General features: G+C 43.3%; 3 protein-coding genes across 5 annotated transcripts; all 3 read left to right on the top strand.

Moving 5' to 3' along the window:
* Positions 1-14,257: 14,257 nt before the first annotated feature.
* LOC104338506 (vascular endothelial growth factor receptor kdr-like) lies at positions 14,258-156,479 on the top strand. 3 transcript variants are annotated; one of them, XM_075435195.1, is made up of 30 exons: positions 14,258-15,093; positions 52,153-52,249; positions 56,227-56,438; positions 69,740-69,867; positions 75,538-75,697; positions 77,148-77,284; positions 78,782-78,941; positions 79,537-79,654; positions 81,455-81,630; positions 93,818-93,968; positions 96,852-96,957; positions 106,048-106,156; positions 113,201-113,494; positions 115,628-115,774; positions 117,410-117,535; positions 117,647-117,753; positions 118,985-119,120; positions 120,447-120,551; positions 122,960-123,073; positions 126,464-126,552; positions 127,793-127,958; positions 128,500-128,597; positions 129,555-129,677; positions 129,786-129,897; positions 135,268-135,367; positions 135,946-136,051; positions 137,785-137,909; positions 138,170-138,248; positions 141,481-141,575; positions 150,888-156,479. In XM_075435195.1, the coding sequence occupies exons 1-30, from the start codon at positions 15,030-15,032 to the stop codon at positions 151,096-151,098; spliced, it is 3,951 nt and encodes a 1,316-aa protein (XP_075291310.1). In that variant the 5' UTR covers positions 14,258-15,029; the 3' UTR covers positions 151,099-156,479. The 3 variants fall into 3 exon arrangements, with proteins under 3 accessions (XP_075291310.1, XP_075291311.1, XP_075291309.1); XM_075435196.1 differs by having other exon boundaries at positions 122,957-123,073; positions 127,799-127,958; XM_075435194.1 differs by having other exon boundaries at positions 122,957-123,073.
* A 56,003-nt stretch (positions 156,480-212,482) lies between these two features.
* LOC104338518 (homeobox protein CDX-1) lies at positions 212,483-227,033 on the top strand. Its single transcript, XM_009944567.2, has 3 exons — positions 212,483-212,915; positions 222,870-223,015; positions 226,779-227,033. The coding sequence occupies exons 1-3, from the start codon at positions 212,483-212,485 to the stop codon at positions 227,031-227,033; spliced, it is 834 nt and encodes a 277-aa protein (XP_009942869.2).
* Positions 227,034-236,255: 9,222 nt separating this feature from the next.
* Positions 236,256-244,753, top strand: LOC104338507 (homeobox protein CDX-4). Its single transcript, XM_009944556.2, has 3 exons — positions 236,256-236,688; positions 241,770-241,915; positions 244,547-244,753. Exons 1-3 carry the CDS (start codon positions 236,256-236,258, stop codon positions 244,751-244,753), a joined length of 786 nt encoding a protein of 261 aa, XP_009942858.1.
* The last annotated feature ends 8,217 nt before the right edge of the window (positions 244,754-252,970 follow it).

The following is a 252,970-nucleotide window of genomic DNA, read 5'->3' as shown; positions in this document are numbered from 1 at the left end:
CCAAAGTATTGCTACAATATACCGACACAGGCAGAACACTGGGTTTGATATTGATCTCAGCCACTACAGAAATTCCTTTGTTTCTGTATCGCAACAAGAACAGTTGTGTATGTCATTTGAAGAGTATCTATTTTATTTATTTCCCATCTCTTCATCCCCATTCTCCATTTTTATAGATCTATTGGCATAGAAGTTGGATGCTTCAGCAAATGAGGTTAACCTCTGACCATACATTACTGCTCCCTCAGGAGGAAGTGGTAATAAAAAAGGAAACTGCCACAACTACAGCAGAGGACAGCAAAGGCAGGCGGACCAAGGGTTGTACAAATTACAAAACCACCAGCCCCTGAAACCCGTACCAGGACCAGCCATGCAAATGATAAAGTGGGACATAAACACACACAAAGCTGGACTCAGCTTGGCCAGAACAATCATTCGAATGCCAAAAAAAATAAGCAGCTTTCCCATTTTCCCTGGAGTTTCCCATGTAATGGCTCTCAGGGCCTCTGTCACAGCAGAGACCACGTGGCAATAGACCACAGGCAGCCAGAAAGAGAAATGATCTAATAAACTGTAGCATTGCTTTTAACTACCACATCATACAAGAAGAGAGAGAGAGATAGCCCTTGGTAACAGTGGTCTGCCCGCGATAAATCAGCGAATGTACAGTCGAGGGCACTATCAGATGTCCATCATGATTTCCACATCAAGATTGTGGGCTCATCCCAGTCTGTGGCTGGGATTTACCCGTGTGAATTTATATGCTCATGTTCAGACTTTTTAAAAGAATGAGAAAGATGAACATCTTTATGATTAACTCCTCTCTAAGGCACCTCAGGTTGAGCTTCTGAGCTCGGAGGGACCCTAAAATCACTGCCACCTGGGAGAAAGTTGCACAGGTCAGGTGTAAGAGGGAAAGGGAAGAGAGAGTGAAGTTCTGCAGGGCTGTGGCTAGGGGATATGGTGGTTCTGAATGAGGGGTTCATGGTCATCATTTGTGGGTGTCATGCACGGGTGGCTTCTTAAGGCATTCTGGTGAGAACCCACCACAAAGAGTGATCATGGGTGAAAATAAAACCTGAACTAAGCACAGAAATAAACAGGCTCAGACAAGGAGATGTTTCTGCATGCACCTCGCAGACAGGCTATAGAAAACCTTGCTATGGACATTAAAAGCATACATGCCCTTAAGAGAGTGGCTAAGGTCATAGCAGCCAAAGACACCAGGAGCTATTAAGCAAACAGGCACCACCTCTCAGTCAGCACATGCCTGGACAGTTGCAAGCTGGGAGACTAATCCTGGAAAAGATTATTTCCTCGCTGCCTTCTTAAATACCTCCAATTTGAGCCACTGTCAGACAGGATGATGGAGTAGAGAATCTTTGATACAATGGACTATCATGGTTTGGCTTCAACTGGCAACAAAGAACCACACAGCTGCTCTCTCACTCCCCCCCCGCCCAGTGGGATGGGGAGGAGAATCAGCAGGAAAAAGGCAAAATTTGTGGTCTGGGATGAGAACAGTTTCACAGAATGGCAAAGGGAGAAGACAACAATCAGTAATACTGACAAAAAGAACATTCAAGATACAGTGTTCTCACCACCCAATGCTCAGCTGGTTCCCGAGTAGCAAATCCCCCTCCTGCAGTCAGCTCCCCACCTAAATACTGAGCCTGGCATCACATGGTACAGAACAGCCCATCTGATTGGCTGTTTGGGTCAGCCCAGCCAGCTGCTGGTGAACATTCACTCTGTCCCAGCTGAAACCAGAACACATACTATGGATGGTCCTATGTTCTTCAATGGTTTTGTGCTGAATGGAGCACACTACAGGCAGCTGCTTCTCCCTCCCCTGCTCCTTTGTGCTGCTCCCAGCTGAGTCTCGTTTCTTACCAGCACCCTTCGATATGCACTGCCTCTCTGCGAGCGTCTGCCGGCAAGCGTCCTGCAGGTCTTACACCTGCCTCTCTTCCCCCTCCTGTGCAAAAGCAGCAGGAATGTTGGAGGCCAAAGAGAAGCTTTGCTGCCTTTCGGCTCAGAGCACACAGTCCTCACAGCCAGGGCAGCAGCCCCATGCTACGGGGTGCGGGCCGGCTGCTGGGGGAGCGCGGGGAGCTGGCTGCTCCCCTGCTGTTGGCTCTCCTCCTGATTTCCAGCTGGTAAATTGCATTAAAATAAGCTAGGACTGTAACTGAATAACATGACTTTTCAGTGTAAGCAGCTACCATAGCTGCCAGAGGGATGTGGCCTGTGGAAAGGAGAAAGCCAAGATGCTCACCCAGGGGAAGGGAAGTCTTCAGCGGACACTCACTCTTACAAGGAGATCCATACTTTCTCTCCTTTTCTAGACCATTTTCCCTATCTTGCTGTTTGTTTGGAGGTGGTGGAGGAGTGACATCAACATTGCTATGAGACCGAAGCAGTAAATAATTCTGCATCACCATAACATTGCAAACCATTGCAAAATCTGTATTGCTGTCCAGGCCAAGACTTGTAATAAGCTACTGCCAAACAGGATGGCAAAAAGCGAGTATTAGCAGCTGACCCTGGAACATTTTCCTCGGCATTCATGGGCACTGCTTTCTTGACTCAAGGAAGCGGACAAAGAACAGTCAAATCACACAGAACAGAGTTAATATCAGAGCTGCAAGAATGTCATGACATTACTTGTCAAAGGGACATCTAAACTGCAGCTCGGGTTTCCAGGGCTCGGAGGAGGGATTTGAAGGATGCTATTATTCAGCCAGCAAGCTGTAGCATTATTTTGATGTTCATGGGACTGAAACGAAAAGTCTTCTAGAAGAATGCTATATGCTTTAACAGAGGCTAATAACCAGTCCACAATTCGCGACCATACTCCAACGATCTCTGGCAGACAACTCATTTGTTACTCAATTATACGGCACAGAAAGACAGACGGTGTACGGCAGCATAGATCTACTGATTTTGCCAATATACACTAACAGAAGATGCAGCTTATATATTTTTAAACAATTTCTGTAAATGGTGTTAGGTTTCTAGAGAACCTTGGTGGTTTCATGTGTATTAAATTTTAATACCGTGCATAAAATTGGCAGAAAGTACCTTCTGAAACGCCCTTAGTTACATCCCTGTACCAGTTTCCATCTGCCAGATTCTGCTGCCTTTATGCATTCTGAATAGTCCCTTATGCCTGAAATAGTCCCACTGAAAGTGATGGGTTTTCTGAGACCACTGCCGTGTACCTCTAACAGAGTCACAAAAAGCCGCTGAAACAGGGTATTAGAGCCAATGCAGCAGGGGAATAGAAAGATGTGCTGAATTCCACCCCTGCAGGAAAACCTCCAGTACAATTACATGTCTCCTTGGAAAGGAGACACATTGCAATCTTCAAATCCTGCGCCTTGCCTCTTTCCACACAAACTATCATCACTGCTTCATCAAGGGAAGCGGGAGTGATATTCTAACCAAAACAAGTTCACCCCAGGACAAACCTGTTACTCCGTGGAGCAGGCTGTTGCAGTGCTTGTCAAACACAGAACAGCGCAATGGCTTTAGCTTGCTTCTGATGAAGCCAAGGAGCGCAGAGCAATAGTGCGGAGACACTTAGTGTTTGGGACAGCACAGCAGCCAGGCATGGACACGTGGCAGAACTGTCCAAATGAGCAAGGAGGGTGAAAGTCCAGCACTACTGGTAACACCATGAGAAAGTCTGATGCTAGGAGAGGCTGTGAAGACAGGTCAGGGCCATGCTGAGGCAGGAGAGCAGCAGAGGAGCTGGTGGAGTTGGGGGGTGCACAGGCTGGTGCCAAAGGGGAGCAGCAGGGTCGGTGCGAGAGGCCAGCGTGACTCAAAAAGGCTGGGAGGACATGAAGGGCTTCATCATGCAAAAGCAGGTCACAGAATCCCAGAAGGTTAGGGGTTGAAGGGACCTCTGTGGGTCACCCAGTCCAACCCCCTGCCCAAGCAGGGTCACCCAGAGCAGGCTGCACAGCACCGCGTCCAGGCAGGTCTGGAATATCTCCAGAGAAGGAGACTCCACAACCTCCCTGGGCAGCCTGGGCCAGGGCTCTGTCACCCTCAGAGGGAAGAAGTTCTTCCTCATGTTCAGACGGAACTTCCTCTGCTTCAGTTTGTGCCCATTGCCCCTTGTCCTGTTGCTGGGCACCACTGAAAAGAGTCTGGCCCCACCCTCTTGACACCCACCCTTCAGATATTTGTAGGAATTTATAAGGTCCCCTCTCAGCCTTCTCTTCTTCAGGCTAAACAAGCCCAGCTCCCTCAGCCTTTCCTCATAGGAGAGATGCTCCAGTCCCTTCATCATCCTCGTAGCCCTCCGCTGGACTCTCTCCAGTAGCTCCTCATCTTTCTTGATGAGGAAGACAAAATGGTATGGCTGAATCAGATGCAGGAGAGCTGATAGGAATATCTGAAAACATGTCATGAGGCCACGGGGAGCTGCAGGAGAAACGACAGTTAGAAAGTCCTTCTGCCTTTGGCCAATGTGAAAGCAACAGCCAAATCTGTCTAACGAGCCTCTGCTGTCGGTGGTGGTGTTCTTGCCTGTTGGTTCCAGCAAGCAGCATTCCACAGGTGGAAATAGTAAGCTTGGTTATGAATCCTGAGGGACAGACTGAAAGGACAACTGCTTTCCTTGGGATAATGCTGGGCAGGGAGAGGCAGCTCTTGGCCTTGCAACACCCCCAGGAGCCCATTGGTGCTGGCAGGATACCCCAGTGGCTCATTGCCCAAGGCTGCCTCTTCCTTCAAAAGAAGCTGCGAGTCTAATCCTTCTGCAGGCTAAAGATGTCACCAGTAAAATCCCCGTGTCACCTGCACGGTGTCAGTTTGTGGACTGCGAGTAAGTCAGTGAAGTTTGCTCCTTTAAAATTCATTTATGATCCCGCAGGAACGTTACACAAATGCACAACGGCATGGAGTAAGGGTGACACACTGTGTGGACAGAGAGAAGTGCAATTCCTTTCCTCCTTCCCAACTTTTTTCGAGGGATTTGGACCGTTTTTTTGAAACCCAAGTCTGGGCCGAGGCAAACCCAAAGCAGGCCCAGTGGTGCTCTCGTTGGCCCCTTCCTGTGGAATGGCCGGATCCTCCCCGGTGAGCTCCTCCGAGCAGCATCGCTGCCACTGCAGAAGCACAACCTCCCCTCACGCCAAGCACTCCCATCTTGGGTTAAGCCAGTCGCAAGGGCCAATAAATCTGAGGGTGTCCCTGGACTCTGGAGAAGAACAGAAAGTTTTCTGTGACCTACTAACTGATGCTGCAAACCTATGAGTAACAAGAGACGCGGAGCTTCAGAGCAAACGTGCAGTTAGCTGCAATCTCTCCAGCAGTCAGCGTGGACTCCGCGCTGTGTGGAGAAATGGAGCAAGTCTGGCTCAAGGAGCTTAGCGCTAAAAGAGAAGAGATAAAGCAGCAGTTGCATGTTTTGGTTGCGTTTTTAAAACAGACTGTGAGTTTAACCCTTACCTGGAGAAAGTACTACCTTACACATGTCTAAAAAGGTTGCTGTGATTAGAGATCTCCATCCTAATTGCCAAAAACACCAGCCAAGAGACTAAGACAAATACTTGTCCAAAGAAATGACAAGAGAAGCAGAGATGAGAAATGCACAAGCCAGTCTTCAGAGCCCACCTCGCTGATTTTTAAATCCTTGGTTTTCCTATTGAAAGCCCTTGCTGCTCCCACCTGTGTCATTTAGTGTACGAAAACCCTGAGGTATTTTTCATTCTTATGCCCAGAAGACAAAGAACCTCTGTACAAAAGAGCCTTGTGGCATTGCTAGGGCTATTAAGGCTTTTGAAAAATAAATGCTTTGTTCTTTAAGTGTTAGTAAACAGGCTGTGAGACGGCAGGTGCCTGGCCTCCAGAAAATACAAAGTCGGTTTTTTTAAAAAAAGGAGGAGCAGCATTTTTTTTTCACTTGTGAGCTTCACCCATTACTGAAAGTTATGGGCAGAAACCAGCAGAGCTCACCTGCTGTGGGACACGGGCTTTACTGTACTGCAGCTTCAGTTCAGCTTGCCAGGAGAGGTCAGACTCATCCCCATGCCACGGTACCAGGGGAGGCTGTAGTGACATCCTTCTCCCATTTCACCCCAAAGCACATTCTCACCTTGCTAGTAAATCTAGAGTACCGCCAGGCTGAGACTCCTGCTCAGGATAACTGTGGTACTCCACAGCTGGTGTTACTGCAGAGTCTGGAATACAGCTTTTACGAGACCCCTGTGTCTTTGGGAGACAAACTCAAGCCAGCTTTACAGATGAGGAGCAGAAGGACAGGGAGATCAAGTGACTCTTGTAGGAACATACAGGTGGGCTTTGGTGGAGGAGCAGTTTGAAGCCTGCTATCGAACCGGAGGCTAATGCCCTGACAACTCCATCATTCCTCCCATCGAACGTCTGACACCCCACTGAGTTGAAGCGACCGCTAATGGAGAAACTTGGAGAAGGAAGAGCACCAAACAGGGACAACACCTCCAACTGCATTTACAGGCAGAACAGCAGAACACTGAGAATGGCAAGGTCTCGCCAGCTTTTTTTTTACAGGAAACAGCGTACACTTTATCTCTGAAACTCCTGGCACGGACTGCGCTGAAGCAAGGGCCTGAGCAGGGCTCCCCGGCCGGAGGGTGACTCCCAGGAGACAAAGGAGAGCCTGTTGTCTCCAGCTCCACGCAGCCGCTCCGACGTGCTGGTCCTGAGCACTATCCCTGGCCTCGCGCTGACTCACTGGGTGACCTTGCTGAGAAAGGCGCTTACATCCACGTCTCCCTGCCTGTGAAAGCCATCGTGGTCTCCTAAGATTCGATTCTATTCAAAGCATAGACGATGAACAAATAGGAAATCTCTCTTCTGCTTTCCTTCAATACCACCCCTGGGGTGAGCAGGAGCTGGACAGATAGATGAAACTGTCCTGCTATCCTCCTATAAGCTCTCCATGCAGCTCCTGCTTAATTTTGCAATTAACTGTGCCAATCAGCCTTGGTTTTGCTGTGCCCCAGGGCTGCACCGGGTCCTTCTACCGTAAGGACACACCGCAGCCTTGAGGCAGGTGCTTATTTTCTTGAAGCGCTTTGTGTTTGTATCCACGGCTATTCACAGTTTCCCTCTGTCCTCTGCAGAGCGACACCTCATCCTTTCCGGGCAGCAGTGGCTGACCCTGGCGGGAGGACATCGGAGCTGCCAGCATGCTGGCTGGTGGAAGGCAGGAGTTCTGCTAGGGAGCCGGGACAGGCTTGGGGTTCCTGCTTTGAGCTTCCAGCCTGACGGCTGCTGCTGCTGCTGACCTACGCAAGGACAACGCGCGAAGCTGAAGTTTTTTAATCGGTGTGGGACATCACCACCTTTTGAAAAAACTTGCATCGTAAACAGATTCCCTTTGGCATTTTACTAATACCACTCTGTTCTGTTCAAGGTGAAAGGACTTCTAGAGTCTAGTTTGTTCACTGCTAGTTATGATTCTTCATCTAGGTTCAGAGCCAAAACTCATTAGAGGCAGCGCAAATCTTCCCATTCACTGCTATTCACTTCTACTGGCTTTAGCTCAAGCTTTTATTCAGCCCCTCTTGGCCTGGACAATGAAGATCAGTGATGGCAATTTCACTATCAGAGTCTTTGTGCCACCACGTCTCGTTCCTAAACCCTTCAGCACAATGTCCATTTGTCTTTAGCAACTGCTTCCTTTCAGATTTCAAAAATAAAGAAGTCCATGGAAGAAACATTTCTTTTGGCTCTGCATTGGCTGAAAGCTCATTTGCAGACATTATAATTTTGGTAGACAGTGTCTCTTTGATTCTCTCCATCATCTCAGCACACCAGCCTGCTATTTTTGCCTCACGGGCTTGGCTGCACTAAGCCATGTAGCTCTCTCTGGTTTACTTTGGAGCTAGTGTAACCAGCGATAATCTCAGTGCTCGTCCTACAGAGACAAGAAGCATTGACTTGTGAAATCTAACAGAAAGATGGCAGCTCCATGAAAGGAGTGCTGAGCATATTCTTTTAGCGATATGTAACAGGAAGAAAAAATACCGTCCTGATTAATGACGCTCACATCACTGCAAGATTATCACACGCTCTCCGGCTGACAGCCGGGTTGTGCAGCTTTGCTGGATGGCTTCCCGGCGAGTGGGACATCTGGGGCTGTCCTAGCCTCTCCCCACTGGCCTTCCAGGGCAGTGCTGAAGGGAACACCTTACATTGCTCCAGATGCTGCTCTCTGGTTCCGGCAGTCACTAAGAGGTAGCAAACGGGGTGAGAAAATGGGCCGGTGCAGGCTGATCCAAAACTCCCACCACAGTCTGCACTAGGCAACAGGAGCAGAAGGCTGGAGTGGGGCGTAGCTCTTCTAACGCAGCTTTTACAGATCTTTGGACTAAGCACTGGTACACGTTAAGACCTAAGTGGTAAACTGGGGCAGAGTGCCCCTCTGGTGCCAAGTCAAACAGCTCATGGGACAGGATTCCAGCCTTGTGCTATCTGTTGGACTAACCCTAACGCTTTCACGATCAACGTGGCTAGTGTCTTGATTCATGCGAGTGCTCTGGAATCGCTAGCGTTTTTCTGTCTGGCCACTGCCAGGGCCTCTCTGTGCTTTTTCTTCCTCTAAGGTTTCTCTCTCTCCACTCTAGTTATTTGAATCAAACAGATTTTACTGGTGATCGTGCTTTGGAGATGTGAGCAGAAACCTTCAGCGTCTGCAGAGCACCATGGACGTGAACCATGTTTCTCTTTCTCAGTCTTAGTGGTAAGAAAATCCTGCTTAATCCCCAAAGAGAGAGAAAGAGTAAGAGGGAATTAGAATCCAGAGAAAAATAAATAAAGCGAGCATTCTTGGTTGCTCACTCTGAGACCTACAGGTGGATGAAGCCCATTTTTCTCACACTTTGAAGTTCACATTCTGGCGAAGGAAAACCTTTCGCATGAAATCTGGCCTCTGACTGAGGAAGGTCACTGCAGGGAGAAGATCTGGATGAAGGTACCTCAAAGGGATGGAATATTTTTCTTACCTCAAATGCTGTGTATGGATGAAACCTGGCTCACGAATTTCTTCCTCATTAGGTGGATATCTTTGTCTTTCTGTCACAGATTCCAGCAGAACAAAACAGCGATCAAACCCCATGCCTGTCTCCTCTTGTTGATGGCTATTTATTTTCCTTAACGTTTCTCTTGGTTCGTACTCTTGGCTCAGAAGTCTGTCTGCTGCTCCAAACCAGTCAATTCTTCCTCAGAGCCGTACGGGCCCAAGGCCTAGATTATATTTATAAGCTGTAAGGATCTCCCCAGGCAGCCTCAGTTATAAAGGATTCGAGTCAAATAGCTACAAGGAGATGCTCAAAAACAACCTCAGAGAGGAAACACAAAGAGATGGAACATCACACGTTTCCCCCACGTTAAGGTTTAAAAAAACCGGCTACGGTTCAAAGCGCCGTATAATGGGAGGCAAGTAATCTTTACCCTTTAATCTCCCATGTTTCCAGCAAAAGGATGAAACATTCTGCTTCCCTCTGGTGTCTGAACATGTGTTTAAGAAGTTTTTCAGGCAGGTCCCCATGTTTTTACACCAGTTCAAGGGCAAGAAAGCTCGTGTGAGGGTGGAGCAGCAGGGCGGGCTGGGATGGGGGCTCGGATGGCAGCGGATGCAAGCAGTGCCAAGCCTCAACCGGACAGCGAGGGAATGCCAGGCAGGGATGGATGAAAGATCACACCAGAGGAAAACTCCTCATTCTTGACAGTTTTTAAACCAAAATAAAATTACTTGCAGTATATTATTTACTGACACTTTTGCCTTGTTGTTGCTGTTAAAAGTGACTGACAGGCCTCTTCCAGCTTTGCTTTGTGGCTTCGTGATTCATTAAACCCTTCTTTGGCTTGTTTTCCCTTCTTCTATGAAGAAGAAAGTTGCACAGAGACTCTGCTAATGACTGTGTGTCCTGTCCTACCCTCTGCAGCTGCCATCCCACAGAGGAGCAGCAAGTCGTCAGAGACGTGCCCATGGCTCTGCTGGCCCCACATCTCGTGCTGGTAGGCTTCCAATCGCCCGTGTACTACCGTGTATTTGAACAAAGCTACGCAGGAAATGTTTTTCCCAGCTAGAGAAACATTTTGTTCCCATTCTGTGTTTGAGCCAAATGGGGTTTTCTTGAGGCCTTTTTTCAAAACAAAGGAATAAGTAAGCAAACATGTCTGCAAGCAGCTGAATGGAACAGCCAAAGGGCAGCCAATGGACTTGCTGAACAGAGGACTCCTGCAAGACGTGAAAGTACAGTTTTCTGACCTAATCCAGGCTAGCGTCTTGAAACCAGACCTTGCACATGCAGATCACCAAGCTGCAGGCGATGCTGGGATGGTGCTTTCATTCCCTAGAAACTGCATCCCTTGCAGAAGTTATTCCAAACAGAGACTCACCACAGAAGTTTTCTGTTTTGATAACACGCCATTTTCCAGTGAAAAATGTTATCATCAAAAAATTCCCCACCCTGTTTGCTCACAGACTGCCAATGTTAACTTGTCTTTCAATCCCCAAGGGATTAGAGGATGTGTGTGCATGAAAGACAGCCTGGCCAGCTCATGGAGAAAGCACCGCCAGCGATAAGCTTGCAGTTCTCCTCAGGAGCAAGGCAGCTACTGTTGGCAAAGCTGCTGTGTGAGGGGATGAGGAGGGACTGGGGATGGACTACCTACCCTAGGAAGTGATGGCTTTAGTCCTGTTTACTGGCTTAGGGGCCCATATGTAGCCAGCACCTTGCCTGTCTTGGAGGTCAGCATATGCCTCCAAGGCACCCCACACATCAAATAAAAAATAGCTGAATTCATGGGACATGCACTGGTTTACTCCAGAACAACGCAGTAAGCTGCAAGGCACATTCGCAATGTCCTGCCTGTTTCTACCACCTCTTCTGGGGGCTTGAATTTACAGGACGTGGAAAGCTGTCCATCCAAAAAGCGCTCTAGGACCTCTCAGGAAAATGATGAAGAACTTCACACAGCACACTGCAATGGAAATCTATGGGCCCGTCAACTCAGTGTCCTTAAAGGTAGTCACCACCCTTCTCCTCTCCTACCAAAGCTCACCAACACAGAAAAATGTCTTTCAACCCATTGTCATGTTCTGCTTGCTTCTCTTTCTGCAGGGAAAGCTCAGGTCTGGAAGCCCACGCCAGCACTCGCTGGCATCACTGCAGTCACTAAGCAGGGCAGCCTAGATAACGAGCCCAGAGGAGACCCCTAACATTCGCACGGCTGCGTTTAGCTTAGATAAGTTTTACCTTTGGCTAAGGCTCAACGCAGCACGCAGTGAAGGACGCAGTTCCAGGCCCTGCTCTGATGAGCAGCCATGCCCCCTCCTGCGCTTCCTAGATACGTGGGTACTTATGATGAGCACTGACAGAGGAGCGAGACAAAGCGAAGGAGTTCCCAGCTTTGGTATCATCCCCTGCCAAGCTGACAAAAGGGCATAATTCACGTAATCCTCTGCATCAGGGCAATGCCATAAAGGATGGAAGACACTCCAAGGGACAGCCAGGCAGGTTGCGTGGTCAGTCTCTGCTTAGTGCAGGTCTCAGACCACACCGCCTTGGTCCTGCCAAACCCCGCTGCCTGGTTCCAGCCCTGCACCAGGCTGTAGCCCTGATATTCTGGCCAAATTCTTACAGGTTATTGCTTTCCATCCCAGTCGTCTAGTATTTCCACCAGACACAGCAACCTTCACTTCCTTGCTATTATTACTATATTTAGTTGTGGTCATACTGCTACAATGGCCAGGTGCCTCTGCAAAGCTAAAAGCATTTCATTAGGAAGTGGAATGACCTTTTGTAGCCCTACTTCCATTCCCACGAGTATTGTGAGGCCAAGATGTTTGTGAACATCACCAAAGAGCCTGGAGTTCCTCAGATGGAATAACTGTCATGGCAAAATGAGTTGCATTTCTATGAAGAGGTTCTAGTCCAGTTAGCAATCGCTCTTCCGATCTGCACGAACAGAACATGCTGTTGTGTAAGGGACGTCTGCTACGCCTTGGAACAGCTCTAACAGGTTGCCACAGGCATGTGAAGATGCTCAGGAATAAAGTGTGCTGTTCTTACAACCATATTTTTGATTTTGCATATTTGGAGGGAGAAAATAAAGAATTAAAAATAGTTCCCAGGACCACTTGGCCAGGGTCTCACACCGAATTCCTGGTGAAACTACACACTAAAGGCATTTAATCTCAATTAAAATATCAATTAAGTTTATCAACAGAGATTATCTGGGGCATTACACACATACAACACGATTTGCTAGCAGCTGGTCAGTGACCTCCAATGAATTATTAAACACCTCCCTGTAAATCAAAAATAAACGACAGTTCTATAATTAAGCTAGAATTTTCATTCTTCATTTAAGCTTCCTGTAAGATTGATCTTCACTATTAACCATAACGCTTTAGAAGTCCATGACTGCAACACAGATCTGGGGGAAGTTGTATGTTCTAAAAATTAATTTTAGGCATACAAAATGCATTTGTCATCTTATGACTGATCTGGGCATTCGTATGAAAATTAGCATGAACTGGTGACGTCAGGCGATGTTGAGAAAAGCGTTCCTGATTAACACTGTGCGTGAGAAATGAAGCTTCTTGTTCACAGAGCTGGAAATGTCTGAGGCTAGTCTGTGTTCAACTTATTGTTTGAATTTGGGACATTTCTACACCGGGTATCAATTCCGACCTTCTGAAGTGCAGGATGACATATGGGTTTGTAACTCGCAGGACGTACCTATGTCTCGCTCTGCTCTAGTGCCTGTTAACGTAGCATACCTACTCCTTACGCGCGTTAAGCATTTACAAGTGTACTAGAGAGGCACGAAAAACTTCCTCACACCCCGACCACAGTTCAGTTTCACTGCAGCCCTTGATGTGCATACAGTATAAGCTCTAATGCACCTGCTATCTTTCTCTTCTTCTTCTGAAGAGGAACTGAGCAAGAGTAACAACAAAATGCAAACAAACAGCGTCATTCAGCCATGGGGCTGACAGTGCTTTCCTGTAAGGCTGTAAAAGGTCATTTAACCCCAGCGTCTCATTTGTGGCGTTACTGGGAACAGCAGTCTGGGTGGGCAGCCAGACAGCTTCCACCACCCTCTCATTATCAGTGTAATGTCGTGGTTTGTGTACGTTAAAAGCCATATAACTGGTATGGGCATTGCAACGGCACAGAATAGCTCCGGCCCCATCACCTGAATGCTGGCTGCCTTTCCAGCAGTGTCCCTTACACGCATTGGGACATCTCCCAGGACGCCTGGCACTGACCGAGCACAGTTTCTGACCCTTGCACTGGCCCAGGAGGTACCTGTGGCTGAAGGAGCAGCCCTAAACCAGGAGCACACTGTGCTCTCCCGGGACGGCAGAGGGGAAAGGAGAAGCATCTCCGTGTCCCCTGCCGAAACCACGCTGTCCCCCACCATTGCAGGAGAGCTCGCCCCTGCTGAAATCCTGCCTGGAGTGGCAAGAGCAAAGGCACGCGGACAGGCTGGAAGCCTCGACGCGTGGGTGGATCTGTCTACACCCAAGTGCCTGGAGATAATGCTCAGGTGACACAGAAGCAGCTGCTATGAGAAACCCACGAGAGATCAGGGAGGCAGCTGTGCCATATAAATAATAACACCATTAGGGTTGCTCAAAATACCCTATTCAAACAAGAAACTTTCCCCGTGCCCCAAGAGCAAGGGATGCAGAGCAGTAGCTGCCGCAAGAAGGGAGGCAGCAGGGCAGGGAGGACGGAGGTGGCATTCCAGCCGGACACACTGAGCAGCACAGCGAGCCCCAAACTGCTAAATAACCAGGGGGAAGGGGGCAAAGAAAGCGCTCCTGCAAGAGCTGTCTTCTCGGTGGTGTCCCCCCATGCTCCCCGAGCCCTGGAGCCCGGAGAGCCCCAGAGCCGGGAGGGGATGCTGGCACCCCGGCCACCCTTCTGCCTTTGGGGGAAGCGGGGCAGGACCGGGGGACGATGTTGCCACCTGATGTTCACGCAGCTCCGGCTTTGCAGGGACAAGCGATGCTGGGAGGCGGCGGGGGACAACTCGGCTTGTTTCTTTGCCCCATCTCAGGCAGCAGCAGCAGCAACAGGAAATCCAGGAGCTCTGCGAAATGACAGGGAGGGAGAGAGAGAGAGTGAAGTCCCCTTGCCTCGGCTGGTGACGTCTCTCCTTCCTCCTTTTTTTTTTTTTTTTCCTGTCCCTATAAAGAATCTCGGGCTCGCATCAAACTTCCCAGCGAAAGCAAACCAAACCCAGAAGGGTGGGGGAAAAGGGAAAGAGAAACACCTAAGGCTGGCTCGGGCCATGCCCAAGCCCCGCTGCGTGCCGGCTGCCTGCCCCGGGCGCTGCGGGGTACCCCCCGGCAGTTAGCCAGCCTGGGGGGACCTGCAAACACCCTCTCGTCCCGGCTCGCAAAACTCACCGAAGCCGAGAGATTTCTTCTTCCTCCCGATCTCTGCAGCACCTGCACCTCCCTGGGTAAATACTTCTAAGAGGAGGCTTTTCGGTTCAGCCACTCATCCCAAACTCCCGGCGAAGGACTGTGCGGAGCAGCGACGCGCTGACTGGAGGAAACTTTTCGCCAAACTTTTCTGGTGCTTTGCTCTGCTTTTTAACCCCTTGAGTTACTTTGCACTACCCAGGCACCGCTCTCAGGCAGAGTAACGCTCTCCCCCCCAGGCACCCCGTGAATTAGAAAAGCAGGGGGGAAACGAGGAATAAATTTATTGTTAAAAGAAGGGGGGGAGGGGTGTGAAGCCTAAAAACTTGCCCCTCGAGAAGAAAGGAAGGAAAACAAAATCTGCAGCCCAAGGATGAAGCAGTGAATGGAAAGAACAATTTAACTGGAATCAACAAGTGGGAACTTCTGCACGCCTCGTTCTTCCCCTCCCTTCCCGCTCCAGCCCGCAGGCTTTCCGAAACTTGTCGCTGGAAAAGAAAACGTCGTCCCCCGTTTGCGGACCTCTCCTCCTCCTCCTCCCAAGAGGATATAACGGTCACCCTCACCGGCACCGGCGATGGTCCCCAGGCCGAGCACCGTCCTGGCCGTCTACGCCCTTCAGGGGCTGCTCCTGATGCACGGTAAGACCCGTTTCACACGTGGGATTCTCCAGGGGTGTTGGGTGCAATGGTGTTAAGCCGGGAGTACTGCGGGGATGCTCGGGCCGGCGAGGGGGGCACGGAGCCCCCGCGACTCTCTGTGCCCCCCTCACCAGCCCGAGCATCCCCACGGGGTGCAAACCCACTTCGGCCCTGAGTGCTCGGTGGGCAGGTGCTGCTTTTCTGGCTCTGAACCCACCAAAGGTGTGGGCAACTCAAGTTTTACGCCTCAAAAGGGGTCAGGGTTTCATTAAAAGAGAGTTGGAAATAAAGGAAGCCGTATCTACAGAAGGGAAATAAAAAAAAAAAAATCTCCTTGAAGTGTGTTGCACTTAAAGGGCATTAGTTTGTTGTTTTTTTTTTTTCCCTTGAGGTTTTGGCACTCGGTTAAAAATAGCAACTTGCGGGCCCTCGCGTCTTTGCGCCTCTCTCTCCCCGACGTGGGAGCGTTTCAACTCGCATCTGATCACTCGAAGCAGACCTGAGGCAGAGAAGGATGCAAACGCGGGGCGCGCGGGCTACCTTGCTTTCTTCGGGAGGGATCAGCGCTCGTGGCAGAGCCGTGCGGGCGCAGGCATCGCAGCCTAAGGCCCACCTTCTCTTTGATATTTCCATTCTTATTCCCACGGCGTTTCTCCACTGCCTTCCCCCTCTCAGCTCCGATGCGAGGTTAGGTTCCCTGTTCTCCGGCACTCATTTTGCCCTGCTGCAAACGCACTCTCCCCCCTGGAGTCCCTCCCAGTTCTCGTCGATATCAGAGAAGCCAAGAGCCAGGTTAATGAGATTTAGAAGAGCTTTTCCATCTGCCGTATGACTTTTCATTATCTCATTAAGCATAAGGATTTTGCTTGATTACCACGCTATTCATTCATGACACTGCAAATTGTGCAAGGGAGACGGTCTGTTATTCTCTGGGGAATTCCTTCTGACAGTAATGACGATTCTTTTTCGGATAGCGAATGTATTTCACAGCACAAGACTGTTGCTTCTTTAGCATATTATAATCTTTTTGTGGTTTAGTATCAAGAGGATAGCTTCTGGAAACACTGAGAAGCATCCCTGTCCTTGATTTTCTCGGATTTATTCAGGGATTTAATGTATTCCTTCTGCAGGGAGGAACTGATTGGCAAGCACTAGCCCCAGTAAATCTCACATATCCCCTACGCTACCTTCCCCACGGTTGCCTGCAGAATAAATAGCTCAGCCTGAGATTGTGCTCCGAAGGGCTTGCCCAGCTTTTCCTGACAAAACTGAAGCAGCAAACCTTAGAGGTAAAAAGCAGCCCCTCCTCCACAGAAACCCGAGCGACCCGCGGGAGCAGAGCCCGACTTCACCCCAGCAAAGGCATCCCGCAGCGCGCCGGACACCGGTACCCACACCTTGAGTCGCGCCTGGCGCGGCGTGGGAAGCTGGCCCAGCCCTCAGAGAACTCCCGTAATGGGGTCTGTCTGGCCAACACGCGCGCGAGCAGTCAGCTGCACGCTACGCTCGTTTTAACCTCTGAATAGGCTGGAGAAGTTACCCCTAGAAGGCGTATTACCAGAAATCCAGTGTGATTTTCACAAAAGCATAAACCACCACAGGCTTGCATGGATCAGAGAGAGATAAGAACTGTTTGGCAGAGGGAGGAAGGGTGTCTTACCATGAGCGTTCCTGAGGCTCCAGGATGAAGTGGAGCACAGTGCAACTGTAACTGAGGAGGCGGGTGAACAGCCTGGCTAGAGATGCTACCCACATTTCAGGGCTGACTTGGGTCCTTACATACCAGGTTTCTTTCCTAGTAACTTTGGAATTTGGTCCTGGGGTGGATTCTTAGGATTCTGGGGTGCATCAAGAGGAGTGTGGGCAGCACGCCGGGGGAGGTTCTCCTTCCCCTCTACTCTGCCCTAGTGAGGCCCCATCTGGAGTACTCTGTCCAGTTCTGGGCTCCCCAGTTCAAGAAAGAGGAGGAGCTGCTGGAGAGAGTCCAGCGGAGGGCTACAAGGATGATGAGGGGACTGGAGCATCTCTCCTCCAAGGAGAGGCTGAGGGAGCTGGGCTTGATCAGCCTGGAGAAGAGAAGGCTGAGAGGGGACCTAATATATGCTTACAAATATCTGCAGGGTGGGTGCCAGGAGGATGGGGCCAAACTCTTTTCAGTGGTGCCCAGCGACAGGACAAGGGGCAACGGGCACAAACTGAAGCAGAGGAAGTTCCAGCTGAACATGAGGAAGAACTTCTTCCCTCTGAGGGTGACGGAGCCCTGGCCCAGGCTGCCCAGGGAGGTTGTGGAGTCTCCTTCTCTGGAGATATTCAAGACCCACCTGGACAAGGTCCTGTGCAGCCTGCTGTGGGTGACCCTCCTTGGGCAGGGAGTTGGACTAGATGACCCACAGAGGTCCCTGCCAACCCCGACCATTCTGTGATTCTGTGATTCTGTCCAGATTCATTTGCCCGTCAGTTCCAGGCACAGAGAAGGCAATGCCCACATCTTGTGGCAAAGAGAGGAAGGCAGGCACATCGCTAACTGTCCCTGTAGGCAAAGGCTGATGATGGATTTGGAAGCAGCATTATGGATGTCAGACCTTTGTCCATCACAAGGAAAAGATAATATGTTAGCACAGTCTCTGCGTACCCTAATTAGGCTGGAAGCCAAACTGAAACAGGGCCAGGAAGTCAGAGGACTCTGGATAGCACTGATGTTACTGAGGTATTAACTTCTCAGCCACCTTTCCCTCAAATTTCACCTTCAGCAATGAATTCAGTGAAACCAGATATAAGGAAGAATTTTTTTACAGTGAGGGTGGTGAGGCACTGGCCCAGGTTGCCCAGAGAGGTGGTCGATGCCCCATCCCTGGAAACATTCAAGGCCAGGCTGGACGGGGCTCTGAGCAACCTGATCGAGTTGAAGATGTCCCTGCTCACTGCAGGGGGGTTGGACTAGATGACCTTTAAAGGTCCCCTCCAATCCAAAGCATTCTATGATTCTACGAAACTTTGCTTGACCTCCCAAGGCACAAGGGGCGCAGATCTACTCTGTGGGCTGTAGGTTAAACCTTCCCTGGGATCCTTGTGGCCAAAATTCGGCAGAGCTGTGCTGAAGAGGCTGACTGATTCAAATCCACGCCATGCCATCTGCAATGCAGATAGAAGATTTACAACTGTGAAGGACATTTGGTACCTGGTGTGCTGGGTGAGGGCCGTGCAGCTGCCCAGCCAAGGGTACCCCCCCGGTCGGGACCTGCCAGGCACCCCTGTGAAAGGAAGCTCGCTCAGCTCCGCCAAGATCACCCCGATCAAAGGGTGGTCTCCTTTGGAGAACTCCTAACTTAGCTGGCGCTTTCAGTCCTTGTGGGTGTTCAGCAGGGGGAAGAGACCGTGCAAACATCGTCCCAAGAGTTTCCTGCCTTACTATAAAACACAGCTTCAAAATATTGCGTGTGTCTCTAAATTTCCTAAGACAGTTCTAAAGATATCATTAGATTTCCACTTTCTTTTTGCTTATTACACAGCTTATGTCCAGCTCCCCAGAGTACTAGTTAGGGTCTTTCTGCTCAAAACTTCTGAGGTAGCAGTTACTGTGCAGATGCCAATAGCTGGCACATGTTGTTGGCATGGAGTGGGTTGGTTATAAACCAGCCCTTTAAGAAAACAATCTGCAAAGAATTTTTGACACTAGCCACACCTTGTATCTTGCATGAAAAATCTAGTGTTTTTTACACCCTGACATTATTGTCAAAAAGCTTTTAATACATGAGCAATCCAAATAACTTCTCAGGTATTGGAATAAACTCAGTAATTTCAGTGATTTAATACTGGAAAACTAATAAGATTCAAGACTAAAAATTAGGTCCTGCCCGATCCCCTTGAAATATAACCAACTTTGAAATTTAAATTTTTTTTGTTTCATTTTGCAACCACTTCTACAAATAGAATATCCTAGGACGGGCAATCCAGCTTGCCAACATATACATTTCAAATACGCCACGGATCAGTAGCTAAGTCAAAAGCTTCAGGAGCTCAGGCTCCTCCTGGTTTGCCGACTGGGATGCTCACTGGTGCAAAGTCAGAGGCATTAAGGGTACGCTTGCGCCTTTCTCCGCAGCAGTCAGTGCTGGGACGTTGAGGGCTGGATAGCTGACAATCTGGGCTGCGGAGTGGTTCTAGTAAACCAAAACTGTGTCTCATAATTGGTGTTATTCCTAAACATTCGCTTTACTGTGGGAAAATGTTATAAAAAGCAGGGAAGACTTTTTTTAAGATTGTGATATATGAGCCGCCTGCCTGAAGCTGCCACTTTCAAAACCAACTGGAAATCTCTTTATACTAATTCATCTATTTAAGGCAAGGAAAAAAATGCAAAGTATTTCTGAATGCTCCCTGAACTTCTAAAAAACAGCATCGTGCCCAAAAGAATACTGAGAATATGAACCAGATTGTTTGTTGAAGGTTTCTGTTATAAGAAATTACATCTGCAGTACTGTGTCCAGTTCTGGGCTCCCCAGTTCAAGAAAGAGGAGGAGCTGCTGGAGAGAGCCCAGCGCAGGGCTACGAGGATGGTGAGGGGACTGGAGCATCTCTCCTATGAGGAGAGGCTGAGGGAGCTGAGCTTGTTCAGCCTGGAGAAGAGAAGGCTGAGAGGGGACCTAATATATACTTACAAATACCTGAAGGGCGGGTGTCAGGAGGATGGAGCCAGACTCTTTCCAGTGGTGCCCAGTGACAGGACAAGGGGCAACGGGCACAAACTGAAGCAGAGGAAGTTCCAGCTGAACATGAGGAAGAACTTCTTCCCTCTGAGGGTGACGGAGCCCTGGCCCAGGCTGCCCAGGGAGGCTGTGGAGTCTCCTTCTCTGGAGATATTCCAGACCTGCCTGGACGCGGTGCTGTGCAGCCTGCTCTGGGTGACCCTGCTTCGGCAGGGGGGTTGGACTAGAGGACCCACAGAGGTCCCTGCCAACCCCTAACCTTCTGTGATTCTGTGAATATTTTCTTTAAAAACTGTAAGAAATGTTTATCTGCACACATTTCCCCATTGGTCTGCTAATATGTATCAATCTAGATCAGAGCAACGAGGTACATTTGAGTTATCTCTGTCCTTTCCTACCTTCTCTGAGTTCTTCATTTTATGATGAAGTATTTGCACAAAGCAATAGCGCAGTCTGCTTCATTTTGAAGTAATATATCACAATGAGCTGAAGAGATAATATTTATGTTGCTGGTAGGTTTATGGACAAAGGCAAAAGGTTTCCAACCACGAGACGTGATTTCTCAGGTAGAGTCAGTGATAGGTGAGCTGTGCTTTTCATAAGTTTTCTTCCAAATCACCAGCACAGTTTGGAGGAGCGTGAAAATCTGCCCTATGCCATCTACATCCAGAGACGAAACACAGCTCTTGCTTCCAAAGACGTTTGCAAAGTGTATGCAGCAAGGGTCGCTTGATCATCGGCAAAGGACAGGGTGAGCAGAAAAGCTGCTTTCAGTTTACATTGCAAAGCAGTTTGGGGGGCAGCGCCAGCAACCTGCATTTTTTAAAACTACAGAGGAAATTTCCAGGAGGCAGCGTCTGACTTTGACAGCAAGGGTGAGGAGGACGCTGAAGCTTAGCCCTTCCGAACTTCACACGCGTGGTTTGGTATCTCCTCTGATCAGCCTTGTTCCACCTTCCCATTCTTCTCTAAACCAGCCTGATGTTACTGGAATGTGAATTACAAGTGGAAATAATTAAAAGATGTTTGGAATGTCTAAACAACAGCTAGGAACAAAATAGATCTGTCCCTAGTGTTTTCCCTCAGAAAGCAGCTCAGCTGGCTGACAGGACGTGAAGGCTTCTGAGTGCCGATCAAGACATTGCTGTTCCTCCAGCCCTCACCTTCGGGCAGAGCATCCAACTGTAAAAACTGGCTACCTAAATGAGCTGGCATCAAATGTGTGTGACACAGAACTGATGTCCTCACCAAGTTAGGCACTTCTTTAATTTTTCTTTTTAAGGCCACAGCGAAAATAGTAGCAGCTGCCAAAATCAACCAGCCAAGGTTATTATCTGGGAATGGCATTTAATATAAGTGCATGCTTGAAGCTGGCCCCAGGGAACAGAACTTCAGCAGCAGGGAGCTTGCAACCATCAGAAGCAAGGCAAGATCGGAACACATCATGTGAAGCAAGGATTTCTGTATGAGAGGTGTGACCTTAGAGACTTGTCCATGAGCCACTTGCTCAGGAGGGGAAGGAGGATGGTTCAGGGAGGGCAGGGAGTCTGATCTCACCAGGCTGAGATGAGCAGAACTGATGGCAGCCCGTTTTGTGCCAATTCCTCACTGCCCGAGTGCTGAACACACTTGCGTGGGGAACCCCAGCTCACCTGAAACCAGGTATTAACAGCAATCTGAACCAGGCAAATCTTGTGACTACTTTTGGAGCTCTGAGCAACCTGGTCTGGTGGAAGATGTCCCTGCTTGTGGCAGGGGGGTTGGAACCTGATGATCTTTAAGGTCCCTTCCAACCCAAACCATTCTATGATTCTATGATTCTATGATTCTATGATTCCTGCGTTCGCCAATAACTAGAATACGAAAGAGGAAAGAATCTCTTGGATCCCCACCTCACAGAGCTGAACCTGGTGTGATGGCCCTTTTCCTCACTGTGGCTGAGGCAGGGTTCGCGGCGCACGCAGCCATCGCTGGCGTTACGCTGTATACACCCGAGTCACTGCCTCAGCTCGGTGCTTTCAAAGGCTTTGGTAACGTAAGCAGTGAATTCTCATGCTAAGGGCAGCTGAGCTACTGCCCTGTGCAAATGTTGTTCACTTTTGTGTTGAGCTGTGAGCAACAGCGTGGTACAGCTGTGCGCTCTGAGGGATGGCCAGGACGTCTGCGGACTGCTTTTCAGGCAGTCCAATGCCCTGATCCCCAAGTCCTTGGATTAGTCAGTCTTTACAGCACATACTTTTTGTCCTTGCTACATCCTATATCCCTCTCCGGCTCTCCCCCCCCTTTCCTGGATGTCTCCTAAACTCCCCTCAGGGCTCAGGATTCCTTGAATTTTTACATTAGAAAAAGCCAAGAGGAATTTCTCAGCCTTTCCATAACAGCAGTCTGCAGTGTCTTTCTTCCCTGCACCAAAATGAATTTTTGCCTTGAAAATTGTGCACAGATTTTGGCAAGCCAGAGTGGGATTGCCTGCGACCTGCAGCTGAATCTCTCGCTCTATGCAAGCAGACGCACCAAGCCTTCCTGCTGCAGTGGATTTTACAAGGAGAGATTTTTGCAAGCCTTCCCCTCAATACCTGGAAAGGCAGAAGGAGTCAGGGCTAGTGCGTGGCGTGCGTGTAACCAGTGTTCAGGGCTTTTGTTGGCGCTCTAAGCAGTAAAGCTTTTAGCACTGAGGAGTCCTTGATGTTACTGAGCAAGAAGGAAAGAACCTCGTCTAACCCTCTGAACGATGCACGGCTGAACAAGCCAGTTTTCCTGTGTGCCCTGCAGGGAATGGCAAAAGCATATGGTTCCCCCAGACTTCAAAATTCAGCCAAAAATTAAACTCAGGCCCAGAATGTAAAGGAAATATAGGGACCAGCCTTCTATTTTCAGATCACTTGCCTTTGTCTTCTGCATTTCCACATAGGTTTCCTTAGATCTTCCTGTGTTTCTCTGAACTGTGGGAACATGATTGCCAAGGAAGTAGAGAGGGGAGATTTCAGCCCTGCTGGGATTGTTCTTGATTTGAGGGTCAAGGAAGCTTGACCTAGTCATTACCTGTTCCATTTTTTACAAAATCTCCATGAATTTAAAACACCTCAGCCAACATGTTTGCTTCCTTCGAGCCCGCAGCGCAGAAGTTGCACACCTTGAATTCTTCCTCACAGACGCACTCAGGTCAGTTTGCAGGAAAAGCACCAAGCGCCATGGGGCTACTTTGCCTGTTCCTCTATAGCTGTGAGTAGAATGGGACTGCTCATAGGGATACTCTGCACAAATACAGAGAGCAGCCATTCTGCAAGGCATTCATGCTGTTTGCTATTAACTCCTATCTCATTAACTGAAATCAGAGCTGAATACAATAGTTTAGGAGTTAAAGCAATTTCCTCCCTGCCCCTCGCAGCCCGCAGCGGGCGACGTGGGCGTGGGGCCTCCCAGAATCCCAGTGCTCATACTTGAGTCCCTCACAGCCACCGAGCAGGGCTCGCTTTGGCCCTTTGTAGCCATAGGGATCATCCCTGAAAGCTGACACTGAGCCTGGACCTCCCCAGCTTCCGGGCTGGGCTGCGCAGGGGTCGGTGGGTCAGACCTTTAACGTGCAGATGCCTACAATGGTGTGTCCTCCAGGAGTTAGAAAACATGTTTTTTCCCTCTGCTTCTCCACTTGTACATCCAGCCGCCTGCAGCCGCCTCCCCGCAGGGCCGTGACACGTGCCCGCGCTGCAGCGCTTGGAAACCCTTCTTGCGGGCAATCCCGGTTACAATACGCCTCCGCGCAGGAAAAGGCTGTTGGAAGAGATTGCCCAGAACCCTCAGCAGGAAGACGCACGCAACCGGGTTTGAAAGGAGGGAAGGAAAGCACTGTGCATTATCGGTTGCAAACCTCAAGGTCTCTGTCTTTCCTCGTAGAAAAATAAACCCCACAGGTGCCGTGCTGTCCAGCACCAGGTCACTAGGTACATCCCCCACCTCCACCTAGGGAAGGGTACCCGCTCCATTCGCCGCCGTTTCACTGATGAATTTATACTATCATTGATAATTTGCAAAGATAAGGGGAGGACTTCATGAGCATCCGCTACTTAAAAGCACAGGTATTACTTTGCTGCTTAACCCATGAGGAATATCAGAAGAAGTAACAATGCAGCGCCCAGGTGCGGGGAGAAATGCCTTTCCCAGATCTCCCTCTGGATGTACAGGAGGCAAGGAAGTCGCAGCAGCTCTTGCTGCATGACACAGCAGGACGGAGCTAAACAGCAAATTTGGCTAGTTAAAAGGGTTTTGTACTGTTACAATTAAAGGATGATCAAGTGAATCTAAACAATGATGTCACCCTGGGAAGCTTTTAAACACAATTTGAGCTATTCCATGGTGTGAAGCAGAGAGAATCGGCTAACCTTTTGGCCTCGCACATCTTTTTCTCTACAAATGGCTGATGCCTGGCTTATTTTCATTTCATGTTCACGCACTTGGGACCAGCTTTCCCTTCAGTTACACCGGTTTAAAGCTGTAGCTTGGCTGAACACAATAGCCTGTCTTTGAATTTTCCTTTGTGTGGCTGAGAACACTTATTTTATTATGGTCATTTATTCATTTTGTGGTACGATCTGAGTGAGAAGAGAACTGATTGAAAGCTGCTCTCTCACTGCAAGCTTTATAAAAGTAGAGATTTTACTGATCTGGCTGGAAAATCTTGATTTGGTTTGGAAGTGCGAATTCACCGCGAGAAAGCTAAGTGACCCACTTGCTTTCCTGCGAGGAAGGACAGCCCGTGTGCGGCCCCTGCGCCGCGGCTTCAGCACCATCTCGTCGTGTGAGGCAGCCCAACAAGCCCCGCTGCTGCTCCTGAACCAGCGCACGCTCTCACTGCGCATTTATTTTGGCTTTAAGGATCCCATTCTGCTAAGCCTCCTGGAGGCTCTCATGCTTAAAACAACTTTCCTTCAGTCTTGGCAATTCTTCTATTGAGTAAGGATGGAGCAACAGCGCAGGCAAGAGAACAGGGTTTGGCCCAGTAGGAATTGCCAGGAAGAGTAATTAATCCCCAGAACCCTACATCAGCATGCACCCGGCGGAGCATGCAGCGGGGAGGGATTCCCTGGGGCAGAGCCTCCTCCAGCTGAGATCTCCAGGCAGTTGGCCCATCTCACTTTGAAAGAGCCATGGGTTTCTCACAGCTCATCATCCCACTCAGTGATGACTTTTCCAAATATAATGATACCGTGGGTCTCTGGGAAAGTAGGCCCAGTAGTTACCATGAAGTCGCTAATGATCCCGTTAACAGTTTTATTACTTAATCCGCTGCTACAGCAGGTTCTGACTTTGTCCACAAAGGAGATAAACCAAGCCTTCAGTGTGATGTGTTATAGGTTTGGGATTACTCCGGGGTTTCTATTCTCACATTTGGACTGTTTTCTCATGGCTTTCTCGCCAAGTCAGATAAACATGGGTAGCTCCATTGTCTGGGTCAGTTTGGGCAATATCACCCCGCTCCAATGAAAGAGAAGTGCAGGTCAAAACAACAGACCCAGCACAGCACAGCTCCTGGGATGAAGGAACTGTCTGGGCAAGGTGAGTTCAGGCAGACAGCAGGCTGCTGAGCAGGGTACGTCGAAGGTTCCCCCCATCTGGCTCCAGACAGCATCACACACTGCAATCCCCATCGGGAAATTCTGTCCTCACATTTGATGGATGGATGTATACGAGGCTGATTTCTTCTTCTCAGTATTATGGAGACATGGGATTACTCTGATCCACAGGCTTTTCAGACAGAAAGACCAGTGGAGGTGGTTGTTCATATGCTATGGCTTATATCAGAAGAGCATTGTTAGACTAGAAAGAGAAGCTAGAAAGACCCTTAAAAGAAATTTGGGGGTTCACAATATATCAATTGGACTGTCATCTTTATATCAGGGATAAAAATACTTGGCATAAATTAGCCACGTACTTTGCCTTTTTTATTGCTATCTACTCTGCATTTGAAATGTAATGTTCAAACCTACATGGTGAAATGCCATTGTTCATTTAATTTAATAAATGACAAAGTAGCATGCAATCTTCTGATTACTAAAGTTGATCTCTATTGAATTTTGTGCATAACTATGGTTGCTATATTGTTATTAAAAATAAATTACTAACCTTCTTTTCCTGATGTAATATCCAGCATGTCGGAGCTGGTATACAGTGTCACCTAGGGCAGGCATCCACCAACAGGCACTACGACATCCCGCAGGTCCACAAGCGCAGAGTAATGCTCCCAAGAGAAAGGCTCTTCTTTTCCCATCCCACGAATATGTGCACAGTTTAACACTCTTCCTGACAGTATCTTCAGCTTTCTGGTGAGTTTCTGGCAGAAGGGCAAAAGAAGAGGAAAGGAGACAGTTTTGTCTGGGTATAAATCTCAGTTTTCACTCGCCCAACCTGTCCCGCACTTTTGAGGAAATGGGGGCAGCAAAGCTGAAAATTTTGTGCTCAAAGTGGGATTAGGGGAAAAGCTAAAAGTGAGCTAGTTTTGATTTCCATGGAGTAGAGTTTGCATAGCTGCTGTTCAAGGCCATTTGCTCTTCCACTGTGCAGTATCACAGTGTCACTGTACTTCAAAACATGAATGTAGACTTGTAAATATTACATGGATTTGTGGTCTGGCACTGAGCAATGCAACTTTGACGTTCTGCCTTTCTGTCTACCTATGCCTGGGACATCCCTCAGCCTGACGACTGGACCTAAAACTTTTAGCCTTGACATCTTCCTGATTTAACTGAAATTTCTATATAAACAACTCATTTTCAAGATAGTTTACATTAAAAAGATAAAGCTGTCTTTCAGAAACACGCAGCTATTGCTTGGGAAAACAGGAATAATCGTTGTAAGATAAATGCCTGGGTAGAATCCGTTTGGCCAGAATTATGAGACGCAAAGCTGACAGCGTGAACCTCTTACCAGCATAAATCAGATCCATCTGTAAACACCACTCGCTGGGCCAGGGTCTGCAAGCGCCCTGGGCAGCTCGCATGGCCTGTGCAGTACTGCAGAACGTCCTTCAGGGGCTGGTTTGCTACATTAAAAAGGCCACTGAAGAGTTTCTCCTTGCGCAGAGCAGAGGGATGCGCGCTCCAAGAGCAACGGTGCTGTCACCAACCCTGCTCCTCAGGTGGCTGCTTCTTCTTGCCTGGGTCACACTCAGTGTGACCACACTTTGTAACTGGTAAGGTGGAAACCGCCTTCTCACTGAACTAGTCCTTTTCCCCAACAAAAGGCCCAGTGCAACCTTTAATCCAGAGTCCAGTGCTTGACAGTCTGTATGAGGGAAATCCTGAAGGCTTTGCTCTGTGACTCTGCGACTGCTGTTACAGGTTCAGGACACTTCTGATATAGCGGTTAAACCCTTTCTAGGCATTTCTTTTGCATCCTTGGAGCAGCAATGACAGTTAATATCGACACCATTAAAGCCATCACCATTATGGTTCAGGATAAACACTTCGCCTTGACGAATCAGGTAGCGAATGCTTCGCAGAGCCGTTGTTTTGGGCTGCTGATTCTTTAATTCCCAGACTGACCAATATATCTGATCTTTGTCTGGTGTCACCACATGCAGGCTCCTTAAACTTAGAGCCAGGCTAACCAGACTTAGAATGAGACAGTCAAAGGGGTTAAAGAGCGTCGTTAGGAGAGCCCGGAACAGCCTAATTCCTTTAGTCATCTTTCATGTTTGAAAATCTTTCTGCTTATCTCACTTCTGGTCTTGCCATCTACAAGGGCTACAAGGATGGTGAGGGGACTGGAACATCTCTCCTACGAGGAGAGGCTGAGGGAGCTGGGCTTGTTCAGCCTGGAGAAGAGAAGGCTGAGAGGGGACCTAATATATGCTCACAAATATCTGAAGGGTGGGTGTCAGGAGGATGGGGCCAAGCTCTTTTCAGTGGTGCCCAGCGACAGGACAAGGGGCAACGGGCACAAACTGAAGCAGAGGAAGTTCCAGCTGAACATGAGGAAGAATTTCTTCACTCTGAGAGTGACGGAGCCCTGGCCCAGGCTGCCCAGGGAGGCTGTGGAGTCTCCTTCTCTGGAGATATTCAAGACCTGCCTGGACAAGGTCCTCTACAGCCTACTGTAGGTGACTCTGCTTCAGCAGGAGGGTTGGACTAGATGACTCACAGAGGTCCCTTTCAACCCCTACCATTCTGTGATTCTGTGATCTGCTGGTAGTGAAAGCAAAGTAGTGACACTGGGGCATGGCGGGGCGTAACGGAGGGCATCTCCCACGCTGACCTTCTCGCGGTGCATACGATAAAGGACTGGAGGGGAGTTCTCCGTATACGCAGGGCAAAGGTCTCTCTCTTGCGCTCTTTCTTCTACTGGTCGAGGCGATGTCCTTCAGTGTGCATTGTGCCGCCAGCCTTTGAACGGCTGCCTCTTTGTTTTGATTCTATATTGTTCTAAGTTAAATAGTAGGAAAAGAGAAATCTCTGCCACCATAACATTCTCTTATAGGTCTATTCATTATAGATCCCGAGAGGAAACTGAGAGCTCCCCCGGACAATGGCCTGATATACAAACGAGCATACATTAACTTTCTGCGGTTCTATAGTGCATTTTGGCAGCATTTCCTTTACATTCTTAGGAACATGAATTCAGGCATAATTTGGTTTGATGTCTTCCTCTGCCTTGAACTGCTGCCTCGTTAGACATATGGCACGTCAAGCCACCTCTCTGCGGCAGAGGCACAAGGGGCAGCGCTTCAGGCAGCCGTGGTGGTGCGTCCCGGGACGCTTTGGAGTGAGTGGGAGAGCCAGGAGCAGAGGAGCCCAGGCCAGGTCTGCGGGGTTCCGGCTCAACTAGGGGATGGATGCGGTGGCTGCTGGCCAGATGCCACGCTCCAAACCAGCAGGGCTGCCCGGTGGGCTGGACACAAGCCATGATGTTTCAGTAACTCAGCTTCGGTCCCCTCTCCTTTGACAAACACGTTAGGGGAGCCCACGTTGCGTACACCTGCAAAGGCTTTGGCAGCACTAACTCCAGAACTGGGGCTGCAGCAGGGTATGATTCAGGGATACCCAGAACCTATGGATGGGAAACGGCTGATGCAATTACAGCCGTGTTCGCTGCACTAATTAGTGTGGACGCTTGGCTCAGGACCGCAGCTCAGTCACTGCAGGAACTGCACTCCTCAGTCTGTGGGTACCCGCTCAGCCCTCCAGCGCTTTGGGCCCTCTGGCACTGCATTCCTCTCTGCAGCACAGGGACGCTCTGTGCCTTCACTCCTCTTCTGTAAACCTGGGAGATCAGCACTTCCCTTCCTCCCTGGAGGCATGGGGCTATCAATGTTTTGAAGAGGAAAAGCAGCGCAGGAACTACAGCAGATATACCTCATCTTTCACTTCCATCACCAGAGAAAAAGCCATTTTGAAGCTACAAAGATATTGAACATTTCAGGTTGTAAGGATTAGGACTGGGATGCCATGACAGGCTTGGCCTGAACTGCCAGAAACGAATCTCTCTCCTGCCCTCCAGACAGACTCCTGCAGAACTCGGGTTTGGCTGTTGCTCTTTTGCACCGACATGCCACGCTCTCGCTTACTTTGCATGGGAACAGAGCCAAGGACATGAAGAGGATTACAGACTAGATCAGTCGTTGTTACCCTGCCCAGCGTAAACAGCTTTGCTCAGGCTGGAGAACGTGACACCTGCTTCTGCAACGCCGCCGGTCCCAGCCAAAAGGTGTGTCTGACGCACCGCTCCCTGCTGATGCGGCTTGCGGAGCCTGCCCACGCGGCCTGGGTACCACCGGGTGCGAGGCAGTGGGGCACCGGGCTTCCTAGGCTACACTTTGTCTCGAATTTCTTTTAACGCGGTACCTCGCTCGGCCTCTTGCCCCACAGATAGGCAGTAGGTTGCTGGTTTTCTCCGAGGAATAATCACCGAATCACAGAATCACAGAATGACAGCATGGTCAGGGTTGAAAGGGACCTCTGTGGGTCACCCAGTCCAACCCCCTGCCCAAGCAGGGTCACCTACAGCAGGCTGTAGAGGACCTTGTCCAGGCGGGTCTTGAATATCTCCAGGGAAGGAGACTCCACAACCTCCCTGGGCAGCCTGGGCCAGGGCTCCGTCACCCTCAGAGGGAAGAAGTTCTTCCTCATGTTCAGCTGGAGCTTCCTCTGCTTCAGTTTGTGCACTTTGCCCCTTGTCCTGTCACTGGGCACCACCGAAAAGAGCTTGGCCCCATCCTCCTGACACCCACCCTTCAGGTATTTGTAAGTATATATTAGGTCCCCTCTCAGCCTCCTCTTCTTCAGGCTGAACAAGCCCAGCTAATGCAGTGTCTGTACGCACACGCACACACGCAAATGGATGCCGTGTCGCTCTGATCGCAACTCTATTCCAAAAAAGCTTCTTGGTTTTCATTCCAACTGTATCTTCTGGCACAAGGGATATTTGCAAAGCTAATTTTCAGCTCCCGTCTAATGGATTCCCCTGCTGAGTGTCTGTTACAGTTAAAGGATTCCAGATTGAGAGTTTGTTCTCATCTCCCCTGTGCACATCTGTGTTGGAGGTACTTCTTGGAGAGCCGGTTAATGAGCCTGGAGCGCGACTGAGTGTTTGCGCTGTCGTTCAGGAGGAGTCTCCCCTCCTCCTTGGAGGAAGGTAGCCCTCACACCCTCGTAGCCCATTTGTTTACTTACTGCTTTCACCCCCGCAGAAATAAGGTGATTAGAAGTATCAGACCGCGCAAGGGAATATCGGATTTATCAAAGTCGAGAAGCAAAAGAAGAAAACCCCCTCGCTAGGAGCTTGTTCCGGACCTTGCACACTTTTGGGGAAGAGGAAAGAGCTGCAGCTGAGGAGCAGGCAGCAAGGGTTCAAAATACACCGCCGCACTCTGATTCCTCCTTGCCCCGTGCGCTCGCCCCACCGGCCACCCTCAGCCGAGGGCACTGCCGTCCACACCAGATGCTCACTAGTGCCAGCTCCTGCCAGCTCCCGCAGAAACCCAAGAGAGCTTCTCCTGGCTCATCCCGCAGCTCAGCGCAGAACTTGGAGCCGATTTACTTGAGCTCTAATTCCTGCCGTGCTGCAGGCTTCCTGTGTGACCTGAAGTAAGATACTTATCTTATCTGTCTTCAGTCTCCAGCAGTATATAACAGCAATTACTCAGCAACCTCACAAACACGTTGCAAGGTTAAATCCCTTTGTAAGCCATCTCGCAAAATGCAGGCTGTTCTGATTGTTCTTATTATCGTTGCCATTTTGGCACTGTCCTTCCTCAGCCATGGATGTTTTGCTTTGACATCTGCACCTACCCGAACCTACAGCCAAGGTTTAAATACCAGTTTCCACAGAAGATTTTTGCATTTTTGGGCACGTTATATCGCATCTTCACCCCCAAAGGCCCTTAGAGGGTGGGCAAGGCCATGCAGAAAACAAAGTTGACTGAGACGCACACATCCAAACAAGACAACCCATTTCATGCATCTTCTCTTCTCGTACCTGGATACCAAACCTCTAACGCTTAATTTAATATTTGTTAAGATTTTATCTTGAGACGGGGTGGGAAGCAGGACAAAAAGAGACACTGTGCCTTTTTGGAAAGCATTTTGTTTTCCCCAAGCACCTGACCAGGCAGATCTTTAATTATTTACTTGAAGTACACATTTCTATCTCCAGTGGGTACAAAGACAGCTCTGCTGGGGCAGCTTGGTAGGACAGAAGCCAACAGGACAAAAGGAGCCCAGGTGGGGTCAGTGTTGGACCTGGGCACTGCATAGGGTTAGGATTAGGGTCAGGGCTGGGGTTAGGATTAGGATTAGGACTAGCATTAGAGGAGAGAAGCTCACAGCCTGAGTGTGAGTGGGAATTGCGAAGAGGCTGCCAGGGGAAGAAGGGGGCTGCATGTTTCTGGGAACGAAGTGAGCAGAAGGCAGCAGAGACAGAAGCCTCTAGCGCAGAAAGATTCCCCAGGAACCCAAATGCCTCCCTGAAGCTCTGTGTGGTGGTTTCTGGAGCATGAGGGAGGTATCAAGGAGTGCTGGCCAGGCCTAGCTGCATGAATGACTGGCACAGACACGTCTCAGTGCTGAAAGACCAGGGACTGGATGGGTTTATGGGTGATGGCTGCCATGAATTCCTCACTTACCCTGGAACAACCCAGCTCCTTCCAGCTCCTGCAGAAACCAAAGAGAGCCTTTCCCTGGATGATCCTGATTTGGATATACGTGACCAATAATCTGGCTCTTTTCATGTGTAGTTAAGACATCTAAAAAAGATCAAATTGTTGAAGAGTTAGAAAGTTGATCTTTACATCCAGGCTAAGCTAGAATTACAATTGCTTAATCTCTTACTGAGCAGTTTCTCTCACTTAAAAGGGAACAGCATAAAGGAGTTTTTAGTGGAGTATGCTATCCTGGCATTTTAATCAAGATGCAAACATATAAGTAAAACAAAATACCTGGGCATTATCAGTTTTCATAGCTATTATTCTACTTGTCAGCTGGGGCAATCCATTTGCTGTATGAACTGCAGTGCTAAGGGTACGGTATCTTTGTGCTCAAGAGCAACATATTCCCAAGCATGTTGTCTTTGGCATGGCCAATATTTTATCTGCCAGAGCCAACATTAATGAAAAATTCCTGAAAAAATCCACATTTCAACACAGCAACACTCTGATGGGAATAACAATGTCTTCTGACCTTGTTCAAATGCAGATATCAGGCAGGACACAAAATAGGGAGGTATTCCTGAACCCCTCTACCCAGGACTTCGGGTACTTTGTGCTAGGTTGTGGTGCTTGCCTGCCTTTATAGGTGATACCAACACTGTCAGGCCGTGTACTCCCCGTAGTACCCGCATCCAAAATCAGCATTTCTCGGAACAGAAGTGCATGCAGTCAGAAACACTGGGTTGGTGAAACTAAGAGCTGCCTTCTAGTTTCATTGCACAGCAGTCTCATCTCTTCGAAACAGTCAGAGCAATGCGGCAACTTTGTAATGAGAACACATCTGCACAGGTTTCCCCTTCTGGGACAATGCTGGTGAAGTCCTAAGTCTTTCTGACATGGGGGGTAGGAATATTTGTGATCCATTACAGTCAACATTAGTCTAGATAATATATGTAATATATGGGTCATCTCCTCGTTGCATTGGACAGTCTGGTCAAGCAAATAAACCCGTGAAACAAAAGCCCAGTCATGAGTAAGGTGGCCTTAAATCACCGTCCCTGACTGCAAAGTGACAGCATAGCGAAAGGGAAGGGACTAGTTTACTTTGATTTGCATGCATTGAATTCACACAGCTAGTCATTTCCCTTAGGAGCTCAGAGCATCACGTACTTTTGTTGTAAGCAGGACAGTACTAGAGGTTAACTGGCATATGGGCTGTGCCACAAGGAAATCGCTGACTTGAACAAGAAAAGAGCCACCCCGAATTTTTGCTTCAGTCCCTTCATTTGAGTCTTGCACAGCCAGACCATCCCTCCTGCTCTGAAAAGGCTCCTTGTCAAGGCAGTCCCTACGGTGTGGGCAGGACAGGCAAGCCAGAGCTGTGGGAACTGTGGAAGATCCCAACACAGGAAAGAGAGGCCACTCTCAGGAGACCTTAGAAAAAAGCTCCGAGAGGCATGTGGGATTTATTCCTGCAGTGTAGGTTGCTCAGTAAGCGGAGAAATAAGTGAGCTTGTCAACAAGCAAGGAAAAACCCACGCACACAGCCTCTCCACACACTGTCCTGCAACCCAAAGCTTTGTGTATGTGCACACTTTGTGGACCACAACACAGAGGGCAAAGGAAAATCAAGCCTTACGACTAACGGGCATCCAAAGTCAGCTTATTACACGCACCTCCACACCTGACAAAAGGCAGGGCAAGCAGTGTCATTTCTTCCCCACTCTGCTGTCAGTCAGTGATAGCGTCTGCTATCAGCAACTGTCTGTCATGCCCTGGAGACAGGAGAAAGCCTGACAGAACACAGATAAGAGCAGGTGCTAATTTGATGCTGTGGTCCAGCACATAGACACGACGCTGTGTAAATACTCCGGTTTCAGCCCCTGCAAGGCCCTCTCTTGCCAAATTCTCCCCTCCTTTGGAGACTTGTTAAACAGCAGTTGCTCAGTCAGCAGTGAGAGCACACTGCATTCCTCCTGCGCGGACAAGATCTGCGATGTGCTCAGGCTCTGAGCTGCTACCTTTATTTCCGTTTAAAAGGGGACACAAAGGGAAGGACAGGTTCTTGCCAATCACAGACTTGCCTAAATATTTATCTCTGCTAAAAACAGTTTAGTTTCTGGATTTAGCCCAGGGTTGATTCTGATGAGAGACATCAAACACAATGCGCATGAATCAGGGACAGCACATCTGGCATTGCCGTGTGTGCTGTAGGAATATAAATAAAAGAGCCAGTAAACTCCAGCCGGTGAGTTGTTTGTGCTGCAACAAGGCTGTCAGCTTTCTAATATCACCACCCAGTGAGGAGAGGGTGCCATGAATCACCTGGGGCTGCTCTGTGGTCCCCCGTCAGCATGTGTCTTTCAATGAGAGGACTCAAAAGCGAAGGATCATAAACACTTTTTTGAAAATGGTTTGCAAGCGTGCTGAAAAGAGTGGCGGGCCAAGCCAGCAGGGCTGCCAATATTTAGAACATTTCTCTGACACGACGATATTTTATTTTTGGAAGTATCTGATACAAATGTTCTTTTCTTGGAAAGATTCCTTCTCCTGCCTGCCTCCCCCGCCTCCCTCGGACTGCGGGTGCCAATATTTCTGTTGCAACTTCCTTGCTCCTAGCCGTTTCCTACCATAGATTTCCCTCCCCTCTCTCCCGGAGCTGACGGTCCAGGTTGCACCCTGCATTTTTCTGCTGGTCTGGAAGGAGGCAAACGTCAGCGCCTGATTCAGCTGCCCCACGCGGAGCCACCTGGGGCTGCTCGCGACGTCGGCGGGTAAGCCTGTAGGCTTCCAGCTCATGCCATGGACAGGTACAAGCGTCGCAGGGATGCCTGGTACCTGCCAGCCCTGGGAGGATGTCTCGCATAGAGACATGAGCCCCTGGTCATCATCTTTATGGCATGAGCAGAACACGTTACAGTGCTGCAAGGCCTGGCGGGCGCAGGGGATGGCCAGAGCTCTGGACTCACGGGCACGTAACTACCTGCTGCACCTCGCTCCTTCCCTTCCTCTCCTCCAAAGGGAGCATCACCCTCAGAACTGATAGTGTCCATTAGTGCCTTTTACTCCATCACTCTGCAAACTGGTAGGAGAAGCATGACCTTTGGGGAAAATTTGGCACCGAAACATCATTTTGATCACTTTAAACAAAATCCTCATTCAGAGCAGTCACGGAGAGGGACTAATCACATTACTTCCCTGATTAGCTCAGGACACCAACTTCAGGTGCTGTGAAAACAGTGGAGGTCAAATTTACTATGGAGGGCAAAGACCAGTGATTCATTTTTCCTTATTCTTTATAGTCACTCCTCACCTTGAAGAACAAAAGGCCCTGAAGTCAGAGAACGTTTGTTCTTGAGTCTTGCCAAAGCCTTTTTATTTTTTTTTAATAAGCCATCATTAAAATCTGGGCCCACTGCCTTGACAAAAGAAAAGAATATGTTTGTGTATACTCAAGAGACGGGAAAGAGACTGTGCACCAGGGCTAGTCACAGATAAAGGAATTCCGGACATTATTCCTTGTGCTCCCAGGGGTTGTGACATGGGATTTCCTTTCAAAGTGGTAAATAGCCCTACAGTTGTTGTACGACAGGGTGGGGTGGTCACTGCGTTCTTTAAAATGGGGAGAGATGAAAGCACATTATGAGAAGAAAGACCGGCTGGATAGACGTGCACAATGAACCCCTGTGAACAGGGGCGAGGGGGGCAAGTTCACCTCCACCCAGAGCACCAGCTCCAAGCTTTGCCCTCACAAGCTTCCCATGGTTGAGAGGTGCTACCAGCTGATCTCTGCTTTGGGAAGAACAGCTCACGTCACAGTGAAAGAGATTTAACTCTTAGGGGGGATCCAAATTCTCGGGGCTTGTTGGCACCTTCTGTGTTTCACCTAGGTCTGCAGGAGACAGATGGAACTTGTGGCCAAACAGGTTTATCTGGGGGCGACTCCTGATGCTGCCTGCCTCCTCTCAAAGCCAGGCAGCCTCTCACTGCGCACTGTGGGACACGGAGTGCCCATCCCCACCTGGTTCGGGAACCGGGACGGTGCCGAGGATGGGACACCATAGCTGTGAGCTCCAGGAGGAGCCTCACCATGTTTCGGAACAAGAATTGGACAGTCAAGGTCTTTTGTAACTGAAAGCACCTCTCTCTCTTTTGCTGAATCCTGCACAGGATTGGGGTGAGCAGTCTTTTCTTTTAAGAAAAGAGAAGAGCCAAAGCTGCAGATTTTATCCTGTTTGCATTCTACATAGAAAAACATTCAGCTTTGTACTTGGATTTATTTTTCCGTTGGACTTTACGTTAAGGACTCACCAAAGTGCGCTGACTTTGCAGTGTCGGGGGAACTCGGAAGGGGGGAGGAATGTGAATCGCTTGACAAGGGAGAAAAAGAGCACCAACCTGATTTTCTGTTTGGATCTGAATACAAAACAATTTCCTTTCCTCCCTCTTCCTGCGGCTGTCCAGGAGGGTCAGCAAAGACTGCAGATCCCAAACCTCACCGTTAAAGCAGGGCTTAATGAAACACGGAAAGAAGATTTGGTTGTTACTATTCTCCAAATCCTCAGGATTCAGGTCTTCAATAATAAATGTTCATTTAAGGAACCATCAGTGGAACAGATAAATTAGCATATTGCAGAGGTTTGCAAATGGAAGGTTCCTACATGAGCCTTCTTACTGCTTTCTATTTTATTGCTAGGTATCTGAATTACAGCTCTATAATCCTCCTACTGTGTAATAACGCACCTGCAGATTTATCTTCCCTTTAAACTACAGTGAGATCTCATGTCAGCATGACAAAATTATCTGACACGATGAAATTGTAAAATTCAGCTTGTAAACTTCATGCAAAGAGGGAATGTCTAAGAGGTTGAACAGCTGCTGCCAGTGCAAGAGTCAGTTTGGATCTGCTGCAAAGGATCTCGTTCCACTGGCGAAGAAGACGCCCAGGGAAGGCGAGAGAGATTGAAGCCATAGCTGCATTCAGGCCCTGCTGCAACTCGTTGGCTTAAGAGCTTGTGTCAAGAGGGTCTAAGTCCATACAGGACACGTGGAAGATTCTAACCAAGTTCAGAACTGGAGATTTCAAAGGAAAAACGAAAAATTTTCCTTCTTTCTCTTTGACCCCTTCCTAACATCCCACATTTCTCTGAAAACCGGTGAAAAGAGAAAGTTCCCTTGTTCATTGCGGCAATAAAATAGAACGTCTTCTAAGGTAGCTATATGGCTGGCCTGAGGAACAACAAAGACAGGTAAATGAATCATACAGAGAGAATTACTCATACCTACACATTTTCAAGCACTAAACAGGTCACGCTTAGCATTGCTAACTCGCGAGCACGCCAGGCTGTACAGTCCACCTTGCTGCTCGGGGGTATCTGAGGAGGTCAGGAGTAAATCAGTGCACAGCAGCAAAACTGACCTGAACCAGGCCCAGGGATCGCACTCCAACGTCAGCGCTTCTCCCGTGGGGGTATGGGGCTGTACGGCACTCGCACGACAGCAGAGTACCACTGTACTCGCATGAATTGGATCACGTTTTCTGAGCCCATCACAGACTACTGAATCACGCTTTTTTGATATCCTGGTACAATCACATTAAATCCCTTAAGATGAACTATATTTTCATGTCCAAAAGCCAAACAAAGAAAAATAAACAGTGAGAACCCTTTTAGAGGATTTTTAAGAAGCTAAACAGATCTAATACTCGGTTTAGGGACTTGTAATTTTAAAATAGCTCAAATAAATTCAGAATACCAAAACTGATCGGCTGTCCTTCTTCCCAGTGGCGGTGTGAGCACGAGAGTTTCTGTCTCCTCACAGTGGCAACTGCCCCGTAATTACAGTGCCATTGCCCAGTGTCACGATCTCTTTATCTTGGACTGCAAGGTGGAGTCAGCCCGGGCTCAGAGGACGATTCCCACTCGACAGATGTTCATATCAACACAACAGCTCTTGTGAACAAGGTTTTCAGGATTGGTGCTTGACACACGGCTCTTTTTACTCGCAAACAATATTTTTTTTCCTCTCAAATCTGCTTACATCATGTGACCTTGCACTAAAGCCCAAATGAAATGCCTCACAATCTTCCTAAATACTATCTTTATTCTTATGGCTCCTGTGTGAACCACTGCTATGCAGTTAATGCTCTGCAGTTGCTTCTACCCTAAGACCGTTTAGCCAAGGGTTTACGATTTGGCATCTGAGGTCTCAGCCTGAAAATTCATCTCTGTTTTTGTACTCTCCCCAAGACTGTTTTAAATTGATATAAACATTTCAATAGCTTAAGAGTGCAACAAAATGGTCAGCCTCCCTTTCCAGCTGGAAAACAAGCGTGTTTCTTTGAGTCAGTATTGCATGTCGTTGGCTAGACTAGTGGCTGGTCTCATCTTGGCTTGGTCAGGCAGATCCAGGCATCTGCCTAACCTTATGGCACATCCAGAAAAGAAAAAACCAAAACACCTCTACTTGACTGCGTAATACTTGCTTTTTCAGTGTATCTGTTCCTCTGTAGTGGGCATTGCTTACCCCTCTCCCCCGGTACACATCACACACAGATACCACCATATGCAGCAAGAGACGCTAGGAACCTGCTGATTTTCTTCAGCCTGTGGAGAAATCCCTCAGTAACAGAGTCTACATCTGCCAGACCAAAACTCATATGCCGTACTAAAAATATTACTGACTAATTGAGACAAGAGGGAACGGACCTCTGAAAGAAGCAAGTGAGGACCCCTGCAAAAGCTTGCTCTACCGTTATAAGCTGTTTGCTTATTCTGCGGTGTCTCAGCTCTGAATTTCATTATTGGGATTAGTTCTCTGAAATCTTAGTGCAGCAAATCAAGGCTGTATGTGTGGATTCAGTACGGGAAGGAACCTTATTAATTGCTTGCGAGCATTTGCATTATTCTTTCATCTGCCACCTTGGTACTTTTCTCCTCCTGAATCCAAATAGTGACATTTTTCTATCTTGGTGACATACAGTTTTCACTTTGCTTTCATTCAGTGCTCACTTCGCTTTCATGATTCTCTTTTCTCTTAGTCATTACCATATAGGTCTGTATTTCTTACTAGGGCTTCTGATACTCTGCAAGAGGTAGCCAGGAGAGAGCTCCCAAAACAGCAGCTGCTTCCCTCATTTAATTACTTTTAGAGTCACATTTGTTGATTCTGTTAACTGTCCAGCACAACAACTCATTTTATTGCTCAAAGGGCAACTGCACATTTTGTCTGTCTATAGAAACTGCAATAAACTCTTGGGCTGAAATGGTGAGATTTTTAGGAAAAGAAAACTGTGGTGTGCTTGTTTCTGCTCTGTTTGAAATTGATAGTAAAAATAGAATCAGTTAGGGGTTTTATAACAAAACAGCTTTTCATTAGAAAATTACACTGCGGCAAAATTCTGTGTAGAAAGTGGCTGGGTTAAATGCAGTTTTCCAGGAAAGGTTCGCCAGCCAGGATGGCGTTTCTGGTCAGAACCCAACGGTGCCATGACCTTGTCATTGAGATACATGCGTAGGATGCTGGAGACACCACGTTCCTCGGTGGAATCGAGCCTCTGAATCTGTGTCTCCCGCTACCGGGGGCTGCCCTAAATATCTGGCTATTTTTAGACGAGTCTTCTTCTGTTGCTGCTTTCCATAATAAGAAAAACCTTTGAAGGATTTGTGTTTTATCCCTATGCACAACAGGAATTAAAATAAATAAATAGGTCTTAAATATTTAGACATGAAGAGAGAAGAATTTCCTGCCCAGCTTTTGCTGAGCGGCGTAGGTGGCTTTAATGCAAACCAGGGCTGCTCCTGGGTACCTGGCAACCTCTTCTTTTCTTGGAAGTGACTGCAGTAAAACACCTTTAAAAGCAGGATCCCACAAAGCAAATCTGCTGTTTCCAAGGTCACCGTGCAATCATCTCCCCCATGCCACAGTTTTTTCACCTGACAGAGCAGGGAAGGAATTGCTCTAGCTGAGGAGCTGAAGCAGCATGGAGTATATCGCCAGCACCAGGGCAGCAAGATGGAGGAGTCTTCTCAGTGTCTGACCCCCCGCAAAGTCCCTCAGATAAACCCAAAATTCAGGATCCGGTGCTAAAGAAGCCGGCCTGGCTCTGGGCGTCACGCCTGGGGCATCGCCCACCTGCCAGCCCTCCCCTGGGCTTATGGGAGGCTGCGCTCGGACACCAGCGCCGGCTTTTCCTCCCGATCTTCGCAGGGTGAGCTGGCGAGCCTGGAGACCTGTGGGGGATCAGAGCAGGGACTTTTGTCAACAGGCAGCCATGCTATGTAGACTTGATAAATATGCGCAGTGCTAATTCGAAGCAGACTCCTGCTTTGCCACAGGCAGAATTCCTCCGAACCCTGCCATCAAAAACATTATGTCACAGCTGCGGAGAAGCCCAGCAAACAGGGGAGAAGTTGGGGTCACGTCAGGGTAACAATGCGGTGGAGGCTGTAGGGAAGTGATTGAAGCCCTGTTCCACGGCCTGATGGAGTTTGTCATTAAGAAGGATTTCACAAATGATTTGCAGCCAATTGCCTGGGTCCGATTGGTACTTTCCAGCTTAATGCAAACCAGCAAGGAAACCAGCTTCCAGACCTAGTTAGGCCAAACTGCCCAGGGAGGTTGCAGGCAAGAGATACCATAACATTGCCTGGGGCTGCGGAAACGTAACTGAAACTGAGATTGGTTTTTAAGGAGATCATTAGGTTCTCTCTCCCCATCTCGAGCAAACAGCTTTTATCTTGTCTCCCAAAATAGTAACCTCCCATCCTTCAAAACAAACCAATAAAAAGGAAAACCTCTTGAGACAGGCACACACACAAAGCCGACAGAAACGGAACACAGAGCTGATCGAAAACAGATTTCAGCATCAAGTCCAAAGTTGGTCTCAGCCCATTTCTTCTTAGTGGGTAAACTAAACACACTGAAAAAAACAAAGTAATTACCCACCAAGCAGATTTTACTGACGCTAAGCATTTACATGTTTCTGATAGATATGATCCCTGCCATTTGATCAAATCCATCTCTGTTTAGTGTGGCGCACAATTGAGTTGATCTCGAGAGGCTCTGGCTTTTTGCTTCTGGATTTCTACCTCAAGGAAAACTGATAAAACAATGCTAACTGGGATGGGCTTTTGTTCTGCTTCACTCTGACCATCCACCTTCCCTGCTCTGATTTCAACTCCATCCCTCTTGTGGCCTTCCCTCGGCCTGCTCCTTCTGCAGGTCAGTGATTCATCACACAGGAGGACACGGATGTTCTTCCCAAGGAAGTGTTTCCATGCAAGCTGGTATTTTTTCCTAGAAAAGAGGGCTGGGTGATGGGGAGGAGAAATTCACAACTATGCAAAAGGCCTGAGAACACGAATTGCCCAGTTTCCACCAGGGTTTGTGTCATGTTGCCTACACAACCCACCGGCACCCCAAGGAGCCGGGCTGACTGCCGGATTCACGCTGGCAAGGCTCCAGGATGGAAACACTGGGGCACGTGGCCTGAGAACAGAGGCAGTCTCTCTGAGCAGCCAGTCCACAAGCGTTTGGCCGTTGGTGGCCAGTCATCTTGCTTGATGGCAATACTAGGATTGAGCTGTGGAGCATGGTCAGAGGTTGTTTTGCATGCCACTCTCCTGTCATTCAGTAGAACCTCATCCAAATTCCTCTGTCAGCTCTTGCCTTTCTTAGAAAACAGCCATAGTCCTCTTTTGAGGTCTGGTTTATGGACACTTAGGAATCCAAAGCTGAGAATGCCCACTCTGCCTTTGAATCTCAGCAGTGCTGAGGTAGCATCAAAGAAGTTTGTAAATGAAAGAGACCTGTACCCCAGGTCAGGCCCTGGTAAGCCGTCTCAGCAGAACAGCATGGCCCTAACACTGCTGAAATGTGGCAGCTGAAGCTCTTAGAGATTACTTCATGTAGGTCACCAGCAAACGTTTTCTGAAGGACATCTCCTAGTGCTTTATCTCGTCTAATTTTAAATATTCCTAAAGAAAAGGCTGGCATCATTACTTCCTTTGGGAGATGAATTATAGAGGCTGATATAACTCAACCTTTGGAAGATTTTATTTTCTCTCCCTAGGCTCTTACCAGTTGCAACAGAAAAAAGCAGATAAATAGCTGCCCTTGGTATTGAATCTCTCGTGATTCCAACCTCTCCTGTTAAGCACTGCACTTTACAAACATTTTATTACTGTAGCATCTAAAGGCCCCATTACAGTGTGCTGTGCAAGAAAGGAGTATCAAATCTATCAAAAGGGCTCTTGGTTTCAAATACCCAGACTAGCAGCAAAAGGGATGTGGGTTTAAACCATACTGACATTTTGCTTCAGCTATGGAAAACTGGCAGAACACTCATATGATGCTGAGGCAAAGTTGTCTATATAAGCATCCTCGACACTTGAGATGCCAGAGTCAAGTGACAGAACTGAGATTTAATTGCATGTATTCAGTATCTTAGCTGTTCCCTTCCTTAGATTTGGGCTACTGATCCTTGACTGAACATCAAAGAACACAGAGAAAATGATACTCTAAAATAATGACCTGCAACATGCAAGTAAACTCATGCTTACTTAAAAACAAACACCTCTGTGGCACTGAAATATTTTTGCCTTCAGTGGGGTTGAGCCACCAGCTTAGATTCAAGGATGAGTTTCCTTATTCTTTGGCTTGTGAGCTGCTTAGCAGGTTTCTTTACTGAACTCTGTATGCGTTGAAGGCCCACGCTAGTGTGTTGGGGATTGTGTCCGCCTCATCCAGACAGTTGTCGCCAAACCAAAACAAATGAAGGGCTGTGTTAGTCTCCCTCTTAATCCTCATCCGGCTCTACCGACTCCAGTCACTGCAAACAAATCATTTCCGTGTACAAAGGCTTCCGGAAGGAAAGACAGGACCCAGAGTGGATCCACATGGCATATCCTGATAATTCCCATCAGTTGGGCTTAAACCATCTTTTTTCAGATCTTACAAAGGTCATTCTGTACTGTACAGTGCTTAAGGATATGGTCCAGTTAGCTTGGGGATGGTTTCCCAACAGCCTCCTGCGCAACTGGCTAATGAAACAAGAAAGACTTGGGAGTCACCGGTTCAGTCTGCGGGTGGTAGAGAAGGGACACGAGTGAGCATCCTCCTCGCACTCGGTGCATACGGGCGGAGGCGGAAAGCTGGCAGAGACCACACAATGCTTTCAAAGAAACACACTTTTTGCTAAATCAGGGTTGCAGGGATTTCGTAACTTCTCTCCCTTCTTCTCTGGTCATTTTAATGTCTCTCTAGGCTAGCCATCTTACACTTCTCCAAAGTCTTTTACTTAGGATGAATTATCTTTATATTTATATAATGACCACACTTTATTGTCAAAGGAGTAAGCTGACATACAGTACATTAATTGACTCAATAGTTTGAAATACTATGTCTCTTGTTAATATTACCTTATCTTACTTGCAAAATTTCTCTGTTAATGTGTGTTCTGGGTAAGAACTTACATAGCCAGGCTAGGCAAATTTCGAAGTTATCATCCCTCAACAGCAATGTATGTATACATATATATGGCAAGTGGGAGTGCATTTTGGGTTAATACTGGCCAGTGCTTTAATTTCTGTGGTAAGGCCAAGTGAAATTTAATTTACCAGCCTCTTTAACTTGAGGAATTTTCATTTTCATCTCTTTGCTTTTAATTTATTTGAGTGTTATTTTCCAAGCTCCCGTGGTACTAAAGCTCTCCTTCAGAAACAAGTCTGATGGCTCTAAATTATTATTGAAAGCTGTTTCAGGATTTCACTTTCAAGACGATGGGGACTAGATCGGATCTATGGCTCTAGCAGTACGCTCCCAGTGCCTGTACAGCCAGATACCAGAACAGATTTTCAACATGTGTGAAATCAGCATTATTTTACTGAATTCTGGCAGAAATTTAATTTCACCACTGATGGTTTCTCCCAACAGCAACTTTAATGGACACCTAAGGGAAATCCCTCCGTAATATTTTGTGTTGCCAGCTTAAAGTCTGACCTATACTGGCAGTTTGGGATGAAATTTAAGCTGATGCACGTATGGGTTATTGCATTGCCTCCTAAACACTGAACTAAAGGCAGCTTCTTGCCTACAGAAAAATAATCCCCAGTGTTTTCTCCCGGTCTCCTGCCTCGTGGACAGACCGACCTGCATGCAGCTTCAATATTGCCTTGGCGCACCATGTTTCCTCTAGAGAAAGTGCTGCTATAGTATAGGAATCACTATATATATTTCCAGTCTGCCAAGAAGTGTGTAATAATGTTGTGATTAACAAGTAAAAAAAAATAATTACCATATCATATCCACACAGAAAAGAAAATTATCTGGGGTTTTTTTTTAATCTGATGGCTATTGTCACTGCAACAGAAAAAGATGAGAAAGGTACAAAACTGTACAGAAGAGAAGACCTAGTTTTCTACTACTGCCCTAACTTAAAAAAAAGTCCGTTCTCTCTAACAAAATATCCAGGCTGAGAGCTTTACTCATACCCTGATTATAGGCAGCCCCTTCATTCCAGGTTAAAAGTCCAGCATCAATGTTAAAACTGGGTAGGAACAAGAGAGAAATCCCTGCTTGCATCAACAGCAATTTACTACTTGTTTTTTCATGAGAGGTCCTGGCTTGTATCAAGGTAGATTTCAATAGTGACTGATTCTTTCTGCGCACACGAGCAGGTTGGGGAATAGTTCTTGGAAGAGAGTCAGCACAACAACTGCTTTCATTATTTGCAGCTGTACAAAACAAATAAGTTTGAAAGAAATACAGAGAGGTGCCAGGTTCAATCCCACTGATGTGTGAGTGAACACAGTGTTTAGTGCTGCGCTGTGACACACATGGAGTCTGTGAATTACTGCTGTTGACTTTTCAGCCTCACATGTCACCTTTGATAAATGAGCTAATCCGCTGATAGCTACTCAAAATAATAAAGTAATTTACTTAAAAGAGTTTTAAAACATTCCTCCCTTAGCATCCTAAACTTTCTAAGTGAGTACTCACCACATAAAAATTACCCTGCATAGAGCAATTCTGATTAGATTAAAGGGAACCAAACGTAGGGTTTTGGCAAGCTGGAATCATAACTTGATCCACGGTTTGCAGTTTGTAGCTGTGAGGAACTGTTGGACTGACACACAATAAAAATATCCACCTATCTATCCACCAATCCACAAATACGCTCCCAGGAGTTCACCTGTGGTGACAGTTCTGAGTCGACACAGGAACACAGGGAAGCCTGGAAAGGATCCAGCGGAGGCAGATCTAGATGGCCTTCTACCTTCCCATTTTCCTACCCAGTGCTCTGGAGAAAGGAGAGAAATGGTGGCTAGATTCACCTCCAGATAAATGCTATATTGTATCTGAAGGCTGAGCAGCAGTAAGTCCTCAGTTCTTGAGCCTTCTGGGAGGACGTGAAGGGCAGGCAGGACACCAGCTGTGGTGGACCGCAGTGAGAGTGGAGGGTGAACCCTGGGGCCAAAGCCACCAGCAGAGAGGTACGTCAGGCTCTCCATGGTGGTTCGTCCTACAGCCCAACATGTGCCCTTGTTCCTCCTCTCACTCACAGCCTTCTGTGAAGAATGTGCCCTCTCCTCAGGATGGCCAAGTCAAGGAAGAATGAAAGCTATGTCTGGAGCGCCTATGAAGTAATCCTGTCTGGGAATCAGTGGAAACACTTGCATCTGCAACCCTCCAGCTTTTCTCAGGAGACCACGTTGGGGGAGAGGCAAAGACGGTTTCATACCTCACATTTTTTGATTCTTTTTTCCCCTAAAGTCTTCAGCACATAGTGTGGTCTCTTGTTTTGTGTGTCTCATTCCCACTGGGTCTGCATATTTGCTAATCATGGAGATGTGCCAGGTCTTCTCTTTCCCAGAGGAATTGCCATAATTTGGATCAAGAAATAACAACATTCCCAGCCTTTTTTCCATTGACATGAGATTACTGCATTTCCTAAGCACTTTAATCTGTGCTTGAGTGCATGGCAGATGATTGCAGATGTTGCCACCTCCTTTCCCAGATTTCATGTTTATTTTATGGCTGTAGATCTAAGTTCTCAACTTGTCATCCAGTTACAAAGAAAGGACATGTCCCTCGCTACATAACTCAACATAAGCACAGGGTGGTGATATCTCTGTCATTCTTTAGGACTCTACACTCTACAGTGTCAGAGGGAAAACAATGGTTCTGATTAATGAGCTGCTGCCACCAAAAACCAAACAATTGTGACCCAGAGTTGCTTTCTGTGACCTCTTGCCATAAATCTGCAACTGATACAGCGACCCGTATCATGGACAGCCAAGAAAGCACATGGCATCGTAAGTTCAGGGAGTTGCCTTTGAGCAGGTGTACTCGAACTCCAAAGGTTACGTTTTGATTGCAGAAAAACAGAGAAAAGTCCCAGTTAATTGACACAGGGGTTTTTAAGTGTCAGCACACAAAGCAGTAAGGTGGCCTTGCTGAAGAGTTTCTGCTGATTACAGGAGGAAACCAGAGTGACCCTGTGCCACTTTGTCAGGAAATGCTGCTGCCTCTGCGGGTGAGGAGCAGCCTTGTAGGAACAAATCCCGAGAGCAGGGCCAATGTCTTATCTTATCTTTAAACACTTGCTCTACTTAGCAGTTGTTTTTACTGTGCTGTTGTTGACATCTCCTCCATTTGAGACTAATGATTTAATTTTTTGTTGTGGTCATTAGGAACATTCACACCCAAACTGCTGTCTCTGGCTGAGCTACACAAAGCTTCTATTTGTGGCAGGCAGAGAAGAAGAATGGGGTACGCTACTCGCCTTTCTCATGAGTCAGCTGAACAAGTACTAGTTCCTCTGGCCTGGAAAACCAAGGAAAACATGAAGCCTGTTGCTTTGCCAGCCCATACTCTTGGGTTAACACTTGCATTTGAATATCCTGAAAGAATCTTAGCCATCTGTCGTAATGAGTCTGTGACTGCTGGCTGAATTTGGGATGAACTTATTCAGGTTCTGTAGGGATGGAAGCTCTGGCTCTGGCCTACAGGTTGCTAGTTCCGTGCCCACACACAGCATTTGTGTTGCAGGACCACTCTGGCAGATTCCTGGTCATTTCTAGGTAGAAGACAACAGGAAGATCTTATTGTAACCATTCCTCTTAAACAAACAAAGAAAACAGAAAATCTTTAAAAGCTGCGGAACCGTTTTGTTTAAAAATAATTCTGCTTGAATAGCAGCAGTGTAGGCAAGGGAGACAATTTTGGCAATAGACAGTGATGGGTATTCAAGGGACCCTGGGGCTCTTTGCTTTTCTCGCCTAGATGGTGTGTTGGGCTTGCAAGAGCCAGCGGAGAGGAGCACGCTCCTGGGTGCTTTAGCACTCTGGAAGGGGTTTCCAGATGAACCCTGTGCATGCTGTTTGTACAGCCCCCATTGATTCCAGAGCGTTTTCAGAGCACAGAGTATGCTCCCGATCCAGGCTCTGACTCAGAAATGCTTCAAGGTAAGCACGGCTTACAGAAGTATCCCCAGTCTATTGCCAGCAATGAACGAAACAGTTTTTAAATGTCGTGTGTATGCCTCTCCCCTTCCCCTATTAGGATCAGCTCTAAAACTCTGACTTCCAGTCCTTTCTAATGGGACCTGATGCGTCCTGGGGCCCAGATCTCTGCACAAGAGCGACTTCACACACATGAACAGGCCCTGGAGCTCAATCATGAGCAAAAAGCTATTTGTGTGCCCAAGTCCTTGCAGAACCCGGGCCTTAGTCTAACGTGCTTCATTTAGCTGTCAACACAGTAGTCTCTGGTTTGCCTAGCAATTATTTCTTTGTCATCTGATGCAGAGGTTAGGTGCTCTTTGATACTGTTCTTTCAGCTTTCCCCTCCTCTGTGTGCTGCAGTGCCCAGAAGGGATATGTGGATCTCTTAATCAGGTATCATATTGACGTTAGCTGTCACCGTGTAGAATACTCTGATACCTTCAATCTCACAAGCAGTAGTGAGTGCTCTTTTGGGGATAGCTACTGGGTAGTTACAGTGCCTAAAGGATGCTTAAAGGAAGGATGTTACAATAAGAAATAGAGATTAAAAATAGTTTTTATCCATGCTCACTGTTGGTCCTAGCACGAACAATCAGGCATTCGCTTAGCGTGGGAGGGATCTCCCTCAGCCAAGTGATATAGAGTTAGAAATCATCTGACAGAGAGGTGAGGGAGGTCACACATTACCCTCTGCCTGGGGATTCTCCCATGTTTAATGTTGGCTGTGCTGCAAAATCAGATTAACCCAGGAAAAACAGTTTTCAATATACTTCTCTTCCATGGATAATGTATCAGTCAACCTTTTACATTTCACTCCCAAGGATTTGTGTGGTTGTGCTGTGTTTGGGGTTTTCACCATCAAGAGCAGAATGTTGAAGTCTAAACTGAAGCTAAGAATAGACTCTCAGAATTAGAAATGGTGCGGTGAGGCTCTGGACGGAAGGTCTGTCCTGACTCGGGGCTCTTTCTAGGGGCTATCTTTAGCCAGGTGATGCTACACTCTTGAGTCTTGCTGTAGTCAACTTACGTTGGCAACAGGGAACTGAGGGTGGGAACCTAACATCAGATGTGACGCCTCACTTCCCAGGAGGAGCCTGTCTTTCTCCCTTGGTTTACGGAGGGGATGTTGTGCTAAGACCTATCTGTAGCTCTGCAGGAGGCAATGGGCTCTCTGCTAATCCTGGAGTATTGTCACTCTAGCACCTTATTCCATGCCAGAGGATCTAAGGAAGGATGTGCACCAGGTTCCTCACCCCAACCAGGCAGCAGTGTTAGCTTCCCAAAGAAAACGGCAGGGACAGGTACCGATGCTGTTTGCTGGGCCTTTAGACATCGCTCTGCAGAACAGAGCCTGCCAAGCTGTTTGCTCCTCTGCAGAGCTTTGCTATGGTAATGACATGGTTGGCGTGAGTACTTGTTTTTAATTTTATGACCCTTGTAGCTCTAGAGCAGGACCAAAATTATTTAGCAGAGAAAAGGATAATGTTATTTTAGGCCTGGACATTGTAATTTGAGCTGTGCAATCAGAGCACATTAGCTTCAGCAGGAACTTGGGCCAGCAGTGTGGGTCTCTCACCCCACCCTGGGCAGGTTGTAGGTGCTGGTTTTACAGCGTACCACAGAGCACTACCTCAGACAGTTGTTCTTCAAGTCTGAGAGTTTTTATATGAAATGCTGAGTAGCTGTGAAAAACATTTTTTGAGAAGTGCTAGACATGTATTCATTAAAGCCATAAAACTGAAATGAAATACATGAAAATCGTGAAGATTCACGCAGCACACTAAGAAGAAGGACAAGCTACGAACGAAGCTACCTGGCATATTTCAACAACGCTTTTCTATGGGATGCCAACACTGCATCTTCGCCCTTCTCAGAACTAGATCGCACCTGCCTGTGTTTCACAGCTCCTGCAATCAAAAGCTTACCAGCAAGAGACCTGCACAAAATGTCCCAGGAGACTTGGTGTTTGTACAAGCTAAACAGCATCTACCTGTAACCCAGGCTGCACTGGCACCATTGACCAGGACAACCCCAGGGCTGTCCACAGCTCTGCCTCCAGAAAATGAAGTCTAGCTCTAAAGGGACCACGGGAGGTGGCATCACCCACCTGCGAGGCATCATCCTGCCAGTTCTGGCATTTCGGTGTCCTGAGGCAGCACAGCCTAGCCTTTTCTCCCACTACTCCCTCCGTTTTGCCCTCAAACTTTTTTTTTTTCCAGTCCACCCGGCTTTGGCTCTGGTGTGCCAGAAAGGGCACGCGCTGTGTTTATATAAACCCTCTGTCACCTGGCAGCAGCGCTCGAATGTGTGTGCGGCAGAGGAATTTCTCCTTCTGTCCTCCATGGGGTAGAAAAGCACTGAAATGACTCTTTGCTTGTTCTTTTCTTCAGCTCCTGAAGCCAAAACAAACTTTGGGAAAAAAGTAGCTCAGAAGTATAAACAGAATAATTGAAAAATACTTTTCTTCCTTTTAGCAAAAACAGTCTCAAATATTATAAAAGCCCAAGGACTGCACTGCTCTCTGGTCACAACAGCAGCTCAGGTCTAACGCCGGCAGCCTGGCACTGCACTCCAGACCCCGCCGAGAGTGTCACACTTGCTCATGAGAGGTAAAATTCAGGCCTGTTCAAAAGCCAGCTCGGGACATCAGCTAAGCCCCCCTAAGCCTTAAGAACAACTGAAGGCACAAGAGGAAAGAACTAAAGGATTATTTCAAACCCCAGGATTTTCTAAGTCGCAGCAGCACCTGGCTGAAGTCACAGCATAAACAGCCCAGAGCAGATCACGGTAGGAGCTGTGTCCCAGGACCCAAACAACCCTCAGCTAGCAAATTAAATGACACTTGACAAACATTTTCAAAGCTGTTGGCCATTTTTTGGATTGTTTTCACAAAGCTCAGCACACGGTCATAAGAAACTGCAATACCTCAGTGCCATGAAGCAGCACATGCTCAGTGGGAATCGGTTGATGCTAGGAACCGGGGGGGACTCGCAGTCGAGTGCAAGGGCGTTCTTGTCTCCTCCCGCAGAGTTTGGGGCTTTTCCTGTTGATTCTTTGCTAAGTGTCATGCTGCGCCCTGCACGTGTCCTCCTGAATGCGTTTTGGGAAAACGGTACTCCTAAAAGAAACAGGGGAACTGCAGGGCTGGAACCCACTGGCTGCTCTGCTCCCACAGCATGGCATGCAATGGCAGTTTATAGGTAGGGCCGTGCTAAATCTTGTCACACAGATGCACCGGAGGGAATTCGTGTTGGCCAGACTCCAGCTTCTTCTTCTGCAAAGGACTCTGGAGACAGAGCTACAGTGTCACCAGCTCTGCAAAACTGGGGTGGGGGGAGGCCGATATCTCTGATGCTGAAGCAACAGCCAAGATGGGTTTATAAAGTCTCAGCTGGGCAGGATCCCCTTTGGGAAGGATTCTCTGGTGCCGTGAGATTAGCTGGTCTCCGCTCAGTTACTGATGGGAATTTGAACGGCTCATGGAAGAGGCCAGAGTCTCCAAAGTGGGAGTGATTCACTCTCCACAGAGAATACACCAGGCTAAGAGCGTTTTACTCCAATCCAGCAAAAAAGAGATGAGAGTTGGGAGGTGGGAGGCAAGAAAATCACTGTTTCATCCAGATGGAAAGTTAAACCCTAATGTTTCTCTTTTTGTGAGATATGTTATCTTCACTATTCTGCTGAGAATAATGCCTCTGTTGTAAGCCCAGCTAAAGACTTCTGGCTTATCAAGTTCAAGGCAAAGGAGAAGATATAGGTTTGAAGAGCAGGAGGGGAAAGAAAACATACAGCTTTAATGTCAGAGCTTTGGAAATTGAGATACTTATCTGAGTCTGTTTTCTCCTTTCCTTGATTATGTTACTTTGAATTTGGACAAGCAAACCAGCCTGGCCAATCTCATTTCTGTTTCTTCTCAGTTTCACTTTCTGAAAATTATATTGTCATAGATGTACACTCAGATACGCGTCTCTCTGGGGACAGTTTCACATTCAGAAGACTGAGCCAGGAGATGATGATGAGAGAGACCTTTATCACTACTGTCATCAAAGACCATTGTCATCAGAGACCTGACAGACCTTGTCACACTAGCACTGATGATGGCGTCCCAGCCATCACTCCAGCTTCGCCTTGCAGCATTACGCCAGTACACAGCCATGATGCCCACAAAGCAAGGAACTCACTATTTAGTTCAGACACCGCGTTTGTGAACTTGGAAAACAGCAGGCTTTTGATTTGCTTTTAATATAGCAGATGCTTCACAGTTGTGAATCAGAGTCGCTCCCCAGAATTATTGTTTTCTCTTCCCCCATTGATTAAAATGTAATGTATGAGCTCACACATATTTCCCAAAGACCTGACTACTTCCATTTTTATATGTGTGTAAAATCCTTTTGAAATGAATCTGCTCTCCTAAATCTGCAATAATTCAGTAATAAAGCTAGCTCTAAATAAAAGGAGAGAAAGCCTATTAGCAGAAATGCAGGTGCTCAATGTTAGAAAATGAATAAAGGGAACTAAAAACAAACCAAAGGGATTTCATGGCTGAATCCACGCTCAACTGAATTGCATCAGCATAAATGCGAGCACTGTGTGGGCCCCCAAATTAGGAACTGTTTACAAAACAAAAAGCTTGCCTCGACTGCATTGTGCCTGTTCTGACCATACTGAATAGCCTGTCTAATGATGATTTCTTCTTCTTTATTTGGGTCAGGTCTTGCTGAGGAAGAATTTTTTGAGAAACCAACGCTCAGCATTGCAAAAGACCACATTGTCATCTTACCAGGAGACACCCTAAAAATCAAATGCAGGTAAGGATTGCTCCAGCGATGCTGGGTTTCCTTCGTTGTATTGATTACTTTGGCACAGTACAGCCGCGGGGTAGGGCAGAGCAAAGACTGCTGCGCAGCCAGCTGGGAACCCGTGCTGTTTCTCCTCACGTGCATTTCTGCGTGAAGGAGAGTTTGATGGGCTGTAATAGAGCAGGGAGGAAAGTCTCAGGTCAGCATTCAGCTTGGCCAGATTCTTTATCCCGTAAAGGGGCCCAAGCAAAATCCTGAGTCAGCACATGGGAAAGCTTACGGGAGGGGGATGTAGCACGCTTCAGGACAAGGCTGGAAAATCCTCATCTGAAAATAGGTTCAGATTCAGCTTCTCAGCAGCTAAAATCACTCCTTCACTCCCTGTCCAGAAGTAAATGACAAACAAGACCACCAGGGCATGTCATTAGCTCTTTATATATAAATATGAGCTTAAACTTCCTAACCTCAGATCCCATCTAGCCTATAAGACGACAGTTAAATAAACAGCAGTTAGTATGTGTACATTCAAAGACCTGACCTGTTTAAACATATCATATTCTTTAAATCAAAGATAAGCAGGACTCGTAAAAAACCAGACTGCTGATATTGTAAATTATGGCAGCTTTTCAGTTCTTGGCACAACGTGTAAAAACAAGCCATGCGAGAAACAAGCACAATTTTGGTACTGACGTGTGTTTAGAGGGAGATGATCCTCTGGAAACGGGGGCTATCGGGTTTGGTCACAGCTGACTGGCACACAACTATAGCTAGCACAAAGAGTCAGAGCACTTTCTGTTGTGTCAAACACATGTTGGCTTGCTCGGTCACATGAAAGTCCTCAGACTGAGACGTACGTAGGTGTCGTTTGTTCTGAGTGGGATTTCTACGTCAAGCTACTGTGAGAGGTTATTTTTTAATTTCTTCTGAGACCGTTGTAGGAGAGAAGGCTTTAGGTAATACAGACTATCACAGTTTCTCTCTCTCTCTTGCACATACACATTATTTTTACACCTTCTTGCAAAGTCCGCTTGGCTGTAGCCACTACGTGGATGGTTCCTTATCACAGAAGTTACTGGAAACAGTAAGAAAAAGTAGTGGAAAGGTGAATCTAAGCTGCAGTTTATGCTGACACATATGTCCCTTCTGATTTTTGCCCTAGTCTATTTAATTCATTGTTACAGTGAAAGATAAATTGACTCACACTGTGTAAATTTGTGATGTGCTCTGGAGTGTAAGGCAGTTTTTTTCCAAATACCTCCAGCTAGCCCTGTGGCTTATGAGGTCAAACCAACCTCACAGCGGTATTTTTAGCTTGGCAAGCAGCAAGCACGATGGCAATAAAGTTTAAAAAGCCCTTTAAAATCTAGATGCAGTACTTCATAAAACGCGTTACGCGGACATGAGTTCGGTGTAGTGCTCCAGGCCAATTAAATCAATACTTTTCAGCAGTTCTCCATCCACTGCCTTTTTAATCTGTAGGAACATCTTATTTTTCTCATATCGCCAGATGAATAAATAGACGAAGAAATTATTAGCACTTCAGTCCCAAATTGCTTTATGGATACAAAGCAATAAATCCACACGACAGGTCAGAGAAACAGAAAAGCGTGCTAGCATGCTGCCGTGCCAGCACGGGAACAGAGGCCCGGAGCAGTTCAGTTCCTTGACTCAGGTCCCACAAGAGCTGGGAATAGAAGCTAGAAGTGTGATTTCAGCACTTCGAGTGCAAGATGCCCTGTATCAGGTCCTCTGTGGGGGTCTGTCATCCTGCCTCCTCTGACACACCAGCATCTGCACAGTCACGGATTAAAGGGAGCTCTGAAGTCCTTCACACTTCCAGTGGGCATTAGGGCTGTGTGGAGCACAGCACGAGACAGCAGACCGAGCAGGTGGCCGCTGAAGACTGCGGTAACTCTGTGTGAACATCCCTTCTCCCTTAAACTCCATTAATTTGAGATTCTGGGCCAGGATTTCCTGATTTTTGACAGCTTGGCCAAAGCTACTGCTGCGACTCCCCTCTGCCAGATGTGCAAAAACCCCAAAGCAATAGCCAAAATCTTCATCTTCCACAAGGATAAAATATGCAGGAGGAAAAAGTGGGCACTTGTAAGGAAGCACACCTGTGTGAAATCCCTGGCCTGCTCTGCAGAGCCACTGTTGCAGATTTCCAGCCCTGACGGACACCAGACTGGGTGATGGTAGAGGGGCAGGGTCATGATGACATGCTGGGAGTTGAGTGTCTGCACGTGAAGCGGCATTGTTCCATATTCTGGGCCAGGAGTCTTATTTCTTGATAGAGGTGGTCATTACATAATTAATGACGTTAGTAAGGTAGGGAAAGAGCACTGGGTAGGGACCTCTGTGTCAGAAAATAATTCAGCGCTCTGAAGGACAGGAAGCTGGTATGACGGATGAGGTGGGGTTGTCCAAGTCAACACTGCATCCAAAAACGAGGGCGAGGCTGTTCACCAGAGAGGATATTCCACCTCTCCCAGCGCTCTCGTTCAGCTACGTGCTGGGAATAACCTCAAGAGCTCAGCCCCAGGTCTGCATCATCTTCAGGAAGGCGACAAAAGGACGGGCAGAAGCGAGGGCCAAGAGGATGTTTGCTTAAGTGTCACTGAATTTGTTGGCAAACGCGTTCCCTTATTGCCCCTATTGCACCACTACAAAGCCACTAGCACAGCAAGAGTAGTTACAGTTGTTAGCTAACTGGAAACTTCACACAGCTTGCTTGTTAGATACGTTTGGTATCAGCACCTCTACACTGAGTCGATGTGTCTAGACCGGATTTCTCCCTGGTGACACTCAGTTAGGGAAATCCAGAGGTTCCTACTCCCTTCTCAGCTCAGCAAATGCCAGCAGGTCAATGGCAATCCACTGAGTGAGAAGGGGTGAGTCAACCACCTGTGCTTTTGAAGAGTGGCTTCTCCCTGCAAACACAGACAGACAGAACTACGTCCCTCTAATACTAACTTCTTCTCTAGAAAAATCCACAGATGATTACCCCCATAGCCCACCAGTTTCCACACTGACCACCAAAAACCAGTCTGCTACAAGACCATAATCTTCATCTCATAAGCATGTACAGCACGTAACCGCGCGTCACCAGAGCCCTCAAAGCACAGCCCAAGCAGAAGAGAGCTCCGAGAGCTCCTACTGCCGTGGTGTGGCCTGATGTTTCCAGCACAGCAGGACTAGCGCAACCGGTGCCTGTCACCAAGCTAACTTAGGTCAGCTGAAAGCTTGCTTTGAGTCCTGCAACAGGTTATAAAAAGGCCTTGCTTTTTCGTCAGTTAACTATGTAGAATTGCATTTGACATTAGCTATGATCATAGATATGACAACGGACGGGTCAGGTGGGTGAAATGGTGCATCATCTGCCCTGCTCGCTCAATGTTCCGAGTGCCGTGACAAAATGAATTGAAAAAAAAATGTGTCTTGAGCAGATATTCTAAGATTTGTAATCTGATTAGTTCCAGACCCTTCACAAAAATCAAGATTGAGTCACTGCTGACTTAGCAATAAAGGTGATGCAATGTTACATAAACATTCTTCTCTCTCCATGCAGCACTAGTATAAGAAAATGTAAGTTAATTTAGCTGTTGAAATACGCAAAGCTTGGAAGAAACTATAATTTTATCTGGTGCTTTCTAATGTTTGAAGTGGCTAAACTATAGTGTTATAAAAACCAACTCATGTTCAGGCAGTCTGTTATAACAAAAATTAAACTTTCCTCCAGGAGCTAGCTCGCTACAGTTCCCACAGGCTACTTCAGGATTCTCCTCCACTCTGGGGAAGAATGTGGGGCAATCCACCTGAATTCCTTATGGGTGGAAATGCAAGCACCCAGCAACCTTTATTATTCATTTCCAAATGAGAAGAGTAGGAACACTGGGAACATCAATCACAGTTGGCCAGAAGGAAGGCCAAATTCTGTCTGAAGTCATGACTCTATCTTTAATTTTGGTGTGTTGTGTTGACAGGGGCGCACCCTCTGTAAGCTGGCTTTTGAGGGGAGACCAGAAGGAAGACCCCCGGGTGCACATAAGTAATTGTCGCAACAACACAAGGCAAAGCTGCAGCATGCTTGTCATCAGGAAAGTCACAGCTAATGACACCGGTTACTTCACCTGCATTCACGATGACTCCCCATCCAATGAAGAGCTACAGGCCAAGATTTACGTGTTTGTTAAAGGTAAGAATTTCACTTTATTTTGTTGTTAGGGCTGTTTGGTAATATAAGTTGTATCCAGCTGTGGGACCTGTGCAAGGCAGAACGAGCAGCCCAATTCAGATGCTTTCACAAATCCCACCTCCCCACGGGCCCAGTGCTGGAGCAAGCACCATCTTTGACATTTGGTAGAGGCTAGATACATCTGGATTTTCACGCTAGCTGAACTCATAGGGACACAGATGTGAGAACCAGAAATTACCTATCTTGTTCAGTTCCAGGACTTGAAAACTAGATCGTCCCAACTAGTTTTGCGTTCCAAATAACTGATACACTGATTTCCTTAAACCTTTTTCCCTTTCCTTTTCCTTTTATGACTAAATTCTTTCATCCTAAAGGGTCTTTCGATCACAGGGCTTTTCCTAAGATTCATCCTGAATACCCAAGTCCTCTCTCTTTCCCTTGCTCCCCAGGCATGAAACCCCCCAACAACATTCTTTGTAATTCCTCTCTCTCCTACGCATTTGTGTACTGCTTTGTCCTTCACATCTGTGAGACATACTTAACAAAGCTGGATGACTGCATTACACATATTTTATTGTAAAAAACAGCCTATTGCTCATTTTTGTTCTCTTTGAGCTGCCTCTCCCCCATGCGTCAGAATCACTGAATTCAGATCCAATAATAAAAGGAAGCAGAAACTTCAGAGCAGCATGGTCCTCTGTGATTAAGCAAATATAACACACTGAACAACCATTTCAACAATACAAATTTTTGTTAGAAGAATGTTGCCCCAAAAACGCCAATATTTTTTACAAATCTACTTGACAAATGTATTACTAAACCACTGAATCATGTTGGTTATTCCAAGCTGAGATTGTGAGCAGGCAGATAAAGGAGCTGACTTTGTGTCCTGAATAGGGGATGACATGAGCTCCACTGGTGCTGAACAGGCTTACTCTTCAGTTCCCCACAAATACTCATGACAATGAATTAACTTCATTTTTCTATAAATGCTAGAATTTGATTCTTCGAATCGTCTTACTAAAACAAATGCTAGAGACGCAATGAGCTTGTCTGACACTATTAGAATAGTTCAGCAAACCGATATTTAGAAGACACACATGTGTTTGCTGGGCAGCTCTGCTAGTCTCCTGGCATCGCTAACGATGGTGAAGACATCACGAGGCGTGGTGTCCATCCCAAGGGTAGTGTGATACACCCGCATAGCTAAATTCAACTGCTGCACTGCTATGTGAACACACCTGTTTGATTCATGTGGATGACATTTTCCTGTCTCTTTATGTCCGTTGAAAATAGTCCCTTTCTGCCCTTATCCTGCTTTCCCAGCCAGTCTTCCTCTTATCGGAAAGCAGCTTTTTGGTGTTACTTGTTAGTTCCTGCAGTCAATTTTTTCTCCCTTTCTATTTCCTTTTTCTGATTTTTTCTTGTTACTCTAAGCCCTGGTCGCTTTATCCACCCTAGTTCTTGTGCTGAGCTGTTTCCTTTTCTCATTACACACTGCTCAGATGCCCCACATCTAATATTGTTAACCCGGCCCAATGCCCACGCTTCAGGAAACAGCGCATTGAAAACTCCGTTCTCTGTCCTGATTCAGTGCCCTGGCTGGCTACCCAGGCCCTCATTACTCTATGGCGGGAGCACGTGCAGGAAATGTGATGGATCTTTTGGGACTGCCTGAGCATTTTCCTTAAGAAAATATCTCAAGTTATGAAATGCTTGCCGGCGATGCACTTGGAACAGTGCTAATCTAAAAAAAATCGCAGGATGTCCACTTGCTTCCCTGAGACTGCTGTGCCAAGGTTCCCCTGAAAAACAGCACTCGATGGCTGTTTTCTCTAAATCAAGTCTTCAAGATTGTCCTCGCTCAGATGCAACTTCATCATGTCATATGCCTTCCCTGCTCTAAAAGCTCACAGAAGTGCTTTAAAAGTTATTGAAGGATAAGTGGGTAGAAAATGAACCACGTGCTCCATGGGTGCAGTAGTGAGAACGGCAAGTCAGCGGGGATCCCTCCGGTCTGTGCCCTCGCGAGCCAGCCGCTCACCACGGCCGTTCAGGCTGTAAGCTGGGATCTGGCCTGTCGGCCTGAGGAAGCTGCTTGGCCCCGCTGAAATGAAGCTCTTGATACCTCAGCATGGGTGCTGTCCTCAGGGCATGCTCTTCCTCCCATTGTATATTTGCTGAAAGCCAGCAGGCTGCTTTAGGGACAAGAAAGCTGTTCTTTAGTGAGGGCTCTATGAATTGCAGAGTTAAGCAAGGCATTCAGAACATATCTATGGTTTTCTTCAATATTTGAACATGCCCTTTTAAGGAAATCGGTCCAGCTGTGTCTGGATATCACTGGGAAACCCATCAGTTGCCTCCGAGTGAAGAAACTCACAGTTCTCTGCGAGTGCCAGACAAGGGCAAGGCCCAAAAGACATCTCTCTGGACGTTCTGTGGAGAGAGCAAGCACTCAGAAGGGTGTTTATGAGATGGAGCCAGGTGGAGTGAGAAAATGTGGAGCCAGACTCTGAAGGCTGGAGATTCCTCTGAGGTTACAAGCCATTATTGCCAAAAAAGGAAGGGGAATGGTATTTTTTTCCCTTCATTCCTGGCCTGGTGCTTGACACCGAAATGAGAATATGATTGTATCGGAAGCCCTGCTTATTGGCTATTATTTCCTGTGCTAGCTTCTGTTTTTACAGCCTCCCTCGTGGAGTTCCTAAGCTCTGTCAGAATCTGGCATTCAGCAGCTCTCCCCCCCGGTGCAATTGAGCCCTGACCCCTGCACATCAGCCAGATCATAAGGGACCCGAAAGCAGCAGGGTCAACCGCCATCCCTCAGCTGTGCACTGACGGTCTGGAGGGAGGGAGAACTCAGGATCTTGATCCTGAATTATTGTTCCCGAGGCCTTTTCTGCTTCCCGCTGCAGCTGCAAGTCCCAAGGATCATAATTAAAAAGCAAGACAACCCCCTTCTCCTGTCTCCCATCTCCGTGTTGAAAATACAAGGTACCTTAGGGCTGGAACAGAAATAGCCGGGCGTTTTTTAACCGCGTTGTTTAACTTCACTGCAACTCTGAGGGATAACCTCCGCAGCGAAACGCAGCGTCTGGTTGAACGCGGTGCTGCAGTGCTGAGCGGGAAGAGCAGCCAAGAAACTCTCTCGTGGCTGCTGTCAGAGATCGGGGTGGACAGGGGAAGCCCACCCTCAGCCCACAGAATGTGCTGTCTCTGCTGAGCCAGCTCTGGAGTGGTAGCAATCAGGACAAGTCTTCGCTGCAAGCTAGCTGCCCACGTAGGAGCCCACGTCAGAAAGTCTCCTGGGGACGGCATTTCCACCACAAGTGCTGCCAAAGCCAGCTAGCCAATGTCATTTGCTTCTCTCTACCTCCTGCAATTATCCTTCCCAACCAAATGGCTGCTTCCCTGGGAGGAACACACGCCTTCATTTCAGCCTTCGAGATCCCTGTGCCAAAGGAAAGGGCAGGCTGTCTATTTTGTGTTAAAATACAGACAGCCCTCTCTACAATGTTTCCTAGGGCACATATAAAATCTAACATGGCTTAAAGAAGAAGGAAAAAAAGACAAATCAAGCAAAGATTTGCTCCACTTTCCCAAAGGGCTATCCCAGGCCCCAGACTAGGCAGAAGTCAGGACTTGCAACTCTCAGCTATTTGAAATTGTGTTACTGTCAGCAAAGCAACTGTCTCAAAGCAAGGCAGTCCTCAGGGCGTCAGCTGGAAGTGCTCTCTGTACCAGCTGAAACGCTGCCTCAGCTTTCGCCGTGATTTCCCCTCGCAGCCCTTAGCTCTGAGCAGCAATAAGCGATTTGCTACACCTTTTTGTACCGCTCAGTCAATGCATTGGTAGGAAGGAGCGCGAGCTCAATTCTGTTTTGCTTCCCTCCCTCAGCAACTTGTCCGAATTTATTACTATGGTAACTGGAACTGATCACATCTTGCCAAATAGTGCCTAGAAAAGTTTATCCAAGTTTCCAAGCTGTGCTTTGATTCCTGTCCACACACACCAGTAGTACGGCTTTGCTCAAACTGTAGGGCTGAAGGAGGCAATCTCCTCATCGCCGACATGGGGCGAGCAGGCCAGCAACACACATCCTCTACTATTTTTTATGCAAAGCAGGGATATGATTCTGTTTCTTGAAATAATTATGGCCATTATAGGGCTGGTTGTCAAATAACTACTTCACAAACACGAGTCCCACCTCCTCTGACCAAGACACTGTAGTTGGCACGGAGTGACGCGTGTTAGCCCAGCACATCAGCGTTGGCTGCCGCACAAGGGTCCGAGTACACTGGGGTAGAATCACCAATTCCTGCTTGCGCCTAGCGTGGTTCACTCTTTGAACACACAGATTGATGGACATTTTAACAGTGTCTTCTCACCCAGAGCAGTTCAGCTGCTGGTGTTTCACCATCTCAGTGTTACCATGAGTTAGGAACAAGGCAGGCTTGAGGGAGTAATTTGTTTCCATACATTTGGTATTCAGCACTGATGTTCGCAGGAACACAGTGGAACAAGAAGATACCCCTGCAGAGAATTTGAGTTCTGGCTGCTGCTAAAGTTCATACGGACACCGTGAAGCACCAGCACTGCAGGCTTGAGCCATAGTACAGTCCTGCCAGCAGTCCAGAGCACCAGAACTGGAAATCATATTTGAACATAGACTTTTATATGGGAGCACAAACCTTGCTAAGGCGATTCTGAAGGAAAAAAGGTGATGCATCCAAGCAGCTTGTCCTGTCAGAGCACGCATCTTACCGCTTGTCAGCTGCAGCAGCAAGGCATCCCCAAGGAAAGGTATGAGCTCTCCCTTGCTGTTGCAAAGCATGAGGAGGAGAGGTGGTACAAGTGCTGCAAGAGTGTCACATCAACCACGGTCTCTTCTTTATCAAACGGTACAGCCCAGAGATGTGAAGCCCCATCTTCTTCATCCCTTCCCCACCAAGAGAAATCTAAAGAGCATGGAAGTGCATGAAAGCACCCTTCACATGAGATCATATTTTGGTTGTGATGTTCCTTGAAGCTGATTTCTGCCTCCTTAATTCTCCTGACAGTTCACAGAGATAATCCACATGTGAGAAGCAGAAATGCAGGGCCACGGTGACGGCCCTGACTTGGGCTTTGGCTTGCTTTCCAGAAGATATTGCCAGTGAGAACAGAGTGGAGCTGAATTTCTTCTTTCTTTCATGCTGGAGACACCGAGACAGCTACGCTTGCTGTCAGGCACTCAGCAAGCTGCGATAGGCAAACGCTGTCCTGTCTGCTCAGTGTGGAGTCCAGCAGATAAGCTGGCTGTCTCGCACGGACCGGTGGAAGGGTTTGGCACCACCTCCCAGTTAACAGCATTTAGGGCCATATGACATAGGAATACAGGCTATGTCACCGCACACGACTCCCTCTGTTGTTCCTCAGGTTCTAAGGGCTGGATCCAAGGGAAAAGTAAGATGCTTCCAATTCTGAACCAAGACATTCAGTATCTTGAAATCATATCCTAAAGGGTCACTTTTAAGCAGAGGAGCCTTGTAAGAGATGATGTTGAGTGAGCAGCATAAGTTCCTGGTACTAAGTCAGTGACAGCACTTGACATCCCAGCAGGAAGAGGTAACGATCCCCTCCTGCTCATTGATAAAGAATTTCTAGCTGAAAGCCTGACAGCCAAAATCACACACACATTTCCCTCACTTCTTCCTAACCCGTTTCTTATCCGCTCAGTACTGGCTGATAGCTGAGCCTCACCCAAGGCGAGCAGCGGGCAGCAGCTAGCATAGGAGACCTGTTCTTAATGACGGGACTTCAGGTAAAGCTGGTGAATGTTTTCTACAGAGTCGATGCCTGCCTAAAATCTAGTGTTGTGGGGAGTCAGAATTTATGAATTCTTCTAATGCTTGAAACATAATTCCAACCAAAGTATGGAGACCTGTTTCTTTAAAAAAAGAATATTTCCATGTTGGCTTTTATTTGTTTGGCTGTGAGAAGCACTTTTCTTCCACGATTTTTGAAGTAACACTTTTTAAAGTATTATTTTTCTCTACAAATATTGCTGTGTTTCTAACAGTAATCTCCAGCAGGAGAATGTTTTTCATTTGACCAAAACAGAATGCTTCATGTTGACTCAGATTGGCTTCTGGGGCTTTTGCAGTCACTTTTGTTTTGCCTAAAGAGAAAATATTCTGCTTTCTGTTTAATCTAAACATTCCACCATCAACTCTTTTCCTTGGCCTGCCAAACTGAAAAGTCCTTTATTTTCAAAGATTCAGTTTCAAAACAAGTGAGTTACTCCTGTACCTAGCAGAAGCTTTGATGGGTTCCCAGGGGGAATACAGCAGACCGGGCATCTTCCTCATAAAGCTTTCCAAAATACACTGACCAAAGTGTCACTTAACTGCTAATGATTCTATTAACATAAATAACAGCTTATAAACCTCCTCTCAGTGTTTTTGACCTTGATGAAGACAAACTTCATGGGGACTATGTCAAAACATGAATTTAAAGAACTTGTGAAATTCTGCCCAGGCTTCCCAGCCAAGGTGTCACTGGGTGAAGAAAATAAATAGTGAGGGTGAGAGAATTATCTTTAGCAGGAACAAAGTGAGAAGCAAAATGAGAATGTTCAGGAATTTCACAGACATGAACAGCCGTGGATGACTGTCCTCAAAGGCCATTTAGCGCTTATCATCTCTGTGGGCTGATGGATAGCATCTGAAGGGAGAGGTGGTGTTATCTCCACAGCTTTAGAGATGATATAAATGTCATGAGACAAATTGCTGTCACGGTGTATGAAACACCAGCAGAAATGAAAAGCACCCAAAATCCTGTACAAAATCCTGTCTGTGTGTCTCACGAGGATGTTTTGAACACGCAGGCAGGTGATACAATGCTGAAGAGGAAAGAGCTGTAGGAGACAGCCTGAGTCTACAACATGCTGAGTTTCTGGGGCACAATGCCGAGGGCTTTTAAGTCCCTCAGCTTCATCAGCTGGCAGGACGGGGCCAGGAGCCCTCTGGAGAGTGGGATTCAAATGGCGAGGGAGAATGACATAATTATGGACCTCCACCAGTTCCTGGCAGAGAGTCACCTACATTACAGATAACACTAAGCAAAAGAATAGATGTCACGGCGAGGTGCAGAAATCCCATCTCTGTGTTCACGTGCGGTCACTGTGGAGGCTTGAGAAGGGAACTGCATGTTCCCCAGGCAATTGCTCTTACGCCGCTGGGTTAAAAGGGACCCTCCCTGAGCTCATCTCCAGCAGCAATTAATCTCCCCCTAGACAGAACGAGAATTTAAACATGAAGGGCTTCACCACTTGACGGTAAACAATGTTCTTGCAGGCACTTGACCTTCAAGCTGCTTTTGTGTGCGATGCGCTTGATTCTTCTACCCAGCTCTGTCCCTGTGGCTGGACAGCAGGCCCCCTTCCCCGCAGCCATCCCGCTGCCTCCGCTTCCTTCGCTTTGCTGTTTGTGTTCCCTCTTGAGCCGGGCTGGGTAAACAGTAACGCCCTGGCCTGGCTGCAGTTTCCTGCAAACTTCCACTGACCTGGAGAGCTAGACAGCCAGTCTGAGACCAAAGGGAAGCGGCCTTTCCCTCGCCTTGGAGCCGGGGCTGCAGCTCATTAAGTCCCTAACGTGCTACAGCTCTTGTCTTTCTTCACATAGAATGAGCTTTGCAGCCCATGGTAAATTCTCCTTTTTAATTCTCCTGTGGGAATGGATAGGTGTTTATTGATGGGTAAGATTCACAGGGCATGTTACCTTCCCAGCTCAGGAGGAACAGATGTGCCAAGCTACAGGGCAATGCCCTATTTCCATAAAGTGTTTCTTTGCTGAGGATTTTTTCGCTGGGAGTTCAGTGCTGGTAATTGCAGAGAGGACGACACCTGCATTTCCCATGCCGCAGCTCTCCAGATTGCAATGGTTGAGTGCCATTGATTTACACCATCTGGAATCGGAGATCTTCCTTAACGCTAAGGTTATCATTTTTAAAGAAAAGTGACCCTGTCTCTTTTGTTTCACGAAATCTGTCTCTCAGAGACTTTTTTACAAGGAGTTAACTGATTGCTGATTAACTGAAGGTGGTGAACAGCTTTGTAAAGCTGGCAGTGACACTCGCCATGTTCCAGCAGATCATTTTTCCATGCCACAGTCAGTCTGAACTACTTAGGAGTTTCAGGAAGGAATCAGTTTTTCGCCTCCGCAAACCATAACAAAGGTATCAGCTGGCAGTTGATTAGTTCCCTATTCAGTATTTATTCTTTGTCATTTTGTTAAGATCCGAAGCCGAGCCACTTTATATTTGCTTATCTGCTAAGAGAACAGTCCAGCTGCCGGAAAAGTGCTCTTGCTCGCAGCAATTGGGGTCGGCTTGCTCCCGCTTACGTGGTTTCTTAGAGCAGCGGGAGTGAAGCTGAACTGCCGGCCGCACCAAGGTTTGCTCTGTTGCTCTGTGTGCTGGTACTCTTTAGTGCTTAATGATACTATTTTTTCTTTTGCACGGAGTTTCACAGTTAGAGAGGAAAAAAAGCCTCCCTGGCCGCACTGGGTTATTTAGCGAGTGCTTGACCTGCACCTCCAACTGCCTTTTCCTTTCGTTCCAGGGTCACTTCCCACTGATGGCCAAAGTGTAGCCCTAAACTCACCTGTAAGCTCAGATGTTGAAACTGTAGTAGTTTAGCCCTGGTAGTAGCTGCCATGTTAGCATCTTCACTTTGGGAGCTGCGCTACTAACTCACACGGGTATCCCGCCCTGTGCAAGAGCTCCAATATTGCAGGCTGAAATGGGGAGGAAAGGAGGCTGTTGGTAGACAGAGAAATCGCTTTAGGCTAAGGCTATAAACTGGATAAAGCGCTGAGATAACACAAATTACGGCCATCTGCTTACTGCACAGGGCTCTAGGAAACCTCACTTACTGTAGGAGAGAGACCCTTACAACAGAAAAACTTTTTTCTCTTTTTTTCCAAACAGAGTGAGAATAAAGCCCATGAGACCTGCCATCTCCCAGGCGTTAACAATCAGTCGCCGTCCAAGCCATCCTCTCCTGTCCCAACCCAATCCAGAAACTGCCTTTTGCTGTTGTTAATTGCACGGTGACTTTAAAACACTCTCTAGATGTCAAATACTACTGGTAGAAGGGTAGATTTATGTATTTTGGCTTCCAGTTCAGATTGTAGCTTATGATCTGGGTTAGTGTAATTCTAGCTACTGGCTAGACATATGGCAATTCAGGTGCAGGCTGCTATTGAAAATCAATTAGGAATGAGACACCGCTTCTGTTCTATATACTGTAAATTCATGCTTCCCATTTAGGTGTTCTTCAGTAGTGTAGAACCCCCATGATGAGTATCTGTCCTATCTGCAACTGAAAAAAGTGGATTATTTTTTTTCTGAAAATTTGGGAGAGTCAGTCTTGGAGGTAGGGAGAGATGATGGAGGACAGTAGGATTAAATAACTATTTTTTCTCCCTGAACAGGAAATATTTTTGAGAAATTTTATTCTGTTTGACTAATATTTCAATCATTGCATAATTCAGTATTTTCTGACATTTTAGGATTATTTAACTTTTGCTTAACTGCCTCCTTTTGATTTATGTCACTTTTTAAACAAACAGTGCTATTCTGAAATTCCCTCTAAAAATACCAGCACAAATATTTTTAAATACAGCATTCCCATCTTTTCAGTCAAAGAAAGCAATTAGTCAAAATTCAATCCAGATTTGTGAATAGTTTGGTATCAAGAAGCTCCTTTTTTCACAGCAAGTTTCCTCTTGGAAAATATATATTCTCGTCCTGTCCCCTGTCAGGTGGCACATTAGTTGTTCTCTCTTTTTCCCCAGAGGACTAGAAATAGATATGAATACACTTCGCTTGGCACTTCTTTGCACTCCCTGTGTTTGTTGCAAATATGCAAGAATCTACTTTTTTCTATAACAAATAACCCAAGGATCTTCTTTTAATAATCCAGGGTCGTCTTTTAAGTAGAAAGGCCTTTCACCATTTGCACAAGCTTTAAAATTGGCTATAAAAATATCATCACATTTGATACCTCCAGTGATGGTTTAGCTGGAGAGCCAGACTGCAGAGGTATTAAGCGGCACTAACGCTCAGGGACAAACACTAAACACATTTGATGTGACTCAACAGAAGAATTTAGCAGACCTGTTTGCGAAAGTGCATAAGACAATGGATTGAGTATGAATATTTCCCATTAGTTTCAGAGATTGGAATAAGCTACAAAGTTGTGGTCTGGAGATCAGGTTTCTCAGCTCTAGGCTTGATTAGTATCAGCGCCTGCCTAACCAGAAAGTTCCGATGTGTATCTGAAACTTCCTAAAGGTGGGGAGATTACAGGTCTAATTTTTAAATTCTAATTAATCTCACTCACATAATGTTTCTTGCAATGCCCTTACTCCAAAGTACATGCTTTTTCATAGACCAATCCAGTCAGAATAAATCAATGGTGTGGAATCAAAGCTGACAGGAAAAGACATTACTAGAAATGATAGACATCATCCACATTTCTGGTCTGTATCTTCTCTTTTAGTGCCTTGTGTTCAGTGCTACCGATCAGCTCCTTGTCACAGCTCCCCACATTAATCACACATCTCTTCTACTTGCACAACGACCCAAGCACCTTTTGTAAAACATCATCATAGCACACGTGACCTTTCTGACACACACGAGGAGCTCCAGCCGACATTTGCTCTCATCGTGATGAAGCACGCGGTATATTTTGTCCACTAAGAATCTTATTTCCAGTTCTCAGAGCTCAAATTAAGCTGTCAAAAATACAAAAGGCAACAGTCCCACTCTCCTGTCTCAGTCCCTGCCTTTCACCCTTCACGTTTTTGTGAGTGAAACCGGTTTGGGTTGTGGAGTGAAGGAACTTCAGCTCTGCACCAAGCTCAGTCTTTGAAGACTAATTCCAAGTGACAGCACTTACATATTTCCATGACATTCCTTAAGCAAAGACTGTTGTCGTTAGCCAGGAAATGAACACTGATACCCCCAAATGAATGACCTGTTCCCAGATGAGTTACCAGTCGTGGAGAAATAAAGGACAAAGCGAATGAGATAAACCAACTCTATTTTCCTTGGTCAGTGGAAAAGCAAAGCCAAATCCATGTTCAAACTGTTCTGCAGGTCACCAGTAAGCACAGGTACATCACTTAGATGTAGAACACTTGTTAGCCAGAAAAGCGCAACATAAAGAAGCACTTCACCTACTGTTTAATCACAGATCCTCCAGCATGGAATACACAGCTCCCTGCTAGGGTCCAAAGGGCGGACATTTGTTTTAAACTGAAAAATGGATCCCCACTGATTAGAAGCACAAGACTGTTTGTCAGGGATGGAGTACTGGGAAAGGAGAAATTCTGGAGGGTTTCACAATTTTAGACTCTTCGTTGAGAGTAGCCAAAATGGCCAACACCTAAAAGGGATACTTGGAATTTTTAAAACTCCATGTTAGGATTTTTTCCCTCACTACCTAAAAAGGTCAGAGAAATATTTTGCCATCTTTTCATGGAGATTTTAGAACATTCTCCATTTTGCCAACAGAGGAAGAAGGGGGAGCAGCCTGATACAGTAATGCAAGGATTAATGGATGAATAGATAGCATTACTCCAACACGCCTCAACTGGGGCTTTCTTCAACACAGACCAGCTGCCACAACACCTTTAGATGTAAAATGAGAGCATGCACTTAGGTGAGAGGATCAGGGCCAGCTGGCCTGACACAATGGTGCTAAACCAAGACGATCACACCATCATCGTGATTTGGTAGTGCATGGACTTTTTCATGTGTTCGCACAGAGACGTGCCCTTCTGGGCAATTTCTGGATGAACAGTGGGGCTAGATCCACCAAGATATAAGTAATTGATTTTTTTTTCTCTATAAAAAATCCCTTAATACGACATCAGGAATGAGAGAGGAAACATGACACGATGACACAAGGGTAGTTCAGGAAGTACATTAATGACCTCCATCAAGAAGGACACTTTTCCTCATTACACAACATCGGAGAACCGGTCGCCTACACGATAGGTGTTTCCCTTTTGCAAAGCCCTAAAGTGTTCAGCCGTTGCTGCAGGCCTCCTGCCAAACCAGAGCGATGGATGTGTAAGCCCCGGCCGACTTCATTCATTACCAATTTAGCCCATCTGGGAGTAGTTAAACATCCTTTTGAAAACTGATTTTAATTTCCTCATAGCACATCCTTTTTAAAGTACTGTCAGAATACTTTAGAGCACATTTTTGCAAGCTAGATTGTTTGCAAATCTTTCATGTCAGCTATTTCCCATGCTTTAGGTGAAGCCATTTCCAAAATACAATCAAGTGTGTGGAGGCAGGTCCCAAGCCAGGGATAAGCAGGTTGAGGTTATTGTACAGGGTGCACGTCCTTTCCTGTCAACAGCAGAATCCAAACCAAATGTGTGTTGTGAGGTTGGTATTGCATTAAATGAATGGTATTTGAAATTTTATACCATAAGAATACAAAGTCAAAGAATGCTTTTTAGAAAATCTCGAAGGTTTTAGGATTTCACAAACATTATTTTAATTCTCTGATGACCATCACTGTATTCATACAATGAAAAATCAGTGGATGAGACTCAGAAGCTTTATCAACTTCAGCTACCTCAGATTTTTATTTATTTCTATTGTATATGTATATCCAGTCATTTATTGTGGCAGATCTGTAGAAAATCCCGCAGTTCCCCAGGAGTGTGACCAAGTTACTTCACTGTTGGGTTAAAGAGATTATTCTTGCCCAGCTTTGAACATCATGGGTCTACATTCGCTTTTTGCACGCCTTCTGCAGTATTCTAGAGAGTCTCATTTACAGAAATGAGCTTTTTTCTTTCAGTAGATTTACCTTAACTGCTGTAAACCTATTGTAACACTTCACTGCTGTGGAATTCAGGAGTGCTGCGGTATAATATCACCTATGAAAGAAATTCAGAGCACTGGGGAAAGAACTAACTCCAGTGCCATGAAGACCTGTGGAGCTGATTTATTAACTTCCTTTTTACAGATAGAGAACGGCTAAAAAAATGATTTTTTACAAGATTACACTGCAAAGTGGTAAAACAGGGTTAGAAATGGGGTATTCCGATTCTTGGTCTTTGGCTGTAATCCCTAGCTGACACTGGCACTTGCAAACAAGCAAGATGTGACTGGAGGTCGTCACCCGCTGCAGTGAGCCTTCTACGGGCAGTTGGCCGCTCAGATCACAGCTCCAGTCTGGTCATCCATCAGTGAAGGCGCAGTTTTGCAAATCAGTGTTCTTTTCCCCGCAGACTACAGAAATCCATTCGTGGAGATCCACCCGGAACATCCCGAAATAATCTACATTTTAGACGCTAAGAAAACGGTTGTTGTCCCTTGCCGAGTTACCTCGCCAGATATCAAACCTAAGCTTACCCAGGTAAGTGACAGTTTCAGAGAAACTCAATCAATTCAGAGGTCTGGGCTGCCAACACAATGGGTAGAAATACAGAATAAAAAGTATGAAGCTAGGTAAGTTTCAGGAAAAAAAATACTAAAGACACTGAAAACCCAGAAGCACACTCCTGCTCTTGCAGTGTATTACCACTGAACTGTGTACAAGGGTGTTTTAGGGATTAGGCTGAGTTTATCACATATTTTTCTCATCTTGTGGCTTGATGTTCCTCCATAAATTGGTAACGACAGATGGCAAGGCACTATTTTTCTTCAAAATTCTTTGTATAACACCTGGCTGTTAGCTATCCTCATGAAAGCTTATCTCTTTTACACCTTAAACCTCCTTAGAACAGTTGCCCTTTTTTGCTTGATTTCATAAATTTAAACCAGGTTTCAGCCTTGAGAATAAATGGCTACAGCATCCATCCCTTCGGCAGCAGTTACTTCTGAATGTCAAGGTTACAGAATGGTCTGTGGAGGCTGAGGCCATTTCGTGTAATAAAAATGGAAATTTGAGGTCTGGGGCTTCCTCAATCACAGAATCACAGAATCACAGAATCACAGAAATTCACAGAATAGTAGGGGTTGGAAGGGACCTCTGTGGGTCATCTAGTCCAACCCCCCTGCCGAAGCAGGGTCACCTACAGCAGGCCGCACAGGACCCCATCCAGGCGGGTCTTGAATATCTCCAGAGAAGGAGACTCCACAACCTCCCTGGGCAGCCTGTTCCAGTGCTCCGTCACCCTCAGAGGGAAGAAGTTCCTCCTCATGTTCAGACGGAACTTCCTGTGCTTCAGTTTGTGCCCATTGCCCCTTGTCCTGTCACTGGGCACCACTGAAAAGAGCTTGTCCCCATCCTCCTGACACCCACCCTTCAGATATTTGTAGGCATTTATAAGGTCCCCTCGCAGCCTTCTCTTCTTCAGGCTGAACAAGCCCAGTTCCCTCAACCTCTCCTCGTAGGGGAGATGCTCCAGTCCCCTCACCATCCTCGTAGCCCTCCGCTGGACTCTCTCCAGTAGCTCTTCATCTTTCTTGAACTGGGGAGCCCAGAACTGGACACAGTACTCCAGATGAGGCCTCACCAGGGCAGTGTAGAGGGGAAGGAGAACCTCCCTCCTCCTGCTAGCCACACTCTTCTTGATGCACCCCAGGATCCCATTGGCTTTCTTGGCAGCCAGGGCACACTGCTGGCTCATGGTTAACCTGTCGTCCACCAGGACACCCAGGTCCCTCTCCGCAGAGCTGCTCTCCAGCAGGTCCACCCCAAGCCTGTACTGGTGCATGAGGTTGTTCCTCCCCAGGTGCAGGACCCTGCACTTGCCCTTGTTGAACCTCATCAGGTTCCTCTCTGCCCAGCTTTCCAGCCTATCCAGGTCACGCTGAATGGCAGCACAGCCTTCTGGTGTATCTACCACACCTCCCAGTTTGGTGTCGTCAGCAAACTTGCTGAGGGTACATTCTAACTCTTCATCCAGGTCGTTGATGAAGAAGTTAAACAAGACTGGGCCCAGTACTGACCCCTGGGGGACACCACTTGTCACCAGCCTCCAACTAGACTCAGCGCCGCTGATGACAACCCTCTGAGTTCTGCCACTCAGCCAGTTCTCTATCCACTTCACCGACCACTCATCCAGCCCACACTTCCTCAGCTTCCCTAGGAGGATACCATGGGAGACTGTGTCGAAAGCCTTGCTGAAGTCAAGGTAGACAACATCCACGGCTCTCCCTTCGTCTACCGAGCCAGTCATGTCATCGTAGAAAGCTATCAGATTGGTCAGGCATGATTTCCCTTTGGTGAATCCATGCTGACTACTCCTGATAACCTTCTTTTCTTCCACTTGCTTCATGATGGCCTCCAGGATAAGCTGCTCCATCACCTTTCCCGGGATGGAGGTGAGGCTGACCGGCCTGTAGTTCCCTGGGTCCTCCTTCTTGCCCTTTTTGAAGATTGGAGTGACATTGGCCTTTCTCCAGTCCTCGGGCACCTCTCCTGTCCTCCAGGACCTCTCAAAGATGATGGAGAGTGGCTCAGCAATGACATCCGCCAGCTCCCTCAGCACTCAGCTCCCTCAGCACTCGTGGGTGCATTCCATTGGGGCCCATGGATTTGTGGACATCCAGATTGCTTAAGCGATCCCTCACACAGTCCTCCTCAACCAAGGGAAAGTCGTCCTCTTTGTAGGCTGCTTCTTTTACCTCCGGGGCTTGGGATTCCTGAGGGCCAGTCTTAGCACTGAAGACTGAAGCAAAGAAGGAGGTCTCGTCACTCATTTAAATGAGGTCAATGGAGGTCTCGTCACTCATTTAAAGGGCTTTTGAATTGCTCTGTAGAGAAGCTTATCACGGAGTGAGGAACAGAACATAGGTCTCCCGGCCCCAGCGCTGCCTTTTCCCTAATAGGTTATGTGCCTTTCTGTTCCCCTGCTAGGCTGACTGCTTGAGCTCATCATCTGCCTTCGCCCCGTTGCCACAGCCTGTTCTGAAGGGGCCGTGAGAGACGAGGTGGTTCTGCTCAATACGGTGTGATGGGCTGGTGTTGTGCTGGTAGAGGGGTGGGAGGACCTCTGCTCCTCTTAGCTGTTAGATGTCTGCGTTGTTAGAGGTCTCCTTCTCCTGGGAAACAGCACATGAAATCACGGAGGCCCGAGGCAGTGCTCAGGCTCCTCTGAGACCCATGGCAATTTTCCAGCAGACATGCAGAGAGACAGCGCTGGCCTTATTGCTTTAACAGATCTCTATTTTTAAGTTTTGCCAGTAGGGATTAAAAGGGGGGGACTAAGGCTCCTCTCCAGTTATAGCTTATCACTTCAGCCTGGATAAGTGTTATCGCCTTCTCCTCCTTGGCTATAAAAATGAAACATCCCCATCTTATTTCAGCCTATTTCAGCCAAATTCATTGCTGGAGTACTGCTGCTGAGTTCGGCACAGTCACACGAGCCCAAATGTGGCCTTGGAACCTTGACCAAGCAGAGCTCCACATTTATTCCCTTATTTCTAGGCAGCCTTGCTCTCCCTGCTTGCCGGCTAAATCTCCCCTGGTAATTTCTTCAAACACGAAGTCCTTTACCTTGCTGCAAGCTCCTGCTGGAATGAAATCTCCACTGAAATCTCCCTTTTGAATTGCAAAGAAAATTGGCCCCCAAAAGGATTTTTCCCCTCCGGGGGAGAGGAGCCAGACTGCGGGGCAGGGACGCAGCCGCCGATGCCGCTCCCCAGAGGAACCCTGCGAGCTGGGAGCTGCTGGAAGGGATGCGCCTCAGGAGCCGCAGCCCCGGGCTCCGTCAACGGAAAGTCACCGCTGGCTTTGCCCTTTCTGGGAATTTCCTAGCGCCGCGTGGAGCCAAGGTGGCGGCTTCCCGTGCGGAGAGGAAGCGGGGCGGGAGAGGGGTGGAGGTGAGAAGGGGGGAGGAGAGGTGAATAAGGCTATCAGACAAATTTAGAACATCCTCTTCTTCCAAATTTAATCTCCAATAGACAACAAACTTCAAAGGGAGGAAAGCCACTGTGATTTCCTTCAAGCAGCATTGACGCTTTTTGTTTGATTGTTTAAATATATTTTTTTGAATATTTTATGAAGACGTTTGCTATGTCTGTCGTGTCGAAAAGGGCCTCCTGAGTAGGGTTATTTTTTCTCTCTCCTGCCCCTAGCCATCAGGGAGCAGAGCTGCTAAACCATGAAGTTCAGCTTTATCACATTTTATTATTCTTGCAGAAAATTTACTTTTTTCCACCGTAAATTAAGTTCCTTATGTTACCATTATACTTTAAAATCACTGCACTCTCCGGCCTTTAAATATGTATGGAGAAAGGCACCTCTTGCTAATACCAAACAGACCCCAGCTAACTCTACATATCATCTTTGTTATTAATAAACCCATGCTAAGACACACAGTTCAGACTTTTGATTTTGCTTAACATGACTGTAATTCTGGGCAAAAAAAAAGCATTTTCAGTCTTGTCAGATCTGCGTAGTCGCTGACCTGGTTCAGTGTGCATTTGCCACTTACAGCTTTGACCCTCAGGGGTGTTAAAGCATGATTAAGCCTCAGGTCTCAGATCTCGTTCTGTAATTTTCCTGGATTTTCCTAACGGTTCAGAGCAGAGATGCCACAGCTTGATTACTTCACAAGTATTCACATGAAATCCATGTTGCCTGCTACTGGCAGCAGAGAACTTCTGTTCCAAAAGACAGCCACTGCCTCGCCGCGCCTGCTTCCCCGCAGCACCACCACCAGTCCCTGCCCCACCGCCCCAGTCCCTTTCTCTTTGCTCTGGGCTGAATATGTAATAACAAGCGAGCTAAAACAATGCCAGGCTGATCAATTGGGTATTCAGACGAGAGGTACGCGCATCAGCTCGCAAAGCCTGGAGCTGAAATTTCTTCGGAACAGGAGTATTATTTCAATTGAATCCTATTTACACTGCACTGCCATACAAGGCTACTGTTTGTTTGGAGACAGAAAAATAAATTGCATGCTGCATAACAACAAGAATAAGAGCAAAACTATCACACCATTGGGGAAATTCTCACTTACAGTCCCTAGTGCAGCTCTTCCCTTGGTTAGCTCCAGAAGCTAAACCAAGGTAGCTCTCCAAAGAAGAACATTAACTTGCTGGTATATGATAAGCAGGAGGGAGAAGCACCATTTTCTCTATTTTCATTTCTACATTATAATCCAGGATTTTCAAAATGATTGGAAAGTAAATTGCATTTGCTCTAGCAAATAGATGATTTCCCTGTGTGTTAATAATAATAGTAAGCTAATTATTCCCACCAACAAAAGCTAACCTGCTTGACACTGGTGCTGCCCAAGGGTATACAGAGGGTTCATGCTGATTCAATGAATTTTTGCTCTAGCTTATTTTCCACGTTTACCTTCCATATCCTCACTTCTTCCTCGTAAGCAGAACTTCTAGATACTGTTTTCCAAGAAGCTCAGCACAAGTGTTTATGAATTTAGGAAAAAATATGTCTATGTTACTAGGTCCCCTTATTTCTGCCATCCTATGATTTACCATCTTAAGTCACCCACGCTGCTTCAGTGCCGAGTGGCAATCAACAGGCTGCTTCGAAAGTGCCTCATCCCCTCCTGCGACACACAGCGAGTCTGGTGACCAGCCACAGACCACAGCTTACAGATGACTGCCATCAGCTGCCTTAGTGAAACAAATAATTCTGATTTTTGGGGGTCTAACATCACACATATTTTTAAAGTACTGTGAGATCCCAGGAAAACGTGTGGTAGCTACATGTAGCATTAGAGGAGGCAAATGTTGTTCTTAAACACTTCCAAAAAGATTACCCTACAAAACTGGTGCAAGATAGGCATAATTATTTCCAGTAAAGAGATGAGGGGAATAGGACCTACAATGGGTAGCATGGTATCTTGCCTCAGATCTGAAACGACTGGGGCTACTGAATGGAAAGTCCCAGTTATGACGTCCAAGTTTTGGATTTCAAAGACAGTCACACCTCAGGGAGGGCTTTTCTATTTGTACATGTTGATGTTGCTTAAGATATGTGTGGAATGAGACCACCAATCACTCTGAAAAGCCAAATATCTGCCCTGCCTGTAAAGCAGAGCAGCCTTGGCTGGTTGCCGCTGAGCGGAATGTCTCACAAGCCTTCTGTCTCTCTGTCCTCTTTCAGTATCCTCACTCCGTAGAGATGAACTTCAAGAGGATGGTGTGGGACCCAAGAAGGGGGTTTATCATCCCCTCTCATTCTTTCATTTACTCTGGAGTACTCGCATGCACTGCAAACGTCAACGGAAGCGTGTTCACCTCCTACTACCTAGCACAGAGGCTGGGTGAGTGACTACCGTGCGCCAAGGAATGACCACAATGTTTCTATTTCACCGCTGAGCCCCCGGGGTATTATTTCTTGGTTAGCCTCAATTACATGTGATATCTCTAACTGGTATGTATCTGTAGCAAGTCCAAGCTGAAATGCTAAAAGCAAACTCATTCTTCCCCTTTTTTTCCTATTCAGTAGAACTCAGACTGAACCCACTCCTGGTTTTGAAAAATGACCAAGTGCTGAGGTGGTACAAAACGGGAGTATTTTCTTCAAACCCCACCAAGGCTTTGTTTGCTTGCATTGAGCTGTATTTACATGAAAACAACTGCTGGTTTGGGAGAAACCAAACAGTGGCTTTCTTACTGCATCTGGTCGTTAAACACACAAGATCATGGTATAAAAATCTCATTAAACTGCTGATTAAAATATTTGCTTTTTTATATGCTTTCTCTTGGTGATTTCCTGTACCCTCCCCCTTGTACTTACAGCTGAGCTTCAGCTCAGAATTAAAATCTAAATTTCAAGCAACTAAACATTAAATTTTTGAGTGCTAGGGATTTACATGAAGCCAATTAGAATTTATTTTGCCTTTGTTTTCAATTTTTTTTGTTCTCTCCTCATATATTATATTTTTGACAGAGGAGAGTTTATGGTGATTTCATTCCCACTAGATCATGGCATCCTTCTATACCATTAGCACTCAGCTTCAAACAACAGGCTGCTAAATTTCTATGACAGCCAAGTAAGTGTTCTGTAAATCTCTCTCCCTCTCTTTTTCTTCATGGTTGGGGTAATTATTTTTTACTAGAATCATGAATGCAAAGCTAAAAACCCATTAGGTCATCCCTCTGTAGCCCGAAAAGACACGGGCAACACCTTGCTCTGTAGTGCGTTACTGCACAGGGGTCAGACGTGTGTTTGGTGGGGGGCACCACAGAGATGACGCAGGTGTATATCGGAGCCGATCTATTTAGGGCATCAATAAGTAGAGAAGGCCAAGATTTGGGGATCCCATTCAGAAAGGAATGGTAGCTAGTCATCAGAGGGCAGGAGAAACATGGCTCATGTTTTACAGAAATTACTCCTCTCTCAGATCTGCAGATGCTGAGGACCTCAAAAGGATGAGTGGCTTTTGAAAGTTTGTTCTGAGAATGGCTGTGGAGCCGATGAGTGAGGGTTGGAGCCAAACCCAGCAAATGCCAGAAAGTAATTCAGAAATTACTGTGCCCACATGCTCAGTTAGTTTGATCAGCTGACGTTCAGGCATTTATACAACTGACCTAATGTTCCCATTGTGGGGGCATTTCCAACACTTTCCGTAGAAATGACGGAAGAAGGTGAGGTGTTTTGGAAACTGAAAGAAGCGGATGTCGGAGAGGCGATCAGAGCGCGGATTCCATCTGAAATGTGATTAATGCAGGGAGTGCTGCATGGTTATACCTCCGCTTTTTTCATTTCAGAGGGCAGAGCGCAGAACTTGTCTCTGAAAGCAACTCCCAAAAAACTGCTGGTTGGAGAAACTCTCTATTTGGAATGCAGAGCAGAAACCTTCATCAACGGGCGCATTGAGCTCATATGGACATGTCCTAACGGGAGAGTGAGTTCATGAGAATTCTATATTCTGCTTTCACGTAGTCTCCCCCTACTCAAAAGAAAGATCTGTTCACAGAGCTGAGTAAACCCTATCTTCTACTTATCCTGACATATAGCCATCCATTTGCAAGCCTACAATTGATTGTATTTTTATTTGGGGTGAATCTTGAACTTCTCTGACCATCTTGAAGCTGCATGTTAAACTGCAAATCTCAGGTGAAACATACACTTGCAAGAAAAGCCAAGGCTGCACGTTCCTTGTCGGGAAGAATAGCTATCTCATTTCTTCTGCCTGTTTGCTGATCCCGGCTCACAGTGGCAAAGTCTCAAAGGCAGCCATGAAGGCTGCAAGTTGTCAATCTGCTCGTTCAACTCAGCACTTACTAAGTAGGAAAAAGTGAAGCAAAATCCAATTTTATCTGCTGAAATCTCCACCAAAGAATGAAATTTAAATTCTGAGTGTAAGTTCTTGAGCTTTCTGCAGAATGCAATACAAAAATGCCAGATTTGAAGTAGAAACATGTAAGAGACTGAGCACTCGCTTTGATGTACTAAAACATTTCAGTTTTCCTAAGGAAAAACAGAGGGAAAAAGGGGTATTTTCCAGATCAGTTCCTTTATCTGAGATACTACTCATGGTTCTATTTGATGCTCAGAATTAAAATGATTGCATTTTTTTCTTTTTAGTTCAGCACAATATACATCTCAAAGAAGCATCTAAGCCTCTTGGAAAAGTGCAAAATGTGATTCCTAAAATGTGATTATGTTTGACTTCTTTTGTTTACTTAAAGAGTGGATGTTTGATTTTGTTTGACGAAGAAACTACAGAAAACACAACATAGAATTTATAGAAGTGCAAGCAATATGGTGTTACTGAATTCTGTTTCTTGAAGTCCATATGATAGAAGAGAGTTGTTGTTCTACGAACTCTCCTTAGATTTCTAACATTATAAATGCAAAATTTCTCAGCCAAACGTCTGGGATCAAAAATCCTATCAGAAGCAATAATGCTTTCCACAATTCTACAGGAATTTGCATTGGCACTTGACTGTCATAAAATATTATATTTCTATCATAATATATTTCTTTTAGAAAGCAGCTTTTAAGACAGAAAAATACTGACTGTGGCCAAAAAACCCCAAAACAAAACCCAAAAACCCAAAGCACAACTCTGACCCTGCAGATGGCAACGGCACTGTGAGCTGAGATCCCTGGGTCTGGTCCTGGAAGAGCGCTGGTCTGTGATGCATCCCCCCCCGTATTTACCTGCCTGCCCAGAGCTCAGCAGAGGAGTTCCACTCTGCTTCTCTCTCATTAGACTTGATAATGAAACCTCACACAAGAGCTCTTCCTGCTGATTTGTCTTTTATTTATTTCAGTGGTGGGGAGATATGATAATATTGAGATGAATCACTGCTTTGCTTTACTGGCAGACTTTGAAAGGATTAACAAAATAATCCAGTTTCTGCTGCTTTTTGACCCCCTTTTTTCTGCCTTGCAGCACCCTTATCCTAGAAGGACAATGGACCAGAGTGGCGTTGTGTATAAAGTTGGCAGCAGCCTGACAATTGAAAATGTCACCATGCAAGACGGAGGCCTGTACGTATGCAAAACATTCAACGTGACGAGGCTGGAGGCCAACGTCACCATCACAGTGTATGGTAAGTTCTGCAGCTAAACCAGAACACCCAAGAGCCAAGGTTGTCAAGCTCAAAGGATAATGCCACATTATTAAATCTGTTGATATACAAATGGCATTAGGAAGAATGCCAACTAGTTAAAACAACCTTTAATCATCTATAATCTCTAATCAATCTATGAGAGAGTCAGCACCCAGCACTATGTTTTCAAAGCAACTTTAGAGGGCTCAAGATTGAGACACGTCTGAGGATCTGGATTAACTGTTCTGAAAAAGCTGTCCCCACCTGTGGTTGCTGATGCCCTGGAAAATCTGGCCTGCTGGCAGGCACATGGACAAGAGCTACCTCAAGCTTTTTTACACGCTGCTCCAGGGGCCATGCAGATGCCTATTGTCTGCTTTAAACATAAAGTCCTTCACTTGCAGATAGACCTTCCTGGCTGTGGCTGAGCTTTGCAGGGGAACTGCAGTAACAGCTCACCATTCTGTTTGGTTGTCTGCAGCTTCTGCAGATCTGCATTGCGAAAAATCTAGGGTAGACGTGACATAACTCGAAGATGCGAGCACCATGCTGGGGCAGATCTGCCATTACTTGTCCTGTTCATTTCTCTTTCCAGACAAACCTTTCATTACCGTTTCGCATAAGAAAGGGCCTTACTACGAGATTACATCAGGACACAAGTCACTGAAACTAGCTGCAAAGGTGGACGCCTTTCCTCGCCCAAGTGTCACCTGGTGAGTACCACCATCTTGAGCAAAATCAGGAAGGCGCGACCTTCTTTTGGGCTCCTGTTTCCACTGTTCTTTACCACAGAGATAAAAGGTGAGAGCTGGGACTGCTCATAGCTATGGTCTCGCAGTTCAGCTAAGGAGATGGGACTCCTTTCCATGCTGACATATGCTCTGTGAAGCTGAGCAAGCCATACCTCTTCCCCATGCTATTTTTGTCTCCTTGTCATGCAGAAAAGGCCCCTACAGGAAAAATGGGCCTTTCATTTATCCTGGACACAGAACTGTTGGGAAGACTCAAGCAGACAGCAATTGGGGAAGGGCTGCCAGCCTACCACCATTAGTGGTGGTCAGTCTGCAAGGAGGCAGCGCGTAACAGAAAGCTGCAGGACACATTCTCAACATGAGAAATTGTTTCTCTTCATAACTTTTAAATAATTTTCTCCAAACCCATACTGCCAGCAACATCAGATCCTTGCAGACAATGCAGTGAATCCTCCCGAGCAAGCTAAGGGCTCCACCAGGACTGTAATGGATCAGCTTAACAGGAGGGGCAACATTTCTCTCTTCGCCCTTTCATCCCTTCTCCTCTCTCTTGCTGCTTTCTCTATGCTTCATTCTACCGGGGGTCTTTAACAACCCCATCCAACTCCTTACACATCTTTAGCTGTATGAAACCCCGTAGGACAGCTGGCATGGCTTAGCCTATCCTCGGGTGAGCTGGCACCTGCACAGAGCACTTCTCCTTGGCCGGCTGAGTGCCACACCGGGGGCCCTGGCACTCAGCAAAAGGTACTGGGCAGGGGTGGGTTTGCTGCAGGTTTTTTTAGCAGTGAAACAACATGAAGTTCTCTAATATTCAGTCAGATCAGTGAAATCAGTGCCACCAGGAGATATTTTGAATTGTTGCTGTTATTTAGGAGCTGGAAATGTTTTTGTGAGTTGAAGGGGGGGCTGTCCCCCTTTCCTCTGCCAAGGCTTTGTTCTCGGGGCTCAGCGTGGAGCTGCTGCAGCGGCCTGGGACCACCGGAGCTGCCTTCCCTGCTCCAGCTGTTGATGTTGGAGGTCTCTCCGTACAGTTGTTTAAACGACTGTAAAGGAGGTTTCCAGCATCCTCAGGTCGTAGGACACATGCCCCAGCTTCTCCTTCCACCAAGCCTAAAGCTCTGTGTGTGGCTAAGTCTGGCCTGTTTCATATTCATAACCCAAATCTGCATAGCAGAGTAGCAGTGAAGAGGAGTCTGCTCATGCAGACTCTGCTATCCTACTCTTAGCTAGAGAAGATTCAAGATTGTGGGTTCCTCACTGACCCTCCTATTGCCTGGAAATTCTCCAGGTCACAGACTTCAGCTTTTTCAGAAACAGTAAAGGGTCGTCTATACATATGGAAAGACGTTTCTGCTTCATTACTATCTTGCTTTAAAAATGATGACATAACTTTTGGCTAACCCATGATTTCCTGCACTTGATATTGCACATCCAGCACAATTTGGGGGCATCTGGATGTACATTTCTGATCACAATTGAGCATGCAAGAAGCACTGTTCCTTCAGATCCATTAAAATACCTTTTTGCTGTTGGTTGGATGAAACCACCCCATAGCACTGCAGGTGCCAGTTAGTTTTAGCGTGAAAGGACTAGAAAAGCAATAGAAGTCCAATTCAAGCAGTGATTATAGCTCTGTGTTTCCCTTGCTGTTTCCAAAGGATGACTCTTTACCCACCCTCATTTGCGTAGCAGTTCAGTTTCCTGAGTGCTAACGTGCATGCATGCACATGATGAGCCTTGATGGGACTTTCCAAACAGGTACAAAGATGGCAAACTGATCAAGGATAACCACACTTGCTATGAGCCAGATCCAATGAAGTACAGACTGGGCATAAGAGATGTGAGACCGAAGCACGCTGGAAACTACACCATCGTCTTGAGCAATGCAAAATATGGCCTGTATAAGAACCTCACCATGCAGCTGGTAGTGACAGGTAAGGACTTGATGTTTATAGTGACTTCAGCTGGATTCTTTCTCATTTTTTGTGTGATCCTACTTTACCAGCCAGCAGGAATGAGTGACATTTCCCCATGTTTAGCTGATACAGCACTGTGCATAGATTAGCACCTTACTCAGGAACCACTGAAGATCCATCTCATTTCACCACAAGTTAAATCGAAGCAACAAAATGGAGAGCTAGTATGAGGAGTTAGTGTGAAACTAGGTCCCCTAAAGTCACTTTCCACTGAGATACTGCAACTCAGACATAGCCTGCAGCACCTTGGTGTCGGGCCAGCGTCTCCGCAGAGGGAAGCAGAAATGGCTTGAAGGTGAACAAACTTAACGGGACTTAAATTTTAACAGGAGTTTGGGATAATACCTAGTAGTCAGGTCTTAAGCTAAGGGCACAGTTTTCCAAGAGAAGTGGTGGAAGATTTATCCCTTGAGATTAAAAACTAGCTTGGGCAAAGCACTGGAGAACATATGCTGGGACAGGAAAAGTCCCAATAGGGCTGATGGAAGGAACTAGATAAGCTACCGTGTCTTTCATGTCTCTCCATCATCCTGCTACTGAAATACTTTCTAAGTCTGTATTTTATGTTTTGTCATTTATCTGCTGGCAGCACGTGAGAGACAGGTTCATTTTGACGGGGATCTGGAAAAAACTAAAGCAAACTGTGGTGCGCACTGAAGCAGGTTCACTTGACATTGAGGAAAAATAGATATTGGAATCACATTTATTTCTCTCCCTTGCTGGGATAATGGAAGACAGAGCCACATTGTCTCTTTGCACGTCCACTGCCTCTATTAATCCACTGAATTTGGCAACAGAGATTGAATCATGAGGCCAAGCAGGAGTTCAGCAAAAGTTAGCTCTGCTCCCCTTTGTATTTCCCGAGGTTCGCTCAGGCAGTGAGATAAAGTTATTGAGATAGGTTTGCTTTCTTTTCTGTGGTGAATTCTTTTTTCCTTATCCTCTTACACCTAAAAATATTCTCAGTTGTCCTGTTATATATACTTATGTACTGTTGCACTATGTAACTTCCATCAAGAGGAGTGTGGTCAGCAGGTCGAGGGAGGTTCTCCTTCCCCTCTACTCTGCCCTAGTGAGGCCTCATCTGGAGTACTCTGTCCAGTTCTGGGCTCCCTAATTCAAGAAAGATGAAGAGCTACTGGAGAGAGTCAACTGGAGGGCTACAAGGATGGTGAGGGGACTGGAGCATCTCTTCTACGAGGAGAGGCTGAGGGAGCTGGGCTTGTTCAGCTTGAAGAAGAGAAGGCTGAGAGGGGACCTTAGAAATGCTTGTAAATATCTGAAGGGTGGGTGTCAAGAGGATGGGGCCAAGCTCTTTTCAGTGGTGTCCAGCGACAGGACAAGGGGCAATGGGCACAAACTGAAGCACAGGAAGTTCCAGCTGAACATGAGGAAGAATTTCTTCCCTCTGAGGCTGACGGAGCCCTGGCCCAGGCTGCCCAGGGAGGCTGTGGAGTCTCCTTCTCTGGAGATATTCCAGACCCGCCTGGACAAGGTCCTCTGCAGCCTGCTCTGGGTGACCCTGCTTGGGCAGGAGGGTTGGACTGGGTGACCCACAGAGGTCCCTTCCAACCCCTACCATTCTGTGATTCTGTGATTCCAGCATTTGTGTTTTTCTTATTTCACCTTTCAATGCCTAACAAATGGAGAACTTGTCACTTAGGCACATTTGGCTTACTAAAAATGCTAGATAAGATACGGTAGCGTAAACCACCTTAAACATTACATAAACTAACGTGTGATTTAGGAGTGGAGTGAGCCAAGAACATGCCTATGGCCAGGTACAGCAGCTCAGCTGCTGAGCAGGAACGTGTTAAGCTGCAGTAACTTGTTCACTGGAGGTTGTTTATCCACACAAAGGTTCTGCCCTCTTGTTAAGAGAACGGAAACATTCAGAGGAAGAGAAAATTAAGAATGATAATAAACTATCTTGTCAAGGTAAATACTGGTGTTTGCATGCAAAAGAGAATGTTTACTTGAAGAGCAGCCATTCCCCAAATAGGCATCTAAAAAACAAACAGACCTTGTTTGTATGGCAAGATGCTATTTCAGGACGAAACCATCCCATGCTCTTAGCGACAGCACGAGCCTTTCATCTTTAGTGTACGTACAAGCACGTGGTGCTCTGTCTCTCACACACACTGCATGCCTAGCATGGTGCTCTTTGCTGGCCCTTCTGAGAGATCAGCCCAACAAAGGCTTCCATCAGGAGCAGTTATTTCATTGCAAAAACACCATTTCTCCAGAGTCTGCCAAGTCCAGCAGCGGCAGGAGTGTTACCGACTGGAGAAGGTGCTGCGTGGAGAAGCACAGGAAAAATGAGCAGCAAGTGTTTCTTTTCTGGTAAAAGAGGGGCATCCCAGAAATGAGAGCAAGCAAAGGAAAATATCTGCTGAAGAGTGCCATTGTTTTTAAGCTAAAGGCTGCAAACAAGGAGGGTATCTGCCTTGATTGTAGACAGGACTGACAGAAAACACCTACGAACTCTCTCTTGCCTTTGCCAGGCTCTTCTCCACAGCACTAACCTGACATGCTGTGCGCGAAGCCCTCAGCCCAAGCAGGGGGTCATTCTGCCCAGGCGCATGTGGGTAGAGACCAAAAAAGGCAAATTTTGCTGTTGAATCTTATCCACCAGCATTTTTCTTGTGTTTTCAGTTAAAGGGACTGCTTCTTTTTTCAGATCTGGGCATCATTTGCTTTATTTTCAAAAAAAAATTTTGAAGCTTCAAACGGAATGCAGATTTTGATTTTTCCCTGAACTCCTCAACAAATAACCTGACACTTTATCTCGAGTCTTCATGACTGATATCCTGGTACTGCACCTGAACAGATCAAATTGCTTGGAGTTTCAGCAGACACTGAAGACATGCAGAAGGAGACCAACACACTTGCCAGGCGTTTTATGCAGGCATTACCTTGCCTGCCACTGAAACACAACCACCTCTGAGCTGGGAGGGGTGACGGCTGGCTCTGCTTAGAACCATGGGCACTCTGCGATTGCTGAAGGTGGAATTTGGACACAGGGATTAGCAGAATTGATGGGAAAATCTTGGGCTTGCAAGTGAGCACAGCACTAGGAGCATCAGTTTTGCATCACGTCTAAAAGGTGGAGCCTGCAGCAGTTTAGCACCCGATAGACCTCATGCTGAGTACACAGCCATGCACCAGCTCCCTGTTACTGAGGAGGAACATTTCTCTTTGAGTAACAGCACCGGTCCCCAAAAGGGGAGCCAGTCATTTAAATTTCAGAGCTGCATCTGCACAAGTGAGGGAGTTCTGATCTATACTATTAAAGAGAAAATGGAAAATTATTTAAATAGAACAGAAGATAAATGTCATTTGAATATGTTTTCATTTGCTGCAAGGGGGCACTGCATTGAAGAAACTGTAAGTAAGCATACAGCCCCCTCTCCTGTGAGCCTCTTCAAAACAAAACATCATTAATGTTCCTGAGCACCCCGGGCAGCATGACTGGCAGTCAGCCTGCGGTGACAAACCCATCCCTGTGAATTTGTACTAGGGGTAGAGGAATTCTAAAGTTAATAGCGTTGTGAATTGTTGTTCACAAAGAAAGCATAAATAACAGCGGGATCCATTCATCAAAATGCACTATATTAAATTTTGCAGTGTATTTTGTTCAATAATAATGGCAGCAGAAGAGAACCCTTTAAGCAGGACGAGAACAAGATAAGAAGTCATCTGCATGAGCCCTGCAGGACAGGAGCTATCTCCTGACCTGCTCGAAGAACAGCACTGCTGCGGGCTTTCCTTGGCGTCACCTCCCGTGTACTGAATTGGCAGCAATCACAGGAGCTCTGACACAAAGGGTACACTGTATGTGCAAGGTATTTCACTCCGTGGGAATAAGTAAAATATTAGCAGTTATTTCCCCCCAAAGTTTGATATGGCCATAAAAGTGCTGAGTATCTGCAGAGAGCAGAGGTACCCATCGTCTCAGCTCTGCAGAGGCAAGATGGAGCAAAACAGGCAAATAACTCCCAGAGTGGCAGGGTGGGAACCGAAGGCATTGCCAGCCCTAGGCCAGGACCTGCTTTACAACGTGCAGGAAGGAGCATGCTGCCTGGCCCGGAGGAGAATCACGCTGCTATTCAAAAAATGTCTCTTTAAGAAGTGGCTTAGCTGTGCCTCTGGTCACCCGTGCTCCCAGTGCAGCTGGAACTTCATCTTGCAGGAGCACATATCTCCCTTGTGGAGTCACCTTGGCTTATTGTAGGACTCCAGTCCCCAGGAGGTAGCTGACTGCATTTTCAAAACACTCCTTTCTTACATATTTACACATCAAACACCGTCCAAGAAGCGGCGGGTTGCTGTGTTTTTGTTTTGTTTGATTAAATTCTTATTGAGAAAAGCTTCAAGAAAATAATGTCCTGAAGAATTTGGAGGGGAGGGAGCACGAAGAAGGAACAATCCTAGCAAACACCTGGTGGCTGCACATCTGAGCCAGCCAAGAAGGAGAAGCGTAGGAGAAAAGAGTTATTCCAGGCTGGAGTACAAAGCTGTTTCAGAACAACACATAAACAAAAAACCTCCAATCTATTTATGGGCAAGGAGGCTGCATTTCATTCTCACCCTTGCACAAGTCATCTGCATGTTTCAGGGTTCTTGCTGAGCCCTTTATGGAGCAGTCAGCATGCTCTGACCACCACGTTGTGAGTGAAGATTGTATTGAAGCATAAGTTAATTCAAAAAATGGGATGAGTAACCTCCTTCACCACTTTGCCTTTCTTCTTTCTCCCAAAGTTTCTCTCCTGTGCTCCCTCCAGGTTCTTCCAGCAAATATTGCTTTGGGTTCCAGCTGCTCTAGTCAATTGAAATTACATTCCCTCGTAGAGTCCTTGATCCCCCAAGCTCTTGTGTTGTATCTATAAGAAACGCAGGACTAAGCACTAGAAATAGCCTCTACCATAAGCAGTAGTAATTCACAGGCTCCTTAGGAATTCCCTCTCTCCTGGGCAAGGACTGGAATAAAAGGGGTGCATGAAGACTTCGTGCGTGCATTGCCATGTGCTCCTTGTTATGTCAGCAAGGTGACCGACCATACCTCGATTTGTTGCTAGGGAGAATTAGCTCCAGAGCACTTAACGATGCATATGTTGCCCTACTCTGTAGTCAGGCCAGCTCTTCATATTTGGTTTCAAATCAAAGGCAAAGGGAGTTCTGTGCCTGACCTACTTTGGCTTGCAAGGGATGAGTTGACATCAAAGGAGTCCCCTGTGATCTTCATAAAAGTTAATAAATACATGGTGATCCATGTGAACAATATGCCATCACCTCAACCAGACCCAGAAACAGTCTGAAGAGGGAAATGAGCCCTTGGGATGAGGTTAATACATTTGGGCTATGCCAGCTCAGAGAAAAAGAGCTCTTGGAGTGATGGATCTCAGTTAAAGCCAGTTGAAGACAGAGGGGAGGCTCCCGTAGTCTTTTGTGCATGCAAGGGCCCCTGAAATCTCTAACTTGGACACTATTACACCGTGAGAAACACGAATTTCTTTGGATTATTAGTGCAATCCAACTGATGTTTGGGTTAAAGGACTGAACGAGATACAAGAAGCAGGGCTACATATAATGATCTACCTTCACCTTGCCTGCATGCTTCGGTATCCTGCCAGGACTGGCTTTCCTTTGCATATCCTACCCATCTCCTGCGCAGGTCCTTGCAGGCTGACCCATTCAGGAGAAGTCAAAATAGAAAAACTAATTTTCCACCTCCTGGGCCAGCCGAGCAAACTAGAAACCCCAAAATAAAACACAACCTGTCTCCATCCAACCGCTGTTCCAGTGTGTTCCTCCCCAAGCCCATTGCTTTGCTTTTCTCCTGGGTACTGGCAGCAACGGCTGCGGCCAGGGCTTTGGGTGGGGAGGACACTCCGCTGAGAAGAGCAAGGGCAAGGGGATACAGTGCTCCAGCCTGTCCTCCGAGTCTCATTTATCAGATACAGGCAGGAGAGAAACAACCAACTTTTTCAGGAAGATATATGCAAGAAAAGAAAAAATGTGTCAGCACAAACAGACTGCAGTGGGCCTTTCTGGCACACTAATTATTAGCAAATAATTATTAGCACTGCCATCACGCAAACCCCACAACTTGCAGCTCCACAGTCCGGCCTCCACTCAGCCTCTGGGCGCTCCCAGGAGAGTCCCTAATGAAAAAGTCAGATGAGCTATTTTCATTTCATTGGAAGTAGCCAAAGCAATTTTAAGAAGAGGAAGGTGGGGGCCTGCTGGAGTTTGCCAGAAAGATCCGAAGCATTCAACGCACGTCTTTGCAGCAGCAATCTCCCTCTGACAGCCCTTAAAAACCAGAGTGGTGGGGGGAAGTCAGAAAGTGGCAGCGTGTGGTTTCCACGCTGTCTCTCAGCCAAGCCTGCAGGTAGATTAACTGCTTTTTTTCTCTTTTGAAAAGCAGGCAAAGGGGACAGAGACAAAAATGCTAGAAAACTGCCTGCTCTGCTAAAAATTAAGCAGTTCTTCATTACTCATTTGCTTTTGCACTCTGCTAGGCCACAAAAAATGAGATGGGGAGAGACAGTCAAGAGAAAACCCCTTTCTTTGCCCCAAACTTGGCTGCATTGGGGTTGAATGACCAATCTGGGAAAGGTGGTACAGGACTGGAAAAGACAGCTTTCTGCCTACAAGATGAAGATAGATACATCCAAAAGTGGCAGCACAAGGTCGGAAAAAACCAAAGCCAAGCTGTGCTACCGTTTCAACAACAAAATTCCCTGTAGGGTAGGTCAAGTGCCCTGTGATTTTTGTTAATATCTGTTCGTACAGTATCCAGCTGCGTGGTTTCTCTTCCATTTGCTTCCACCCTGCTGGCATTCCCAGCCCGTAACAGCAGGTCACAATGGAGCAGCAGGGTGTGTGTGCTAGAGATTAGGCAGGCGACCGATAATCAGGGACCCAAACTCTATTCCTGGCCGTGGTACTGACTCCTGGAGAGGTTTTGGCCACTCATTTCATCCTGGCATCTGCTTCCTCAGAGGTGCCGTGGGGACAATGCTGCGCACCCACTTCACAGCAGCCTTGCATGTAGTGCTGAGCAGAATAAAATGAAAAAGCAAACAGAACGAAACAAAGAAAACTACCCCGACAAAATCAGCTGGGGTCAAACACAATGTTCTGTTCAGCCTGAAACAAAAGTTTTGTTTTCAGTTCATTTAACTCTTCTTTTTTTAATTTCCTTTCAATAAAAAAGAAAGGAAAAAACCAAACCACAGAGATCACTTGTAAGCTAAACACAGACAAACTGTTTTTACTTTGGGGGAAATTTCATCCTCTTTTTCCCATACTGTTTGACAAGCCCAAACTTGTGTCAATGAGTTTCCTATCTACTATACAGAATATTCACCTAGCTCAACTTGCAGAACTTCTATTTCCGTTAAGTACCATGCAAACATCAGCTGAAAGATTCTGAAGTGCAAATCATTTTTGCTTTTGGGAAACAGGAAGGATAAATAGAAAACAAGTTGCCTCTCTGTCAATAGTTTTAATGAAGCCCCATGTCCAGCAAAGTACATAAAGTTGAGACTAAAAGCTTCACTGGACCACTCTATGTAATTTTAACGATGTGATTAATGTGAAAAGATTTTCTGAAACCCAGTTTAAATGGTAGTGGGGAAGGTACGTAAACCCAGGTTTAGGCAGGGGTCACTGAAAGTAAAGCAAAGTTTCTCTAAAAAAGGCAGGGAAACTTGCTATGTGCTGTCCTCTATATTTGGATGCTCCTTTGGGTGACCAGTGTACAACCCCTAGTAACATCCGCAAGGAATTTCGAGGTAGCAGAGTCTCTTGCAAAAGGGGTAATGCCAGAGGGTTAATGTCCTAATCCTTGTGCATATTATTTGCTCCTAATGCCACTAACTAAAGATACTACTAGAAAGTAAGGTGAGATTTACATAATGCTGATCAATTTGAAATTTACAGTAAGCAGAACGGCTTTCTGATTGCATTTCACAGTGCAGCAGCAGCAAAGTCTTTAGTTATTCAGGTCAGCTCTCACACCAGCAATTGCACCTCTGCAGAGCGAGCTGGGCATACAGTCACACTTTAAGCCAGAGAGGACGAAAACCCACTAATTTCGATACATTTAAAGCCATCTGAACATTGCGTGTTCCAAATGCAGCCAGAGACCAGAAAGCTTTTAAGGTTTCTTTGGCTTATGCTTGAGAAAACTCGGCCTGGGGAGGGCAATGGCCAAGGGATGGGAGCCGGAGGCTGAAAGTGCGCAGGCAGATCGTGAGGGGGGGAAGCAAGCAGTGGGATAGTGAAGGATACCTCAGGTCAGGAATTCAGGGTATTTAAAGGTCTCCTCTCGCAGTCCAGCACCACTGTAGCAGGCAGGACCGCTGGTGGGGGGCAAGGCTGTGTGAGAAGGTGTTCAGGGAGCCCAGGGCTAGGCTAGCAGAGGGTGCTGAAGTCAGGCTCTTGGCACAGCTGCAGAGCTTCAAGGAGAAAGGAGAACTCCGCGCTGCGCTTGCTGGAGGAGGCAAGGTGCGCGGCAGGGTCTGTGCAGGGGCAGCTGCCTTAGCTTTTGTACTGCCATTAGTCCAGCGCCTGCTAAGGCTCTCCATTCCCAACAGCTTTTTTTTTTTTTTGGCGTGCTTAAAAAACAGCAATACACATACAAATGTATGTGCATTTATGAAATTCACACCTTAGATGCATAATTTAAGGTGCAACCAGAAAAGTACTTGGGTTTTGGCGGTACTTACAGATGGATTCATACCCCAAACCTCACCCCACACCTAAACATGAGCGAAGTTTGCCCAGGGAGGCTGTGGAGTCTCCTTCTCTGGAGATATTCCAGACCCGCCTGGACGTGGTCCTGTGCAGCCTGCTGTGGGTGACCCTGCTTGGGCAGGGGGTTGGGCTGGGTGACCCACAGAGGTCCCTTCCAACCCCGACCAGTCTGGGATTCTGTGAAGATAAACAGGAGTTTGTGCACAATCCACCACGCTGCTTCCTAAGCAAACGTGAAAGAGAAAGCAAAGCCCTGTTTGGAGGAGGATGAGAGTTATCTGAGAATTACACTACTAGGTGTACCTTAGGTAATCCCTGGCTTTAGGCTAAAAACTCCTCATCGCGCTAACATGGAGACCCTTGTCACAGGTGAGACTGCCACAGACGCCAGCCCACCGAGCCAGCTATCTAGTTACAGCCCGAGCAGATCTGGCAGGCCAGTACCCACCACAGCAACCAGTGAACTGGTTGCCGTCACTGACAGAGGCAGCTTCCGTAAACAGGACTTGGCCCAGCAGTGAGCAAAGTGAGTGGAAAAGCTTCAGTTGCCTTTGGTGGTCACAGTAAGAGGTGAAATGGCCACAACAGCGTGCAGAGGTTTGGAAAGTTCTCAGCCCAAGGAACGTCCCCCATATGAATACCCCACATTCCCCACCGCAAACGCGCAACGCGCTGAGGCCAGCGCCAGCCCCTGCCGAGCACAAAGCAGGCACGTTCGAAATGGCGGAAGGGCCTCGTCCCCGCTGCCGTAGCGCCGCAGTAAGAGTCACCTGCAGCATGACACCTACACCCACTACAACCTTTGCAGGGAAAAAGAGAGAGACACATCTGAAAATTGCCTCAATTTCTGAGCGTCGTGCCCGTAATTAGCTACGACCCCACACTAACCGTGTTATAAGGCACTGTGAAAGGAATGATGGGGAGGCATTTTCAGCCAGCCCCTCAAGTTTTAAGAAAATAATTACTTAAGCCTCATAAATAATAATTATTTCAATTGATGAATCATTTTGACTCATTTTAGGTTTCAAGTAATATTTAATAGTGCCATGCAGTAAAGTAATTGTGGAATTAAGAATTCATTCGTCACTCATGTATGTTCTTATTTGAATTAGATCGTTAAAATTATTATTTCTTTTTCAGAATGATAATCTAAATGACAGTTGATGTGTTCATCATTTCACCAAGAGCATAGAAAAATCTTCTAATATTAAAAGATGGTAATCAAACCTTGTGCCCCCTACTCTTTCACACACACAAAACCGCACAAACATACTGTCTCCCTCCCCAAGCGTGTAAAGCTGTGTTCTTACAGCCCAGAAAACACAACACTGGGGTGACCTTTCACACAACACTTGAGTAACCTTCTACACTGAACTTAAGAGTCTCTTTCTCCAACCGAAAATCACACTTTTGAGGTCAGTCCAGACATGCCGAATGCAGGGTTTGAGACTGAAAAGAAAAATGTCTGAGATAATAAAAAATGTGCTTCTCTCTCCAGGGAGTTTTACAAAATTATTTTTATGATCAGAAATCATTTACTGATGGGAAATGACATACTAGTTACAAGGAAATTCAACATTAGCCCCAATAATTTGTCCTGTGACTTGCTCACAAATCTCAAAGCGCTTGATCAGCGATACGTTGGATAACGCAGGGCGATGTGGAGCAGGGAACCCTGTGTCCATGTTACAGGTGAGGATCTGAGTCTGAGAGACCCTGACCACGGTCCGAAGTACTCTCCCGTCTGCTCCTTTCTACATCTTCTCCTTCACAATCCCTGTCCCCGTCTGGAGGGACGGAGGAGTGACAAGTGAAGCCTGACAGAACTTCATCTGCAGGCAGACAGAGAAACAAGACTCAACCAAAGGGGATCAAAAAACCAAAAGGGAACGCAAGAGCAAAACCAAACAAGGCCTGTCATTCGGGTTTTTCAAGTTAAATGCTAATCGGAACCTAATGGAGGTTCTTTAAAGCAGCTAATGTTTTACTATAGCATGGGAGTTAGGATGTGGCTGAACCAACTACAGTCAATACTCCTTTCATGTGGTGGAGAAGGAAATGCGGATGTATTTTCAGGTAATGATGAGGTCACAAGATCTTTCAGAGTCTGACCTGGCAGCCATGAGAAATGGAAAGCGAGGATCCCACCGAGACACGGGATCAGCCTGGTCAATCCTCTCGTAAGAGTAGAGGGCTGGAAGGGAAAAAAAGCTATTAAATAAAAGAGGGAAAGGTCTCAAGATTGATGAGGTGGGCAGTAGCTCATATTTACATATCTGGGGCCTCCTTGACAGCAGAAAAAATACGTTAACCCAAAAACCAGAAATCTAATCTACATTCACTTCCCAACTTGTCAAAAGCCCTCAGTGTAAAGCAGCCGCACTTGGCTACACAGAGGTGTTCCACAGAGGGACCCCAACCAATAAATCTGTTTGATTTCCTGTTATGAGAAGCAGACAAAGAGATATGGCTAGGGATGGGCAGAGCTGTCTGCACAAGGGAAGAGCCTGTGCTTTCACCCCAAACTTAAACCCACCCTCGCCGAGGTTAGCAAAAGTTCAGTTCACTTTGGGGATTTTTTAGCATTATTTCTCATTTTCGCATGATCCCGTGGGAGCTGGAAGTAGATGGGACAAAGCATTCCTTTCCTGCTGGCAACAAGCAGCCCCGAAAGTGTCACACAAATGTTTGTTCTTGAGAGATTTCCAGTCCAAGGGTGTGATCTTGCAACCCCTCCAGATGTGAATAATGCAGTGACATTTTTAATGGTTCTGCTGGTGGTGAGGATTTCTTGGCGTTACTCTACAAGTGTTTTCTCCCCACCGCTTCTTCCCTGCTTTCTTCGCCCCTCCATCCAGTGCACATCACACATCAACAGAAAAGGAAAGCAAAGTTTTCAGATCAAAAAGACTTTTTTTCCCCAAACCCTGGGGAGAACCTGCACAATGGTAACAATATTGCAGCGCAGCAGCCGTTTGATAAGGTTCCTCTCAGGAGGTGACATCAGAAGTCAAATGCTATTTTGCCAACGGTACGTAGACTAACAGCCCGGCCCTGCAGTCCCCAACCAACCGACGTTTCATGGCATAAATTTTCCAGCAGTACAGCAGGTCCACCACGACATTTGAAAGCAGTTAAGATGAATGTGGTAGCATTTCAATGTATTCTCTGAGCCACTACAACAACACCCATGTTTCTGCGAGTGTATGCTTTCAGTACTGCTGGTAATTTCCCTACAGCTTCAGCAGCCTCACTAAATCATCTCTCGGTGATGACAGCAAAAGGCTTCAAAACCTTTGATGGAAACAGGACCATGACCATGGATGTAAATTTGCTCATTTCCATTTATTTTGTTGTTGTTTGTTTTTTTTTTCTTTAGAGAGACCCAAAATCTATGAAAAGGAAACTGATTTCGATAACATTGAGCGGGTGGAATTAAGAAGCAAACACAAAATCCAGTGCACCATAAGCGGGAATCCTGACCCGAAGATTGAGTGGAAGTGGCAGCCCTGCAGCCTCACAGACACGCTGTAAGTGGACACTCCTATGGATGAACGCGTTGCAAAATAGTTTGCTAGTTTCAAGTCAGTTTTTCTTTCCAGTACTTCTTATTTATCTTAGTTGAAAACCACAAGCAGTGATTCCCCACCTAAAAATCTCAAGGGTTATGAACACAGGAGACATCTAGTTGTGTATGATCCTTTTGGAGTTACAAACACCTTCTATTTTATCAGCATTATGTCAAATAAGTTTAAAGTGACTCAAGATCAGGCTCGAATTTTCTTTAACTTGACCAGCAATGCCCCTCTGACTTACCAAGATCTTTTCTTACACCTCTTAGATGCAGCCTGTGTGGTTGGCAAAGGAAAAACAGCTAGGTGCTGTCTGTGTAGAGGTAACATGCTTTTTCTCCCTCTAAGAGCTATTGTCAGACAAACCTGCGGAAAGCTTGACTTCGTTGAGTTGCCATATGGAATTTATGCCACTTCCTAAGGGCTGTCTTCACTAGCGCACACTGATCATGACCTCTTGTGGCAGCATCTGCATTGCAGAAGCTGGAAGAGGTAGCCAAGCCTTCACGCCTTACCGAGGGCCCTTCTTTGCTAAAGTCTGGAGGCAGTCTGAGGTGTGAAGACACAGAAGCAAGTCACTGGGTCAAAACTGTCAGAGGCGAATGAGGCAAGTTAAAACACAATGTGCCTTTCAAGATCCACCTTATATGAGTAGACATTTTCTTTGCTCCTGCTGTTATATGAGCAAAGTGATCTATAGAGAGAGGTCTTGGATGAGGTCTGAATGCTTCCCCTCGTAGCCCCAGGGGACGTACAGGAGCCATGTATAACAATTCTGACCGCACTTCAATCCTTCCCTGCAATGAGAGGGCTCAAGTCGGGTTTTCCATCCATAAAAAATGAAGGCAGGTCTAGGAAGCAAGAGAGAAAAGTGCTGGGTTGTTCCTTATTTTCTCACCATTTCAATGCTTTTCCAAATGCTGTGAATGGCAAGCCGTGAGACAGGGAAAAATCACAGAGAAGCTCCTTTCCCAGGTTATCTGCTGCAGCAGCTGCAGTGATGTTGGGTGATCCAGTCTCGGGTTGGGTCTAAAAAGTGCCCTTGTGTCCCTCCACAAGGGAAGCAGCCCACTACCTCATTTAGGTAGTCACCCTGCTCCTGCAGGAATAAAATGGTAGAGATTTGTAGGCTTAGGTAGGGCTGTTGGCATTGCAGGTCAGCAGAAGGCACACAAGCTGCTGCTTCATTCAACAAGAGCAGAATGGAAGCACCGTAAGAAAGCAGGTTATGCGTTCTGTAGGAAAGCCACAGAGACGACGTGAAATCTTTTCCAGACCTTTCTGCCTCGGAAGAGGGAATGGGTAACGAATGCCGAATTAAGCCAGATTCGAACCAGTGACCTGGTGGCAAAAGACCTCATATAACCCTTGTTCCAGCTCTCTGACTCTCTGATCTTATCAATTTAAATACAATTGCAGAGTGGCGTCTACCTCTCCTGGCCTCCGGGGCAGCCTTATCTTTCTCCAGCAGAAGCTGTAGGAGGATTCCTGTGGGAAATGACACAGACTCCGTTTCCTTCTGTTGTCTCACTTCCTCTCTCTCTCTCTGTCTCTCCCCCCTCCTCACCAGTGCACTCTGAATCCCCAAACACTATCGTTGTTCCTTATAGCTGTGATGTGATTTGCTTCCTTTGGGTTTTTTCCCTTCATCCTCAAGACAGAATCATGCCTTGCAGGAAGTCACTCAAGACATCTAATTAGGCTCTTTTGAGAGCTGTAAGCCCTCCCTTGACCCAGGGTGTTACCCACATGTCTTGTGCGGATTTAGCAAAGGCATATTCATTTCACCTCCTACAATCGAATCTGCTGCAGTGGGCTCAGAGGCCGCTGGGACCGGCCATGGGACATGCGGTGCCTCTGCTGAGAGAAGGCAACAAGGACACCTCCCTGTCCTGCATTGTGCTGACTTGTGCGAGGTGCGATTGCGGCTGGTTGTGGCACTGAACTGACTTCACTAACCTGCCATCACGAAGTCACAGTTTGTAACACGCAGCCGTGCTGGACTGGAGCTCAGCTGGCAACTTTAAAATGAAAGGCTTCCTTTGAGTTGCAGCACCCTCAGCCAGGATGCCTGGAGCTCCAGCCTTGCTGCAGCCCTTGCGCTCCTAAGCATAAGGCCTGTGTCTCTGCCCATTTATTCCACGTCGTGTAGTCAAAGAAGTCAGAAAAGCCTTTTGCCTTGGATGATGCAGAAACACCTTTCTGCATGACGTGCTACACTACTCTTTGCCCATAATTCAAAACTGAAGATTGAGAACTGAGACAGGGCTATCATCTGGGGAATATGCAATATTAAGGGAGCCTTCTGCTATTGTTATCCCAGTATTTATCCGTTCTGCCCCCTCAGCCTGCACCTCACCTTGGAAAGCTGAGCAGATAGACAGAGACACTCAGCAACGTTCACCTCCCCACAGTTTTGAATCACTGGCATTCTGAATTTTGAAATGCACTGCAAGCGCTAGAAGAGCACTTAAAAAGCCACAGCTGCATTGAGTTGGGAGTATAACTCATATCAGCCAGATCAAACTCACATGACTTAATTTGTTGTCCAGCAGTTTCTATTTCCAATTTTCAGAAAGTCTGGGGTGTTTCCTTGCTGGTCAGGTACTGACCTTTGTCTACCTCTGTCAATGTTCTTCATAAATAATTTTGAAATGTTGCGATGAAGGAACACAGTAGTTTCCTGAAGAGGTAACAGTCTCCAGCAGCAATAGCTTTCAGGAGGTTTTGAGACCAAAGACTATTCTCCAAGAATGACATTCTTTCTCTTTCACAATGCCTCGCTGAGTTATCTGCAGTGAGTCGGGTTCTTGAACACCACCTTTGCTTTTCTGCCTCCAGATGCAATCCCGATGGGCAAAAAATTGCGGTTCAGGAGAACATGTTCATAGGCAACAAGATCAGAAGCATTGAAAACATCACCATGAAGCATGGGGATAAAAGAAAGGTATGTGTCTGATGAAAATCTGAGCAATGATGTCATGGAATAGCAGTGGGCTTTATGGAGGGGATGCTGTGCTCGCACAGAGATCTCTCCCTGCAGTTCCCAAGCTGCTGCGGGTTGTTTGCATGCTTTAAATTCCACAGCCCTGGGATCATTTTCAGATCTCTGCTGTTTATAAATGCTGGGATTCTGGCAATGATGTCACATACCCTGTTTAAAACTCTCCAAAGGCTTTTAGGTCAAAAACCTCTCTGTCTCCCTCAGTCTTGAGAAAGTGTAAGGCTGGTTCAGTGCAAGAGGGGTCCTGTGAAGCATACACAACCGATAAGGACTCAGTTCATTAAAATGCTTAGCACTTAGAGAGCACTTTGTACTGCCCAACCTTGCCTACTCTCCCAGTAGCAGGAGTTCCACAGCTGTGTCATTTAAGAGGCCTGTGGTGGCCAGAGATGGCTGGCCTGATTTTCAGAGCATGTAAGTGCCTGCCTGTTTCAGCTGGAGTTGTCAACGTTTCTTTACTCATTTGGGTTGCCAACCATGTTACCAAGCCAATTGAGGTGGGAAGACCTTCTTCCTTCTACACTTCCCTGTTGGCTTTCCCTTCCAGTCAGTACTGGGAGCACACCTCCTGCATGAACCGCAAAGAGCCCAGCCACCAATTATCTGTTAAATGCCTCCTGGTACCTGTGGTGACACCGAGTGATATTGTTTACACCCATCCATGCTAATCCTTGAGAAATTGCTGCAGCCATTCTGCTGTAGGTTCACAGACTTCTGGCTATGCTTGCAGAAAATGCTGTGGTCTGGCTCAGACAGTTGTTTTACCCCTGCTGGACTCAGAGAGGTTTGTGGCTTTAGGGGTGGTTTTGCAGCTACAGGTTTCAAGGTGGATGGTCCAGAAGGTTTAGTCCCTAATCCTTCCAGGTGCTGAATGCTGCAGTTTGTATCCTGGTACACCTGTAAGCATATGATAATTCTTGGGCTACTCCCATGCTTAAAGTTAAGCACAAAGCTAAAGTGGTCTTCTGGATTGGGTCCAGACTAAATCAGCATCTGGCAGGATCAGTGCGTTAGCCATCTGCTCTTTCTCATGGAGACCTTCCAGCTCTAAACTTAATCTAAAGCAGAGCTCTGAAAACATGGAGGTTGGGCTGGAAAGGCGAAAATCAGTGTTCGCATTTCATTCCCGAGTGTTCCCCTTGCTGGAAGGTATTTATAAACTGGATTTATTTAGATGGCATAGTGCCCCTTAAGCTCTGTTTTTATAATTTATGCTCTAAGGATTTTAGATCTTAGGTAAAAACAACTACCTACAAAGTGCTAATTACTTGTACAAAATGGAGGTCTGTGACATGTACCTGCAAAGTTTCTTCCTTTTCTAAGACTTTCTGGTTGCTGCATGGACTGACAAGTTTTGCAGCTCTCATGGCTACTGTTTCTCTCCACATATACAGTCTATCTAAATACATCATCTGGTGTCCAAGAGCTTGGTTTATGTCTGATGATCAGTCTTAAAGTTATGTTAGTCCTCACATAAAAATGAATGGTTTCATAGTTGCTATGACTCAAAAAATATGTTGGTTGCTGAATTGTCCCACATGCTGGGATAGAGACACCTCAACAGCACAAAATGAGAAATATTTTTCTTTGTTTTATGCATACGTACACCACTCCCATTCCTTCTTTTACTAACATTGCTGAGGCAAACATGCAACTGGGTGAAATTTTAGTCTGTAGTGGACTGAAGATGGGATTTGGCTGCAGTCTCTGCAGGAGGTGTTTCAGGAGTGCCACAGAGCTGCTGGAGCCAGCGGGGTACTCCAAACACATCCTCAGTCTACGCTGGTGCGTGATTAGGGACTTCCTAGCTTTCCCCTATCACCTAATTTCCCTGGAAAGAAAAGGTGCAGCAATCTGCAGATGCAGCAATCAGAGGAAAAATAGTGCTCCACTCCCACACACCACAGCACCTACCCCCAGGTCCGTCCTGACATCATCACGGGCCTGAGCTTCCTGCCTGTAAAACACGGTGGACACTACAGTGCTAGGAGAAAGGAGGCACAACTGTTTAGTGGAAATGAGGACCATGAGGGCAACCCTGTACAAGGACCCCACGCAGTCCTCAGAAGGACTCCTCTCGTTCCCTAAGAGCTTTGCTGCTGCTCACACCTGGACTACCACAGACAGCCCCAAGGCTGCTCCCCGCTCTGCCCCGCACAGCCACCTCTGTTCTTTCCGTAGACTCCCAGCATCCTGAACTGTTCAAAAGGTCAGCCTACAACCCTTTAACTTCACTTTTACATATCTCACTATTAAAGTTTCATAAAAATACTTCTTTACAAGTTACATAATTTTACCATTTATAGTATATCCATTATTTTCATCTTCTGCTGAGCCATTGGTTGAAAACACACCCTGAGGTGTTTCCTAATAATTTTTATGTCCTGATTAAGACTTCTTCAAATTAATAAAACTAGATTCTATGAATCTCAGGTTTCAGCACTTTGTCTCCCTGCTTACATTAGCAGACAATTCCTCTCCCTCCCCCTTTCCGAAGTCCAAGGTTATCTGTGTTAAGCAGAGTCTTTAGATAATAGAATATAATTCATAAAAAGACACTGATGAAAACTCATAGCCTTCAGATTTTTCCTTGTGTTTTATCAGTCATGGTTCCCACCAGAAATGGAATAGACGGGAAACAGCCCAATCCATTCCCACCGTGCCCTGGCAAGTAATTCATCTGCACTGACTAGTCAGACGAAATAATAAAGATGTAGGAGTCTGACAGAGCGTGGCTTTTATGGACTCTGTTATGAAGCTGGGATTAGCTGAGGTTGGTTGTCCTTCCTGTGTGATTCCAGCCTGTCCAATGATTGCTGGAGTCTCAGAGCAGGAGGTGGAATTTACCCAGTCTCCAAGATTTCCCCACATCCCTAGAGTTCACCCTCGAAGAGCTGTACCAATACATGCTGGTTCAGCAACATATGAAAAAACATGATAACTTTTTAGAGCTGCTAAGAATATGGGAAGAAACCCCTAGAAATTACCAGACCGAGAAGCCTGCTCAAAAGCTAGCTTGCAGGGCAGCAAGCAGGGATTTTTCCAGCAGACCACTGATGCTTTATGTGACCTTTGATCACACCAAGATCTTTAGACATCTGTTTGACAAAAGTGGCATGTAAAAATTGAGATCATCTTCATCATAATGATTATTCCATTAATATTCCACAGATACAGAAGTGAATTTCACCCCCTCCTATCTTCTAGAGGCTGAGTCTCACTCCTAAAGAAAAGCATGTGGTTGTCATTAAAGTTATGATGTACTTCACTGAAATTTTGGTCAAATAGTGGTTGAGGGAATTGCATCATGCTAGTTTAATTTTCCCAGTGGCTTTGAGTCAATATTGAACTTTTCACTTGGTATTTAAACTACTGTGTAGCTACTTCTGAAGACTGCTTATGAACACCAGGTGAAAAGCCCATGATTGCATGAATTGCCTGAATTTCCTCTTCAAGTTGCAAGTAGCTAGGCTGCGATTTTATTTCCGTTGGTAAACTGAACGTATGGGTCTGAGCTTGGGTGAACAAGACTTGGCAGAGAAGAACAGCAAGATCCATACATAACACAGTCCTCACTGGGGGTTTCTTTTCATCTCTTTTCTCCCTTTCCTGTATACATGAGAGAGTGGCCTAGCCACGTGGATGTTTCTGCTGTGAAACTCCTACATCTCTTTTGCTGGTGAAATTCATAACCACTCAAGAAAACTGACCCAAAAATGCAAGGTTTAAACCTCCTGAAGGAACAAAAAGACTACCTTAGAGTATTGGGATTCATCTGGTTAGAAGAATGTGAGCAACTCAGTAGGGCTGTTTAAATCTGTCACCGTGTGTGGGTGCCCGTTTCATTGAGCTCCCACAAGCCTCGTCACTTTAGTCTCTGGCCGGGGAAGGTGAACAGTCATGCGGCTGGGTTTTTGAACACAGCATCCACCCTCTGGGAGGCTACCCCAGGTGTTTTGGGCACTGCCCAAGCACAGGGGCACATGGACTACTACACTGTCCTTAGCAGGTCTTCTTGAGAGAGCCTGGCTAGCAGCAGGGACATAAGAAATGGCCCTCTGTCTTCCCTGCCCTCTTAAATTCATTAGCTGCAGTCACTGGGTGAGAGGAAGAAGCATGGCGGTGGTCATTGCTCATGATGAGCCAGCATCCACCCACCCGCCCTAGGGCCGGAGCGTGATCAGTCTGTCCGTACTAGAAATGTATACCAGTTGCTCCAGAGGCACCTCAAACCTCCAGTTCTCCCCAGTTTCCTGCCCTGTTCAGCACGTTTCCTGATCACACGGTACTACCATCAGCTCTGCCATGCTCTGGGAGGAAGACGACGATTCTTCTCATTTCACAAGGAGAGAAACGCCCACTGCCAGAGATAAGAGAAAACCCTAGAAGTTCTCAGTCAAGTCACAGACTTCTCTCATCACTTGTCCTCAGTCCATCCTTTAGCATGTTTTGAATGAATGAACCAAGATCTTGGATCAGAATTGTCAGGCTATAAAAATAAGTGTTATTCTGTGCCATTCAAGTAGATGGATTGGGAGCTAGCTGAATATTTTCTTTGTGGGGCCTCTGGTGAAGTTCCTATAATTTCATCTGCCTCTAGCCACCTCCACCCCAGCTCTGCCAGAGTTAGACAGCTGAGAAATTTTCCACCCACTTTTTCTACTCCTCATCCTCGCCCACATATAGCTAACGAAGTGAAAGAGAGAAGAATCATTTAAGTTAAGTTGTTGGAGGGAGGGATTAGACAAAGGAAAGAGAAAGCAAGGAATAACAAGATACATTAATTCATTCTGGCTGCAGCTTAAAAAAAGGTCTTGCTGCTCTGTCCTTACTACAAGATGTCTTAAAACACTCATGGTATATGGCTGTGGAATGTTATTTGGCTGCTTCTAAAATAGCTTGGTTTTATCAGTTCGGGAACATTACAGTGCAAGACATATAGACTTTATTGAACTATCCCACTATGAGTTTTCCCAGCAGCAATCTCTATTTACTTGTCATAGCTGTTCTTCAGAGATCAGTAATTTTATTTCTTTTCTTACTTAGTTTATTCTTTTATAGTAATTATTTATTAGCTAATAATCCCTTCTTTGGGCTCGCAGTATTGGGTGGCCTTTAGGTTAAGTAATAGGAAATGGAGCCCTTTACTTCCAAATTCAACACAGGCAATCAAAACTGGTCCGAAGGATGGCTGCAATGCAGCGAACTCCCAGGATCTCAGTCCACCTCCCACCAAGAAGATGTCCAGACATTCCATGCCAACACTTTGTTATTGATTCCCATTGGTTCCAGCGCAGCCTGCACAGAAGCTAAGGACTGAACGGCCACATGGTTTGTGCTGCCACTTATGGCTGGAGTACACTGGCAAGGGTTAACGTGTCATTTAGTCTGAACTGCTCTTGACTAGGACTTTGAGTGGAAGGTAAACTAAAAACTAAAACTTCCAGGCTGTAAATAGTTGGTAGTAATTTCACTGAGGAGATACAATGTTTGAAGGCAATTGCAGATTGCACATCAGCCTCATTATTCAGGCTTAGCAGAAAGGGCTGTGCTCTGTCTGGGAGCAGAGTTTTCTGAGTAGAAGGCATGAGAAACACCTTTGATGTGAGCCCTGCTCTGAGGAAGGTCAGACAGGAGACCACCAGCGGTCCCACGAAGCTAAGGTCTTTCTGTGATTTCATGAGTCTAGATGTGGCAAATGCCAACATGTCTCAAACTTTTCTATTCTGGCTCTGATTCCAGGAATGGAAAATGCTTTGCCAGGTGCATGGACTAAGCACACAAGGTAGATTATCCCCTCGGAATTTTTTCCACTCTCTGCTAAAGGTCCCCAGATGCTGGGACTGTGCCGCTCCACTGAGAGCGAAGTCTGCTATCAGTTTTCACTGTTAATAATGGGAAAAGATTCCTATGTTTGGTGCTCGAGTTCAAACTACTTTCTCATTCAACTTCTTTTTGCAGACTTTCCATGAAATGGTGGCATTGAAAGTACAGGGATGGCATTTAGAAGAACAAAATCCTTATCCCTACCTGCCACTATGAACAAGTACTGACAAATTTCAAATTTTCTAATTTTCAGGTCTGTTCAACTTGGGTTGCCTGCAGTAACAGGTGGTGAACAACTGCCAAAACATCAGCATAGTGAATACTATGGGGGTTTAACATTTGGGTTAATAGGGGCTACTTTTCAACGGGGTCTCCTCGACTGATTTCAATGGGATATCCTTTATCTACAGATACTTCAAAAAGCAGATACCACTGCTGGCTTCCTAAACGTTTCTTTCAGGTTCCTTTTGGTAAAAGACAAAACTATGTGGTCTTATAGTGGGAAAGAGGATTTGGATGCCCTTTGGCATAACATGCCTGTGTTCCAAAGCATCACACTGTTGAGGACTGAATCGGGATTAGGTTAGTTTGGCAACCAAGAACTTTATTTAAGATGCTGAAAGATAATTGGACTCCCAAGCTCAGGGATTTACCCAGGAGCACGCAGCTAGAGTGAAAAGCTGATGCATAATTATTTCAAGGGATTCAACTTATTACTAGAAAATCACTCAGAATCCTTCATTTCTGTCTCTAAAATCACATCTATTTCTCTGCTGGATGCTGCTGGTTTGAAAGTCACATTTTGGAGGACTCTGGGAGGTGCTAGTTCGAAGACAAGGCAGTAAAGTGCATTATCTCTTGTGCTCAGGCATGTAGCAAAGTGGTATGCAAGTGCATAACAGTGATTTCGAGCACACAGACAAGAAAATTGCTTTCTCTCTTTTCCTCAGTAAATTTTTCCCAAGAATTCGTCCCCAGATTGTTTCCCACCAACATTTTAACATCTTTTTCACCTTCACATGTAGACGCAATTGAGATTAGGCAGGGTGAGGTCTCAGTATAGCTGTTTGCTTTTTATCCTGCAACCATGTCAGACTTTTCTTGAGTCAGGCAGTTCCAGACGTCAGCGTCTGTGAGTGTTCATGAGCATGTGTGTGCGTTTACCTCCGGGCCACCAAATGCAGCTTGAGGCGTTGCAGCACTTTTTAGAGGAGTCACAGTGTCACCCCTAACACTCTGGACGTGTTCCAAAATGGATAATCACATTCCCCTTTACGATTTTAACTGTCTCTACCGTATCATCCTTGCCTTCCCATCTAGAGCTGTCACTTAGCAAGACTAATAGCTGCTAAACAGCTGTCCAAATTTATCCTCTTCTGTCCTCAGCATGTACATTTGTATTGGCTTTTTCTATTCCCAGATAGAAAATTCTAAGATTCAGTAATCGTAAGAAGAAAGATCTTGGTCCTGATTCAGCAGTAATTCAAAAATTCTACTGTTTCAAGTCAAGGGTAGTGCTCTGAACATGTGTTTGTTAACGACCTGTGGCATTAGGCCCACTGCTGCAGGAACAGAAAAAGGAGGAGGAGCAGACTGCTTCTCTGGGTGATTTTATATCCAAGTTAGAGCTGTTTTCACACCATAAATAAATCAGAACTGCACAGCTCTTTCTTTGGTGGACACCAGAGGGAGCTGGGTTTACTGGTCTCCTGTTTTCACCCCCAAATTTGGTTTGTCTGGTTAATTTCTGTGTTTGGTGCCCATAAAAAGTGGATACTTTTTCACTTACCCATTATTCTGCTGAAAATGTTCCCCATTAGAATGTAAAACGCGCATGGGATCAAAACCTTTGAAACTCATTTCCCTACAGGATTTAAAGTGCCAAAGCTCAGAAAAACTTAAGTAACTCTCTGAAAACACATCCCACACCGCTATAGACACATTCATGGCGCAGCTTTATGAGGAGTAAAGGAATGTCTCGTGTGAGTTTAGTTTAGGATATTAAAAAGAAAGTCCAGAGATGCTTTTGTGCACTTCAAAGTGCTCTCTGGAGATAAGGACAAAGGGCCAGGGGGTGTTACAAGTTTTGATTCTCAAAATCCTTAGAGGGGACAGCAAAGAAAGTGATATTTGTTCCAAATGTGAGGGCTCAGAGTTCCTCAGGTGAATGGCTGCAGGGGAAGCAAAGTAATCTCGCAAGAACATCTCTGTCTTGGTGGGTTAGACCCTGCTTTCTTGCTAGCAGCCCAAAGGAAGTACTAGAACTAATTCAAGCCATGACCTGTGGATAGTCCTGCATGAGCTTGGGATGCTGCATCATGACAGGGACAGGGGAGTGCCGTATGGCTGGCTCTTTATTAAGAAGGCCCTATACAGAAGCAGGGCCTTGGGATGTTTAAGGAACACACGTTCTTAAGGATGTGTCTGAGTTCAGCCCCATCAATACCAGAACTGCTTCCTTTTCCTGTGTGGTGAAGCTTGGGACAAGTGTTCCTTCCTTCTCCTTCACAATCCTCCCTTTCTTTCTGCTTTTGCCAAGTGTCTTAGCACAGGCAGCTTCTCCAGAGCTTCCTCACGGACTGCACAAGCTGGGGTATGACTCTCAGGAAGGGTTATGGAATCAAGGGGCTTCCAAGCACAAGTTATAAGAGTGAGCTGAGGCCCAAAGGGGCTGCATCTCTCCCTCCCCTCTCTGGGGTTACAGCAAAGCAGAGCAAAGCAAAATCATGCAATATTCTTTATACCACATACATATGAACGACCTGCTTCCCACACAAATGGGGGTGTCCTGTTACCCATGGAAACCACAACTGAAAAGCAGAAAAGAAAATAGATGGATGTGAGGCTTCACTTGCAGTGTCTTCGATGAATCATCCAGGTCCTTCGCTTTATCTTTGTGCTGATGGTGTCACACAAAGGCCTTGGCAGGGTGTCAATGGGGAAGCCTGTTTTCCACGGGGGAGACAGGAAGAAAAGAAGGGGAAGATGTAGAAATAAGGAGGGAAGAGAATCAACCGGACTGAAGTGATGTTAGATGAGAGACCAAAAACCTGACAGAAGCATTTGTCTGTCTGTGAGCTTCGCTCATTACTAGAAACTCCTTTGTTAACTGTTTTTCTACCATAAAACATATCCACTACTCTGAAGCCTCTCTGCTAAGCCTACGCTACACTGAAAGCCTCTACTTTTTCTCTCTTTGCTTGGCAGATTGTGAGCATGCTAACTATGGAGAACAGCAGTGCATCAGGAATCTATTACTGTGTGGCTTCAAACAAGATCGGCGAAGAAGAGAGGAGCATTGAGTTCTACGTCTCAGGTAAACGACACAAGAAACACTACACAAACATTAGATGCTGACGGTCTGACTTAAAAGTTTCATATGGCTGGCGAGTGCTTGTTAAAAATTCTGGGAATCCCTGCGTGTTGTGTTTTCAGAGCGCTCAAGATCGCACCGTGCCAGGCTCCTCACCACATGCAAGGCTGGGTGCTGCATCAGTGCCCAGCTGAGTTTGCCGTGCCCAGCTGAGTTTGCCATGCCCAGCGTCAGACCTGATGCCCCTTTTGCCCTTTTGAAGCTGCAGGTGCAGGCCCTGAGCCTAGCTGCCTGTGTCTTAAGGCAACACTCATGACATTTGAGCGCTGTCCTCATGAAATCTCTAGCAAAAGCTAAGTCCTCTGCAGCCTGCCGAAGGCCTGAAGCCTCTCCCTGACTCAGGAGAATGGCTGGTCTCCAATTCAGTCAGCAGACAGAGCAAAGGTGAGCAAAGCCAATACTCACACCTAACCCAGGGCTGGTATCACCGGGCGTTGCTGTGACATTGGATCCCTGCCTGAGCAATTAGCCTTTCCAGTGCCCTTTAAGGAGGGAGGAGGTGGACATGCTATTTCTCCAAAGAACACAAATCCAAACAAATATCTGCTTAACCTTTCAACACAGAAATTCTTTAGTAGTGAGATCAAGACCTACATAATGCTTTTAGGAGAGATGGGAGCTTATAAAAAGAGAAGAGTCCAGGGACAGCCTTCTTCAAGCACTTAACGAGAACAAACTGAATCACGTCTCTGCTCACTTTCTGGATGAGTGGGTGTTGGCTGGTAGAATTTGCATCAGAATAACAATTTTTAGAACAAAGAGTGCAGAAGTGTCCTGGAAGGTAAATGTCTGATTCTCACTACTTGGTTTCTGCTCTGTGAAGCAGGGTCTGAGGGCGAAGCGCTCGTAGCAGCGCTCTGCACTCCTCTGCCTCTCTTGCGTCCTGTGTTGTTTGACTCCATTGCTCAAAAGTAATTCGGCACATTTCATACGGGGCTAACCAAAAAAGGGATCACTAAACATTTTTACCATTCTTATTGCATAAAAGTGCTGATATAAAAAATGTCATCCAATGATAATGAAGCCGGTGCCATATGGGGGAAAGATTTCACCTCCATTTATGGCTTCTTTGTACTACCCCAGTGCCTTATGGAGACAAAAGAGGGTTTAAGCCACCAAGAGATATTTCCCAAAGCCCTAACTCTTATTTATTTGGGAAAAAGCCCTCCAAGATGCAATTTTGGGAGATACAGCTCAGACATAAGAGGTCCTCAAGATGTCCAAGGCAGGCTGAAGACGAGCTATTAATTTTACATTTCACCACTTCCAACTGTTGAGTCTTCACGTGGGTTTGTTTCTGCTCTGAATTCTGCCAGCTATTACGTTTGGATGGGTAACTCAAAGCCGTATGTTCCCAAGCTATTCCCAGGACTTTGTGATACTTGGTGACTAAGACCAATGCTGCAGCAACTAAATAAACAACTAGCATAAGGTCAGATTCCAAGGGTTTGATTAATCCATGCACCTTTCACAACTATGTTATGTAGCTTCCCCCCCAGGGAGCTAATATTTCAGATATTTTATTTTAACATCCATCTAGAAATGTTTTGAGACACAAAATGTTTTAATCATGCAATTTTAGTTATGAAGGAAATGAATCACCGGACAAAATTACTGACAGCGGTTATGGTGGAAATGTTTCCACCAAAACAGACGAGGAGGTGAAGAGGGGCTGGCAAGACAGATATATTCTCGCCTGTGGAGAAAAGACTGTGCATCTGTGCCATTCTGGGGAAGAGGCAGATGCTGAACGAGCATGACTGACTTAGAAAAGTGCTGTGTTTAAAAATAGTGGTGTTTATGGATTAGAAAGAAAAGAAATCTTTCTAAATGTGGCCACCCTGATCCTAAAGTAGGTCATATTGCCGTGGTAAAATAGCAGCAGAGTGACCTGCTGCTGGCTTTCTTTAGGTGACGGTCCTCTGCTGAGTAAGGCACGTTACTCCAACAAGCGACCAGGCTGCTGTAAGAGCTGCTGCTGAAGGTCTGCCCCACAGATGAAAAAAAGGCACTGTCTTCTATGGAGTGCACTTGGAGGAGGCTAAGTGGCTGCCAGTTACTCTCACCAGGAGCTGCCTCTAGTCTCCGTGTTGGAGGGACATTCAAGGACAGTTTGTGAGGTACCGAACAGGGGAAGTCCAAAAGCGTCAGGCTCTAAGCAGGCCACTTTACAATTGCTAGGCTGATTAATTTTACGCAGAGTGAACCTAAAAGCTGAGATAAAGGCTGAGTTAGAGTCAGAGAGCACACACGCAATACGTGGGCCTTTAGGACAACATCTAGCAAATGTTCGTAGCACTTCACAGTGCTCCGTTCTCTGCAAACCAGCTGCTAGTTGTGGGACTCCACAATTAATTCAGCAGTCTGTTGAATTTAAAGACCTGATCGCCTGTTATCTCCTACTGCCAAACAAGCTGGTGGATCCTGAGCTGCTTTCAAATGTTTTGGGGAATTGAGGTTTTCTCCCTGCTAAGAGATCTGAAGATGCTGCGGAGGAAACCTGTTCCGCTAGGTCAGGGTTGGAATGTTTTGTCGGGGCATGGCAGAGTGTCACGGGCAAACTTCACCAGGTGTTGTCCAGGCTGCACCTGCTTTCTGGGGACGTGCCTGACTTCAGTCTGGTGTTTCCATCACCACCACATTCGTTTCAGAAAAATGTATTTATCCCAATGGAATATTGTCAACAACCATTTTGTTCTTCCACTGCAGAGCCCCCACAGAAACTCCCACGGACACTAGAAATAGCACTGGTATCTATTTTTAAATCGTTTCTTTGCCAGCAGAATTAATTTCAGTGATAGGTCAATGGGGTTTGGAGCTCACGCTGAAACCAAACCATATAAGGGGTCCAATGAGATGAGAAATCTTCTCATTCACTGACAGCCCTGAAGCCTCTCTGAGCTCTTTCTGCAGATGTCCTGCCTGTCAGGGAGTCACTGAAGTTCTCCTGGAGCTGTTCATGGCAGCAGAAACTCCTACTGCAGTGCAGTAGCTGTGTTCTCCATCGTGCCCTGGCCTAACTCTTATTCCACTATTTTTGTTTTGTGTAAATCCTTTTTACAGTTTCTTGCTGAAACAAAATCTGTCTCCTGCCTTTCTTGCCTACCGCAGTTTTGACACCAGTGTTCCCATTTAAGTCAGATGACTATTTTGTCACGGACAGAGGCAATGTGGGTGAGCCATCAGGTGCTCAGAACCGCCTCGTGTCACTGCCCACCACCAGTTAGGCACCAAAGGACACTCGAGGCAGACTGCGACCTTCCTCGTGCAGTGCAAAGCTGACCTGATGTCTCCCGGAGCTATTCTCTGCCGTGAACAAGTATTATTTGCCTTCTAATCTCTGGTCTGCAGCTTGGAAAGGGCAACTACATATTACTGTAGGTGCACAGTAAATCAAATTCTAGCCTTTGTATCATTGTACTACATGCAACAAAATGGGATCCCACCCATATGAAACCTCTGAATGTTCTTGGAATATAAATGAATTACAGTAAGAATAACAAATAATAACAAAAGCCCTTTTTCAAGGGCTTATCTGCTTGCAAAAACAGCTCAGAAAAATGGAGTTAAAGATTTCTACCAAAAAGAAAATATTATATTTCAAACGTGAGATAAAAATCTGCTATCAGATACTAGAACAATGTATGAATTGGGCCGTTCTACAACTGCTTGCCACTCTCAATTTGCTTATTCCTGACATGTTTACAGGATTTATGAAAAGATCTGTGCTGTTTCAGATGGTCGGGCTCACCCTTTCTTTTGCTCACTCTCCCTACGTGCATACGCCTGATGGCAACCCCCCACCCTGACAGGCACAGGGATGGAATTTGGGAAAGAGCAGAAGTTTTGAATTACACAGATTATTGTGCAAAGCACAGGAAATTAAAACCAATTAATTCCTTGTAAATACAAATGGAGACAGACTTTCTTTTGATTTATGCTGACTTTTTACCTTCCCCCAATGGCTCATTTCCCTATTTTGCCATGGAATCCTGCACAGTCGAGAGTGAAATTCGCAGCTACTACGCTGTAATATAATACAAAAGACAAATGTTTGGTGACTGCTGATAAAAGAGAAAAGGCCCCATGGTGCATTCTTTTAGCCAACTTATTAGGAGTCTTATAAAACACTGTATCTGTTCAGAGAGAGGAAGTTAATGACTGCTCAGGTTCAAGATCGTGTAAGCAAAGTAGTCTAAGAGATGAACTGACTTATAATATGCTCTCAAAGCTGCAGTTACTCCCCAGATAATCCAGGTAGGAGGAGAAAAGAGAGAGGAGCGCAAGAGAGACTTTTCTTTTCCTCTCTTTTTCCTTCCACTGTAGTGAAAATCAATGAATATTCTATTGGAGCTGAAAGAGCTTCTTGAAAGGCTAACAAGATGGAAGAGAATAGCACAGGTTCCAGCTAAAAATATTCAAAATGCTAAATAAAAAATGTCAGTAGAAGAAATGATAAGAAAAACAAGCCAGCCCTCTGCTCCCAGAATGTTAAGTTGGTAGCACAAACCCTGCATTGGTGAAGTCCAGTAGCCCAGCAGCCAGCTGAAGCTACTGAGCATCCTTCATAAACTTGGGCCTAGAAATCAACACATCAAATTCACTGGGAATTTGCACCGAAATGTCAGAGATCTCTGGGCGCTCCAGCCCGTGTTCTCACTGCCATACACACGCCAGTCCCTTGTTCCAGGGGATGCAGTGCTTCCCTGGGGTGAGTCTCCCACAGCCATTCAAGGAAACTCAGCCTGGGAAACAAACGGGGCTGCAAGTGGTAAGCAGAAATTCTTCAGAAAAGGCTTCCTGACAGGCAGAAGCAAGGGCAGACGGGGCTGCCAGCCTAACCGCTGATGGCTGAGTTCAGCTTGCCCTGCAGATTTGCAGGGGTTCGCTGTGTTTTACCCTGGGTAATGTGACCAAACTCCCACCTCGTCACTTGACATGGAATCCCTTCGGACTTTCACTGAGACCCAGCACTTCGGATCACAGGATAATTCAGGGTGGAGGGGATCTCAGGAGGTCTCCCAGACCATTGAGCTTACTCAGAAGTTACTTAGAACTGAGTCTAACCAAAGATCCATCTACCTTAGTACTGTAACTCTTGCCAGAGCAAATAGCAAATGCTTAGAAGAGAAACGAAGGAAAAGGCCAGTCAAGGGGGCGCTTTTTCCCTATTTTGGTTTGACAGATTCAGGGGAGATGCCGAGATGTTGCTCGTGCCACATCTCAGTGTTTTCACTGGACCTCAGTTCTTCCCATTTAGAGAAATTCTGCTGGCCTCAGACTTTCCCCCCTTTTTGATAAGCATCATCTTGACATGCTGGAACCACAGGACATCAGATGTGAAGAATGGATGTATTACACGAGTCAGTTTGAGCATACGGCAAGCACTAAGCAAGAAAGAGAGCAACCGAGCCTAACAAAACACAGCATAAAGTAAACTGAAATTTCATGAAAAGGAAAGAAAAGAAAAGTAACAATTTCCACAGCTGTGGCCTGAGGGGTCTCTTCTCTTTTCAGATCTTTTGTAAAACATTTCTGGTGCCAGTCTTTAAAAACCATGAAGCAAAGCTTATTGGTTCTATTCCAGATGACTTGTGAAGAAGAGAGACTTTTAATCATATCTGAAGGCTCCTTCAGGGCTCCGGATTTTATACAATATATGGTTTATTATAAGGCAGATTGGTTATTTCAACAACCTCGCTATTTATGCTTAACTGTAGCTTCGGCAGAACTTTTTGCCAGAGTCTGCAGTGTGAGCCCCTGGCCAAATTCCAGCTCCCATGTGGAAGTTGTCAGATTGCAAGGGCAATGCGTACTTGCTGCCCTTTAGCTTCTGTCCTTCTCCAAGCACCATCCATTTCATCCTAGCTTGAGAAAACATCTTACCAACAGCTTGGCACTGAAGCAATAATCTACCAGATTTATCGCAAACAGTGTTCATGTTCAGAAGGCAACCCAGAGCAAGGCCTCCCAAAGTGTCCCATCCTTGTACTACACCTCGTAAAATTTATAAGGGATTCCTCATAACTCCCCGCTGCTTGAAAATCCTGACCAAACAGATGTAAAAATAATTCCAAGTCACTGTTGTTATCAATGCACTTTCATTCAAGTCTGATGGGTGGGTAGGCCACAGAAACTAACAGAATTCAAAGGGAAAAGAATATCTTTCAGAGACAATTTAATCGTAGGTCTCTGGCGGCTAATGCAGTAACAGGAATGTGTCTGTGGGCCAGACCCGGGCATTCTACTCAGAAACATTTTTTCTTGTCTTCAGATGGACTCAGTTTGCCACTTCAGCAAAACTGATTTTTCTTCTGGCTGAAAAATTACTAAAAATATAGCAAGAAACAGCTTACTTTTTTGTGGATAGGTTGGACTCATGCCTCAAAGTATTCCTCTGCTAAACATAAAGGCCTGAAGGACTCGTACATCATTAGCCCAGTTAACCCATCCAGTGATCAAGTAAATATCCACCAAGGCACACGTGATGAAAACAAATATTGGCATAGTTGGAGTAAGAGAGAAATGGGAAGATTGTTCAGTGGTGAAGAGAGAGAGTGCTACTTCTGAGAAATGGGAATAGGTTTCTTTATTCTTATGCAATTACACTTTCAAGCACTGATTGCAGGTAGAAAGAGAAGAGCTCACAAACACATTTGTCTACCTGGATAGACAATCTCTCTTGATTAAACTCTCTTAGTCCATTAACTACTTCTATTTATAAACTTTCAGTTCATTCCTTGAGAATGTAATGATGAGAATACTGAGAGCTGGACTACCACAGGTCAGCCTCGGGACATGGGAGGTCCGTTCGTGTACCTAATTCACAAGCACCACTGCCAGTTTGCACACGCAAATGTGGGTCTCATTAAAATTGGCTCATTTCCTTACGGCTGGCCTTTGAAATTTGACCGCCAAGTGCAACCAGGCAGCCAAAGATCTTCTCAGTTGTGATTTAATTGTAAACATGTTTTCTCTTCCTTCTAGATGTGCCATTTGGGCTGCAAACAGAGCCACAAGTGACAACCATTGTGGGGAATGACGTCCGGCTGACCTGCCGGGCTTCCAGGTACATCTACAGCCACCTGGCCTGGTATTACCCCTCCTCAGAGGTGGCTCTCAGCGACTCTGTGATCAAGAAAACGGACAATTATTCCATTTCTTTGATACTGGTCATTACTAATGTCACGAAGGAGCAGAGTGGCCTCTACAAGTGCAGAGCCCAGAATCAGCACAACAGCACCGACACGCTAGAGCAGCACACTCAGCTCCTCGTCAGAGGTAGGTGCTGCCCATGGAATATGGCACTGGGGCGTGCTGTCGTTCTGCTGCCGGAGCAGAAACGCTGCGCATCTGCTGCTCCCTTTGAAGCCTTTCAAAGCAGAAGGTGCCCAACATTTCTCAGGGACTGTCCTAATACAGACTTTGTGCTCTGGTTTCTGGGTTTTTTCGCATTACTGTATATGGATTGACACCTAGCCATACATATTACTCATCCAGCCACTGCTGGTTTTGTATAAAATATTTGCCTTTACACGTAAAGGTGATTTCAGATGCATTTTGTATTCCTAACTCCATGCTGGGTGCAGACATAGTGTTGACTGAGGAGAAAAGGCATCACCCACCATGTTACTAACAGCACAACTCTATCATTTGGGTCTGTCACCCCAGATCCATATGACTTTGGCAGAATACTCAACACACTTAGAGCTGCCAGGTTGATATAGATACCTAAATAGATCTGGATCCAGCAGACGTAATCACAAACGTCACTGGTCAAGTGTATAGTCAAGTGACATGTCCCATTTATTCTGGGTAAGTGGGATGCACTTTGTTGTAATAATAGTATTTTCTTACTTATAGCCAACCCCCCAACTCTTTTATTTTCTTAAAAATAGTAACACTACAGATCCTGAAGCCTGGTTTCTTTGGCTACGTGAATATAAAGGGCAGGACACTTCTTCTGGTCAAAACTCACTGAAAATTAGTGAAGTGTCTTCTGCTTCGTAGTGAAGAAAGTGAGTGATCAGGCCCAGGCCTTCTCAGCAGAAAAAAGTGCTGCTGGAACGGGTGAATTTATTGGCTATACTCCAATAGAAAAACCCAAAGCACAGAAATGCAGTAGAATTGAAACAAATAGTAGCAAGACAGGGTGTAGAAGACAGAGTCCTTCAGAAGCCGAATTAGACAGTGATTTTCAAATTGGCTTCTCCACTTACACTAATGGCTAATGAGCCACCGAAGGCACAGCTATGCTGCCATAGGCACTTGTCACTTAGGTGAAAACCAGGCCATGCAGTGCTGGCTTCAGCCGTGCTGAAGCAAAGCAGCACATCTCCCATGCAGCCTCCCACTCCGTGCAGTCCCTTCCCCCTCCGTGCAGGCACACACATGAGGAGGAGATGCTCACCCACGCCACAGCTGTGGCTAGCAGGGCTCCCATACCTGAGTGGGAGGTGATTTATTTTAAGAAGTGGCAGAGGCACCTGCCTCTTCCTGCAGTGCGGAGGAAGGGAAAGAATCTCCCCCTGGTATTAACAAGTGCTAGCGGTCTGGCTTGTCCCCACAGCCGGAGCCACGTGTCAGCATCATCTGACTCGGAGGCACTGGGCTTTCTCTGCACTCTCCATTCAGGCAATTCACTTTTCTCTCCCTGGCAGATATTTTTATTCGTTTAGTCAAATTTCCACCTACACAGACACCTACACGTGATGGCTATGGGAAAAACACAGCCAAACTGGGAATATATCCATGGGAGAACTGGAAGCTTAATCACATTCTTCTGAGAATTACTGGGGTCTGTTATTTGTCTGGCACATGTCTGAGAGACAAGTATTCCAGAGAATACGTGTGGAAATGCCCCTGCAAACCAGCCCTCCTTCCCCTGTACAAACAAGGCCTTTTAAATGTACTAACACCCACCAGCTACCGTCCTTATTGCAGGTTTTATGTATTTTTTATGCTGTGCTTGTGATTTTATTCATTGCTTTCCTGGTCCTGTCATAAATGAACATAAAGTAGAGGTTAACAGCTTTGTAGTAAGTAGATAACTGCACTCATGATAGAGAAGATGAAATCCTTAGAACTGTTTCCTCTTTGCCTCCTCCTTTCTTTTTTGGTATTCACTCTGCATTTGCTCTACCCACTCACTGTCCCCTATTTTCTTCAGGGGATGAGAAACTCAAGGAGGTTCTAGCTGAAGCTGAATCTAAGCTTGGTCAGTCTGAAAATAAGCCAAATGAGCTTATCCACGCCTCCCATAATTTGGGGGATTTTTGCTGCCACTCATCACCCACATCTTTGCCACTTCCAGCCCAGAGAGGCCATCCAGGTGGCCAAAGGAGAGAAGATGGCAGAGCTGCGCGAGGTGCCTCCTGACATCTCACTGTGTTCTGTTTTCCTTCGTGACTGTAGCAAAGGCAGCGCCGTACGTGATACAAAACCTCACGGATCTGGAGGTTAACATCAGCGGCAAGATCATTCTGGAGTGCAAAGTCAGTGGAACTCCTGAACCTCAGATTACGTGGAGGAAGAACGGCTACCCCATTTCAGCAGCATCAGGTGGGTGTCCTTGCTTCCCAAGCGCGCTGCGATATTGGACGTTAACACAGGATAATGGACTTGCAGGTCTGCCACAAACATAGGAGCTACAACTCCACGGCTACTGCAAGCATGGCTGAATCACGATGGTATACGCAACCAAATACATCAGACCACTGCAGTAGTCTCCAACTCGGACTTTGAGGTCAAAGCTGCCAACCCATTACAACCCAATGCCTGCTTCTGCAGCTCGCCTTCCGCATGTGGCAGTGCTCGTGTCTGCAGTCAGCCAGACAGTCCGCATACATTAGCATAGCATTAGTAAATGAACAAGTACAGCGTGCTGCTGTTCAGTCTGCTTATGCGAGACAAGTATTTGCATACAAAACTGAGACAGAGTGTACCTGCTTGTCAGGTGGGTCTGAAAACACAAGCCTGAACCATCAGCTATCCTTGGGGCCTGATCAGAATATATTGCAGCAAATTGTGGGCAGTCACCTAACAGACAGGTCCAGGGCATGCCACGGCACATTACACATCCTTTCTTTGTCTCCCACAACACAGTATCGAGAACATGCTCTCAGCGCAGTGCTACCACGGGCAGGGAGCATGGGCTCCCCTACCTGAGCCTGGAATGCCTTCTCAGCTCTCTGTCCTGAGATCGCTTATAAATCATGGAGAATCCCATGTCCGTAGCGGGTCCTGTGACTTTAATTCTACATCTTGGACTAGGTAGGAAATCTAGGATCATCCATAATTCAGATCAGACTGTTCCGAGAGAAACTCTTTATAGCTACTGAAATTTTATAAATAATTCTAGAGGGACGAGCATGTAACTCATCCAACCAATGGAAACATAAATAAAATATTTGGAAAAAACACCCCAGGGTAAATATTTCAGCATGGTGCATGGCAAGTTACGTGCAGTACTCTTGTTAACAGCAACAGGATTCACAGGCAGCACACCCAGAAACTCAAATTGTCCTTCCTTTTTGGATTCAAAGACCTGTTTCCCTATTTCTGCCCCAAACATATCCTTGGTGAAACAGATGAGCTCTCAGTTTTGTGCCACAATTCAGGAAAAATTAAAGGTGGAAAATGAATCTGGAAAATTAATTGCAGAAAAGCCTCACATATCTAGGTCATATCTAGGCAACCTTCCTCTTCCTACTCCACCTCTAGCCCCCAGCTGCCTGTGAATCCAGGATTGCTCCACGCAGTGATTTTTCCAGGGATTTCCAAGTTCCACATTAGAACTCCCCTCACTTCCCACAGCCTCCAAGACTTCTGCTTTCTCCAATAATTTCATCTAGTTTCCTTTTTTCCCAGTGTATCTTATCGCTATCAGAAAACCTATCTTCTCATCACTTCACTAACTTCCATAGAAGTTTTTTCGAGCTCTGTCTGCTCATAAAAAATTAACAGCCGTATTTGCTGTTGGTTAAATGATCCCCAAGCAATTTACACAGGTATTGAACAGAAAAAAATGTCAGGGAAATTGCCAGACCGCAATGAGGAGCACACTATTAAAATGCCTCCTAACAGCACGTAGCAGGCCTGCATGGCTGGGAGCTGACTTTCAGTTCTCAGTCTCCTAAAGGCATGTGTAGGCAGGTAGATTATTGTGATAATATTAACCAAAATTCCTTCCAACAGGAATTTCCATGGAAAATAATACCCTGGTCATCGAGCGAGTGAAAAAGGATGATGAAGGGCTCTATGAATGCAAGGCGTCCAACGACATGGGCCAGGACAGCACGTCAGCCTTCATTAAAATACAGGGTGAGTTCCAAGCTGAGGTGAAACGCATACACGGTGTCGGACTGAGGAGAACTGTTGTTCAGTCATGGACTTCCGCTACATTTAAAATTTGGTTGTACATTTAACCTCCAGGTTCTGAGGAGAAATCCAACATTGAAGTTATCATTTTGGTCTGCACCGGTCTAGCCGCTACCCTCTTCTGGCTTCTTCTGACTCTATTCATTCGGAAACTGAGAAAAGTAAGAGAGCTTCCATATTGCACAAAGGGTCTGGGATTGGGCCCAGTTTATGCATAGCATCAGAGTTTTTGGGCCAAAAGTTTGGTAGAAAAACTGCAAAATGTTCCTATAAAATTTCAGTCCAAGATTTCTGCTGATAGTCTTTTACCTTCTCAAGAGATCACTTGTACTCGTGAGATTTCTACCCACTTCCACAGTACCATAAAATCAGGCTTCTGCCTCTTTAGGAGTCAAAGCGGCTTGGCAAGATTAGGAAACCCCAAAAAATCCTAAATCCCCTAAAATGAGGGCTTGATTTCACCACTTGTCTGATAAGATTCCTCTGAAACATAAGTATTAAAGGGGGCCCTGTTTTGAGAAAGATCCTGGGATGGTTCTCTAGAAATGAGCTCAAACCACACAATCTATTTTGTCTCCAAGTCTTGCTATTCTTGCATCTCTCTTTTTTGACTCAAAAAAGTAAAGTTTCAATAACGTTCGAAGGAATTTAGGTCTGGTTTTCCTGAAACAAACAGTAACAGAAAGGCAAGCACAGCGCTCTGCTCTGAAGCTCACCAAACTACACTTCCAGTGCTGATCCCTAATACTTGAGTAAAATTTCCTCTCCTATTGCAAATACAGAGGTTAATGTTTTCCTCCTTGAGCTCACTTTAACAAAGTTGTGGATAACAGTGAATTTCCTATTACGTTTCACACCCATGCAAGTCTGCCCACAGGACCCACCAAATCACAGCTTCCCACTAAGCAGCATCAGAAGTAGCAGCTTTCACCAGCTTTCAATTTCAAATTGTACTAAGCAATAGCCACGAAGTGGAAAACTTTGGAGAACCGAGCCTGCAAAACAAAACACTATGAAAATGCCAAAAAGCTCTGTAGTGCACCAGGAAGCACAAGTCGTGGCGTTCCCATAGAAAAGCACTCATCTCCTTTCACAGATACAGGTAGAAGACAGTGATCGATTTTGCGTCCTCAGAGTATTTACCAGCATTAATCAATGCCTCTTCCCAGCACCCCTGAGTGGCAGGCATACATAAACATTTAATTCCCAGATATCAAAAAAAAGAGAGGCAGGAAGCTGAAGTGATGCATTCATGGTTCGGAATAAACGTCAGAGCGAAGCCTGGAATTCAGGGAACTCCCCAGCCAGCACTCAGTCTTGCAGACGACAGTTCTCTCCCATTAGACTTGCAAGGTAAATACTGTGAATAATTTCTCCACACCCTGTTTTTAGCCTGATGCCACAGACATTAAAACAGGATACCTGTCGATTATAATGGATCCAGAGGAAATGCCTCTTGACGAGCAGTGCGACCGTCTCCCCTACGACAGCAGTAAATGGGAGTTCCCAAGAGACAGACTGCGGCTGGGTGAGTGGTTTGGGTGTTATTACCGTACAGAATGATGATTTCTAACGCTCCTCAGTTTCACTGGATCAGTTGTATAACCCCAGAAGCAGCCTATCATTTAGTGCCAGTGTACTACCTGCCATCCTCAGGGAGAACTGGCAGCAAGTCGCAGAATTCAGGATCATCCTTAATGGGAGGTGAAACAAGAGATTTGGTAAGAAAAGCAAAGATGATGTCTCTCAAAATAGGTACCACCTCTTCTTCTTTCTTGGAGAAGTGAAGCCAAACTCTTGACAGGGAAGAAAGGTACCTCCAGGTACTGTCCCTGCCAAAAGTATGCTTCCACATCCATAGAGGAAAAGGGAAAGAGAAGTCAGTCTGAAAGGTGACAGTCTTTCAGTGAATTTTCTTTTTAAGAAATCTATGAATTTATCAAATAATCAATTCCTTATCGACCACCTGAACTTAGCTTTGAGTTGTAAAGAGCTATCATGACAAAATGAACCAAATTTCATTCAACAGCTCAGCTCACTGGAGGATAGAGCACGAAGATGTAAAAAGCAGGTTGTGTTTGTATAGAGAAACAGTAACATCTGTGTGCAATGATGAGCACAGGGAATATATCTGTATTTGTGTGTGCTCTTGGTGCTTCAGCTGGAAAACATGGGAGAAGGAGGAAGACAGACAAAAATAACAAAAAACGAGGTGATGGTGGGATAGAAGGTCAAACTAGCAGAACCAAAAAGCCAGAGCATGATGTCCAGTGTACTCTGCTGCATGGTGGGTCAGAGCCCTCAGAGCACACTAGGTAATACAGGCATTAAAATGCAAATGAAAGGGAAAATAAAGATTATCATCTTAAATTCCAGTTATTATACCTCTTATGTCAAATAAAAGTCAATAACTGAAGGATTAAAGGGTTCTGACTGCCTGAGTGCCTTAGCTGCCTATCTCCATGACTGTGATTCATGAGAGATCAGGCTTCTACAATTCTGTGTGGAACCCAAACTCCGACCTTCCTGGGCTTCAGGACAACTATACCTAATGTTTTTACCCTTAAGCCATATATATATATTCAGCCTTGCCTTCAGCTGAATGCAGATTTATTTATTCTACTCTGTTCTATCACATACTGTATTGCATTAAAGTCATATGGATATAAATCATACCGTTCATATCCATATACTGCAAATATGTGATACAGGCTTCTATTGACTATCGGTCTACGTTGTGCCTGGGCACTGGAGTCTTGTATTTCTTGCATAGCTGAGAATGCATGTTTCCCTCTTATCTGGTGCAGACTGTCATAAGTCACCTTTGGCTCACTCTTGACTCTTGCTTCTCTAGGTAAAACACTGGGTCATGGTGCTTTTGGGAAGGTGGTGGAGGCGTCTGCTTTTGGCATTGATAAATCTTCAACCTGCAAAACAGTTGCCGTAAAAATGCTTAAAGGTACATATCCCTCTGAGATTCTCACAAGACTGCTCAGGGAACCTGTGGGCAATGAGGTTTCCAGTTCTCAGCTCCAAATCAGTCCCAAGTTCATTGTGTTCCGAAGGGAGTGGGTTTGTCATATGGGAGCAATTAGTCATTATACAGTGAATGTTAATGTGTAGGAAATGACAAGTGGGCTCCATGCCGTGCTGCTGATTAAGTCTTGTATTCCTAGAGGAGGAAAACAGCAGCTTCCAGGTCTGGGGGGTTAGGAGGGAAACAGATTACAGAATGTAATTACATGAGATAGTCTGAAATTGGATCTTAGCCTTCGATCACAGCCCTTCCAGATGTAGAACAGTTCAAGGGGTAGAAAAAAAAAGCAACGCCAAGGGAGTGAATTAGAGACAACTTGCTTGCAATTACTGAAATTAAGGAAAGCTTATACCGTTCAGTGGTGGGGAAGGGGGGAACTTGGACACAATTCTTTCATGTTCTATTTTACATACAAAGCCTCTGCAGACAGCTTATGAATAAATGCATCAGCCAGTACATTGACTACTTGGGTTAGAGGTTTTTAACTGCTCACTTAGGATCTTTTCAAAGATACAATCCATGCTCACTGGATGGCTTTGCATAGCCCACATTGCTCTGCATTGCTGCTGCATGACAGTATTAACCCCCGCAATGCCACCATTCAGGAACTTCTATCACAGTATTGGGCTTCTGTTGCTAGCTGCCTCTCCTGACGCTCTGCTACTCCCCATCTCTCTGAGACTGCAAAAACATCCGTTTATCACCTGTCTGGACCTTCTCCCAATCTGGTCTCCCTTCTCTGCATTAGTCAGTAGATCTTCAGATCATCTTCTCTCCTGCTGTTGTTTCTTCTGTTCCATGCCCATCTCCAGATCCCTGAAATATCCTAGAAACCCCTGATCCAGGCACACTCCGTTCTCCATCCAAAACTTACTACCCTGGATAGCTCCAGGTTTTCATTCACCTCCACACTGTGCTTCCCAACTGATCCTCATGTCAACTCTACCCTGCCTGCACATATTCAGCAAACTGTTTGACAGTTCCACCATCATTTTACCCTCTCCTCCAGCAGTGGAGGCAGCAGCCTCCTGCTCTAACCCGTCCCTCCCCAGCTAACGCGCCCATAATTCATCACTTTCCTGAATAAAGCAGATTCTCTAGTGTGAATCAATACATTCATAAGGGAAAAAAAAAAGCCTCTGGAGATGTCTGCATTACTGTAATTCCAGCACTGTCATTTCCATGAAGTAGGCTGGTATCAGTTCTGGGTTGAAGGCTAAAATTTACTGTGCAAGATTATCTGAAACACTTCTGAGGCTGTTCTGTTTAGATTTTGCCAGGCATGTGTTCCAGCTCATGCCAGGGTAAATCAGGAGTAATGCCACCCATGTACACACCCACCTACAAACACTGTTGACCGAAGAAACCTTGAGCTCGGAACAGCTCCTTCTTTCTGGCACAGTTTGGTGAAGGATTTGTTTATGGAGCATTCTACAAGCAGATAAAGAGGCGACATCTGTCACACCACATGATCTGCTGTGTAACTGTTTCTTCATATTTAAATCTTACATGACACAACGGCAAAATCAGAGGAAACAGGACACAGCCCTTTTTGTTAAAATACATCACGAGAGTTTTGGAAAGAAGGCAGAGGAAACAAGCTAGCATCTGAACCATGTTCTGGTCTGAGAGTGCCTTTCTTAGCTTTGGCAACAAAAGAGAATGGCAGTACAGTGCAGCTTGCTAGCCAGTGCTTCATCAAGTGTCAAGTTCATGGTTCACACCAAACATGACTCCCTCTGCTTTGCTGGAAAAGGTATTTCTTGGGTCAATGAGATCTCACAGTGCTGAGATTTAGTAACGCTGTACAACCCAGCAACATTTTGGGACCCAGCTTACATACGTGTTGGATTCCTCCACCACCTGCAGTGGAGACTTACTCAGTACTGTGGAAAAACATGTTCTGATGTACTGTAAAGAAGTACTACGAAACTGCACATCACCGTTGTAGATGGAGGAGCATGTTCTTCCGTGTGCTATTGTTGCTTGGAGTGGTTGTTTGTTCCTTTGCTAAGCTTGGGAAATTCGGTCCTTGCAAAGGCTCTCTGATATCTGATTTGGGGGCGAGAGTTCTCCTACAGGAAAGTAACCCTCCATAAGCTGTGCTAGAGAAAGGAAGAGTCACCCAAAAGATAAAGTGTTATTCCACTTCATAAAGGTCAACAGACAATGAAACGGATGAATTATTATCTGTTAAAGAGTCTGAAAAGCAAAGATACTAAAAGTAACCTGGGTGGTTTTTGTTTCCAAGTATAAACAGGATCTTGCTGTGTCCTGTTAAAAATATCCTGTTGTATAAAGATGATTTTTTTCCTGTTTATCTTAAGCAGAATGTGCAACTACTAACGAATGCAAGGCTTTAATGTCTGAACTGAAGATCCTCATCCATATAGGACATCATCTGAATGTAGTCAACCTGCTGGGAGCCTGCACCAAAGCTGGAGGTGAGAAGTCCTCAGTAAATAAGGAGCAAAGAAGGAACACTTTTCAGATACAACGGTGTTTGGATGTATCTGTGGTGGAGTCCAAGTCTCATGCACATGAAGTTAATGCAAGCACACGCATTTCCTCCTCACAGGAGAGCTTCTGCTACGGCAGAATATGGCCACATCTCATCAATGGTTTCTGAACGTCTTCTCCCAGCCAGTGGTGTCACTTCTCTGTTTTCTTTTTCTCTGTCCTTTGGAAGCTTGTTCACAAAAGGGGTTGTGGACTGAAGGGAGGCAGGATCCTTAATTGCAGTTAGGTGCCCAATTCCTCCACATGGGCACTACTGATCATTTCACAGATTCTTCTCCCTCTTATCAGGAGGATGCACCAGGCTGAGCACTGAGCTACTTGAGGCCTCCTCCTTTCCCAAGCACTTCACTCTTGCTGGGCAAAAGCAGGCGTTTTTTGAGCAGCATACAGGAAGCCCGAGGCAGTCCAAAGCTGAATGGAGCAACCGCATGGACTTCCAAGGGGCTGAGCTGACACAACTGGCTGTACATCATACAAAGAATCTCTTGCAAAGTGCAGACTTAAACAAAGGACTCTGTGACCTTTGTCACTAAAACATCCCTTCCCATACTGCCACACAAAGCATCCTCATCTGTTACTACACTGTGCTTTAACTTCAGCGTAACAACGCTCAGAAATGCCTCTTTGCTGCCTACAATGAACCTTCAAAACAATCCCCAAAGCATAGATTTAGGAGAGCTGAGGAGAAAGCAATCAGAGTAAAATAACTGAAGGGGAAAGAGCGAGAGAGATGGTGCACTCATCTGTTGTCATCTGAGACTCCAAAGCTATCATTTTCCCAAAGAACATGTAATTGTCCAGTCGTGGGGGAGAGATGCAAACTTTAGTGAGGTAGATTTGGTAGGACACCAGGCAAGAAATCTTCCGTCCAGCAAGCTACTCCCCGTTCCTCAAGGAGCGGTCAGCAACCAGCAGCACAGCTACTGCTGTAACCTGGGAGCCACGATGGGGGAGCTCGCAGGAACTGTTGCAGCACTGCAGACCCCAGAAACTTGTATGGGAGAACAGCCAGCTTTAGCCGGAGGGTTTTAAGATTCAGGTGCACAAGCAAGTAGCCTTCGCTTGGGACAGTGAGTGGAGGGGAAGTAATGTTATGATGCTGGTGACTCTCCTGTGCTGTGAAGTCAACGAGGTGGCTTACTACAAACAGGTGCCTAAACCATGGCAGCTTTACTAAGAGGTCAATAGCTTTTAACCAAAGCACTAATTCACCCACAGAATTCTAGCTGCATAGTAAAACACAGCTCAGTAACTGATCAAATACTGTGACCGCCCAACCTCTGAGGAACTTCTCCTGGGAGTCCCTCAGTTTCCCATTCTCCAGCCTGCTCCATCCCTAGTGCCCTCCGGGGTGAAGAGGTAAACCTCACTCTTCCCTACTCACTGCCCAGGAAAACCGCTGCCGGCTCTGGGAAGCAGTGGACGGAGCAGAGCGGTGCAGCACGGCCTTGCAGGGCACGGAGGAGCCTCTAGGCAAGCGCTGATTTGTTTACCTTTGAGCAATGCAACTTCAGACCAGAGAAATATAGCCTTGAGCTCTGAAGACAGACACTGGGATAAGAGTTACTATTAAAATGACACTGCAGAATGCAGTGCTTTCTCTTTGCTTGCTAGGTTTTCTGTAACCACATTACAGTATTCCTGATGAAGACTGATACTGAGTATGCACGTATATTATTTTAACAATATAACAAGTAACAAATTCTAACACCTTGGCTGAGTGTCTGACGTTAAGCAGTTAGAACTATTGCATAGTATATGCTTTACAATGAGGAAATCAAACACCGAGAGGCCACGTCTAGGAAGTATTTCAAAAACATGAATAAATCACTAACCGGCGCTGTGAAGCTGTACTGGAATCTGCATTTCCTCAGGGCATCCACGAGGGATATTCGAGTTTAGGTTCTTCTGAACAACGTCCCCCAGAGATCTCATGTGCACTGCCAGATCCCAGCACCGCTGCCTTTAAGCCCAAGGCAGCAGTGTTGTGTGGTGAGCAGCAGAACCACTCTCAGCTCTGACTTTGGGCCAGCTGTGGTTTTGCAGTCACTAATGCAGTGTACTCAGGTGTTGAGCATGCTACAGCTGTAGTCAACAGGAGCTGGAAGCCCTGAACAGCCCGAAGGTGTGTATTCCATCTAGCAGTGCTACAGGACTCGTACAGATAAAGAGCCTGGCAGAAATACGCAATGTTATTATCGGCAAGCTATTGGTTATCATGGCTAGAATTCACCATCTCCCTCTCAATGTGAGGATTGCTTCCAAACGGTACCCATCACCCAGTCTCAGACAGGATGCAGCAACCAGGATCTCTGAGGTTCGCTCTTCCCTCCTCGTCCTCTCCACTTTCCCTTACAGCCCTGCTCTCAGCCTTTTCCGTCAATATTGCACACGGCAGACTGGGTGCAGGGAGCGGACGGCAGCACAAGTCTGCCCGCGCGTCGCCAATGTAGCCAGGTAGAAGCGCTGCTCAGAGCTGCCTCCTTCCCGAATGGCCAAGGGCAGCTCTCCGCACTTTTGCTTTTTGCTACCAACCTTCTAGACAAGAAAAGGGTTCTGGACATGAAAGTCTGGTTGCTTAGGATTGATAATCATACAAGTTTCTATGCATTCTACTCCCACGATTTCACCTTATCTTACATTTGATGATTACAAAGAGCAGTTAAAGGTAGAGAATGTAGCCCTTCCCTCTTCTAATAGCTCACACTGCAACATAAAAGCATTTTCGAGCAGATCTTAAAAATATGCATAATTGTATAAAAGCAGCAATTGCACTGAACTCTACAGTAGTCTGCACAGAAGTAAGAAAGGAAGAAACTGATAGGACTTTCCAGGCTTTCAAAAACTTCAGACTAAATATTTTTGCAACTTTTGCTTTAGATCTGTCTATGATCCTGCATACTTTTATTGCCTCTAGTGGCATCATCTCCACCCAGACCAAACACTTGTGAAGGCAGCAGAGAAAAATGAAGACTGCTCCATGCTATGGATCTATGGATCTATGCATAGAGTAAAACAACTTTAATAGCATATGCGATTGTATATTCTTATTTATCATTCTGAATTTTCTTTGGTTTAAAAGGTATAAATACTGTTATGTTATGTGACTATCTAATGGGAAAAACTAAGCATCAGTACTGTATTCCATTCTCTCCATAGCCACTACTGACACTTCTGGAGTGTCACTTCTCTGTTTCCCATTTTCCTCATCTGTTTAATAGGAATGACTGTGTTTACCTATTTCGAAGAGGATGTGCAAGGATAAGTTAGTATTAAGTGCTTCAAAACTCATTTGACTTTCACTGTCTTTTTAGGTCCTTTAATGGTCATAGTAGAATATTGCAAATACGGAAATCTGTCCAACTATCTAAGAGGAAAACGAGGAGATTTCATCGCATACAAGGTAAAAAAAAATGACAGGCTTCTCACAGTCACAAGGAACAGAATTAGCAACCACTGACCACAAGTTGGATTTTTTTTTCTGCATTAGCACTGAGGCAGTTTGGTGTTTATACAGGCACTTTATTCTCTCATCACATTTCAATTTGTATGAGCAAGAAAAGGAAACTTTTTTTCCTGTAGGATCTCACTCCCATCCTCTTCTTTTCTAGCACCTACAAAAGAATTAGCTGTAAATACCCAAGAGGGAATTACTCGTGAGATACTACCCAGCACAAGGGGGGCAACAAAGTAGTAGTGAAAAACTGGTATTAACTGAAGCAGAAGGTGAACCCTCCCAAAATACAAGTTCAGTTTGGGGACTTTTGCTTCTAGGCCCACTCCCCCATCTACCCTTCCATCACCTGCTCATTGCCATCTTCTGTGTTGTCCCTTCCCCTGCACCAGCCTAGGAGTTGGTGCTGTATGCAGTGAACTGGCTCACAAACGTGGTCTGCATTCAAACTAACCAAACGGATTGGTTTCCAAATGGTTGTCTGCATCCACACAAACGTTTGTGCTAGCACAAATTGGGCTAGGATATAGGCAAAGACATGGGAGGCCAGAAATCAGCGATGGGGGAAGGATGGGACTGCCTCCTCGCTGTGAAAATACAGCATCGAAAGGGCTCTCTGATCGAAGCCCTGCCAGAAACTGGAGCCTCCCCAAGAGTATTTTCCTGGATGAGTCTATTATTATTATTATTATACCTATTGTGTACAGGCATGAAAGGACATAAGGTACGTTGAGTAAGAGAAGATTTTCCTGGTACAGTCACTCAAAATTTCTTTTCTCACCATTGTTTTCATGAACTGCAGGGACTGGTTATGCCTCACTCCTCAGGAGAGGGTGACGCATTTCAGTGCACATCATGCACATACCTCGAACTGTGATTTTTAGCCTGGTTTCCTAAGAAGGCAAGAGGTACAGAATTACAATATCTCTCTGCTCATCTATCAGTCTCAGCCGGCCAGCTTCCAGCTACCTTTCATGGTGGAATATTGCTGTCAGTAAAATGGGAGGTTCTGTATTAATAAAAAGGAAAGCAGGCTTCATTAGTTCTGCTATTCAGGGAACAGCATGTTCAAACATCTTTTGCGCTCATCTCCAGAGGACACTGTCTCCATGTGCCATTCTTTTACATATTTTGAATGCCCAGGCATTGCATCATCCAAAGCTAAAAATCAGTTTTCTACCCATTCGAGTCCCAGGAAAACTCTGACCAAGCAGAGAAAAGTCTGGATGAGTCCAACAGTGATTTGACCGAACTGATCAAGAGGCGCCTGGAGAGTGTAGCCAGCACAGGAAGCTCTGCCAGCTCAGGATTTATTGAAGATAAGAGCTACAGCGATTCAGAAGATGATGAAGAAGGTAAAAGAAACCTACCTAATCCCAGATCTTTTACTGGAAAGATTTCTGCTACTTGGCTAGTGCCACACTCTTTACAAACCCTTACACAGCTTGACTTGTTCCCAAAATCACAAATTCTTTCTCTTGCCTGTGCCTCACTCCAGCTTTCTCACAAAAAGAGATTTGCAATAATGTATTCATATAAAAGCTGCCCCTGTTGTGTAAGAGGAGCAACAGCAATATTTTATCAGAAGATTTGTGGGGCCAGTCTGTCCCCAGTCTCGATACTCGCTCACTGTAAAAAGTTTCCCTCACTTTTATCCCCAAGTGTTGTTTTCCCCATAGCTAAATGACATGATTAATGTTGGATGGAACTTTTTCAATCATCTGATCTTCTGCCTTTAGGTCAGTGCTTCCTAAACCAGAGTTGTAATCCCAGTAGAGAACTCACATAACAATACTCAGATGCAGGGCTGGGGTCATCAGCATGCAAGTGGCACCAGTGCCAAAACAGTTCGGAGGTGTTGCTCTAGTGTTTTGCTGTGTCTGTGATCTCTCCTAGATGCTGAGGATCTCTACAAGCGGCCCCTGACTTTGGAGGACCTGATTTGCTATAGCTTCCAAGTGGCAAAAGGCATGGAGTTTCTCGCCTCCCGAAAAGTGAGCTCATTAAAATGTCAGGGCTGACCTTCTTTCACAGAATCATGAGTATCTGATATGAAGAAATGCAAATATACTTTTGAGCCTGAGTAATCTGCTTCTTGCTCTTACACTAAAGTGTTGGAGATCACATTAGCTCTGGCGGTTAAGCAATAAGTAGCACTAAAGGAGTTGTGCAGGAATATCCATCATGTCCTTGGCTACAGGGACTGGTATCTGTAACAGGAGAGTTTAGATAGAAGGAGTGAATACAGATTGTAAGACAATTTGCGGAACTGTCTCATAAATAAACGCAGAAAAGGCTTCTCATAGCAAAAGATCCTTCTAGTATGGTCAACAAAAGTACTACTGAAAAGCGAAGAGGGAGTATACAGCTATTTAGCTTGTCAGTAATGTTGGACACTATCAGCAAAGTCAGTGCCTCTTTTTGATAAAAAAGTGTATGTTTGTAGCCTGTGGAGCACCTGTTTTTGAAGTAAATTGACTGTAACGAGCATGCCAAAGTATGCAGAGAACCAAGAGCTTGCACTCACCACACAGCACCCTCGGAAACCATGAGCACAGTAGCTGCCTGCGCGCGGTTACCCCAGTCTCACACAAACTCACGGGCCTGCATTTGCAAATGGAGCTGCAGCAGCTTTCTGCCCTCTCCCAAATTTTCCACGGAACAATTAACTGGAAAATGGCACTCCCTTCGTCTCACCATAACTGTGAAAGTTGTTTCACACGGAAAAATCAGAAAACTAACTGTAATGCTTGTCTTGTTCCTTATTTTCTCTTTTGCACATGACAGTATATTTGCAGCAAATGCCCTCACGCGTTTCCCCTCCCCAGCCTGCTCACAACAAAAGTCCATTTATCTTTCCATTTCCAAAGAAGCTCTGATGCTTTCAGCTGTAGCAGCGGCTCCTTGTCCAGGCAGATGCTCTGATCCTGCTTGTCCTCATTCCTTCACAGTGCATTCATCGGGATTTGGCAGCAAGGAACATCCTTCTTTCGGAGAACAACGTGGTTAAGATCTGTGACTTTGGACTAGCCAGGGATATTTATAAAGACCCCGACTATGTACGGAAAGGAGATGTAAGTGGAAGGAACTTGAAATGCTAATCTCAAGTTTTTATTCCCCTAGGACTCGGGCAGGTTAGTAACAACAGTTCTGGCAACTCGTTGTGTTTTTTGCATTCCTAGGCAAGGCTTCCGCTCAAATGGATGGCTCCAGAAGCTATTTTCGATAAAATCTACACAACACAGAGCGACGTATGGTCTTTTGGAGTGCTGCTATGGGAAATATTTTCTCTAGGTAAGAACGGTTTAACACTTTATTTTCCCCCTAATTTATGGTTCTATCGCTATGAAAGCTTTATGATAACGTGGTGCCATGTTTCTATTTCACTTAATACAACTGAACAGTGCAGATCAGGTGTAAAATACAGTCACCGGACTGAAGTCCATGAGAACTACACCTGGCAAAGTACGTGAAAACAGTGAATATTGGGGAGAGGGTACGGGAACAAAAATCCAAAACAAAATCCAAACCCCCGGACCTAACATTTGTGATAGCTGAAACCAACAGAGCACAGAGACAAAGCAAGCCTCTGCTGCTCGGGAGTGAAATATTTCTTTGAGAGCAATGAAGAGGTTTCCCTCTCAAGCCACATTTTCCCCTCAGCAGTCTGCTTCAGGAAGCCACACAGCTCACAGGTTGCATAGGATTAGACTGCTGTTGACACGGTGCTCTGACATTGCTAGTGGCAGCCCATGGACCACAAGGGAGTTTGCCCACATGACATTTTATCCCAGCTTGATTATCTTCCCCACAAAAAATCAAAGTAAGGTTTTCTAAGTAAGAAAAACGTATTGGCAGCAGCTGCCAGCAGGTTGATACGAGAACCAGTGCTGGACTCTGCGTAAGTCATTTTGGCAGCGAACAGCTACAATGCATACTCTTCTGGCCGTATCATTTGCAAGCCACAACATTTTTGAAAGAATAGTAATGGTGTTCTTTGTGTGCTATAGATTTCATCCCACGGTGCTGGTAAAAATCTCAGCCTCTCCGAGATCTGGTTACTGTCCAGTAGATAAAGCCCTGAAATTTCAACAAGCAGTCTTACAGACAGTTGGACTTTGCTGCTCTCAATTTCTGCTTGCAGAGTGGCAAGTTTTGTTTTCCTGAGGGAATTTAGGAATGTCAGGTCTGGCTTTTTAATCAGCATTTGCAGACAAAGGAAAACAAGAGGCATTGTCAACTTCAGCTGCTGAATTTTAAAGCAAACTCTGTAATCTCCTACGATCTTTGGTTCACAGATCAGTTGAAACTAATGATCAGGCTCAAGATGCCAAGTCCAGATCTGGGTGCAAAGTCTGGAGCTGTTTCTATCCTAATCTTTATTTAGGGCTGGCTGCAAAGATCACAACCTCCTTTCAGTCCAAGTCTTTGATTTAGACTTTTCTCCAGTTTGTATCAGCATACAAAACAGAAAGTTCACACTCAAATAGTTAAAACAAGTGGCAGCTGCCACTTTCTCCAGAGTTCAGTCCTATTTATTTAGAGTTTTGTTACTTTGGTGGAACACTCCCACGGCTCTGTAACAGCATCACCTGCTGCATGCGTTTTGAAACACCACAGAAAGACGAAGCTCCAGAAGCACCGGCAACGCCCCAGTTCTAATAGATTATTCAAGCAGATGCATTAGCATGCAGAGACACGCTCAGCAGGGACAGTCTCTCCACTGGGCATCTCCAAGGAACCAAATGACCTGAATACTGAGGAATGGCAAGGACCACTGCAGAAGGCAAACTGTTTATACCATTCCCAAAGGTCCTGATAGAGTTTAACAGATATGAACTTTGGGCCAGCTGGCCTTTAATACTGAAGACTAACAAAAATTAACATATAGTCGCTGAAATTCATATCTATTTTTAACTATTTTTAAAAATAATTTATCTTGTTTCTTTTAATTTTAGATAGCCTTTTTAATTTTAGATAGCCTCTTTTCGTAATGAAGGTGCTTACTTGGAACAATAGACTGTCCTCTTCTGAATTCAGAGGAATCTACTAAATTACTCCAGGGGCTGCCATCCGTAGTGCAGCCTCTGCCCTCACTATGACGTAGATCAGAAACTACTTTCTTCAATCCATGGCACGGATTCAAAAGCAGTCGTTTTCTCTAAGAGGGTTTTTCACACAGATCATCCAGGCATGACTGTGGTTTGGCACTCCTCACATCTGCAGCTCACACGATAAATATTTAATTAAGGATTTGTGTCACTGATTGAACTCTCTTATGTAAAAGTTCTACAGATCATTGAGAGCCAGGGGATGGAAGTTATTTGTCATTGCTACAGGGTATGTTTCGGCTCCCATTTACAACTGCTGCTTTTTACTGGGTCCCACAGACTTAGCACCCTCTAAAAACAGAACAGATCCTGACGAGCAAAATGCACAGTTTGGTTTGGGCATGGGCCCTTTCAGGGTCAGAAGCTGAATGAAGCCCGAGGAGGCTTTTCCTCCAGAAAGGCTGGCAGACTGGATCCCTTTTGGTGATACAGAGAAATCGGGACTTGAGAAACTGTTAATTTTCATTTGGGGCTGAGTTTGCATTACTGAAATGGGGTCAGCACACCTCACGTCAGGTAACGCCAGCAATGTTTAATACATCTCGAAATCACTTACATGGCACACTACAGAATGTCGGTGTCTCCTGGAATTTAAACGTGCACTGTTCAAGAAGCAATCAAAGGTAATTATGTAAACAAGAAGTGCCTGGTAGTATAACATCAGCATCTTATTATCTTACTAAAATAAAACCACGATCAAAAGACTGCTATCTTATGCAATGCATGCCACATCTTTGAGCATTTTAGAAGAGATTTCCCCTAAGGAAAACATCATGGGTAGACCCTACACCATATGTTTCAGCCTACATTTCTCCCAAGCTGTCTCAGCATTCCAAATCCAAGTTATTATGTTTATCACACAGTCCAGACGAGGTACAATGGTGCGGTGGAATGGAAGTGGAAAAGGGAGAGTTCCTTGCTTTTGAGATCTGAGCTGCCTCCAGCAGTAGGAGGCCAGCACCATTCAAAATATAAACTACCAAAGGATCTTGAAATCAAAAATTATTCTTCTTTGCCTTCCCTGTACTTGCTCTCAGCAACATATTGCAGTTGATATGATCAATGATGTAATCAAAGAAAGATAACTCAGCTTGTGACACCAAGTGGAACTCTCCATCCCTTCTCACACAGTCCCCTCAAGGTCTCAGCCTCAATCAATGTCTTTGCAAGACTAATTCTTATCAATAACCTCCGCTGTGCTCCTGAGCCAGACCCAGCCAGTGATACTCACCAAACTGAGGGGTTTCTTTTGCACCTCAGAATGGTCACTGTAACAAACACAGCCGTTCATCAATGGCATGACTCCATTCAGCTCCTCCTAATGGAAATCAGTTGGCCACGATGGCACAACAATCGCATAATGCAGTCGGAAACGAATGAGAAGGCCACACAGCCCATCTCGTCTCTAATGAGGGGTGTTGTTTCCAGTGTTGCACCAGCACATTGACAATCTAGGGCTAATTAGATCAAGTGAGGCTTATGCTCCCTTCACTTGAGAGGCTCTGCCACTGTTAAATAGATACAGAATCGACTGGGCAAGTCACAGCTGTATTCGTGAAGCCTCAGTACCTTGTAAAGGTTTGTAAGGATAAATCTGTACAGATGAAAAGACAAGCTAGTGAGAGTTCAGGAGATGTACTATCCATTGGTTTATTCAGAGAGATCTTGTGAGTTGATAGAAGCCTGTTTTGAGATCTTTGGCTCATGGGTGATGCCATGGGAGCTGAACATTTAATTACCACGTTATTTTGATCATAATGACAGGCCAAAGACAAAACTAGAAAGGAAAATCACAATATAATGCAGAAACGATGCTATTGACAATTTCAATCTACATAACTCCAGGAAACACTCATAATGCTGTGATCTGACACTTGCACAGCAAGGGAATTCAGATGTGCTGTGGCGAAGTGCCCCTGAGCTTTGAATGTCGTCGGAGCCTGTTTGCTGCGTTGAGATGCCCTCTTAGGAAGCTGCCAGGATCTTTGCTCCCCAGTGCACAGTTTTGCAGATTGAGCAGTCAGATTGACAGAGTAGAATAATTCTGGGAACAGCCACATATTGGCACCATCTTCACTGCTTTTATTCAAAAGATTTCTGCTGTGCTTGTTGCGGCCCCAAATGCACAGCACGTGATGGCATTTCCAAATGGGGAAAAAAAAATGTGCAGGAAACAGGCAGGAATGTTATAGACAGTAAATCAGATAGAAATTCCTTGAGGGCTGGATACAGATTCCATTCTATGCCCTATGTTAAGACTTGATTAAATTTTCTTCCAAATTCACCATCCAGCCTCTAGGATGACAAAATGTGAGACGAGGGCTGCACTGCATGTGAAGCCTTTGCTAAGAAGGAAGGGAGTAAAGCTTACGGCTCTTTTAGGTCTATCTACAACGGGTTCAGTAACCTCTCAGACTTCAGTGTGGACACCTCTTGAATTTCACCTACGAGGCCTGGATTACTCGGATGCCAGAACACTTTCTCAAATCGTGTATTTTTTTCCCTTATTTCTGGTGGATCACAAAGTGCAGATACATATTTGTTTCTCTTATTTATGGTGCATCATGAAGTGCAGATGTCATACCACAAAGATCACAGCCTCTGAAAAGCCCCCACTTGCTCATTAGTTGAAGAGCGCATTCAATGCATACATACATTTATACTAGTCATTCCTCTGAAAATAATCATTTACACAGGAAATTAAGTCTCACTCTGTCATTTTGATGACTGCTAGGCCAACTTCTGTGCAAGTTCATATAACACCATTGACTCCTTACAGCAGTCTACCTCTCAAAAGCAATTACAGTTGCCATGAACTGTCCTCCCAGGTTTCACGCTAACAATTGAGTGGCCCTGAAAATCAGCAGCATCGAATGCACACTCAGAAAAGAAAACAAGGCTCAAAATTTGGAAGGTCATTTTCCAAGGAAATTTTACCTGTAGGACTGCATAATATGTCTAAACACTAAACTGGCAAACCAGGAGGGGCAGACTACAATTCCACACCTGAGATTGAACTGCAAGGTTCTCACAGCCTTCTGCAGGATCCAGATGCCTTACTCTGCACTTACTCACAGAGGCCAGTGAGGCCAGAGATTCTAAGGCAATGAATGATGAGCAGGACTGATTTACTTCACGTGTATTCACTTAGTGCAGGGTACTAGCAGACTAACAGTTTAGAAAACAGTATGTAACCAACTGAATGAGCTGAAACTTTTCTACCACCAACCAAGAGGTCATTTAAAGTCTCAAACAGATAAAATTTATTTCTTTTCTGCCATTTTACCTTGGAGTGGTCCTGGCTACATCATGAATGCAGAGGAGACAGCATGATTGAAATCTCTAAAGAGACAGAGTGAGTCTGTAATAAGTTTCCAAACAAAACATGTAGGTAATAAGTGATTGCAACCCCTTCTTTGCTCTAGCTTCTTTTACTGTCAGACTCCAGGTAATCTCCAATGCTCAGCAGATATCACTGATACGTGTTTAATTCACTGGACTGGGAAATAGGGACTGTGCCATTTTCAAACCTCCTCCTTATTTCTTCCATCAGGTGCCTCACCATACCCTGGAGTGCAGATAGATGAGGACTTCTGCCGACGGCTCAGAGAAGGAACCCGAATGAGATCTCCAGAATACTCTACTCCAGAAGTGTAAGAGCTCCTGGTTTTGTACTCAGAGCTAATACATGTCCTTTAAGTATTACAAAAGAGATTGTATTTAAGTCTGCAGGGGGAAGGAGACCTTCTCAGATGATAGCTATGGAGTTTGTTTTCAGTAAACGTTATAGTTGTGCATATCTTGGGTGTCCTGATACCACAGATGAATGCTAAAGACAGATCAAGTCAGCTTGACCTTGTCCAACAACAAGATGAACAGATCCCCCCATGTTAGGGGTAGCTCGTGAATCTCACTTCAGGAGACTGTGTGTCTGCCTTGATTTCCAGCTCTGTAACAGAAACTAGGCATCCATAACTGTGAGTTGTTTCAGCAACATCAGTAGGGGCCAGCAGTCAAATTTTAAGTTAGGTGAAAATGCTCAGCTGAGGCAAGGGTATAGAAGGAAGAAGCATCCCCTATGGAAACTAGAATAGAATTTCAGCCCTTGGAGATCTGAACCTGTCCAAAACTACCCAAACAATGACCAGAACAAGCAGCAGCAGCAGAAAGAAACAGTTTGGAAGCAAAGCTCCCATCCTTTTCCTTTCTTAATACCTGTGTTTTTCTCTAGCTACCAGACAATGCTGGATTGTTGGCATGGAGTACCCACAGAGAGACCTACGTTCACTGAGCTTGTGGAGCGCTTAGGAGATCTTCTTCAAGCCAATGTACAGCAGGTACAGCAACACAAACTTCTCTTCCACAAATGAGTACGTATGGATGTACATGTATGTGGACATGTGCATGCAAGTGCACAGGTAGACTATGCTGAGCAGTAATATTAGATTTGACTTCATAACAGAGGTCACAAGGAAAACAGCTGCTGGGATGAGTAAAGAAAATGTTAACTATTCAAAGGGGATTACATTTCAAAACTAGATGTTTATCCATCCATAATAAGCAGAAACTTACATTAATTAAAAAAAGGCTCAGTTACCCCTTAGAGGAACAATAGCGCTTTATCTCACAATTTTAATTAGATTCCAACATAGTAAACTGCCAGTAGTTGGTCTGAACTTTTTCTCTCATTTTCTGAGCTTACGTTCATCAGTGCTCTTAGGAGCTTTAAAATGATGCAGTTAAAAGCTCAGAAAGTCAATTACACAATTATTAATTTCATAATAGTGACATCAATTGTTTTCTTCTTCAGTAAAAACAACCAGACCAGTTATGTAACTGTCAATTTACTTTCAGAAGAAATCAAACATTCTCCTCCAGCTCCTTCCTGCTTGTAAACAAATTTAGTGAAGCTAAGTTGAAGAGGGCCCAGTTTGCAATATGAAGAGCTTGTGAGTTTTATCTCATAACCAAAGTAGATTAAGGAGACATAAAAATCACGATAAGGGAATAGGGCACTTAAATGCTTCTCAAAATTAAAAAAAAAGTCAAGCAAAGGGAAATTTGGACAAACAGTTTCAGGATTTAAAGGAAAAGTAATTTCTGAAGATTACTGCAGAGGTGTCATGACAATGCAGAGCTTATTAAGATGTGTAGTGAATTCTATTAAACTCGCAGCATCAATTTCTTGTAAGGAAAGAAATAAAATCCTTTAAGGCTACCATTTTAAGGACTGGCTCTCGCTAGGCTGCAACTCCGTCAGTTGAACATAAGCAAAAAGTCCATACATAGGCAATATTCTTTTACCAATTCCAAAATCTGTTAAAGTCATATTGGCCATAGGCGGTCTGTGACTTCATGCCACTCCCTCCCTTTTCCTAAATGCGTGGCTTAAACTCGAATTTAGGTGTCCCTGAGACTGGTCCCTTGGAATTCCCGGAGAGGCCAACGCAATGACAATATGGAGGACTGCTTTCCTGAAGTGCGAATCAGTGAAATTCTGTTCCCCTTCACTGAGACAGCACAGCCACACATCTGCAATGTAGTAACGATCACAAAGAAATTGCTGCAAACTCATCAAAGGTGCTGCTGAGACAGTCAGCAAAGCCAGCGACTTTTAAACTGGATGCACACACACTGACACCCTCAATACAACTGTCGCGCTTGCTGTGCCATATGTGAGGGGTATTTAGAAGCCTTGTAACTGCTATAAAGACCAGTGAAGCAGTAGCTCAGGCTGAGTTGCCTGGAAGAGAAAACACACTACCTGCAGATGAGTACTGGAACGTTAGAGACCATTTTCAGCCATGCTACATCATAGGTTTCCCAAAGTGAACCATTTTCCTCATCCAAAGCCTCCTACACAGTAAATGTTGGATAAAGCTATACATTCTAACTCCCATATGTTGTGAAGAACATCACAGTCACCTTGAAGAAACATCATTAAGTTAAAATAAAATCTAGTCCTTTCTCAGCATAAAGCTGTCTTGAATACAATAACCTTTTACATCCGAGATGCAGTACAAAACAAACTTTACCAGCTTTGTGTTCTTTTATGTTACTAATTATACAGGATGGTAAAGACTATATTCCACTGAACATCACCTTGTGTCCTGATGGGGAATCTAACTCCAAAACTTGCCCTGTGGAAGAAAACTTGAACAACTGTGTTAATCACTGGAGTGCAGTGGAAACTGGGTAAGAAAAATATATACAGGGGGCGGGAGGGAAAGAAGGATTTGCTATAGCTGGGCACTGTTTGGTGTCCTCTCTCAGCATGGCTGTTTTAAAGGAGTTGGACAGACAAATGTGTCAGGGTGTTGTTTATTAGTTACAAGAGATGAAAAAAGAAAACTGGTCCAGGAAACTGAGCTGTGTCGGAGATGTTAATTGAGCTACCAACTGGTGCAGCATCTGCTTGGGTTTTTATGCTGACCCCTCAACTTCCTTACTTTCAGTAACAACAGCAAGAAGCGACCACTGAGTGTGAAGACATTTGATGAGGTGCCAGTGGAAAAGCAGAAAGTGATGCATGAGGTAAGCGAGGTGACTGCATCCTTCTCTACCGGGTTCACAGATCACTCGTCACCAGCACCAGAAACAGTTATTAGAGATTTTGAAATCTATTTGGTAAGGAAAAGCTTTAAATCAAGCAGAAGATTTGGCCCTAACATCTCACACATAGGTCTGTGTGACAGCAAAGAGGAACCTGCATTTAGCTTCACAAATAATTTAAAGAGAAGCTCATGCATGATTATCCTGGCTTTAATCAGGCTAAGGGGCTTTATATTACATATTTCAATATGGTTTTTCCACCCTAAGAAAATGGCAGCTCACTGAGATGAAGCCTTCTGAAGGAAATGAACACATTCTGGCTGGCTGAGACAGCCAATAACTTGGTGGTGGTAAGGGTGTTCAGTTCTGGATAGACAAGACCAACGCTCAAGTTCCTGCTCTATTTGATTCACACACAGAGTTTTAACCCTGGATTTTCCTCACCCTAAGTGAACATATTTATTGCTAGTTTAATGGCACTGCAGGGCAGGAGAGTGTTCACAGTGTTCATTTTCACTCCACTAGAAAACAAAAGGTTTTTTTCTTACAGAATGATGGTTCTGCTTGTCGGCTTCCTCTGAAATTACAGGTTCAAAGGGTGGAGGGGTTTTTTTTCTCTTTTTTTTCCTTATTTAAGCAAACACAAAACACCAACTCATGAATTTCCTCTATGGTTCAGGTAGTCACTGGCTGCAGTGCCACATGCATTCCATCCACTCCACTTGCCGCAACGGCAGGTTCTGTGCCACTAAGGAGGGATCTTTGCAACGCGTGCATGTCTGAAGCAGATCTAAGTTCCAGGAGGAAGCAGGAAGCCTTCAGGAAACCTTCTAACCAAGGAACAGGGCAAGCATCAGATGGCTAGGAGCAGCAAAGGAAAAGAAAGATGTGTACAGTTTTATAGAAACAGGCCAGCCTGTCTGCTCTGCTAGTCAGGGAACTGTCCCCCGTGCTCTTGGACAGCCAGCCACTCCTCAGACTTCTCTTGCCACTCCCTTCTCTTGGGAGGGATCAAGTCTCTAGCTACAACTCGTCCTGGACATCCTTCATGTCCTTGACAAATATAGCGTATTTCTCAAGTGCTCTCTTCTTAGCACGAACTGATGCCCATTATTCCCTAGTATTTTGCCAGATGCGGTTTCTGTGCCTTTATCAGTCCATCTTAGGGATTAGCCAGCTTAGAATTTTCTCTGGCTCCTGCATCTCTCCTCTTGCAGGATAAAAATCTGTCCCTCTGAATCACACAAAGACATTCACAGATAGATCCAGTATCAGTAAGAGATTACTGCTGCCAGCATGAGCATTACTTTCCTAATGCTTCCTGTTCATGGCATTTTAAAGTAAGTCCTTACATGAAGGGGAACAATTTCAAAAAATAGGTAATAATATATTAACATATCAGAAATAAATGTGATATTTCAACTAGGATCTTTTAAAGCAAAATTATGGTGTGATCTACGTTTGGACAAAGTAAGTGCACTGGGGTTACTAAAATGATCTTAAATATCAAGACATTAATACTGATTAGGTCGTTATTTCAAACAGTTGCCCGAGAACTCTCAAAGTGCTGTACCACACCTTCCTGCAATTGTGCTACTTATCTGTAGTCTCTGTTGGTACTCTTTCAACACTCCTTCTGTAAGCAAAATGCAAAGCAGCACTCAGATAAATTGTTTCTAGACCACATATTTTAAGAGGAAATAGTCAAGATAAAAACCAGAGAGAAAAGCTGGGTTCTACTGAGGTTTTGACAGGCCTAATTGATTTAGGATTTTACTTCATACTTTGAAAACCAGTTTCTAGGCTGATCTTATTAACAACTGATATGTTATGAAAGCATTTATAAAGAGGCTTTTGCTGTTTATTTGTTGTTTGCTGGGATTATTTTTTCTCTTTCAATCAGTTTGACTACCTAGAGTTTCACGTCCCATGTTGAAGTCTTTTGCTTTCTCGGTTTTGACAGACAGACATGCAACTTTCCAGCATCACAAAATGTTTCAAATGCCAAGGAACACGCCCACCCCCGAACATTTAATGGCTTTTAAATTACTTAAAACAAGGACGGTGCATGTCCGTGGACTTGTGTAGCACTTAGCTCAAAAACAGCTTGATCTTCCTTGCAACGTTGAGACTCAACTTTAAGTGTAGCAGAATCACAACCTCAACACTAAAACTAATCAAGACAGTTTTGTTGGACAGCTCATAAAAAAATCCATAACCAAGTACAATGAGCCTTAAAGGTTATGTATCTTTGCAAAGCACTTGGATTTGCCAAAATTGTATTGAACTTCCACTTCTTAAAATGTCAATGTTTCTAATAGTGTATTTCTAGCAGCTATTTAGGGTACTTTTTCTCTGAGGAGCCTAACAAATATATTGGATATATTCTTTATGAATTTCTCTCTATTCATATCTCAGCTATCCTGCCTAGATGGTATCCATATGTCATGCTTAGTATCAATTTCAAGTTTGAAAATATCAAATTATTTCTCGATATGTTCATTTTAAGGGTGCTCTTTCAAAATACAGCTCAAAAAGTTTATCATCACAAAAACAAGGCAAATGTTCTCAGGCTAAATAGCAGCATTACCAGGAACAGTTGGACACAAACTGATAATACAGGCCCTAATAAGAGAATATTCTGAAGAATGGACTTAATGTCATACACCAGCTGGACATATCGATGTGTTAAGCACTTTACTACATAGCACACAATTGAGCATTTTGATGCAAACATTTGCCCTCCAGGTTGTTGATTGGAGTCTTGCGATTACATAGAATAGCTGGTAGCTCCCACATTACTCCCAGGACACAAGTATCCATATCTAACACTACAATACAACATCTACAGAGGGCCACCTCATTGGCACTCTCTCCCTGCTAACTGCATAGACGGGCATCCCCAAACTCTGCAGGCACAGTGACGGGGAAGCTGCATTCTCCCACCCTTGCTTTGTCTGCTCTGTGGCTGGAGACAGTTTTATAAGGTGAAATTCTACCAACTTGCCTAAAAGCAATATCATCACAAAATAAGATAACTGGAATTTGGTATTCTAAGTAGCTCCTTGGCTTTCCTTCTCTACTGACTTTAACAGTGGGTTAGTCTGACTCTGCTCCACACTCGCCCCATGGAAGCTATCTCTGATTTAAAAGTGCTCCATGCTGTCACGATCATTTGACACTCTGCTGATGTTCTCTTCCTTCTGCTACTCAGGAGTCAGACAGTGGGATGGTGTTGACTTCAGACGAGATAAAAAGCCTGAAGAGGCTGGAAATCCGTTCTTGGCCTTATGGGATCATGGCTCTAGCGTGAGTACTTTTTGGTATTTCATTTTAAGACAGGGTTCCATTCAGAAAAATGCTTCCGAAATTTGCAATTTTGTTTCTGATTCCAAAAGGAAAACCGTTAGACTGTCTAAACAAGCTAGAAGGAGAAGCAACTCTGGATTTCAGTCCTATAACTGAAAGACCACGGTTACTGTATTTTAAGATCAAGAAAGTTCTAATGGAAACTTTGCTTCCAGAAAGAAGTTGAACATAACAGAATTGAAAGTCTCTGAAAGGAACGTTGTACTGTTGCATTTAAGTTACAGGAAGGTTAATTAACATGAAAAGTGTTGCTTCACGTGATAAAAATGAAAAGTCTTCTCATCAGCTTTGAGCACATGATGTCTCATCAATCAATTTAACTCTGCTTGCAAAATGCCAAGTTGCCTTGTGATTCTGAATCACATTCAGAACACCAAGAGAGTGCTCTCTAGAGAAGCTGGTGTCTCCTGTTCGTGATCTGGTCTCCTGGGGCAGAATACTCTGTACGTGGCAAATGATAGAAGCAAAAGAACTGCGAATACACATATCTACTTTAGCTGTTTCTTGATTGCCTCTCCAGTGTTCTCCTTTACTGATGGAACAAAGTTTGAAGAACTTGACTTATTAATCCAGAAAATAATATTCATGATTCCAGCAGTGTCTAACAAAGCTACGTTTAACTTTAGAAATACAGAAGGACTGGCACATTTGCAATTGATGGGACGTGAGAAAAGTTAAGGCAGCATGTATAGTAAAGAACATATAAGTATAGTATCAAGTATATTCTGTAAGTACTGCAAAGCAAGCACATTTACCAGAACCAGGATTTCTACATTTGCTTTGTCATAGCTATGAAGACAGTCCCACAGAGAAATCCCTCAATCCTACCACCTGCACGATCCTATGAATTATATTTTTCATATTTGGCTTACAAATAGAGGCTGTGCCAGTGTTTGCTATACGTTTATCCATTCATAGTACAGTCAACCACAGAAGAATAAAAGCAGATATTTAGCTTTTAGCTAACAGCTCACAGTTCTTTATATTTCTGTAACAATGGGCACAGGCAGAGAGTTGACCTAGTAGTGAAATAGGTCTTCTCCACCTTCCTAGAAAAGTACAATAAAACAATAGTAACTCATTTTACTGACTCAAATGTCAACTTGTAGAATTTCAAAGCATAGGTACCCAAAATATTAAAAAAGAAACAATTCTGTAGCAAGGAATTCCATATCTATTCAGTTAATTAAGATAACCGGACTTTTATTGAAGTGCCTAGAGTTTTCTCTGAAATCTATTGATGAGATTTCTATTGGTTTCCTCTGTATTAAACTCCATGATCTTTCCCACCAGAGCAACTGCTTGTTCTACATCAAGTCACCATTTTTCTACATCAAAGAGAAAAGACAGAGGAGAAAAACCTAGTGCAATTTCTGCAAAGTATGGGAGAGTTCACATGCGAGTCTGAATCTGACAGTATTTCAGAGGGGCGAACTCCCTCACCCACAGAGAAAAGCAAGGCAGAAGGAGCTTGCCTTGTCTTTTCAGGCCTTAAAACCATAAATTCCCAAATGTTTGAAGGCAGGAGAGAAGGAGAAAGAGGAAAACAGAAAAGGTTACATAAGGAAGGCTGGAGAGCCTTGCAGCACTACAGGGAGCATTCAAATGCTACAGATTCTGCTGGATAGGAGTGTGACTTCAGGAATAGCGTTATTCAGCAGTGTTTCCCCTGTAGCACTGTCCCAGTGCTGTACCTGGTGGGCGATTAGCAGAGATCTAGATATGGTTCCATGTTATTACCCTATGCACATGCTGAGGGGATTTCTGCGCAGCACAGTGCATTGCTATGGAGACGAAATGGCACCAGCTCTAAAAAAAGGAGCTCAAATGTCAGGAACTGCATTATTATGATGCTTTACCTGGGTTGATTTACCTCTCTTTTCTGCACGATGTCACGTTGACACAAATCCAACGCATACACAAACACACACAGCCTCCCTGATAGGATTTATCCTTCTAAAGGTTTCTGTCAATCACCTCTGACTGCCATTTCCCCTACTGCATTTCCCCCGTTTGGATAAATAGTTGGCAGAGGAAGGTTCTCTCTCTCCCCTTCCAGGCTTTCTGCTGAAAATCAGAACAATCAATGTCCAGCCAGATGTGGAAACACAGAAATTCCGTAACAGCCTGTTCTTCCGAGATTTCCAGGAAAATCTTCTGAACTGCTATCAGGCCCACTGGCAGTGAACATAAAGTAACACGGCTCTGCTGAGTTCAGCGAATCTCTGCCTGACCCACATCATCTGGGGCTCTCCCCATTTACAGTCAGCACTGCCACAGGGATTCCATGCATCATGAGATACCTGATACCTTCTGTGCCAGCCAGACCGTGACAGACCATCTTAACAGAGGGCTGCTATAAAAGAAAGCTCTGCAGCAAGCTGTGTTTGTTGTCTCCTTATTCCCAGGACCCCAGTACCATTGAATGGACAGAGGTGTCTTTTTTTTTCTTGGCCACATCCTTCATGGAGTGTTTTAGGTCCAGCCGAGAAAGCCATTTTGTCAGCTGCTTTTTTTTTTTTTTTTTTAAATCTTGCAGACCATCATTGGCACAAATAATATTTTTATGTAGTCACAGAGCATCCTGACGCCCTCTCATTTGAGGACATGACACCCCTTGGTGCTCCTGCACTAACAACTTGAAAAACAAGCCTCAAAAGCATATAGAATAGTCTAGGAGAGGTCAGAAGAAAGTGCTGATTTAATAGGGGAGATAAAGTCACCCTTGTTAATTGTGTATCTCTCTCTACCAAAAACATTTACCCTGGATCCTTTTCAAACAGCCTTCCCTTTCTAAAACAAAACTGTTCAAAGGCTTAGCATGTTTTCTAGACCAGGGTGGCTGCATTTATTATTTTTGCCCAAATCTTGCTGTTTATTTATCTTGCATTTGTTTCTCTGTCGAGTTTAAAATTTGGCAACACTACACACCACGGAGTGTCAGTGTCAAGTTTATTGGAGATTAATCCGACACCCTGGGCCTGGGACCACTGTTAGACTGGACTAAGCATTTCTGAGCTCTAAGCATTTTATACTGGCAAAGTATAAAGCCACAGCAGTAGCTGTAGTGAGAGACAGAAAGATTGACCGGGATAACGACACTGGAGTTCACACTCAAGGAAGAGCATGCCACAGAGGGAATTTAACGATGGGATGACTCTAGTGCCAGGTTTCATCTCATAATATTAACAGGCTACTGCCAAGCACTGCTTTAGCATTCTCCCAGAGTCTCTGTAATCAAATTATTGTTTAAAATTGTAATAAGTTTGATATCTGCTCAGTTGTCCTCCCTCCATCCCTTTCCCTTCTCCCCCCTCCAACCCAATTGTCCTCAGTTGCTCTCAAATTATTTATCTGGTTCTGGCCAAGTCCCATGACACCAGCTGACTGAGGCTCAGCTGATACGCTCTGGGCTCTGGAGGCTGTGTCCAGATCACATCACCGAGGGCTCTGCCTTTGCCAAAGCCAAAGCAGGCCTAAGGCAAGTCAATCGTATTGAAACAAACTGATTTTGCTCAGGAGCATCAGGCATTCACGTCCGAATGAAAGGTGCTCACCAAAAATGCAACGCAGCTGATTGGGCCAGAATCCTTTTGCACCATCTCGGAAAAGTGAGGCACAGAAACATGTTAGCTCCATAGCAGAACTTAGTTTCAGAAGATTTTTCTTCTGTGATGAGCACGCTGAGACAGCATACGTACTTACTGTTGTGTCATGCTTGTGCTATAACCTGACCTAAGCTCTCCAAAACGTAAGAAAGTAACTTTGAATGAGTAGCTACTCGGGGTTTATGTAAGCCACTTTTTTCTAGGATTATACTACATGCTTATAGTGGCAAGGACTAAAAGGAGAATTGTGAAAGGCTGTGGTCCCCAGCTTGGTTTTGACTTCAATGCTTCCATCTCACTGCATTTTGACTGCTGGAACTAGTGTCAGGGACAGCTGACCAGCTTTGCCACGCATGCAAGGGAACGCATACTTCTTGAGTGGGTGGCTTTGGCCTGTTAAAATTTTATGCTGGCTGTACTTTGTAGTTCAAAGTGTTTCAAAACAATGAATTCTTGATCCCTACCCCTTGAGCTCTCCGTGCCAGCGGACTACTGATGCACTGATACTGCCAGAGGGGAACCCAGCATTAAATTCTTACTGCACAGCACCCAGTCTAAAATGTATTAAAGCTAACTACCAAAAGAAAAAATAACCATTTTATTTCTTTCATTGCAGAAAAATTTTAAAAAATTAATCACTCTTACTTTGTGCCTCACTAAACACCTATGAAAGCTGTCACAAAGCCCTGAAGGTCCTACATGTTGTTATGAGATGTGGTTATAGACAAACTCTCTACTTGGCAACGCTCAGCCCAATTTCTCCTCCTTCCCTACGCACAGCTTCTGAACAAGGCCAGGACTTCTACATCGACACAACAGTCTATTCGTTTTTCCTACTGAGGGCAAGATACCTGGGCGTCTTATTGCAAAGCAATCAGAGCTGCTCCACAGCACTCGGAATAAGTGGTACTGTAGCCCCTTACCAGATAGGATGCTTTTCTTACAGTCATCTCTCTCTCTCTCCATGTTCCTCTTCAAGCCATTGACCCCGAGATTTAGGCTAATAGAAACTGGCTCCCTCTCACATAAAATAAACAGCTCCAGTAATGATTTCCCAGCTCTCTGATGATTTCAGTATTTTTCTACCTCTAACCAAAATCTCTGGTTCATACGGTTGGATGAAAAAGTCTCATTAGGTCGTTAAGGCCTTCTAGCTATTACAGGATTCCTCTGTGGTATCTTCTAAACAACTTTGACACATCTCCAGAAAACTTAGAAAAGACTATGAAAGATTACTCAATATTCAGGCTAACTTTTCCTTCATCTAGTTTAATTCCTAGACTTTTCAGCTTCATCTGTACCAAGAAATCTGACATAACACGATAAAAATGGGAACTGTTAACAGCTCGCACTACCCACAGTGGCACAATAAAATGCCCTTCTCCAAGCCAGCATCCAGGTCACCAGACCTGCTACCTACACCGTGGCCCCACACAGACACACTACCTGTGCGTGCAACAGCACAGAGCCCACACTCTGGGATGATCGGGCTGCTTGATACAGTCCTGTTTGCAGACCTGGCTGGCTTTCAGGTATCAACCCACACCAGTGGGTTCCTCCACCTCATTTGGTTTTACATCTAACAGACTCGACACTGGCACCAGGCTCAGGGACACTACAGAAACGCAGCCTGTGGTGTAGCAGGGTTTGCCGGTAATTATGAATGTCACTCTTCGTTGATTTGCTGCGACTGATTTGCATTCTTCTAATCTTCCAGTATTGGTTCCTCCAATGCTTTCACCACTTTCGTACTTCCCCCCATAAACCTCCCTAGCTTCCAGGTATCTTTCTGAAAGAGAGGAGTCCAGTGCTGTGCTTTGTCCAGTTCTAGTCACAGCACTGCCTACGAAACAAGGCTGAAGCCAGCTCACCGCATTCTGCGCAGCACGTTTCCCCAACCAGCACTCCAGAGAAATGTGCACATTATAAGAGGGTCCTTCAGGTTACAAAATCTGTCTGAGGTCAGGAAATGGCAGTGTTCAGGTTCTCACCTTACCCTGCCCCACATGGTACACGTTCTTGCAAGGACAAACGAGGTTTTCGGTCGGTCATTATGTAAAATCTTGGGTCAGTGAGCAAATGTGTTTCAGCTGAATGCCATGGTATTCACGCGCCTAATCTTCAGTATTGTGCCGTGGTGAGAATACGAACAGTCAAGCAGGACTGGGCTGAGACATTCGCAGTTATGAGCAGATTTATCAGAACTGAACATCTCTTTCATCGCCTCCTGCAGCTGCAGCACTCAGAAGTCAGGCAGAGGTAAAATCAGGAAGGAAAGACCTTTTGGGGCAGTGTAATGCCAACCTGGGAGAAGCACTGAACCAAGCAATGGCTAGCTTTTAATGAAATTATTTAATTACATAACCATTATTAACTTCTATAGCTGCATAATTGTGTGATTAATCAAATCTAATGCCTTCAGTCAGAAAATGTTTATCGGTGGGGCTCAGGGAGAATTTTTCTATCTCATATAGGGTAGCTCAATTAGCTCAGAGCACAAAGGGGGTTTGGCTTTCCTCTGAAGCATCAAGTACTGACCACTGCCGGAGGCAAGACTGAGGTCTGATTCAGCGTGGCAGTTTCTATGTAGCAAATGAGATTTCAAGGACAGGCAGAAAAGGGATGCTGCAGTCTCGTTTTCCAATATGCAGTCCAAGCATATGTACATTTCTCTGTTGCTGAGCATGAGCAGAGTGGACGGAAGTGTCAGTACCAGAGAGTACTAATGGGAAAAATACAAAGACCCTTGGATGGCTTTAATTTAGGAAACGAATTTAGATGCAACGAATAGTTTTGAAAGTTAATTGCATTTTGCTCTGCCATAAGATAGCTAATGAAAAAACTTGCTTCTGACCTAACTCATCAGCTTTCTGTCTTCGGAGCAAATATTACATGTCAGCTTTTAAGAGTCCTTCTTCAAACACCAGCCTGATTTCAGCGATAGGCAGAGTTATTCCCAGATACCCAGTCTCCTGACCTACAGGGGCAGAAACCTAACAAGAACACTTGCTGGGAGTCTACATGGGTCTGAAAATTTCCCATTGTGTGGCCAACCTAAACCCTAATAACCTTTCTTTTTCTCCAGCACTCTGAGATACGCAGGCTGGGGGTCAAGTTAAGCAGATACTTTCAAGCTTCTCTCTGTCTCCACTGACAACTTCAATACCTGGCAAATTAGAAGCCAGAGCATCCATGGAATTGTCTGACATGAGTCAACAGAACTGAGCAACAAAAAGAAAAATACACATATAAACAGTGAAGCAAAGTTGTGGTTCCACTGCTCAGCCAGGGGAGAATTTATCTACAGCGAGAGTGCGTGTGTATAGAAAGGGACAGCTGCCAACTGCATAGTATACAGAAGAAGTTTCCACTCGCATTTTTCTCTGGACAAAGAGGAAAACCTTAGATTGTGAAAGCGGAGCACACTACAGTTTTGTTGAAGTTCTCAGGGTTACTATTTATTTAAGAATTTCTGCTTTGCCACTCAACATGTTTGGTTTCAATGCCTTGTGCAGGTCTAAAAGCACAGTAACATTAGCTTTAATCTATAATCTCTGCCTCTGCATTTTAGAAGTCGCAGAACCCGAGTTTATTCTAGACGTACAAGACATGGTGGGCTGGCTCTTACAACTCAGGGGTCGCAGGTTCACTTCCTAGAGACAAAGCTGAAGAGGCAAACATGCCGTGGAAAGCCACCACAGCACACTAAACCCAGGCCAAGTACAAAGCAGCCAATCTCCCACTGCAGCTGATCAGAGTTGCGGCTGTTTGTTATGTCTGAATTTTGGCTGAACATCTCAGCTCCTGGCTTCGAATGACTGGCTTCATGGGCTATGATACACAGAGTATCACCGACACCACATGCTCCCCCAAGAAGAGAACTACAGGGATAGACAATTTACAGATGGACACCACAGGCTGTTCAACATGGTTGCGCACAGATCATAAGCCAGAGTTCTACTCTGGCCAAGGCACTGCACACTCATGACCTTTCCAGAATGAGAATAAAATTGAAGTGAAGGTATTGACACTAGTTCTGTCAGCCAGACTGAGAATATCTGCAGCTTGTGGGAAAACTGAAGCTTTTGACAGGTTGCAGATTCAGAGGCAAGATAACACAACTTCTAAAGTCCGAGTAGCATAATCTTGTAGGACATATTTACCCTTTCATAGTTGAAGGGAGCTGGGCCTACTGTATGCTACAATTCTGTCATGCCAAGCATCAGCCTGCTCCTATGCCTGCAGCAGATCTCTCTGCTGCACCATCACAAAAACATGACAGCGCACACAGTTGGTGTCTCGGATCTACTACTTTTACTATTCGTGATTTTTGCTCCCCTTCCTCCAATTACAGTATCTGTCTCTCAGCTCCTGGAACTGGCTTTGCTTTCTGTCTAAAGCACCACACTCTGAATCCACAATCAACTGTTGGGGGTGTAAGCACTGCAGCTATACAGATAATATAAGTGTAATGAATTATACGATTATTCAATGAAGTGTTGATTACTTGGATTTGGTTTAGGGTCATTAGAATGTAGCTTTATGCTCCTTTAAACACAGATGAAATACACACACAAAGTCCTTGAGCACTGCCTGATTTTAAGTTGTCCCAGGCGCATTCACAAACCATTCTGAACCGAGACGAGCAATGCCATAATCAGTCTGTGAGTGAGGCTTATCCCAAAGAGATGCACATTCAAGGGTCCCTAAGCTAAACAGAGAAGTTCAAAAGCCATTCTCACACTGGGATGCTTTTGAGAACCAACCCTCAATTATCCAGACCTCTTCCAATGAATTCCTCAGATGGAAGAACCCAGGCTTAACAAAACATTATTTTTAAAGGCAGCCTACGACAGAAAGTACCTTTTGTTTGTTTCCTCCACACCACTTGCTCTTCCTGAAGGTCACCTTGCAGTACAAATCCTCTCCAGGGTTCTCCTACTTTTAACATTGAGGTTGCTCCATGTGATGCAAGTTGATTCTCTCCCACCACCTTCATCACCTATAATAAGAGAAGACAGCAGAAAATGAAAGCTGGCTCTCTTTAATAGCATCAGTTACAGGCCAGCAGTTGTAACGTTGAAAAGCGCTGTCCTTCACTAGCGTACGGCTCAGTAATTTTAAAGGGCTAGAAAATATAAGAGAGATTCTGCCCTACACTGCAAGAGTGTGTTCAACGCACATTCTTGCTTTCAGTATCATTTTAAATTGGAGTCTATCATAGATTATTCATTATTTCATCCTTTATTATACTCAAAGAAAAGTCATAGCCTTCAGTTCTGCTTTCAGAAAAGTCAAATTTTTACTGACCTGTGTCAGAACAATGAGAGAAAATATTATTGTATGTACAGGACAGGTGCATTTATAACTAAGATATATATAGTGCACTGAAATGCAGTAAGCTAAGAAGACAGGGCTACAGGACTCCTGGATTTAGTCCTAAATCTACTTTTAAAGCCCCAATTTATTTGAAATATCTAATTCAGTTTCCTTATCCAATCTGTAAAATGTCACTGTCTTACTGCAAAGGTAAATTGAAATGCTTTATATATTTTTTTCTGTTAAATAATTTTCACCATTAATTACACAGAGACAAAACCTTATGCAGACAGGGTCAATATATTATCCCATTTGTTCTCAACAGGCGGAGAGCTGTTAGCAAGAGCAAAGAATCCATATTATCCGATCACGAGCGTGAGGCTGTCAAATACCAGCCAGCAGTACAGGTAGAAGAGGACACCATGGACTTCACACTGGAAGATTCCATTCTCCTGCCTATGGATCCAAACCTGGAATGCCACAGCCCACCTCCGGATTACAACTCCGTCGTTCACTACTCGGCCCCGCCAGTGTAATCAGCCCAACCCAGCGCAGGGCATCTTGCCCCTCTCAGCCATGCTAGATTCTCACATGCCTCCCCACCTGGATAAAGAGGCTAGGTGAAAAGGGAAGGGAAAAAATCTGACAGGACAGGGGTTCATATGTTTCTTCTGGCACATCTCTGATGTGAAGAGAAACATATTAAGAGCATCTCCTTTGCTATCTTTAAAGGCCTATTGCAACGTATGCAGTAAATTAAAATTCTGTCTATCGGATTCCTAAATAGGAGCTGTAACCCAGAGCTGCTTCCTCCCCTAGCTGGGACTGTTCAGTGGCATTTGCAGATTTACAAGTTCCTTCATTCACATTTTATTGCATAAGAGTCACCAAGAGTCATGTCAAGCTAGCTGTGAAAACAAGATTCATTCTGCTGGTCCTGCAGACATCCTGCAGGGATTGGTTAGCACGATGCTGTACGGAATCAGTCGAACACAGCCATGCACACTAATGTTTTGCTTTTGGAGAAAATCCAAAACTGAAACATCATTCTGAACTTGGTATCTCACCTTCCATAAATATTTCTGAAATATTTTGAAATCCAAAATATTTTGGTTACAATTAGTGATTTAATAATTTCTACTGCCTGTAGCATACACTCCTAAAAATGACATGGCTCAGAGAAAGCAGATCGTACTCATGTACCAAGAGGCAGGCGGGTCTTTTGGGCCATGAGGGAACACAACGGGGTTAAATCTGTTTCCTTGTGTTTTCTCCTTGTTCAAACAGCAATTTATTTAGCATACATGCAATAGGGAGCCTTGATGCAGATGCATCTGTAATGATTGCAAGGCAAAAATCACTGCCTTAAATAAGCACCCTCTTAAGCTCATATAGTCAGAATTCCCCAGCGCACACGCACGTGTTCGTGTGGCTGTGCTTACAATACTCTTAACAACATGAGAGTTACTGATAAACGCACACACACCCTTGAGGCCAGCAGGGTAGCAGCATTTTTATGTTTCCTTTCTGCACACAGGCTATTTACTAAAAAGAAAAAAAAAGCGCCTTTCCTTTGGCTTCTGTAGCAGATGCCCAACGGTTTGATCCTGGGACTACTAGCCTGTGCTAAACTGTAAGCACGTGACGCATATTTGTCTCTGATTGTTTTGCCAAGGTAAATATTGGTATGGTATGCATTGCCCTCTGCATCTAAACCCTTCACGGGTTCATGGCACTTCAAAGCTTTTTTTGCAGCCTAACCCTAAACAGATCACAAACCCTCACGTTTGAGCAGTTCAAAGCGCGTTGCCCCCTGCCCAGAAGCTGTGTGTGGCAGGGACTGTTGGTCTGCAAGTATGTATGCCCAGGTCCCATGCACACCCCATGTATCTGTACAACAACTTCAGAAACAAGCAAATAATCCTTGTCATTTAATGTGCTATGTTACAATCAGAGTTGATTTTAGAAATCTAGGAAGGGATAAAGTATCTAGGTTGCAAGGAGAAAAAGCAAGGCTGAGAAAGATGTTCATTGACAGCCAAGGCTTTAACCTCCCGAGTTATAAACCCAGATCTACAAATGACTCTGCGCAGTTACTTCCAAGGTCCACACAACCCTTTCCTTTTCTTCTTAAACTTGACACTGATTTGACTTCTTCAGAGAAAAAGAATTTTTCTTCATGACTACAAACTAAAGAAAGAAAATTCAACACTTGCAAAGCAATTCTATTACCTTGCTAAAGACCCTGGCAGCAGTGCAGAAAACGTTTCTGGATGATCGGTTACAGTTGGTTGCATTGAAGTAAAGACAAACAAGCCTCAGGTATTATCAAAGGGGGAAACAAATCTCCAAACCCCATACCCCGTTAACTGTGAATGCTACAGCATCTGAAGGCTGGGCTCTCGGGAACTGCACTTCTCGCTCTCCTTGACTTCAGCATCGATGCGTTAAGGAAATCGCCTGCAGTGACTGGCGAGCCCCTTACTCATAGCGGACCTGCTAGATAGCTGGGGGCTGTAGTTGCTTTATGGTCATTTTTGCACTTCTTTGTATTTTAGTACATATGTATTAAGTAGAGCTGGTCATAGAACAGAAGAAACTACTGGGAAAGAATTCATCTGATGAGCCCTAGAAAGCTCACTGGATCAGTTTTTCATCAAACAGTAAATTCACTATAGCTCTGATCAAATAATCAGTCACTCCTTTTGGAAATAACTTATTCACCTGGCAAAAAAGAAAAAAAAGCGCAGACAGTTTGTTTGGCTCTACTGTTAACAGCATCAGTGTGAGATGGTTTGTTGTCGTGCCTTGTTCTGTAGGGTAAGAAAATGACAACGTTTAAAAAACTTGGCTTAGAAACTTTTAAATCAGTACCTGTAGCGAAAACACCCTGCAAGTATGCTCTCTGTTTTGAAAAGGAATGGGAAACACTGCTGTGTGAACTGTCTGCTTCTGAAGAGAGCCGAGTACATCACCTTTCCACTTTCTCAAGGACAAAGGGTAGAGGTTTCTCCGAGACCAGAGCAACACGAAGCACGTTTCCCGAGCGGGACCAAGCGGGCACTGTAACGGAGCGCTGGTGGCCAGGTCCCTTTTCTGGCTCTCAGTAGCACACGTCAGCCTTTCTGCATCACGTGAGATGATGTGGAAACAGCACAGGCTCAAGTCATCACGACAGTTTAAAACACTGGTTTCAGTCCCCTGAAAACTGACCTGGGGACTCCTCTGCAGTGGCAAAATCAACAGCCACCTCGGGCAGTACAGACAGCCATTTCTTCAGAAAGCACAGATACCCCCGACCCCGCGACAGCGGCCTTCACGCGCTCTGGAAATGGCAAGGGACTGAAGTTTGGGCAGCTGTGTTTCCAATGTTTATTTTGAGCAGAAGATTTTTTTCCTCCTTATAGTATGTGTAACAAGCAAAAGTGTTTCCTGAAAAGTATTATTGAACATATGTCTTCTATTTTATTTACTAATATTTTGTTTGTCCTTTTCTCTCCTCCCTTAATTTAATTATTGTTCTTTTCTTACAATGATGTATATAGTTTACCCAGTAGAAACAAATATAGCGATTCATTTAGATGGTAAAATTTGTAACATTTTAGTCAAAACAGAAAGAGATATCCAGACATAACAGAGTTAAGTATTGTTACTAAACATTTCACTAATGCTTGCAGGCCAGGCTCTGGTTTACAGTACCCTGCTAGTGCCACTTCATAGCAGTTCTCTTGGCTGCAAGTATCTCTGGCTCTCACTTCTCCACATTATTTAGTTTCAGTTGGGAAACAGGGATCTGGAGGAATCTGGCTGGCTTAGCTCATTCCTGGAAGTGTCACCATGCAGCTCATGGTGAAGGCGAGGAGTTTCCACTGCCTCCGTTTTAACTGAAGGCTACCAAGTCTATTGGCTAGAGGATCAGAAGGGGTCAAATTGTACAAATGATGTGATGTTTATTATTTTTTCAGACTTCTCAGGGATTCTTACTCAACTCCTATCAGCCAGCTGCTTTATCTAACCTGACTGAGCTCAACAGTATCTGGTATTAACACCTACTTTTGTTTTCTTTAATGGTGCTTATTCCTACTGCTTTTGTCCTCTTGTAACCCCAGAGAATCAGAGCTCACCACAGAAATGTGTTGTCTTCTCTCCAACAACCACCTGCCACACAGGTGTCCAAGGATAAGTGCCTTCACCTGCATGTTATTGTTCGGGCAGGGTTTTAACAGTCTGGTTTCCTATCTCCTCTTTTCTCTACTTTTCATCTGTTTCTTGATATTTGCTCTTCACAGTCCCTCTGGATTGCTTTTCTCTGTCTTTTGAATAAGGTCAGGCATAGGACTCCTTTCAGTCCACTATGCTCTGTGCTTGCAGAGGCTGAACTAGATAATCTAAAGCAGGCTTTTTTCACATCATTTTTTTCTAATATAGGCAAGGAAAACTAGTTTATATTAGTTTGTCTGGAAGCCTCTCTGTATCCTTCACTGAATGAGAGAAGCTTTTAAATCTATTGATTTTTCAATACTGATATCTGGAGCAAAACAAAGGTTGGTGACTACCCATGTGAATCTCATCCTTCTTCTAGTCCTTTCTCAAACAATGAGGTTTCTCTTAGCTTCTTCCAAGTCATCCTCACAAGAAGGGGGTCCTAACCAGGATGCTGGGCCCACACCATCTACTCGGGATGTCAAGCAAAGTCAGATAAAAACCTAAAGTCTAAGTAATAGTCTCAAACAAAACCACTGAAATTTGAACCCACTGCTGAAGATTTAGGGCTGCCTGCAGGCATGAACTGCCCTGCTTAAGACATCCCACTAATACAAAAACTACTCCTCAGTTAGCCTGCTTGGCAAATAACCTAGAGCACCCAGGCACTTCTCTCGTTGTATTTACGCTCTTGTACACTGTAGGAATGCTAGTCGGCACATAAGGGTGTAGCTGGCCAGTCAACAGTTCATGACTTCTTTTCTCTATGACCCTTCACCCTGAGCGTTGGCACTGCCTTGTCATGTCTTGTCTTTCTCTAGAGACTTGAGGTGGCCCTATTCCAGCTGTAAAGGTGTGGTCTCGGGTCAATGGTCTCTGGCTCCCATCAGCACCAACTGGACAACACCAGGAAATGTTTGCAGGGAAACATCACTAGCAAATAGCTACGTAACAAGATGAAGCATTATTGGGTTTTCCTGAACACAGGACTTAGCCAGGATCAGTATGACACTCAGACATCAGCCTATAATGTTTTTTCTTATCATGAAGTGAATGGAAAATAGAGACAGTAGCAATAACTCTCTTGTCCCTCCCTGCAAATAGTAACGGCCAAACACTGGGATCCATCTTCCTGGTTTTATACTATGTCACAAAAACAAAAAGAATTTTGCCACAGTAATAACACCAGCACCATCTTATGCAAGTAAAATTCAGGGAGGACTTCTGGATTTGACCCTGTCAAGAGCCAGTCACTGCCTAGGTGACTATGTAAGTGTCCAGCCCAAGCACTGGCTTGTTGGTTTGACATGTGTTGTTTTCATACTGTGTTAACACAGAAAACTTGCTGGACTGGGTCATTGGGGACCCCAAGCAAATATGATGCTGTAAGGGCCATGGTTACAGGCAGACTAGTGCAGTGTCCCATCCTCCTGCCTGATAATCCTGTGCCACAAGAGCCAGCACACCCTTCTCAATTCATTTTCTCCTTAGCCCTTGAGTTGTCAAAGCAGCTAACGAAAACTGGGGAAACCCAGTAACTAGGGACTTAAAGAAAATAAACTAAGTGCCATGTAATACTCAAAACTCTAAGGAATGTTTGTCTGCCCTGTTCCTGTCTGAAGGATGTATGCACTGAAAACCATGCTTTCTTATGTAGTCAAAAATTGTACTGTATCTATTAACCAAAAAAATAAAAAGATTCTATATTTATACAGCCCAGGGCTGCTTTGTGTCATCTCTTGGCCTGAAAAGTGTTGTCCTTGAAGCAGATTATAAATAAATAATGTAATAGTTTTGAGAGGTTTTTTACAAGGCGTAGAGCTCATATTAATTTCTGCAGGGGGTTCAAAACTTAGGACATAAGCCTGCCACACTGCCATTGCTCAGAGGTATCTAACCACTGCATTTGCTTAAAAGATTCACAGATCTCAGGGAATGTTGGCCCAATTTGCTGGAGAAACGCACGAATCTGTGTTTCATGGACTGTTCTTGGTGGCAGCTAGAGACTGCCGTATCGTTAACTTTAAAATAAATAAATGGGACTGAGACAGAAGACAGAATCAGAATTCTGCATTCTGAATAAGACCCATGTTCACCAAAGCATATACGTACATAAGTCTGTGAAGATAATTTGCAGAACACAGTAGCAAAATTCCTGAAATCGTGTTTCATTTAGCCCACCATAATACTCTAAAAAACATACGATTAAATAAATATTTCCCAGTACACAGCCACGATGACGTTATTGAAATCTCACTTGAATAAACTCTGCACTGCTGAAATACAGAATATTTCATTCTCTTATTTTGTAGTTAAGGTCTAAAATTCAGCAGGCTGAGGAAAAAAATCTCCCAACAGTAGTCAAGTGCAGCAGGCATGCCATTTTTCTTACCAGCTAGCTAATCTTTCTCAAATACTATTTCCCATTCCTCTTTCCATTTCGGTGGCACAGCAGGTAACTACTGGCAGAAAAAATATGAGATCTTTGCAGATTCTTGCAGACTGACAAATACTAGTTTCTACTTATGCCTTAAAATAAATACTGTTATTAGGAAAAAACAAAGTGTGTTAGAGGTTCAGAGCCATTCTTCCATTAGCACAGTCTTAAAAGTTGTTGGTCTGTGTATTTTGCTAGTCACAATAGAAACTATGAAGCTCTCGAGTCACTTCAAACATTTTAGCTGCTCTTCACTCCCTGTTCCACACAGTCCTAGAAATAAATGACTAAATTATACATGTCATTTGAAATGCAGCAGTCTCCTTTCATCCACATAATGAGCAAGAACATTCTTCTCTGTAAACTATAAAGTGATTCCATTACTTATATAACGCATGAGTCATTGCATGCTAGGCAATAGAGAGTCTCCTTTCTGGGGAAACTAATGTATTAAATGGTGGAAGGAAAATATACAACATTAACTCTGATTTGCTTTTAGCACAAAATGTGAATTATTAATCACATACAGCTTGAGCTATACTTGTGGAAGGTACCGTTATGGCATGCCTTGGCAAAAAATTTTGGGGAAAAAAGTACAACAACAGGAATCAAGAAATAGAAGCTTTTCTCTTAAGGCTTGGCCAGGGTATAAAATGTCTCTGTTCCTTACTTTTGGTATACATGACGTGAAAGATTTTGGGTTTTACAGCAGCAGCATCTAGAGATGCAAGACCAGAAAACATCAAAGTACTGAAACTTAGTAGTTTGAGGTGATAAAAAACCAAGAAGAAAACAGGGACTAGCAAGAGAAAGATATACAGATTTTGTGGTGCTCACATAAGAAAGCTGAGAATAGAATCCAGCTGATTTCTAGTCGTCTCCTTTTTCTTTCCTCCCATAATGAAGCTTAACTTATGAGGGTTTGTAAAGTGCAAAGCCTCTGCAAGAGTGGCAAATACTGTTATTTTTATATGCTTTGTATACAGCGAGTCCCATAAGCAGTAGATAATAATTTTGGCTCAAAACCTACGAAGTAGCCCTGGACTTCCCCAAGATCTCAGTACCCATTTTATCACTGCTGTCGCCTGGCTGCTGCGGCCCACTGAGTACCCCCGACTGACTGCGCAGTAATGAACTTGCTCTGCACAGAAAGAAGATTAAGCCCTACAAGGGCCATAAATGTAACCATTATTTTGAACAGTACTGAATTCAGTTATGATGAATCACAACTGTTATTACAGCCTGATGAGTTAATATTCATTGAAACTTAGAGAGGAGAAACTTTCTGTACAAACTACTTCCTTCTACAGGGACTTTGGAAACAGAAAGCAGGAAATCATTCTGGCGCTTCACTTCATCTTTCCTCATCTGCACAGATGCACAAAGCGAGACCTCTCTGTTCCTTTCCTCACAGCAGAGTCAGTGAATACTTACTCCGTATTTACAAAACTACAAAGGCAGAGTAACACGGCTTCTAAATATTCCTATTCCATATTTCTCTAAGTGGCCTTTAAGACAGGGCTGTTGCTCCCAGGAAGCAATAGGACTGAAGGGTATTTTGAAATATAAGCTGTCATAACAGCAAATGCCAAACGTCGAGGTCATGAAATTAGTGAGGAGAGCCTCTCATATTCTTCCTATGCATTTGTCACCGATGATACTTAGTCTGAATGCATGACCTACACGGAATCCGCTGGGTCTGAATCGAGCCTGTTCTTCACTAAGAAGAATTAATACCCAGTAAAGAAGAAATATTTCCTCTGTGGTTTAAGCTGTGCACCTTCTAGGTCCAGAGATTTTTCTTCAGAGTGTGGGTTGACCGCAGAAGAGACAAAGAGGTGGAGTTAGTCTGCCAGCCCTTCACTGGCCGCTGAGCGTACACAAGCAGCTTTAGTTCAAATGAGAACTTACAACATGCTGTGAAAAATAAGTAATGCATGTAACCCAATGCAGGGAAACACAACTGTTTGTCTTCCTTTAATGGCAAGTGATTAAAGTGCAATTCCACCTGTCCTAGAAAGGGTAGGAATATATGTCTACTGCTCTTGTCTAAATCCATGGTAATGATACTAAAGGATTACATCTATCACTTGCATACTTTCTAGGGCAAACTGTAGCTATACAAGTGGTTTACTCCATTCAGTGATTTCACTCAGAGTAGTATCTGACCCATCCAAATGAAGTTAAAAAAAACCCGAACTATTTCAAATATTAAGAGTGACATTAAGAACATTTTGAAATTCAACAAGGATAAAACCTGCACTTGGGAAGGATGAAACCCTTGAAGTACCACATGCTGGGGACTGACTGGCTGGGGACCAGCTCTGCTGGAAGGGCCCTGTGGGTCTTGGTAGGCATAAGCTGAATGAACCAGCCGTGTGCCATGGCAGCAAGGAACACCAGCAGCATCCTGGCCTGCATTAATGTGAGCACGGCCAGGGGAAGCGATTACCCCTCTCTAGCACTCATTTGACTACATCTAGAACACTGCATCCCCCACCAGCACCAGCAGGATCCTGATAACCAGACTGAGTTCAGCAGAGGGCCACCAAGATGGTCAGGACTCAGAGCACTTGCTCTGTGAGTAGAGGCTATAGGAGCTGGGTTGTCCAACCTGGAGAAAGGACAGCTTCAGGGGGACCCAACAGCAGCCCCCACATACCTGCAATGAGGCTGTCAAGAAGGAGGAGCCAAACTCTTCACAGTGGTGCATGGCAGGAAGAAGAGACAACTGGAAACAAGAGATGCAGATGTGGACATACAGAGGAAGCTTTTTCTCCACAACAACAGTCAAGAAGTGGAACAGGTTGCCCAAACAGGACCAGACCCTGCTCTGTGCAGGAAGGTTGACTACAGACCTCCTGAGGTCCTTTTCCATCTGAATTATCCTACGATCAATTCTGACTCATTGTTTCATTCTCATACAGCCTCCCTGCATGCAAGTTATATTTGTCTATGCACTCAAATCACCCACATGAAACCTCCACGCCACACAGGTCTAGCCTTTCAAAATATCAGTGATTAGTTAGCGGTGAGGTTAGCGATTTACCCTGAGCCTCAGCAGAGCTCCAGGAGGCATATGTAAAGTGGCTAATAGTTAATGACTTTTTTGTCTGCATCAAAACAAAAGATGTGGGAACACTGGTCTGACACACAGAAGTAATATAAATGGCATTCTTCTTGTGTACAATTACGCATAAGTTGGCTACTCTAAGAATATTTACAGGCAATTTTATCTCATGGCTTCATATATACGCTTCTGCCTTTTATTTTTTCTTAATGCTACTCCACTTGTCACATATACACAAATAGTACTCAGTGTTCTCTCATACTGTAATTTATCCATCCATCACACCTAAATAGTGATACTAGTCATTAGCTAATCATGTCCACTACATTAATTGTGAACTGTCCCTTTCCCTGAACTTCTTTCAGGGTCGCGTTCTTACCATAATCCTCTGGAAGGGCAAGTCTCCAAAATCAAATCAAATTTCTAAAATCATTGTAGAAAGTTTTTCAAAACCTAAGACAACAGTCTTCTCCTTTGCAAATGAAATGGGAATTTTATTTCCTCCAGGTCATGTGAGGCAAAGAGGACCACGCATCTGTCAGTAGCACGCTGTTACTTGACTGAGTCAGATATGATAAGAGTCTCTCTCCTTTTTCCACAAATGTTTATTTTCACAGTTGTTACTGTGAAAACCTTGTGATTTATAGTTTTTCTCTTTTGTCTTCCTTTCTTCCACTGTAACTTTGCTGAAGAAAAATTAAAATCTGACAGCAGGTAACATCAAAGAGACCAAGAGACCAACAGCATAATGAAGTCCTTGTTTTCCCACTGAACTAAAAAAAAATTAGCCCTGCAACTCCCATACGTAGGCCTGTGCCTGCTGCCCTTCCAGGCTGCTGTGGATGAGCAATATTAGCATGACATTTAAAGCCAGGACTACACACTCGGTGATCCTCAGGGCCAACAGAATATACCTGGGCATCTTTGGACACTCCGCTTGGAGTAGCTGTTGTTTATTTTTAAGCTGGACCATTGTCACAGTGAATCCCTCAAAAACCCAAAGGTTAATTTGCTTTTCATAACTATGCATTAAAGAAAAAAAAAACACAAGAACTTTATTCTTTCCTGGGAGAGTTTTGACCTTTTATTCATGTATATTTTTCAAATCCTGTCTTCCTCTGTTTACGCCCCAAGCTAGAATGTCACAAGTCATCTTAGCACAGAGCAGAACTACAAAGACAAGCAGGGGTAAGGCAAGGAGAGCAGGTGGAAGGGGGTGAGAATCATGAATGCGGTAGATTAAGGTAATGGGCTTCCTTAAGCATGTCTACTAAAAGATCTGGGATGTATAGAATTACTTTCCTCTCTTTCCCCAAAGCTTCTGAAACAAGCAACAAACCACCCTCATGACACGATGTCAAGATAGAAGTGCGACACGACTTTACAACCCCATGAAAGAAGGACAGGATGGTGGACTGAAGCCAAAACGTTATCCACCCAAGCACTAAAATAGCTAGACTAAAATCTGAACATGACAAATGACTTCTTGTCTATCTGGTGGATTGTTTCTGAACTCCAAGCTGCACTGGAGGTTACATCAATAATTCCCCCTACTGTCGTGATGACTCCTAAATGGATCGGACCATCGCACTGACACCTATTGACACACCATCCCTCCACTGCTGAATGGTACTTTTGTCTGTGCTGATGCAACACTGTTTTGCTTTGATGCTAATCTTTGAATTTGTGACATCCCAGGTGCCTTCCGGATTTTGTAATAAACGGGACACACCAAAAGACTGCAAAGAAAAACTGAAGTCGTCTTCATCTTCATTCCTTCCATTTGTATCACTATTTCCTTCCAGAAAGGAAAAGCCAGGAATTGAGAAGAAAATATGTGCTCTTCTCCACATGATGCTAAGGACAGTTTTGGAGCTGGCCATGATGCATTGCTTCTCTCTGTTTTGTGAGCAAGTACTCGCTTCTTACTGGTGCCAGGTCCTACACCGCTGCATCAAACCTCCTTAAGGGAACCTTCACTCAACCAGAGAAGCACCGAATTTGCAGTTCTCTACTCTGTGCCTCTGATAGCCTACATACATGAGTCAAGGGCACAAAGAATATCCCCAGTTGATAAAGACAGAAAACTAGATTCCAGATCTACCCAAGAACAAATTTTACCAAGCAAACCACAGCTCTTTAAGCCAAAATGCAATGTAATACTGCCGTAAATCACGCTAAGTAGTTCCTTCCTCCCTAACATTATCCCAAGAGTGGCACAAGGAACAATCACCTACTTCCTAAGACTTCAGTTAGTATTTAGGTGTCAGGCAGTTTTTCATTTAAGCAAGACTAATGCCCATTTTTTTTTTCCTGTTTTAACCCCATTCAATAAAGAACAGTATTTTTAAACATTAACTACTGAGTAGTCAGTACTTAAAAAGAGAAATGGAGCAGAGTATGCAAACCCTGTTCATGCTCCCCTATTCCAATCTGATATAAGGGGAAAAGACCTGAAAAGGAAAAGTGAGTGCTCATGCTAGCTTGAAAATCTATGCAAAAGCAGCAGAACCTTGGTACTGTGACACTAATAAATTTTGCTTGCATCAAGGATTTAGTTAAGTCCCCCTGACACCTAACAGACTGAGCTGCACTGATACCTGGATTAGTGTAGAGTCAGACCACTTGATTCTCTCAGATATAGTCGACAATTTGCCCTTCAGAAAATTCACTGTTTCTGTTTCCATGCAAAGTGCTCAGCAACAGTGCCACAGGAGAAGGGATGTCATCTAAAGTGAAAACCAGAAACATCTCCCAACTATTTCCTCAGCTGGTTATTTCCTTCCATGTTGATCCTCCTTTGCCAATAGCAGGGCCTTCAACTTCAACTGATGGCAGCAGTTTCTCAGTGCTTGCCAAGGAGAGTAAAAAGTACTTACAGAGTGGTTCAGAAGAGAGTACACACAAACAGTACCAGACCAATGTTCCTGTTGGACTGTGCGAAAGTGAGAGGCCAGCAAATAAACTACAAAAACAAGTAAACAAACAAAACCCAAACCTAAAAACACATTCATGCCAACATATTTATGAGCAAGTGGTAGCTAAAGCTTTTTAGTTCGTGGGGATCTCTATGGAAAATTCTGTAGTGGACTTGTGTATATATGTGAATGTATAGCACAACAGAGGTTTAAGGGACATTGTACAAAACCAGAACAGTATAGGGTATTCAATATCAAGACAACATTAACGAGAACGTTTAGTCTGTCATACATCAGAAAACAAGAAAAGAAGCCCATTAGCTTGTAAAGGGCTTTGAAATTTTCTCTAGAGACCCTGTTTCATTTTCAGTCCAAGTCCTCCCACGCCCATCTCCGCAAGCTAGGGATGGTCGGTGAGACCCTGGCTAAGGGCTGCTTGCTGTTTGTCACAGACTGTATCAAGTTTCCACAGGATTTTATTGTTCTTTTCTTTTCAAACAACATTTAAAAATATGACAGTGTTCTCAGGCGCATGCTGTTTCAGACAGAGCACAACAAGACGGACACATAGGGGAAGATTATAGAGTCCTTTATAAGGCAATGACTATTTTTCTGTCTTCCAATATGTATCAAATATTCTTGTCTTGATAACGAATACGTTTGATTTTGTTCTGTAGAATATCGTTCTCCTAAAAACAGAAAGATACCACCACAGCATGCCACTACTAACACAAAACAACTGAGAAAGGTTTAAGTGAGATTTACAAAGCTCTGATAGGGATGGACCCTGTTATCCCCAAAGTAAATAGTATCCCTGTTATGCAGCAGAACACTACTAACAAAGAAACTTAAACTCCATCTCTGCCCGTCTGTATTTTGTAAACTCAAATAAGGGAAGACCAACAACCTAATGGCAAGTATCTGATCAGCACCCAAGGAGCAGATCTGCACCTCCAAAAAGTGAACACAAAACTATCTCTGCAGTTATTTCTGTCTTTGAAACTGCCAGCATAAACATGGAAAAAGCAAGCTGAGGGAAGCGTGTAAATCAGTTCCTAGATCTTCTTGCTAGTGTTGTTACTGGCTCAGGGGAGACCACCACGTTCTCTAAAGTATATGGCAAAGATCACAACTGGAAGATGAATAAAGACATCAAAACAAAGATGACTGTTAGACCATTTCATTACTCTAGTTCCCTGTCATGTATTTGGGGGTTTAGGAAACTCAAACCAAATGACTGTGTAGGGAGCCGACTTCATTTGCTTTAAAGGCAGATAAAGGCTGCAAATCATTTTGCAAGCACAGTACAAATTATGTCAAAATATATGAAAAATGTCCACCAAAGGACAGTGTAAATCCCAAGACGGATTCAAGACCCTCCCTTTGTTTTTGAAGGCTCTTCAATGGGAGCCTGAAATCTGGGAAGAAACACTTTCTAGGCTGCATTTCATGGGAGAGTATTTGCTGGTGTTTACATTCCCGCACTTCAGGTATCACCTCACCATCCCCAGTTACTCTGTTTGGGTTGGGTTAGGTCTTAGCTGCTGCTCTGGAGGGATCAGGTATATTTTTGGTTATTACTAATAGCTAAAAGCTTCTCTCCTGATCTATGCTGATATTTCAAGCAAGTAATCTATGTTTAATACATAATCTGTATTCACACACAAAAAGAAAACCGAAACCAAAAGAACACACAAAAAAAACAACCAAACAAAAAAGACCAGGGACAGTAAAGTTTAGGAGGTTGGGAAGAGCTAGACCAAGGACAGTCAGTCCATGGCACAGGTGGCCTTCGGCACAGGTGCAAACGAAGCTTTCAGAATACTGTTACTTTTGATGCACAGGGAAGTTGAAATGCCTGAGGGCTATCACAAAAGCAATGAACCACCAAAAGCCTTTTAGTCTAAAAGAGTTCCAAGCTGAAGAGACAGAAGGTGAAATCACACTTGAGCAGTGCTACTGTTCCAAAGCAAGACAAGCAGGACAAAGAGCCACAGCAGAGCCCATCCCTGTCCCCATCTGCCCCCGCTTTTTTCTGAGGCCATAGCAGGCTGTTAGCAGGCTTCTAGGGAAGTCTCAGGCATTTTTGCAGCTGCTTAATTTGTTTCACCATCATCAAGATGTCATTATGAAAATGATATTGTAGGAAGACAATTGGAATCAGGTTGGCAAAACCAAGTCTTATACATAAAGCTCCACACTAGAATTTTTGGCACGGGATGACAAAGCCCTAAAAGAAAGTGTTCTTTTTCCAGCATGGTTATATACTTGTGAGGAAATGAGCGCAAGATATATTCCAGATAAAGAAAAACTCCCATAAAAGGAAGAACTCCTTAGTATTGTACTTTTATTTTAAAATCTAAGTCCCATAAAGTGACAAGAAGCATCACATGAAATATTTCTAGTACGAAATTGAAAGAAAAATATTTCCCAGACAACTAGAAGCTGATTCTCACATATGCCTGCAATGAATGCTTGTTAGGAATCTATTTTAATGAGGGATGAAAGGGATTGCAAAGATAGTCAATGAAATTTTAACACATCTTCAATATTTATATTTACTGGTGACTATAACTTGCTCACGGAAAGATTGCAAATGTAATAATGACACTTCATACTTCAATTATTTTTGTTTGCCACACAGATAAAAATGTGTATACATTTGCAAAATCATCTCAATCTGTCATCACTGGTTCATGTGTCTTACAGAGCTGAGAAAATGTGTAGAAACTACAAAAATTCGTACAACGTCAAGTTTGATCAGTTCAGAGTAGGCACTACTAAAGATGAGGCACTCATATTCACAAGACAGATAAATTATCATCCTTCTTTACTGGAAAAGTTTCTGGTTATGGATTTATTAAATTGCTAAGACTTCTGTAGTTTTTTTTAGATGAAAGAGCATGGATGGGATAGCTTATTTTTAGCTGTGTTGGTATCTGTAAGAGAAAAAGTCCTTTAAAAAAGACTCGCAGAAGGCAAATGAATGTGTGCTGAATTTTTTTGAGAAAAAGATGTTAAAATCTTTAAGTCTTCATGATTGAAAATCTACAAAGAGAACTGAATAACTGACTTGTCTTTTTTTTTTTAATATGTGTAAGATTTAATCTCAGCCACTTCAACACACATCTAAAGGGAAAGAGTCCCTTTGTCTACACTTCAGCTGAACTATCTGCTTTCTCACAAGACAGACTCCAAAATCTGTCACACAACAGCTTGGACCATTTCATATAAAACAGCTAGGAAATTGTACCAACAGAGATGTAAACGATGAGAAATGCTGAAATACAATTCCCTTGCTGTTAGACTCATTTGAGTGTTGATGTCAAGAATTTCAGGCACTAAAGAACCCTGCAATCTTGTGTTAGTCTTCTTCCCCACAGCTTCTGCCACAGATGCTGACAGCTACTCCCCGGATTTACAGCTGGAACTGAAGTAGTCAGTTCAGTCTGGGGTATATTCACTCAACCCTGTATATAATGTTATTGATCCAGGACATGCCACCATTCTTGAAGTTCCTCCCTTAAAGCAGATTTTCCTCAGATCTATTATCTTGCTTTTTAGTATTTGAACAGATTTTGGCCATTTATAAACACTTCTTGCTGACTGACCTTTGCAACCAGGCCATGGCAAAGAAGAACCCAAGAGCTGACTACAATGTAAAAGAATATTTGAAAACTCCACTCAAACATCATCATAATGTCCTGATTACAATTATTTTGCATTAATTATGATGAAGAACTGTGTGTCACTGTGGTTTGAGACATTTTACTAGTCATACTTGTTCCAATAATGAAGAAGCACGGGACATTCATCCCATTTAACTTTTACTTCTGTTCTTTCAGGCAAAGACTGTTCAATGATTACGTAACTAGGAAACAAAATAAAACTGACGTTCTCTGCAAAACATTACAAATTTATTCTCAAGTGAATACATCTTTCTAGTTCCTACACACAGGGAGCTACAGATTTTGAACTTGATTTTATTCATTTTCCTACTTGCGACATGTGAGGACCTGATGTACAAACCCTGCTAACACGAGACTACAGAACACTGTAGCTCAGCAGCTGAACCCCACGGGGTGGGCTGACAAACAGGGAAATCTGGCATTAGGTCAGGGTCTCAGTGTAAATTGGTTTACCTCCAAGAAGTTCCCGATAGCATGAACAGGGTGTGCTGAATAGGTGTTATGAGAAACAGCCGTGATTTCACCAGTTGGTTTGATTGAACCAGGCCTGAACACCTTTCATGGCCTGAATCTTTGGCTGCTCCTTCAGTAGTCAAATGGAAAATTGAACAAAAATATGAGATGCTCCTGTGAAGCAGAACTGGCACAGCACTGTCACTCCCAGCTGACCCTATAGCAAGGGGTTTTATTCAGATCTCCTGTATCAGCTTGTTTTATTTTGGTGCCGCTTCACCTATAGGGATATTTCCCCAGGCTGATCTTCAATGTATTATTACACCAAACCAAACAAACAACAAAAACAAACAAAACCACCACACACTTGAGGAATAAAAGGACACACAGTGTCATTGTTCTCCTTGTCACTGTCTTAAGAAAAAGGAGAGATGAAATATCGTAAATATCCATAAGCAGACATGCCAACATTTATCCCCTATCTACAACATACAAAAGCCAGAGAAGAAATTTACGCTCCAACAAACAATTTTTCCTAGTTTTCATGCTATTAAAACAAGATGCTGGAAGTCTGACCAGTGTTGCACTGTTACCCCTGTTGTACAACCACAGGTAATACGGCTCAGAAATACATCCTGCACTGAAGGTTCAGGGCTTTAATTTAAGGAGCTTCCAGTAATCTGTGGCATATCAAGAGAGAATGTACTTTCAGATCTTGCAATGCGTACACGAGTGACACAGAGCACAAAGCAGGAGCTGATCCAAAGCTTTCAGGAGATTTATTTAAAGGGCATTAAATACTGTTTAAGATTGCAAGACAGCACAGTAGACAACTGCAGCCCAGAAAGTGGAACCTCAGCCTCAAATTGTGGGACTGCATAGAACAAGGGTCTTGGCAGATGCCACAGGTTCAGTGATTCACTGACAGCTCTTAATTCCCCGATCCCAGATGTGAAAGTATTGGCAGAAACAGCCGAGAGGAAGCGTATCATTGATTCTGCATTAGGATGCTGCGACATCCTCCAGGATACAAGCCAGTCAATGCCCAGGTTCATTCCAGCCTCTCTCCAAGAAGCCCCACAAATCAATGTCTGTGCATCTAGCACAACCGCCAAGGGAACCAGAGCGCGATACAGCCAACTGTGGGAACACGCTGACGCTGTGCCAAAAGTCAATACAGAAGTGACTGTTGAAAGTTTCCGTGATTTACGAGGTGGAAAAGGTTGATCAGGATGCAAAAAGAGAAACAAGAACTTTCCATTTCGCCCTTCGCGTGCGCAGGGCACTGTACGAAGCAACACAGGACATCAGGCTGGTACAGAAATCTGAAGTACTGGGGCCCTGCTGCAAGGACGACGCAGATGACACCAGACAGGTAAGCAGCAAACAAACAACGGTCACTACCAACTCAGACACAGCTTACGCACAAGAGCTAACACAAGAACCAGACAGGATTCTGGGGCATAGCCTGTAGGTTTGGGGGGTTTCTGAGTTTATTGAGGGTGGGGGGTACAAAGAATCCTTTTTTTTTTTTTTTTTTAACCCAGTGCTAAAGAAAGCACCACTTGACTATGCTTTGTTCCTAAGGCAGAGGTTAATCCAAAAAGATTAACCTTTTCCACATTCTTTCCATAACAGAATCTGCACATCTCAAGTACCCAATGTCTAAGAAGGAAGCACCCTCTGAACTTCTCACAGTGATGCTGCAGAAATCACTGGTGACATCAGCACATGGTATATGCTGACTTTTCCACCAGCCACTGGACAAGGCAAATTCTGCTACCCGTCAGCTGTAACAACAACCAGCTTTATGCAAAATGCAAACCTTGCTACCAAAGCATGAAGCAACCAGCTTGGCTAGGCAGTCAGACTCCTCTAGCAAGCCAAAAGGGATGCGTAGAAGAAACTGGATGTAAGACTGTACTAGGGTGAAAGAGTGAACCAAACCCTAATTAGTCTATAGATGGGACAATATATATTCTAAAAGTGTAAAGTGTATTAAAAATATTTATTTTGTTTAATCATTTGGAAACAGGAGGAATCTGAGTGAAAATCTGCAATATTTTGTAAAGTTAATTATGTCATCATTTCTGATCTTCTGCTGAAATGTGCAGTCCTCTGCCAGGTGTCTTAGGATACCACCCACAGCACATAAATACCAAACCAAACATATTTTTATAACATGTTCAGATGAGTATTCTCTGCAAAACTTGACAAAAAGCACTCATCAGTTCAAGATCGCAGTCAGAATGGGGAAAGGGAAGGCAAAAATAGCTGTAATCCACCCTTGCATTGCCCAGCAATTCAGACAAAAATTATTTACTTGGGAGCCAGCAGCCTTAGGGCTGTTGCACCTTCACTCTGAACACAGAGGCCAGCAGCAGATAATCCCCAAGAATGGCCAGCATGAAGCATGCAACGCATCCTGGCCTTTCTCAGGACACCCAAAATGACAGCAGATGTTGAGAGGAGTCTGTGCCGGGGGATTCCTGGTTTTTATAAGGGTCTTTGTGCAATGGAAAAATACATTTTATTGATAAACTCAGAAGGCTGGCATACACTGAGCAAGAACGGGTGTAAGGGAATTCCGTTATTTTTCCTTCGCCTCCACAGTATAGAGACTCAAAAGCACAATGTCCTTGCTTGCAATCTTATTGCTGGCACTGCTGTTGTTCAGGTGCCTAGAGGCTTTTGTGCAGGCAACAGCAGTATGTCATTTTAGTAGTAACTCCTGCCCTTGGAAATTATTAAAATCCAGCACATCTTTTGAATGAGAAATGAAATGTGTTCTCCAGCAAACCCTAAAACCACTCACGTTGCTGGCAGCTATGTTAAAACAAGGGTGTTCAAATAAAATTCCTATTAAAAAATTGAATTGAACTTTTCAATAGGATTAGATTTTCCTGAAATTTTATTAGCTGGCAGGTTCATAAACTACAACAGAAACAAAGAAGAAAAAACAAATCATTCTTTATGAGCTATAAAAAGGTAGCAAAGGGGACCAAAAAAAGCACTTTTTCAAAATATTAAGTCTAAGAATGATAATTTTATCTTTTTCTGACAGTAAACAGCTCCTACAGATTTCTTAAGGTTATAAGGTCATAAAACGTGGAGTAAAATGAGCTCTCTACTAAATTTCAAACAGCACTCCCAGCTACCTGCCCATCACAGTGGGGGAGGGGATTAAAAAGCCCCTCCAAACCATCAACACCCAGGCAGCATTTGCTTTTACGAAGATTCACAGCAACTCCACAGAAAGGCAGCGTGTCCTCAGCAAAATTCATCGTCACTGACCGGAACTAAGCAGGGAAGACGGGTATGCAGCTTCGCACAGCAAGCCTGCTGCTGCAGAATGACAGTGCCAGAGTCTGCAGGGGGCCACTGCTCTGCGTGCTCCTTACCTAAATATCGTAACTCATCTTGGGTCCTGGCTGTTTCTTCTCTGAAGCCCCGCTTGCCCAATTAACTCCACAAGGCAAACCACTGCACCTACATATTCTAGAGTCCATAACACGCCAAGCCAGTCTAGGTGATCTACTGGTCCCTCGTGGCCTTGCAGATCTACAAAGGAGCAAGGAGGCCTCGAGTGACTTCAAAGAACTTCCTTTTGCCCCTTGCAGGATTAAATCATAAGGCATTATTTTGCCTTCCCTCCTCCTGCATTTTTAGTTAAAACCATTTCCTTCACCTGCTCTCATCAAACAGCTGCCACATAGTAATTCAAGCCACATTGCACTCTAGAAAAGGCTGCATTCCAGCACAGGGCAAATTACCTGGTTTTCTATAAGGAATTTTGTAGAGATGAGTGCTTCTGTCTGAAAAGCACCAGAAAAATACATTGTTTTCAAAGACTTAATTGAAACTATTCTTGAAGGGCAATACCTGATTCACTGTCACCTTCATCCCACATACTTCTAATACCTATAAAGATCACAGGTTAGAAACACTTTCAATTGCTGCTCAGCAAATGAACCCATTTGACTGAAACCTTATAGCAATATACTAAATATGTCCAGCTACTCCTGGTATATCAGCTTGGTTATGTGTCTCCTAGAACTACTCAGCAAAATAACACAAACAATGGCTTTGCCTTTGGGAATTGGTTGTCACAAACGAAGGAAAAAAATTAAACAGTCTGAGGTCAGACAGTCCTTTCAGCAGGGCACAGGATCCAAACTCAGCCAAAAAAACTCTGTGTTCCTAAATAACCAAGAGCACCGCTTAATCAGTGTTTGAAATGTTTTGAAATTGAGAAGCTTCTAGTGGAAGCTATGAACTATGAAGGACAGTAACTGGTCATTCAGCAAGGTTTACATTCTCCACCTATAGATCTATACAACATAGACAACATTATAAGCTTCCTACTGCCCCATCACTAATAATAGCATTAATATTAATACAGATTAATACTTTTACTACGCACCTGAGCAGAACACTCTTCCAGAACAGTCCGATCATGTCTGAAGAGTACTTTCAAGCCAACCCCTCCTTTTCACAGGTGCTGTGAAAGGCAATGATGCTGCATTAGCTACACCTGCAGCTTTAAAGGAGCTCCTCTGGGGAAAGTGGCAGGACAGCCAGATACCCAGCTGCATCGCTCGTTGCTGTTCATACTGAGCTAGCCTGTTCTGTGGGTTGCATTTCTGTTGCTCCCAAGAGTAAACTTGCTGCCTCACCAAACGATTTTTGAAAGGTAAATACATTTATAATTTCAAATAATGACAAAACCCCATGCAATATCCAAGAGAAGGGGTTTCTTTGAAATCACCTCCTAAAAGAGGGAGTGGAATGTTGTTGTGCTGGAAGCTAAGGGTCAGACTGTCCTAACTACCAACATTAGTGCGTATTCAGCAGTGAGTCATGAAATTACAAGCCAGAGCTGGTGACCTGCAGGAATTCAGTAAAAGCCAAAAAAGAACTGAACATTTGTGTGGATAATTAGAACATCCACATTTAGAAGGGGTCAAAGAAATACAATATTAAAGGAGAAATGGAAATCCCTTGGGATTCAAAGTCAGAATACAGGAGAGAAACTCTGCCAAAAGCTGCTTATTATATTTTCATCCTCTGCAACTTTTTGCATCTTTCTCTGAAACTTCTGGTACTACAAATGCTGGATACTAACTGTAGCAGCAACTGGGTATGAGATGGCACCCTGTGTTCTCGTGTAACAAGTGATTTCAAAAACATTCATTGTGAAATGAGAACCAAGTGTTCCTCATCTATACATACCGATTGTGAAGAAATAACTTTCTCAGAAGCAACTGTGAGTGCCCCACTCTGTGCAGTATCTGGGAAGCATCTGTACAGCATGTAATAACCCAGACACATTCCCAGTCCCGCTGACCTGTAACACCAAAAGTGCATTTTCAGCAGTCCAGCATTACGCACTCCATTTTCCCTGTTGCCACGCAGAGATATACACAATTTCTTCAGCATGCTGCCTCAAAGTCACTTCACTGACAGTTCTTAAAACTGGAGGCCTCCTTTTTGATCATGGAAGAAGTAGAGCACAGGGTATGATGATATGTATCCCACCTCTAATGACAGTCTGCTTCTGTGATTCCCTCCTTTCCTCCCTTCTGTTGAAACCAAGCATACAAATGGAAGAGCTACACTGTGATGAGAAATCTCATCTACACAGTAAAAGACTCAGCTTCATAAAGCCACTTTAATATCATCTGCTGTGGCATTTCTAGGGCTTGGGTCCAAATCAGGAACATTAGTGCACAGCTCAGATTTGCTCTCAAAATACAGGTAGGCAATCCAGACAGACCGTCCTGCTCTATCACTACTTGCATGCCTCTCCTACAAACCAGGGCTTCCTCATGAGGGATTTGCCTAGTAAAAGTTGTTTTCCGCACCCAAAGGCCAGCAAAGAACGCAATATCTTGAGACATTTGACTATAGTTGCCATTTTGTTAGCTCTTCTGAGAAGCTGAGCATTAATTTTGGCTGCTTTGCAGCAGCACTTGATGCAGTAACTATCACAACTGTGCCTGAGATAACTGCAATGTACTGATGTTCAGGAACTGCACTACAAATCACCTTCTTGCTGGGTTTCAAGTTTTAATTTTGTTCCAGGCAACACGAAGCTGTTAAGGAAATTGTCATATCTATAATGTCTTGTACACAGCATTTTGAGGAAGGGGCCAATAAATGTCATTCAACAAATCTCTATACCCCAACTGGGAATGGGGGTGCTTTTCAGGGAGCGGTCTGTCAAGGCAGCACACATAGTGTGGTAATTCAGGCTCCAGAAATTCTCATACTGCCCTGATTAAAAAGCAATTTCCCTGTTGGGTTTTTTTTCCTAAAACTGACTTAAAATACCATTTAATATAACAAATTTACTGCACTAAAATAGAGTTAATGGACACTCTTAAGTCTGCAAAAAGTGTAGACCTGATTTACATCACTGTAAATCAGTGTAACTCGACTTGACAGTATGCTCACACAAGCAAACAAGGAATCAGAGCTTCATTTTAGGTATTCCTGACCATTTATCCAATGTGAACACTTTGAGCAAGACCAATGATATACTACCTGTTTCAGGCATTCTAATCAACTACAGTTTATATTTTTTCTGCTAATTTATTCAGCAGCCGTACCGTCTTCCTGTGGTTAATTAGAGAACTCACTCAAGCTTGTCTAAAGATTTTATAAATATGAACACATTATCTCTTATTGTATCTCTTTTTCCTGCCTATTAGTCTCACAACAATTAAACCAAATGCTTCTTTATTTAAAAAAAAAAAAAGGCTACTAGAAAACTCCATGCTAAAAGGCAATAATTATTCCCAGGTTCATTCTTAATGGAAACAATAACAGAAAATGATACAAAAAACCCTTCAACAAGTGACAGAAACAGCATGCCTTTGAAAACAAGGTGCTCATTTTACACCGATATAGACCTTGCTGGAGGATGTGGCATTACACCAGTATGAACACTGACCCATATCTCGAAAGAGATGTAATCCCATCTTGAACAAATCACTTGACAATCACACTATACTGAGGACTTCCTTTAACTTTGCTCTTTCTATACACCAGACCTAGGTAAGCAGAACAGATCCTGGAAAAACTGGAACAAAAGTCATCTATGGCTTTTTGTTGTTGTGAATTTTAAAATAATTAAGCGAATTTTTGGTTGGGCAGAAATCTCCACTCATGCTGTATTGTCAGTGCGACCTCCTTCAAAGACATCTGACTAAGGAAATGCTCTGCAAAACAAATTAATACCTGCTAGACCAAATCTATCCTAGTGAAAACACAACGCGGGTGTAGAGATGCTACCATACATCTGCTACGCCCCAGCATGTAACAGCGCTGAGAGAAACTGAAACACTTCTGAAACAGCATGCTCCAACAACCAGCACAGGAAATTCCGAAGGGTCGCTCTTTGCCAGCACATTTTATTGAAGCACACCACATGGTTTAAGGAGATGTATGAGATGGGAACAGGGTATTAGTTCTATTAGTAAGGATAAAGATAAGAGATAAGTAAATATTCAACCTCTCAAACATACTCGCAGACTGTTGGTGGTTGATTTGATAAAAGAACCACTCTTTTCAATTACAATTTTGTGGTTCAAAGGATTTCTTGCATGGTTTGCTGAGGTATCTAGTTCTGATCTGTCAGAGACACTTTAATGGAAGTTAGAGCCAGAGGCCTCACACAGCACGGCAGTTCCTGTGTTCCGTGCCACCTGTAACATCCCGGTGTCACAGAACGGAGTGCTGAGCGCGTACAATCTTTCAGACTAGGCCTAAACAGCGTTCTGATCAACTGCATTTCAAAAAATTCCATAGACAAGTCAACTGTATTAAAGAGAAATGGCACTGAAAATTCCTGCTTGCATAATTATACATTGCTTTGGCAAAATTTCCCTTGTGATTTTACATGGAGACAGAATCTTTCATCACTTCCTCATCTAAACTGCTGAGTGGTGTCATTGGGAGATTCTTTCAGACACTGCTGCGCTCCACTTTATCATCATCATCATCATCATGCACAATTCCATAGAAGACTTCACCTCACTGGTGAAGGAAGTTATTTTTCTAGGTAAAATCAGCACATTTAGAAGAAGGCTTTATGCAAATGCATCCACAATGAAAAGAAAACACTTTTCTTCTGGATTTTTGTGTTGTATTTTACTTGTCTGATTATTATAAAGCACACAGTTGGCTGACAACTTGGTCAAGATTATTTTTCCCCAGTGCATAATGAAGATTTTTACAACATAAATAGTCCTGTTCCTTTCTGGGAGCTCTGCTGTATTAGATTTAAAGTCTTGGAAAAGAAAATGAGCTTCAGACACAATCTTGGCAGCAAAATAACAATGTCTAAGTTTATGTCGGCTATTCAGAGCCCACAAAACAAACACAGGCCTAATAATCTCATTAGGAACTAATTCCATGAGGTGGCCATTCTGGTGATGACTTCACTGATAAACAATTCCAAGTATTTATAGCCTGCTTGGATTGTAAATTAGAAATATTAGATGAAAAAGGAAAAGAACAGGTTCAAATTACAGTGGTGTTTCAGTTCTACCACAGTAATCCTACTTCTCTGCTATTTTTATAACCACAAGGGCATTCTATTTCATTTTCCCCAAACTGAATGGCACTAAGGCATATGGAATAAAATGAATTTGCCTTCTTTGGGACTATTTTATCATCTTATTTTAACAGGTAAATAATAGCAAAGCTCTTATCTTCTGCACAGCAAATACTTCTACCCTTTATTCTGCATTACTATGTATGCAGCCGTATACATGGTCTCATACATAGAAATTTAAACAGTGAGAACAATATTTGAAAAACCAAAGAGCAAAAAACACAAAGTGGGTTATATAAAAATAGTCCTGATTACAAAGGCAAACAGCAACATTACCATATGGGCAACATTCACTCAGAATGTGCATTTACGTTAACTCTTTTTAACAGATATTCCCTCCCGTTTTCTTTCATTTAAGAAGTTGAATTTGAATTTGTTCTGTTTGCTCATAGAATAAAAATTTGGCAGAATTGGCACTGACTCTGTTAGCCCCCTAGACAATAACCAACATAATTATTGAAATGAATGCTGACCTGTAACCAATGTCTTGTTATTAATATGTATACCACGACACAGCTAACAGGTCATTACAGCAACAAACGCAGACAGATCTGTATCGTACACAGAAACAGGTAAACCACATTTGTTTCCGTGAGAAGACAATGCATGCAATTCCAGGACGTGAAGCTGTATTCCAGAAGCTGCCACTGGAGGAACTGTATTATCCGACAGGCCTCTGTTAGGCCTTCAGGAATTTTGACAAGCCATGGTCTCAACAGCGAGAGGTAAATGTTCATGGGATTACATCTTTAAAGGGACCACCTCGTTTTCTCAAACGTCCTTCGCATGTACAGCCATCCAGAATGGCATCCAGCAGCCTCCAACTAGCAAACAGCAAGGATAACTGGAGGCCTCGTCCCCCAGCACCACAGTGATGCCTGTCCCTGAGGCATGGAAGCAGCAGCCCCGCATCAGCTCCCATCTCTAGACATCAGCTCCCATCTCTAGACAACAAAGCAAATCTCTGCAAAATGCAGTCTGTAATCCTGTCCAGAACCCCTTTTATTCTTTCATCCTCCCTGATAACCAAGTTCTGCTTCTTCTGGCACTCAGGGCAATCACTACATGCAGTAAACTTCACCCAGGCATACTCATACTCAAAAGGTGGTTGGGTACTATTTTAAAAGTAATAACCCGTAGCACTTCTTATGTTCAGGGCATTAAGTAGACAGACACGTATCAGCATCAAGCAAAGCAGCATTTATTGAACAGAGGACCAAATGCTATACCCCTCGGGTAATATTTTGGTAACATTTGGGACTGGCAAACAAGTGTGCTGCTTTCCTGCCCCCCTCCTCTTGCTTCCCACCGGCACAGCAGGGAAGGAAATCAGCAACCCTCTGTGTCACGGTCACCTCTCCATAGCCCACCTAACCTGCCAGCAGCTCTCCAGAGCTGCCATCACAACACAGAATGCAGATATGACGCAGCGCTGCACGCACTCCCACGGCACGACCGGCCAGCGCAACGATGATCGGTCAGAGCCATCTAACGGGGAAATTCGTGAAGTGAAAGCAGTTCTGCATCTCCGGCAGTGCTCTCCCTTGGAGACAAGAGGAGAGCTTCAGAGTACGGATCTGCAGACACAGGACTCGCTTTACTGTTCGGAGATGGCAGACAGGGTACTGCCAACTGGTACAGACAGTCTACAGGAGCATCGCATGGGTCAAAAAAAAGCAAAAATAAAAAGATCAGAAGCATTTTTGATAACGGTCTTCTAGGTGCTTTGCTCAGCCTGAACAAACACACAGGAATGTCCTGTACCTGCCAGAATGACTCCTGTCTAACTGTTGGGGCTAGATTTGCACGTTTAATTTAACTTACGCTGTTTGCATCACCCCTTGTGGTCTTCCTAACAGCTGGTACTTCAGCACCCTTTTAAAGTTGTATTCCTATCCCGCTAGGTCACTGCTCAGTCAAGTGATTCAAAGGTGATAACTTTTATCTCTCTTCATCAGTCAGTGTGATCCAGACTTGAGATTAGTGTCTAGCAGTTCAAAAGAAAGAGCTGACAGATGATAGCTCTTCTTGATAGACAGAAATGTTTTAAATAAGCAAGGAAAAAAAGTTGAGACATCAGAGGAAGACAAGAAGCCTAACAGGTTATCCATTCTACTTCTCTTACTAGTACTGAGCTATTCAAGATACCTATTTCTAAATGTAAAAAAGTAAAGAGAAAATTTGAAAAAAAAAAAAAGAAACAAAATTAGAGTCAAGAATTTTATCCTGATATGAAGCAGCCCAAGCTCGAGCCCTGTGCTTTCTGTTCCTCAGCCCTCATTCACACAAATTCCACCCACCTGGTACAGAAGCTTTCTAGCTGGTTCCTCCCACAGTTCTGCATAGTACAGGCAAACTGACACCAAAGATTTAACTGCTGAAGAGCTTTGTGTCTTTCAGAAGTTCTGCACTTTAACTGGGTCTTTTAAAACTTTTGTGAAAACAAGCAGGAATTAAATTATAGGTTTAGAAATATCTTTTTTTACCATTTTTTGCTGAATCAGAAAGTCCAGCTCCCTTCCTTCGTGAGCATGCTCCACTAAGATGGCTTTAAGAGGAGGAGAAGCCACCAGTCCTATTTCCCCAGGGTCAGGGGCCTTGCTTTGCCTTTCTTCTACGCAACTAGCCTGTGGGTGTAGTGTTCTGAGTGGAACGAAATCTTGTATTATCCAGGTCAGTAACTTTAATAATTCCTTTCTATGTATGACTAAATGTCCTTCTTCAAGATTGCATGTGCTTACGTTACTATGGACAAAAAAATTCTACAAGGCAACCTCATCCCTGAACTTTTGTTAACCTCTAGGGCTTCCCTATGGAGGTTTAGAGAGGAAGGAAAGGTTTGAGCTTGTAGGAAATAATTTTTTAATTTGGAAGATCTTTAAGAGTCTGTTTATTGTCATAAAGTATTATTAAATGCCTAACTCTCAAAACAGTGATTATATTTTATGAAAACCAGGTCACTGTGATCCAGGACCTACTTCAATATCTAATAATTGAGGGAATAATTTTTACTAGTTAATTTTAAAACATTAGGTCAAAATAAAAGAAATCTGTATCTTCAAAGAGAAACAACAAGTTGATGCAATAGCTGTTGGAGCTGAATCACAACTGTAAACTGTGTGGTACAAAATGGGCCGAGTGTAAAAATTTGCCTGAAATCGCAAATAAATCATTTTTGAGGCCCTGAATTCACAGGAGACTTCAGTTTGTTGGGTTTGTTGGTTTGGGTTGTTTTCAAAATTGCCTTCTGAACTGCAGAAAACTGATGTATAACATTTTATTTTTGTGTTCTGGGATGGGATTTAAAAGTGCACTTTTAAACTAACTAATACAGTTTAATACAAGCATAGTCAAAGCAATGAAAATTATATGCTAACACCTGCTAAACTGGCTGAGTGAAAGGTCAGGAGGAAACTGCAGCTTTCCATAGTTTATAGTGGGCTTCTTCATTTAAGTTTCTAAACTACTCTGTCCAGGAATTTGAAGTTCAAGTCTTGACAAAGCCTGTTAATTGAGTTCTAGAGGTTTTTTGAAAAAAACATAAAGAAGTCTCTAAATTTACTTCACCAAAATGTTAGTCAGTAAAATGAAATGTAATTAAACTGAACTGGCCTGAAGAATAGGGCTAAAAATCAGTGCCTCTTTACAGAACAGCTGTTACCTTCTTTTAGCTATTATACTAGCATTTGCTTCAGCCATCATCATCTAGCTCAGATAAGCGCTGCATTGGTACTGTGTACGATATTTCTTTGTATTTTGTGTCCTTGTAATAAGTTACAAGATTTTAAAATCCGAGGGAGTCCACTCATGCAACAGGTAGCGTTGTTCTAAGGGAAGTTCCTTGGATCTAATCTCTGTGAAACTCTGGAGGAAATTTTTCCTCAAAGATGGAATGACTTAAAATAGACTTTGAGCAAAGCAGAGTAACTGAAGTTGACTGAGATAAGTAAGGGCCATCTGGAATTTTGAGCTTTAATGGGCCTCAGAGGCTGGAAATGAGCTTCCTCCCTCTAGAGAGCACAACGTGTATTGTAGCCCCATCCATTCCTGACCTGGAGTGTTTAAGCTATCTGCTGGAGTGACTCATTACTGAAGCTGCAGAAATTTCTGTTAGTCTCTGGGAGAAGACAATGCAGTCCAAGATGTGTTAAATTACTTCTGCAAACAATCAGGTTTTTCCATTCCTTTCTGGAACAGTTAATTACACAAAGCCCCACTGACTACGTGAAAGCTGACACTATCTACCTGATGTCCTCTGGGTTCAGATTTGAACGCTGTAGTTTCTAGCCTGTGTTTCTTCAGACATGCCTGCCTGCTGATCGAGCACAGTTGTTACTTTGGAGTAGAACTGAAAACTGTAATTTCCATCCAAACCTTGTATTGCATGCACCTGCAGCATCCAGCTGGCAGGTGCTATTTTAGTATTAAGAGCGTACCACTTCTACTTCCATAGCAGATCCCAGATTTGATGCTCTTCAAAGACAAGATTTATACGAAGTACCACAAGCCGTTAGAAAGAGAGTCTTCAAAGCTGTTGGAGAACATGGCTTTAGTGTTAAGAGGGCACATAACTAAAGTCATGAGAAATGGACAGGTGCTTTCTCAGCCCTCTTCCCCTCCTGCCTGCCCCCCATCAGAGTTCCAAAATACTTGAATCTGTCTAGGTGGAAATATTCCTGGCTCTGTCAGTTAGCTTTCTTGAGCACAAACTAGAGAATACTTGTCAAGTTTATCCCTAATGTACTGAGAAAAGCTGCCACGATCACCTTAGAGTAACTTCTATATTAGTGTGATGTGGAGTTACATCTGAGCCACGTTCTTAGAGGTAAAAAAGCAGTTGGGTTCATTGTACTATCTAGACTGTTAAATAAATCACTGGTTAGCCTTTCATCTCTAAGTATGCAATTATATTGCGCATCATCTGTCCCAAAGGGAGAAGTCCAAGGGTTTAAGTATGCACAAAGGCAGTATAGCATGTGTGGCACCACTGCTTTGATGCTGCCACTCTTCTGATTGTCTCAAGCCAAGTGATCTCCATGCAGTGATCATGAATAAACATGAAAAAAATAGACCAAAGGACACTAGTGCTTCTGCAGACCTTATGTGTCAGATACTAAACTTGGAAATGCTCTGGTATGTACAGTTTAAATGCTCGCTATTGCATGACTTGATTATCTATCAGTACTTGCTTATTTATTTTTTAAAAATAATCTGGATTTTTTTTTTAAGTTGCCTTATAGGGAAAATTTTGCCTTCTAGCCACGCTGCAACCTATTTGCTAGTTGGGAGATCTTGTTTCTCATTGGTTCATGCTGTGCCCTCCCAGGACTTGATACAAACTCACTGCAAACAGTTAAGATAAACCAGAATTTTTGTGAACTTTGCTATATAGAATCTGAAAACACTGATTCTGATCTCTTCATAAAGAGCAGAAATGCATTTACAAATGCACACAAACCAGTCCACAAAGCATTTTTTGTAGCTTCGTAGTTAATGAAAAATTCCAACTTGGCTATGAGAATTCGAATTCTATTCATTAGCCAGCAAAAAGATGGAAAAATAAGATTGTCTGCTGTATCTTTCAGTACTGAGGAGCTTTAAAAATATTTTGAATGTGGTTTATTGGTTTGTTTTTCTCTACAATTTGTAACTGGTATTAGAATAATTACATTCTTTCAGCAAAGCAGGGACGACGATAAGAAGAAATCACTTCTTTCATCAAAAGACCTCAGACTGTATCAATGCCTTTTGGTGAAAGAGGAGGATGATTGCCTGTGCTTAAACTCTCTGTGGCTCTGAACAAGCTGGTTTCATGAAAACTTTGAGATGTTAAGATCTTCTCTCTGAAATTGTCCTCCTGTCATTTAACAATTAACAAAATGAAAAAGGGGAGCTTAAAATTTAGTTGCTTGAGTAGGAAGACAAGGTCTTTTGTATAAGAATTGAGTCGTACTTTGAGGATCTATGGATTGCAGTTCAAGTAACAAGATGGCACATCTCTTACAGGGGAATATTCCAGACGTGGCTGTAGAATTGGGTAGGCATTGCTGTTTTCTTTTTTCAGCGATTAATGCTGCCTTTGTACTTTGGAACCACGGCTGCACTTCAACATGTCTGACTTCCTCATTTAAATGGAAATGCTGCCATTGAAAAAGAAGTTCCACTAGCAGGCAGTAAGTTTAGCAGTAGTTCCAGCTGCTCCCATTGCGATGCCTGTTAATCAGGACAACTTCCGTACAAAGGTGACCAACTAGGCAGCTACTTCATCCTCTGGTGAGATCAGAATAGGTCACTCGCATAATTTCTGAGTGTTTCCAGGCACCGAGTTAAACACGGTGTTTCTGAATGATATAATTTATCCAGTTCTACAGCTTCCCTATTTCAAGATAAAGGTGTTCCTGAGAAAAGTTGCTTTATCTGGAGGGTTCTTAGTATTACTCCCTTTAATGACCTGAATTACTTCCCCTGTTAAAAAGAGGTGTATTTTAAGTGACCTGGCAGATTTAACATCCTACCAGTTCTTTCTCTGGATCATTTTTACTTCAGATTCAGCAAGATGCAAAAGCAGTTATTATATACTGGGTACAGGTACTGTTCTCTTCTTGGTTATGTCCGCAAAGAAAGAATGGTCTTATAGCAGGGAGGAAAAACTTAAATGTGGGGTATCAATTTCTACCTATGATCCCAGAATACTTAAACTAATAGGCTTGACTAGCATCACTTAGCTATACTGTTAATTTTGTGTCCCCTTCTGTCCACATATCCTTTTATTTATCAGCATTTCAGAGTAGTGACTGTCCTTTGTAACTGCAAAGGGGTCCTGACCCTACCATATAGTTCAAACAGTTAAAGAAATGCTGCTATATAAGGTAAAATTTAGTAAGATTTGAAAATGTCCTCTTCTCCACTGAATATGCTTAAGGTCTCCATTAGAAGATACAGTGCCAAATAACAGATCAAATTCCTTCTTGGAGATAGCAAGCAACAGTGGTTATTTCACCTGCTTACGCAATTACTAGTTCTAAGTCTGTCCTGATTTCGGCTGGGATAGAGTCAATTTTCCTCCCAGTAGCTGCTGTGTTTTGGATTTCATAGGAGAAGGCTGTTGATAACACTGATGTTTTTAGTTGTTGCTATGAAATCAAGGACTTTCTTCCAGTTTCTCATATCCAAGTAATGAGCAGGTGTGCAAGAGCCAGAAGGGAGCACAGCCAGGCAGCTAGCCCTAGCTGGCCAACGGAAATATTCCATACCATAGGTATCATGCTCAGGTTATGAATGTAGGTTGGCCAGGGCCAGGAACGCGGCTTCTCTCTTGTCTGGGAGTTCGAATCCTCTCTTGTCCCAGAGTTCGAACTTCTCCGGGAGTTTAGTCTTTTTCAGGAACTTTGAAGAATTCACAAGTTTGCTGTTCCACGATTGCTGCTTGGGGATGGACTGTGAATCGGTCATCGGGTGGTGAGAAAAATGTATTTTATTGTATATTGTTTGTTTTGCATAGTCATTATCATTATTATTATGGTTAGTAGTAGTATCAGTATTTACTTTCTTGTCTTATTAAACTGTCTTTATCTCAACCCACGAGTTTCCCCTTTTGTCCGTTCTCCTCCCCACCCCACTGGGAGGAAGGGGACGGGTGAGCGAGCGGCTGTCTAGGGCTTAGTTGCCGGCTGCTGGGTTAAACTACAACAAAGTCCTAACTGCCTTCTCAAAAGGCCCCAGCCTTCATATACTAACAGATTATCAGTGTATTTATCTTGGGTTTGTTCCCCCTGTATTACTGGCCTAAGCAGGTGCAGTAGTTTGAATCCTGGAGGGAAAGAGGCCCAATTCATAGGCATATCATTTATCTGAGGCTGAAGAATGTGAATAGGAGAGAATAAACCAGAAGTCTAAGGTTAATCGTATAATTTTAAAAGGTAACTTCACTTTGATTTGCCAATGTGAGCTCATGGCACAAAAAGTTAATACATGGATGTTTGTGCTTGGCCTGTACAATCACATGTTGTATCTTCCGTGCAAAGAGGCACATCATTGCTTGCAGTGTTTTTTACTACAGAGTGGCTTTGTTGCCTTCTTGCTTACTATTTCAGACTCAGTAAGGGTGAATTGTTTCTGGATAACACATATTTAAATTCCTTTTACATTAGCTATTTATGTGTCCATTAAACATTTATTCAAAGTGATCAGGAGAAGCTATTTCCTTATCCCTGCAAGCACCAGAAATACAGAGTTAAATCTCTGAGAAACAAGCTGTTCTGTCACCGAATTGTTCCCTAGCTACCGGCACTCAAGCCTTCCCAGTGGCAAACTAAACCAATTCTGGAATGCTCCCAGACTCTATCAGCTTCTGAAATGAACCTCCTCCTAAGATATAGTTTGTTTTCCATGAGTTAGCTTGAGGCTCTGACGTAATAGAGACTTTAGCAACGCACTGCGTCGTGCTGGGCTACGAAAACATCTTTGGGGTGCTTTGTGCCTCATGGTGCTAAGCTGATAAGCAAGGATGATTGTTTATCAAGTTTCTGAATTGCGCTCCATGAGTTTTGGATTCAAGTCTCATAAAGAGAGATGGAAGCACAAAAGTCTTCTCAAGTGCAGACACCCAGAAAAGATCTAGGAGATACTAAAGCACAGGACACAGGGGTAATTTCTACCAAAACAGAGATTTAAATCACTCTAGTTTTGCCCCACTGATTACTCCGATACAAGGTTCATTTTGAAGCACAAGATGAAGGGATGCCACAAGAAAATACGAGGCTTTACAAACAATACTGACCAAAGCAACATGACAGAGCTGCTTGAACGTTAACTTGATTCACAAATGCCTTCTGAGGTTTGGAAATATATTTTTGTTTTCTATTGGGACATAAAGAAACTCTGTGTTTATAACTGTGCTTACCTTCCTACTGTTCCAACTCCAGTCTCCTAAAAGGGACAACTCTCCCTTAAGTAAGGGAAAAGGTATTTTTAAATATTTATCCACAGAATGAACTGCATCAGTTTAAACTTCAGACATCTACTAACTCATTACAATGCTGCTTATTAACAACACAACTTTAATACCTAAATCCTGTGTCTTTGATGACAATGTATGATGCAAAAACTAAACTGATCTTAAAGGAAACTATTTTATGTCATTCTTATTTTTGTAGTCTTTCACTTTCTGACAGTCCCAGCAGAGTAGCACATTGTACTACTCGGCAAGATTGGCAACAGTTCTCTAAAGTTCTTAACATTAAAAAAAAAAAAAAGTCAATTGTTTTATGAACTTCTAAAACTATTTTGGATCTTAAATTACCACTTATTTGACAATTCTAAGCCAGCCCTTCCCTTCCACTTTAAAACAATAGCAGAGAATCTGTTCATCTGGGTGATGAAACTTTTGGAAGTAAGAAACAATTTTTAAAATTTATGAAGCTGACAGCCTCTGAGACCAAAATCACTGTTATTATCAACCCAGTTCAATGGATACAATGAACTCTTCAAAGTGTGTCAGCACATCCAGGTATGTACCTACTGCCCCTTCAGGCATGTCCCCCTTCTCTCTTCAGCTCTAACAATTCTGCCTTTCCCCACCCACCCGGTTTCCCTGCGTCCACAAATGAGGAGGGAGGAAAATGAAAGGACACAGAGATGAACTTTAGGGCTAAGCAGACTCAACGTTTCACATTTCACTTGCAGGGCCAGATTTGGAATAGTTGAAGCTTCACTTCTCTCCTACCACCCAGCAACTGCACAGCGCTGTGCAAGGTAAAGGTCGGCTGGGGCTAAGACTGCTGAGATATTTCCAAGTGGCACCTGAAGACCCCTCAGGATGAGTAGGATTTGTCCTTGCATCATCTAAACACTGAAGCCATAACAGGAAAAGGGAAAGTTATTTAAAGGTTCTCTTGGGCCAAGGCTGCAAGCATTTCCTCCGCGTGGCATCCAGCTGGCTCACCTGCAGGGCAGCTCCAGAGGTGCGAGGTGACGTGCGCTGTAGCAGGCTTCTCTGGCTGACCTGCCAAGAAGGGAACTGCTCCACCCACCGCTGCGCTCCTGCCTTTTGCTACCAGCAACCTGCAGAAACCTAGGGAGGCCAAAATTAGACACAGCAGTTTAGATAACCCTGGGAGATATTACAGTCTCTTCCTTTGTTCATTTGGCATCACTAGTACAGCAGGCCAGCTCCTGAAGCACTATATTTAGTTCTAGTTAACGTCATTTGGTCACACCTGTGGATGCCTTTTACCTACGTGGTATGTTCGAGAGTCAGATAAGCTTTGCCTCCACACCCTTGATTCTGCATTTGTAAACAGTTGTCTCGGTTCAGCTTCATTCCTCATGCAGCTATAGAGGAATGATAGAGGATTTCAAGCTGAAGAGTTAAACATGAGTTTAAAACATGCCTGCAGCCCCTTATTTATTCCTTCCTCATCCAGCTGTCTTCGGCAGCTGTTTGGCCAGCACCTTGCTCCATTCGAGCAGTGCAGTCTCAGCTCGGCAGTGCCCAAGTCGTACGTGTGATGGCTGTTCAGCTTGTGCACCATAAGCTGGCGGTTTGGAGGCCAGGTCTTCACATCCCAGGAATACAGCTGCCAGGACCTCTCTCCCAGGAAAGGCTGACTTGAGTCCTTGAACCTCAGTGCTTCATTTCTTACTTCAACACAGATAAAGGTAAACAAGTGACCCTCGTTACAAACAGCCTTTTCTCCTAACTGGTCTTGCAAGGTCTGTGCCTTGCTGGGCTGCCAACTGTGGGTAATCACTTGTTTCCTAGAGTCTTTGATTCAGAGTTTTCCCAGCACCTCTCTCAATCAGAGCAGCCTGCTGGCTTTTGTATTGCCTGGTTGGGAGGCAGCTGATAACAGAGGCAAGGCAGGGCCCCTTATATATAAAACTACCCAGGACTGCACATTCTGTCAAACCAAAAGAAAAATAGTTATCAAATGAATGTACTAGTAAACAAGCAATAGCCAGGTACCAGGCTGTAAACTGCTATAAAGGAAAGGATTATTGTTTTAATATGGAAAAAAATGTTGGCTTTCTGTAGCAATTAAAAGGGAAGTGGGGGAAGACAAGGGACAGTGTTAGACCAATGGAGACAAATTTGACCATGGCAAGGATGTTAAATGAAATGTAAGAACTGAGGATGGAAGAGAGGAAGAAATGTCAGAATTTGACTGAATTATCTCAGACACCCTCAGGAAGCAGATAAACAAAGAAAAGTCAGGCAAACGTTCAGTCCTCTCACCTCTAAAATGATCCAGTGTACTGCCTAGTATTTTTGTTTACTCTTCTGCTGAGTGGGGTAAGCCCTGTCCTAGACCTCTGCAGATGCGGTTCTGCTAAGGCGAACTGCTGGCTGGGCCAAGGGACTGGGATTTTGCACTTTGGGAATTCTGTTCTCTGTGGTATTCCTGTTCTTGCTATGTCATTCTCAAACGAAGGTCGTTAATGAAATTCTTAGTCTGAAGAAGTACATAAATTATTTTCCCTGGAAAGGATGGCACACACTCCAAACAACTCCACCTACAACATATCTGGTGGTTACTATTGTCAGCCTTAACAAATGTTTCTCCAAAAGACTTTATGTATATATTATCATGCTTAGAGATGCATAAATTTGTGACCAAATTAGCTTCAAAATGCTCAAGTAGCTGATAGAGAAAAATATTTCTCGCAGGTAGGGTCAGCATTTGACTGGGACTAGTTCAAAATAAGCTCAAGCAACTCATTTTACTAGGAATAAGTAAACACTGGAAAATAAACTAGGTCAGAGCTTTTGTTGTGTTGCACGGATACACCTAGCAATACCTTTGCCCTGTACTTCCCACAACAGATCGCTGTTTCTCACGCAATAATGATGTCAATCTACCTGACGCATGCAGCACAGGGAAGCAGGCAGGTACAGAGTTGGCTGAAAAACACTACCTGTCAGCCACCATAAGAAAAACTTCCCCACATCTAGGTTGTCTGGTTTAGTCTTGTAATGCAGGTGTACCTGGTGTTATACACGGAGTGAGTTTTGCAGTGCTGATGCTTTTCAGCTAAAAATAGATGAAATTTTGGGTTTGCTTTAAAAATATATTGGACATGCTGAAATAACACACCTTTGTTTTTGTCTCAGCTGTTAGTTGTGACTTTCAGAGTTGTGGCTGTCTTTAGCAGGACCCCCTCAGAATTGTGTGTTTAAGTGTGGTTCAGGCTGTGAACGAGTTCTTAACTCTGTAATGCCCAAACAATTTAGTGACTGGAATGACCACACTCAGACTTTGAAAAGCAGAAAGGAAATAGATGTCATTGTTCGTGATTTTAGATTGCTGTCTCCTTCCACAAGCACGTGCCAAAAAAATGAATCAAGCCATAAGCTGAATAATGCAAAATAATGTAATTTTGAAAATCTGTAACTTATTTTCTCCCTGTTGCTTAATATGTGGCTAAAAAATATACTCAAAACGTACTCTGATGTACTTTCATGTTCCCAGAAGTTAGTTGTTTTTCTGTGTTTGTTTTTTGTGGCGTGGGTTTTCTTTTTTTTTGGTTGGTTGGGTTTTTTCACCAAAGAACTAGTAAAGAAGTTTCTTCCACAGAGCTATTGGAATTCCTCACAAACATAAACCCTTCCTCCTGTTACAGAGCTCAGTCAACATTCATAACCCATAGTAATGTCACACAGATCTACTGTGAATACTACTATAAGTAACTGCTTAGCTTCTGTTGAAAACAGATTTTGATGGTCAGACTTCTCCATTACTCAGCCAACTGTAAGTGTCACCTGATTTTAAATACAGGTATTCTGATTTTTCTCCTCCTAATCTTGATTTAAATGTCAAGTGGAGGAGGAGCTGTGAGTCAAGTGGGGGGTTAACAGTTTCAGCATTTGCACATTGCTTTGAAAGTATGAGGCAATACAGTATGCCAGTCCTGGAAAGCCTCTGGCACTTCTGCAGCACTGTAAAGTATATGCACTCAATAAGGCCCAATCCTTGTTGGAGGACTTTACCTTTGTTTGCTAAATGCCTTCATTTCCTTTCACAAGTATCAAAATTAACTAAATATCACTGTTTGAACCAAGCTTTTCCATCAAGTTGGGACAGATGAGCACTGAGTTTGTGGCTTATACATCTGTAACCTGGAGGTATATCTGCATCTGGAAGATGACATCTACTATAAGTCACAGATGCATCAAGAGAGGCTTTCATATGTTCCCAACTGCAATGATCCTATGCACCACTGTACTACTGGGGAACAAATCAGGAATAAAAATTTCTAACGTGTTCTTCTGTGTGTGATGTTTCATCGGCATGTCTCCTGCAGTCTGAAGGTATCAATCTGACACACACCCACTGTGATGTTCCTCAAGCCACAGTATTCCTCTTGGGAGCCTTTCAGCAGCTTGGCTGCCACGTTAGGTCAGCTCCACTGCCAGGAAGTAGCTGCAGCACAGCCAGAATTTCCCCATTCACTCCTCTCAAAACGTCTTCTTACACCTGTAATGAAATGCCTTGTGAATGCAGCACGTGGCTGTAGGAAGTCGGGTCCTCGCTTTCAATGCTACACAAGGGAGAAGAAAGGCAATTTACTGGGGAAACCCCCCAAAAAGGGAGTCTGGGCCTTGTCAGACTGTGTAAAGATACAAACTGTGAACTCTTCAGGCACAATGCACTTGGCAGTTCCCCTTCCCTCCCTCCCAGAGCCTCTCTAAGTGCTGTTATACCGCTATAGCATCTGACTTTGAAGCAGCAGAGTCCTGAGTGACACAGGTCTTTACAGCCCCTGACATGGACATTGTCATTACATAATCTGTGTGCCATCACAAGTTTATTTTTACAAGCATTTTTGTGCCCTCTGTGAGCACTTGGTAATTACTGGTGGCACACGCTCCATGATTTGGGGACACAGGATTGAAAAGGACATCATTGGTTCACTGAGTGCAGTCCCCTGTATGTAATTAATCCTGTTCACAAGTTAATCAAGCTTTAATTTAAGACTAGGTACAGTGTTTGCCTCTGCTGTTCCTACTGAATGCTGGTTCTGGAGTCCAACACAAGAGCTATCTCATTGTCCACTGCTGTGAACAGATGAATACCAAGGCTCCAGGAAACAAGTCTTATGAGCAATGCAGGGAAATGGTATGGCGTCCTAAGAAAACATTTGCCTAAATGGAAGAAAGCCTGCAGGTCTTGCTTCCCGATCCTCTTCACCTCTGCCTCCATTATTGCATCTGAACAGATCTCTACACTGAATAGTCGCAGCGTATCTGTACGCTGAGTAGGTATCCCACAGCCATACTACACCGTTTCTTGCTGTTCCCTCTGCAGAGCCTTGTAGGCTTTCTAAGAGATGTATGAGAGAAGATGATTTTGGGGGATGACATCAGATCTTTGGCAGGTAATGGTGCCAAAGGGTAACAAACAAGAAGCATCTACTTCACAACATTTCTTTTTATCCTGAAGACTCAGAATTGATCAGAAGAATTTTGCATGAAAATTGTTTTTCATGTATGTTCTTTATTACTTTATATCAATTTAATCAAATACTTAAAAGATTTTTAAAATGAGTTTTTAATTATTTCAAGTCTGAAAATTGAGGGTTTGTTTTAATTTCATGATAATTTTTACATTATTTTTTATATCAACAGTATGGTGTTAAGAATAACAGATGCAAAGTGGGAAGGTGTTTCAGTATGCAAGAAAGCATCTTTCTCTAGAGAAAAACATATTCATCAAAATAAATAATGGACTTTGCTTAATCATTGTTTCTTTGTTACAGATCATCTCAAATAGAATGTTATCCAAAAAAAGTAAAATTAAAAAAATACCTAGCCAGACCCTCAATTTTGGTTGCATGTTTATAAAATCTCCAAATAAGCTTACTTTGTACCTGAAATCAATTTTCAGGTACAGTCCTTTCTACAGTTTGATTTCTCTTCACCTGGACTTCAAGATAGCCTGATGCAGGCAAGCTTCAGTCTAAGGACTGTTTTCAGATTCAGCAATTCCTCGTGATTACAGCACTTCGGGATCGGTGTTTCCTTGTGTTCACCAAGTTCAGGCCACATGAAGAACATATCAGACTGTGCAGAAGGTCGTGCAAAACAGAAGATTCCTTGTATTGAGACCAGAATTTGCTTTTCTAGAAACTGAAAATATTTCATGACCACATCTAGTCTGCTAGAAAGATGACTGCAACTATGCTCCCATATTATCTGGGAATAAAACATAATATTCCTCATGTACATGAATATCCATCTCATCATATACAAACTTAGAGGACTCAGTGAGGCTATTCTCTGCTGTCCTGATGGAAAAAAAAAAAAAAAAAAAAAAAAACCCAAACCTTTTAATCCAAAGGAAGGTTAGATACAAACATTTATAGGACTGGTATTGGTATTTTACAAGGTTTATGGCCCAGGTAGGCAACAGAGGAAGCAAACCACAAAACACAGCTCACAGCATGTAACAACCATTTAGGAATAACTTTCCCTCTTGAGACTGAGTATAGGTAGATAAAAGCCTGTGTTATCTCCTCTTGAATTCTTCAAATTTAAGTCAGATAACAAGCTCCACTCATAAAAAAATACCACAGTGTCATAACTGACCACAAGAGGTCAGAAACTCAGCAGTCTATCTTCTTCCAAAGGGAGGCTGGTTATATTTGATTTTCTGTTGAAAAGGCTGAGTATCCTTAACCTTAAACAAATGACTGTTTTTCCTTTGATTTTCTTTGGAGATACAAAAGGATTTAATCTGAAAGCTTTGAAGAGCCGCGTTCTGCCCTGGACTGGCACATTCTCTGTCTACCCTCAAGCTGGTGCTGTCCTTCCCACCAACCCTTAGGTGATGCTTCTGTTCTAGCTCTGCTGCTATCCTGAGAAATTGTACTCAGTAAATAATGTTCTCTCTCTTTTTTTTCCCTCTCCCACTTTTTGGCTGCATTATCTATTAGACTGTCAGCTCTTTGGCAAAAGGAATGAAAGTTACCATCTGCCTGAGCAGCACTCTAAGATACAAAAAAGAAATGCTTATGATAGCTACATCAAAGGTAAAAGATCAATTAATGTTAAGGCAGAAAACACTGAACTCAAGGATTCCCAAACTCGTCCCAGTTTTGAATTCCACTTTTATTAGACAAATATTATGAAAACCCCTCTGAATTACTGGGGACCCTGCTTGAAACTGCCAGCTGTTTGACCTGCAACTGCCAATTTGCTTAGCAGTTGCAGTGAGAGCTTAACACTGTGAGAGAAGTTGGTTCCTCTGTGGAAAGTCTGAGGGAGACAAACACAAAGGTACAATTGAGAAACATCACTTGTATCATTTTAGCAAATTACCTCCATAATTACATAATAAATGTTTAGCAGAACCTCTCACCGTACAACAAAAGCTACAAACGCTTCTCAGCAATCTACAGCAAGCGTAAGCCATATAATTTGTAACTCCAAAGCCACACAACACAAATGTAGAAGTTCCAGCTACACCAGAGCCTGTCTATAGGCTATACAACAGATAGACTATTAAAAGCTGTAATATATAATACAAGCTGTGTCTCCTGCCGGCTGTCAGTGTAAGGGCGTTACTAAGCATTTCTGCACACCATTAGTACAGAATAAGACATTTTACTACCAAGAAATTGCTGCAGAGATTCAGATGGTCAGCAATCAGTTTCATTCTTTTTCGCATGTTCCAAACTAACACGTAATTGGGACGGAAGATGATGATAATAATACAGACCATTATTTTGCTGAGCTCAGTCCAGGGGTTTGGAGCAGGGGGTACTGGTCACAATACGGTTGTACGTTATTCCTTAACAATCTGCAATTAGAAAGTCAAATATGGTTTTGGAAAAATGATGGCAGTTGCTCAAAGACAGATGTCTACATTTTGATTATATAGCAATCCCCTTTCAGAGCAGGCCTGCAAGACCATAGGTCCTGAATTCCAAAAGAGGAAATCAGCTTTTCAGTGCCTAAATTTCTACTACTTGAAAAATGGGAATAAAAGCTAATTGATAAGGAACATGTGAAGATCAGAAAAGTTGACTTGCTGTAAAGAGTGGAAAAGAACTACTCAGTACACATAAAATAGGCTAGATTTATATATTTGCTCTATAAACAAGCATCTAGAAACTCCTGCAAGTCAGATGATCAGACCACGGCCACAAGTTCTCCTTTAAAAATGAACACACTCCCAGTCCACTTGATTATGGAAACACAGTTGACAAACATGAACAAAACAGGGTGAGAGAGTCCCAAATCTACCAGGAGAAACTGCTGCATTCCATCAGGACAACTTCAGGTATCCTTCTGTCCTGGCAGAGGAGGATCTAGCAGGATGAAGAATAATGTGACTTGGTGTTATCCAAGCATAAAACTTCCAGATGTTACAGAAGTATTGCTGCCACTTCCGTCTCTCTGACGATCAGCAGGATCCCTGTGCTGGCTACTCTTAACATTTAATGACACAAACGGGAGACCAGGCTTCCACACAAGGGGAGCACCGAGTCCCATAAAACTGCCCAGGACAGTCAGTTCCACCTGGGTGGTAAGAGAGGTGACTCTGCAAAGGGATCTGATGTCACAGCAATGCCTGGTGGTCTGGAGCACTTTGATTTTCCCCTAAATTGATGCTAGTGTAGAATTCTGTTCTGTTGTGTTCCAGTATGGGGTTAAAGGCGTCCCTCTGTTCTTGCATTGTCGCTTGCTTTCTGGTGCAGTCTTCAGCAGGTGAAGCACAGTACCTGCTGAGCTCAGGGGAAGGAACCCCATTTCTCAGAGATATTACATACTGTGAAAGAATTCTCTAGCCCTTCCTCCCCCTCATCTGCGAAGAGATGGCAGCAAAGACAACGAACATACCAAAACTTGCAGCAGGTGGTATAGCGCCTGGCTAATTCCAGCAACAACCATCTGCCCTCTAGTTGCAGCTAAAGGAGGGGGTGGATGTGGAGGTGACTCAGCTGAGACAAGCAAGCAGTTCAGCTGAAGCTGAAATCCTACTGAGCTGAGAACAGTCTGATGATGTTTTTTAAAGGACCATTCCCATGACATGAAAATGCAACGTAAGAAACTTGCTTTGGCAGGTATTTGTTACAGATAACACCAGCCCTCAACCCCATTTCTTGGGCTTTGCTGGCTACTCCCTTAAACTGAGCTTTCCCAAGCACTGCTCTGAACTCTAGCCCTCATTATTGTCTTGGAAGATGTCTCAACTCAAAACAGGTAACAAGCCTTCCTCTGACATGCCAAGGTACCGGATCTGCCTCTACGCAGTTCTTACCACCCACCCTGTCACTGCAAAGCAATAATGTGAAGTTAGCCTGCTCCCTCCCATCACGTGGTGCTACATATCAGGACTGGATCTCAACAGCAGTGCAATGGGAGCTGCAACAAGAATGTCTGAGGCTTAGACTCACACTTGAAATTTTTCTGAACTATCTAATTGTCAGGAGGGTGACCCAGCAAAAAAAAAAAAAAAAAAAAACCAACAAAAAAAACCAAAAACGCAAACATAGCATGACTTCAAATATAATAGCAAATTATTTTTTGCCAGTACAGCAGAACTATTTTGAGCACTGGTTTAGACTATACCAAAAAAATAACTCTTTTATAAGCTGCATTTCCAGTAGGCTGCTGGTAGCTTGGTGTATACTGCAGCTATCTTGACAAACCTTTTCAGGATTACTAAATTCTGAGCCAGAAGCTGTATTTTCTGTATACTATGTTGCAATATGGGACCTGCAAGAGCCACTGTGCTTCTGTTAGTTTCTTTACAGGATCACCAGAAGGGAGCAAAAATAGCTCCCAGCTCCTCTATGATATAGCAAATGTGCAAGGAAAGCAATTCTGTTCTCTCTTCAGCATACTGTTGAGCTCCTCTAATCACACAAAATGGAAGGGGGTTTCTTCCAAAAGAACATTAGACTTTGCTTAAGATGTTGCTAATTATTGTCAAATGAAGATCAGTTCAAAATAATGTGCCTTTATTTCTCTGCTAATATTTACAGCATTCCTGAAAGAAAAAAACAGAACAGAAAGAAAAAAAACGAAAAAAGAAAACCCAAACAAAACAGCAGTCTGCAAAGGTTTCCTTTCCTCTCTCGTATACCCTATGCAGCATTCGTATTAGCTGAAATAAGAAAGGAGCATCTTGAAATACTTCTCCCCCCCCCAGTCTGTTTCTGAGCAGTTGCACTGTGCAGGTGAGTTTGGGCTAGAGATAGTGCAGGGAGGAGAGCATTCGCATCTTTTCAAAAAGCTCTCCTTGTCACCGACTTGCTTAATTTACAATAGCATTTCTGCTGATATTGTAAAATCTATAGCTGTATAGGCTGAAAATAATCAAATGACTATATTAAATCAGTCAAGCTTTTCTACATTTGAATTTCAATTTGACTACAGAGAAGCACAAGGGAGCCATTTGCTGAGTTGTGCACTCAGGTTGTGCTTCGAAGCTAAAAAATACCTCCATTTGACATGAATACCACCCAGTAACTGTTTGTGCAGAATACCTATCTCATCACATTTATACACAACATTATTTTATGATTTCAGCACACAAAGTCATGGCGAAAGAAGCATATGAAGATGCTCACGCTGATAATCCTATAATAAAGATGCAACAATTCTAAACTTCTGTATTACAAGCTCGAAGACCCTATCACAAAACAGTGTTTGCTTAGACCTTCAATTGATGGAACTGAAAACAGCAGGAAGAAATATTCTAGTTCTATTGACCCTAACAAAACTACAGTACATTCTCCACTTCCTCATTTAAAGACATCGGGGCTTGATATATATGCTGGTTTTATAATTATCTTCAAAAACATTTAGTGTTACGCAGAGATTCAAAGAGTACACTGGGCTCAAAGATTCCCAGACCTCTTCTAGTGTTCTCTGCCCTAATGCCTACAAATGGAGGCAAACAGAGCATCTCCTTTATCTCTTCCTATCGCATACTGACATTTTATAGAATAATCTATAAATAAAAGCCTCTCTCTTTGACGTTTCACCAGATCTTCGTACAGACCTGCAGGTCTTTGTGCATAAGTGTCTCTTCCCTGATCCATGAGGCATGCAGGACACGCCAAACCTCAGGGATCCTCTCAGAGATCCTCTCCCATCTGTAATCTCCTCATTTTAAAGGCAGTGCTTAATTTGCCATTATTCTTGGAAAACCTACATTACAAGTAAGTCTGGTTCTTTCTATTTCTGGTGACATCCCAACAGAAGAAATACTATATTAACAAGTCTTCAGCAGATTCTGGAAATACTCAAACTCACTTAGACTGCATCATCTGGCAAGAACAAACCTTCTGCATTCGGTTTGGATCAAACCACGCCACTGCAGCTAGCTGAGATTCCCTGCTGTCTCATAGCAACAGGAGCATTTGCTGAAAAAGCAGCATTGATCACCAGCTGGAGCATTTTTTGTTGTCACTTATTCATTAGGCAAAATCAGATGCATTCAGCAGATCTGGAATATCACTTTGACATGCCTTGAAACCAAATTATACCCCCTATAGTTAATGCACTCATAAATCAGTTAGCAGTTGCAAACAGGAGAAAGATGCAACACTTTTCTTGTTTATTTACAACAGTAATACTAGTAATATAATTAGCAATGTTCATTACACTGATCCAGAAGTAGAAGCTGCAGTTCTTCGTTACTCTTTCTCAGGACTACCTAAAACTATCAAAGCATCTTTACTGTTTCCTTCCCTACAATTTCTGGAGCAATGATGACCTCACAGTACTGGACTTCTGTTGTATTCTGTCCAGCAAGCAAAACTGGCAAGTTTTTCCTGAAATTTGCTTTTAAAACTACATATATCTAAAAGTAACAAAAACCATACAAACAAAAAAAAAAGGTAATCATAAGCACAGTCAGGCTTGCAGAGATATTTCTATACCAGACCGTATTTGTCTGGTTTTGGGGGAGGAAGAGGGGTTTGCATTAGTGGTTCAGTCAGCAGAGGCAGGATCTAAGCCCAGATTTTATAAAATGAAACTTTTTGGATAAGATAGGAGAAAATCCTAAACTTTGAAAAATTTTTACATGCAAGATTTGTTCACAAGATGAGGTTTGGGATTACAAACAATAACCCAAATAGAGGCACTCTTCTAAGTAGCAATATCCTTATCACAAATTCCTGAGAAACAAGGCTGCTGATAAAGACTATTATTACTGCAAGGCAAGAAAACACCTAAATGTATGCAACTGATGATATATCAAGATCCATATAGCTGTACTGAGATATATTTCTGTGCAGACTGCAAGAGAAGGAGGTTTCCAACTCAGTCTGCAGGTACGGTATGAGCATAATATATCTATACTAATGAAAAGTAACTAACTGCTGTCGAATGTCATTCTTTGCCTTTGATTTGATAAGATTGGTAACACTTGACAATGAAGGAACATCTAAAATCTCATAAAATACTTTGAAAATATGTCCCTGTAACACCACATCTAGTATTCTGTCACAGAAAACCTCCCTCCGGTTACATATAACCAAAGAAGGGCTTAACCCAAGGCAAATATTTTCAATTGCTTTAAATGTTAAAACTGTTGCTGTATTATGAGAAGTGATTTTATTAAAATGTCATTAAACAAAATCAGCATCGACATTTGAGCACTTCCACTACCACAGTCTTCCTGTGAGAAACCTGCAGGGCAATAGGCTGTTTTGCACAGGAGCTGGCCAGGTACCTCATCTTGACAGGGCTTCTCACGGGTGTGACTGAAGACAAAATTTGCCTGTGTAACAGGATGCTTAACATTCTTTTACAACAAACTTTACACCTTTCATTTGTAAAGAATACAGATTGTTCAAGAGCTGTTTCTCAGGCTCTATGAATCTAAAAGGAATTAAAAAAAGTTTTGTCACTAAAATGAGAAGGTATCCCTCTGAACACGTTTAAGGAATAGCTCTTCTAAGGAAGAGGCTGATATTTTTCCCTGTTGATCTACAGAGTAAAACTGTATTTCAGCAGATGGCTCATTAAATTTTTGCACTATCACTGTAGTAGGAGGGGGAAGAAAAAAAAACAAAAAAACCCCAAAAAACCCACACCACAAACACAGGAATAAGGTGCATTGGCTGCTTGCTGTGTAATCAAAACATTTTTTAGTTTTTATTCACGTACTGATCAGCAACTTAATATCTAAACCTAGTTCACAAATGAATTCTCCTCATGTTTACAAGCTAGTCTCTATTTAAAGTGGCATTGTTTGCGGATGATACGTCTTTAGACAAAAGGCTGAAAACAGATTCTATCTGATGTTTCCTGGTAGGATTTCTTTTCCTTAAAAACCTTCAAAAGGGAAGGTTCATGGGTTTCTTCTGTACACTTTCTGCTAAAATTTCAGATCCAAGTTTGGAAATCTCAGCAACAATCTTTATTGCCATCCATTCCATGGCCTGCCCTTCCTGTTTTCCAAAAACAAAATACTGTATTTATTTTGAAAATGGGATATCCTGTTGGAAGGCTTTGAGAAAAACAGAAAGAACATACTGAGCCTGGGACCTCAAGCACTCCTTCCTGTACCTTAGAAGGAATAAAGAAATAGCTCTAGTCAAAAAAGGAAATATGGCAGGAAAAAAATACTTGGGAGTTACAGTCAGAGCAATACTTGAAGAATAAATAGTACAGAAATAATTATAAAAATGGTTATTTTTTCATGGAAGTTCCTACCTACTACTTATAGAGCCCCCTTCCAATATTGTAAACTTGGAGTAAAACACTTTGACAAGAACAGTTATGAGACCCATTCACGGACTAGAATCTATTGTGCTGTTCTTTAGCAGGAGCAGAACAGACAGAGAGTCCTTTTGCTCAGTCAGTTAGCACATTTTTGAATCTTCATTAAAAATAAGTGGGCTTGCTCCAGATAGCCATCTGTATAGTCACTTCCTACACAGGGTCCTTAATTTTTATTTCAGTAGTATTTTTCCATGCTTTTAATAGCCAAAGCAACTTCCGCATTAGCCTTATACAGCAGATGAAATAATGGCAGTAAAAATGAAATTGTGAGGTTTTGCTCATGTCTTTCTGAGTGAGACCCAAATGCCTGAACATGGGTCTCCTCTGCCAGCTCAGACGCTGTGGGGCACGCTCTCCAGCCTCCAGCTACCATTCTAGAGGAACATTGGTCTTTTGCAGCTTCTGTGTCATATCTGCCAGCCCTGTAGAGATCTTTTGGATAGCCTTGAGCGTACATCTACAGCATCAGATATTTACTTTGGTTTCCTGCTTCACCCTGTGTTTTTGTACCCTGACAATACACCACCTTCTATGGATATTTGTTTATCCCAGGCTCCTTTGGAGTGAACCAGTCTGGCCACCCTAAAATGCATCCTAATGCAGCTCTAGGGACAGTTTACTCTAGTATCTTCTTTCTGTGGGAAGCAAGGCTGGGACTAGGTCAAGTCTAGCTGCCTCCACACTGCACAAGCCTGCCACGACTACCCCAGCCAGCGTTGCACCTTCAGATCACTCCATATGCACCCCGACACGTACAGATCATGAAGCACACACTCCCACCTTTAGGTCATAAAATCTCACTCTGGCAAACCACAACATGCTCCATACACTGTTGCAGGCACTTTGAACTGAAAAGGAAAGAAAATAAACTCACTGCTCCCTAATGCCTTTTGAGAGGGATGGGTTGGCTTGTTCCCTTTTCAGTACACCCGCAGTCCACCTTACCTGCCACAGCTGGGCTCATCACAACTTAACTATCAGAATTTATCTCCATCTTTCACAATGGAAATTACATTACAACAGTTTCCCAAGTTCCTGGTCAGACTTAGGAGTCCACAAATGCGACGTGCTAAGTAAACCCATTCAAAACAGGAGGTAATCTCTACTCCCAAAGCTTGAAGTCAAAAAGGAAACATGACATGACAGTTGGGAAGGGATATTCACACAGCAAAGATGGAGACAGTAGATAAGAATTACTGTCATTGAAACAATCAACATTATTCTAGAATTCTATGAATTAGAGCTTCAAATATTGTATCTGATTAAATCAATGTATTATAATTGCTGACTGCACCTTAACATGTCACTCTAAAAAGTTGCTGGAGTCAGGCTTGCAGCTTGAAAATTCAACAATGCTCAGTATATCAGAATATGGGAATTACGACTGTAAGACAGAACCCTTGACATTAATGAAAGAGTTTAATTCAGTGAATTAAAAAAGAAAAACAAAAAAGGCATTTTAATCAAAGAGACCAGCTGAATTTTAGCACAAAGCTCAGATAATCATTATCCACTTGTCCTAATGTTCTTTTGAGCAATCACTTTGTGCAAGGGCTTCTGTGGGACTAGAAGAAATTCTCATCCTCATAGGAACAAAAATCACATTTTTTTTTTCCAATAATCAGAATCCCCTCCGCAAAATCTTTGCCGTAACTGAAGAAGGATGAGAACACGAGAACACTAACAGTGCTATTCTTTATTACCTGTAACCCTGAGAAATAAGGAAAATTTAAAACTCCATGGTTATTTATAATGTGAGGAAAAAGAATTTTGTAAGCATGACCCATGTTACAGGTTCCATCTATTCAGGCTATTTAAGTCATAAACACGCACTAAGTAGCTCCCTAGTCCAGTCTGACGAGCTGTGAACATTCCGAGTGCTGCTTCAAGAATGAGAATGACATTTTGACATATCGTATACAACTAAAACTATTCCAGCTACAACATACTAGTTTTCTGAGAAATGTAAAATAAGGCTACCGGGTGATATTCACAGCTGGGTCCTGAGAAATTCTAAAGAGAAGAACAACTAGGGCATGACTCGGAGGCAGATGGGTGAACGTTCGAGAACTGTGTAAATCTGAAAAACTGCAGAAAGCAATACAGGAAAAAATATAGTTAAACAGTCTACAGAGCAGAGTCAAAACTTCTGGGAAATTTTGTGGTTCTGTTCCAGAGTCACGGTGTGACCGTACGTCAATCTGAGTGCCCCATTTTCCAATATGAAAAATGAAGCTAACACATCATATTAGACTTACTATGCTCATTCAGAAGCTCCCAGATCCAACAGAGCATGTATTCAACACTTTGGAGACAAATATCACCCTTTACGCCAGTAAGGCGTCAGAGATACTTGGACTTACAGCACTACTTGAGCAGTTCTCTAAATCAGTTAACAGAATTATTACCTGTGTGGATAAGGGTTCTTTAATCTCCAAAGATAGCACATACTCTTTGGCAGGCAGGCTATCGCTGCCTTACACTACAAAAATTGGGAAAGGATCTATGTATTTGCATAGCAACCATACAGCAATTAACTGCACGCATTTTCCTCTTTCTATCATCACCCCCAGAAGCTAAGAACAATAAGCAATTAAGAATGAGTGAAAAGTAAGTCAGTGGGACAACTCCGAGGTCTTCATTGTGGCCTCCAAGCTTGTTTTTGGAACAGCTTTGCTACTGTAGCAATAACCCCCTTTAAACATCACCTCGATTTTAAACCCCAGCAGGATTTTTCATTCCAGCCCTCTGTGGATCCCCACATATGGATCACTGCTCAGAGGACTCAGCTAAGGACAACCAGAGAACTAAGACAGCTAGGCACTTCCAACAAATTTTTCAGCCCTAAAGCCTGTGTCCAACTAACAGTGCTGGTACAATAATCCTGTATACTCTGTGTTTGAGATTTCCTCTGTACGACGGATGGCCACTGAGAAATGTCTGCCATAGCAACATCCAGCACTGTTTAATCACTCAGTACCTTCTGATCTACTGCCACATTGGCAACAGCCCTGTTGTGCTGGTTTCAAAGCTGAAAGGTATCTCTGCCTTAGTCGACACAGGACCTTGCCCAGCTGGAGCTGTAGTGTTTCATTTTAAAGCCTTTGGAGGCAGGGAAGAATTACTTCAGACAGACACAGCAGAGAAGAAAGAACCTACTACAAAAAATTATTTTATGCTGTCTCATTAACACACTAGCAGCATCTTCCAAAACCGAAGCTCAGGTGTCAGTCAACAGCTACAGAGATTGAAATAAGATGTAATTTTCACCTTCATTTAGCATTTCTGCATGTAAATTATGCCAGCTGAGACACTCTCATCAACTTTCAAGTTCAATCCAGTGAGCTGAATGGAATACTGCCTTCCTCTCCACAGCTCTGCATTTGTGTTAGAAGACCTGAACAGGCCCAAAGGAAGATCTATACTGGTTTAGGTTTGCTTCTAATTTTACTGCCTGTAAATTCTGGAGACTCATCACTTGTGCAATCCAAGGAGTAACAAAAAAAATCAAAAGGGTATTCTTTATTTAATCTTCCAGAATCCATATACTAGGACTGTATGTGTGTCTCTTCAAAAAGATTATTTGCAAAATGAAGTGGGGATACAATGGAAGAGTTCTGACACGCCTTTTTTTTTCCCCTCCTTGCCACTGACTTCATACTTGGAGTTGCACTGCTTCAACACATCATAAGCATCAGGTCATGTGCTCGGTGATAATTTAACAAGTATAAAGGAGGAGAAGGAAAGGCACGGTAAGACATTGGGTTGTGCTTTAAGAGACATATTCCAGTTGTACTTAACGTTCTTGCTGTACTGTTGACTTCTCGCCAGATGAATTCTCTCTGGCTCATTTCTCAATCTATAGAAAGTGAATATTATTTCTGTAACTACAAGTAGTATTATGAGGCTAACCTAGTTAATGGATGAGATGATCCTATGTTCCACTAGCGGCAGCAATGTAGATAACTAGATATCCAGGAAATGTGCATGTAGGATATTCAGCTCAGCAAACATGCAAATAGGCATTGTTAGCCATGACTCTTTAGTCTTAAGATGCCCTTGCTCCACATAATTATGCCAAGTGATTCATAAATAGTTCATAGAAGTATCCATGCAGATAAACATCTACCCCAAAACTATCTCATGCTCGTTTTAGCAACCATAGAAGTGGCAGTGAAACAGATTAGATTTGAGCAAAACTTATCTGGCTGCTACAAGTACAAAGATAGAAAATATCTGCAAAATACTTTGATAGTCATGAATATAAGGCACTATAAAATCTATTAAATACTATTATACAGCTGTAATAGTGGAAATAAGGATTGTTATGCAAAACAAATGCAATGATGCATTTATTAAGTACACTGTCTTTCAAATAATCAGAACCTAAACTCAAATACTTTAGAGAAAACATCAGTAAACCACACATTAGACAGTTCTGGAAAACTACCCCCCACAATTTGTACCTTGAAGCACAAGGATTCTTTAAACATTGTACTTCCTATGACTCACATAATTATCACATCTTTATCCAAATCCTTCTAAGTTCTTTGTTCTGAACAATATCTTGCAGCAGTAAATTGCACATGCCATTTGTCCTTGTATAAAAACTAGAGCCACTCCCACTTAGCACCTTTTAAAACAAAGCAAAGAGGAGCATCCATGCATTTTCCCTTTCAGAAAATGTTTGCCACTGTATCTGTTCGCTGACCTAACTCCCCTCAAATTCTGAGGTACAGATCTCAGTTACTAACAGCCTCCCAGCTACAGGTTCTTCAGCACGTTGAGGCTACAATCAAAAAGGCCACTCACTGGGCACCGACAGGTGTGATACCTTCCCAAAGCAGCAGATTCAGTGCCCACATGTTTGTCTTTAAACCCACCTTTTGCTTCAGCACTGCAGATGCTGTGCACTTGAAGCAACAGCTGTACTGTTAAAAACCTCCCACATAAGACACTTCAGAGCTTCTTTCAGGGTGACTTTGGAAGTTTTGCTTTTAACAACAAACTTGAATGTTTCCAACTCGTGAGTTGGATTTGCAGAAATACATTCAGCTAATCAGAACAAGTGAACCAAAAGTATTTGATTTATTTTTAATAATCTCATCTGGTTCATAATGAATTTTTAACGATGCTAATTGCAAGCCTGCTACTTACAGTAGCTTCCCTCAGAAGGGCACAGTCAACATAAATAGCTTAAAGGCTCTTTCTGAGTTTACTGAATGATTTTGAACCCTATAAACCACTCAGACTACCACGTGCAAGCTTAATACTCAAAACCACTTACATATCTCCGCTGCTGAGAATGTACTTCCATCCGTAACAAGAGCTCTTGGAAGAGATGCTACTCAGTTCAGTTCTCTCAGTGACTTGAGCTTGTCTGTTTATAACTCATGGTGAAGAGCAGGATTTCATCATTGTACCCCTGAACAGTTCAAGATTTGTGGTACTAGCATAAATTACATAGGTTAAACAATGTGCCAACAGCAAAATTGAACTTGGTGAGCTGAGCTGAAAACTGAACCTAGGTTTCCTCAGCTGCTGTTCAGTATCTTTAACATTTCTGCTTTCACCAAACAGCTGTACACAAAAACGTAGGATAAGTATGATCAGTAGCAGCGAGTAGTGTATTTATTGGTAATAAATTGGTGTGTGATGACCACTGAGCCCATATCAGTCAATACAACTCTGTTACGGACATGTATGTTTAAAGTCTTTTCAATGCCTCTTTCCATTCCCCAATAGCTTTCAGTCTGGGCAGTGAATATCATGTCAGTTTACTGAGGATCTTCTCATTCTCAGCAAGTTTGCTGACGACACCAAACTGGGAGGTGTGGTAGATACACCAGAAGGCTGTGCTGCCATTCAGCGTGACCTGGATAGGCTGGAGAGCTGGGCAGAGAGGAACCTGATGAGGTTCAACAAGGGCAAGTGCAGGGTCCTGCACCTGGGGAGGAACAACCTCATGCACCAGTACAGGCTTGGGGTGGACCTGCTGGAGAGCAGCTCTGCGGAGAGCGACCTGGGTGTGCTGGTGGACGACAGGTTAACTATGAGCCAGCAGTGTGCCCTGGCTGCCAAGAAGGCCAATGGGATCCTGGGGTGCATCAAGAAGAGTGTGGCCAGCAGGACAAGGGAGGTTCTCCTTCCCCTCTACACTGCCCTGGTGAGGCCTCATCTGGAGTACTGTGTCCAGTTCTGGGCTCCCCAGTTCAAGAAGGATGAAGAGCTACTGGAGAGAGTCCAGCGGAGGGCTACAAGGATGGTGAGGGGACTGGAGCATCTCCACTACGAGGAGAGGTTGAGGGAACTGGGCTTGTTCAGCCTGAAGAAGAGAAGGCTGCGAGGGGACCTTATAAATGCCTACAAATATCTGAAGGGTGGGTGTCAGGAGGATGGGGCCAAGCTCTTTTCAGTGGTGCCCAGTGACAGGACAAGGGGTAATGGGCACAAACTGAGGCACAGGAAGTTCCGTCTGAACATGAGGAGGAACTTCTTCTCTCTGAGGGTGACGGAGCACTGGAACAGGCTGCCCAAGGAGGTTGTGGAGTCTCCTTCTCTGGAGATATTCAAGACCCGCCTGGACAAGGTCCTGTGCAGCCTGCTGTAGGTGACCCTGCTTCGGCGGGGGGGTTGGACTAGATGACCCACAGAGGTCCCTTCCAACCCCTACTATTCTGTGATTCTGTGATTCTTAGGTCTTGCCTATATTTCATACTGAAAAGATTACAAGTCACTCACCTCGAAACAAACAGAGCAAGAATTCCTGTGTTTCCTTCAATTTTTTTCTTGCAGCTCCTGGGCAGTTCCAACAGCACTGTAAACTACACAAGCTGGAGAACAAAGCTGTAGTGTAACTAAATTCTACACTGTGATTTTTTGGTCACCTGTCTAATGTATAGAAAGGGCATTAGGTAGATCCATTTTTGTAAAGTGCTCCAAAACCAGAAATGAAACATCAGGAAAGTTCATACAACTGTTCTCTAAATACAAAAACTAACACTACTCAGGTGCCTATGCAGTTTTCCCTTTGCAACTCCCATTTTTCTCCAAGTCGTTTACTTCTTCGCCCTTTAATTCCACTGTCATTTATGTCCTTGCTCATTGGCCCGTGTTTTTTGTGCATACTCCAGCTTCCTGCGCCACTCTGAGTAGAGCCTTGAATAGCACTGGGAATGGAGCCTGGTGAGCTGGGTAGGAAGAAGCACAGACCAAAGCAAAGATGCTTAATGCCTGCTCACATTTATTAGCAGTGGGGAAATACAATGGTACATCATATTGGTGTATCTGGCAACTTAAAATAAAACTTATTTTTTTAAACAACACTATTACATTTAATTTCCCAGGAGATAAAATATTAGTTGGGCTGTTGGGGGAGGTGTTGTTGAGGTAGTGGAGAAGGCTGGATGCAGGGATTTGGAGAGGGAATAATTTCTGAGCTAATTCTCTTCTACACCGAGTTGGAGGTGGGGATTTAATCAACGTTAGTATTAAAAGGAGCTGTGAAACTTGCTGCAGGCAGCACTACGTTGATCCTTTTTTAGCTTGGTCAATTACTAACTACAAATTTGAACAGCAGTTAATAGGAGTGCTTAATCATCCATGTAGGCTTTGTCTATGCTATGTATTGAAAGTGCCACCTAGTGGAAAATATCACTTTAATGAGAAGCTGTTTCTGTGAGTATTTTTAATTCATGAGTGACTATACAGCTAGATGAAATGTAGCTGCAGATCACTCGGTCACCTATACTGAAACACTCTGTCATATCCAGGGATATCTTCCCTACTAAAAGAGGAAAAAAAGCTAAAAAAAAAAAAAAAAGCATGCTAGTTCCAGCAGCAACACCCAAAAAAAAAAAAAAATCCTGTTGTTCGTTAACAATTAAACTAGTCCACATACAGTCTGTGATCAGCAGCTAACTGCCTAATAGTACCTATGGCGCAAAGACCAGAACGTGCTCCTAGAGACCTGTGTTCAGAGAGCTCTCAAAACCATTATCTAAGAGAAAAGAATTTCACCAGACAAGATTTAGCAGCCTTAATTTAGTTTCCCCATCTATTAAAAAATAACACTGTTTTCTTCTAAATTGCAAAGAGCTACAGACACGTGAGTTTCCACCAGAAGAGTGTTAAACATACATGCACGAACACACAGAAACCAGAGCACTGGAATGCCAGATTACACTGTACTTCACTCAGCTGGCCACTCGGGTCATAGCACGCATCCATCTCACAGCTGAGAGCTCCCAGCTCCTGCGGGCAGCCAAACGATGAGCTGAGGTCCTGCAGCAATGGCAACGTGAAAGCAGACTGAGGCAGTGAAGGGGGACTTTGGCTGGGTTTGTACTTTGTTCTGGAAAGCTTACCGAGCAGACGCCTTTGGTTAACTCCTAGGTAGCGAATTATCAGGTTAAGCTACAAGAATGTCACCACTTTCAATCACATTGCAGAAGTGGCATGACTCACACAGCCCGAGGACATCCAGCGCATTGCAAGGTGTTAAAAATTCGAAGCACAGAGCATTCTGATAATAACAGCTCAGAAAAGAGACGTTATTTTCAGAACCAGCAACATTTCCAGTGTTCTTATGAGACAGCCGTTTACTTTAGCCATCCTAAAGGCTAAACATACGTCAACATACATTAGCTAATTCATTTCACAAGTGATGAAAGAAAGAATTAATGTTTTGTGCTCCCCATACAGGATGTCTTTTGTGGCATTTATTAAATTCTATCATATCACATGATGTCATAAGTGTTACTTCTGTTTTACAGATTAATGTGGAACACATAATCTGGTTGCCCCAAAGTAACTGAACGAACCAGTGGCACTGAGAATCATCTATCTCGGTGTTCATTCCACCTCACTTCTACATCTTACTCTCTACTCAGATATGTCCGTTCTCTCTTTACACAACAGAGAGCTAAGCAGTGCCATCCTGGAAGTTGCAATCATGCTTTTAAGAGCATATATACCAATTAACAAAGAAAATACACTAGAAACACAGCTACTCCCTAAAGAATACAAGATTCAAATACTACAGTCCCTCTCTTCATTCTACACTGTCATCACCTCATAAGAGATTTCTACCAGTGTGAAGCGCGTGTGAAATACCAGCATTCTGACCAGACGCCGGATTAGATTACATGAGAGGCAACGTCTCAGTGTGAGCGAGACCAGCCCTGTACGCTCACACGCCGCGTGTGGCAGCGCAGCACTCCAACTCTACATTGCAGCACATTTTAGACCTTGGAGCACTCTGTTAAACAGAAAATTACTTGTAAAAGTTAACTTTAAGAAGCTTGGCATGTTCCATAATAGTATTACTTCAGGCTTCAAAATACAGCTGTTACAGTTCATTAAATAGCATAGCAAAAATCCCTGCAACATAACTAAAATTCTAAGCCAGGGGTCTTCACTAGCTTTCCTGCTTCCTGCAGCTGGGCATGTGACAGATGCGATTCACATCACTTGCGCACTCCCATTCCACATAGAAAAGAACAGATCAAAAACCCTGAATAAGGCTATAGCCACTGAAAAATTCGAAATATGTCCTTGCCATTCAGCCGGCTGACCGCTAGCTGTCCCCATTGCTTCACAGGAGTGCAGGATCAGCGCTGGAACGGGAACGAAACATCTCTCCAAAAATGAGTGCTGCTATTTGGGGGGGGGAAGAAAGTTCAGAAAAATTAAAACGAGCTACTACAGTTCTGTAAGTCTGTAGATAAGAAAATGGATGTGTAGGAGAAGGCCTCCATCCCAGGCCAGTGATGTGGTTACTGCCCGAGACAGACCAGCATGAAAAGCTCCGCATACGATCTCAGCAGGTCTGTGGCCTTACGACATGACCAAGGCAAGCCCTGGAGACCCATTCATGCAGCAGAACAAGGATAATCAAAGTTGACTGGAGCAGCCCAATGTGCCCACCTAGTCTCTGACCACAGCCATCACATCATCATCTGCAGCATCTGATAAAAGCACCTTAAGAGATGTTTTCCCAACTAGCATCTATGGTGGATGCTACTTCCTAACCTCAGCACATACAAAGTACGCAAATTTAGAACTGCAAAAATGTATATCAGAGGCTATAAGTGAAGGTGTTTGAGGCTTATCTCAAAAGCATAGAGTTCTTTCCTCTCTTGAGAATTCAGGACAATTTTTCATTTCCATTAATCTTTCGGCTTCTCAACAGGAGCCCAAAATGCAGAATGGTCACTATATGTATTAGATCTACAAGATTTTGGATTTGGTCTCTTCAAAAATAGGAGAAATGTCGTTTCACATTGACAATGGCTGGTTTTTATTATTTAGCAAAATAATAACAGAAGTGAAATGCAACTTCTAAAATTTCACAAAGTTGGAGAGGAAGAGTTCAGAATTCAAAATATATTGGCAATTTTCTTCAAAATGGGCTAAAATCCTGAACCAAAACTCCTGTTTCAAATCTACAATTTAGTTCCAAATTCTGAATTTTGCTGTATGCAGTATCAGTGTACACAAAAATGTTGGGCATCTGATGTGCCACTAGCTACCTACTGAATGCCTGTATGAAGTGAACTATGACTTTTTCACATACGAATGCACAGTATTAGTGCATTCTAACAGACTTAAAGCTTTATTCACCAAAATAAGTAGCTCCAAATACTGTACTCGGGTAGTACCATGTACCAACACTTCACAGACGTAACAACTGACTGAAGAAACTTCTGAATTTTTTTTCCAGAAGAAGCTTTGACTGAAGAATGGCATATTTATAAAGGATTGAGTATACATATAGACTGATCTCCTCGAGATGGCACCTGTTACTAATACATATTCTTGCTAGAAAGTATGAAAAGCAACTCAAATCCAAGTCCCTTTACGCTTTGTGTTTGAGAACCTATGAAAACTTTTAGTTTTAAACGAACCATATCAGCATGTGATTATTCACATACATCCACCAGTTAAAAACATCTAGGATTAAAGTCTGTGGTTCAACTAGTAGGTTAGATTCAAATCAATACAAATTTTAAAAACTCGGAGTAACTGAAAACAAATTACAGCTTGCTGAAATCAGACCAACTTAGGGTACGTGGGAATTCAAAGGAAGCAGTTTCCTGCTTCGTGGTCACAGCACGTGGCCAGAGGAGTAAAGTACTGTGGGTTTAACAATCATATATTGTAAAGTACTTCCTTTAAGCAGTATGGAGCAAGGAAAACTGTCTCCATCCATGTCAATATATACACCTATTAGCTGATTAAGTATTTTTATGTGGCAATTACTATTTTTTCCTAATAAATACAAATAAATACTATTTTACTACTTTCATTAGCTTCATGAACCAAATTATACCGTTATGATAAAAAGGATCAGCCACAATGTTGCACTAGGATAGAGAAGGAATGCATGACTCTAGTCTGGTGTATCTAACACCCCTGAACGCTGAGGAAGGGCAGATCACGACCCAAACTGTGCAGTGAGACCCAGCCCTTCTGCAGTGTTCCGTGCTGTTGGTGTATTAGGTAGTTAAGGCCTGCAGGAAAAGTTTCATCGATAATAATGAGAACGTTTTCCAGACAGCTGGAGGGCTACAACTAATGCTACTGTAAAAGACCAAATGCCGCGTCTTCCTCCGGCTGATTTATTGGTACACCTGCGTTCAGGAGAGGTACAGAAATGCCTAAAAGGACAAGTCTTCAACAGTTTTGAAGAGGAGGAAAGGAAATTGAAATCAAGTTACAACAAAAAGCCATAAAGAATCTTTCTTTGTAACTATTTCAATACAGTTCTGTACGTTTCTGGAGAGCTACCATGCAACCACACTGCTCTAAATGATTAAGGGAGTGAAACATTCAAGTAAAAAAATTTTTTTTAAAAAAGGCATATGTATAGATCATGGTACATTTAAATCCCACTGCATTGGTAAATACAGACACAGGCTGTCTAGAGACACCTAATTTGTAAGTAGACAAATATGATTTATTTTGCTGATACAGGAAAATCAAGCTGTTCAGATACCTGATGTACTGATTATTGACTTCCCTACGTTTGAGGAGTCCATACCAGCAGCTACACTTGGTCATTCTGAATGGGCAGCTGTCACAGATGTGTAAATTGCAACTGAATAAGCTCCCATGTGCAAGCAGAAGAAGCAGTTTCTGCCAACTTCCCCCCACCTAATGATTTTTAAAATTCCTTTCCAAAATGATGCTGGCAAAACATCATACTCCAAAAACTCACAAGAAACAAGATGTAAAAGAGTGCAAGTTTTACCACAGTGCGCAGCAGGAAAATCTTAAACTCAGAGAAGGTAGCCTGTGCTTCTCCACATAGCCCTCAAATTAACAGTCAAAAAAGGTTTTTCCACAACTACAGCTACAAACCGTCTAGTGAAGACAGCCTAAGGACACCGTTCTCTCACAAAAGGAAACCACGATGTTGTCAGGTGTGCGAAGTCATTCTTTCCTCCTGAGAACCAGAGGGAGGAACCTGCAAGCTTAAATAGTGTTTAAGTGTAAAAGACCCTCAAAGAAAAAATACACCTCTGAACAAAGAAAAAACTCATTATACTTTGCACCTGTTTAAGAAAAAAATCCTTTTAACAAGTTGGTTCATTAATACAGGTGCAATTAAGTATCACATCATTAAAGGAACAGGAATGAAAACAGAGTAAATTCTCATTAAGAGACAATGCTAAGGTTTCTATCTTAAAAAAAAAAAAAAATCAACACTCTCCTTACTCCTGCTTCTAGATAATCTCATAGGAATTTGTTACTTACAAACACAGGATTGCTCCTGAAAGTTAGGAAACTTTTTTTTGAGCTAAAAAGCTAGAATTTGTTCCCATATTTCTAAGAAAAGGTGTTACTTCTTGTGAACAAGCACAGCAATGAGAACAGAAAAACCTTCAGGGAAAACTACCACTCATTTCAATATCACAAACAAGACAAGAAGCATAGGGAAAGTGACAAATTTTGCATTCTGTCAATAACAGATTCTCGTTCTGTTAACATTGTAAGTTAGAACAGAGAAACTTCAATCACTGTGGCAAGCAGCCAGCTCATGAATAGGCTTGCTAACATCAACAAGACTATTCGTATGAACAAATGCTCAAAATGACTATGAGACTTCTTGTATATCCTTTGTAATGTTAAAATCAGTAGGATTACTGTGGTTTCTAAGTGCTCTCCCACATGGACTAAGAGCTGGAGTCAAGAGGATTGCTCATGTGAGAAACTGTAAGAACTGCAGCTAAAGACTGAACTGGTCCTTTGTTTTCAGTTTTAAAAAAATATATACATAAAGCACATAAAAGAACTACTGGACTAGCAGATACCAGGCTTTAACTATAACCTAGTGCCTGAAGTTAGATTCCAACACGTACTGACCAAGAGAAGTACTACTGTTACTGCGATTAACTTTGCTTGAAGACCACGAAATTTCAAACCACGTTCAAAAAGTATAGAACCAGGATGGTAATACGTAAGGATCTGTGAGAAAGGAAGCACCAGAACTAGCAGCAAGGTGGGGTTGCCTGTATGGTCAGCCCTTCATTTGAATGCAAATGTAATTTTGGGGCAGGCAGTTATCTGTGACATCAGGCAGGACCTTAGTAAACTGTTACCACCAGCACCTGGTAAAACCATTGTTAATCATGTGTAGTAAAGGGACATCAGGGCTAGCATGAGTCATTTATAGAGCCAGTCAGGGCTAGAAAAGAGAAAGAAAGAGGAGGGGAAGAGAGATCAAACAAATGCTGAGGAGCAGGATGGCCCAGCAACACAAAGCCAGGCTGTGAGCATCATGTATGTGAGTTATCTGTTGGATAAAGAGACCAGCATGTATCCAGGATCCGCAAGGTGCAGCAGCAACAACCTGCCAGTGCAAAACTTTGTGTCCACTCCACCCTACTCCGATTACATGGGATATCATCATGTGCCAACTCTGGACACCCATGGACAGCCTGCGGGAACCTGGGGATCGCACTACGGCCCACAGAGGGAGGACTGGAACGCTTACGGCCCAGGACCTTCCAGCACGGTTGCTGCTGCACAGCTCAATGGCTCGTCTCCCGGACAGGTCTCCTACAGTTCTGCTGACTACAGCTCCCTCCATCCCGCTGCAGCTGGGGGGTTACCTCCTGTAGATACAATTAATGCGCAGCAAATCTCTCCCAGCAGCCAAAGGCACAGCTCTTACGAATGGATGAGGAAAACGGTGCAATCTACTTCTACAGGTATGAGGGCACTGAGGTTTTTATGCTGAGAAGAGTATTCACTTTTATAGGGTTTTTTTCCAACTGTTGGGGGTTTTCTTGCCAGGTTCGCTGTTTTGAGGAAAGTGTACAGTTTAATAAAGGAAGATCCTAATTACTCTGAAAGATTCTCTTGGCAGTAGTTAAATATTAATTCAATTATTGGATGTTGGTTTTGATCAGCTGACTATTTCTTATACTTCTTTCCTGACCTTTAATGATGAGGCAAATGAAAAGCAATGTCCTCCGACAGCAAAGTATTTTCACTTCAGACACATTAAAAAAACCTGTGATATCAAATAATTGCTTTTACTACGAGTCCTATAGATTGGAATGAAGCAGCATGTGTGCAGAATGAAATCATGATGAAAGTATTGTATTTTACCACCACCTATACTTTGCTTATTTTCCTCAAGTTTTAGAGTACCTATGAAAAGTTCAAGTAAAACATATACAGCAGAGGGGCTGGAAATCAGGCTTTGTATTAGAAACAACCTCTCTAAACCTTGGAACACTGAGATGAAATGAGATCTGCAAGATGAAACAATGAATCAATGCTTTAAAAACAGCAGTGATAAGGAATGGGCTGCTTCACTTTGTAGTAGTAGCAGCTCTCAGAATATGCAGGAATACAAAGATCTGTGGTAACACAATCAGCTGATACAGCGACAGATCCATCTCTGATGCCTAATAGTCCATGAGCACAAAACAATTCTTCAATCGTATTTAACCTGTAAAAAAAAGTCACAAAGCATGAGGACAAGGTTCTGTTTGACTGTGATGAGGAACAATAGAAAAAATATAAATATTGAGCATCCCTAAAACAAAAATCTGTACCTTGCATGAATAGAAAAAAAAATTATGAAACAAGAAAGGGGAGAAGGAGAACTGCCTGAAAAGAACTGAGGCACAATCTGCTATATAAAAGTATGTGATCCTCCAAAGTGCGGAGCAGCTTTGACACACACTGAGATCAGCAGAAATTAAGGATGCTCAATATCTCCCCTAAAGAGATGCTCACAGTATTTCAACATTCCATCCCAGGAAGGTTCCTTTCCTTTGAGCCCTTCCTCCTGCCCCAGCTCTGTTCCACACATGCCTGTAAATAATAGTTTTCAAAGGAAGTACTGAATTAATCTCTGATGGAAAAGTAATTAATTAAAGCATACTTTAGAAAAAAGAAAGCAACTATATAGAAAAATTGTCTGCATCAGAAGAATGCATCTGATTTATACGGACAGACTGAGTCATCCTCACTCCTGCTGAACACAGCTTTAGTTCATAGAGAGCCCATAGAAGTCAACAGGATAATCAGAGTAGGTTGTACTCTGCATGGATAAGAATCATGGCAAATAAAAAAAAAAGCAGCACAGTAGTTGGTTTTTTTAAACTCATATTTGTTCTTCACTGAATACTACCCAAGGAAACACAAAAGAGGGCTGGTCTTGCAAAAACTTACAGCTTGCTTTTGAGTAGTCCTCACAAGGGCAATGAAATTGCTCACAAACTGTATTATTTACAGATAGCAGAATACTTGCTCAAAGCCCCACTATTTCTCGTCTCTTCTTTACTTACCTGCCTCTTACGCCTGTGCATTTAAATTGCAGCCTCTCTGAGAAAAAGACCTGATTCGATCTGTCTGTGCTGTCCCTTTTGTAGTGGGGACACTGTGAGACAGAGATGTACATATATACAATAGACAATAACATTCTAACTGCCAGCTTAAGAATCATGCGCAGGGCTTTCTAACCTTCCAAATGTCAAGCCTGCAAGGGTCAGAGCATTCACAGGAGATGTTGGGAGTCTCTCCATTCTGGAATGCTCCAACAAGATATTGAGCATCTTCCTCTCAAGAAGAACTGAAGAAATCAGTATGGCATAGAAGCATATCCTCCCAAATGGCCATGGGCTAATGTAAGGCCCTCTGAAGTTATGGGGAGCCTATCCATTGATTTAATAGGTACTGGGTAGTGTTTTAGGAAAAAATCCAGATAAGTAATTCTCCTGCTGCTTCTTCCCCTCTTTTTTTTTTTCTTGCTAGGTCAGGAATGCTCAGTGCCAACAGATCTGCTTCACTGCCGTTGGTTTCTTTTTCTTCATTCACTCCTTTTCCTCAGTTTAAAAGCAAGGGCACTTTTGGTTTTCCCCATTTTCCAAAAAATAAAACCCATTTTTAAAAATTTGCCCTAACAGCAATGTCAGATCTAGGAATGCACTTAGATGAGCTTGGTTTTGAGCATAGAAATGTTGCAAGTGACTCCAAATGCGTGACTAGGCTAACTGCAAGTACCAATGCGGTTTGCTGGATCATGATCAAATTCCTCAGCATTTTCTTAGATGGAATCCATTGCTTTTTACACCCTCAAAGCTGTACGCACACATTGAGCATTATCCTTCTGTCTCTTTGCAAAACTTTCAGGAATTTCAGTAGAGGTTTTGTATGGGCAAGAGTGAAGGAATCACACCTATCATTTATTAGCTTTCCTTATGCCCTGTGAAATAGATAAGAGCCACCATTCTTAAAGATGGAAAAACTGAGGCTCAGACTTACCTGAAGTAGTCAGAATGGAAAATACACAAATTAATTTTATTATTTGTTCATTATTTGTTGCAAAATACTAGTTATCAATAATAACATTATTTCAATATGGAAACAATAATTATTAAGGCAATTGATTTTTGCAAGGTATTCTCAAAAGTGTGCAAGAAATGTTCCTGTAATCTTATCCCTTTGAGATCAGGAGAGAGTCTTTCTAAAGATTCACTTATGTTGAGTAGTCTGACTTGTAACAGCTACAGTAACAAGGCCCAGAATCAATGACACTTCCATCTCCACGCATTTCATGGTTAGCTTCTCTTTTGGGTGCTTTATGACCGGACAGATGACAAACAAAACACTTCATAGAAATTTCTAACACTGTCTCATGCCCTACAGTTATTTTGACACTCTTATCTACACAACTAACCTGGAACAAAAGAAGAAATTATTTCAAGTCTTACTCTGTAACTTAAAAAACAACATGCAATATAAAACCATGTCTTCAGCTGGTGTTCAGTAAAGTTTATGAGGTTACGCTACCTGAAACCACTGGAAGATCTCAGCATTTAATGCAAGACTATCATCCTGGTCTAGCATTACTGGAATGCATTTCCCGCAGAAAAGACCTAATAAGGCTTTCATCCATCATTCTCTCTCTGGTTGAAGGATGTCTGAATGTCTTTCCCTGCAGCTTTGGAACTGGAGGGAGTGGGACTTGATCCTAAATGCAGTGCACATAGGATCCATTGCCTAGTCACTGCATTCTTGATGGTGTTCAGGATACAGGAGAAAGCAAATGTGTTTTGGCTCAGAACACTTGAAGGAGGAAAGACTGCTTCGCATTTTCAACCAAGAACACCAATTGGGAAAGACCCTTCTCTAACCCTTATACTGCTCCTGTCCCCTCTCCTAAACTACCACTTTCACAGGGCGAGCAAAGCCAAGGCAACTGGCAATTCTGACAGAGGACAGAACAAAGCCAGGACAACTAGAGATTTGAGATGGCAATTCCCCCCACCCCGAGCATAATTAAGGCAAATTCCTGAAAGGAAAGTAGAATAAAACCATCTTAGAACAAGTTATGAACGTCCTCCTGTTGATTTCAAGATTTTTATGGAGGTATGCAACCACTTACACAGGAGCAGACTTTACTTTTTGCCTTCATGAGAAAACATACATCTGTGGTAAAACCGAGTTTGAAGAGCTAACTATACGCAGTTCCAGCAGCAATGAGAATTTGCTCACAAAGCTGAAAGTATATCTTAAGATTTGCACTTACGTTACCATAAAACAGAGAGTTTTGAAACAGAGGTAAACTATGAGCAGAAACTTTTCCCATAGATGACAACTCTCCTATCATTCTTGTTTAACAAAAATTTACTCTGAAGACATAAAGACAGTTTTTCTGATCATGGCAATGGCAGGTGCTGATAGCATCATTACCAAATGCACTGTAAATGTATAGCATCTAGACTTTGAAGGAAGAAGTTATATTCCCTCAAATCTAAGGAAGAGGAACAAGCCCCTTAAGAAGCCATTCCTGCAAAGTGTTGAATGCCTAAAGAATGTACACCACTTGGAAAAACTTCAGTTAATCGCTTGCTTTTTAGTCTGCACAGTCACTGGCAATGGGATTTCCCCTGACCTTGCCACTTAGAAATCCACCTACATTTTCTGCAGGTTGGGTCCTTCTGCCAAACAAAATCCATGCAGGGTGCTCTGCCCAATCGTTGTTTAAAGGTGATAAAAATGACTCTGCTTTGGATTCAATAATTTCTGTATGAGGAGCATGAATAGAAAAGTTTACACTAGCAAAGTGCAGGACAGAATTTGGCCATTGAGCTTTATTACAGAATAGCAGAACATATTCAAAATTGAAAATATTAGCATTTTAAGTAGAAGAAGAAGGGAAAATCCTTGAAGTCTGTTGAAAGGCTCCAATTCTATGATCCTTCTGTTCTTTTCAGCATGAGTCATCTGAACATGTAGAACAAGAAAAAATTATCAAGACCCAGCAGAAAACACAAACATAGAATTTCACCATGTTTCACAAACCTTTATGCATCCAACTCTGCATTAATGAATAGTTCTACTCATCGCACCAAGACTTCTGGCAGGAATATTATCACTCATGTTATACAGGACTGGATCCACATAACATTTTCTAATACAATGGCAGTGTGTCTTGGTTTTAATTTAGCTGTACAGAACATCATGTGCAGCACAATGTCCACCTTCAAGACTTCTTTAGAATTACTTTTGCTTCACAACTTCAGTTAAGTCAGTGAAATTACACTAGGGAGAATTTGCCCCTTTTTTTTCTACCCTTTTAAAGTGCATAAACATCTAGAGATAGTCCCAAAAACAAAACTCTAGGGTCTGATCTCTGACAGACTGTATCTTTACAAGCTCAAAAACTAACACTGATCTTTCTCTTAATGCTAAGCTAACATAAAGATGCAAATTTGAACTGAGCGTATCTCAAGGCCAGAAAACTGTTTCACATTTTAAGCTGATTTAAGCTAACTTCCAATCATGAAATGCAGACATTAACTTCCTCTGAAACAATGTTAAACTATGGAATCCAGATTACAATGCCTTGTAAGCAACCCGACACTACTCTATACTGTGGCATCTTCTCTCTAAACTAGGGAACTTCTGGATTTTATGAATCATGCCAATTTCAGTAGACGAAGAATATTCCTGAAAAGTTCAGAAAGGAGGCACTGAAAAAGGGGCCAGGGCTAGTTCTAATGCTAATTTATTTTGCTTTGTAAACTAGTTGTGAGGTCCGATGGTGGGGTTGTTTTTTTCCTTTCCTGGCCTACATTGTCTGAGGTTTTGAGGCCTATCTGTCATACTGAGGCAACAGACCCTTTCAACACTTCACTTTGCTTTGATATGCAGTCTTGTCTCTTCCTTCTCTCTCTTTTCTTCAGGAGTTATATTGCCGGAAAGGGTGATGATTTTCACAGCAAATAAAGAGGCCTTCTCCTTGCTTTATTGTCTTCAGAAGAAATGCTCTGTGAATTTTATGACCAATGGGAAAGCTGTTCCCTTCCCCCAACTCAAAACTTGTCCAGTCACAAAAATTGCTGGAGTGGGTGTGATAGGTTTGTTAAACTATATCTCCTGAAAAGTCTTCTAAGTCTGAAATGTCTTATTTCTCATTACTCCAAAGGCACTCTTCAATAGTCACTATTTGCAAAACAGGTTTTTGACAAAATTTGCTGTTCTTAAACAGCTCATTAAAACCAGGAAATCCACTACCCCAAAACAAAGGCAGTCATACTGCAAAGGTAGTTGCTTCAAAGCTCTTTTGTCTCATTTTTCTTCCACCCAGCTACCAATAACCTCTCCTACCACTTGCAATTCTGTCATATAACTGTCCATGACAGAACATATTTCCAATAAAATTGACATTATATTGCTGATTAAAATGATAATCTGTCACTCACAAAATATTAATTAGGATTGTAGAAAGTTAAATGTTGGTAACTTCACTCACCTAAGTGAGCAAAATATGCAGGATTTGACTAAAGAATTGGATTAAAATAATTACTTTTATCATTGCATCATTAAATTCTGCCATTATCTCCTAAAGGGGTCTGAGAACTGAAGAACATCCTTCTGCTGTCTCTGGGGTGAATCCATTAGTCCTACCTCAAATTTTACTCGGGTAATACTTCTCCTTGAAATCACTGTAAATAAAACCAGTAGAAGGTCTGCAGGATTTGGCTCAGAATGGAGTGGCTCCTGTTCCATCTAACAGAGAGGATTTAGAAGCTGAAGTCCCAGACAGTTTAGGATAGGTTTTGTTGCTGCTGCTTGTTAACTTTGGCAAATAAAAGAGAAGTGTACTTTGCCTTTGAAAGGAAATGCCATATGCAGACTAATTCCAACCAACGCATTAGAAAGACGCTCAGTGACATCAAGGAGAGTCTGGGTAAAGGCCTAACAGACTTCAACGTGACTCTGCCACAGCTAAAAGTATCCTCTCAGAAGACCCTGGCAGATCTCGGCTCCCTTTGTCTTTTCTCTCTCACAGAGAGTATTACTCTACACAAAAAAAACAAATTAATAAACACAAGATTTATCTGACAAATCAGAGAGAATTTTTCTCAGATTGTTGTTGACTTTTAGGAAGGAAGTGTTCTCCTTTTGCTTTTCTACCTTTTAAATTATTCTCTTAACTTACTTTAAAGAAATAAATTAGATGTGAAAGTTCCCAATCTTCCTTCAAAAAGAAAACAGATATTATCATTCCGACTAAAAATAACCCAAAAGTTAGTGATAGAAAAATAAAAGATTTTATGGGAGAAAGTTCTGTTTTCCACATACATTTAATTTCTTCTTCAATTTGAAAAGCAAAAAACCCATCCCTCTCCTGCTCAGATAATAAGGGTTTAAGCACTTAAAACCAGAAACAGGAAGGTTTATCTCAAAGTTTAACCACCTTGTTTTGGCAACAGAAGAACATTTGATATTTGTCTATGGCTTTTGAATGAGAACAGGGTTCAAGATAAGATCACCTTGTAGCTCTTCTGTGTGCTCCATCTTAACAACACAAAGGAGACTAAGGAAACATTTTAAACATTTTGTTCCATAGAATGACCTCAAATTCTCATTTAAAGAAGAAAAAAAACCTAACCAAACCACCGGCTAGAGATCAAAAGTTAAAAAATATCAAGTGAGGCATTAAAGCACCACAGGTGACCATATGTTAAACAAACAATTTACACTTCGAATGAATGAAAACAAATGTCCTAGTATTTATGTGGACTGAACTGAATAACTGCGGTTCTTTTGAGACCCTAAAATTCTTACCATAATGTTGTAAAATTAACAGCACTTTTCACTTGATTATCAGTGTAAACCTAATTGGGCTAATTCTGCTTTCACTACAGTTTCGTAATGATAGAAATGCCACTGAAATGAGAATGTCCTATTTATCTACCCCAGCACAGCAGAACCTTCACAAGGAAGCTAACAGCTTTGAGTCAAAGTGGGTTTGGCTGCACGGATTGAGCAGAAACCCCAGCGTAAGGAACAAACACAAACATGCACACACCTATTTTCCTTATTGAAATAGTCCAAGTAAACAGGCTGATGGCCTCAAGACAGTTGGAAAATGCCCATACCATTGTAAACTCGCTGACGCATAGTGCTTTACCAGGGTTGAACACCATGGAGCACGGAAGCTGAAGGATCCAATTCTGATGTAGCCCTTCTTCTACAAGCCTGAGAAGAGTCCTAGAGAAACCCTGTCACGTAGGTGAACCAGTTGTTAGACTCAACCAGAGGTGTAACAGTATTTGTTTACAGCATTGAACTGACCAGGACTTCCAGTGCTAAACAGCTCTGTACCTAGGATCGATACAAACAGTACGAAACGGATCAGGGCCTGAAGAACCTTCTAATGCAAACAATACTTCGGTGAGCCAAAAACTCATACAAGTAGCAAAGTACTGACCGTCAAATGCTGGAAAAGAAAAAAGTGACAGGGCTCTCAAGCCATTACCACACAATGTATACAGCAAGTGGAAGGCAACGTTAACTTTAAATATGTTCAGCTATTCAAACAAAGCGAAATCATGTCTCCTTGAAAAACATTAACCCTTGAAACCAAACAATGAATTAAGGGATAAAGTACTTTGAGATTCTGCTACAGTTCTGTACCCTGAATTCTGATCTTTGGGTGCTACTCAAACTTCAAAAGCAAGGGGAGTTGGAAGGAAGGGCTGGGTCGAAATCAGGTCTTTGGCACCACTGACACGCAAAACTCCAGCTATTCTCTCCTGCAGGGGGGAAGCTGGTTGCTATGGGGCGGTGTGCCGAGGTGATCTACTCAGGGACCAAAATTTTACCTACTCAATGCCTGAAAATCTATTTCCTCTCCTTTCAAAAGTAACTGCTCTTATTAGGAGTGCAATTATTATGAGCTTGAGGAACCTGTTTTTTGAAAAGTTGGGCATCCACACATTCTTTTCAGAAAAAGATCTGTAAGCAAACATGAGCTGTTGCACGAAGCTGAGCTGCAGCTGCGGCAACAGCAGACTGTTACAGGCAGCAAGCCACAATATGCCTAGAGTTTCATGCATCATCTGAGAGAATGTGAATCTAAGGGGGCTGTTCTACTATTATGACCACTAAGGACTCAAACATTCATGATCTACAGTACCACAGTGGAACACGCTGCAAAAAAAATACCAACTAAACATGGATTCCCTGTCCTAGACAATTTACAGTCTAAATAGATACATCTGAAGAAACATTCATATAAATATAGCCGGACAAAGACGCACAAAAACATGGTAAGACTGTTGTTAGCAAACAAGGTAGCGCTGGCTTTTAACACAACAATGATCTGATCTTTAAAAAACGTAGGAAGACCTAGGGCTCAGGGGCCTTGGTTTTAAGCAGCTGTTGATCTCCGATATATTGATCGCCTATTATGAACATCAACGACAGAGGAAAGGTGAGTGAGAAAGGAAGCATCAGCGGCCTTTCCCATTCTCAATTCTCTTTTGCTATTGCCAACACATTCTGTCCTCAGAAATTATCCTGCATGGAATCCATAACACTTCAGCTACTTGTGTCTGTGTTCACTGGCTCATGTCATTTGCTATTACGTTTTAACGACCCAAATACTGCTGAGCCAGTCTGCTTCAGTCAGCTGTACCCACAGCTGAAAGGAGGCAGCAGTGCTGCTTGCAAAAGAACAGATGCTGCAGTTCTATCATTGTTCAATGTCCTTTGTTAGGCATTATTGCTTTCTTTTTCTCATTTTTATTAACTGTCATCTGAAAGTCTATGTTACTATTCCCTGTGCTCCTCTCAAGTCATAGACAGACTGAGCCAGACTTGAAGGAAAAACACAATATCCAAGTTGCAGTAACAATCACAGTATTGTATTAAATTCTCTAGAAACAAGTGAGGAGCTTTGGAAGCTCTCAGTAATTTCTATGCAGTAAAATATCCCTCACAATTTCCCTCTGAACCAGGTAGCAGTGTATCAGCTTTAGGGATGGAGAAACAGTGCAATCCAACACCAGGCAGGAAGCCTGCATCAGAGCTGGGAACAGAACCCAGGTTTCCTGGCTCCTTGCTCTTAACAAGAATGCCCTCCCTTTCCCAAATGATAATACAAGAGATAAAGAATATGAGGACCACTTTATCATCTATTTACTAAGGAGCAAACCCAAAATCTGATGGTATGAACCTTTTGTGTTGTAAATCAAGACCGAGTCCACTGCAGTCAAGGGAGTTACTCTGGGTAAGTGCACAGACAATTAGGCCTAAAATACAAACATATTTTCAAATGTAAAGCCAGATATTCTGTGTTACTAAAGTTAAAAAATTCTAGCTTGAAGCAATGTGTTCTTCTTTCAAAACAGGTAAAACAAGAACAAGAGAGAAGTACCGAGTGGTTTACACAGATCATCAGAGATTAGAATTAGAGAAGGAATTTCATTACAACAGATACATTACAATCAGGAGGAAGTCTGAACTTGCTGCAAACCTAAGACTTTCCGAGAGACAGGTAGAGTATGGATCACCCATTCAGAATTTCTTTGAATTTATTACTGCTGATGAGGAGATAACAGTACTGGTTAAGAACTCAAAAATGCTAGTGCCTCTAATAACCAAACAATGCGACTGGGTTCCCTTTGCAGTGTAGGAACTCAAAGTATCCAGCTGAATGACCTGACAGCCCTGTTTGCACTCATTTCCAAATATCCCATCAGCACTACTTCAGCTCTCATCAGGGAGCTGTGCAACAACACAGAAAAAGCAAACACCAGTCTTACATACAGTCCTGTTCTGAGAAACAAGCGTTTGAAAATATCTACAAAATCCTGCCTGGATTTCTCTCTGTTTTACTGGGGCAGCAGTAGCAGGGAGATATTTTTGCTGAAATTTCTAAAGCGGAAGCCCTGGTTCTGATGAAGTCAATGGGAACTCTGTAACCAATTTCAACAAGGTCAGTCTTAGCAGAGAATGGAAGTGATGAGCTCAAGTATGTTCAGGACACCTGGAGGTATTTGTTTCTTTGTCTGCCTTTTACCTTTTGTTAAAAATTTCCTACATACTTACTACTCTTTTTCTCCTGCCCCTTTATCCTCCCACCCCCTCCAAATTTCACTCCTGTTCTCACAACATAAATCAAAAAGGTTAAAAGATACATATTTTTTGCCCTGGAACCACTCTTGCTGCCTTCTTCAGTCATGCTATTGCAACGCCAGTGCCACCCCCCCCAAAGCAAAGCAGGTACAGGGCCTCTGGCTCTCAAGCACTTCAGCTGGCAAACAATCGAGATAAGATGCCAGGCTAGATCTCCCACAAAGACACTCACAACAAGGGCTGAGCATATGTTTGGTCCCATTTTGCTTGGGAGTTTCTTGATTCAGCACACTGAAGTAAGCAGCGAAACAGAAAATTAAAAGCTTTACTGAAGGATCTCCCTGAGCAGATTTCAGGACACAATATGCTCATTTGATGCCTTTTCAATTTGCAGACCATCACAGCACTGTTTTCTCAGTCAGTTATTATTCAGTATCATTCACTGAAGATTATGCCTGATTCACCATTGTTTTATTGGCTCTACTGAGCAGGGATAGTCCAAAATCCACCTAGTTGTAGCACTGTTCATCCAACTTGAACTTGTCTGATACAGCACATGCTGAAATTGCTTACAGAAATGGAGAAGCAAATATCCATTTTTCACATATTTGTCAATCTGCTGTTGATTGCAAGTATTTAATTACTGAAAATTAAAATTATTTCAATGAGGTATAAAAAATACACCATGTCGTTTTGCTGGCTGTTAAGACCTAATAACTTGACTTCATTATACTGAAATTAAAAATTATGACCTTACTTCTGTAAAGAACCAACAATATTTACTTGAAACTTCCTAGTCCAGTGATAAGATAAACTTTTTTGGCAGTATATTTGAAGTGGTGACACAAAAAAGACATGCTACATTTCTTTGACATACATTGGGGAAACATGGCAACAGTTCTTGCAGTATTTGCTCTTCTTCATCATCAATATATGTCATGAATAAAATTAACTCCAGTGCGTAAAGCCTACATCTCTGAAGTCACTTTTGAAAATGTAAGATTAAGAAAGAAATACCTGATCTATACCCCCACTACTACCCTTTGTTACAAATTAAACAACCCCATCATATGAATATGACTGAACACACACTGTCCTATCCCAAGTTCCACTGCACGCAGCATATAACCTAAAATAATTTTCTGGAAAAGCTTTTTTCCTGGCTATGCCAAAATCTCATCCAGGACACTGCAAGGAATATCTCAAGATAAAAGGACAAAGAACAATTGCTTAAACAACAAAGGAAAGATGTAATATCTAATGAAGGGGGGAAAAAAAGGCAAAACAAAGCACTGCTAATATAGGAAGGATACAGAAATAAAGGAGATGATGAGGACAAGAAAGAAGAGAGAAAATTAGACTTCAGGGGAAGAGTTACTGGCACAACAATTGAGCAGTGGCAAAAAAAATACTGAAAGTAAGGAGGGCAACAGGTGAAGAACAAGTCAGACATGCAACTGACCACGTTAGTTTGTAGTCTAACACTACAGATCTGCATTTACTTGTAGATATTTGATAATTGGCATCAACCTTGAAGTGGCTACCGAAATTCTCTCTGGACCACTGCTGCAGATCTCCATCCCTAGTTTAATAACAAACTAGAACAAAAACCTAAATTCAAAGGCAGGTAACAACACTGAAGCCAGAGGGCAATTCTAAAACAGACATTAATTTGTTTTTTAGACTGTTTCATCTTTTCATGCATTTTGGCAAATGCCTGGGTGAAACTAGACTACCTCAGCATAATCAGAATGCGAGAGATCTGAGAGTATTTGAGACTGGTTTAATGGAACATAATTTGGTACTGAAATGATGTTTCAGAAACTAAAACAATAAAATGAACTACCATATGTCTAAGATGATAGCCCAGGACATAAGAGATGTAGTTCCAGTTTCCACAAGCTTTGTGTGTAGCTGAATTCTTCAACTTTAAAATAGGAATAATAATGCCTCAAGAAGAGATACACCGAGACTGTCACAGAGACTCCTTAAGATGTTTTGTGGGACTTCACCACTGGTTTTCTTTTAAAACACAACCTAGTAGCCACAGATGTTCTCACCTCTTACTGTTTTACCTCCTTTCTGATTATCATTCTCATTCCCTTTCTAGCTTCATGCAAAGGATAACTAAACAAATCAGTATTTCTCAGCAAACCATTGATTTTTCTTCTGGTAATAGAAAATGGTGACAGAAGGGTTTCCTTTGCCATCTAAACACCAACAAACCTCTGAATGAGGTAGCTTGACTCATCACACTGACTAGACATAATACAGAGCCACTTCCAAGGATAAATAGCTGGCATGCACTGCTCTAAATCCAACACTGGGGATTCACATCCAAGACATTTCAGTTGCCATAGAACATTCACCCTCTCACACCTGAACGAGCTCTCCCGTATTTTCAATTGACCATTACTCATCAACTTCATCTCACGTCCTCATTTGTTTCAGCCTAATCAAAACCCACATACTCTTCAATAGCTGCTTCACTTCTTCCCGAAGATGACTGCATTTCTGTCACAGCAACGACTATGGCACAAAGCAGTGGACTGTGCGGGAGACAGCAGCTGGTTCTGGCTCCATCTACAAATGCGATGAAAGGCGATTAGCTATTAAGGCACTGCTTATACAATATTGTGAAGTAATATTGTGTACCAAGAGTAGTGCACTGGTGAAATTCTGCTCAGAAGTGTATTTCCTTTGGCTGACAGATAGGAGCTCACCAATTAATATGTAGCATCCAAACAGGAAAGCTTTTGTGCTTCAGTTCATAGGCCACTAACAGGTTTTGACCTGCTCTGACTAGGGCATAGAGTTTTCAATGTAAATACACTCACAGATTCTTTCGGCTATCACTACGACACAATGAGATTATGTTCTGTTAGATTTTGTACCAAAATGAAAATAAAAATCAAAGCTCATTGCATAAAAAAACACCTCTTAAAAATAAAACTAACATTGAAAAACTCTTTTTATCAAACTATTAGTAAATATTTTATTACCAGAGAGGAAAGAAGACCTGTACAAAAACCAAGCAAACAGCTCTGTTGTTGCAGTTTGCCATGGCCTTTCTCACTGGTCCTCATGCAACTTATTTTACTTATGACCCTTGACTGTATACATAAAAGACCACATTACATTCTATTAGCAACTGAAAAAAATTTCCCTCTGCTCCCCTGCAGGTGAAAATCTGGTTCCAGAATCGCAGAGCCAAAGAAAGAAAATTAATGAAGAAGAAAATGACTCATTTTGATGGCAGCAATCTTGGCTCTATGCAGAGTGACTCTGGCTCAGTGAGCCCGATGCCAGTTCCTGACCAACAGACTCATTCAGAAATGTCCAGTTCTTTATTCCCCGCTCCACCTCCTCCACCTCCGCTTCCCATGAATGGTTTGCAGCACAACGGGAACCTGCAGCAGGTAGTGGCCTCACAATAAGACTGCCTGAAGAGCTACTGCATAATGAACTCTATAAACTACCAGTACACGGAGCACTACAGTATGAGAGGACAGCTGTAGCTGTCTTGCAGGTGTCCCCAGCATGACACAGTTCTGGGCACATAAGCTTCAAGTACAGTAAACCAAGAGCCACTTGCCAGGTCTGCAGGATAGCACAAGCTCCCAAGGGCAATGGAACTGCTGTGTGCCAGGAGCCCCAGTTGCAGGGAGCCTCTGCAAGAGGATGCCATGCCGAGCCTGTGCCACGAGGCAAGCATCCCTCCAGCCATGCAGCAGGTCGGTAGGCACTGGCACGGAGGAGAGCTGAGGATCAGATACTTGTTACAGCACACTGCAGACAAAAAAATGCACAAAATGGGCCACAGGCAATACAACATTGCTGAGGCAGTGACAGCAACTGTACGCAAGTGCTCTGTCTGTCCCTCATCCCTTGGTAAAGAGCATACTCCTCCTCCTTTGATCTCCACAGAGGTTCCATGTACTAATCTCACTTTCATGGACTTTACACATGGATCCTGATAAATGAAAACCTGGTTTATATGTTTTGACCCATTTGATGGAAAGCCTGGGTACTGGGGATTGCACTCACTACATGTTAAGGGCAAAGGTCAGGGATGAGCTTTTTGGAAATTTTTGGTTCTGACAGGTGTGATTTCCAATGCTCCATAAACTGGTACAAACACACACACTCTTCAGTCTTACCCTAAATGTTTCAAAAGCATTCTGAAATTGTGAATCTCGGCCCAAGTTAATTTTTGATAGAAGAAAAATCACGTCAGACTCATTTTGTATCCTAAAAGAAAAAGCAAAGGGGGAAAATCCTTTTAAAAAGTGTAAGTACTTTAAAAAGTGACTGCATTTCATGAGATAGCATAGCCCATGGATAAAAATGCAATAATTGCATTCAACTAATTTTAAATTTGGTCCAGCATTCAGAGCTATTGTGACACTAAAAAAAATAAAAATCTGAGAAGTCAAATTAATGGAAGACAAAGCAAACAAATATTTCACTTAAATATGAGCTCTTGGCATTTGCTAAGTGGGTCTCAATTCCTGAAGTGCTGATCCCTTCCACACTAAGCTGAATTTGGTACGTGATCGGTACTTAAGAATAATCCAGATACTTACTTCCTAAGATGACTAACAATTGCATGTGCATAACTTGTCTACAAAGGGAAAATTTTAAAGCATGCAATTTATTTGGCAATTTATACCCTCATTGTCAAAAGCAATTTAGAAATTTAGGATGCCTATCTTCACTGATTTTCATCCAGGTGTCCTCCTAAATATCTCTGTCAACGTTACAAGTAAGACTTAGAAGCATTAAGTCATTTAGGCACTACATTCTTGGGTTTTTTCCTTAATTATAACAAATAGTACTATTAGGTCATAAAAATGTTGTTAATGTAAAATTACTTTGTATATAAAGAACATTAAAATAAATTACTTTTTTCATAATAATTTTCCAATGTGGTATCAGCTACTGTGGCAAGTGAACACGCAGATTTTCATGAGTAGTCTGTTTTTGAATTGTAATATCAAATTTAACAGCAGGCTGATGGTAAAAAATGATTATAAAATTACAGGATAACGGTAAGTCCAGAATGGTTCAGGGAGCTGGCAGTTTTCACTATTTCTTAATTTTATTTATCATTTTATGGTTGTGAGAAGGACTTTAGATACACACATATCTACATTGTAAAATTCCCACTCTTTCCTTTCACAATGCTGCTCCATTTGCTGGCAACAGATGAACAAACTGCAATTCAAAGTTCAGCAACAGAAAGAGTCCTACTGATTTCCACATATTATGAAAAGCGGAACACGACAAACAGCATGTGGGAACAAACGTGATTTACCACCCATATTGATGAGCATGGCAACCACACCAGAACACTGGTCTCGCAAAAGAGATATCCATTGGATATATCCAAAAGAGGAATCCATTGGAAATACACAGAATAGCCATTCTGTCTGCAGAGGGAAATGCTAGAGTTATTTGACCTACAGTTAACACATACACACGCACATATAACAGAGACCGAAAAAGGTTCCAGGAGAAAAGCATCCAGACATTGGCCAGTTAACCAGGATTCTGCTTGCATACTAGAGAAAAATCAATAAAAATCTCCCGATTTAGACTTTCAAAAGGTAAGAAATACAGAGGGAAACTTTGTCTTTTGTAGTGATATACAATAATTACGACCTAGTTCTAGCTAAGTGTACAGAACACTGGCCCCAGGGTTTTGCAGGATCAAGTTCATAGCTACCTATTTTAACCACGTTTCCATGGCAAAGTTTAATTTTGTATTAAAATTTTAAAAATAAAAAAGCAAAAAGTCCTTCAAGAAACAACTTGAAAAAAAAGAAATGTATCTGAGCACAACTTCTTTCTCTTCAAAATTATTTAAACATCATTCAAAGAGAGGGGGATCTGGCAAAATGACCTGGTTTATCTTGTTTACATGTAGAAGAGTTATTGAGGAAGATAAGTGACCACTTTGAAGATCTGCCTCATTTCTGTTCCAGTTTGCTGAAAGCATGCTTGCTATAGGTTGCTATGTGTTTCCAATCAGAAGTTGTTAAGTACACAAAATAAGGCTGGATTTTATTTGCAGAAGCACATGTTCAAAGGTTAAAATTTATTGCTCCAAAAGCAGTATCTATAAACCAGGGCAATACCTTAGAGATTATTAACCTTCTAGCTATGCCAGTGATTGTTTTAAGCAGTACAATTTTTTAGTAAAACTTACCACTGACCTATTCAATTCAATATTTTCAATGTGCCCTAATCCTTTAAACAGTTTCCCACCAAAACCAAAAGAAAGCTATTTTTCTCTAAGAAGTTTGTGTAGTCCTGTTGCTTAGATGCTGTATTGTGTATAATTAAAAATAAGAGAGACATAAAATTGGAGCCAAATCAACTGAAAATATTTTGGTCCAACATTGTGAGTCATGAAATACTGGTGCCAGCCCTCATACTTACTTTCTTCCTGACTTTGGGTATATCACACAACCTATCACTTTTATCACATCTGAAAACTAAGGACACTAAAGCAGAGTTGCTCTGAAGATTGATTGCTTGTTAGCAAAGTGCCTTGCAGAAGAAAAGCATACCTTAGACTACATCACAAGAATATCTAAACCCTTAATCCTAATTGTGATTAAATGAACGATCAAGGTATATCCAATTTTCAGAGGCATTCCCTAACCTTTAAACCCCGTTACCCAGTGAGAACTGTGATCTATACAGTACAAAGATCAAGAGCAGCATAGCAAACAGGACCTTCTACAATAACTCCATGCAGCTAAGCAAGATATACAATTCCAAATGACATTTCTAAAGCAAAAAACTTCAAATATGCAGCATTTGCAATTGCTTAGGGGTTACGCAGTCGTTAACGTACATATGACAGCGCATCACATATGTGCTACCTTCTACCCAAGCAGCAGATTCAAAAAGATATTCAAAATGCACATTAGCACAAAAACTAAAAACCATACTCCTACTTTAGCACCCTTACTCAGTTTGCTGGTGCAGTGCAGGCTTACTCCAACCCAAGCTTTTACACCTGGAGCATATGCTGAAATGACACGTCCCTGCAAATGACTTAGAGAGCCAGTCACATTTTGGAACGGCACTGGATGTTACTGGTTGGACACAATATTGTGCCAGCCTCACTATGTAAAGGAATATGCACAGGCTTTATGATGAAAATGTTTGCCAGCTGTACTCATATTCAAAGAGCACAAATACTTTCTTGTACATTTTGTAACAATCTCTCTTCTAAGAGGTATAACAATAAATGGAGAGGCTTAATTAAGATACACCCTGCATGTTCTTGGTCTTCTAAGCCACAATAAAACACAGTCACTCTAAGGCAGGACAGACTTTACTTCGACAATAATCTCTCTTATCTGGGAGTACGCAAGAAGAGTTCAATTTGTGCAACAGAAATGCCAGTCCACCAGGAATATAAACCATGCGTATGGCAAGAATGGCAAACAGTAAAGGCAGTCAGTTCCTCTGTAACCTCAAAAAAGACCAGCCACACCAAAGAACGTCCCAGGGACTCAGTAGTGAGCACCCAATAATCCCATCTAGCTGTACTCTGGTCAGCACACCTTAGTTACAGTAAGTGGGAGCCCTACGCTACACGACTCGGGAAGGAAACCAAGTAAGTATCAACAGAGGAGTTGCTGTTCATTTTCATGGTTCAGCTAACAAGAAACGATTTAACCTGGAGTTCACATGCAGGCTCTGTAACTCCTGCTGTATTGTCTGCTTGTTGAGCAGTAAGCTGTACGCTTATTACTGTCAGTACTGGTTTTGCAGCCGATTTTAAATTATTTAGATTTCAGAACAGTAAGACCGTCCTCTAGCTCCAGACAATTCTTTCCTGGCAAATACAACACTGGTGCAGATCATACATGAAATGTAGTGTCGCTACTTCTAATAAAATGCAAAAGTTAACCTTAAGAAATGAAAGATAAGTCATTGTTAGCAGCAGTTAGAAAAACAGTAGTGGAATAGATAGAGGAGTAAATTCAGTCACTATGCTTCCAACAAGTCACTTATCATTTTTCAAAAGGATTTTTCAACAACCAAAATTTCAGAGCATGGAATTAAAAATGAAACCACTGAGGAAGGCTTCACAGACCACTAACATTTTTATTTCTACTGTTGTTCTCTTATGAAAAAGAAATACACATAAGGGACAAGAGACACACAGTACAGAACTGAAACTTGTGATCTATCCCTTTTTCCCCAGAAGAGCTCAGTTCAGCAAGTGAAAACAGTTCAGCTAGCATTACTCATTCAGCTCTCTAGGCTGTGCCACGTCTGTCAATATGGAGACAAAATCTGGCATGTGCTTGCATTTCAAGCCCTGAAAATGAGACCTAACTAGGGTGTTGCATATGAAACCAGCCCAATTAAAAAGGGTAAGTACAATTTTTAGAAGCTTTCTGTTTGTAGAAGCTTCAGTGAAAGCAAGAGCAGCCTCTTCAGCTGTGCATTTTAAAATTTTAAAACCATCTGCCTTCATGACTAGACAAATTTTTTTTCCAACAGAGACTTTCCTCAAGATTTATACAGCTGACTATTAATTTTCGGAGGAATGGGTGTGCGTGCAAAGCCCAGCCTGAATAAAGGGTCACTAACACCTCCAAAATGCTGTGTTAGAACTACCAGCAATACACAGTTCACCAACAAAGTCCTTAGCTAGCCATTCCATTGAAATTCCAAGCATGCAGTCATAAAGGTACAGGCAGGAAGCATTCTTAAGCCTGATGTTACTGATGTGTTGTTAGAGTGGTCATCTGGAGGCAAGCAAACTCACATCTATTCCTGTCACCTTAGCCAGAATGGGACACGCTATGCTCACCTGCTTTTTTTTTCTGCCTCAGAAATAAAACCCCAGATAGATTTCCTATCATTTTCAAGCTTCAAAGATGTTTCTTCTTATCTCCATATAAAAGGAAGAGTAACTTTATAAGTAAGGGTTCCTAATAAAAACTATCACACATATAAACATCTTTAATATAAGTTATTGTTGTACATGACAGTTTTACTCTACCAGTAGTCCTTGAAATAGCAGTTATAATACCTAAAACACAAAAACATTTAATTCCACATTTGTGATTATATCATTACCCAATTTGGAAATGCTCTTTAGAACAACACATGTACCATAGTAAACCATCTCCATTGCCTGTACAAACAAAACTATAGTAGTTCCAATGGTTATCACCATGCTTATTACCAGATTTTCATCAATCACTTGTTAGAAAACTAGAAAATGTTCTTCCCTGAAGAACTCAAAGTACATTTAATTTTACACACATACAACTTTGCTTCAACAAACACTGAGGCAACTCCTGTGAACACTGGCTAAGCAGATAAATTATATATAGCATTTTAACAGGTGGAGGAAAAAAAAGGAAAACAAAAACCTTGGAATTCAGTTATTCTGGCAATCCCTCTCTCTGAAGTATGCCAAAGAGCAGAGGAGTTTTGCTGCCAACACCACACAGAACCTTCCTGTTCTGCCCTTATCACCCACTGCAGAAAATGGTATAAATACAAAGCTCCTTATGGATGAGGTTTCTGGATGTCTAGATCACTACTGCAGAACTGCTTTTGCTTTCCCACCACCACGCAAAGTCAGGAGAGGCCCCATGGTAATGCTACAGTTCCACACGCGCTTGACCCAGGCACAGGCCTTCCTCTGCCACCAGCAACTCACTGCCATCCCCTCACAGTGCAAGTATGCGAGTGCACAAGGCAAAGCCAGTTCCCTTTTGTCCTTTTTCTTTTTTTTTTTCTTTTTTTTTTTTATAGCAATGCCCACTAAAAGTGTTCTGGAACTACAGTGTAAATTCCTACTACACACTGAAGATGCAGTGGTTCTGTAGCTCTGAAGCTACTGCCGTGCTGGACCTGAGCAGGAAGGGACATGTGCATGGCCAAGAAATCGCTCTTGGGAAGGCAGACTCGGATTAAGTCAATTAGCTCTCGGAAAACATCAACCTCAAAATTTTGGTATCCCCAAAACTACTAGACTCCATAGCAAAGGTATGGTTCCTTTTTAATACATCCAGATGGTTCTGTTACACAAAACGGGAGGCATAAAAGTCAGAGTGCAGAAGACATTTGAATGTAGCCATTTTAGTTATCTTTTTCTCACTTTGGTGTTAGAAATCTGCAGTCCTACCCAGCAATCTTATCCTGCTATGTAAATCTTCTTAAACAAAATGCCTTATTCAAAGCTTGCTATTGTTAGCCGATATCAAATCAGTGTAGCAATTTGCCATCGGTGTATCTTGATCCAATTACGTTCTGGAAAGATTTGAAATAGATCTAAAGAAAATTCAGATAATGGAACAGGCAAAGCAAGAAAGGGAAAGGAGGAGCATAAACAAAAGATAAAAGAACAGAATAAAGGATAAGGCTCTGAGATACAAAAAGTAGGATTAGGTGATACTGAAATTGTGGGGGGTATGCGCAAAGGCATCCCAAAAAGAAAGAGGAAGACCGGGGATTAAAAATGTTGCCATCATCTAATGCATTCTATGAAATTAAATGTCCTTCACTGAGACGTGCAAATGGTGTGCTCAGGAACAGAAGTCAAACAACGTGTCTGATCTGAAATCTATGAGCATCCAATGTTCACTTGTACTATGTCAATGGATTTCAGATACAGTCAGTGGAGACAAAGCTTCACCCTCCTATGGATCTGCCTACGACAGACAGCTCCAGCTCTGCATAAAATTTAGCAATACACCGGAATTGAACTGCTGGCACAATGCTCACAAATAGGCCAAAGATTCCAAGGATACTTCCAGTATAGGAAACATATCTTGCTTAATTTGGATGATGCTCAGTGGAGTTCTTTGTTCTTTTTAGTACATATCAGTACTAAAAAGTCTGTGGGCTCTCAAAAATTGTATTACAGATCCTCTTCTTTCAAGATGAAGGGAACAAGAGTCTCTCCTGATTGTTTTTTCATGTCTGTTTTTTAGAACTGTACACTAAGTACAGGCTGCCTTACTTTTTCCATGTCCTATCCCATGATGCAACCTTCCTCAGCAGTCTTAGAATCCCAAGGATTAATAAAGCTGTAAATATAGCAAAATCTTTACAATTCATGTTGCTACACTTCTCAGTAAAAATTCTTTCCTCAAAAAAAACCCCCAAAAAAACCCCAAACCCAGAAGAGGAATATCTTTCCTGTCTTTGAGTACACACTTAGAATCCTTTAGTGCTGGAATTAGAAGGGATGTGTGAATATGAGTAGTGTCAAAATACAAAGGATACTGAATGAAAAACCACACCTTTGTAAAGGGAAACAACTCATTGTAATTTGCACCTCTTTTGCAGGTATACCCCTTGACAAATAGCTCATTGCAAAGAAATCCATCCAAGGTAAAAGTACATCAAATTCACTCTACAAATTGTAGCTAGACAACCATACAGAGGCAATTCTCAAGCGATAAGGTGTGGCTTTGTTCTCCCATGTTAGTATCAAGCTCTGAATAACGGCATATAAAACCACCTTCAGAATAATTTTGCTCAGTGGGAACACTTACACTGCCCTACAGAGTACCCATGTGTCAGGCGCTTTACAGAAGAGCATCAAGGCAGTTCTGATCCGCTAACTTGTTAACCCAGATGTTTCTCCCTGCTGATTTTACTTACCTAAGCTGCCCCCACTGAAAACAGACTACTGCTCAGCAGTTTCGCAGTTTCGGAGGAAGGAACCCAGCCTTACAGGCAGATAAAGGTAGTCTTCAGTTTGAAACAGAAGCCAACAATATTACTGGGCCTAATCAAAGACTTTTTTCACTTCTTTTTACAGTCATCTTCTTTGTACTTCTGGCACCATCTTTGTTAGGAAGATTTATTTTAAAAATTTATCAGTTTGCAATGGCCACCAGACGACGGGAGCTCTTTAAATCACTCTGTATGGGGAGAGCGTGAACATTTGCGCTACAGTTAAAGCCTTAATTTCTCCAGGGCTGGAAAAACACTTACAAATATCAATAATGAGGGGAAAATTTTTGAGACATTTCTACTCAAGACATGCTGTTTACAAGGTGCTCTGTATTCTGAAGTTACTGACTTACAATTATTCAAACTGACCGTGTCCCTTAGTTTAAGAAAAGGAGATTTTTTTGACTATCTGAGAAATTAAGAGAGTAACAGATTTACTTGTTGATTGGTAACATGTGACAAAATAAAGGTTTCAGACAAGAATCATCTGAACACCAAATGCTGCTATTATAGCTACCACTGTCTTTTCTTAAAAAAGGTCTATTTACTAAATCACAAATACAACAAACTGTTGCATCATCTTACAGTACTGGAATTGCTGTTGAATATCAAGGAAGGGTAATAGGATAGATAAAAGTTCTCTAAAAGAGAAAGCACCAGAACTAGCAGAAAGGTGGGGTCGGTCAGCCCTTCATTTGAATGTAAATGTAATTATGAGGCAGGCAGTTAGGCTGACGTCAGACAAGATCTTGGTAAACCATTACCACCAGCACCTGGTAACACAGTTGATAATAAAGAGGATGAAGTAGAAGATTCCAAGCAGAGTGGCATTATTAGAGAAAACCAAACACAATTATTTTTAAGCAGCGAAAGACAATACAGAAGAACAAGATGTTGTGACAACGTATTTACAATCTGTGACAATCATGTACGTGAGCTCCCTCTTGGATGAAGAGACCAGCATGTATCCAGGATCTGCAAGGAGCAGCAGCAACAACCTGCCAGTGCAAAACTTTGTGTCCACTCCACCCTACTCCGATTACATGGGATATCATCATGTGCCAACTCTGGACACCCATGGACAGCCTGCGGGAACCTGGGGATCGCACTACGGCCCACAGAGGGAGGACTGGAACGCTTACGGCCCAGGACCTTCCAGCACATTTGCTGCTGCACAGCTCAATGGCTCGTCTCCCAGACAGGTCTCCTACAGTTCTGCTGACTACAGCTCCCTCCATCCCGCTGCAGCTGGGGGGTTACCTCCTGTAGATACAATTAATGCGCAGCAAATCTCTCCCAGCAGCCAAAGGCACAGCTCTTACGAATGGATAAGGAAAACAGCACAAGCTAGCACTACTGGTAAGTGTATATTCAACTTTCAACCTGAGAAAGCATCTTCTGCTATCACTGATCTTACAAATAATTAACTTTACTTGAAGCACATAGGTTGGTGGGTCATTTGTGACATTTATTTAAACTACTGCTGTTTAATGCAGTTTTAACTAAATTTGCACTAGTTTCACTTTCGTCCCATAACGGCTTTTTATTGTGACTATAGAGGAATGGCTGTTGTGTTTAGACATGTCTGCATCTCATCCAAATCCAGGAATCTTAATTCTAACATTCTGTAAAGCATTTTGGACTAAAAACATGATACTCCTGAGAACATTATGGAACAATGAATGCAGCAACATTTAACAGTTACTTGCAAAAATACTGCATAATTATTTTGTGCCGCAAGGTAGATATCAATATAAAATTAGGTTGATTTTTTTATAAAACTTTACAGACTCTTCAATACTTTTAAAGAAAATTATGTGCCCTGATCCAACTGTAGCGATTATGCAATTTTCTGCTGTTGTTCCCGTGTCTTCTATTTTTTTTACCTAGATTTATTAGGTGAGAAGAAATATTTCTAGAGAAGTAATCTGACTCAAATGATCAGCGTAGACTATTTTGTTTGCAGACCATGTATGTCATCAGTCAAGCTTCCTTTTCATTTAGTTTCAAATCGGTTTTACGAATTTTTCTCATGTACTAGAATTTTGCAGCTTGCCACAATTACACAGTCAAAAATCCCTTTCTTGCAAGTGTCACTCCTTGATGCGCCTGTTTTGGTCCCAAGCTGCATGCCAGATGAACCTTTCGGTGTATATTCCCAAGGTGTAAATTGGGTGTAACAAGGTTTGCTAAATGTATTCTTAAGGTTAAAAGTAGTAAGTGTGTGCTAGAGAGCATCAAAGAAAATGCTCTAAAGAAAGAAGAGCAATTACAATTCGAGCAATCTTAGAAGACAGAAAATCAGCACTGCTGCTTGAGACACAATCTTCCTTCAAATGGTTATTACTCAAGAGCAAAATTAGTCTGGTAACTGTTTCTTAGTTACAAAGCAGATTCATGCCGTTTTCCCACTGTTACTAAATATTAAATGCCTAGTGAACATTAAGATATCACAGTGCCATCCTTCCACTTGGAGCCTCTACAAAGGTCTTCAAAGCTAGACAGACTTATAGTCTGTTTTTCCCCCCCCTTACGTATACTCAGATATGTCAGCAGTAACTTCATTAACATCATGGGAGATTTCCAGATGTAGAAGTGATGCAAGACTCGAGTGTAGACCAAATTCAACTGTGACTACTGAAAGTCAGTGAGGCAACCCTGTCTGTCACGTAGTTGCTAAATATTAAATGTGTTAGCATTCGTAAAGAATAAAATAGACTTAAAGATCTAAAATCTAGTTTTACGCTTTTTGCACAGACATGGAAGACCCTGCAAGGTTTCTCACACACACGCTCAACTTCATAAAATACATATGCAATTCAGAAAAGCAGTTCTGTGCTTAAATTCATCTCTAGTCTGAAAAGCACTTACAGAGAATTTACATACATGCCGAAATGCTTTATGAACAACACGGGACAGGTGAAACAGGGCTTGTCAATAGCTACAAGTCCTGAGGCTGTACATTCCTAGAGCCCAGTCCTTTGAAGTGTTAAAAACAGTTCAGGACTTCACAGAATTGGGCTAAAGACATCAACCCAGCTTAAAAAAAGGGTTTGGGAGAGTAAAGCACCAACGCGGTGTTTTGCAAAACAAGAAAAGTACCATGTAGATTTGGATTTTCATTTGTGCTTTTAAAATAATATTAACTGTAAAAACTGGAAAAAACTAACACCAACACAAAAAGTTGTGAAAAATTAAAAGGAAACATAAGTAACGACAAGGCTAAAATTATGCACGTAACAGCTACATATTAACTTATCAATGTAAGAAAACTTACTTGATGCCCTTATACCCACTCCTTGCAAAAGACTTGCTCTCTGGTTTTCCTTATTGCCATAATATTATTCATGCTATCAAAGTAGCTACTGGGCCCTGTCCGTCAATATTATCACTGCTTAATACAGTTCATTGCTCTAAAATTTCAGAATTACACCCCTAAACTTTACAAATATATTTATATTATATAAATGTGTGTATGTCTAACTTCATTATGTGTGTATGTCTAACTTCATTAGTGGAGCCTACTCTCACTGATGTATGTGAGCAGCATGGAATAACAGAAACAAAACACATCTATTTAAATGAGGGAGCCTTTTGAAATACTGTCCTAAAGACAAGGAGATTTATTTTGGGGAAGGCGCCGTTAAGGGGAATTTTTTCCCCTCTATTTAGACTCTACTAAATACACTACATTCTGATTCAATATTTGTATTTAGCATTTTATACAAAAAATTAAATTGCAGGAAAAGTGAAATGAACATTCACCTGACCAAGTCAATTCTCAGGATGAAACAATATCACAAAGACAGAAGTGCTATGTCCTTTCAACAGATAAAATTTGATTTGAAATTATATATCCTCTTACTAAAAGACCGTAACTGTATATTCAGAACCAAACCATTTTTTTTTAATTTCAAATATACAGACATTGCAAACATATGAAGCAATAAGAATTTTTAAAACACCAAAACATCAGAAGTGGGCTTAACAAAGATATCTTCCCAGACAGGCTATCAAAACGAGAAAGAACATCTCCAGAATTCCTTACAGTCCGATCCTGCTTTTACTAAAAATCACTGACAAAATGCCCTATCAGCTTCAGTTACATAAGAGCAGACCTTCAGACCAATTCATTTCTAAAACCTATGTAATCGACAGTGTAAAATGTCTATTTCATGAGAGGAGTGAGTCTTCAAAGCATGAAACTTTCTGAAAAGAAGGTACCTAAACAAGCGCCTAGAAAACAGATTTTGTATCTTCGAAAACTTTATATGAAACTTCATCTGGGAGTGACCCTTCTCAGAAAGAGAACAGATTTAAGCGGACTAAACAAAAGGACATTATTTTGTATTGTGCAAGATCAGCCACCGTTTTTTCGTGTTTGTTTTAGGGTTTTTTTGTTTTTGTTTTTTTTTTTTTAAGTATAATCAACATATTTTATGTCTTTCTTTAAACAAGCAGTGATGTACACGTAATTCAGATTACATCACAGCAGAAAGACAGCCAGAAAGCAAAATATAAAAGCAGGAAAAGAGGCCCAGCCTCTGCTCTAATGCTAATTTATTTTTCTTTGTAAACTAGTTGTGACATCTATTTTCCAGTGGCCTACATTGTCTGCAGTTTTGAGGCCTATCTGTCATACTGAGGCAACAGACCCTTTCAACACTTCACTTTGCTTTGATATGCAGTCTTGTCTCTTGCTTCTCCCTCTTTTCTTCAGGAGTTATATTGCCGGAAAGGGTGATGATTTTCACAGCAAATAAAGAGGCCTTCTCCTAGCTTTATTGTCTTCAGAAGAAATGCTCTGTGAATTTTATGACCAAGCGGAATGGGGAAAACTACTCCTTTTCTCCACCCCCTCAAATCATGGTTATATTTGCTGATTATAGTGAAGCCGGAATAACTCTGTTGAATTTTAACTTGTTTTCAAAGATTACCTTCTAAGCCTTCAGTTTACAAGGAACCTGAATATCTATACTATTGTTAACATTATAAATATCACTTAGAGCAAATATTTCAAGCAAACAATTTGTACCTTGAAAAAAGTAAACGTAGTTTGATGATCGTTTTAGCCCTGCAGATTTAGGCAGGAAAACCTTGTACACTAGAAGTCAAGGTGGCACAGGATTTGGGAAAGCATCCTTAATGATGCGTATTTCAAAGTGTCTTAAGCTATGTCTACCTCTAGCCTTTGGATAAAAATATCAGCGTCTATCCTCAGTGTTGGTCCAAAATTAAAGATTTTGGAGGAGAGAGGACTGAGGGAAAAAATATTCCTTCATCTATTTCTGTCCTTTTTCCCTCTGCTAAGATGAAAGAGTCTGACATTTGTTTAGGGCTTGTAAATTCCAAACCAATTGGCCTGTGTTTCTGAATGTGAAAGGGGTTCTTGATAAGATCTCCTTGTCGCTCCTTTGTGTGGCGTGTGCTTCATCTTAACACCTCAATGGATTTTAGGGAACCACTTTAAAGGAGTCTTTGTCCTACAGTTTGTCCCAGAAAACTCACATCAAAAAAAACCTGGGAAGATCAGAAGAAAAAGGAAAACTATCTAGTTGGCTGTTGAAAGTGCAAGGTAGAACAAATAAGTTGAAAAGTGATCTCTCTGTATTATTGTTACATGAAGAATTGTTTTTAAAAGTCTATGAAATGAGGGATATCATCTAAACATCAAGTACTGCTTCTCTTAACAGTATTTAGCCAATACATCTAAGAATATTTCTTTTATACATTAGAGAGGATGATACTGAAATCATTCATTTACCAGTATTTTATTGCCTCATCTTACAAATTGCCAAATGTCTTCAACTCCGAGAAGGCAGCTCAGCACACAGAGAACCCCCAGTAATCCCTCTAAAGGCACTCAGCATCTTGCAAGACTGGACCTTTTTGAAAAAATAAATTCAAATTATAATCGAACTTATAAGCACGTCCTATGGCCACATAAGAAAGCGAATGCATTTGTAGTAGGACATTTCTTTGTCTTACAGAGGTGATTTTTAAAAACTCAAGTAAAGAATTAGGACACGATACACCTAAACAAATTGTGACTGAACTTCAGTCTCGAAATCCTGTGGTTTTGTGCCTACAAATACATGGAAGTCACTACAATGAGCACTGAAATGAAACCCCTTTGAGATCAAATATAGCCAGCAACAATTATGTACTGCTATGAATTATTTAAGATGCTTCAGAGTATTTTCCATTTAAGAGCTTTACATTTAAATGTATGTTTACAGAGACGGAGATAAAGAGGTAAAGACAGTTATGATAACCAATACTCACTCACTCACCCTGCACCTCATATTCCTTTCCTGTAACACAGAAAACAATCCCATGCAAGTACTCTGTAGTTGAATTAATGTCTGTAAAATGTTTGAGATGTTTGAAAGAAAGATGCTAATCAAATTCAACATTAATAACATTTCTTTCTTAAACAGGTAAAACAAGAACAAAAGAAAAGTACCGAGTTGTTTACACAGATCATCAGAGACTAGAATTAGAGAAGGAATTTCACTGCAACAGATACATTACAATAAGGAGAAAGTCAGAACTTGCAGCAAACCTGGGACTATCTGAAAGACAGGTACACAGAGACTATCCGTCATTCGTACACACCCATCCACCAGATGCTGTTACTGCCAGGGGACATGAGCAGCACCCACGTTCTGGATCCAAAAGCAGTACAAAGGCAACATGACAGAGTTTCTGAGTGTATATGACACACAGAACACACAACACAAATACAAGTTAATACACAGGCTAATTTGACAGAAACCTCCAATTATGGGTAACTAAACACTAGGAATTTGTTTATACTAGAAAAAGTATTTCTTACATCCGTAACAGCTTACTAGACAGCAAGAATTTAAACAGTTCAGCTTAACATTATCTTAGCAATATTCTCCTTAGTTCTTGCAAACACAAAATAGTGGGCAGAAAAAAACCAAAGCGTTGGACACATTTCAGCTGTAAGCCAGGAAAATAAAAACTCAGCATTCAAAGAGCAATCAAACAAGATATCTATGTATTTTTTGTTACAAATTTATTGCCACTGTTTCCACAGGCCCCGTTCTTCCTCAGTCAGTTGGATTTCAGCACGTTTTAAGGAGTTTTTACAGCCTTTGCTTTTCAAGTCAGGATTTCTTTTTGCTATTATGTTCACAGGTACTTCACCTGTAGTAGTACTTCACATGCACTATACACAGCATGCTTTAGGCTATAAAATTTGATGCCAACTTTTTATGCCTGTTATACACATAACCAAGACCATCCTTTCAGGAAATTTTCAAGTGCATACTTAGATGCATTGTTTCTTTGGAAAGCAGCTCTGCATTCATTCATATCTAGCACATATTTAAGCTCTGTCCTGAATAGAAGCAGTATCCTGAGCAGGGGCCCAGGTATCTTAGCTATATCCATACAAAGACTAGAGGAATTTGGGATAAAGAATTTCCTAAAATCCCTGTGTTGGAGAGCACACTTACGAAGCCCAGCTCTGCAGTCTGCAAATACAGTAACTGGAATCTAACCCTCCTTACACAACAGCATTGCAATGGTTCTGCTACAGTTGGAGGATCAGGGAAGATTTGGCGATACTGAATAAGACATCTCATACCTTAGCAACCAGATTTATTGCCCCCAGGTAAATTTAAACAAGAGATCTTTCTTTAAAGAATTTTACAGCCTTTTGTTCTTTCTGAATATACACATTCAGTTCTCTAAAATACTCTCCTCTTTCAGTGGGCTCCTCTGCTTCTGCATTCAATCTGTGCAAGAACGTGGAATAGAGAGGGACCAACTGAGGCTGGAAGTGTATGGAAGTGTAAGGATGCATAGATAAGCAACGGTATTTTAGGATCAAGCACTGGATTTTTATAAATATATTGTAGTGCAGGGATGTTCAATCCAGACCCAAATAGTACACTCTGCAGACTGTAAGTGGCCCCAGAAAGTAATTATGAAAAACAAGTCTGGTGGACTAAAGTTTGTTATACAGTAGGATATAGCTGCATTGGAAAATTTTCAAAGAACTGTAGTTATAAAAGATTCAAAACCTCTACCTTAATGTTATGCAACGCTGGCGGATTTAGAACACAGACGTGCCTGGAGTAACCAGTGATACCGCATAAAATCAGCAGTTTCCTTTTACATAGCTGTTGCTGTTAAACCCATCCAATTTTTGACTGGTAAATTTCCTTTAAGTACAGCATAGACAAAATACATAATCTATCTGCATTTCTACAGGACTCACGACAGTCAAAGCTAAATGCTGCTTACTGTCATTACCAGTAAGGTAATAAAAAAATAACTTGAAAATAATAATAAGATTTTTAATACAAAGCAACGGTATGACTTTATATCGTCTTGTATTCAACACACTTTAAAAGACATAACAAAAACTGTAAAGTAAGAACAAAAAATTAATGATAAGGAAAAGGCAAACAGTGTGTTCTATTCATTCACACCTCCAAATAAGGAAAGAACATATAGATACATAAACTAAAAATAGATTTCAAACAGAGAGTCTTTACACATGCACAATTAGCCTGGAAATTTACTGTCATTAAGTAATACTGATATATCTATTTATACACATGACATAGTACATATGCATCTGTAAAATACATATGTATAGTCCAGTAACAAAAAAATTCAAAACTTTTAAAATACATAAGCATATATGTACACACAAAAATCACAATATAAATGAAGAAAAAGGAGCCCTCACTACTTGAGGATTTGAATTAATCTGTAACGTAGATGATAAAGAAATCTTCAAAATTATTCCATAATTGTATCTTCCTAAACTATGACACACGCTACTGTCAAAGCTTAGATGATGAACTAGGTGGACCCTGAGTCTAAATGAGCAAGTTGATTCCTATGTTCCTAAATATAACACAGCAAGTTCACTTTACACCAGGTATGAGAAAAGAAAGTAATTTTCTATTGATTATGATGCATAAAATTAATACAGAGTAACTAAAAAAAATTTCACTGCACATACCCAGTGTTTTGTTGGGGGGGGGGGTGTTGTTTGTTTGTGGTTTTTTGGGGGGGGGTTATGTTTTTTTGTGGGGCTTTTTGTTCTGGTTTTTTTGTTTGTTTGTTCTGGTTTTATGATTATTAACATATCTATATTTTCATTGCTATTATTACTGTAAAAAGTTGACCGCTACTTTGAATTAATCAAATATCATTTACAACACTGCAGGTGAAAATCTGGTTCCAGAATCGCCGAGCAAAAGAAAGAAAAATTATCAAGAAGAAAATATCTCAGTTTGATGGGAGTGGAGGCTCAGCTCAGAGTGACTCTGGTTCACTCAGTCCAAATGAAATATCTAGTTCACTGTTCCCACCTCCACATGGAATAAATGGATTACAGCCTAATGACATTCATCAAGTCATAGTTTCACAATGAACAGAGCGGGTGGTGGAGGGAAAAGAGAAAAAGCAAGAATGGATTTCCCCACCACCCCTTGCCCCCTTGAAAACTCAACTTTGCAAAGGACATTCTCATTTAACTGTCTTCAGAGTGCAGATTTATAAGAACAGGATCTGGGACTATTAACAAAATATTTTAATTATTGCAGAAATCTCAGGGAACTTGCGCTGCTAAGATTCATCACTCAAAATCTTTGAGTAGGAGGTAATTGGCTTCAGTCACTGACACAAAGAATGATACAACTGAAGATTCAACTGAACGTAGTTCTAGTCTGATCATATATATACACACAGAAAACTAAGCAAACTGATTATAAAATAGAATACTATTGCATAAAATATAAGATGCTGATTGTATTTGGTTTGTTATGTTTTATATAATTAGAGTAAACCGTAGATGTTAATAAATAATCACACTTAAGTGTACTGAAAAAATGCTACTTTTTGAAAACAATAGAAATATTTAAAACACTTTTAAACACTCAAGAAACATAACAATGTTGCTATACCAACATATTGCATTTAATTAAATAAAACAAAACTTCTCTCCCTCATGTAATTGTATTCAAGCATGACAATCTCCTAAGCAACAGTTACAGATATAATATCATACCAAATCTGCCAAGGTTTGTTCAATCGTAAGAAATGCAGCCATTTGTCATGCACATTAGCAAATGCCAAATAGTTTGGAAGATAAAAGTATTACTTCAATCTTCAGTGAATGGCCTTCATATTGCTCAAAACTAGGAGCATAAATGTAACAGAAACAGAACTGTTACTACTAGCCAACCACCAAAAAGCAAATAAAGAATTTGTTTAATGTCTCTAAACCCTTTAAGTGAAATAGCAGTCTTGGGGCACTGATTTTATACATGACACTTCTTTCAGGCTAGAAATACCCCAAAGTAGCTGACACCGTATTTCGAAGGTATTATGAAGCAGCTTAGCATTCACAAAGTCACAGCAAGCATGTAACAAAAGAACTGTTCACTCCATGTGTCCCCCTGAAAGAGCACAAATTAAGGATAAATGTGCTCACAGTGTGGTTAGCTTTAATTACTGGTCCATGTTGGCAGGTGAGAAGGTAGCAATGTTATGTGGAAGACAACTGATGAGTCTGGGAAAAGTAGAAAGAAAACCAAAAGCACTAAAAAAAAATCCCCAAACCCTCCAGTAGTACTATTCATTGGAATTTCATAGTATGAGCTTTTTGATAGCATACACATAAGTCCTCTATTGGAAAATTTTAATATTATTGAAAATGTCATCAGGAGCAAAGATAATAAAATGGGAAAACAGAAAAAAACAAATGGAAAACACCATTATACGGTATATAAAAAGTCATGCATCACTTCAACATCATCAAACTCGTCTCAGGAACAGCAGATCCAAGTCTGCTTTTCTTAGTGTCAATGAGCATTGATGATGCATTGAGCAACATGGACAGAACTTGTCAAATCATTCATTGTCTGGATTCAATAAATTAGATAACTCAAATTTGAAGATGTGCCTCACTGTGTTCCAATTATTTAAAAACAGCTGTTAGAGTAAGTTCTTGAAAGTAATTCTATTAGGAGTCACAAGGGTAACACTCTTCAAAACTAAATACTAAATTATAAAATTGTAGACATAAATGTCTGAAGCTAAACTAGGAAGCAAATCTGTAACACAGGATAAGATCTTACTGATTATAAGCATTTTGTGGGTGGTTCTCCAACATATTGCTAATACTCTCTTATTCATATGGTTAAAATAAATAGGCATATCTTAAGGGAAACAAGCTGTAAACAGAAAATCTTCTGTATATAAATATTTATAAAACTCAGCCCTATGAGAAACTGAGACTACATCTGCACGGCTTTAATTCAGGATCTTCTAAAACTGCTCACTGTGATGTGATTGCATGGACATTTTAGAAGACAGAGCAGCATGTTATAGAACAGGCACACAAACAGATCTTCTTCTGTTTCTATTAATAGAAGTATACATGCTAGCAGACAGCAGGACACATACATGCTGCTCTGCTTTTCATTCAAACAACTCCATACATGTCCTCTGTAACGGATTTGGGAGAGGAGTTTTTCCCAGTTCCACTAGCCTCTCTATCTGTGTTGTCCTTTTACACATGGAGGATGTAGAAGACAAAATAACTTCCAAAGAAACTCATGAAGAAAGAAGCTCTAATACTTCAGACATACAAGAAAAAAGGGAGGACCACCTTGACCTTGCTACCCAAATCTCAAGGCATCAGAAGGCCCACCTCTATGGAAGAGTAGGCAATGGCACTTGTGAAGATTATCGGCGACAGAGAAATGGAGAGCAAGAGAAAACTTATTTCTAGTTTTGAGATTTTTTTTTTCTGCGATCAGTTTTCAAATCAACATGGAAAAATGGCAAGCAAAGAGCTATAACATACATCTTTCAGTATATTTCTATGCTAGAAATACATGGCTTAACTTAAAATTTATCTTTCCTTTTAACTTACGTCAAAACTGAAATAAAAACCTTACGTGGTTATTTACCAGGTTCGCATTCAACATACTCAAAATGGTCATCTTGCAGCTTGTAAACAAGCTCCAGTCTATCTTTTTGCATTGCCAGAGTCAGGAAACACCATGCTGTTCTGACAAACTGAGCAGAAGAGCCACTGAAGCTTCAGAACAACCACTGTTCATACAGGAAACATTTTACATGAGACTACTAGATGTCAAATGGGAGTTTGAATGGGATACAAAGCAATGACGTTTAAAATCAGTCCTGTCAATAAGAACTGTTTTCCTTTTTCATGATCTTCATCCTGAATTTTTTCCATCAGGTCTATTTTAGATGTAGTCAAAGCATAAGTTAATAAATATTTGAGGGACACAGTCTGTTTCATGCACTAGACAATGATCTCTAAGCCTAAAAACTGTATCGGATTATCTTCTATGTCTACAGCCAAGTCAAACAAGAAGTTATTCCCCCAATCTTGTTTTGTGCATAACTACCCCCCATCCAGATCACAATCATAGAATGGTTTGGGTTGGAAGCGATCTTAAAACTCATCTGGTTCCAACCCCCCTGCCATGAGCAGGGACATCTTCCACTAATGTCCCTTTAAATGTAAGTGTAGTGGCACAGCTGTTTCTCAAAATAATCTCAGGAAAAAAACATTATTCAATTCTTTTAGACTAAATGGGATCATTTTTAGTAAACTGGACTAGAGAGCAATTAAATATGCAGTCATATTACCAGGAGGATGGTAAGCCATAAAGAGGGAAAAACAACAACCAGCTAAAAGAAGAAAAATCTTATTCTGTCAGGGTTTGGACACCGTATCTGACTGTAGCCTGCACCATTTTTTTTGCCAGAAAACATCATCCCAAACCAAAATACCATTCAGAACTACATGCTGACACATTTTAATGGCCCATTAAAGACTACACAACAGCCTGATAGGAGTCCACCCTATATTCATGTTCTGCCAAGACCAGCATGGGAACACAAGGATCAGGATATGCAGTTGGGTGGAGGCAACACAGCCATTACAAAGTCCCTACATCACTATTATTTTCTGGGCAGCTGTGTTTGACTCTTCCACATTGCTTATGTAAAGGAAAAGCTTCAGAAGACGTGATCGAGCACTTGTATTTAATTTTTGTATTTATGTGGGTGAGAAGAAACACTAAAGGCTATAAATAACATTTTACAATATTTATCTTCCCTCCTTTGAAGACTTCTCCAGGGATTTTAATTAGAATCTCCCTCAGCACCAATAGGCAATTAAAATAATAATAAATCAAACACGATCCTTCTCACCCAGTGGGTATTTCCCCCAAGCTCTCTCAGTTTCCTGTCTTTTTCACTTCATGTAAATAGAAAACCATCACACTGTTTCAATTCAGCTGTTTGATTGGTATTTTGAGTTTGCCAAGTAGTGAGCAACTTTAACACCATGCTGATATCAAAAGAAAATTCTGCATCACGCAACTGTCTAATTCCAGCAGCCAGCAAATCCCTTCTGACATTTATTCGAATCATCTTTATTCTTACGAGAACACTGCAGAGGTGCCAAAGCTTTGGGAACAATTACTTTTCTCAGTCCCACTATCTATAAATACTTAATCAAGAAGGAACACTTTACCACACACTGTTCATGCTGAGACTCAATGTAGCAGCACAGAGATTTGGCTTCATTAGCTAACTTCTAAAGATTGATCTGTGGGAGAAAATAAAGGAAATTACAGATTTATCTGTAGTTACAGTAACGACAGATAGTTTAGACTAGAAATTGGATAGGACTCTATTACAAGATACTTGAAAAAAATAATAATTTACAGAGAAGAGTGCATAATTTAAACCCCTAACTGGCTGCTTGTAGTACTAATACAGGTCAAATAAAAACCTGGATCAGAAACTTCACAACTTCTTGAAACTACGATTACATTTGAAAAGTCATCTACCTCCACATTAGGCATTTTCACTATAAACAGCAGAGCTGCATGCCCCTGCACAAAGCCAAAAACCTTCTAGACATTACAAAATACCTGTATCACAAAAAGAGTTTTGTTAAACCTCTTGCATCACTCTTGCCTTATGTCAAAAAAATGAACATATCAAAATTTGTCTAATGAATTACTATTTCTATGTCATTTCTATTACATTTTTTCATTTCTATTACATTATTACATTCTATTACATTTCTATTACATTTCTATTTTGAAACAAAGGAATGTGAACTGCAATGAGATGATGGATGCACCTGGAAAGGGAAAACAAGTTCTGCTAAATGCAACAAACCAACCTACAGAAATTACCAGGGTCTTTTTCTCATAACAAATTCCACAGTATTAAACAGGATTACCAACACGTTGGTTACAGTTGCCAGTCAAAAGTTATGCTTTTATTTACCAGAGAGGAAACTAGTAAGTAATGCCAACATTTTAGGAGTTATTTCAAATAAGCCTCAGGTACTTCTCAAACAATCTTAAAATGTGTGGTTAACATTATTTTTAAAAGAAAATGTTATTTGCATTGAAGAAATTATTTTTATTATTCCATGGATGCGCTGAGCACTAATCATCCTACTGAAATTATCTGCAGTATATGGTATCACGACGTTTTGGTAAAGCTTTCATAATTTGAGAATGAAAAACACTATCTCAGGTGAACAGCTGAGCAGAGGGCTGAATGGGGCTGAATGGCCGTGTTGTAATCATGGATCTGAAACCCTTTATTAGCTGGTGCTTCTCATGTGCAATTGAGGTTAAAAATGTTTGAAGTGCCCATCAACTCTTATCAACTTAATACTTTGATCCATTAACTGAAACTCTAGAGAGTCTGACATCCTTCCTATTGCCCCAGATATCAAAAGTAGAGGAAATAAAATATGAAACGTTAAAATTAGTGAAAATTTAGAATACTGCCTATGGATACCTCAGAAAGAGATGGGATACAGAACAACAGGTCAGTAAAAATCTCAACATTTCACATGGTTGTTTTCTACAGGTTACAGGATTCCTCTCTGAAACCCCTTACCAATGCCAGTTTTCATGCAGCCAGTGCCACTTTCTCGGAATGAGGCATAGTTCTGCCTCAAGACATTGGCAAGAACATGCACAATTTTTGCAGCATGTATTTGGCATGCTCCCACCTGATAGCTATAGCTCTGAAAGCCAAACACGGCAGCACCTAACGAGGCTGGCTACAGTAACCAGAGCAGCAACACACACATCTTCCCCATCTCACTGTATGGCTGAACTAAGAGGCAACAAGAACATACTGAAGATGAGAAGGACGAACACAAATTCAGACACACGCCTCACACGAGCATCTTCAATTTTCAGTGTCTGACACCATTTCAACCTGAGTGATGCAGTCATGCAGGCCTCCCAAATTTCATTATGCATCAGATGCTAGTAAAGGGAACAGTCCAGCTTCTCAAGGTTTCTCCCCCACTAAACCCGTATCTTTTTTCATGGAATAACTTCAGACTCCTTTCTCAGCTTGGGAAACGAGCTTGTATTAGTGGCAAAACAATACTTCAGCAATATTTTGGAATTCCAAAAAGGCTAAAAAAATTTTCACAGAGATCTGGGCAGAGCTTTCCAGTACTGCACAGCTGGTTCATCAACAGAAGTATTACTTTATCAGTTCAGAAGCACAGGTCTCCCAATTGCATTAGTGAAAGTCAGGAATCATACCACTCCTGCAATAAGGCTCAGAATTGATAAATCAAAAGAAATTCAGCATCTTCTATCAGCTATCACGTTGTTTAAAAATGTTACTGGAAAAAATGTTATGAGGTTTTCTGTGGTAAAGATCATAAAAACATACTTGAAGTCACTTTCTGCGCCTCAAAACTCAGTATGTTATTAGAACCATCCTAAGCTCAGTTACTGGTAAACTTATTTCCATGTTAAAAAAACTCAGCAGTTAAGCATGCATCACTATGTTCAGGAATAAACCTGCCCTAGGTCTGAAGCAAAAAGGCAACCTAGTAAAATTGTGGTTTGTAGTAAGGCTCATACGCTGTGCACTGGCAGAGTTAGAAGCAGTTGGATACAAAAGACATTTTTAAAACTGGGTATGCAAGGAGAAACTGAAACAGAAGAAAACAATTCAGAACTTAGATTATAAGTACCAAGAGAGAAGCATTCTGGACAGAGGAATAACCACTGCCACTGGGCAGGCATTCGGCAGTGACTCGCTGTACTGAAGCGAAAAGCAAGACCACATACTCACAGGGCAGCTGGCAGCTTGCAGGCTCTAAGGGGAAGAAGGCTGCCTGACAACGTGATGCTATGATACAGCATTCAGTTTGGTTTTTAAGGGCTCTCAGCCTCCAGTAAACAAAACACACTCTGGCTTTTTGGCATAAACCTGTATGTAGTCACTGACCTCAGTCTTCTTGACATCTAGTTCATCATCCACATCCAATGCAAAACACACCTTTATGTTCAGCGGTGTGTAAAAATCCTGTGCAGCCCCTCATACCACAGAGGGATGGCTGGAGCACAGCTAGACTGCTGGTCGTATGTTTAATACACTCGCAGAGCATTTTCAGGCTTTTTTTTCACGCAGTTCCGTACGCATTCTGATACAGAGTTACTGCTTACTGCCACGGCAAATTCTTCAAACATGATGCGAGTTCTGTGCTCACATAGGACCAGTTACTGCATCTTCCTCTCTTGGAAGAAGAGAAAGTGCAAAAATCAGTTTGGAAGGCAATGTAAGTCACCAGCAGCCTAGCACATGCAGGGCAGCCAAGGAAACAGAAAGCTTAACTGAAACAGGTTTGAAGGCAGCACTGAAAGAAAGCGGTTGTTCGCCAAAACACTACTAAGCAAAGCCACAGATGTTCTGACATTACCGCAGCTTAACTTGCTCCTATGTCAAGTTAATCCTGATTCCAACAGACCTAAGTTTTCCAAAGCTACTCATGTGCCACACAGGTGGAAAAAAGTTCTGATGAAAACTGCTCTTTTGACATCACGCAATGATTTTACACCAATGGGAATAATTTGTACCAAAAGACACCTCGTTACTAACCACCACATCCCACCAGCTAATTTTTTCTACAAGTTTTATTTCAATCTTTCCAGAACTTTTCACATTAGGAACTGAAGAAACAAGCTGACCAGGCAAAAGAATAAACCCACCAAAAAAGCCTCCCCTACACTCCCCTCTTCCCCCACCCACAAAAAACTCTCAAAAGGTGGTATTCTGAACACACTCTTTCTTTCTCTCAAAAAGGAATCGGTAATCTCAGCTTGTATAAACTGACTCAGGAAGGGGATACCTCACAAGTGAGGTCCAATACCGTTTATTCTCTCTTCTCCAAAAAAGAGAATACTTCTTCCAAAACTGAGGCATTCGCATCTCCAGTGAGGCCCTGAAGTTCTGAGTCCCCTCCAGCTCTTGAGCCGATGCAGATCAAGAAACCTGACGGTTCGTCCACCAGCCATAAAATACATTCTCCAAACTCCAAGAGTATATTACTGTTATCCAACAACCCCTTCCTTTGTTGAAACACCTAAGTGTCTGAAATGAGCGAATTACAACAGCCAACATGACGTCTCTTGTTGGATATTCTTTCTTCTGAATAATGATTGTGTGGTGGAGATTTATACGGAACAAAGAATGGAAAAATAAATTAGAAGGAGATTCAGTATCTCTCAGGCCCACATCACCATTCACTTCCACTTTCTCTCAA

This window comes from Opisthocomus hoazin, chromosome 14 (genome assembly GCF_030867145.1).
Source record: "Opisthocomus hoazin isolate bOpiHoa1 chromosome 14, bOpiHoa1.hap1, whole genome shotgun sequence".
NCBI classification, from domain to species: domain Eukaryota; kingdom Metazoa; phylum Chordata; class Aves; order Opisthocomiformes; family Opisthocomidae; genus Opisthocomus; species Opisthocomus hoazin.
The sequence above is the reverse complement of the archived record's forward strand: the minus strand, read 5'-3'. Positions and strand labels throughout refer to the sequence as shown.

What these genes read in the sequence shown, in the direction of transcription:
- LOC104338518 (XM_009944567.2), top strand. Translation starts at nt 212,483, where the DNA reads ATGTATGTGAGTTATCTGTTGGATAAAGAGACCAGCATGTATCCAGGA. An exon ending in GGTGCAATCTACTTCTACAG is followed by an intron (nt 212,916 to 222,869) that starts GTATGAGGGCAC and finishes CTTTCAAAACAG; the next exon opens with GTAAAACAAGAACAAGAGAG. An exon ending in TAAGACTTTCCGAGAGACAG is followed by an intron (nt 223,016 to 226,778) that starts GTAGAGTATGGA and finishes GCTCCCCTGCAG; the next exon opens with GTGAAAATCTGGTTCCAGAA.
- LOC104338507 (XM_009944556.2), top strand. Translation starts at nt 236,256, where the DNA reads ATGTACGTGAGCTCCCTCTTGGATGAAGAGACCAGCATGTATCCAGGA. An exon ending in AGCACAAGCTAGCACTACTG is followed by an intron (nt 236,689 to 241,769) that starts GTAAGTGTATAT and finishes TTTCTTAAACAG; the next exon opens with GTAAAACAAGAACAAAAGAA. An exon ending in TGGGACTATCTGAAAGACAG is followed by an intron (nt 241,916 to 244,546) that starts GTACACAGAGAC and finishes ACAACACTGCAG; the next exon opens with GTGAAAATCTGGTTCCAGAA.
- LOC104338506 (XM_075435194.1), top strand. Translation starts at nt 15,030, where the DNA reads ATGGTCCCCAGGCCGAGCACCGTCCTGGCCGTCTACGCCCTTCAGGGG. An exon ending in CATGCAGCTGGTAGTGACAG is followed by an intron (nt 81,631 to 93,817) that starts GTAAGGACTTGA and finishes TTTTTTCTTTAG; the next exon opens with AGAGACCCAAAATCTATGAA. An exon ending in TGGAGTGCAGTGGAAACTGG is followed by an intron (nt 137,910 to 138,169) that starts GTAAGAAAAATA and finishes CCTTACTTTCAG; the next exon opens with TAACAACAGCAAGAAGCGAC.